The 288,358-nt window shown below is 43.0% G+C and overlaps 3 protein-coding genes across 4 annotated transcripts; 2 read left to right on the top strand and 1 right to left on the bottom strand.

Moving 5' to 3' along the window:
• Positions 1 to 38,473: 38,473 nt before the first annotated feature.
• On the bottom strand, positions 38,474 to 58,314 carry spring1 (SREBF pathway regulator in golgi 1). Its single transcript, XM_070887709.1, has 5 exons — positions 58,068 to 58,314; positions 43,272 to 43,428; positions 42,876 to 43,027; positions 40,564 to 40,677; positions 38,474 to 39,900 (listed from the first exon to the last, which is right to left on the bottom strand). The coding sequence occupies exons 1-5, from the start codon at positions 58,176 to 58,178 to the stop codon at positions 39,817 to 39,819; spliced, it is 618 nt and encodes a 205-aa protein (XP_070743810.1). The 5' UTR covers positions 58,179 to 58,314; the 3' UTR covers positions 38,474 to 39,816.
• A 142-nt stretch (positions 58,315 to 58,456) lies between these two features.
• Positions 58,457 to 98,611, top strand: rnft2 (ring finger protein, transmembrane 2). The gene is made up of 10 exons (XM_070887710.1): positions 58,457 to 58,538; positions 58,960 to 59,041; positions 59,535 to 60,013; positions 62,020 to 62,096; positions 65,340 to 65,440; positions 74,855 to 75,008; positions 92,015 to 92,164; positions 93,299 to 93,364; positions 95,629 to 95,730; positions 97,622 to 98,611. Exons 1-10 carry the CDS (start codon positions 58,529 to 58,531, stop codon positions 97,754 to 97,756), a joined length of 1,356 nt encoding a protein of 451 aa, XP_070743811.1. The 5' UTR covers positions 58,457 to 58,528; the 3' UTR covers positions 97,757 to 98,611.
• A 14,901-nt stretch (positions 98,612 to 113,512) lies between these two features.
• On the top strand, positions 113,513 to 279,073 carry fbxw8 (F-box and WD repeat domain containing 8). Of its 2 annotated transcripts, XM_070887707.1 has the most exons (12): positions 113,513 to 114,304; positions 120,622 to 120,726; positions 121,507 to 121,671; positions 133,264 to 133,352; positions 153,613 to 153,770; positions 156,677 to 156,751; positions 200,049 to 200,245; positions 205,142 to 205,360; positions 262,347 to 262,474; positions 275,493 to 275,666; positions 276,955 to 277,071; positions 278,365 to 279,073. In XM_070887707.1, exons 1-12 carry the CDS (start codon positions 113,807 to 113,809, stop codon positions 278,504 to 278,506), a joined length of 2,067 nt encoding a protein of 688 aa, XP_070743808.1. In that variant the 5' UTR covers positions 113,513 to 113,806; the 3' UTR covers positions 278,507 to 279,073. The 2 variants fall into 2 exon arrangements, with proteins under 2 accessions (XP_070743808.1, XP_070743809.1); XM_070887708.1 differs by lacking the exon at positions 156,677 to 156,751.
• The last annotated feature ends 9,285 nt before the right edge of the window (positions 279,074 to 288,358 follow it).

Below are 288,358 nucleotides of genomic sequence, written 5' to 3'. Positions count from 1 at the left end.
GATACACATCCATTCTTCATTCGTAGGAATTAATTATCAGTCAATAAAGATTGTATCATGTGGGGTGCAAGACTGGTTATACCAAATAAATTCAGGTCCAAATTATTAGGAGACCTCCATGACCAGCACCTGGGAATGTGCTTGACCAAGAGTTTTGAACGCAGTTATTTATGGTGGCCAGGTCTTGATAAAGATATATACATCGTGAGTCAGTGTACGACATGTCAATCGGTAAGCAAGCAACCACCATCAGTACCATTACAGCCATGGAAATGGCCTCCCAGGGTGTGGCAAAGGCTACATATTGATTTTGCTGAATTAGAAGGACAACAATTGTTCATTGTGATTGATAGCCATTCGAGGTGGGTTGAGGTGTTTCCAATGTGGAAAATAACAACAAGTAAAACATTGGACATTTTACGAAAATTATTTTCTTCATTTGGCCTCCCTGAAGAGATTGTTTCGGATAATGGACCACAATTTCTTTCAGAAGAATTTGCACAATTCACGAGCAAAAATGGTGTGAAACATACCAAGGTTCCACCATACCATCCTGCTTCGAATGGTGCAGCAGAGCGCACTGTACAAATTTTAAAACGTGCCCTCATAAAACAAATGTTAGATACAACTCCAAGGAAACAACAGTTGTCATTGGATCACAAATTGGCTAATTTTTTGATTACATATTGAAATACTCCTCATACAACTACTGGTAGAACACCAGCAGAGTTGTTTCTCAAACGTCAGCCACGAACCAGATTCTCGTTGTTAAAGTCAAATTTGGCACAGTCCGTAGAAGAGACACAATTAAGACAGAAAGAGAATCATGATAGAGGTAGAGTAAAAGAGAGAAGTGTGAAATTAAACCAGAAGGTGAGAGTGAAGAACCATCACCATAAATGGTTAAAGTGATTACCAGGAAAAGTGGTGAAGATATGTGGTCCTCGCACATATTTGGTAAAGATGTTTGACAATGGACAGGTTAGGTTTGTTCATATTGATCATATTTTACCTACAGACATGGAAGGAGTTGAAGGTGGGAATGATTCAATTATTTCTGACTCATCAGATAGTTTTGATACACCAGTAGCAAATCCTAAATCCAATGGACTGGAAACAATTCCAGGAGAGAATCAGAATGAAAGTCTGAGTCAAAGTCAGGAAAACAAAGTTAGAGTGAGTTCAAATGAAAATCAAGGAAAATCCGTGGAGGAAAACGTTCCTCAGGATGAGCCTCGAATGAGTGTGAAATCAACACCAGGTTTGGAAGGTTCTGTTCGAGAGCGAAGGTATCCTCTTTGAAACAGAAAACAAGTGGTAAAGTTAAATTTGTAAATATGGAAAAAAAAATAAGTTTATATCCTGTGTTATGTATAAACATGAAAGTTATGTAGGATGTTTGTTATAATTACTTCTTCATTAAGGAGGGAGAAGTGTAATGTCTGTAAGCTTGTAATGTTTGTAGCGCCACACTGTGGATGTGGACATATTGTGTACTGCAACTGCAGAGTTAATAATAAACAGAACCACGCAGATTCCGGAGGCTTCCGAGAGAGCTGCCTGCCATATAGGAAGCTGTGTGTGCTTGTGCTCTTTGAATATATCACCGTAACCTCCTTCAGCCCCACAACCCCCGCCGCTGCCGAGATATCTGCACTCCTCTAATTCTGCCCTCTTGAGCATCCCCAACCTTAATCGCTCAACCATTGGTGGCAGTGCCTTCTGCCGCCTAGGCCCTAACCTCTGGAACTTCCTCCCTAAACCTCAATGCTTCTCTACCTCTCTCTCCTCTTTTAAGACGCTTCTTAAAACCTAGCTCTTTGATCAAACTTTTGGTTATCTGCCCTAACAGCTCTTTATGTGGCTCGGTGTCAAATTTTGTTTTAGAACGCTCCTGTGATGCGTCTTGCAATGTTTTACTGCGTTAGAGGCGTTATATAAATACAAGTTGTTGTTATTTTTGTTGTCCAACAGCCAATCTCCATGTATCATTGATAATTGGCAGACTATTCAATCATGGAGGATGGAACCTCTAAGTTGGAAGAGGGTCAACTTCAACGGGATGAGAGGGAATCTAACCAGGGTAAAATGGAACCAAAGATTGACAGGGAAAACTGTAATGGAACAATGGGTGATCCTAAAGGAGGAGATGTTTCAGGTATAGGCTGGGTACATTCCAACAAGAGGGAAAGGTAAGGGAACCAAAGCCAGGGCTCCTTGGATGATGAGGGAGATAAAGAATATGATGGGGAAAAAAAGAGGGTGTATGATGCATGTTAGGTGAATTCTTCAAGTGAGAACCAGGCCAAATACAATAAGTTGAGAGGGGAAGTGAAGAGTAAAATAAGACTGGTAAAGAGAGAATATGAGAATAGAATGGTACTTATCATAAAAGGAAACCCAAAGATCTTCTACCGGCATGTAAATAGTAAGCAGGTAGTAAGAGGCGGGGCGGGGCCTAATAGGGACAAAGAAGGCGATATATGCTTAGAGGTGCAGGGCAAGGCTAGAATACTTAATGAGTTCTTTGTATCGGTGTGACCAAGGAAGAGGATGTTGACAAAATATCGGTAGAAGCAGAGATGGTAAAGCTAATGGATGGGGTGAAAATTGATAGGCAGGATATACTGGAAAGGTTGGATATGCTAAGAGTGGATAAGTCATCTGGCCCGAATGGTTTGCATCCCAGGATGCTAAGGGAAGTGGGGGTGGAGGTAGCAGAAGGGCTTGCCATAATCTTCTAATCGGATACGGGGAAGGTGCCAGAGGATTGGAAACTACAAATGTGACACAATGATGAAGGGAATGCAGTGGATGTTGTCTATATGGAATTTAAGAAAGCGTTTGACAAAGTAACACATAAAAGGCTTGTTAACAAAATTGAGGCTCATGGAATAGGAGGGTCAGTGTCAGCTTGGAAAAGAAATTGGCTTAAGGGCAGAAATCAGCAATTTGTGGTGAATGGTTGTTTTTCAGACTGGAAGACAGTGGTGTTCCCCAAGGGTCACTGCTAGGACTACCGCTTTTTTAGACATACAGGTGCAGCGTCGAAAATCCGGAGTTCCGGAATCCAGAATGTTCCGGAATCCAGATTCCGGACCGATCGTTGACAAGCTCGTCCGGGATCCGTAAAATGTTCCGGACCCGGCCACCCTGCCAACCTTGGGGCCCGATCTCGGGCCTCGCCCCGTTCACCTTGCCCCTGCTCGCTGCCGTTGCTCTTACCTCGGGGCCACCTCACCGGTCCACCTCATCAACTCCTCCGCGACGGGGCCAGCCAGCCTGAACATCTCCTTCACGGTGGGGCCCCGCCCAAACAGCTCCTCCTCAAAAGGGCTGGCCAGCCCAAACAGCTCCTCGGCAGGGACCCTCCCCCTTTCTGACGTTCTGAAATCCGGAAATACTCGAACCTGGGCTCAGGTGTTTCCGGATTCGTGACGTCAGAAAGATGATCAAAAGCCCGGAACCCGGAACAGCCTCAGTCCCGAGGGTTACGGATTCTTGACGCTGCACCTGTATATAAATGACTTGGATATTCGAATGCAGAGTAAAATTTCAAAATTTGCCAATGATACCAAACTTGGAGGTGTGGTAAACAGTGTGGATGATACCAATCAACTGCAACAGGCTAGTAGAATGGGCAGACAAGTGGCAGATGAAATTTAATACAGTGATACATTTTGGCAGAAAGGATAGGGAGAGGCAATATAGACTTAATGGCACATTTCTAAACAGTGTGCATGGACAGAGGGACCTGGGGGTTTATGTGCATAGATCTTTGAAGATGGCAGGACATATTGAGAGAGTAGTTAGCAAAGCATATGGGATCTTGGGCTTCATAAATAGAGGGGACTGAAATTGCCCACCGCCCAAAACAAGGCACACCTGCCGCTTTGTGCAGCGGCCATTGGAGCAAATTCAGCAATTTTGCTGAAAAAAGGAGCGGTGCGGTATTGGTGGCGGGAATGGGCTCTTTGCAGCGGTGCGGGGGCGGACTGGCCGATTAGGCCGCGAAATTCAGCTGATGCCCATTGACTGATAATGAAGCAGCTACTCGCTGGCCTTCTTAAAGGGCAGGTTTAGCAGCTTGGCCCTGAGCATTGAGCTTGTCTCTCTTGCTTGTGAAGGAATGGCTAATGCAAGAGGTTTAAGGAGGGCCAGCCGCTTCTCGGATGTGGAACTTGAGACCCTGGTCCAAGCTGTGGAGGGAAAGAGGCACGCTCTCTATCCGGACACCAGAAGACCCAGTCGCACGTCTTTGTCAATGCGTGGAGAGAGATTGCTGTGGAGGTGTCAGAGACCTCCATTCATGACTGCACCGCCACCCAAAGCCGCAAAAGGCTGAACGACATAATTCAACTGATGAAAGTGAGTACATGTTCCCCAACTCCTCACCTTCCATCTGCGAGCCTCTCCTTCACCTCTTATTTCCCACCTTCACTATATAGTCAGTGAAGCACTATTTGATTGCTGAGGCATGTATAATCTATGTGTGCGTACTCGCAATGGAGGGTCCCTTTCATGTGAGAGTTACGCCTGCATGTAATGGACCCACACTTGCACTAATTGCCAAGCCCTCATGACACTGCTACTCAGCAACCCTTCTTTGCTTTGCAGGCCAAGGTCTCCCACAACTGTTTGGAGCAACAGAGGACTGGTGGGGGTGAGGCCGATACGCAGCAGCTGAGTGACATAGAAGAGGCTGCAGCAGCTAGTGGGCCCACATGTTGCCTCTCCCTGTGGCCGCCAGTAGTGTGGATCCTGCTAGGGGCAGCATCGGTAAGTGAAGGCCTTCCATTAATGCCATCTCTCCCTGAAAGCCTAAGCGCCTACCACACAATTACTTATGATTGTGTGCAAGTTGCTTACCTGACGGGACCCCTTGTGCCATTTATGATTGCAGATGAGACCGCGAGCGCGAGCCAGAGTCAGGCCGAGACGCTTGAGGCGAGTGCGAGGCAAAGTTAGGATGAGACCCTTGAGCCGAGTGCAGACATTGGTGGCATGTCCGATGAGGAGGAGGACACTGCTGCCAGCACCGTATCACTGCTTCCTACACTCGCACGTGGCAGCTCAGATACTGGGAGTACACGGTCGAGTCAGTTAGATTTAGCAGAGGGGTCTGCACTCTGTGATGCACCGGGGCCTAACGGGCTGCAGCATGGTCAAGGGCAAAGGGAACCTCGGGTGCCATCTCTCCGGTGGGCGAGTTCGCAAGCGGGTTCTGCTGCAGAGGACTCAGGCAAGCCCCTCGATGTGGCGGCTTTTGAAACAAGGGTGGGGGCATTGCATTCGCAGATATTGGGGGCAATGGCAAGAGTGCCCGAGAGCCTATCGTGAATGGTCAAGAGCATGGAGGAGTCTGCCTCCCGCATTGTGGACAGCTCTGCACACACCATGGAGCCCATCATTGCAGACAATGTTGGACTCCCAGAGTGACCGTGCAGATCCAGCCGTGATGACGCGTGTCGTGGGCGATGTGGCAGCTGCCATTACAGCACAGCTGGAAGGAAAACAATGTCTCAGTGCTGCTTCAGAGAGGATGGCCGCAGGCCTGGAAGCTCAGAATGCTCTCATGCACTCTGGGCAACAGGCCACGGAGCATTTTATTGCTGTCATGTCTGGTGGCAGTGAGACTGTGTCTGCTCTCAACAAGTCTCAGCTGGATGCCACGCGAGCTCTGACTGCTGCCATCACAGCTGGGTCCACCGCGGTCCACACGGGATCTTACGGTGGCGTGACACCCCACTGACCTGTCTCCAGCAGATTGGTGGTGATGGTGAGGTGCTGCCCCAGGGGAGTGGGCGCTGGCTCATCGGACCAGGATCCTGATGTGCTTTCTCAGGGTCACAGCAGTCCTGAGCCGAGACCTGCCACTCCACCATTGCTGCCAACGATGGATTCGCCCCAGCCAATTCCGACTGAAGGCGCCGAGGAGGATGCGGCCCAGTCTTCAGCCGGCCCTTCCAGGGCCAGAGCTGATCGAAGGACATCTGTAGCTTCTACACCTGAAATACAGCAACCTTCCCAGAGCCATGATGCAGCCACAAAAGACACTGCAGTATAGTTCCAGAATAGATATGTGTAAGAAGGGTTATAAGGAAATGCATAAGGATGAGAATTGATAATATGTATGTTTTGTTGATCCATTATTTCTGGTGTCATAAATCTTTATTTTGGGTTTGAATATCTGTGCAGGTCTCTCATTTCACTGTGGGGAATGCTGTGTGAAAGGGCTCGTTGGTTTGCCCATGGACATGCACAGATGAAGGGTAAAGTGCGCATGAACTCAGTGGAGTCGAGCAGCAATGAGACGGTTTAGGACTTCCCTTGCAGGGTCCGGATGGCAACGCTGCCTCCTGCGTGGCCGCTGACCCGCATCCTGCTCCTCCTCCTGTGTCTCCTCCTCCTCCTCTTCCTCCCATGCATCGTGCTCCTGCGTCTCATCCACCTGGTCCTCCTCCCCAGGTGGTACTGCTGCCTCGTCCTCCAAAGGCTGTGCCCTCGTGATTGCCAGGTTGTGAAGCATGCAGCAGATGACGACGAATAGGGACACCGGCTCAGGCGAGTACTGCAGCACTCCTCCTGAGCGATCCAGGCATTGGAACCTCTGTTTAAGGATTCCGATGTTCTGCTCAATGATGTACCTAGTGGCCGAATGAGAGTCATTGTACGATTGCTGCACAGCAGTCCTGGGGTAGCGAAGGGGAGTCAGCAGCCAAGTGCAGAGTGGGTAGCCCTAGTCTCCAGGGAGCCAGCCGCAATCTTGGTTTGGCCCAGCAAAGATGCCTGGACCACTGGTCTGGCGCAGGATGAAAGCATCATGGCTGCTGCCAGGATACCGGGTATCAACTGCCATGATTTTGCGGTTGTGGTCGCACACCCGCTGGACACTGAGGGAGTGGAATCCCTTGCGGTTACAGAAGATCTCGGGATTGTTCTGTGCCGCCCTCAATGCTACTTGGGTGCAGTCTATGGCGCCCTGGTCTCTGGGGAAGCCCGCGATCTTGAAGAATTCGGTCTGCCGCTCCAACTGCATCTCCCTGCTCATAGGGCAGGATAGGTAGTTCCTTCTCCTCTTTTACAGAGCATCTGTCACCTGACGGATGGAGCTATGTGCAGCAAATTGGGGAAAGTTTGAAATGTCTGCTGTTGCAGTTTGAAAGATCCAATCGCATAGAAATTGAGGGCGATGGTGACCTTTGATGCAACGGTCAGTGCTGTTCGCAACCTTGTTTGAGGCTGCAAGTCTGGCTGCAGGAGATTGCACAGCTCTGTGATGACGTCCGTGTGGAATCGCAGTCTCCGGAGACACTGGTCATGAGTGAGGTCCATGTAGGAGAACTGCTGTCTGTAGACCCTTTGAATATAGGGCCTTCTGCCATCATGTCTATGTTGGCGTCGTCCTCTGACAGCTGCATCATTGCCTTCTCCCTGCTGCTCTTGTTGGTCCTCACCCTCTGCAGCCTGATGCTGGCAAGCATCTGCCTCCTGTCCATCTGGCCCACTATGTTGTGCGGGGGGGGTCTGCGTACCTGACCCTCCTCCTGACAGCAGGCCCTTCCTGAGGTCCTTCCTGGTGCACCTCTCTGGGTTCAGCTCGACACCATCTCTATGGCCTTCGGCATGTCCCTCAGCCATGTGTGCTGTGTCCCTTGCCCGCTGCCTCTGCAGTCATTGGAGCCGGCACCGCCTTCTCCTGCATGCCTCCCTGCCACGCACAATGTACAGGAGGTATTCTGCTGCCAGCACTGACCCCATTTAGTTCTCCTCCGCAAGCCCAGCCTCCTCAATCAGAGCTCTATTGCAGAGCATGAAGAGCCACTATAACTCAATCCCGCTGTCAACAAGGCAACTCACAATGGTTTAAACCGTCCAAAAACATCTCGCCTCCAAGAATGGGGCTAGACGCAACACATCTTTAAATGCTGCTGATGGTCTTGAGCAAGCACTATGTACCGACCCAAAAACCTGTTGTTGGTTCAGCAAGGACTTGGTCACAGAGCTCTGCCATCTGCTGCAACCAGACCAGGGTACCGACAGGCGGCCGGAAGACATTTTAAGCTGAATTTAACTTCCGGGACGGGTCCAAGGCAATGCATGATCTGACGACGGCGTTAACAACGTATATGCAGGAGCGGGGCGGAATTTGGAGGAGCGGGGCGGATATTGACACCGCCGTAAAAATCCATCAGGACAATGCCACGAATGTCGGCCTGTCCGCCGAGACTCAGCGGCCATTCCACACTAACCCATGGCCGCCGCTTTCAGGCCTAATAGAAAGGGGCCAAAGTATTGAGTACAAAAGCAGGGAAGTTATGCTGATCCTTTATAAAGCTCTGGTTAGGCCATAATGAGAGTATTGCATCCTGTTCAGGTCATCACACTTTAGGAAGGTTATGAAGGTCCTTGAGAGAGTGCAGAGGAGATTTACCAGAATGGTTCCAGGGATGTGGGATTTTAGCTACAAGGTTACGTTAAGAAGCTGGGGTTGTTCTCCTTGGAGCAAAGGAGGTTGAGGGGAGATTTGATAGCGGTGTACAAGATTACGATGGGTTTGGATAAGGTAGATAGCAAAAGGCTGTTCCTATTAGCCGATGGTACAAGGACTGGGGGATACAGATTGAAGGTTTTGGGCAAGAGATACAGGGGGGATGTGAGGTAGAACCTTTTTACACAGGGAGTGGTAATAACCTGAAACTCGCTGCCGACGAATGTGGTGGAAGCGGAGAGGAATAATGATTTCAAAAGGAAATTGGATAGGCACTAAAGGGAAATAAACTTACAGGGCTACGGGGATAGAGCGGGGGAATGGGACTGACTGCATTGGTCTACAGAGAGCCGGCATGGCCTCGATGGGCCGAATGGCCTCCTTCTGTGCTGTAATGTCTCGATGACTCTATGAAGCTATGACTCTATGTCATTGCTGAACCTGATCATGTTCTCGCCAACTTGAACACCCAGGCACTTTCCAGCAGGGATCACTGGTTAGCATTAAAGAGCTGGAAGCCTGAATGATTTCTTTCTTCCCTAGCCCGGAGCACTGTTTCACCTCAATTCCTGACAGAGCGGTGGACAGCTAATTTATCACAAGCAGAGAATCAAACCAAGGACTATGGGGCAAAATTCGGGTACTTTGAGCCTCCCATTAGCACCCGCAGAGGCAACTTAGGCAGAGAGAAAGGCAGGGAGAAAGGCAGGGAGAAATGCAGGGAGAAAGACAGCAAAATGTGGCCAGAGGGAGGAACCCCAATGGACCTTACCCTCCCAGGATATTCCGACAGCAGTTCTCCTACATCAATTTCACTGAGGAGCAGTGTATGCAAAGGCTGCGCTTCAGCAAGGACTTGGTCACAGAGCTCTGCCATCTGCTGCAACTAGACCAGGGTGAGGACTGCTCTCTCAGTGCCAGTCAAAGTCACCATCGCGCTCAATTTCTACCCTAGTGGATCCTTCCAGTGTGCAGCAGGAGACATCGCCAACATCTCCCAGTTTGCCATCCATTGCTCCATCTGCAATGCTCTGTACAAAAGGAGAAGGGAATACATTTCCTTTCCTATGACCAGAGAGCAGCAGCTGGAGCATGCATGTGGCTTTACCAGGATAGCAGGCTTCCCCATGGTGCATCATCATCATCATCATCATAGGCAGTCCCTCGGAATCGAGGAAAACTTGCTTCCACTCCTGAAGTGAGTTCTTTGGTGGCTGAACAGTCCAATACAAGAGCCACAAAGTCTGTCATAGGTGGGACAGATACTCGATGAGGGAAGGGGTGGGTAGGACTGGTTTGCCACACGCTCTTTCCGCTGCCTGCGCTTGATTTCTGCATGCTCTCGGCGTTGCGACTTGACGTGCTCAGCGTCCTCTCGGATGCACTTCCTCTACTTAGGGCGGTCTTAGGCCAGGGACTCCCAGGTGTCAGTGGGGATGTCACTTTATCAGGGAGGCTTTGTAATGTTTCCGCTGCCCACCTTTGGCTCATTTGCCGTGAAGGAGCTCCGAGTAGAGCACTTGCTTTGGGAGTCTCGTGTTTGGCATGTGAACTATGTGGCCTGCCCAGCAGAGCTGATCGAGTGTGGTCAGTGCTTCAATGCTGGGGATGTTGACCTGGACGAGCTTGCTATGTTGGTGCACCTGTCCTCCCAGGGGATTTGTAGGATCTTGCGGAGACATCGTTGGTGATATTTCCCCAACGTCTTGAGGTGACTGCTCTACATGGTCCATGTCTCTGAGCCATATAGGAGAGCGGGTATTACTACAGCCCTGTAGACCATGAGCTCCAATGGTGCAGGGCACCATTGACTGCACCCACATCGCTTTGCGAGCACCGCATAACAATCCTGAGGTATTCCGTAACCACAAAGGCTACCACTCACTGAATGTGCAGTTGATGTGCGACCACACATGCAGAATCCTCACCGTCAATGCCCGCTGCCTTGACTGCTTGGCAGGAGTTCTCTAGTACTCACCTGAATGGCTGTCCTATTCGTCATCATCTGCTGCATGCTGCATAACTTGGCTATCATGAGGGTGCAGCCATTGTACCCAGGCATAGCTCCACCACCTCAGGAGGAGGAGGAGGAGGAGGGAAAGGAGGACATGTAGGAGGAGGTGCAGGAGGAAGACAAACAGGAGGAGGAGGATGAGTAGGAGGAGGAGGTGGACACGGAGAAGGAGGAGCAGCAACACCAGCGACAGGGGAGGCAGGCAAATAATCGCGATTGTGCAAGGGAGGTCCACAACCATCTCATCAGACTTCGGTTTCAGTGAATTCCATCTCACTTCCCGGTTCCTCTGGATGTTCCCATCACCACATCCAAAAGTCCCAAAGTGAAATGAGAGACACCTGCAAAGATAAAACATTCCAAATAAAACTTATGTCAGAACTTTTAAGAGTATCATAAAGAACAAATGCATTTAAGAATCACCCTTGTACATTTCCTTATCCCTCTTTGGTTTAACTATTCTACAGCTCCTCCACAGTGTGTCCCTTGTGGTTGCAGCATGCCTGGTGGAAGGCTGCTGTGTGTCAGGGACAGATATTCCAGATGACCTTGCAGGGCGCCCTTGACCAACTCTGGGTCTGGAAGGTCTGGCTGTAGACTGCACCACCTCAGGATGGACGGCGGCAGTGGGGGCTGGCTGGGTGACAAGTGCAATGGTGGAGTGGCAGTGATGGGATCAGGTATGCTGTCATCCTGAGAGAGGACAGCAGGTTCCTGCTCCACTGACCCACTGTCACTCCCCCGGGGCAGCACCTCAGCATCCCCACCAATCTGCTGGAGCACAGATTGGTGGGCTGGTGCGACACTATGAGATCCCCGGTGGACTGTGGTGGATCCAGCGGCGATGGCAGCAGTCAGAGCTTGCATGGCATCAAGCTGAGACTGCATAAGACTAGTCTGAGATTCAATGCCAGCAACCATGGTCTGCATTACAGCACAAGATGTTGGGTTGCTTCTGCCTGTACTACGTCATGAGGTCTGGATCCGCACAGCCTCTCTGGGAGTCCACCATTGTCTGGAGACTAGAAATAATGGGCTCCATGGTGTGCACAGAGCTCTGTGCAATGCTGGAGGCGGACTCCTCCATGCTCCTTACCATAGCAGAGAGGCTCTAGGGCACCCGTGCCATTGCACTTATCATGTCAGAGTGCATGACCATCACCCTTCTTGTGAACGCCTCCCCATCGAGGTCCTCATCTGAGTCCTGTGCAGCAGAACTCGCACGAACTCTTCCTCCTGGGTGCTGGCTCCTGAACTACCCTTTCCCCTTGAACTTGCTGCAGCCTGTTAGGCCCCAGTGCATCACCCAGTACAGACCTCTCTGCTAAGCTAATCTCTAAGGACCATGCAGTGCCAGTCTCTGAACTGGTGCCTGCAGGTGAGACATGCAATGACCCAGTGCTTGGGTCCTCCTCTTCTCTCACCTGAGTGTGCTGGGAGGGCTCAGGAACAGGTTGCACATCTGCTGGCTAATTATCTGAAAACATGTTAAGGTGGGGGCAGAGGGTTAGGAATGAAGCAAGGAAGGCAGACAGGATCAGGAGCTGGAAAGTGATAAAGCCTTCTGATTTGACGGGGAAGTGGGATGAGAAAAGGAGAGGGGATAAAGATAGTGTTGTTGCCTCCCGTGGAGTTGACACCTCTGCCGGCCTCAGGCCAATGAGCCAAATCACTCGCTCCTCCAGGTCAGTGAGCTCCTGCAGTTGAGGTCCACCTCCTCCAATCTTCTGCTGCTACCTTCTATTATGTGCCATCTTGGCCTGCAAAAGAAAGGAACTTGTGTGAGCAAGAGTCCAGCTATGTTGAAGATATGCCTGCTGTGGATGAATAGCTGTGAATAAAGGCAAGGTGTGAGATGAGAACGTGAGTCTGAGTAGGTGCACATGTTTGTTGGGTGAGTGGTGGGGGCGTGGTGGTTTGCTCAGAGTGCACAGACAGAGGTTCAGGTATGTAGGAGGTGTGGAAGCTTGTACTCACCTTGATTACCTGACTGAGGTCATTGAACTTCTTGTGGCACTGTCAGGGTTCAATCAACAACAGTGCGAACTGACACCTCCTTGGCTATTTCTCTCCACATTGTCCTGAAGACCTGTGGCGATGGCCTCCTTCCAGATGCAAGGAACAGCTATTCCCTCCTTCTCTCCACTGACCCCACCAATGTCTCCAATATCACATCGTTGAAGCACCTGGCCCTCTCCCTTGCAGTCGGATTTCCAGCAGCCATCCCACAAAGTTTTCTCAGTAGCTCCCAGGTCTCACCCAAGTGCAGCAATGCTGGTAATGAGCAGCTGCAGATTGACATTACCTCCCTTTTAGGAGCTGGAATCAGCCAGTGTGAAGGATTGAAAGATGTTTGCTGAAGTCAGCTGAAATTGGGTAGCACTCTGCAATTAGCGCCCATTGTAAGATTTGGATCACAGATCACACACAGAGACCCAAAGGATCTTGGGAGTTTTAAGGTATTTTGTTAAAGAGCTGCAGTTTTAAAGCATAATCAGATACTACGTGTGGTCAAGATAAATATAATAGACATACAACCCATGACAGTAGAGAGTGATCTACGACCCCCGAAGTGGAATGCCACAACCAGACAGATGGATGGACAGTTAGTTGCCCAATGACCCAGCATGGAGGTCTCAGGTCAGCGGATCTCTGTAGCCTGCAGCAATGGTCACTTCCTCTGGTTCGTCCCTCAAGTTATTGGAGGTGTTGGGTTATTAACCAGCATTGATCTCCACCTCGAGGAAGCCTTCGCCCCTAGCTGTCTGACTTCTTCTTCGTGGTCCCTGCTGATGATTGCCTGGTGTCAATCATTTGTCCCTCATCCATGATCTAATTGAGACATGTGATGCATTTCCTGGCCGAGCTGACAAGACCTTTTCTCTTATCTTCCTGGGAAGTGTCTTGTATGTTTGTTTAAGGACATTTTATGGCGTTCTTGCTCCATATTGCCTAGTTATCAGGTCTTCCTCAGAGGAGTATCTTGTTTATTGCACCATCCTGTGCTGTCTTGCAATTTACATCCTTCTTATTGCTCCATGCCCTAGGCTTTTGTCTCTTGTATAAAAACAGAAAATGCTGGAAATCTCAGCGGGTCAGGCAGCATCTGTGGAGAGAAACAGAGTTAACGTTTCAGGTCGCTGACCCTAACGAAGGTTCTGACGAAGGGTCATCGACCTGAAACGTTAACTCTTGTTTCTCTCCACAGATGCTGCCTGAACCACTGAGATTTCCAGCATTTTCTGTTTTTATTTGAGATTCCAGAGCGCGCAGTATTTTGTTTTTGCATTTGTCTCTTGTGTTTGTTACCTTGCTGACATCATTGCCATCTGTTCCCAGTTGCATTTCTTCAGTTTATTATCCTCCTCTGTTCCTTAAGAATTAAAAACCCAATGTTTGGATCTAATAGCTATTTCTTACAATTTTGGGTTAATAACTATTTCCTACAATTCCCTTCTTTGAGAAGGAAATATTCTTAATGACTTCTCACAAATTACTTTTGACTATTCTAGCTAATTCTCAATTATTGGTTTCTTAACTTGGGCATTAGTTAATTGGGAGACTCAGAAATGAAGATTTCCCCCTTTCTCGCAGTCCAATCCTTTGAGGGGAAGGAGCAACCTCCGACCCCTTACTCAAATGCAATTGTTCCGGTGTTCCAATTCTGCCCTGCCTGGAGTATCCTCTGTTTCTGGTATCTTTCCTGATCTTACCCCACCTGGGGTCCCCTCTACGTTGCTTCAGATCTTCTCTTTAGTGCTGGTTAGTCATTGACATTGGCTTATGCTACACAGAGTACATATATCAACGACGTTATCAATGCTTGAAGCTATCATTAAGGAAGAAATAGCGGGACATCTAGATAGGAACAGTGCAATCAAGCAGACGCAACATGGATTCATGAAGGGGAAATCATGTTTAACTAATTTACTGGAATTCTTTGAAGATATAATGAGCATGGTGGATAGAGGTGTACCGATGGATGTGGTGTATTTAGATTTCCAAAAGGCATTCGATAAGGTGCCACACAAAAGGTTACTGCAGAAGATAGAGGTACGCGGAGTCAGAGGAAATGTATTAGCATGGATCGAGAATTGGCTGGCTAACAGAAAGCAGAGAGTCGGGATAAATGGGTCCTTTTCAGGTTGAAAATTGGTGGTTAGTGGTGTGCCACATGGATTGGTGCTGGGACCACAACTGTTTACAATATACATAGATGACCTGGAAGAGGGGACAGAGTGTAGTGTAACAAAATTTGCAGATGACACAAAGATTAGTGGGAAAGCAGGTTGTGTAGAGGACACAGAGAGGCTGCAAAGGGATTTAGATAGGTTAAGCGAATGGGCTAAGGTTTGGCAGATGGAATACAATGTCGGAAAATGTGAGGTCATCCACCTTGGAAAAAAAAACAGTAAAAGGGAATATTATTTGAATGGGGAGAAATTACAACATGCTGCGGTGCAGAGGGACCTGGGGGTCCTTGTGCATGAATCCCAAAAAGTTAGTTTGCAGGTGCAGCAGGTAATCAGGAAGGCGAAAGGAATGTTGGCCTTCATTGCGAGAGGGATGGAGTACAAAAGCAGGGAGGTCCTGCTGCAACTGTACAGGGTATTGGTGAGGCCACACCTGGAGTACTGTGTGCAGTTTTGGTCACCTTACTTAAGGAAGGATATACTGGCCTTGGAGGGGGTACAGAGATGATTCACTAGGCTGATTCCGGAGATGAGGGGGTTACCTTATGATGATAGATTGAGTAGACTGGGTCTTTACTCGTTGGAGTTCAGAAGGATGAGGGGTGATCTTATAGAAAGCAGAGAGGTTGTTTCCACTGGTCGGGGAGACTAGAACCAGGGGGCACAGCCTCAAAATACAGGGGAGCCAATTTAAAACCGAGCTGAGAAGGAATTTCTTCTCCCAGAGGGTTGTGAATCTGTGGAATTCTCTGCCCAAGGAAGCAGTTGAGGCTAGCTCATTGAATGTATTCAAATCACAGATAGATAGATTTTTAACCAATAAGGGGATTAAGGTTATGGGGAGCGGGCGGGTAAGTGGAGCTGAGTCCACGGCCAGATCAGCCATGATCTTTTTGAATGGCGGAGTAGGCTCGAGGGGCTAGATGGCCTACTCCTGTTCCTAATTCTTATGTTCTTATGTTTATGTTCTTATTACAAGTTGGAGAACTAACAGAGCGTGTGCAATAATACGAACCTAAGGGTGTGCTGATATATTAAGTCCAATATCTCACCAACGTTCCCTACGCTATCAATTTCAATATCTATTCTCGTGTTGTTTTGCTCCAAAACAGATGTGGTGTGAAGCAGAAACTGGGGCTATTAATGGGACAGGTCTTGTTGGATCAGTAAAGCATGATAGTTGCGGTAGTAGTGACACAGGAGGCACCACCAAAAACACCTCATACTGGATTCGTACTGGTTTTTCCCACGCTCTGTTACCTTCAAAACACAATTATTACAGTCACAGTTAAATTCAGTCTTACAATCATTTCAAACGCCACTACAGTTTAACATCTAATCAATGAGTCATGGACTTAAAAGATTCTCCAGATCTCACTTCTACTCGTATCCATCTTGTGGATAATTCTTGCAAAATGTATTGCTCCCTAGACTTCAATTTTCCCAATCAAAATTCCATGTAACTCTCCACTTCAACTTCAATTTCAATCCCTCTAACAGATACCAGTGTGTTTGACGCTCGTCTGATTGTTTCATTAATTAGATAGTTTCTCGATGGAGTATGTGTCAATACTTTAAAAATTGTCTCACTTCCTGAGCGACGTTAACCATTTCATGTTTTGCTGTTATCAACTAACTGAGCATGTCTGAGACCCATTCTTCAGTGCAAATTCATTTGCTCACTCATGCTGCACGTGCCATCCAATACAAGCCATTCTCGGGCTTTCAGGAGATCCTATCAAAAGCATGTAGTCATCGAGATTTTTGCTCATCTCCCACTGCAGGTCCAAGGTAGTGGCCAGGCTATCAATGCAATTTTCTTAAAAGGTAGATAGGCAAGGACACAAATATCTCCAAGAGAAAACTATCGGTTTACTATTTTTAACCACACTTTCCTGACTTTCACCAGAATGTTAGGAAAATTCCCACTTGGTGGTGTACTGTTCCTGTTTCTATCCCATTAATTACTATTTATATTCATGAGCTCTGGAGGAGCGTTACAGTCCAATACAATATTAAATATAGAAAACATAGATCAAACGTTCCCACTTGGTCCAAGTTATCAACACATATTTGTTTGAAAATTCTTTATAACATGCTATATTGTGCCGAATCCAATTCATCATTTCAACCTTATCACAAATCCAAACAGCAGACTTGCTGCACTGACAGGTTTTGTCACTGTTCAAGAGTGTTTGAATTGTAGCTCTGCTTAAGAGCCCAAGGAGTTAATTTGTCAAATCATAATTTTCCTTCTGGCACATGGGAAAATATTGAATTAAAATTAAGAAACTTAAATTAACAATGTCCAATATCTTTATATTCAGCGATACTAAAGCTGTTTGGTGAACAAAAAAAGCAGCTGTCAACGGAAAGGGTTAACTCCTTTGCAGGTTTGTAAGAAGGCAGAGAAAATATTGTCAGACATACACAACTGCATCATTGTACAATTAAATTTTTTTAAACATTTCCCGATAGAAACATTTTCTCCCCCACGTCTTTGTACCTTCAAAACTTCCTTTCTCCATTTTATACACCAATGGCGTTTTAGCATTTGAGACATAAGTGCTTGCAATTCATTTACAAAGTAACTTCCCCACCTCGAGCATTTCTGTCTCTCATCAGAGAAAACAGCATTTTAGATTATTTCCAAACTTTTTAGTATTGTTTCCTTAAAAAAAATGTTTCCAAACCCAAGATTTTCTAGTACAACCAAAATGTTTAACAAGGAGAATCACCTCAAATGTCTCAGAATTCCAAATCAAATACTGCCAATCTTTGTTTTTTAAATGTGAGAATCTCTTTTACGGAACTAGAAACTCTCATAATACTAAACACAATACAGAGCAGGTAAAATTTAAACAAATCAAATCAGACTGCCTTGGAAATTGTTACAGCAACCGCGACTCCAAGGTTAAATCTTCAGCTGAAACGCAGGGGCCGAAATTCAGCCTCCCGATAAGACCTGTTACTGTCGGAAAGTGGCGGCCATGCGGTGGTGTCGAATGACCGATGATTTTTTGTCGAATGGCTGCCGCTCACGAAATTCTCCTCGGTGGTTTTTCCGGCGGTCCCCACTTCCGCCCCGCTGCTGCCGAACCCTCCTAAGTGTGTCATCAAAGCGTGCACTGTCCATCTCCCAAATCTTGCAGCCACCACACGGTGCCCCCGGCAGTATTTTCTGTCGGTGCACTGTGTTTGCACCATGTGCAAGATGGCGGTGCGGATGCCATTAAAGGGGAGGGTGCACTGCCGCGGCAGCCATCTTATTTTTTTTTGTCAGCTGACTGCTAGGTCAGCCCGACAATTATGCCCCCGGGTTTGGCCGGGCCGCAAACAGGCAGCCTGGCACCCTCCATGGTGACCCAGTGGATCTAACTAAATTAATCGCAGCGCTCACAGTGGCCCTCCCCTTTAAGTGAAGGGGAGAGACGTGGTGACGCACCAGCGTGATGACGTCATCAGCACCACGCTGATGACTGACAGCGGCAGATACTCCACCCACCCCCACTTCTGCCCCTCTTATGACCGATCTTCTGCTCTCCGCCCCACATCCACCCCCATTATGACCGACTTCCGCCCCGCTCAGAAAAAATAGACAAAGAGCTGAATTTCTCACAAGAGGCCACCATATCCACCGCAGCGGTGAAATCACAGGAAAAATGATAGGTGTGACCCCTTTCCGGCGGAGGTGAATTTCGGCCCTGTAATCTCTTGTTAAAGACAGGTTTTCAGACATGTGACAGAAAGTCGAGATCGCGCTAGACAGACTTCAACAAGAAGGGATCATATCGCCAGTCGAGTTCGACGAGTGGACCAGTCCAATTGTTCTGGTGTTGAAAAGTGACGGGACGGTCAGAATCTGTGGGGACTACAAGGTAACCAAGTCTCATTACAGGACCAGTACCCACTACCCAAAGCGGATGACCTATTTGCAACGCAAGCAGGGGGAAAGTCGTTCACCAAGCTGGATCTAACCTCTGCTTACATGACACAGGAGCTGGCTGAACCTTCGAAAAAATTGACATGCATCAACACGCACAGAGGACTGTTCATATACCACAGATGCCCCTTTGGGATTCACTTGGCTGCGGCCATCTTCCAGAGGAACATGGAGAGAGTGCTGAAATTGGTTCCGTGCACCGTGGTGTTTCAAGGCGGCATCCTGATCACTGGCCACAACAACATCGAACACTTGCACAACCTGAAAGAGGTTCTCACATGACTGGACAGAGTGGGACTCAGGCTGAAATGCTCCAAGTGTGTTTTCCTGGCACCAGAGGTCGAATTTCTGGGGAGAAAGATTGCGGCATCAGACCCACGGATTCCGAGACGGAGGCCATCAGGAATGCACCCAGATCATAGAATGTGACGGAGCTGCATACGTTCCTGGGACTACTCAACTATTTTGGTTACTTTCTACCGGGGTTGAGCACTTTGCTGGAACCACTGCATTTATTGCTATGCAAGGGTGACAACTGGGTTTGGGGTAAATCTCAAGAGACAGCCTTTAACAAGGCCAGAAACCTGCTATGTTCTAACAAGTTACTTGTATTGTATGACCCATGTAAACGTTTATTACTAGCTTGTGATGCATCTTCATATGGGGTCGGTTGTGTGTTACAGCAAGCCAATGGGTCAGGCAAACTGTAACCAGTTGCATATACGTCAAGAAGCTTATCTAAGGCCGATAGAGCCTACGGTATGGTTGAGAAAGAAGCATTAGCATGTGTATACGGGGTTAAGAAAATGCACCAATACCTATTTGGACTCCGGTTCGAGCTCGAAACCGACCACAAGCCGCTCATTTCGTTGTTCTCAGAAAGCACAGGTATTAACACCAATGCTTCATTCCGCATCCAAAGATGGGCACTAACATTATCTGCGTATGATTATGTAATCCACCACAGACCAGGCACTGAGAACTGTGCGGATGCCCTTGGTCGACTACCATTGCCCACCACCGGGGTGGAAATGGCGTAACCCGAAGACTTGCTTCTTGTAATGGATGCTTTTGAGAGCGAGGGGTCACCCATCATGGCTCGCCAGATCAGGACCTGAACTAGCGAGGACCTTGTGCTATCACTTGTAAAAAGCTGCGTCCTCAATGGGAGCTGATCGGTGGTTCCAGGGAAAAAGCAAGACGAAATTAAGCCGTTCCACCGACGCAAGGATGAAATGTCCATCCATTCGGAATGTCTCCTATGGGGGAAATCATGTAATTTTGCCAAAAAAGGCAGTGAAACATTTATACGCGACCTTCACAGTACCCACCCAGGCATAGACATGATGAAGGCTATCGCCAGGTCGCACGTTTGGTGGCCTGGCATTGACTCTGAATTGGAGTCATGCGTACACCAATATAACACTTGCTCACAGTTTAGCAATGCACCAAGGGAGGCCCCACTGAGACTGTGGTCATGGCTCTCCAAACCGTGGTCCAGGGTCCACGTAGATTTCGCTGGCCCCTTTCTAGGAAAGGTGTTCCTAGTAGCAGCGGACGCTTACTCTAAATGGATTGAATGTATAATAATGTTGTCATGTACGTCCACTGCCACCATGGAAAGCCTCCGGGCCAAGTTCGCCACCCATGGTTTGCCTGACATCCTTGTTAGTGACAATGGACTATGTTTCACCAGCTTGGAATTCAACGAGTTCGGGACCTGCAATGGCATCAAGCATGTCAGGTCTGCGCCGTTTAAGCCCGCATCCAATGGTCAAGTGAAACGGGCAGTCCAAACCCATCAAACAGAGCTTGAAATGTGTGACGGACGGTTCCCTGCAGACCCGGTTATCTCGAATTCTGCTCAGTTACTGCACGCGACCCCACTCGCTTACCAGGGCTCCCCCTGCAGAATTGCTAATGAAGAGAGCACTCAAAACCAGGCTCTCCTTATTCCACCCGGATCTCAATGATCACATTGAAACCCGGCGTCACCGGCATAATGTGTACCATGATTGCACGGCTGTATCACATGACATTGAGATTAATGACCCTGTGTTTGTTCTTAATTACTGTCATGGTCCCAAATGGGTTGCTGGCACTGTGTTGGCCAAGGAGGGGAATAGAGTGTTTGTTGTCAAACTTATGAATAGACAAATGTGCAGAAAGCACTTGGATCAGACCAAACTGCGGTTCACTGACAACCAAGAACAGTTTGAAGAGGACATTACCATCAATGATCCATCCACACACACCCAACCTTGCGGTCAACCACGAGGATGAACACACCATGCCCGACAGTCCGATCAGACCAGCCACACCGCAGTGCAGCAATGATCCGACTGACTTACCCATGCCAGGACTTCAACTCAGGCGATCAACCCGGGAACGCAGAGCGCCAGATCGCCTCAACTTGTAAATAACTTGTATCTAAGACTTTTTGTGGGGGGGGGGGGGGGGGGCGGGGGAAATGATGTTATGTATGTAAACATTACCAATGTGTAAGACTTGCCACCAGGGCCTGTGGGAGACCCAAGGGTCACCTGCACACCTTGGGCATGTAGGTATAAAAGGCAGTCTACCATGCTGCTTCCTCACTCTGGAGTTACATTAAAGAGACCAAGGTCACAACAGTTTGAGCTTACAATATACAGTCTTGTGGAGTTATTCTGAACACAACAGTGAACATCACCCAGCTCTGCCTCTACCTCAGTCCATCTACTGCTGAAACCCTCATCAATGCCTTTGTTACCTTCAGAGTGGACGATACCAATGCTCTCCAGGCTGGTCTTCCATCCTACACCCTTCGTAAACTTCAGCTCATTCAAAACTCTGCCTCCCATATTCTATCCCACTCCGAGGCCCACTGACCTAGATTGACTCCCTTTTCACCAACACCTCAAATTTGAAATTCTCATCCTCATGTTTAATTCCCTTAATGGCCCCGCCCCGCTCTCACCTCTGCAATCTATAATCCCTGCCCCCCCCCCGCCCCCCCCGCCACTGTCTAAGCTCACTGTTCCTCTAACTCTGACCTCTTGTGCAGCCCTCCTCCCATTGCCTCACCATTAGCAGCAGTGCCTTCAGATGCTTGGGCTCCATGCTCTGGAATTCCCTCCAAAAACCCCTCTACATTTCCCTCTCTTCCTTTAAATCTTTCTCCTTGGCTAAGCCCTCCTGATGTATAGTTCTTTTGCTTGGTGCCATTTTCTTCTGATTAAGCCTCTGCAAATTGCCTTGGGGAATTTTTTGACATGAAAAAAAGCTGTATAAATGCAAGTTGTTGTTGTTCTGTACAAATAATCGGACTCAAACTGAAAGCTTTCTGAGTGCCACGAGTATTTACCACTTTCAGAAAAACTAAATTAAATTAGGTCTATCTTTGATCAATGTTCAGGTATAAAAGCCATTAAGGATTCAGGAAATAAATGTTTCAAAAACCTCTGTGCAGAATATTCTGTTTAATACAATGCATACAGAGAGGGAATTTATGAAATATAATACATTATTAAAATTACTCCATATAATTTTTCACATTTCTGTTAAAATTGGACATAAAACTGAGCAAAAACATTTAAGATGAGGCTTTCTATAACATCTACATGCTGATATATTGGTTTAATGGCTTGAAATCTACTTTCAATATGAAGTTAGAATAATAATACATTTATCAAGAACTATATTTTTGACATGGAACTGTATTTGCATTAATATTATGAAGGAGGACTTAACACAAAGGAATGACTTATCTTCATATTGCTAAACAATTCCCATTTCAATGTTACATTTTTGCTTTGACATAATTTAATACTTTGTATCTTTTTTCTTTACCATCGATTTCCCATAACTTTCAAACAGCTTTCTTTGTAAGATAATTTTTTGAAATATATTTTTGAAACAATTTTGTTGGAGTTAGTATTTTACTATGCATTTAGTATATTCTACTCTATTTGCATTGCAGTAACCCATGACTCAGTTAGTAGCATGCTCGCCTTTGAGTTAAAAGGATGTGGGTTCAAGTCTCATTTAGAGACTTGAGCACATAATCTAGGCTGATACACTAGTGCAGTACTGAGGGAATGTTGCACTGTTGATGGTGCAGTTTTTCAGATGAGATGTTAAACTGAGACCCTGCTTCACACAGATGGAGGTAAATGATCCCAAGGCACTATTCGAAGAAGAGTTAGGAGAATGCTGTCTGATATGCAGGCTAAGATCAAACGACATCACTAAAACAGATTAATTGGTCATTACCACGTTGCTATTTGTGGGACCTTTCTATGCAAAAGTTGGCTGCTCCATTTCCTACATTACAACAATGACTACACTTCAAAAGTATTTCATTTGCTGTAAAGCACTGTGGAATGTCCTGAGGTTTTGAAAGGTGCTATATAAATGCAAGGTCTTTCTTAATTTTGACATATTTTGGAGCATAAAAAGTATTTCAGTGATCCAATGGGAACTGAGCCAAGGGCAAATCCGTTTGTGACAATTTTAACCCTGGTCTGCGCTGGTGTAGCTCAACAGTACAAAACTGTCCAGAGTTTAGCACAGACTGACAATCAGAAAGACCATAAATAAAAACGGAAAGATGACAATGTTGCAATAGAGTGTCTCTTCCAAGGTGGGTGTAACGTACAATTTTGGGGCACAATAAAGGAATCTTCGCTCTTTATTTGACCCTGCTATACCTGGCAATAGTGTTTGATGCTGACATTGGGTACCAAAGGTAGAGCAGTATTCCATTCCCTACCATGACATCTTTCCTGTTGATGATTAATGTAAAAACCTCAATCCACTCAAAAAGATTTTGAATTCAATTGTATTCTTTCTTCACTTAAGCACTTAGCCATCAAACACTCCTATTTTGTGCCACCTAATGCTCAGTTTGGGGAATTATCATGCATGTGGATGACAAGAAAGCGAACTTAAAACTCACGTGACCTCAGCGAGCCAAGATGGTCTGGGCCTGGAGCTCCCAGCTCATCAAAATTATTAATTAGTGTGTCAGCTGCAGTCCCTGCTCTCCTGGATATACCGGTCTTCAGATTAGTCAGTCAATGCTATTTTGGCTAGAAGCTGAAAGACAATGTTCACATTTCCCTTAAATTCCCTCTTCCATACACCAAACTACAACGAGCAGATTGTTTGCCTGATGTATAAACAAATCTCTCAAATTAATGGGGATTAAAATCTGTCCCAAGTGCATGCTTCCTTATGTAGATCCTGCCATTCTCCTGGTAGATCTATATCCAATTTGTTTGACAGACTGGGAAGATAAAGGTACATGCATATGTTCAGATCCTTCTAGTAGCCCAGCATTTCCTCCTATTTACAGATAAAGCTGCTGGCTGATACATTTTCAGCCACAGTGCACCACGTTCAGAATCTTAATTAAAAGCAAGAGGCTGAAGGGTTATAAGATTTTCTGCCTCGACGTGTAGATAAGAAAGATTGTATTATAGATCAGTAAAGAGCCCATATTAAATGTTAATTTGTCAGATTTTTAAACACACTAAGGTGACATTGATTCAAATCAATCTAGTTTATTTTCTAATGCTGTAAGATAAATTAACCATTGGGTCAGAAGCTAGAAACGCCCATATTTTGAGAGTTAGAAAGAAAATCTTATTTGCTTACTGAATACACTCTTGTGCATAATAACAAGCACCAGCAAGCATAGAGCAAACACAACTAGGGATCTCCTGCTGTATCTCTCTCTCTGAATTATTAAGGTTAAGAACGATTCAAACATTGGAAAACACATTGAGAACTCACTGTACAGGACAGAACTCATTGTACAGGGCACCACATTTTAGGAAGGATATCAAGACCTTGGAGAGGGCACAGAGGAGGTTTACCAGGATGATAGCAGGATTGAGGGAATTCATTTATGTGGAGAGATTTGAGAAGCTGGGATTGTTCTCCTTGGAATAGAGGATTCAGGGAGACCAAATAGAGGGGTTTTAATAGAGCAAGTAGGGAGAAACAGTTTCCTCTGACAAGTGGGCCAGTGATCAGAGGTCATAGATTTAAAATAATTGGCAAAAGAAGAAGAAGGGAAATGAGAATTTTTTTCACATAGAGGGTTGTTAGGATCTGGAACACAGTATCTGAAAAGGTGATGGAATCAGATTGCACGAGAACTTTCAAAAGGCAATTTGACACATATTTGAAGATGACTAATTTGCATGGTTATGGGAGAAAAAGCTGGGGTGCGGGACTAAATTGGACAGCACTTTCAAAGAGCTGGTACAGGCACGATGGACCGAATGGTCTCCTTCTATGTGGTCTCCATCTGTGCTGTAAGATTCTTTGATTCTACGATTCTAAATATTGTCAAGAGAGGCCCTATTAGCTACAAATTCTGTGTTGTCCAAAGGATTTAAAATAACTGCTTTATTTATTGGTTATAATTTTACTAATTGTTCAAGAGGGAGATTGGTTTGCAGTGGGAGGATCCCTTCCTGCTCTGTGCATCAAGGTCACAAATATTGTGGACATATTTCATTGATTTTCTCCTTCAAGTGCATTACATTTGAAACTTCCAATATAATAGAGGATATCTAACACATCTTCAGAAAATTACACAGCAAAAGCATCAACAGCAGGGAATTTATCTTGGACTTGGCTTCATTTGGTCAGCCGGTTGTTTAACTTGCACAGAGCCCATCACTAAGCTTAAGATTCACCACATCTAATTATTCAGAATTCCACAAACGAGTATCTGTTTGCTTGTTATGGAAGGCACTCTTTCTGCATATAGACAGATCCAACCTACTTAAAGCAGGTTGGCTGGGGCCAAGAAAAAAGGGACGTCCAAGTTTACATAGGGATAGTATTGGAGTTTAACCAAAAAAATCTGCACAATATGCCAGCACAGAGCCTTAATAAACTTTCCAATACTTACCCAGCAATAACCACCTATTAAGGCATTGATTGGCAGGAGTATCTGGAGCAGAGTGAGAAGAATTGCAGCCCTAATGACAGGTCTACCCCATCAGGTTCCATCAATAAACCAGCCTGACTGGCGAGTCATTAACAGAACTCTGCAACTCTTTTGAGGTAAACAAAATTAAACATTAAATCAAGTGCCCCCCGACCTGGGGGACACTCCAAACACTTTTCATGTGCCCTTTTTTTTTGTGGTGATTTTTGTGTTTTTTTGGGGGCAGTAAAACCAGAGATATATAAAAGGGGAGGGGGACACTAAAAACCCAGCAATTAAAACAAATTAAACTTTAAAACATACAGAACTCTACAGTACTGACCTGCCTGGCTCAGGTTCAATCACTGAGCCCACAATGGAGGATCAACTCATTTCTAATTTCCTATTGCCAGGTGTCTCAACTAGAAATTAATTCAAGCCCAAAGAGATCCAGCTTACTCCACTTCCCCTCCACCATAAGGAAATTGTCATTTGTTGGTTATTAGATAACTAACAAGATCAGGTTTAAACCTTCCTTGAAGTAAACAGTGAGTACCATACAACTAGCCTTAAAACGTGTTGTGTTTGTCACCTACCTGACCACAGCATTGACGCACACCATACCCCATCAAACAATGGTTGCCTCTTTGCAATCAAGTTTGACACCAAAACTAGACATGTTCACACAACATCCTCCAGCCAGATGTTGCACCAAATCTCCTCAACCTCATAGACAGTCCCTTGAAATGAGGATGACTTGCTTCCACGCCAAAAAAGGATGAGTTCACAGGTGTTTCAATGAAGGACCTGAACTACAACTCTTTTGGAGAAAACCATAATAAATTAAATCAAGTGCCCCCTGATCTGGGGGACACTCCAAACACTTTTCACGTGCCCTTTTTTTTTGTGATTTGTGTGTTTTTTAAAAAAAATTTTTGGGCAGTAAAACCATAATTTACAAGTGGCCTCTATAAAAGGGGAGGGGGACACTAAAACCCAGCAATTAAAACAAATTAAACTTTAAAACATATAAAATCAAATTAAAATTTGGTTGCCGGGGGTGACAATGCACTCCAGTCCCTCCAGCGCCCACCTCTCGCGGAAGGCCGCGAGCGTACCGGTGGAAGGACCGAACTACATCCTCAAGGGTGGAAGATGCCTGTGCGTGGATTTTTTTTTCGTGTGCTGGCCGTTGCACACCAGCCACCACACCGGCTTGACAGAGCTAGGTCTTGGTCTAGTGGCAAGAATTACCCAAGATGACTGGAGACCAGCTCTGCTGCACGGATCTAGTGCGCACACATATCGCAATATGGGCTGGCCCGTGCTGCCCCTGGGCCCCGAACTCAAGCCTCCACTGGGCCCCGATCACGTCCCTCTACAGTCTCTCACTGCTCCTTCACCCCGCTCTTGCCGCTTCTGCTGTATCTACCCACACTCCAATCACCGACCTGGACCTTGATGACGTCACTCTTCACTGCGATCGCCCTCCTGCACCAGCTCCCGCTGCTCCCTGGAGTAGTACGCCTCCACACTGCTCCCGGGGCCGCTTGCCGCTCCTTTTATGGGCACGACCTGCCGCTGGTGTTCTCACGCAGGTCGGGGCCTCCACGCTGCCAGCTACATAACGAACATCTGCTTCCAGTTTGGTGAAAGGTCCAACACAGGATGTGCCAGCTCTAGACATCCAAGTACAATTCCCTGTACAGTCTTACTTATTCCAGGTCCTCATTGGTGGCTTTGAGAAAGAGTAATTCAAGCTATTTTATATGCGGCAGTGGGAAATTTCTACCACTGTGTTGTATCCTGTCCTCTCATAGTTAGTGAAGGTTGACTGTTGTGCCTGGGGCTGTGTGGACAGTAAAAAGTCATCCCAGCATAAAAATAAATTACTGTAAATAAACTACAAGTTTCCAAGCCACACAAGTGTTTTAGATTGGTATGAAAAACAGGTAGCCATCCAATTAGGCCTCCACCTAAAACCTAAAGTAGTTTATCCTTATGATGAATGGCTTAGATTTTGGAGGAGGAATAACAAAGCAACCTTAAGTCTCCCTTGCAGCAGAATTGCCAAATGCAGTAACAGTAAATTCGACTTTACACTACTAACTTTATTAAATCTAAGTGGTTGTTAAAATCCCATAGATTCATGTCATTGTTAATATTTCTATCATTGATCTGCTTGCAAAGCTGATTCAACTGTTTCTCCCTTTGCTTTATATATGTGCTTTAATAACCTTATATTGTACAATGAGCCTCCATGCAGAACTCTGGTCAAGTTTCATGAATAGGACTCTTCAGTGAATTACTGAAAGTTGTGATCTTGCATTACCACTGCATTTGTATTTAGTGCCTTTAAATATTAATTATGGTGCATAACTAAAATTACAGTAATGGATTTAGGAAATAATTAATGAGTTTAGAAAATACAGGGTTATTAATATTGTATATAGACAGTATTTCCTATGGGTTTTATTAAATAAGATAGTTATATTTCACTTACCAGCAATTTATGCCATCTCAGACTGTGTAAGCAAGATGTTAAAAATAGATGTACTCGCTTATATGTTGTTCAGAATCATTAATGTTAGCTTGTATTAATCATGGATGGAGAACTGTGTGGCACAGTGAATTATAAAACTGTTCTCTTATTTCAACGGAAAGAAAAATCAGGCGGGATGTATAAGAGATGCTCGTTTTGTGCCCCCGTCGAAATTGAATGTCACCCATCATAAGGTTAGATTTCAAATTGGGCTGCCTGAAGTAAACAGGATAGAGGCAGCCCAAAAATGGCTCTCCACCCCATTAAAGCCAGCACTCCAGCCACTGCCGTCTCTAAAGGAGCCTATCGTTGGGTGGCCAAATTGCCCGCCTGTTTTATGCAGTAGGCTCTTTTAATTCTAATCGGGGTGCTTTAGCGTATATGGGAGTCCTATTGCCATTTTCATTCCGCCCAGTTTTAGCTGGAGATCCCGCCGAAGAGGAGTTTAAAGGTAAGTTTTTAATTATATTTGTGGCACCTGGAGGAACAGAAGTGCTTGCCTCCAGGGAAGAATTTGAAAACGTGACATCCTAGTCAACTCAGAGGGAGGAGAAATAGAGCCCAAGGAATAAAAGCTAACTGTTCAATTATTTAACTACACAGTAGATTAAGGAGCTATTTTACTTTAAAAAAAATACAAAACAGGCAAGGGCAAAAGCCAAAGTATCAACTTTAAATAAGTTAATAGATGCAATAAGCTAAATATACTAAACTGAGCAGTAGAAGTAACTAATCTATTATTAAAAGGCGATTTCAGTGAGCTCGAAAGATAAATAAATAACTACTGTATAAACAATGAATCAATAAATACAGAATAAAAATAATAGCACAGGCAGTGTGCCAGGACTGCAGAATTTGGGAATGTATGAAGCGAGATTGTCCCAGATGACCACACCTATGGGAAATGTCTCTGCCTCGAGTTACTCAGGCTGATTCGTTGAGCTGGAGTATGCATTAAAGACACTCCAACAAATAAGGGAGGAGTTGGAATATTTGGATACTTGATTCCAGAACACAATCACAGAGAGATATAGGCACAGGAAGAGGAGTGCGTGATTGGCAGTTAACAGGGTAGGAGAATCTAGTGGAAGCAGTGAGGAGGTCTACAGGGGAGCGCTGGTGCAATCACAGCACTCAGGTTACACAATGTGGGGTTTCATTGTTACAACTCACGGGTCACGCTATCATCTTTACTAGATATTGGGCACTAAACTCTTAATCATAGGAGATGTGGGGTCCTCTTGCAGAGGAGACTAATGACCCTGCAGACTCGAAATTCCCCCTTTGACACTTTGGGATTGTAAATTCTGATAGGGGCCATTAATGGGGAGGGAGGAATGTAGTTAGCGGCCCAGTGGTCAGAGTGTACGTTTGGAAAAAAAATTGCAGAAACGAATTATGGGGTAATTTCTAGGTTGGGCGTTGAACGAGCGCGATACCAGCAGTGCTCCCGCAGAACCCGCCCAATGCGGCAGTTGGGAGGCTCAAACTGCTTTCGGGTGCGGGTCTCATTAACATTTTTTCGCTGAGCTGTGGGTGCCAAACGGGTGCTTTACTGCAGCGTGCCAGTCTGTTCAGGAGCTACTGCATGGAGTCATCCAACAGGTAAGGCCTGTGGGGGGGGGGAACGCGGTGGTGCTCGAACAGGCCAGCAGCGGGCCAGAAGATTTTTGTGGAGGCTTGTTCCTCAGAAAAATCTTAGTACCCCACCGCCACCCCCCCTCAAAACTTACCTTTTGAGAGAGGCCTCTGGCATTCCCTTTAAGGATTGTCAGGTAGGCCTCTCAACATCTGGAGTGGGACCGGACTACTCCATGTATGCTTCACACATTTCTCCTTGGGTTAACTTTCAACTTTGATAGGGGTATCGCACTTGTGGTACTGGAGTGGCCGAAGGTTATAAACCCTGCATGATTTCAGTGGAAAGGCAAAATTTGCTCTGGATGTGTAACGGATGCCCAATCCAATGCATCTGGTTTTACACCCTCGCTGAAGTTCAAAGTAATCCCCCTTGATAGTTCAGGCGAGAAACAGACAGCTGATAGTTGAAAGTCCCCATATTTTCTGAAAAAAATTAAATGCTCTTTGATGGAGGTCAAAAGTTGCAGAGGCAAATGTTGTGGGTGGAGTCCAATGTTGTAGGTACAGGGCCAATGCACAGAAGCGGACATAGTAGAGGATGCTGAAACATGATGTTGGCTCAGAGGTTTCATTGAACTGCCCTTTATTTTGCAAGGGATTTCTCTTTCTGAGCCACACCTGACCTATAGGCTTCACCCTGCCACTATTAAGGGAAATTTAATTGTTACAAATTTCACAGGTCTATGGTAAATATTCTCTTGGACTTGATGTCACTGGTCCCTCCCATAAGCAGACCTCACATCCACTACAACCAGGAGTAAACTTGCATCTTGATGAGTTCCATATCAAGCAGCAAATTATCCAAAATGTACGAAATCCTGCTCACACATCACCCCATCTTTGCTGACCGACATTGGCTCCCCGTCCCCCAGTTATTAAATTAAATCTCTTCATCCTGGTCTTCGAATCGCTCCACGCCCGACCCGATTTCTGCAACATCCTCGGACCTGGTGTGCCTTCTGCACCTTTTGGTGCCGTTACTGTGACCTTTCGTGCATCCCTCTTCACTGTGCCCACCAATGGTGGCAAAGCTTTCAGCTGCCTCAGTTCCACTCTTCTGTTCTTTGCAAATCTTCTCCAAAACTCGCCAAGGCTTCTTCGGCAGCACCTCCCAAACCCGCGACCTCTACCCCCTAGAAGGACAAGGGCAGCAGGCGAATGTGAACACCACCACCTCCACGTTCCCCTCCGAGTCACACACCATCCTGACTTGGAAATATATCGACCGTTCCTTCATCGTCGCTGGGTCACAATCCTGTAACTCCCTCTCTAACAGCTCTGTGGGAGCACCTTCACCACACGGGTCAAGGAGCAATTAGGGATGGGCAATAAGAACATAAATAGGAGAGGAGTCGGCCAATTGACCCCTCATGGCTGATCTGATCATGGACTCAGCTCCACTTCCCTGCCCGCTCCCCATAACCCTTTATTCCCTTATCGCTCAAAAATCTGTCTATCTCCGCCTTAAATATATTCAATGACCCAGCCTCCACAGCTCTCTGGGGCAGAGAATTCCACAGATTTACAACCCTCTGAGAAGAAATTCCTCCTCATCTCAGTTTTAAATGGACGGCTCCTTATTCTGAGACTATAGTGCCTAGTTTTAGCTTCCCCTATGAGTGGAAATATCCTCTCTGCATCCACCTTGTCGAGCCCCCTCATTATCTTATATGTTTCAATAAGATCTTCTCTCACTCTTCTGAATTCCAATGAGTAGAGGCCCAACCTACTCAACCTATCTTCATAAGTCAAACCCCTCATCTCTGGAATCAACCCAGTGAACCTTCTCTGAACTGCCTCCAAAGCAAATATATCCTTCCTTAAATATGGAGACCAAAACTGTATGCAGTACTCCAGGTGTGGCCTCACCAATACCCTGTACAGTTGTAGCAGGACTTCTCTGCTTTTATACTCTATCCCCCTTGCAATAAAGGCCAACATTTAATTTGCCTTCCTGATCACTTGCTGTACCTACATACTAACTTTTTGTGTTTCTTGCACAAGTACCCCCAGGTCCCTCTGTACTGCAGCACTTTGCAATTTTTCTCCATTTAAATTATAATGTGGTTTTCTATTTTTCTGCCAAAGTGGATGACCTCACATTTTCCCACATTATACTCCATTTGCCAAATTTTTGCCCACTCACTTAGCCTGTCTATATCCCTTTGCAGATTTTTTGTGTCCTCCTCACAATTTGCTTTTCTATCCATCTTTGTATCATCAGCAAACTTGGTTACATTATACTCGGTCCCTTCATCCAAATCAGTAATATAGATTGTAAATTGTTGAGGCCCCAGCACCGATCCCTGCGGCACCCCACAGGTCACTGTCTGCCAACCGGAAAATGACCCATTTATCCCGACTCTTTGTTTTCTGTTAGTTAGCGAATCGTCTATCCATTTACCCCCAACCCCGTGAACTTTTATCTTGTGCAGTAACCTTTTATCTGGCACGTTATCAAATGCCTTCTGGAAATCCAAATACACCACATCCATTGGTTCCCCCTTATCCACCCTGCTCGTTACATCCTCGAAGAACTCCAGCAAATTTGTCAAACACGATTTCTCTTTCATAAAACTATGCTGACTGCCTGAGAGAATTATGCTTTTCCAAATGTCCCGCTACTGCTTCCTTAATAATGGACTCCAGCATTTTCCCAACCACAGATGTTAGGCTAACTGGTCTATAGTTTCCTGCTTTTTGTCTGCCTCCTTTTTTAAATAGGGACGTTACATTTGCGGTTTTCCAATCTGCTGGGACCTCCCCAGAATCCAGGGAATTTTGGTAGATTACAACCGATGCATCCACAATCCCTGCTGCTACTTCTTTAAGATCCTAGGATGCGAGCCATCAGGTCCAGGGGATTTATCTGCCTTTAGTCCCATTATTTTACCGAGTACTACTTCATTAGTGATAGTGATTGTATTAAGTTCCTCCTTCCCTTAAAGCCCCTTGACTATTCACTATTGGGATGTTTTTAGTGTCTTTTAACATGAAGACCGAAACAAAATATTTGTTCAACGTCTCTGCCATTTCCCTGTTCCCCATTATTAATTCCCCAGTCTCATCCTCTAGGGGACCAACATTTACTTTAGCCACTCTTTTCCTTTTTATGTACCTGTAGAAACTCTTACTATCTGTTTTTGTATTTCTTGCTCATTTATTTTCATAATCTATCTTCCGCCTCATCATTTTTTCTAGTCGTTCTTTGCTGGCTTTTAAAAGTTTCCCAATCCTCTGGCCTCCCACTGGTCTTGGCCACATTGTATGCCCTTGTTTTCAATTTGATACCATCCTTTATTTCCTTAATTAGCCACGGATGGTTATGTTTTCTCTTATAGTCTTTCCTTCTCATTGGACTATAATTTTGTTACAAGTTAAGAAATATCTCCTTAAATTTCTGCCATTGCTCATCAACCGTTCGACACTTTAATCTATTTCCCAGTCCACTTTAGCTAACTCTGCACTCATACCTTTGTCGTCTCCTTTATTTAAGCTCAGGACCCTGGTTTCATAACCAACTTTCTCACCCTCCAATTGAATTTCAAATTCAACCATGTTACAGTCACTCATTCCAAAAGGATCCTTTACTACGAGATCGTTTATTAATCCTCTCTCATTACACAGATCGAAGATAGCCTGCCCCCTGGTTGGTTCCGCAATGTACTGTTCAAGGAAACTATCCCGGATACACTCGCTGAACTCTTCCTCAAGGCTACCCTGGCCAATTTGCTTTGTCCAATCAATATGAAGGTAAAAATTGTTGTGTTCCTAACACAGATGAAGCTGCACACAGGGAGGTTAAAGTAACAGTGACCTCAGTCTTTATTAAGACACTCCAGAGTGAGTAACAGGCCTTAGGGGCCGGCTTATATACAGTGCTCCCAAGGGATGCTGGGATCCCTTGAGACTTCAGGGAATGCGCTCCCTGGTGGCGGAACATGGGAGTGCATGCTTTACAAATACACAACATCACTACCCCCCCAAAGTCAAAGTGAAAACTATTTACAAGGTGAGGCGGTCGGGAGCCTTTCTTTCCCTGGTGGACTGCCTCGGTACAAATGTCTGTTCTGGTGTGTTGGCTGTGCCCTCGCTGGGCTGGCGTGTTGTTGGCCCTGCAGGGCTGCTGGGTGAGCCTGTCCTTGCTGGGCTGTTGGGCATGATGGGTTCGATTTCCTGGTCCGGCGTGGTGTCGTTGATCCTTTGGGTGTGTGTTGTAGGCTCGAAAAAGGTGGTGTCTGCTGTGGGTTGTTCAGGACGGTCTGTGAACCACAGCCTCGTTTGGTCCAGGTGCTTTCGGCAAATTTGTCCGTTTTCTAGTTTGACAACAAACACCCTATTCCCTTCTTCAGCTATCATCGTGCCCGCAATCCACTTGGGACCATGTCCATAGTTTAGCACATACACAGGGTCATTCAGATCAATTTCCCGTGACACAATAGCGTGACCATTGTTTATATTTTGTTGCTGCCGCCTGCTCTCTACCTGATCATGCAGATTGGGGTGAACCAGCGAGAGTCTGGTTTTAAGTGTCCTTTTCATGAGTAGCTCAGCCAGGGACACCCCTGTGAGCGAGTGGGGTCTCGTGCGGTAGCTGAGCAGTACTCGGGACAGGCGGGTTTGGAGTGAGCGTTCTGTGACGCGTTTAAGGCTTTGTTTGATTGTTTGTACTGCCCGCTCTGCCTGCCCATTGGAGGCTGGTTTAAACGATGCCAGGGTGACATGTTTGATCCCATTGCGGGTCATGAATTATTTAAATTCGGCACTGGTGAAACATGGCCCGTTGTCACTGACCAGTATGTCAGGCAGGCTGTGGGTGGCAAACATGGCCCTCAGGCTTTCAATGGTGGCGGTGGCGGTGCTTCCCAACATTATTTCACATTCAATCCATTTTGAAAAAGCATCCATCACCACCAGGAACATTTTACCGAGAAACGGGCCCACATAGTCGACATGGATCCTCGACCATGGTCTGGAGGGCCAGGACCACAAACTTAGTGGTGCCTCTCTGGGCGCGTTGCTCAACTGAGCACATACGCTGCATTGCCGTACACAGGACTCTAAGTTAGAGTCGATACCAGGCCACCACACGTGGGATCTGGCTATCGCTTTCATCATTACTATACCCGGGTGTGTGCTGTGGAGTTCCGAGATGAACGTCTCCCTGCCCTTTTTGGGTAGCACTACGCGGTTACCCCACAACAGGCAATCTGCCTGAATGGACAGCTCGTCCTTTCGCCGCTGGAGCAGCTTGATTAGCTCTTGCATTTCAACGGGGATGCTGGCCCAGCTCCCATGCAGTACACAGTTTTTTTACTAGAGACAGCAGAGGATCTTGGCTGGTCAAAGTCCTAATCTGGCGGGCCGTGACAGGTGATTTATCATTTTCAAACACTTCCATGACCATCAACAAGTCTGCGGGCTGCACCATCATCAACAAGTTGCAGGCTGCGCCATTTTCACCCCCGTGGTGGGCAATGGGAGCATCCGCACAGTTCTCGGTGCCTGGCCTGTGGCGGATGGTATAGTTATACGCTGATAGCGCGAGTGCCCACCTTTGTATGTGGGCTGAGGCATTAGTATTTATCCCCTTGTTTTCAGCTAACAGGAATATGAGGGGCTTGTGATCGGTTTCCAGCTGAAATTTGAGGTACTGATGCATTTTCTTTACCCCAAACACACACGCTAATGCCTCTTTCTCAATCATGCTGTAGGCCCTCTCGGCCTTAGACAAGCTCCTGGAAGCATAGGCGACAGGTTGCAACTTCCCCGCAACGTTAGCTTGTTGTAATACACACCGACTCCGTACGACGACGCATCACATGCTAGCACAAGTCTTTTACACGGGTTATACAATACAAGCAGCTTGTTAGAGCATAAAATGTTTTTGGCTTTCTCAAAAGCAATTACTTGTTTTTTTTTTTCCCATACCCAGTTCTCACCTTTACACAATAACACATGTAGGGGCTCTAAGAGGCTGCTTAACCCGGTAGGAAGTTACCAAAATAGTTGAGGAGTCCCAGGAACAACCGCAACTCCGTGATATTCTGTGGCCTGGGCGCGTTCCTGATAGCCTCTGTCTTGGTGTCTGTGGGCCGAATGCCATCCGCCACGATCTTTCTCCCCAAAAACTCCACATTTTGACCTCTTCAGCCGCAGCCCTACGCGATCCAGTCGCTGGAGGACCTCCTCCAGGTTTTGTAGGTGCTCGACGGTGTCCTGACCCATGACCAATATATCGCCCTGAAAAACCACCGTGCATGGTACCGACTTGAGTAGGTTCTCCATGTTTACATTGTACATTAATGATTTAGACGAGGGGATTAAATGTAGTATCTCCAAATTTGCGGATGACACTAAGTTGGGTGGCAGTGTGAGCTGCGAGGAGGATGCTATGAGGCTGCAGAGTGACTTGGATAGGTTAGGTGAGTGGGCAAATGCATGGCAGATGAAGTATAATGTGGATTAAAGTGAGGTTATCCACTTTGGTGGTAAAAACAGAGAGTCAGACTATTATCTGAATGGTGACAGATTAGGAAAAGGGAAGGTGCAACGAGACCTGGGTGTCATGGTACATCAGTCATTGAAGGTTGGCATGCAGGTACAGCAGGCGGTTAAGAAAGCAAATGGCATGTTGGCCTTCATAGCGAGGGGATTTGAGTACAGGGGCAGGGAGGTGTTGCTACAGTTGTACAGGGCCTTGGTGAGGCCACACCTGGAGTATTGTGTACAGTTTTGGTCTCCTAACTTGAGGAAGGACATTTTTGCTATTGAGGGAGTACAGCGAAGATTCACCAGACTGATTCCCTGGATGGTGGGACTGACATATCAAGAAAGACTGGATCAACTGGGCTTGTATTCACTGGAGTTCAGAAGAGTGAGAGGGGACCTCATAGAAACGTTTAGAATTCTGACAGGTTTGGACAGGTTGGATGCAGGAAGAATGTTCCCAATGTTGGGGAAGTCCAGAACCAGGGGTCACAGTCTAAGGATAAGGGGTAAGCCATTTAGGACCGAGATAAGGAGAAACTTCTTCACCCAAAGAGTGGTGAACCTGTGGAATTCTCTACCACAGAAAGTAGTTGAGGCCAATTCACTAAATATATTCAAAAGAGTTAGATGAAGTCCTTACAACTCGGGGGATCAAGGGGTATGGCGTGAAAGCAGGAAGGGGGTACTGAAGTTTCATGTTCAGCCATGAACTCATTGAATGGCGGTGCAGGCTAGAAGGGCTGAATGGCCTGCTCCTGCACCTATTTTCTATGTTTCTATGTTACCCAATATCTAGTTAAACTATGGCTTGACCCAAGGATCATAACACATTCCTGAGTGGATACTATGATCTCACACATTGATTCTCCTGTGTTTTTAGATTGACTGAAAAGCATTCTAATGGATGAGGCTAACTCTAAAAAAAACAAATTGGTATATTTTATATGAAATATATGAACAGTATAATGTCACAGCCTGCCAGTTGTAATGAAAACCCATTGCCAGCGTCGGGATGCAAATGACTCTGATGTGCTTATCTACTTCCCATTGTTTCAACGCTGATGCATTATTCAGAAGTAAGCTGTTTACGATGGCTGAAATGGCTGGGCCATTCGGTATTTCACCAGAAGCCAATCTAAACATTTTAAGTAGCTTGTATATCTCTGGGAGTGAAACCCTTTATAAGTTGAAATCTAACCTCACTGCAATATCCTATCAATTAAACCAAAATCTTTACTCGGCCAAGTAGGTAAAAATCACAAAATGTTATAGCAAGTTAGCAGACTGTCCATTTTTTTCTTCTTCCTTTATCACATTTCCAATTTGACAGCATAAGATCAGAACTCATTGCAGTGAGATTTGTTTAAGTATTAAAATTTAGGCTCAGTATCTTCCTGCTGTCTTACTTCAATCATTTAATTCAAATGATTTGATCATTCAAATTTTCTCAGCACTAAATTCCCACTTGCTTAATTCAAATTATTGGTTAATTCATTCTTTATATGGAATAAAACAATTGTATTATCAAATGTAGGCTGTACTTTCAAAACCTTTCACCATAAGAAAAATCCTTAATCAGAATGAATTTCACCTTGTTTTTTTAATTGCTGTTTTGAATATGTGTTTGAATAGAGAGTACTGAGATTGGAAGAAACTGATTTTCTGTTAAGCAAAGCCTGGAGTGTGAAGTGGACAGATACAGAGATGTGGGCATGAGGGATGCATTTATACTGCAGGTTTCATATTGGTGTGGTAATTTCCACTTTGCTAACTTTGCTCCAGTGCGAAGTAGAATGAGACTCCCTTGGTTTTGGTTTGACAAGTGTATGGCATGTAAATGTTGTGAGGTGTCAAACCTAGTTCACTAAGTTAGGCCTGTTGGACCTTCTGGGGACTTTTTAAACCCAGCTGACTTCAACTTAAATGTTTGGAGGGCAAAGATTCTCTCATTGTTGGAAGAATGCCCAGTGTAGAGATCACTCTCTCTTGGGCAGCAGTCTAACCATGCAGGAGCTCAGCAACACAAATATGATTCTGTCTGGCTGAAATCTGAACTGCAGCTACCAGTCTCAAACCAGTAGCTACAGTGGAAATGCATCATCCTTAAACATTCTGGGTTAATGATAGATGTTAATTCAGCCTGGGAACTTGGGGGTAGGAAAGAAATAAAGTAACTGTCACTGAATAATGAGTCTGATTGGGAGTTAATGTTAAAAATGTTACCTGCTACATTTGTTCTTTATTAGGATATTATTCCATTTTATGACATCAAAACATGTTTATACATCTCACAGTTACACTTGCATTCAATCCCCATACACAAATTAAGTTAGCTTATGTTAAGTTAATAGAAACCTCGAATATAAAACAACAAAAAATAAAAGCACATGATTTATTCTTTAGCCCTCGGGAAGATGATGCTCTCTACATTACAATGTGTCATTTATACATAAACATACCGAACAAAAAATGTTCTCACATATTTTAGCATATTCTATTCACTAGTCCTTTACCTCAGGCTCATCTGCCTGGAGACTCTTTCAAATGAAAGAAAATAATGCATCACTAATGCCTTTCAACCTCAAGTATTCATTGAAGGATACACTGTTTTCTTAAAGACTGAGGTCACTGTAACAAAGGGGCTTACTTTCTCCATCTAAATACTTCTGTTTTTTTTCTTCCTTTCTCTCAGTACAACTGCCTTATAAAAGAGGTGGCCAGGAAACTCAAACATATTTATTTTTCTCTCTTGTTTTATCTAGATTGTAGAAAATGTTCCTTTCAACTTTTGCTTTATCTTTCATTGATTAATGGATAAGTTATTCTTTGGAGCACTGACATCATCAGAAACGGCCAGAGCTTACAAATGTTGAATCATTTTGATTTTTAGTTTGTGTAGATCATCAGGATATCACATCTTTACTGAAGGTATATTCCCAATATTAAGGCCAGAACACAACATTTAATCATTTAGATGGGATTGGAGATAACCTAATATAAGCAATCTCAATCTTTGTAGCCTATATTTAACTAAAACAATTCCATTTTGCTGCATCAAATATCATGCTTCACTGGTATCCAAAACTGGACTACAAAGCTACATGGTTCCATCTTATAATCATATTCCTTTATGAATTGGCAAGACTTAAAATCACATTCGAGCAGGCAGAAAGTCTGAACTGTTCATAAATCAAGTGTTATGTACATCTTAATTTTGATAAACATATGCATATATTTACATATCTTGCTCAAATTAATTTCCAAATATGCAAATAAACTGTAATTAGTGTCGCAGATGATTCGTTAGTTGCTGGCAGTAGTCTACTCAGGCTGCAATATTGAGCACAGTATTAATTACACATTTTGGAAGGGTATTGTTTTTGCATTTGGTCGCCTTGATTGCTGCCAGACAGTTCAAAAGTTAAAACAAAATAAATATTAAATAATGATGTAGAAAACAAAGTTACTGCAGTTTCCTCGTATTTAAAAAAAAACCTCTACAATCCTTGCACGGTGAAAGTTTGTCCAAACAGAACATGCCTTGGTCATGATGGCTATTTTAACAACATAGATTAAAGTGGAAGTAGCTCTGGCAGATCTTCTCCATAGCAATACTTTGCGGCTGGATCTCTGTAGTTATTTTCATGTTGAACACTCTGCAAGGGAGAAAATTGCATCAATAGATGGGAAAATATACTGAAAAGGGAAAGTTTGAAAGAGGATGATATCACGATGTGTACTTATGCAATAATGTTACCAAACAACATTATTAGTCCTTGAAGACCAAAGTTTTGCACCATATACCTCCAACCAGTGAAGCTATGAGCAGGTTGCAAGGATCAGCTCAGAAAGTAAAACAGAAAAGAACAGCTTATACATTCTCACTAGGCATAGTGATATTCAGCCGGTGACGTGGTTGACATTGGGTCGGATACTGCCAATACTAATAACTGAGTCACATGGTATTCAGCAGTCCAGGGCTCAATTTCAGGATATGAATCTTTCTACAGAATATACAAATGGGCATAGAAGAAAATTAGAGGTTATTCAGCATATTCTGGCAAGGTTGAGTTTTTAAAATTGAATGCAGTTCTTCTAAAAGTTAGCTCACGAGATAGTTGTCCAACTACCAAAGAGTAGCTTGCTTTCCCACACATCAGATATGATAAAGTAGAATTGTGATAAGTGTAGGACGGGGTTGCAAATAAATGGCTCAAATAATGGCAAATATAATGGAACTGAATGATGTATGACATTTATTTTGAGTGTATGTTGTTCTCACTAATTCTGCAGTCATTTGAAATTTGCTCATTACGAACCTGAGATGATGTTCTGCACTTTGCCAGGCAGAGCTCGAAGTGGTCTTCAATTGCTGTAAACAGATTCTGGAAGGCTTCTGCAGCCCTATTCAGGAAACGTTCCAATAGAGGTTGCTGAGGATGAGAAACCACACAGATTTTTAATGCAGTTAGCAATATAATATAAATATTATCCAAAATTGAGTCAATTTCATACATCAAAGTTAATTTCATCTCAAAAAATTGTTTGCATGGTATTCTGGTTTGCAATGAATGTCTGATCCAAGTGTTACTTTAAAGCAGAGTTCTTCAGGTCAATTCCTGCAAAGCAATATTAATCTCTTACTGGATGAACTATTCAGATGGATGCAATATTTCTACTTTCTCATGCTTGACCACTATTATTAACTAGATAACATTTTGATCAGGCTGAACATCCTGCAAGCATTTTTGAACTATTAGATACATATAGGGCCCAAATTTCCCCAGGAGTTGCTGTTATTTTGGAGCAACTTGATTTTTCTGGAGTATCTTAAAAATCCCCATTCTGCACATTTAATTTGCACCAGCGTAAGCGAGTTAGTTAGGATTTTTTTTAAGTTTAGTTTTTTTTCCCCAAAAGAGGGTGTTACCAGCCACCTGTTTTGGCCATTAAAGCCAGTTTGGACAGCTAATAGTTGCTCCAAACTAACTTAGGCCAGCATATGTGGCCACTTATGGTCACACAGAAAACCCTTGGAGAGTTATGAAATCAGCGCAGGTAGCCAGAGATGGGGGGGGCGGGGAGGGCAATGAGAGGACTTTGCAAAGCACTAAACACCTTCACAACAACATTAAAGAAGCATAAAAACCATCAATAATAAATAAAAAATAAATCAATAAAAAATAAAACTTAAGTCACCAAGGGCACAAGGCTGGGCCAAACAATATACATTAGTTCACATAAATTGGCTATCCTATCAACATTAAATGAAAACTATCTTTTATAGTCTAAAATGCTCAGTCCATTTCAACATATTGACACCAAAAATTTAGTTAAATGATGGATTGACCTGACAGTTTCTCACTGAAAATAAGCAGCATTGATGCCAGCATGTCTTTGGACTAGCTATGACCTCCATCTCTGGATAGCATATTAACATTTCAGATCACCACTAGCCTCGCTCTATGCTGCTAGCTTGTTACGAAAATTCAGAATTTAATATGACAGATATATGTTTAACTGCATCAGAACTGGACTTTTCATTAAAGACAAAATGCTACCCCTCCCACAGGCTATAAAAAGTTCCTTGTACTTATTGTCCCAACGTACTTATTGTGCATACTCTGCTAAGCGATTCACTATGGCTGCTGGTGCTTCTAAACAACAGGATTCCATGAACTCCGTGGGAACTTATCTGACAGACATGCCACTCTTGCTAGCACCCCTAACTTACTTCAACCATGGCTCTGTGTTGTGCAGCATATTTTACCAGTGCAGTGCTGTTGAAGAGTATCAAGTCGTCCCTTCGGCCAGAGATAGGGGCGGCGAGCATCGGGTCGTCCCTTCAGCCAGGGATAGGGGCGGCAAGCATCGGGTCAGGCTCACAGCCTGCAGACGCGCTGGGAGGGCGAGGAGCTACTGCGCATGTGCGCAGACTCCACTGTTTTCGGTGCAGGGTTGTAGCTCCAACCCCCGCCCCGCCAGCCCCCCCCCCCGCCCCGCAACTGCTTTTGCCATGCCATGCCAAGGCCTATGACGGTCCACGGAGTGGGGAGAAAACCGAGGTAAATTTTCGGCACCGTTTTTGGAGTACAAAGTCAGTGCGCCGTTTTAACCGGAGGGCCAAATTTTACCCCATAGTATTAGCTGCACAGAAACAGGCCATTCGGCCCAACAGGTCCATGCTTACGTTTATGCCCCCTCCCATCATTCTTCATTTAACCCTAGAAGCTGAGGTAGTTGTAGAATTCCTTTTACATGTTGAAATACACAAAGATTTATTGACATTTTGAATTATTACACAAAGATATATATCAATCTATGGGATTCTGTGCCCCAGAGAGCTGTGGAGGCTGGGTCATTGAATATATTTAAGGCAGAGATAGACAGATTTTTGAGCGATAATGGAATAAAGAGTTATGGGGAGCAGGCAGGGAAGTGGAGCTGAGTCCATGATCAGATCAGCCATGATCTTATTAAATGGCGGAGCAGGCTCGAGGAGTCAGGTGGCCTACTCCTGCTCCTATTTCTTATGTTCTTATGTTAATAGTTGCAATTTTTTGTAATTTGACAATCTCAATCTGTCAAATGCCAGATGTTTGCACCATGCAAGAGGGAAGCATTTTCTTACCTTATTTGGCTGTAGGCAACAGGAGACACAGTACTCATACACACTGCAGCAGTCATTGGGCAGGCAGGTGTCACATGCATACAACTTTGTGCTAGGTGTGTTTACACTGCAGCAGCCATTCACAAGCAAGTCTTTCCTCTCACACACATAACCTGCAATAAAATGGCGTAAAAAGGGAAACAATGGTATGAGATCTCACAGCAAATTTGAGGAGTTGTGCAGCTTATTTCAAATGAGAAACAATGTCACTATGATATAGAGTACACATTATTCAGAAGAGCACCGACTCTTATTAAAAATCATACTACTATTAATCAACAGCCTAGTGAATTTAAATGAGAATGAGGAAGTGAAAGTGCTGGTAGATGGAAACTAGGTAATGGCACATTTCCTCACCTTGTTCATCTGTAATTAGCAGTTTACCCTGGATGGAGTTTCGACACTCTGCGTTCTGCCTGCTGCTGTTCCCCAGGTTAAACCGCACTTTCCACACGATTCGCCGCTCAGAACCTCGAAGCTGCAACAGGTTTCGGTCGAGCACTGTTCTTTCCTCCTGAATGTAATGAGCAAGAAGAAAAAAAAAGTTTAGCAAGTACAAAAAAAATCCTAGTACTCACGTTGTCTTATCATCAGTAACCTTTGCTAAAATAATCTAATTAGCTCAAGTGCTGTCACAAGGCTCATTTAGCATTCTGGTACAGGAAACATTGCACTTGAACTGAAATAATTTAAGGAAAGGATTTAAATTTATATAGCGTCTTACACAACGTCAGGATGTCCCAACGAACTTCACAACTAATGCAGTAATTTTGAAGCACAGTCACTTTTATAATGGAGGGAAATGCAGCAGCCAATTTGCACACAGCAAGATCCCACAAACAGCAAACCGATAAATGACCAATTAAACAATTTTGTGATAAATGTTGGCCAGGACGCTGGGAGAACTTCCCTACTCTTCTTCGAAAATTGCCATGAGATCGTTCACTGCCACCCGGGAAGGCAGACAGGACCTCAGTTTAACATTTCATCTGAAATACAGCAGCTCTGACAGTACAGCACTCCCTCAGTGCTGCCCTAGAATGTTAACCAAAATGATGCATGGTTAACAGTCCTGGAGTGGAGCTTGAACCCATGACCTCCTGACTCAGAGGCAAGAGTGCTACCATTGAGCCAAGGTGGACATCTGTAATAATCCGATATTAGAATTCCATATCCACTACCATCACTTTACCCCAGTGTTATCTAGCTCAAAGTAATTTCTCAGCACAATTTAAGTTTGGAAGACTATCTATAACTGTACCGCTAGATGTTTTATTACAGTTCAAGTGAACATAACAAAAACTTTTCATTACACTTCACTGAAATCCAAGTGACAAGACTCTAAACAATTCTGTGTAGAACGAGGCGGCAGGATTTAAATTCACAATTTACAACTATTGTAATAAATCGCAAAGCTAAATTGCAATAAATATTTTGTCCAATTTAGCGCTTTCCATTTTCTTTACACAATTAAATTAATGTTGCATAACCACAGAAAAATCCTGAAATCTAACATGACAGTTAAGTGGTTATATAGTACACCACCAATGTGTTAACAAGTCAACTAATTGTCTGGTCAGGATGAGGAATTTTAAACATCTGTTACGTATACAACAGATAATAAAAATGCCAGTCTGAATAGATGACAATTTTAATTAAAAACCTTTCTTAAATACTACAGATGATTAAAGGACTCATTAAGAGCTTTAGCTATTACCATGATTCATGTTTTGCAAATGTTTGGGCACTTGATACATTAATTTTCACAACCAATTACAATGAAAATACAAACCCAGTGGACAGATATTCACAATTTTCTTGCCAGAATCTTTAATGGTATGTTACCTTTATTCTAGCTATGGTAGCTCCATTTGTACAGTATGACTACTGCATTTAAATTGGACATACACTCATACACCATTCATTTTGAAACGGGAGGAGCCAATCTAATTTTGATGACTTTGTTTTCAAATAAGGTGCAAATAAATCCAATCAAGACTTCACAACATAAGAACATAAGAAATAGGAACAGGAGTTCCATATGGCCCCTCGAGCCTGCTCCACCATTCAATAAGATCATGGACTCAGCTCCACTTCCCCGCCCGCTCCCCATAACCTCTTAATAACTGGTCTCACTCCTTCTGTTATCAAGTTCTTGTTGAAATAACCAAATATAACCAAAGTATATTTGTTTTTAATATATTTTAATGGGTGCAGCATTCAGGATTTCAGAAGCAACGGTTTTGAGCTTAATACCAGTGACCAGATCAGTCTCTTATGCACCATGCATGGGTAAAACCAAGCACCTCAGCATTCACTCTCAGCTGCAGCTTCCAAGCACTCTCGTGGGCAAATAACTCGAAATAATACATAGGCTTAAGGCTGCACTACCCTCCCACCCACCTGCAGCCTGTCCCATTTCACAGGCAGCGGAGATGCAACAACACATGCGACAGCCTCATTATCAAATTCCATAAATCCATTTTTCTTTCAGACTGGATGAGTCAGTTTTCCTGGAATAATTTTTTTATTAAGACCTAGTTTTCTTTTTCTGTAATTTACCACAACTTGACTTCCTCGTCAAAAAAGTGTTTATCCTACTGCATATGCATTATGGGCTAAACTGTCTGCAAAAGCCCATGAACTTAATTTCAAGTTCAAGGTGAATGGATTCATTTTTCAGACAGCATCACACCACAGACACTGCAAGCCAAAAAGTCTCCACCTTATAAATAAAAACCCTTAATACATTCCCCTCCAAGAGCTAGGCTGACTGTATACACCTTCCTAAACTTTAACTACATTCAGCTCTTTGGAAAGATCTACTTGATTCACTGCATTTGGAGAGGGAATTGTTGAACTATATAATAGAGCGGCCTCCTTCTCAGACCACTATTTCGCAATCTTTGAAAATGTTCTTGCATTGGTTATGGTCAAATAGATTAAGCGAGTCCATACCATCTTCCAGTCCATTTTGAATTATACCGCCTTTTTGTTTTAGACTGTTTTCATTGCAAAGGTAATGCCAGCCTTGGATCAGGAGTAGCACTCTCACCTCTGAGTCAGAAGGTTGTAGGTTCAAGTGCCAGTCCCGAGACTTGAGCATGTAATCAAGGCTGACGCTCCAGTGTAGTACTGAGGAAGTGCTGCACTGTCAAAGGTGCCATCTTTCGGATGAGATGTTGAACCAAGGATGTGTGCCCACTCAGATGGATGTAAAGGTTCCCATGGCACAATTCGATGAAGAGCAAGAGTTCTCCCAGTGTCCTGACAAATATTTATCTCTTAACCAACATCATTAAAAACAGATTATATAGCCATGTATCTCACTGCTGTTTGTGGGACCTTGCTATGCACAAATTGGCTGCACTACAAAAGTATCTCATTAGTTGTAAAGCGCTTTGGGACAGCCTGAGGCACTATATAAGTGCAAGTCCTTTCCTTTAGCAATAGATGCTGCACAGCAAAATAATGAAATGGGGATAGTTCAGATGGTTGGTGACTTCACCATGCTACACCAGACTGGCAGAATACACCCCATAATTCTCCACATCGCACATTCCCAATATCGGTCTCAGCATTAAGCGACACTTCCCCAGAGAAGTGAGAGAGGTATACGTTTAAATAAGAAATCACAAGGGTGAGCCACCCCATCCACTCTTGTGCTAGTTGCTTAATTGCACACAACGGTGGCAGCTAAATCATACTGTTGAAAAATTAAGGCAGAAGTAAAACAATTATTTGAAGGACAGAAAATATAGAATTAGGATATGATAGATTTCAAAGAATATATGCCATAGTTACAAACAGCTTAAAAAAAAGGCAGGATATTCAACTTTAAAATGTGGGATTTTTTTGTGTACACCAGTTATAGGGCTCAATTTTCCTCAAAGCTGTTTTTTGGCATAGTTGAAGAGCTACATACATTTTCTGGGGGCCCAACTACGCCAAAAAAAATCCAACTTTTCCTGTTTGAATTGTTCATTTTAGCGCTGCCTTGCCTGTCCTTTAGCTTTGGGGGTGGATCCTAAGATCTGTGCCAAAAAGATTGGGTTGCTAGGTTAACCAGGGACACACTGCAGGTTGAGGCCGGAAAGTGACACATACAACACATTCTGACCAGCTCACAGCAACCTGCACAAGCACCATACACATTGCATCTGCTTACCAGCATTAAATTGTTAAAGAGTTTATGCCAAAAATCTATCCGCCCCCCCTCCTGGTGCCGCTCCTAACCCTGGCCGAAAGATCTCCCGGCGCCAGGTGCCGGTATCAATGCCGGCACCCGCTAATAGCCCTGGCCGAAGGGCCTCCCGATGCCAGTACCCACTGCTAGCCCTGGTCGAAGGGCCTCATCCTCCCGGTACCCGCTACTAGCCCTGGCTATATTAATGATCTGGATGATGGAATTGAGTGTAATATCTCCAAGTTTGCAGATAACACTAAACTGGGTGGCGGTGTGAGCTGTGAGGAGGACGCTAAGAGGCTGCAGGATGCTTTGGATAGGTTAGGCGAGTGGGCAAATACATGGCAGATGCAGTATAATGTGGATAAATTAGGTTATCCACTTTGGGGGCAAAAACACAAAGGCAGAATATTATCTGAATGGTGGCAGATTATGAAAAGGGGAGGTGCAGCGAGACCTGGGTGTCATGATTCATCAGTCACTGAAGGTTGGCATGCAAGTACAGCAGGCGGTGAAGAAGGCAAATGGTATGTTGGCCTTCATAGCAAGGGGATTTGAGTATAGGAGCAAGGAAGTCTTACTGCAGTTGTACAGGGCCTTGGTGAGGCCCCACCTGGAATATTGTGTTCAGTTTTAGTCCCCTAATCTGAGGAAGGACGTTCTTGCTATTGAGGGAGTGCAGCGGAGGTTCACCAGACTGATTCCTGAGATGGCAGGACTGACATATGAGGAGAGACTGGATCGACTGGGCCTGTATTCACTGGAGTTTAGAAGGATGAGAGGGGATCTCATAGAAACAAATAAAATTCTGACGGGACTGGACAGGTTAGATGCAGGAAGAATGTTCCCGATGTTGGGGAAGTCCAGAACCAGGGGACATAGTCGTAGGATAAGGGGTAGGCCATTTAGGACTGAGATGAAGAGGAACTTCTTCACTCAGAGTTGTTAACCTGTGGAATTCCCTATCGCAGAGAGTTGTTGATGCCAGTTCATTGGATATATTCAAGAGGGAGTTAGATATGGCCCTTGTGGCTAAAGGGATCAAGGGGTATGGAGAGAAAGCAGGAACGGGGTACTGAAGGAATGATCAGCCATAATCTTATTGAATGGTGGTGCAGGCTCAAAGGGCCGGATGGCCTACTCCTGCACCTATTTTCTATGTTTCTATGGCCGAAGGGCCTCCCGATGCCGGTACCCGCTGCACACCCTGGCTGAAGGGTGTCCCTCCTCCCGATGTCGCTTGCTGCTCCTCTAACTCTGTCGGAAAGGCTTCCCTCCCCTAACGGTGCTGGTTGCCATTCCTAACCCTGGGCACAAGGCCTTCCCCACTCTCTCCTCTCCCACTCTCGCTCCTCTCCGCTGCTGCTGTCCGGGCCGTGGAACTGCATCTGTTGCGCTGATTTTCTTGACTGCTCAGAAGGCTTTTCCACAGCAGTCACATTCGCCGTCCTAAGAAAAACTGGAGTAAATCGGAGCTTGCCAAACTTGTTTAAATGGCCAGAATTGGTGCGGGTGGCAGGTTACGCCCCCGTGAGGTAAAAAATTTTTTAAAAAAACGTAAGTAACTGAGTTACACTGGCACACAATCTTTGGGGAAACTTGGATATTTTAAGTTAGGCCAAAAAAACGGCACACGCCAAAATGTCAGCGGAAATAACTGGGAAAAATTGAGCCCATAATCCCATTTATGATTTCACTACATCGAGCACAGAAGAGGAAATCTTCCCCTTGGTTTAACTGGAAAACAGATAATGCACAACAAATTGTATAGTTTCAGTTTAGGATTGGACATCACCCACATAGTTTACATGTAGCTATACCTATGTGACTGTCAAGATTGCATGCTCTAATTTGCTGCGCATGTGTGTGTTCTCTATTCATAATACTACTTCACCAAACATTAACCTTGGCTTCCAAATAATTTAGGTGATTTTGTGCCATATTCATCTAATTTTGCCACCAACAAGTACATCAGATCAAACAGGATTACCATCGCTGAACCCCCCACCATCAACATCCTGGGGGGGGGTCAACCACTGACCGGAAACTTAGCTGAACCAGCCACATAAATACAAGAGCAGGTCAGAGGCTGGGTATTCTGCGGCGAGTGTCTCACCTTCTGACTCCCCAAAGCCTTTCCACCATCTACAAGGCACAAGTCAAGAATGTGATGGAATGCTCTCCACTTGCCTGGATGTGTGCAGCTCCAGCAACACTCAAGATGCTCAGCACCATCCAGGACAAAGCAGTCCGCTTGATTGGCACCCCATCCACCACTTTAAACATTCCCTTTCTCCACCACCAGTGCACCATGGCTGCAGTATGTACCCATCTACAAGATGCACTGCAGCAATTTGCCAAGGCTTCGTTCACAGCACCTCCCAAACCCACGACCTCTACCGCATAGAAGGACAAGGGCAGCAGGCACATGGGAACACTACCATCTGCAAGTTCCCCTCCAAGTCACACAATATCCTGATTTGAAAATATATTGCCTTGCCTTCATCGTCACTGGATCAAAATCCTGGAATTTCCTCCCTAATCGCACTGTGGAACTACCTTCACCACAAGGACTGCAGCGGTTCAAGGTGGCAGCTCACTACCACCTTCTTAAGGGTAATTAGGAATGGGCAATAAATGCTGGCCTTGGGAGCAACGTCCACATCCCATGAATGAATAAAAAAGTCTTCAACTGTCCCATTAGTATGTGCTACCAAATATGCTGGTAAAAAAGGTGAAGTCAAGTGTGCAACCGTTAATGAACTATGTACAATGTGAACTTTAACTACTTTTTCTTGTTCGTGACATTCTGACACCCTGTATTCACAAATATAGTTCTTAATGATCAAAAAGCAAAGGAAACTCTGCCCTTCTGCCCAAGTTGTAAACTGTTCAGGCCTTTCTTTCTGTTCAAATCATGACTGTCAGGCACTGAACTCTGTTCTCTTACCTCTAGGATAACAGCTCCAATGCAACTGATCCCAAACTGAGTAGATAAAAACATATAGCACAGAATGACATTCAACCCATTAAACTCACTCACTTCCAGTAAGCATGTATAAATCACCCTGCTGTGGCCTGTAACCAAACTATTTATTCTTCTGAGTAAAGTTCTGCAGAAATACTGCTCAATCCCCAAAGGCAATCAACCAAAACTCCACATTATTCAAACCTAAATGCTGCCATCCACAGGCAAACTCTCCCCTTTCCTTGCAGCAATGGAACCATTGTGAGAATTTGATCATCTTGGTGCATATTTAACTCTAACATTCAAAGCTGTTTCTAGCCAGATATTTGTTCAGTTCCTTCTGAAGGAGTTGATTGACTGCATCAGTTGCCATCAGTGGCATTCTGTTCTGCATATACATCACTTCTCATCTCAGATCTTGCTTGAGGCTTATTAACTTAGAAACAATGTTCTCTATTTCAACATTATCTATGCTTCTCAGGATTCTAAAGATCTGGATTATGCTCTCAAGGCTCATTTTTTCTCTCCAATTAAAACAAGTTCAGCTCCACAGTCTCTCAAAAGAATTCCGGTACATTAGCAAGGCACAAGATATTTCCAAACCCTTGGTTACCTCTATGGTGTTCACGAGTACGGTTTGTATCCCAAAATATACTTTCAAACATGTTCCCCCAATCAGATATCATGCTCACTGGTATAGCTTACAGATTCTGCATCACTTCTTTCTTTTCAATACGAGAAATGGCTTTCGTCATCCTTGGCAGTTCACAAAAATGTTATCTGAAACCTGGCCTATTTAAACTCTCATTTTTTTCAGTATTCTAGGTGGACCTGCATCTAACCCTGGGTGCCTTGGAGATATTTGAGGTTGTCTTTCTTTCACAACTTACTTTACTGCGCTCTCTATACTGTTTGGATAAGAATGACTGATCTGGAATTTGGCTCGACTATTTATTAATTAAACCGTGCCTTTATAGAATGCTTCAATCACATTTCTCAGAAACATCCCAAAACATCAACTTGCATTTATATAGAGCCTTCTGACATTGAAAAATGTCCAAAGGTGCTTCACAGAAGCCCAATCAGATAAAAATCGATGCCGAGCCAAAGGAGATACTGAGATGGGGTGACCAAAAGCTTGGTCAAAGAGGTGGTGGGTTTTAAGGAGGGTCTTAAAGGAGAGAGGTGTGCAGGCGTACGGAGAGATTTCCAGAGCATAGGGCGGACAGCTGAAGGCACGGCTGCCAATAGTGGGGCAAAGAGAGTGGGGGATGCACAAGAGGCCAAAATACAAGTCACTGTTGTTATGTAGCTGAATGGAGGAGCCTTTTTGCAACTAGCATTGATTGAGGGAAAAATATTGGTCAGGATACCAGAGAACTCCCAGCTCTGTTCCATATGTTGCTGTGAGATCTCTAATGTGCACTTAACCCACCTGGACAAGCTGACAAGGCATCGGTTTAACAGCTCATCCAACATCCTTTAGTATTGTACTGAATTGTCAGGCTAGATTATGTCCCAAATCCTGGAGTAAAGCTTGAACCCCAACTTTCTGACTCAAGGGTGCAAACAACTGAGCCAAATTCTCACTGTGAGGACTGATATGAAGATCCATTTGACATTGTACTGATACTCAGTATTTCTATCCAATCCCTTAAATCTGCAGTCTTTAAGACACTTCTATTTTGGATCCCTCTTCATGCTATCGAGAATCTGCCTTTATTTTGCCATTTCCTTTCTCATCCCTTCTCCACTGGCTTTATATCAAAGGAATATGGCCAATCTCAACTTGGTTTCAACTGGACTTCTCCCAGTATTCCAAAAGCTTCTATTACAGTCTACCCCAGCACAGGAGCCTCTGCTACACTTTGTAATCTACCACAAATGGCCATTAGTCTCTCTCTCTCTTGATTGACTTCTGCCCTGGCTCAGAAACTTATTTTCCTCTACTAGGAGGGCCTGTTACTCCCCCTCTCTCCCCTGCCTCCAACAGGGGAACTTCTGTACACTCTCTTTCACCTCCACTCAGAATCTTGTGTTATAAGAACATAAGAAATAGGAACAGGAGTAGGCCATATGGCTCCTCAAAGGTGTACCATCATTCATTAAGATCATGGTTGATCTGATCATGGACTCAGCTCCACTTTCCCACCCACTTCCCATAACCCCTTATCGTTTAAGAAACTGTCTATTTCTGTCTTAAATTTATTCAACGTCCCAGCTTCCACAGCTCTGAGGCAGCGAATTCCACAGATTTACAACCCTCAGAGAAGAAATTTCTCCTCATCTGTTTTAAATGGGCTGCCCTTTATTCTAAGATCCTGCCCTCTAGTTCTAGTCTCCCCCATCAGTGGAAACATCTTCTCTGCATCCACCTTGTCAAGCCCCCTCATAATCTTATATGTTTCGATAAGATCGCCTCTCATTCTTCTGAACACCAATGAGTAAAGGCCCAACCTACTCAACCTTTCCTCATAAGTCAACCCCCTCATCCCCAGAATCAACCTAGTGAACCTTCTCTGAACTGCCTCCAAAGCAAGTATATCCTTTTGTAAATATGGAAACCAAAACTGCACACAGTATTCCAGGTGTGGCCTCACCAAAACGTTGTATAACTGTAGCAAGACTTCCCTGCTTTGATACTCCATCCCCTTTGCAATAAAGGCCAAATTCCATTGGCCTTCCTGATCACTTGCTGTACCTGCAAACTATGCTTTTGTGTTTCATGGTCCAGAACTTAAAGAAGGGTAACTTTGAAGGTATGAGGCGTGAATTGGCTAGGATAGATTGGCGAATGATACTTAAGGGATTGACAGTGGATGGGCAATGGTAGACATTTAGAGACCGCATGGATGAACTACAACAATTGTACATCCCTCTCTGGCGTAAAACTAAAAAAGGGAAGGTGGCTCAACTGTGGCTATCAAGGGAAATCAGGGATAGTATTAAAGCCAAGGAAGTGGCATACAAATTGGCCAGAAATAGCAGCGAACCCGGGGACTGGGAGAAATTTAGAACTCAGCAGAGGAGGACAAAGGGTTTGATTAGGGCAGGGAAAATAGAGTACGAGAGGAAGCTTGCAGGGAACATTAAGACGGACTGCAAAAGCTTCTATAGATATGTAAAGAGAAAAAGGTTAGTAAAGACAAACATAGGTCCCCTGCAGTCAGAATCAGGGGAAGTCATAACGGGGAACAAAGAAATGGCAGACCAATTGAACAAGTACTTTGGTTCGGTATTCACTAAGGAGGACACAAACAACCTTCCGGATATAAAAGGGGTCAGAGGGTCTAGTAAGAAGGAGGAACTGAGGGAAATCCTTATTAGTCGGGAAATTGTGTTGGGGAAATTGATGAGATTGAAGGCTGATAAATCCCCAGGGCCTGATGGACTGCATCCCAGAGTACTTAAGGAGGTGGCCTTGGAAATAGCGGATGCATTGACAGTCATTTTCCAACATTCCAAAGACTCTGGGATCAGTTCCTATGGAGTGGAGGGTAGCCAATGTAACACCACTTTTTAAAAAAGGAGGGAGAGAGAAAACAGGGAATTATAGACCGGTCAGCCTGACATCGGTAGTGGGTAAAATGATGGAATCAATTATTAAGGATGTCATAGCAGCGCATTTGGAAAGAGGTGACATGATAGGTCCAAGTCAGCATGGATTTGTGAAAGGGAAATCATGCTTGACAAATCTTCTGGAATTTTTTGAGGATGTTTCCAGTAGAGTGGACAAGGGAGAACCAGTTGATGTGGTGTATTTGGACTTTCAGAAGGCTTTCGACAAGGTCCCACACAAGAGATTAATGTGCAAAGTTAAAGCACATGGGATTGGGGGTAGTGTGCTGACGTGGATTCCGAGCTGGTTGGCAGACAGGAAGCAAAGAGTAGGAGTAAATGGGTACTTTTCAGAATGGCAGGCAGTGACTAGTGGGGTACTGCAAGGTTCTGTGCTGGGGCCCCAGCTGTTTACATTGCACATTAATGATTTAGACGAGGGGATTAATTGTAGTATCTCCAAATTTGCGGATGACACTAAGTTGGGTGGCAGTGTGAGCTGCGAAGAGGATGCTATGAGGCTGCAGAGTGACTTGGATAGGTTAGGTGAGTGGGCAAATGCATGGCAGATGAAGTATAATGTGGATAAATGTGAGGTTATCCACTTTGGTGGTAAAAACAGAGAGACAGACTATTATCTGAATGGTGACAGATTAGGAAAAGGGGAGGAGCAACGAGACCTGGGTGTCATGGTACATCAGTCATTGAAAGTTGGCATGCAGGTACAGCAGGCGGTTAAGAAAGCAAATGGCATGTTGGCCTTCATAGCGAGGGGATTTGAGTACAGGGGCAGGGAGGTGTTACTACAGTTGTACAGGGCCTGGAGTATTATGTACAGTTTTGGTCTCCTAACTTGAGGAAGGACATTCTTGCTATTAAGGGAGTGCAGCGAAGGTTCACCAGACTGATTCCCGGGATGGCAGGACTGACATATCAAGAAAGACTGGATCAACTGGGCTTGTATTCACTGGAGTTCAGAAGAATGAGAGGGGATCTCATAGAAACGTTTAAAATTCTGACGGGTTTAAGACAGGTTAGATGCAGGAAGAATGTTCCCAATGTTGGGGAATTCCAGAACCAGGGGTCACAGTCTAAGGATGAGGGGTAAACCATTTAGGACCGAGATGAGGAGAAACTTCTTCACCCAGAGAGTGGTGAACTGGTGGAATTCTCTACCACAGAAAGTTGTTGAGGCCAATTCACTAAATATATTCAAAAAGGAGTTAGATGTGGTCCTTACTACTAAGGGGATCAAGGGGTACAGCGAGAAAGCAGGAATGGTGTACTGAAGTTGCATGTTGAGCCATAAACTCATTGAATGGCGGTGCAGGCTCGAATGGCCGACTCCTACACCTATTTTCTATGTTTCTATGTTTCATGCACAAGTACCCCCAGGTCCCGCTGTACTGCGGCACTTTGCAATTTTTCTCAATTTAAATAAAAACTTGCTCTTTGATTTTTCTGCCAAAATGCATGACCTCACACTTTCCAACATTATACTCCATCTGCCAAATTTTTGCCCACTCACTTAGCCTGTCTATGTCCTTTTGCAGATTTTGTGTGTCCTCCTCACACATTGCTTTTCCTCCCATCTTTGTATCGTCAGCAAACTTGGCTATGTTACACTCAGTCCCTTCTTCCAACTCATTAATATAGATTGTAAATAGTTGGGGTCCCAGCACTGATCGCTGGGACATTTTCTGTCTCCTCCTTAAACTGGGAGGCTGTACTTGTCTGGTTCCTATTCCCAGTGCTGTCAATATTAACAAAATGTTAAAAATAAATTTCTGTTGATCATTCTTAAGAGTGAAATGCATTGAAGTATGTCAGTTATTGTTGCTGTAGCCAGCCGAGGTCAGATACTGACCCCAATTACTGGTCATTCCTGCTCCACCATTAGAAACTGCCTTTCAGCCTCTTTGTTTTTTGCTCTCCCAAACCCACTTCACCCTGTTATCTCTCCCCATCCATGACAAATCTTCTAAAAAAACCTCCCTCTTTGACTGTGTCTGAGGAATCCTGAGCACAATCTCTCTCTGACTACTAGGGATATCCTGCTCTCACTCTATCATTTCACCTCGGTCCCCCTGTGCTCACTCACTGTTCCTGGGGTATTCTGCACTCACTCTGTCCCCCTGTATGTGCCTCGGGTATTCTACTCTTTCTCTGGGCATTCCTGGGGTATCCACCCTCTTCCTGACTGTGTTTGTGATGTCCAGCTCAGTTCGAACTGGAAACATGTGCTTAACGTTCAACTAAAAGATGCCATGCCCAATGTGCGACTTTTAAGAGCATTAGCCAAGAACCAATCTGAGGGGGAGGTCACTATCCTGTCTCGGTGTACAGGGGAGGGGGGCACTGTCCAGTCTTGGGTTCCGAAGATTGGGCACAGGGGTGCTGACGTGTCTCAAGTACCCGGGGGGGGGGGGGGAGAAGAGAGAGAAGGTGGTCACTGACCTCTCACGGGGCAGGAGATCATTGAACTGTCAGGGTGGGGGCTGGGAGGGGACATTGACCAATCTCTGGGTCCGGGTGGGAGGCTACATATCTGTTGCACTGTTTAGGGAAGAGGGCACCCACCTGTTTCGGGGTCGGGAGAGCATTGACGATGTGTCGGGGTCTGCGGGGAGGGGCACTGACCAATCTCTGGGTCCGGGATGGGGGCTGCACTTTCCTGTCTCAGGGTCCAGGGCGCACTGACCTGTCTCAGGGTGGGGGTCCCGGGGAGGGGGGCACTGACCTGTCTCAGGGTGGGGGTCCCAGGGAGGGGGGCATTGACCTGTCTCAGGGTGGGGGTCCCGGGGAGGGGGGCAATGACCTTTCTCAGGGTGGGGGACCTGGGGAGGGGGGGCACTGACCTGTTTCAGGGTGGGGGTCCCAGGGATGGGGGGCACTGACCTGTCCCAGTGTGGGGGCCCCGGGGGAGGGGGTCTCGGGGAGGGGGGCATTGACCTGTCTCAGGGTGGGGGTCCTAGGGAGGGGGGCACCGACCTGTCTCAGGATGGGGGTCCCAGGGAGGGGGTCATTGACCTGTCTCAGGGTGGGGATCCCGAGGGGGGGGGGGGGTGGCACTGACCTGTCTCAGTGTGGTGGTCTTGGGGGAGGGCATTGACCTGTCCTGGTGTGTGGGTCCCGGGGAGGGGGCCATTGACCTGTCTCAGGATGGGGGTCCCAGGGATGGGGGGGCACTGACCTGTCTCAGTGTGGGGGCCCCGGGGGAGGGGGCACTGACCTGTCTCAGGGTGGGGGTCTCGGGGAGGGGGGCATTGACCTGTCTCAGGGTGGGAGTCCTGGGGAGGGGGTGTCCCAGATGTGGTGGTCCCGATGAAGGGGGCACTGACTTGTCTCAGGGTGGGGGTCCCAGGGAGGGGGGCACTGACTTGTCTCAGGGTGGGGACCCCGGGGAGGGGGGCACTGACCTGTCTCAGGGTGGGGGCCCTGGGGAGGGGGGCACTGACCTGTCTCAGGGTGGGGGTCCCGGGGAGGGGAGCATTGACCTGTGTCAGGGTGGTGGTCTTGGGGGAGGGCATTGACCTGTCCTGGTGTGGGGGTCCCAGGGAGGGGGGCACTGACCTGTCTCAGGGTGGTGGTCCCAGGGAGGGGGGCACTGACTTGTCTCAGGGTGGGGGCTCCGGGGAGGGAGGCACTGACCTGTCTTAGGGTGGGGGTCAAAAGGGGGGTGGCACTGACCTGTCTCAGGGTGGGGGTCCCGAGGACGGGGGCACTGACCTGTCTCAGGGTGGGGGTCCCGAGGACGGGGGCACTGACCTGTCTCAGGGTGGGGGTCCCGAGGACGGGGGCACTGACCTGTCTCAGGGTGGGGGTCCCGGGGACAGGGGCACTGACCTGTCTCAGGGTGGGGGTCCCGGGGACAGGGGCACTGACCTGTCTCAGGGTAGGGGTCCCGAGGACGGGGGCACTGACCTGTCTCAGGGTGGGGGTCCCGAGGAGGGGGGCACTGACCTGTCTCAGGGTGGGGGTCCCGAGGAGGGGGGCACTGACCTGTCTCAGGGTGGGGGTCCCGAGGAGGGGGGCACTGACCTGTCTCAGGGTGGGGGTCCCGAGGACAGGGGCACTGACCTGTCTCAGGGTGGGGGTGCCGAGGACGGGGGCACTGACCTGTCTCAGGGTGGGGGTCCCGAGGACGGGGGCACTGACCTGTCTCAGGGTGGGGGTCCCGGGGGGGGGGGGGGGGCACTGATCTGTCTCAGGGTGGGGGTCCCGAGGAGGGGGGCACTGACCTATCTCAGGGTGGGGGTCCCGAGGAGGGGGGCACTGACCTGTCTCAGGGTGGGGGTCCCGAGGAGGGGGGCACTGACCTGTCTCAGGGTGGGGGTCCCGAGTGGGGGGGGGGGGCACTGACCTGTCTCAGGGTGGGGTCCCGAGGAGGGGGGGCACTGATCTGTCTCAGGGTGGGGGTCCCGAGGAGGGGGGCACTGACCTGTCTCAGGGTGCTGCTCAGGAAGTAGATGAGCGAGAGGCCGAACACCACGGCGAGGACCCAGCGCTTCCTCAGCACCTTGCGCCAAACCATAGAAATGCACTGCACCATCGGGCCCGCCGCCCACCGATCCGCGCTACCGGCCCCAAGACATCGCGTTCTCCAGCCAGTGGCGCCGCGACTGAAAATCGCGCCCGACCAGCGATTCGCTCGGCTCGAGTCCGCCTGGCCCGCCGCCTCTCCGGCAACGACCAATCTGCCAGCGGAAGTCCCGCCCCTCTGCCGTACTCCGATTGGACCATTGTCCCCGCCGAGCGATCGGTCCTCTGTGCTGAATGGAGTAGCCGACTGTCAATTAATTGTCCAGCGCCAGTTTACGTGGCGTGCTACGTCATGGCGTGTGAGAGGTCAAAGAGCTGACAACAAAGGCTTGTCAGTCATGGTGCCTGTGGCTGGAGGGAATGAATGGGGGTGAGACTGTAGCACTGGCGGGGGATCTTAATGCCTAACTGCGTGGCGTGTAATGTAATTACAACAACGCAATGCTTTGATACGAGCTAATGCAAAGTTGTCTGTATGTAATATTAAGAGTTAAACCGGGCGTACCATTAAATTGTAGTGGTCAGGGTATTGCTGGCTGCAGGTAATGCTTAATTCCAGTGTGGTATTCACTGGGCCTCAGTCGGACAAACGCAGCAAAACAGCTATTTGATAACTCCTGAGAGGATGTCTTAACATAAGGTAGAAGGATTCAGTGTTATCTTATTTGTGGTGCGTCATTTCTGCAGCTGCCCAATTTGCCGTTCGTCATATAGGAAGATAAATGTTGATCCTGCTTTCGGTGCGTTGCTTTACTAGCTATGTCAGTTAAACAACTTTTCATTGCATTTAGATTTTTTTTTCCAATTTAAGAGGGACTGGAAGAAGATGCAGAGAAGGCATAGTAGCAATGCTGACAACATCCCACCAGAAAGGTAAGTATCTCCAGTTATTTGTGCAACCTGTTGGCTAGAAGTGTCAATATTGTCAGTTGCATCTTCAAACACTTGTGTATTGGCTTATAGGAAATAGGAGCAGGAGTAGGCCATACGGCCACTTGAGGAGATTTTATTATTATTTTCCTATGTTTAGAAACTTTAGTTAGAAAATGGAATCTTATGTGACCCAGCTGTTAATGAAACTTCAGCTTTATTTAAATTCATTTTGGTTTAAGCATAGTTCACTTTTCATCACTTAAGAAGAGATGTAATAGCTTTGGAGTAAGTTCACAGAAGATCAGCATGCATTATATTATGTGTTTTTTGGATTTCTTTGTGTTCTCTTTGATATCAGTTTCAACATTTTTAACAATTGACATCCAGGCCCTGATATTTACAGGAGGGATATTTGATACCATTATACTTACAGTTTTAGACACAGCTTTTAACTGCAGTGTAATTTGTGAACTTGGCTCATTTTCTCTTTTAGGACAAGGAGTCAGACCGTTGGTTCAGAGACTAGTGTGGATGAGAACGGTGTTTTTGAAGGACTCAAACCTGAAAGCCCATCATCTCAACAGATGTTTTCTGGTTTGACAGGTCTGCAGTCAGGCCCAATAACTGCCACTTCATTCCCGTCTGGTCTAGTTTTGGGGTCTTCTCTCAGTGCATCAGTTGGAAGTGGAGATGTGTTTATTCAGATGACCCCACAGGAAGAGGGAGCCATTCGCACAGAGAATATGCAGTACCATCATCGCCATCGGCATCATCATTATCACCACAGCCACCATCGTTCCTCCCTGTTACATGTTTCTGGTGATCGCCATGGAAATACAGAAGATGGCAGCGATGACCCTGGAACTCCTGCCCCGGCACTTTCAGAGCTCAAGGCTGCAGTCACCTGGCTTCAGAAGGGGCTTCCTTTTATCTTAATATTGGTGGCTAAAGTTTGCTTTCAACATAAGCTTGGTATGGGCATGCAGATGCTTCTTTTAAAATTGTATTTACTAATAACAGTTTGATTGAGATGCATATTGTTTATTGACTGTTAGTGCAATAAATGATCCAGTAAGTGCAAGATTTGCCATTCTCCTTGGCATCCCAGAGCAAATCCTTTGGAGTCTCTGTTCACTGCAAGCAACGGGGTCAATTGAGACATCTGTTCTTACTTACTTACAGTTGTCTACATCTGCATGCTATTAACACCAGCTAAAACACCACCCAACCGACTTTTCACCCTTCATGGGCGGGGATTTTTTCCCTTTTTGCCCATTTTTTGGGTCTTTGGTCGGGCTTTAAAAGTGGCGGCCTGAAGCCGGGCAGAGGCTGAGGCGGCGACTCCCTCGCGTGAGGGACCGCAGAAGACCCAATCAAGCCCCTAAAGGTGTCAGGAAATCGGCCGACCCGCCCGAGATTAGCCGTCGTGGAGGTTGGAGGCGGGTCACATTGTAATTTTAAGGTGATTTGCTAAGATCCTCAAAATACATCAAACTTTTTTTTTTAAAGAATAATCTGTCCTTGTATGTAAGTGTTTTTATTCTGTTGGTCTGGGAGCTCATATTTTGTTAAATTATTTGGTTAAGGAGGCTCTTGTCGATACATCCTTGTCCCTTTGAAATAACAGGAGTGTGCATGCCTGTATCATCATGGTTGCATTTTTGTTTCCTCCTGTGCCAGTAAATTGTATTGTTTGGACCTATTTAAAATTTGATGAGATTAGTTCCAGTGCATTTTAAGATAGCTGTCCTTTGCTTCCAAGCTTTACTTTTTAATTGGGGCTCAACATTAAGGTTTATTTAAAGGAGATACATCTCACTGAATTTTACCTGGATTCTACATTTTGTGAAGGAAGATACCTATATAGTTATTTGTGTGTACCAGTTTCCAGTTGTTAATATTCCTGCATAAAAACCAATGGCAGACATTTTACCCAGAACTCCACCCAATGCGACATTGGATCAGTTCTGCTTGTGTGACATGAGGAGGATACTGGGTAGCACTGGAACTTGATAGTACTACACACAATGGCTGATTCCTGCCTGCCTCTAACTAACTAGCAGTTCAAAAAAACATAGAAACAAGGGTGGCCAACTTCTTTGCACATAACATTTTTTTCCTCTTTTATTTAGTGTTAAACTATCTGAGTTTAAAGTTTCCAGTTTAGCATCCAACAAGCTTGGACGTACTCTATAAATCACATTAAATTGACCAGTTGTGATGGAAGGTCATTGACCTGAAACGTTAACTGTGTTTTTCTCTCTCCACAGATGCTGCCTGACCTGAGTATTTCCTGTGTTTTTATGTTAAATTGACTAGTACTGTTTTATTTGTGATCTCTATAATGGAGCTGTGCCTTTTTTATATTTTGGCTTTGTTCAGATTTATTTTTCAAACCTGAGTGGATACACAAAAATGTATCGTTTTACGGTCAGAAGATTCTTGTGTGACTTCTCAGAGGCCCTGTGTGCTTTTTTTTTTAAAGAAAACACTTGCTTTCATTGCTCTGAACTGTTCAGATCATAGTTGCTTGATTCATTATTGCTATCACACAGGAAACTTGTTCTGGCAGTGTTGATATTACTAACACAGCACAGCTATGTTTTGGAATCTTCCCAGTGATGCTAATTACAAGTAAGCCATAACTATCCAGTGCAAGAGAAGGATCGTGATCATCCTGATTAGGAGACATAAGTGCACTTGGTCATTCTAAAATATTGCCAAGTGAAACACCTGGGGCTAAGCATTTCTCAGAGTGCCCTGAATATAATGGATATGTAATTAATCCTGATTCATGTGATACTTGTGTGAATGACAATAGATCCAGACATTATTTGTTAATTCAGCCATCTTGTGAAGGGTGTTCTGTTAAAACATTGATTTTAATTTCTAACATTTTTTGACAGCGATAATCCACTGACTCCTTTCTACTAAATCTCTGGTGACATAACATACAACTTTGTCTTTGTTTAATGCAGGCATTGCTGTGTGTATTGGAATGGCAAGTACCTTTGCATATGCAAACTTAACAGTTAAACACCAAGTTTCTTTAAGAGTAAGTATTTGACTTTGTGATTTTCTGTCTCCTTCAATGTACATTGAATATTTTTTAAATGTCCCCGCACCCTCAAAAATATTTTCTCGGCCTTTGTAGTTTCACTCGTTGTCTTTGTCATGTGCTGTTCTGCAGCTGAAGAAGAGCAGAATAGCGTGGGGTGCCCTCCAGTCGTCCTTTCCAGTGCTGTCGCAAAATGCCTTTGCTCCACTTTGGATCTTCAATACCCTTTCCTCACCATCACTTGGTTAAAATCAGTGGAATGTCTCTGTCCTGCCTCTCAACACTTTAGAGTTCCTCAGGTTCAGGTAGCATAGTGGTTATGTTACTAGACCAGTAATCCAGAGGCCTGGACTAATGATCCGGAGACGTGAGTTCAAATCTCACCACAGCAGCTGGGGAATTTAAATTCAATTAAATAAATCTGGATTTTAAAAAACTAGCATCAGTAATGGTGACCATGAAACTACCAGATTGTCATTAAAAACCCATCTGGTTCACTAATGCCCTTCAGGGGAAGGACATCTGCCACCTTACCTGGTCTGGCCTACATGTGACTCCAGAACCAGACAATGTGATTTACTCTTAATTCTGAAATGGCCTAGCAAGCCATCCAGTAGTTTAAGGTGGATCACCATCACCTTCTCAAGGGCAATAAATGCTGGCCTTGCCAGCAACCCCCACATCCTGGGAATGATTTTTTACAAAAAAGATACGTTTCTTAAATGGGTTAGGTTTGTATAAATTCAGTATAGTAAGATGTATTGGGAAGTGAATACACATACCGCCACTGTTCACTGTCAGCAAATAAGTGGGTTTGAAAGATCATATCAGATTGAGATTCCGTCATTTTCATGATTTATTGCCATTGTATTCATTACTTGACTACAGCTAGGTTTTGACATTTTATTTTGCCTGGGGTATGGTTTCATGGGTGCTGGCTTCCTTCCAGTAGCTTACCCAAATTGCCATCTTCATGTGAGCCGTGATAGTAAGTCTTGACAAGCTGTTCAGCTATCTGAGAGAATTGCAATGAAGTCCAGTCTGTCCTCAATCGACCACCACACAGCTACCCAGCAGGTCCTGCTGGAAACTGCTTATCAGGCATGAGATCCTTGCCTGATTTCTCCTTTCAGTTGTAGCTCCCTACTGCCACTCTGTCTGAGATCAACTAACTGGCACAGCCAAGGCCTGTAACTAACTGCACAGTTGATTTATAGTTAGCGTTCTATCCATAGTTCCTGCTTCTGACATTTTGCAGAGGTGGAACAATGTTGTTTGACTGTTATTTTCTGTTAATTAGCTATCAATTCATCAGTTGACAATCTTCTTGTGATTCTATCATAGCGAAGAATCCTTTAACATTGACATTATCACAGACCAACCACATGGAACATGATCCTGGCAGTTGAGGTGCCCATAATGCCTTTCTTGAGAAAAAAGAGCAAGGCACAGTAAAATTGCTTCACTTTGTATTATAAAAATAGAGATTACAGAGCAATTTATAGTGGAGTAATCTCTTCTTCGAAGTTGAGATCACTCTTATAAATCATTCATGTTTTGTTGTCACTTCTGGACTCCTGAGTGAGCTCACTGCCCTGTAATTCATCTCGAGTAGTTTCATGTGTATAAAATGGAGAGTGCTGTTGCTACATGTTGCACTTGCCATGTATTGCTCCTTCCAATTAATCTAAAGAGCTGATTAATGATGTTAAAGGGATTGCTTGACAGCTGACTGCTGCTCTACATGTGGGCCCACTTCTGTTTTTAAAAAAACTATGTCCACAATTGCTTTTTGTAACCTGTTGATTGGATTTTTTTCCCACCCTCATTGTTGCCTCCAAAGCCCCCACGGATGTATCCTTGACCTCATTCTCTTCTACTTTCTGCCTCTTCATGACATCATCAGCAGACATGGGGGTCCTTCTGTGATTGGTGGGCACTAGAGGGACTGGAGTGCATCATCACAACCGGTTACAGAATTTTAATTTAATTCATTGTTTTTAATTTACAGTCTTTATTGGTTGTGTCCCTTTTTAAAAAGGGGGCACATGTTTGACTTTAAATCGGCAATTGCCGGCATGCTGAAGAGTCAGCAGACATGGGGTCAGCTTCTATATGTATGCTAACAACATTCAGCTCTACCTTTCCACCACCTCTCTCGACCTGTCAACTGCCTCTCTGTTGTTAGACTGCTTATCCGATGTTCAGGCTTGGATGAGTTGCTATTTCCTAAGACTGAAGCCATTGTCTTCGGTCCCCGCTACAAACTCCATATCCTTGCCACTGATTCCATCCCCCACCCTGGCCACTGTCTTGGGCTGATCAGATTGTTCGCAACGTCCATGTCCTAGTCAACCCTGAGCTGAGCTTCTGACCCCATTTCTTCTCCATTACAAAGACCACCTACTCCCACCTACTCCCACCTCTATAACATTGTCGCATCCAACTCTGTCTCAGCCCATCCACTGCTGAAACCCTCATTCATACCTTTACCACCACCAGTTTCGACTATTTCAATCCATTCCTGGCCAGCCTCCTATCCTTCACCCTCCGTAAACTTCAGTTTATTTATTACTCTGCTGCCTGGATCCTACCTCGCACCAAGTCCTGCTCACCCATTACTTCTGTCCTCGTTGAGCTGTATTGGCTTCCGGATCCTCAAATTCTCATCTTGTGTTCCAATCCCTTCATAGCCTTGCCCCTCCTACCTCTGTAACCTCCTCTAGCCCTATAACACGCTTCCCCCCCACCCCCCAAAACTCATAATTCTCTGGTCTCTTGTGCGTCCCCCTCTTCCTTTGCTCCACCATTGGCGGCCTTGACTCAGTCGCCTAGGCCCCACATCCTGGAATTCCCTCTCTTAAACCCCTCTGCTTCTCCTCCTACCCCTCCATCTTTACCGTCCTGAAAACTCACATATTTTAGGTCATCCCTGCTAATATCTCCTTTTGGCTCAACATCCATTTTTTCATTATACCTCTGAGAAGCCTTAAGTCATTTTTTCTATGTTAAATGCACTATATAAATGCCAGTTGTTGTTGTTGATCTCCCATGGTGCAGCTTCTCATCGGTTAGAGGTTACACTATTATATAGACAAGAGCTTTACATCATGCAAAGCGCAATGATGTGCAATATCTATTTATTAGAAGTGAACATGAACCCTGGAAAAAAAACAGCCAGCAGAGCTTTTTTTAGGTTTTTGAACCTTTTAATGTACTTGCTTGATTTTTTTTTGGCAGGAAAAAAGATCGGTACTTGTAAGCCTGTGGATACTGGTGTTTCTCATTGGGAACACACTATTTTTGTATTATACTTTCAGTGCCCAGCAGCTCTATAAGAGGTGAGACTTTTGAGTATAATATATTGTATGCTTTCAAATGGTATTAAAAAAAAATATATTGCTTATTGGAAGTTGAGCTGTGATTGGGTTTAATTAAAACATTTTGGGATATGGATGTCGCTGGCAAGCCCGGCATTTATTGCCCATCCCTAGTTCCCCTGAGATGATGGTGGACCCTCTCCTTGAGCCGCAGATAGCAGTTTGATACAACTGAGTGACTTGCAAGGCCACTTCAGAGGACAGTTAAGTATCAACCATGTTAGTTACCTTCCCTAAAGAACATTAGTTATTGGACATGATAGTAACAAAAAAATTGGAATTGAGCTAAACAATGTTAATGTTATGTGAATTCTGCATCACTACAAACAACAGCAGGAGTATTGATGCATGTTCGATCATTGTTTATCCATCCCTTAGTCTGTGAATTTGTAATTTATTGGATTGGATAGGATAAAAATAGAAATAGATAATGAGGAGGTAGTAAAAAGGGTGACAGCACTCAAAGTAGAAAAGTCACCTGGTTCAGATGGGAGGCATCCTAGGTTGCTGAGGGAAGTAAAGGTGGAAATTGCAGATGCGCTGGCCACAAACTTCTAATCCTCCTTGGATGTGGGAGCGGTGCCAGAGAACTGGAGGATTGAAAATGTTGCACCCCTGTTCAAAAAAGGTGAGTAGGATAAACTTGGCAACTACAGGCCAGTCAGCCTAACTTCAGTGGTGGGGAAACATTAAGTAATTAATCCAGGAGAAAATGAATTGGCATTTGGAAAAATATGGGTTAATAAATAAAAGCCAGCACAGATTTGTTAAATTGAAATCTTGTTTGACTAACTTGATTGAGTTCTTTGAAGTAATGGAGAGTGTTGATGAGGGTAGTGCGACTGATGTGTACATGGAATTTCCAAAGGTGTTTGATGAAGTGCCACATAATAGATTTGTTAGCAAAATTAAAACCCATCGGGTTAAAGGGGCAGTGGCTGCATGGATACAAAATTGACTAAAGCAGAGACTGGTGGTGAATGGTTGTTTTTCAGACTGGAGGGAAGTGTGCAGTGGTGTTCCCCAGGGGTCGGTGTTGAGATCAATGTTCTTTTTGATATATATTAATTACCTTGACTTGGGTATACAGGGCATCATTTCAAAGTTTGCAGATGACACTAAACTCAGGAATGTAGTAAACCGTGACGAGGATAAAAGCTGACTTCAGGAGGACATGGGCAGACTGGTGAAATGGCCAGCCACATGACAGATGAAATTTAACATAGAGAAGCGTGAATTGATGCATTGGTTGTAATCTACCAAAATTCCCTGGATTCAGATATGGTCCCAGCAGATTGGAAAACCGCAAATGTAACATTTCTATTTTTTTTTTTAAAAAAAGGAGGCAGACAAAAAGCAGGAAACTATAGATCAGTTAGCCTAACAACTGTTGTTGGGAAAATGCTGGAGCCCAATATTAAGGAAGTAGTAGCAGGACATTTGGAAAAGCATGGTTCAATCAAGCAGAGTCAGCATGGTTTTATGAAAGGGAAATCATGTTTGACAAATTTGCTGGATGTAACGAACATGGTGGATAAGTGGATGTGGTGTATTTAGATTTCCAGAAGGCATTCAATAAGGTGCCACATAAGAGGTTACTGCACAAGATAAAAGCTCATGGGGTTGGGGGTAATATATTAATATGGATAGAGGATTGGCTAACTAACAGAAAACAGAGAGTTGGGATAAATGGGTCATTTTCCAGTTGGCAAACTGACTAATGGGGTGCCGCAGGGATCAGTGCTGGGTCCTCAACTATTTACAATCTATTAATGACTTGGATGAAGGGACCGAGTGTAATGTAGCCAAGTTTACTGATGATACAAAGATGGGTGGGAAAGCAAATTGTGAAGAGGACACACAAAATCTGCAAAGGGATATAGACAGGCTAAATGAGTGGGCAAAAATTTGGCAGATGGAGCATAATGTGGGAAAATGTGAGGTTATCCACTTTGGCAGAAATAATAGAAAAGTAAATTATAATTTAAATGGAGAAAAATTGCAAAATGCTTCAGTACAGAGAGACCAGGGGGTCCTATTGCATGAAACACAAAAAGTTAGTACGCAGGTACAGCAAATAATCAGGAAGGCAAATAGAATGTTGGCCTTTATTGCAAGGGGTATAGAGTATAAAAGCAGAGAAGTCCTGCTACAACTGTACAGGGTATTGGTGAGGCCATACCTGGAGTACTGCATACACTTTTGGTCTCCTTATTTAAGGAAGGATATACTTGCATTGGAGGAGGTTCAGAGAAGGTTCACGAAGTTGATTCTTGAGATAAAGGGATTGTCATAATGAAGAAAGGTTGAAGAATGAGAGGTGATCTTATTGAAACATATAAGATTCTGAGGGGGCTTGACAGGGTAGATGCAGAGAGGATGTTTCCCCTCATCGAGAAATCTAGAACTAGGGGGCATAGTTTCAGAATAAGGGGTCAGGGAGTGTGTACAAACCTGGGAAGGCATTGCAAAAGCCGGTTTTCAGCGCATAATGCACATGCACTGAAAACCGGCTTTTCCGATCTGTCAAGCTCCAGCTTGACCGATCCTCCGTATCTCCACATCCAGGACATTCGCATGGGCAAGGTTGCGGTATTTACCCATAATTTGTCCAGCGGGTGTCTTGAAAACTCCTGCGCCTGATCAAAGTAGGCGCATAACCTACTTTTACAGGCTTAAGAGTTTTAAAACACACTTAAACATAAAAAATAAACTTTAAAAAACACTTTATTTTTAAAATCCCTGTCCACTATGTTAAATTTATTTTAAAGCATAATTTTAAAACATTTGAAAAAAATATATTTTTAATACATAATTTAAACAAGTTATTTAATGTTAAATATGTAGTGTATTTTTTCTATTTTTGATGATTTGTGTTTTTGCGGGGGGTTCTCATTCATAATAATGGGAACTCCAACTAACGGAGTTTCCATTATTATGAATGAGAACATACTTTACCTTGATTGGCTGCCCAGAGCCATGTGACTGCAGCTCCAGCCCTGCGCACATCCTGACAGGCACGTGTTGCGACGAGCAGTCAGGGGAGGCCTCGGGACTGGGATCTCTCGTGGGCTCAGCAGGTTCAGGTAAGTGCGCTTTTTTTCTAGAATCCAGTCGAACGCCCGTGGGAAGAAGAAACCGGGATTTCTGGGCCATTGTGTCCAATTTTGGGCACCACACTTTAGGATGGAAGTCACGGCCTTGGCGAGGGCACAGAGGAGATTTACTAGAAGGATACCAGGGATGAAAGACTTCAGTTACTTGGAGAGACTGGGGTTGTTCTCCTTGGAGCAAAGAAGGTTAAAGGAAGATTTGATAGAGGTATTTAAAATCATGAAGGGTTTTGATAGACTAAATAAGGAGAAACTGTTTCCAGTGGCAGAGAACACTGATTTAAGATAATTGGCAAAAGTAAGGGAAACAAAAATTACGCAGCGAGTTATGATCTGGAATGCACTGCAGAAAGGGCAGTGAAAGCAGATTTAATAATAACTTTCAAAAGTGAATTGAATAAATACTTGAAGTTGGAAAAAGTTGCAGGACTATGGGGAAAGTAGGGGAGTGGGACGAATTGGATAGCTCTTTCAAAGAGCTGGCACAGGGACAATGGGCCGATTATCTGCCTTCTGTGCTGTATCATTCTATGATCACATGCAATAACATTGAACAGTTTATGCTTTTTTAAAATATATATTTCAATGTATTTATTAATCCTTTCTTCAGTGTTGCCTGTCATTTCTTCTAGGCTTTACTTCTCACCAATGTAAAATTATAGTGTAAATCTGGAATCCGGATCCAACCTAGCTGTGGTGTGTAGCAGAGTGGGACTCCCTGGTGGAGGAACTCTCACTCCTTTTGCTCCAGTGGGACCCAGATTTACGCAACACTGTCGTAACATCAGTATGAAGCCAAACCAGTTGTAGTATAAGTGCAAACTTAGAGTCCCAAGTGAAATGCAGTCTCAACTGAGGTGAGATCACTGCAAAAAAAAACTGCCAGCATTTGGAAATTACACCCTAACGATGGCTGGTATGGGAATTTGGAATAAACTGGTATTGTTGAGGGAGCACTTTTTTAAAAAAGTTTACAAAATTGTCGGAACTTTCTATGTATAGCTGAGCTCTGAATTTCCCATGGTATAGCTGATCACGGAGTGCTTGATGCTGGTGCTATATGCAGAGAGGAAAAATGTTTGATTCCCTATTGTGTATATTTCTTGCCTTAAGAATAATGACAAATGACACTTTTAAAAAAAAAAACTTTAAATAATATTGAGGAAATAAAGGTATATATGCACCCTGCCCGTTAATGTAAATGCTATGTTCCTCTATATGTTATACTAATGGAAAAGTATTGACTACAACACAATCTTTTGCTACATCCTATTTTTGAATTATGTTTTCATGCATATATTTCAGGTCTTTATTTTACCCCTGCATGGTTTGCAAAGTACCAATTTTTTTTACATTGGTTTCTTTATAGGTTTGATTTGTACATTCAGATTTTTGAACATTAGTTGGGGCATCTGTTGTGTTAATGTGAATCTGTCATGCAATGTGAGTATTTGATTTTGTTTCCATTATTTGATTCTAAACTGAAATCTTTTTAATTTTTCTTTTGCTTTATGTAATAGATAAACACACACAATTTACATTTAAGATTTTGAATGTCTTTAGTTTATTAAAGCTAATGTTTCTCATGTCCAACAAATTTGGTGAACAGACTTCGAGTACTGTATTTGTTTTGTGTTTTTGGTCCCACACCAGTGACGATAAAGATTTTCTTTAATGCAGGACTGTCCAACCTAAAGCACTGCCAAGGGCTGACAATCTGGCCATTGAAGCTCACATAACACAGTCCTATTTGCCCTTATTTCTTTGCTGGTGTGTTCTATTTGTGAGCCTTAAGGTTTGGAAATGCTATCTTTAGTGCTGTTGCCTAATTGAAAAATAAATCCTAAATCAGAACACTAAAATTCTGATGATATCAGTAACAACAGCATGCATTTTAAAGCCCATTTAACAAAAAAGGTCCCATAGCATTTCACACATGGAAACAGACAGAGAGCGGGATGCGGATGGTTGCCTAAAAGTTTGGTAGAAAGATGGGTTTTGAGAAAGCTTTTAAAGGAGGAAAGAAGTGCAGAGGTGGAGGACTTCCAAAGAATGGGCCTATGCCAACTGAAGGCTCTGCCACCTAAGGTGGTATGAAGGGATAATGGGATGCACAAAAGGCCAGAGTCAGAGGAGCTGTGGGGTAGGAGTAAGAAATTGAGGTTGGAGGAGGTTGCAGAGTTAGTGTGCAACAAGTTCATGAGCACTTTGAAGATGAGCACAAGGATTTAAATTTTATTTGTGTACAGAGAAAGGGACCTGGTGTATGTCTGTGAGGAGTGGATAATTGGTAAGCAAGACTTATCGCAGGACAATATACGTGCAGCTGCATTTTCCACAAGCTGGACTTTGTATGGGATGAAAGATGGAAGGCCAAGAAGGAGAGCATTGGAATAATGGAATAATCAAATCCAGAGGTGAAAAAACATGGATAAGGATTTCAGTGCCAGAGGGATTGAGGTAGGGGAAGAGGCAAACCGTGTTGTACTGGTAGAAATTGGTGATGGCTAGAATTGGTGTGGGGGGGAGGTGCGGAGGTTCAAAGCTTCGAACAGGGTCAGAAGTATGATGGAGGTTTGCACGTTCTTCTTCAATCTGAGCACGTGGCAAGGGAGGAAAATGGAGCAGTGATAAGGGAGCACAGTTTATGGGGAATGTGAGGCACAAACAATGGCTTGGGTCTCCTCACTATGAGGTTGGAAAAAGCAGTGGCTCATACACGACTTGATGTCAAACAAACAGTATAGCCACACGGAAGTGGCCATGGAGTTGTGCTGGTGAAGAGGTGGAGCTTGAATGTCATCAGTGTATATGTTAAACCTGATACTTTCTGCCAAGGGGCAGCATTTAGGTAAGGAAGAGCAGGCCAAGTCTAGAACTTTGGGGGATTTAAGAGGTGACAGTACATGGCTGGTAAGAGAAGCCACTTCTGAAGTTGCACTGGCTGTATTCAGATAGATAGGAGTGGAACCCGAGAGGAGTGTCATGAAGCTTGATGATGCAAGGTTGGACAAGGAATGATCAGATGCTGTAGAGGGAACAAAGAGGGATAGTCACCGAGAATGTCATTTGTGATTTTGGTCAGCCATCTTGGTACTGAGCTTCTCCCTGTAATTTTTTTGGTCCCTCAGACAGCTGCACGGGTTCCCTGGAGCGCTGCGCAGCTTAAAGGGAACATTGGTGCTACAACCAGACTGAGGCATTCAGACATATAATTCTGAGAGATGGGCATGGAATTGGGTAAAAACAAAACCTCACGTTAGAGAAGGAAGGAAGGAAGGTTTGAAATAGGCAATAGTTGGAGAGGACATGTCGTGGTAGATGACAGTGGTTTAAAAAGGGAGAGGGACGGTGCCTGAGGAAAATGCATCGGTTATAAAGCAAGCTCGAATGGGAGCCGGGAGGAGATGTTGATTCGTCAGAAATTGATTCAGGAAGGGATCAAGAAGGCAATAGGTGGGTCTCATGGAGGATATAGGAGGGGAGATTTGGGAGAAGCTGATGAGATCAGGGCTAGAATGGTGGAGTGGGGGCGCGGTGACTGCATGGAGACTGGAAGAGAGAAATGGGAGTTAGCAGCAGAGGCAGGAGCACAGATCCATGAGCTCTTCGCATTTGGCATTGAAAGTGAGAGTTGAAGGGACAGGGAAAAGGACAGGGAAAAGGGGTTTAATGAAGCCATTAGTTGGAGAGAAAAGGAGGCCTGATTGGTCCTTGACATTCAGGATAATTCAAAAGCTGAAAATTAATGTAAATTCATAGGAATATGGCTCAAACTTTATATCTGACTGTCATGACACAATAGTGAACACCAATGTTGTCCATGAAGACCAATGCTTGAACACTCTTGCCTTAATGGTCAATTTTAAATATGAAAATTCAGCCCTTTTGACTGTGCAAGCTATGCTTTGTTGAACAACTTGTTTCTCTAACTCTACACAAAATAATATTCCATTAATCCTCTGTAAAATATTGCATTCTAATTGTTTGAAAGCTGCAAATCTGAAATGTAACTGAGGATCTCCAGAATGATCCATGATGCTCTCATCTGATGGGACGCGTCACATACAACCAACTAAATAGCGAGCAACTATCAAGAAGATAGCCCCACTGAAACTTTTTCCACAAAAAGAAAAAAATGAAAGACTTGAATTTATATAGCATCTTTCATGACCACCAGATGTCCCAAAGCGCTTTACAGCCAGTGAAGTACTTTTTGGAATGTAGTTACTATTGTAATGTAGGAAACACGGTCTCCAGTCGTCTTGGTTAAGCCCATGTGGTGGCTGGTCTGCAACAGCGACTACACATTAAAAAAAATCCATGCACAGGCATCCTCCATCCTTCAAGGTGTAGTTCTGGACCTGCATGAATTAGGTCCTTCATTGAAACACCTGTGAACTGATCCCTTTTTGGCATGCAAGCAAGTCATCCTCGTTTCAAGGGACCGCCTATAATGTAGGAAACGCGGCATCCAATTTGCGCACAAGCAAGCTCCCACACACAGCAATGTGATAATGACCAGGTAATCTGTTTTTGTTATGTTGATTGAGGGATAAATATTGGCCAGGACTCCAGAGATAATACTTCTGCTCTTCTTTGAAATAGTGCCATGGGATCTTTTACGTTCACTTGAGAGAGCAGACGGGACCTCGGTTTAATGTCTCATCTGAAAGATGGCACCTCCGACATTTCGGCGCTCCCTCAGCACTGCACTGGAGTGTCAGCCTAGATCTGTTTTTTTTTTGTGTTTAAGTCCCTGGAGTGGGACTTGCACCCACAACCTTCTGACTCAGAAGTGAGAATGCTACAAACTGACAAAAGGAAGACCAAAGTAGTCCTTCACATTGAAAGTACTCTCCATTGCACCTCCTTTCTCCTTTTTTATTTTTGTTATTCTATTGTAAGATATTGTATCCCCAGTACATCAGTCTGTGAGGCATACCTACTACACATAGAGAATAGGTGCAGGAGTAGGCTATTTGGCCCTTTGAGCCTGCACCACCATTCAATAAGATCATGGCTGATCATTCACCTCAATACCCCTTTCCTGCTTTCTCTCCATACCCCTTGATCCCTTTAGCCATTGGGGCCATATCTAGCTCCCTCTTGAATATATGTAACGAGCTGGCATCAACAACTCTCTGCGGTAGAGAATTCCACAATTTAAAACTCTCGAGTGAAGAAGTTTCTCCTCATCTTGGTCCTAAATGGCTTACCCCTTATCCTTAGACTGTGATCCCTGGTTCTGGACTTCCTCAACATCAGGAACATTCTTCCTGCATCTAACCTGTCCAGTCCCGTCACAATTTTATATGTTTCTATGAGATCCCCTCTCGTTCTTCTAAACTCCAGTAAACACAGGCTCAGTCGATCCAGTCTCTCTTCTTATGTCAGTCCTGCCATCCCGAGAATCAGTCTGGTGAACCTTCGCTGCACTCCCTCAATAGCATGAATGTCCTTCCTCAGATTAGGAGACCAAAACTGAACACAATATCCCAGTTGAGGTCTCACCAAGGCCCTGTACAACTGCAGTAAGACCTCCCTGCTCCTATACGCAAATCCCCTAGCTATGAAGGCCAACATGCCATTTGCCGCCTTCACCGCCTGCTGCACCTGCATGCCAACCTTCAATGACTGATATATCATGACACCCAGGTCTCGTTACACCTCCTTTTCCTAATCTGCCGCCATTCAGATAATATTCTGCCTTCATGTTTTTGCCACCAAAATGGATAACCTCACATTTATCCACATTATACTGCATCTGCCATGCATTTTCCCATTCACCTAACCTGTCCAAGTCACCCTGCAGCCTCTTAGCATCCTCCTCACAGCTCACACTGCCACCCAGTTTAGTGTCATCTGCAAACTTGAAGATATTACACTCCATTCCTTCATCTAAATCATTGGTATATATTGTAAATAACTGAGGTCCCAGCACTGAGCCCTGTGGCACCCCATTAGTCACTGCCTGCCATCTGAAAAGGATCTGTTTATCCCGACTCTCTGCTTCTTGTCTGCCAACCAATTCTCTATCCATGTCAATACATTACCCCCAATACCTCGTGCTTTAATTTTGCACAGCAATCTCTTGTGTGAGACCTTGTCAAAAGCCTTTTAAAAGTCCAAAAACACCACATGGTGTAGTTTTACTTTCTGCTTAGTCTTTATGCTGCTACATTATCCAGATGATTAGGTTTAATGGTACTTGCCGTACATAAATATCTTACCTCCACTCTTGTGCTCTTTTCCTCCTCAGTTTGATATTTCTGAAGACTAGTGTGGAAAGCATGGATTTCTTTGATTTGCTTTGGATTGCAGGAATTACAGACTTTGTGCTGAAATACATCACAATTGGTTTCAAGTGTTTGGTCCTCATTCTGCCCAGAATCATCATGGCTTTCAAGTCGAGGGTATGTTGGTCCAGCTTCCCTGAATTTGTTTCTAAGCTACTGATTATTCTTTTAACAGTGCCACTTTAATAATTTTAAGCTGATTAATTGAACACATTTAAAATACCATTTTCTAAAGAGTGGATTCAAAGAGATGGTGCATATTATGTTAACTGAGCAGAAGAGAATTTCCTGTGGTGATTTCACTGCTTAGTTGCTAATGTAGTCTATGGCGACTATTTGACTTTAGATGCTCTTTATGGGCAGAAAGCCTCGGTTCAAAATCAGTGTGAGCCTGAATTGGTGCACCTGGATTGTGTGATCACTCAAATAATAATGATTTAAAATGCACTATTGCTGATGCAATATGATAAAACATCTCTTTTTGTGGCTTGGTTTTTACATTACCACATGTGTGGTATAGCTATTCAAAGAAAAACTATAACCTGTGGAAAACAAACTATAGTTTGTAGAATGTATTATCCTGCAATGAGGTTTTTTTAATTAAATTATGCCACAAACAATGCTCATTTTATTGGCGATAATATGTATTTGAGTGTTCTTATGATTGGCTACTGTACCCGAGATTGCTTATATTATTGTTAAAGGATGCATCAAAATTGCTGTGCACGGATTGAAAATGTTGTGGCTAAGAGGTGGTTGTTGTGCTTTCACTGGGACTGATGCAGGTTAAGGTCACAATATTCCTGCACGCCACTCATTGCCCAGGCACTCGACAGGTGCCACTTGGCCAAAGTGGACTGTGCCTGTCTGGGCCTCTGAGAATCTACTGCTGCAGAGTCATCCTCTGCCCGGGCTGTGCGATGGACCCACAGGTGTGGCGTTATGCCGGAGAGACCGGACTGGCCACTGGTCTTGGGGCATTCTGGCTGCTGAAGAGGGGAACATCTCGTCACCTCCTGGGCACAGAATTATGTTCCCAATTCTCTCTCTCTGCCTCAACACAAAGTAGTCACACCTCTTTTCCCCTATCCCAAACCAATTCAGAACTGGCCATGTTCTTCCTTCCCTTTTAATGATTACCAAAGAAATTGGAGACCTTACAGGACGTTCTTTACTGCCATTACTCAGTCATTGTTCCCCACTTCTCTTCCCTCTTTTGCACTGGTTTCATCTGTCTTTCAGTGCTTTTATGACTTTGTTCTCTGAACTTCTTTCTTGAACTTGGATGGGATATTTTGACTGCAGAGGATGAGTCTTGACAGAATAATGCTTGGATATTCTAACTGTCGGTTTGTGGTTAATGTGTCGCTGTACTCTTTGCGGCTCTGCTGCAATGAGTGACGATATTGTGATTTTTGGCGCTTGTGTTTAATGTCCTCTTAACCGGTAGATCTCCCGTGGTGCTACTCACTGATTGTGAAAGGCCCTTTATTATATTACTATGAGTGACTTATTTTTTTCTACTTTTTATAGTCTAGAAAGCTAAGTTTCTGAGAATGTAATGAATGATAACCTCACATTCCTTAAATATATCAATGGGTGAAAGCAGGGCAGGTTAAACTTTATAAATGCCTAAAGAGATTATGTTTGAAAAATATTGGATTGTGGGGTTTCATATGATGTCCTTGACTGTTTGTTCCATGACTTTCTCCTAACCAAGGTCTTTGATTGCAAAATTTGCTTGGTTGAATGTTTACAACAAGGCTTTGAAAGTGCAGTCGAGTTAGTTATGGGAAGTAGCTAGCCCAGCACTGAGAGCAGAGTAGCTGTAGACCTGGTATGGACACCTGGCGTTCAGGCCCATGAATGTGAGGTCCATTGCATTGGCTGAGAGCAAGAGATTTGGCACTGAGATCTGAGAGCGGGAGGAAGATCATGGACCTGAGTGGTTGCAGCTAGAGGAGTATTTTGGCCGGGGGAGGGAAAGCGAACAGGAAAGTACGGAGCGCATTATCATCATGCCTGCACAAAGTGATACTGAGATCTTGTGACGTCTCGCACGTGCGTAGAGACCCCCAAAGAGACATCAAGGAGCACTGACCTCGTACATGCACGAAACATCAAAAATCAGCTTTGCAAGGTGCAATACATTCACAGCTCCGGGAATGGAGCAGTACACAACGTCATAGCACTTTAGCATGGGCAGGCCTCTGACAGGAAAGTTGTTTTAGCTATTGGAAATAGACCATGATAAAATTATAGATAAGAGTTTTGGGGGGATTCTACCGCCCTCGTATTTATTATTATTGCATAAATGTATTTTTTAGGAGTGCATATAAGGCAAGCAAAGTGGCAGCTGGCACACATGCAACAATCATACAGACAAGTCCCTAAAAAGCTGCAGCTTTTTTTTTTGCAGTGTTACAAACAGTGATGTGTAGTGTTCAGGCTTTAATATATATCAGCACATGCAAGACAAATCTCTGCAGCGTCTGTTTATTGATTTACATCAACCCGTACACAGTACATGTGATCGCCATAAATGAATGCAGCAGCTTTTCATTACTTAAATAAATCCGTTATTTTGAATGTGAAAAGGAACGAGTTCTGGATGGATTCCATGATTTTGTTAACCTTTTCTGTATTAAACAGATTAAAGTACAAGGAGAAAGCATCAGATAGATGAACAATTTAACCACTGCCGAAGACAAATTGTGCTCCTTTCACAGTTCGTGCCCTTGTCGGATTGTCTGAATGACTGTTTAAATTGCAATAAATCTCGCTCACATGCCACCCTTAAATTCAGGTCACTTGACACCCCCATCCTCCCCCATTCCCGACTCTTGTTTTCCCAGCATTTACTGAAACCACATTAGAAGGACAGAGTATGTGGTTTCTGCTCTTCAGCCTGTGAGGTATGATGTCATTATTTGGATTGAAAGACCTTTCATGTCTCATCAGCACAAGCTGCTGTAGGGACGTAACTTTCTTGCCCCTCTGTTCCTGTTGCTTCTTTATGCTCTGGCTTTGGTTCCCTTCAAAGATTTTGTGTCATCGTTATATATATTCATGTCTTTGTAAATATTTTGTACAAGTTGCTAAATGCACCTGTACGTGACCTCCTCCAAGTACTTTAACTTTCTATAAATGCTTAAGAGGCAGAACATAAGGCAAAACTAGAGTTTATTTTAGGCCATGTTCAGAGCACATTTTCTTTACCGCTTCTCTGCCAACCCTATCTATTAAACATAACGGATATAATAATATATATTGATCAAGTTGAAGTAAGTTCTTTGAGAGAAGGATACAGGAACTAAGAGGCAGATAAATGTGAAGAGGATTATCAAAAGCTCGTGGATAGTGCTAGACTCAATATCATCATCATCATAGGAATCAAGGAAGACTTGCTTCTGCTCCTGAAGTGAGTTCTTTGGTGGCTGAACAGTCCAATACGAGAGCCACAGACTCTGTCACAGGTGGGACAGATAGTCGTTGAGGGAAGGGGTGGGTGGGACTGGTTTGCCGCACATTCTTTCCACTGTCTGCTTGATTTCTGCATGCTCTCGGCATTGAGACTAATTAGTCATTGAAGATCAATGAAGTGGCCAGGCTAGATGTTGAATGATCTAGGGCTGTACAAACTATTGGTTTTCGATTGTGGTATCTTCTAATGAAGGCTATTTCCCACTTTCTGCTGATTTTGTTCTTGGGCATCTTTATGCCTGGATAATTTTTGATTCCTTGCTGATCAGGAGAGCGGGTCCAAGAAGCATCAGCTTCCATACTGATGAACTATCTGTGACATGGTTGAGTCACTGGGAGTTGAGAACGATGTAGCCACATATAAGATCACCAAGTTAAAGAGGCAAGTATTGAGGGGTGTAAAGGAAATGGGAATATCTTCCATCCTCCATAAACTTAAGCTCATCCAAAACTCTACTGCCTGAATCCTAACTAGAACCAAGTCCTGTTCACCCATTACCCCTGTGCTTGCTGATCTATATTGGCTCCCAGTTGAGCAATGCCTTGATTTTAAAATTCTTATCATCGGTTTCAAATCCCTCCATGACCTTGCTCCTCCCTGTCTCTAACCTCCTACATCCCTTCGATATCTGCGCTCCTCCAATTCTAGCCTCTTGCACATCGCCGATTTTAAGCGCTCCATTATTGGCAGCCATGCCTTCAGATACCTAGGCCCTAAATTCTGGAATTTCCTCCCTAAACCTCTCCACCGCTCCTCATTAAGACGCTCCTTAAAACCTACCTCTTTGACTAAGCTTTTGGTCATCTGCCCTAATGCCTCCTTGTATAGCTTGGTGTTAAAGGTGCTATATAATCGCAAGTTGTTGTTGACAGACAAAGTTAGAAACGGGTCACAGCAGAGAACAGAAGGTTAGAGACGTTACTGCGACAACACCAAGAGCAGATTAGGTCATAGACGAAGAGGTGAAAAGATGCAGACTGCAAGTCTTGGGTATATTCTAACTAGGAAATTTACACAATGTGATCAACATTGGGAATAGACTTCCAGTAGAATAGTGGCAGCAAATACTGTGAAATAATTTTAAAAATATAGTTAGATGCTGTCATGGTGGGAATGTCTTTTTTTTTCTAGATGGATGTGCTGAATGGTCTTCCACCCCTGTATCAATCTCTGCTATGCATTCACTTCTGTCAGTACTGTAGTGAAACTTGGAAATCTTGCCCTTGTGTCATTTAACTAACTGACAGGTCTAAATGTTCGGTCTGAACTCCATTTTCATTATTATCCTCTTCTCCCCAGGAAATTATGTATGAGTTTCCCTTGACTGTTTCTATAACAAGGTCCGAACAATGAGCAATATTTTGTCTAATTTTTGTAAATTAATTTTAGCACGGGAACAGATTCAGATTAGCAGTAAAATCAGAGGGAAAGTTTTCTTTTGCTTTCTACTAGTCTTGCTGATCTGTTTACACATTTACTTTTCTTTTACAAACTAAAAATAATCACTGTTACATTTAACTTGCCACTGCCTTAGCATTGTGCTTTCACACACAATTTCTCCATGGTCCTCTGTGAGTTTGAAATCATGGATCATGTCTTCTTTAAGCCAGAACAGCAGAAAGAATAACAACTGCATTTGTATAGCCCCTTAACATGGTAAAATATTCCAAGGCACTTCACAGGAGCATTATCAAACAAAATTTGACACCAAGCCACAAATGGAGATATTGGGACAGGAATTTGGCCAAAGAGGTAGGTTTTAAAGATCGTCTTAAAGGAGGTGAGTGGTAGCAATGCAGAGAGGTTTAGGGAGTGAATTCCAGAACTTGGGACCTAGGCAGCTACGATGATGATGTTCTGTTGCTGCATCCTTTTAGATATGGAGGGCAAACCCATCATTGACATTCTTTTGTAGTTCCTTTCCAAGAGCATGCCATGTATAATCTTAATAATCTTGTTTTTAAATAGAGCAGCGACAGGTTTATTATAACTGGAAACATTCAGAAATATATTAAAACACTTTACAGGGCTATTCCAGGATAAGATTCTACAATGGCCTCATTGTTGAGAATTTTTATTGTGAAAATAATTCCTCTCTTTTTTCCCCCTCCCCCCCACAACATTTGATAGTTGAAAATTAATTCTAAGCAAAACCATTCATTCTTGCATTCATTATAAAGGCACCCATCAAGGTTACCATCTAAGCCATAGTTTATGCGAAGTGACATGATATTTCTATGCATAACAACTCCAACGTCCCATGCCTCCCAACCGATCCGCCGAAACCTTGGAACAGTGGGGTGGGGAGAAAAGTGGAGAGTTCATGCTGGAAATGGAGGGTGAAGGGAGAATTGTTTCAGCGCTAGCCAGAGGAATTGTATGAAAATGATGCTCCCAATTAGAAGGCAAACCACTGTGGCAAGTTTGTTTACTTTCAAACACAGTACCTTAACAATGACTTTTTTGTCTTACTATTAAATCCAGGGTGACGTTATTTTATTCCCCAAAAAATTGACAAGCTCATTATTTGTGTTTATTCAGTAGTGGTACCTTAAATATAGATTTTTAATTGGCAAACTTTCTCAATACAGACATTTTGGTTGTGGTTAAAAGTTTTGAAACTACACTGCATGCTATGGTAATTTGTATCTTGAATGGTAACCTGAAGATTACAGCGCTCTACTGCCAATTAAGTACTTTTTTGGAGTGTAGTCACTGTTGTAATGTAGGAAACGCAGCAGCCAACTTAGAAACGGCAACGTCCCACAGTTGAGGAATAAATATTGGCCAGGTCACCGAGAACTCCCCTGCTCTTCTTCGAATAGTGGCATGGGACCTTTTACGTCCATCTGAAAGGGCAGACGGGGCCTCGATTTAACATCTCGTCCAAAAGACAGCACCTCCAACGATGCAGAACTCCCTCAGTACTGTACTAAAATATCAGCCTAGATTTTGTGCTCAAGTCTCTGGAGGGGGACTTGAATGCACAACCTTCTGACTCCGAGGCAAGAGTGCAGTGCACCACCTACTTCAGAAAATATAAGCAGCAGACACAACTTGCATACAGAACCAAAAAGGGGTGTATTCCAATAGCATTGTAAGATTGTTTACATTTGCTAATTTTCCAGATATTTTGCAATTCTGATTGCAGCTAAATCATCTAATTTTACCAACAGGAATTTTTTCCCCTCAATGTTATTATGGAAGTTCACCTATGCTCCAATTAAATGTTAAAATAGCAAGGGGAAGAAAAACAGTTACAGTAGAACCCCTATTGTGCACAGGAGAACCTTTGCTCATTACATGCCTTCATTTGCTAGTTTTATTTTATTTTCTTCAATAAAATCACAATGTTCCATTGTTTTATATTATACTTGGTATCTTTCTCATGCCTAGAGAATTGTATATGTGCAAGGTACAAAATTTGGAGACTTGCAATTTCTATCATCCACATAGGTTCTTTTGTACTTCAAAATGCCATAAAATATGTTTGTAGCACTGGCTGTGCAATGATATTTACTCACTCATCTTTTTTTACTCTTTACATTATGGTGCCTTAATCGATGTTCAGGGAGCCCTTTGATTATTATAAGAAGAGTTCAAAACAAATGTTTAAAATTTGTAGATATTGCCAATGAATTTAAATCCCTATCCCAAACACTTTTCCGTATATTGATAAACAGCTGAAGCTTTGCTGCTCTGGATTACTGCATATTGTGTTTTTCACTTTAATTCAACGGAACTACAAATTGGCAGAGATGTCAAACAGGCTGCCGATTTGCTTTCGCCCATTTTACACAATTGCATAGTCAAAATCTTCCCCGATGTGTGGAATTTAAGGAAGTTGGCACTGAACATTATTTCACAGAAAATGAAGCCTTTATTTGCATTTAAAACCTCATAACCTTACAGGATTGGTTCTGAAGACATGTGGAATTGAAGGAGCCCCTGCAGAATAAAAAGTCCATTTGCTACTGTTCTAGAGACCCCTAAACCCTCCCCTGGAAGTATGTTCACTGGGCGACTCCTGCAACAAAGGTATACAATCAACACCAGCAGCACTTGTAATAAGGTCCACCATTTTGATTCTGCATGTAGTACTACTCTGCAGTCAGTCAATTTGTACAAACCAGTTTCCATTGACATCAGTGAATCCAAGGCAAGAATGGAAAGTTGCAAATGCAACTTTACAGCAGTTGTGTATGGGAAACTCTAATGCATGCACAACTGTTAAGTTATATGCAGTTGTTTAATTATCACCAAATCTGCCACACAGTATAAACCAGGGGACTCCAGCACTAATGTCATGTGTAAAACAGAACTGCTTCCATTGGAAGCAGTCCATAATATAAAGGGACCAGAAGTTCTGCTGCAGAAAGTCCACTGACTAGATCAACTTTGCAGAAGTTACTTGTATGTCCAGAGAGTGAATATCACCACCTAACTTTTTTTTAAAGTCAAGTTGTTACTGACAGTTAACGCGACTTTAACATTAATTTATTTTTCTGTATATTTGTTTAAACCATAAGAACTGATTACATCATTGAGGGATTTTGCTTGGTGGAGCTAGTGTCAGTAGAGATCTAACCATTAATCAGAGTACTCCAGCTCTAATTGTAGTCTGAGTTAATTTGAGCTCCTTTACACCACTGGGCTCAAAGACTGCTCCAACCCAATTTGCCTTCATGATATCATGATATCCTCCTCTGCACTTGCCTTTTTAAACAAAAAAATGATTTCCAATTTAATTTTAAGAGGTCATGATGCATTTAAGGGGAAGCTCGATAAATGCATGTGGGAGAAAGGAATAGAAGGATATGCTGAGCAGTTTAGATTTAAATAGGGTGGGAGGGGGCTCATGTGGAGCATAAAAACAAGCTTAGACCAGTTGGGCCAAATGGCCTGTTTCTGTGCTGTAAATTCTATGTAATGGTAACTATACTATTAAGCAAACATACTGCTTTTAAAAAAAATTATTTGTCCAGTTTCCTCTCTGATTTACCCCCCACTCCGAGGACAGTTAATTATATTGGAGTACAGTTCCAGGGGTGCTGGCAGGCCTCCTATCCTGTGCCCAAGTGGCCATTCTTCATGTTAGAGTCTGGACAGTGAATGCCAGCAAGCTCAACTGTCAGCCCCATCACAGCCAAGCCAGATTCTGCCTGCACCTGTCATCCACACAGACTATCCAGCAGGGGACACTGGATTGTAATCAGGAGTGGGGAATCTCGGCCAGTTTTTTTTTCCCTCTTCGAGCTCAAGGATGCAGAGCCTAATTGTAGCAACAATATTTTTTAAACAAAACTACTGCGGTTGTTTTTCCGAGCATTTCTCAAGTCTGAATTAGGCATCTCATCTGGAAATAGAATGAGTCATTTGAGTCATGTCAACAAAACCTAGCCTTATGTAACTGGCTGGGTTTTAATGGATTATTATTGCTTCAATCTCGTTTTGTGCAAGGGTACTTCGTAAATGAAGAAGCAGTTCTATTACTGCATTCTCCGTGTTAAAAGCCTCACTGTGCAAAATGTGTCCAGATTAATGGGCCTATTGGGCAGTGGAGATGTTAGAACTAAAATGATTGCTGTTATATATTTGTCCCAAGCTGTCAGCTGCACAAACCAGAAACGCAAACTGCACTGGCTGCCTGCTACAGAACTGACATCACTCAATTCCCTAGAGATATGAGATCACAAATGCCAAAGCTATGAATGATTATAATTGTTCAAAGCACAGAAGATTAGAGTGACAGCTTGTTATATGATCTCATCCCCAAGTCCCATGAGATATCTCTGCTGTTTTATTGGGTGTTGCAGCATAGAGCCTATCCTACAGCACCAGGCATGGGGGAAAAGGATGACACGTGAATGTGGCTGTGTCAAATTTGACTCGTGGTCTTTGGAAGGCAAGCAGGTGACTTTTTATTCCTGTTGCAGTGACATCATGCTATCTTCACAAGGAGCCATGGTTTCCACGCCAACTGTTGTGATGCAGCTGCTCTTGATGCAATTTGTGTTTATACCTGTAAATATTTCAGTTGCAGCCATTCGAGCAAACAGTCAAATTAGGAAACTAAATTTCCTCTTTTTTAGATTTGGGAAAAAATTCAGTTGTTAAGAATCAAGGTGCTAATTGGTGGGATATAAACCAAATGCTGAACTCTCTACAGAGCTAATCTGTCAACATCTGAAAAAAGAAAAAACAAAAACAACTTGCATTCTTATAATGCTGCTTACACTGAAGCACATCGGAGTGCTTTATAAGGGGTTGCTGACTTGGTGTGAAGCATTAAAGCTGGGGGAGGACAGACGCAGAGTCAAACAAATAGGTTTTTAAAGAGACTTTTGAAGGAAGGGAAAAACATATCAATGCTAAATGGCATTTGGAGAGAGTTCCAAAGGGCAGAGGCATGGAGCTGTCTCTGATAATGACGCTGCAGGTGAGGAAGGGGAGGCTGCTGAGGCATGCGTCTGAGAAATCAATTCTTGTGTTAACGGCAACAATGAGGGACTCAGTCACAGAGGGAGAGGGGCACAAGTGGGCTGAAGGAACTTTCAGCTCATTCGAGACTAGATTGGAAGTCAGATAAAGTAGCGCCCCCTTGCTGCATATGGTGGTTGGCCTATTTCCACCTCCAGAACATCGCTCGACTCCGCCCCTGTCTCAGCCCATCTGCTGCTGAAACTCATCCATGCCTTTGTTATCTCTAGACTTGACTATTTTAATGACTCCTGGCTGGCCCTTTGTGAACTTGAGGTTATCCAAAACTCTGCTGTCCATGCCCTAACTCGTACCAAGTCCCATTCACCCATCACCCCTATGCTCACTGACCTATATTGGCTCCCTGTTGAGTAACACCTTGATTTTTAAAATTCTCATCCTTGTTTTCAAATTCCTCCATGGCCTCGCCCCTCCCTATGTCTAATTTTCTCCAGCCCCATAACCCTCCGACATATCTGCACTCCTCTATTTCTGGCCTCTTGAGCTTACCCTGATTTTAATCGCTCAACTATTGGTGGCCATGCCTTCAGCTGCCTAGGCCCAAAGCTCTGGAATTCGCCCCCAAACCGTTCCTCCTCTCGACTTCCTCCTTTTACGACACTCCTTAAAACCTACCTCTTTGACCAAGCTTTTGGTCATTTACCCTAACATCCCCTATGTGGCTCGGTGTCAAATTTTATTTGATAATGCTCCTGTGAAGCACCATGGGATGTTTTACTACATTAAAGGTACTATCCAAATACAAGTTGTTGTTGGCTGGGAGGGCTAGAGTTGGATATTATGGTGAAACATGTGCTAACTGATCCTTTGCTTGAGGGTAATCTGTAGATGATAAATCGGGTGGGACCAAGGATGAAGCTCTGGGGCATATCAGATGGGAAACCATTTGAGGAAATGTAGTAGTTTGTATTAGGAAAGATAGGAATGGAACCAGGAGAAGCTGGTGTGAATTTGTCAGACATGGCTTAATGGAGCACTCTCATCTAAGTCAGAAGGTTGTGGGTCAAACCCCCAATCCAGAGACTTGAACACATAATCTACGCTAGCACTTCAGTGCAGTACTGAGGGAGTGCCAACTTTGGCTGAGATGTTAAACCAAGGCCCCATCTGTCCTCTTAGGTGGTACTATTCAAAGAAGAGCTGGGGTTTTCTCCCAATGTCCTAGCCAACATTTATCCCTCAAACAACATTGCTAAATACAAGATTATCTGGTCATTTAACACATTGCTGTTAGTGGGACCTTGCTCTGTGCAAATTGGCTGTTGCATTTGCCTACATTACAATAGAGCCTACATTCCAAAAGTACGTCACTGACCTTTTAAAGCACTTTGGGACGTGAAAGGCATCATATAAATGCAAGTTCATCATTCAGTCAAGATGGACCACAATAACTAGGCATTGGAGGAGAATTGAGCGATTTAAAAGCGCTGAAGGCAGTGAGTTAACCGAAGTATTAAGAGGGACAAGTCAGAGTCACAGTGGTGCAAGATGTCTTTTGTGGCATTCACCAGGTGCTGTGGAAAGATACATTAATTTTCCAGGTGAGGTCTCCTTGTAAGAACAACACTAATCTCTTTCAGACTTTAACATGCCTGCTGTGTGTTTCTGGCACTTTTTTCCAGATCTATGGCATTTGCAGTTTTTTTAATTGGTGGTGTTAGTCTCAAATAGTCAATTAGTTACGTTTTCCACAGTTTTTCATTTTAGAGACAGGATGTTATTAAAATCATTGTGAATTATCAAATCGAACTAAAACCAACTATAAATTAGATTTACAGGTTAAATAAAATGGAACTTGTTCTTTTATTGAATAAAGAAGTCCCTCACTTTTAATTTTAGACCCAAATCAATAATTCTATTTCTATACCAGTGATGCTGGCCAAAGTGAATAGAAACCAAATCAACTTAAAGCTTCACTGCTGTAAAATAATTTAAAAATAAAAACAAAACTTTTATTTCTATTTTCTTTTCTTTTTTTTAAGTTGTCAATTAAATTTTTAAAAATCTCACAGGGGCTGTCCATCTCTAGTAATTAAAAGGGTGCCTTTTTATAAATGGGATACAAGTTTGAATCTAGACCAGCCTACTGGAATGAAAAGCATCTCTCTCTGCTAGCTGCAAGAGTTCTAATTGAAGTGAGTTTGGCCACTCAACTCAATTCCCAGTGGTTACGAATTCAGAGCTTTGAACAATGAGTATTGAACAATTCTCCATGAATTGGCACTAAATGGATCATATCACGGAGAGAGGAGAAGGATGACTGATCTTTGAAATACAAATTGTCACATTGATGCAGTAGGGGGCATGCTTCTGATATTGGATGAAGGTTTATAGCTGGGGCAGTACAAAGAGGAACGTTATCCTGCCTCTACCCATCTGTACCAGACCTGTGAGTGCTTCGCGCTAAGATTGGAGGGAAACTATTCATTTGCTTACATTGGAAACCCTTAGCCCATATAGAGCAGGAGAGTTACTAAAATTAAATACATTTTAATAATTTACGTAGCCACATACATTCACATAAATTACCTTTAGAAAATGCAATTGTGAAAATGATCCTTAAATGGCAATATTACTTTTGTCTATTTTTGTTTAAGGGGTATCACTCATGTACTCCCCCACTCACTTTTATATACAGAATGAAAATTTGGAGTAGAAGAGTTTTACTTATTCTTGTGTAGAAATCAGTCAAATGTTGGCATTAAAGTAATATTGTTCATTAATGGGTTCTGTTTGCAGTAGAATGGCCAGTTCTGCCCACCTGCACCCTGACAATTGAAAATGTATAATCTAAATATACTACCTTTTTAAAAAAAAAAGTTAATGCATCCTCTCCCTTTTTAACCAATAAGGGAATTAAGGGTTATGGGGAGCGGGCGGGTAAGTGGAGCTGAGTCCACGGCCAGATCAGCCATGATCTTGTTGAATGGCGGAGCAGGCTCGAGGGGCTAGATGGCCTACCCCTGTTCCTAATTCTTATGTTCTTATGTTCTCCTGGCACTGGATACAAAAACACCATGTGGTGTGGTGAGATCCAGAACCATACTGATCAGGAAATTCCAGATTTGATCTGTAGTCTTTGTTCCATTAACTCAATCACCTTAACCAGAGCAACAGTAGGGATGCAACAGTTGCCTTTGGAGTTCCCAAGTTGGGAGAGGAAATTACCAAAGTGTCCTGATTGCTCTGTAGTAACCCTGGTTGGAAATAATGCATATGTGGACATAGCATGAGGACAAGATGTGGTTCAATGTTCTGGACTCACAGGTAGCGTGTCCACTTAGACAAAGTAACCCAATGGTTCCCTGTGTAACTGTACCCAGTATAAGTTGTATCCTTAACATAATAAATAGGAGCAGGAGTAGTCCATACAGCCCCTCGAGCCTGCTCTACCATTTAATACGATCATTGCTGATCCGATCATGGATTCAGGTTCACTTCCCTGCCTGCTCTCCATAACCCTTTATTCCCTTATTGTTTAAGAAACTGTCTATTTCTGTCTTAAATTTATTCAATGTCCCAGCTTCCACAGCTCTCTGAGGTAGCGGATTCCACAGATCCACAACCCTCAGAGAAGAAATTTCTCCTCATTTCAGTTTTAAATGGACAGCCCCTTATTCTAAGATTATGCCCTCTAGTTCCAGTCTCCCCTATCAGTGTAAGCATTCTCTCTGCATCCACCTTGACAAGCCCCCTCAATCTTATACATTTCAATAAGATCACCTCTCATTCTTCTGAATTCCAATGAGTAGAGGCCCAACCTACTCAACTTTTCCTCATAAGTGAACCCACTTATCTCTGGAATGTACCAAATCAAATACCAATGCGTATAAGGTGGCCAAGGTTAGTGGGAAACTAGAGGATTGGGAAAATTTTAAGCAACAGCAAAGAATGACTAAAAAAGCAATAAAGAAAGGGAAGATAGATTACGAAGGTAAACTTGCGCAAAACATAAAAACAGTAAAAGCTTTTACAGATATATAAAACGGAAAAGAATGACTAAAGTAAATGTTGGTCCCTTAGAAGATGAAAAGGGGGATTTAATAATGGGAAATGTGGAGATGGCTGAGACCTTAAACAATTATTTTGCTTCCATCTTCACAGTGGAAGACACAAAAACCATGCCAAAAATTGCTAGTCATAGGAATGTGGGAAGGGAGGACCTTGAGATGATCACTATCACTAGGGAGGTAGTGCTGGACAGACTAAAGGGACTGAAGGTAGACAAGTCCCCTGGTCCTGATGAAATGCATCCCAGGGTATTAAAAGAGATGGCGGAAGTTATAGCAGATGCATTTGTTATAATCTACCAAAATTCTCTCGACTCTGGGGAGGTACCAGCGGATTGGAGAGCAGCTAATGTAACGCCTCTGTTTAAAAAGGGGGGCAGGCAAAAGGCAGGTAACTATAGGCCGGTTAGTTTAACATCTGTAGTGGGGAAAATGCTTGAAACTATCATTAAGGAAGAAATAGCGGGACATCTGGATAGGAATAGTGCAATCAAGCAGACGCAGCATAGCTTCATGAAAGGGAAATCATGTTTAACTAACTTACTGGAATTTTTTGAGGATATAACGAGCATGGTGGATAGAGGTGTACCGATGGATGTGGTGTATTTAGATTTCCAAAAGGCATTCGATAAGGTGCCACACAAAAGGTTACTGCAGAAGATAAAGGTACGCGGAGTCAGAGGAAATGTATTAGCATGGATAGAGAATTGGCTGGCGAACAGAAAGCAGAGAGTCGGGATAAATGGGTTATTTTCCGGTTGGAAATCAGTGGTTCGTGGTGTGCCACAGGGATCAGTACTGGGACCACAACTGTTTACAATATACATAGATGACCTAGAAGAGGGGACAGAGTGTTGTGCAACAAAATTTGCAGATGACACTAAGATTAGTGGGAAAGCGGGTTGTGTAGAGGACTCAGAGAGGCTGCAAGGAGATTTGGATAGGTTAAGCGAATGGGCTAAGGTTTGGCAGATGGAATACAATGTTGGAAAGTGTGAGGTCATCCACCTTGGGGAAAAAAAACAGTAAAAGGGAATATTATTTGAATGGGGAGAAATTACAACATGCTGTGGTGCAGAGGGACCTGGGGGTCCTTGTGCATGAATCCCAAAAGGTTAGTTTGCAGGTGCAGGTAATCAGGAAGGCAAATGGAATGTTGGCCTTCATTGCGAAAGGGATGGAGTACAAAAGCAGGGAGGTGTTGCTGCAACTGTATAAGGTATTGGTAAGGCCGCACCTGGAGTACTGCGTGCAGTTTTGGTCACCTTACTTAAGGAAGGATATACTAGCTTTGGAAGGGGTACAGAGACGATTCACTAGGCTGATTCCAGAAATGAGGGGGTTACCTTATGATGATAGATTGAGTAGACTGGGTCTTTACTCCTCGGAGTTCAGAAGGATGAGGGGTGATCTTATAGAAACATTTAAAATCATGAAAGGGATAGACAAGATAGAGGCAGACAGGTTGTTTCCATTGGTGGGGGAGACTAGAACTAGGAGGCACAGCCTCAAAATACAGAGGAGCCAATTTAAAACCGAGTTGAGAAGGAATTTCTTCTCCCAGAGGGTTGTGAATCTGTGGAATTCTCTGCCCAAGGAAGCAGTTGAGGCTGGCTCATTGAATGTTTTCAAGTCAAAGATAGATAGATTTTTAAGCAATAAGGGAATTAAGGGTTACGGGGAGAGGGCGGGTAAGTGGAGCTGAGTCCACGACCAGATCAGCCATGATCATATTGAATGGCGGAGCAGGCTCGAGGGGCTAGATGGCCTACTCCTGTTCCTAATTCTTATGTTCTTATGAATCAACCTTGTGAATCTTCTCTGAACTGCCTCCAAAGCAAGTCTATCCTTTCGTAAATATGGAAACCAAAACTGCACGCAGTATTCCAGGTGTGGCCTCACCAATACCCTGTACAGCTGTAGCAAGATTTCCCTGCTTTTATACTCCATCCCCTTTGCAATAAAGGCCAAGATTCCATTGGCCTTCCTGATCACTTGCTGTACCTGCATACTAACCTTTTGTGTTTCATGCACAAGTACTCCTGCTGTACTGCAGCACTTTGCAATCTTTCTCTATTTAAATAATAACTTGTTCTTTGATTTTTTTTTCTGTCGAAGTGCATGACCTCACACTTTCCAATGTTGTACTTCATCTGCCCACTCACTTAGCCTGTCTATGTCCTTTTGCAGATTTTGTGTGCCCTCCTCACACATTGCTTTTCCTCCCATCTTTGTATCGTCAGCAAACTTGGCTACGTTACACTCAGTCCCTTCTTCCAAGTTGTTAATATAGATTGTAAATAGTTGGGGTCCCAGTACTGATCCGTGCGGCACCCCACTGGTTACTGATTGTCAACCCAAGAATGAACCATTTATCCCCATTAAGAAGTGAAAGGGAGAAAATTTGGGTTAAGAAATAGCAGAGTAGCATTCCTGCTACTTTCCCAGTTGGTATTTGTTAATGAGGGGAATTGACTGACTCCTGCCCACCCATAGCCTGATCTGTTTTCCAGGAGTGACATGATGTAGTAGCAGACAGACGTAAGACTCAATATTGGGTCTGTCACTCCAGCTGAAGTGAAGGGACCGAGGTTAGGCATTTACTGAAGAAACTTTTAAAATCGAGTTATATTGTTTGAAAGCAACCGTTAGAGTGATGAGTATATTAAAAACACCGTATAACACTCCTTTTCAGTCCAGTCTTCCATTTTAAACCTGTAGACTGAATAGAACTTTCAGGGCATTTCTGAAAAACTCATCATCATAGGCAGTCCCTTGGAATCGAGGAAGACTTGCTTCCACTCTTAAAATGAGTCCTTAGGTGGCTGAACAGTCCAATAAGAGAGCCACAGTCCCTGTCACAGGTGGGACAGATAGTCGTTGAGGGAAAGGGTGGGTGGGAAAGGGTGGGTGGGACAGGTTTGCCTCACGCTCTTTCCGCTACCTGCACTTGATTTCTGCATGCTCTCGGCGATGAGACTCGAGGTGCTCAGCGCCCTCCCGGATGCACTCCCTCCACTTATCGTTACTGTAAACAACGACACTGGAATAGAAGTATGTGGTTGGTTTAAAAGCAAATATAAAATTTGTCTTATTCACAATTAATCCATTTAAAACTGTTTTTGCAGGGAACACTCTACCTTCTAATAGAAGAAATGAGCCAGTTATTGAGATCCTTGATACCTATCCAGCTATGGTACAAATGCATCATGGGAGGAGACTCCACCAATAGCTACTTGTTGGAAGGCACCTTGATTGTTCTGTACAGTCTCTGCAAGGTGAATAATCAGAAGCAAACAGAAGATGACTTGTTACAGAAACATTTTCTTCCTTTTTGTTTCTTGTGGTTTGCAAAGGGGTGTATTGTTTTCAATTTGCATTTGTTCTCTTTACAATTATGATGCATGAAATCAGAATAAAAATACATTTATTGCATTTGGGTCTTTGAGAGTTCTCCAGCTTTTAGACCTATTGTTCTGCAGAAATAATCTTTGTAGGACAACGACTAGTTTCACTAAGTAATTATTAACAAGTGGTGCAATTTGAAACATTTACATCTCGCTACATTTTTGGAGAAGACTTCCTCTGTTTGAAATTTGTAGCAAGACCAGAAACTTAACTGGACCAGTGACATAAATACTGTGGCTATAAGAAGCAGGTCAGAGGCTGGGTATTCACCTGACTCCCCAAAGCTTTTCCACCATCTAACAGGGCACAAGTCAGGAGTGTGATGGAATACTCTCCACTTGCCTGGATGAGTGCAGTTCCAACAACACTCAAGAAGCTCGACCGCATTCAGCTCAAAGCAGTTGCTTGATTGGCACCCCATCCATCACCTTAACCATTAACTCCCTTCCCCCACCGGCGCACCATGGTTGCCGTTTGTACCATCTACAGGATGCACTGCAGCAACTCGCCAAGGCTTCTTCAACAGCACTTCTCAAACCCACGATCTCTACCATTTAAAAGGACAAGGGCACAGGGCGTATGGGAATACCATCACCTCCAAGTTCCCCTCCAAGTCACACACCATCCTGACTTGGAAATATATTGCTGTTTCTTCATTGTAACTAGGTCAAAATCCTGGAACTTCCTCGCTAACAACACTATGGGAGTACCTTCACTGTCTGCAGCGGTTCAAGAGGCAGCGGCTCACCACCTTCTCAAGGGCAATTAGGGATGGGCAATAAATGCTGGCCTTGCCAATGACGCCATATCCCAGGAACAAATAAAAACAAGTACCTCTATATTTAAGTCTGCAATTTTGCTACAAATAATGAACAGAGGAAATGTCCCAACCCCCTGTGGCATATGGGTAATTTATCATTTTATTGTATACTCTGCTTATCTTTGACAATTTATCCAACATTCTTTTGACCAGTAGTATATTCTCTCTTTGTAAAATGCTGCAGTTCGTGGATGTCTGTGGTCGAATAGGTGGTTTGCAAAAGGCCTTGAAGATTTTGTGTAAATCTCAGGTAAATTGTGTTTGATCTACAGAAGCATTCTGCACCATCAGCTATATTTATAACCAATTTCTGAGAGGGAAAAGTACTAAGTGGAAACCAGACATTTCCTTACAGGGAGGAAGGGAACATACAAGGGGTGCTTCACCCCATGCTGTTGCTACACACCTGGAGGTCAAATTGAAAGCACTGGCAGAGACATTGGCAGAAAGTGTTCTGTCCCAACAGTTTACCAAAGATACAGAGATGCCTAAAGGAGATGATGAAAATAAATCTAAATGAAACAATATTCTGAACTAGATTTGGTGTTTAGACACATTTTTTCAACATTTACTGTTACAGAAAAACCTGAAGCCTGAGGTTGAGCATTAATCAGTGTACATGCACTCAAAATTGCACAGTTGGGAACATATCCATAAAAGCATCTTTAACTATGTACACTCATTTCACGCAAGCTCTCACTCATTCTGTAAGGAAAATAGTCAGAAGTTGTGATTGTATCTCTTCATTTATATTTAAGTGTACTAAATGTTATAAAGTATTTACGAGCATGTTTCTCTGTCACATTTAAGTGTTAGTAACTCAGCTAAGAAAAGATTACTGCAACCGGTTGTAGTATTCCTATAGTAAGAAGGGGCTGCAAATAGCCCCAGGATCTATCGCTTTATTCCTATCCAATGACTTCAGCTGGAAATGGCATATGTGTGGACAGCATTGATTGTGGTGCCACCAACAGTTTATTAAGCCAATAACCCTCTGCCCATGCTCACACATGCAGTGTGGCTGAGTGGGCAAGGTAGTGGAGGCCTATTAATGCCAGTGCAATTATACGCAGCATGACATACAGCCTTCAGGAAAAGAGGGATAATGAGAGAAAGCAGGAGGAACAGGAAACATTTACCTTGCAGCCATACAAAAGTGACAGTACAATTCCAGAGTTAAGTCCTAACCTGACTCCCAAGCAATGAGACCTCTTCTGAAGAGACATTTTCACACTGCTGGGGGTTTAACACCAAGTGGACCATAACTCCAGTTCCATGTAAGACCTGCCTTAAGAAGTGCCCATGGTTTCCTTTGACCTCATTTGCACTTTTTATATACTTAGTGCTGCTTTGAGTGCATGGAAACTCCAGCCCCACAAACTCAGGCCATTTAAAATATAAGGGCTGGGGAGCAGAACTCTGAGAATGAGCAGAAGAGTCACAGACGGATCTCTTCCCTAAACCTGAGTATATGATTTGAAGCGAGGCAGCAGGAATCACATTCTCCCAGGATGAGATCAGTTATGTTGCTCTCGATCCTGGACAAGTGAATACAGGTATGGTAGTGTAGTAGAGGATTGGAATAGCAACTCAAGAGGTCAGGAGTCTCATTATGACATTGCATTCAGTAAATTTGGTCATTTGTGGGTCATAACAACGACCACGAAAGCTGTCAGATTATTGTAAAAGCCCAACTGGTACACCAGTGTCCTTCAGGAAAGGGAATCTGCGATCCCTACCTGATCTGGCCCGCATGGGATTCCAATTCCACACCATGTGGTTAACTCTTGATGCCCTCTGAAGTGGCCGAGCAAGCCGCCCGTGTAAAATAATCACTACTATCTTCTCAGAGTAACTGGGGGAGATGATAAATGGCATTGGCAAAAAGCCTGGGAGCAGGTCGTTACAAGGACACGGAGTGTGGTAAGACAGTAGACATAATGAAGAAGAAAATAAACTTTAAGTGGGGGCAACAAAAAATAATCTGTACCAAGTCAAAATAACTATCTCTGCGGAAGATTGTGGAACTTTACAACATAATTGATGGCTGAGACTAAAAGCTGCGTGAATTTTACAGCTTCTGATGTAATCTTCAATTCCAGAGGAGCGTTTATGTTACGGGGTTGGACGCGGAGTCTATTCTAATTAAGTTACAAGGCCCTTGACTTCAGAACTATGAACGCGTCTCTTTGGTGTTCTATCAGCACAATTAGCATTATGTCAGCCGCACTTCTATTGCATAAAGTGAAACTTTCGCATTGATTTTTAGATTTAATTTCTTACTGGGACCAGTGTCTTATTTTCGGTCTATCATCAGTCGGCCCAACTACATCTGCTGTTTTCCAAAGGCTGCCACAACACTGAAAAGTATCAAAACAATGGGAGACCCTGAATGAGTGCGCTTTGTAAATTCAAGCCTTAGTATTGGCACAATTTGTATGTTTTTTTTTGTTGGAAAATAGCAATATTAAAGCTGTGCTTCTCACTCACTGCAATTGCCTTCTCTTCTGGCAGAGCTGTGGCGTGCGAGCTACCAGCCAGCAGTGCAGCGAAGCCGGAGATATCTGCCCGATCTGCCAGGCAGAATTTCGAGAGCCTGTGATGTTGATTTGCCAGGTAGGGGAAGAGAAAAACAAGAACCAAAAAACCCTAGATTGTTTTTAGCTGTTATAGAAAGGATTATTTGTGTGTGTGTGCACACCGGTCCTTGATGATTAAGCCCGGCGTTGTCAGCACTGACCTGGAGTTTCCCCCTAGCAAAATGTGATGGTTTTAATTACCTGATCAGCAGATACAAGATAAGCTATCAATCTGATTGTTACAAATGAGGGAGGTCGGTCGGTCTATTACCAGACAACAACCCTGTTAAGGTATAGAAAAGTGACATTTATCATTGGGAAGCGCAACACATAACAAAAATCGAATGAAGCAATGTGCTTAAGAATCAATTTATAATTGTGGAAATGATATGTAAAGAATCAGTAGAGAACAGAGAATAGGGCCATTGGAGCTGTACTTCACAGTGCTGCTCGAAGCAGGGCTCATAGTGCAATAAAAACAGAACATGATGTAAGTACTCAGCAGGTCAGGCAGCATCTGTGGAGAGAGAAACGGAGTTAACGTTTCAGTTCGATACATTTTATGAAAGGTCATGGACCTGAAACGTTAACTCTGTTTCTCTCTCCACAGACGCTGCCTGACCCGCTGAGTATAGAAACATAGAAAACATAGAAAATAGGTGCAGGAGTAGGCCATTCGGCCCTTCTAGTCTGCACCGCCATTCAATGAGTTCATGGCTGAACGTGCAACTTCAGTACCCCATTCCTGCTTTCTCACCATACCCCTTGATCCCCCTAGTAGTAAGGACTTCATCTAACTCCTTTTTGAATATATTTAGTGAATTGGCCTCAACAACTTTCTGTGGTAGAGAATTCCACAGGTTGAAGAAGTTCCTCCTCATCTTGGTCCTAAATGGCTTACCCCTTATCCTTAGACTGTGTCCCCTGGTTCTGGACTTCCCCAACATTGGGAACATTCTTCCTGCATCTAACCTGTCTAACCCCGTCAGAATTTTAAACGTTTCTATGAGGTTCCCTCTCATTCTTCTGAACTCCAGTGAATACAAGCCCAGTTGATCCAGTCTTTCTTGATATGTCAGTCCTGCCATCCCAGGAATCAGTCTGGTGAACCTTCGCTGCACTCCCTCAATAGCAAGAATGTCCTTCCTCAAGTTAGGGACCAAAACTGTACACAATACTCCAGGTATGACCTCACCAAGGCCCTGTACAACTGTAGTAACACCTCCCTGCCCCTGTACTCAAATCCCCTCGCTATGAAGGCCAACATGCCATTTGCTTTCTTAACCGCCTGCTGTACCTGCATGCCAACCTTCAATGACTGATGTATTTCCAGCGTTTTCTGTTTTTATTTCACGAGTTCCAGCATCCGCAGTATTTTGCTTTTGTTGATCATAGTTGGGGCTAGCTTTGCGTCTTTAACAGTGCGGTTGCCATGTTAAGTGAATTTCTTCGATGTGTTCGGAAAACACATTCAGCAGAAACCCAGTTGTGGAGTGAGAGCGTACAATGTTATTCATACGTCTATGAGCACTTCATTTCTGCATCACACCTATAATGGGACAACGTAAACTGTGCTAGCGTGCAGCCTATCTATGTGTATTCAAGGCAAGATAATTAAACATGGAATCGAGTCTTGGAGTTTCGTTGTATTGTTTAAAAGATGCACTGGGAGTTCTAATCAAACGATGAACGCTTTAGACTGGGAAATTGCAGCAGATAACGTGCACCCCCCCGCCCCCGGATTGAATTGCGCCTGCATGCTTTCTGTCCTAGTGTAGAGAGATGAACTGCGTGGAGAATATTGCAGCGTGGTTGATGTGACTTTACGTTCACTTACCGGGACGTCTCCTGCAGCTTCACAATTGCGGATCTGACTGACTGTGTGCGCTCTCTGCCCTCGCCTTCTCCTCCCCCCCCCCTCCCTCCAGCACGTCTTCTGCGACGAGTGCGCTTGCCTGTGGTTCGACCGGGAGAGGAGCTGTCCATTGTGCCGAACCGCTGTCATCGAGACGCTGCGCTGCTGGAAGGACGGGACCACCTCAGCGCACTTCCAGGTGTATTGATGCCCGAATGGAATCGATCCGCGGCGCTCGGTCCCCGACGCAGAGACCTCTTTAGCACTTCAGCACTCCTCAGGGGATGCGTGTGAATGCAGCTGTGCAGCAGCTGGGGTCGGGGCTCCGTGTTATTTAGTGCGAAGACATTGTACAATCTCCACGTGCGACACTGATCATAACAATGTATCTGAAGTAAATATTTCAAAATCAGCACGTGTCTGTTAGCTAAAAGTATTTTATGTTTAACAAAGACCTTACTAAACAAGGGGAAGATGTCTTAGAGTGGTTTGTTTCACCATTAACCTTCATCTTGCGGTTGGATATTCTATTAAGTATGTTATTTTGCCACTTGATTCCTGTGGTTTGTAGAAGGTAATCTTCGTTAAATATTTGTTTTCGCTCAATGCAAATGTAAGGTCCCTTAAATGATGCTGGCGAGCATGTTCTGGTACTTAAACATTTATTTAGAGTTTCAAGTTTATTTTCAAACATTCTATGAAACAACAGACTAAAAAAGTAACCAAAGTCGTCATAAGTGTATTTACAATAAGACACTACAACTTTAAAAAAATCTCGTACTTTTGTAATTACATGCAGTAACATCAACAACTGTATTCAACTGGTATAAAATTGCGGTAACAAATGTTACATTCCAAATTTAAAAGCATGCATTATTTTAGTTGTTCTGATGTGTTTTAAAACGTAACCAATGCAATTTTCAGGTCCAACTCCTTCACATTCCGGTAGTTTGTTCAGCCCAGGTCTGGGGCTGAGTTTCACTCCAGAGCAACGCTCTGACCTTTATTGCGTCGACGGAATGACAGATACTCCACCTGTCACCTGCAAAGTAGAAGACGTTCATTGCAGTACTGTTTACTACTGAATAAAATAAAAGTAATCTGTTACTCGTTTAATGAAGTTATTGTAACTATCAATGACATTCTTTCCTCGGTAATCTTATGCACCACCTCTCTTGAAGGAGACACGAACACTACTTTTCGAGCGGTACTTGTGTTTTGGGCTTATGGAATTTGATTTAATACTGGTAACTAGAGTCACTTCCAGAAGAGAATAAAAATCCTTAGTCCCTTATCGTGGTTGGGGGGGGGGGGGGGGGACGAGGGGGGGGTGGTGTAGTTATGCCATAAGCGTTAGAGCAAATGTTGCAAGCTTGCCTGATAGTTAACTGAGCACAAGATGGTGCATGCAAAAATAACATTATTGGTAAATAGCCCACTATTCAAAAAACCGTATCTTAAATTCAGTCAAGATTCTCCCTTCCCCCTTCCCTCCATTTCTCCTCAGTTCTACCCTTCCTCTCCTTCGGAGGTAACTCATGCAATGGTGCAGTTCCACAGGCACTGGCACACTGTGTCGCCCAAATGGCCGCAGACAGTGAGAGTTGGCGGGCTATTCCACTGGTGGATAAGAACACTACTCGGCGTGATTGCATCCTCAGAGCACACACACACGTTGCAGCTGGGGTGACTGGCCATGGATCAAAAGGAACGCTGGCTAATTTTCACCATCAGCTCCGAGATGGTCAGGCCAATTGTATCATTGCTGGTACTGTCCAGCTGGGATCAGTTCTCTCAACGAAGCCCGAGACTCCTCAATGTGACTCAGTGCCACGCCACCAGATGATCCAGAAGTTAGTTAACAGACTCACTTGAATTATTTTTTTGGAGTTCTGCATTTGCAAACCTTTGGTCAAAATGACCAATATCAAAACTGACTAGAAGTTCCCCACCGCAGATATTTACATTAAAAAAAATTATACCAGCTCGTCTCTGGATGAAAATACGCTATTCCGACAAGGAAATATTAATTTCAATGTTAGTATTAAAATAATCGGTTCAGCATCTCAAGTTATAGTTGATAATTTCACTCGTGTAGGAGAGAATTAAGTACTGTAGTTGGAATGTGTTTAATCACAGTATTCGGGCGATTGAAAAGCCGGCGGCTCCTCTTACCTGTTGAAGTCCAGATCCCAGGTGTCAAACTTCCTACAGGTGTTTTTTTCTGATAAGCATGAGGAGCGCTGTGACATGGACGAGCGTGCAGATGGTGTAAAGGTGCCTGTTGCTGACGTTGGTATGGATTCTGTTCCTGTCGGCGGCTTTTCTCTGTGCTCTTTCTTGCAAATGGTCCCCTATCATCCTCAACCTTCTGGCGACCTCCTGCACTTCGGAGCAGTGTCCCCCTGGCCGGCCGGAGACGCAAACACATACCGTCCTGTCCACATCGTCCGCTTGCTGACACATTGCTAACCAACTGCAACCACCGAAAACCTCAAAAGTCAGTGCCTCTGTCGTTAGGAGCTCTATTATTAATTAAAGCTGCCTCCAAGTGTCACATGGCGTTCCGAGGGATTTACATCATCTCTCCCCCCGTGTTCAGCTAGTGCTGGAAGGTAATTCTTAACCGTTTAGTTGCTGGAGCCAATAGATAGTTGTTTCTCACGGCTTCCAGAGATTGCATGGAAGGTCTACTTTTTCCTGCAGTGAAAAGCAATATGCTTTCTGTTCTAGAGTTTTTTTATGTATTTATTCATTCACGGGATGTGGGGATGGGTTGAATTCAGAGGTGGAGCCTCTTAAACATAGTCGGGAAAGGGAAGACATTACTTATAATTCTGCGATTTGAAAAGAGGGGACATAGACCATGCCAAACAAATTAAGGCTAGTGTGCGAGTAGATTCTACAGCAAAAGTTGCAGAGATTGAACTGGCTGTAAAGGAGAAATGAAAGAAAGATTTATTGCCGCTGGTAAGGCCAGCATTTATTGTCCATTCCTAATTGTCTTTGAGAAGGTGGTATGGGCCGCCTTCTTGAACCGCTGCAGTGTGTGTGATGTAGGTGCTCTCAACGTGCTGTAAGGGAGGGATTTTTACCAAGTTCTTTCTGACACTAGTGTCAGTGTGCTTTGGATTACGATTCCTAGACTCATGTTTTATTCTTTTGTAATAGTTCGAGGATGATGAAAGTAGTGGGTGGTTTAGAAAAACCACTTTCTAGCGCATATTAGCTACCCTTAATTGTGTGCGGTTGTTTAAAAATAGTACTTCCTATGTATGCTACATGCTTGATGTTTAAATAAAAGTTTCCTCTTCCCTTGAAGAGGAATGACATTTAAATTACAGGATGGAAATAAGTATCTCTTCCAAAAGATGCCGGGGGCAGATGGCTAATTTTTTTCCCCTAGAGGCGTTCTCTGTAGAACCCTGTTGTCAAAATTCACCAAGCATGATATCAAACGACCAGAGTGCAATACTGTCACAGTTCTAATGAACATTTACCAAGTTTGTGCATGTTGTTCAATTCAATGTTACTGTTGGAAATCAATACAGGACGCGTATACGGCATTTCTGAGTTGATTTGAAGGCATTAAGTTAGATGATTTTTAAAGGAGACATTTAGATCAGATGTTTGAAAGGACTGATTGCTGTAGTGGGTTAGCACGCTGCCGTTCCACATCTTAGAATCTAGGTTGTAATCCAGTATAAAAGTAACGTCGGGTGGGGAGGTGGTGAAGGACGATAAAACAATGAATCCCATGTTTCAGGGTTTGATCCATATTTTTTTAATTTTCTTTCATCTTTTCCTTTTCGGTCAGTTCAATCTCTGCAACTTTTGCTGTAGAATCTGCTCGCACACCAATCTTAATTTGTTCGGCATGGTATAATGATTTCTCTCTCTGGTTGTGAGATCCTAGGTGAAATTAGTTTGGACAGTCTGCAAGTTCACAGGCACATAGCTTCACTCAAATTGGCATTAGTTTGACACTTTTACACAGGCAGGTGACAAGAATGGCTTGTGTGACAAGTGGAAAAGCTACTTAGGTGAAGTAGCTGTGAACTTCTAGTGCAGTAAGGACAAAATCATACCAGGACAGGGGAGACAGAACTTTACTCTGTTATGATGTATCTGACTGGGGAATAGTTGATGGCACTGAACGGAAATGTTTTTCATTAGTACTTGGGGACCGAAGCTTATGTCTTGGTGAGCCACATAGATATAAGAACATAAGAAATAGGAGCCCCTCAAGCCTGCTCCGCCATTCAATAAGATCATGGCTGATTTGATCATGGCCTCAGCTCCACTTCCCTGCCCGCTCCCCATAACCTTTTATTCCCTTATTGCTCAAAAGTCTATCTATCTCTGCCTTAAATATATTCAATGACCCAGCCTCCACAGCTCTCTGGGGCAAAGAATTCCATAGATTTACAACCCTGAGAGAAGAAATTCTTCCTCATCTCAGTTTTAAATGGGCGGCCCCTTATTCTGAGACTATGTCCACTAGTTTTAGTTTCCCCTATGAGTGGAAATATCCTCTCTGTATCCATCTGGTTGAGCCCCCTCATTATCTTATATGTTTCAATAAGATCACCTCTCATTCTTCTGAACTCCAATGAGTATAGGACCAACCTACTCAACCTATCTTTATAATCAATCACCTCATCTCCGGAATCAACCTAGTGAACCTTCTCTGAACAGCCTCCAATGCAAGTATATCCTTCCTTAAATACGGAGACCAAAACTGTACACAATACTCTAGGTGTGGCCTCACCAATACCCTGTGCAGTTGTAGCAGGACTTCTCTGCTTTTATACTCTATCCCTCTTGCAATAAAGGCCAACATTCAATTTGCCTTTCTGATTACTTGCTGTACCTGCTATTTTTGTGTTTCATGCACAAGGATACCCAGGTCCCTCTGTACTGCAGGGTATATCGACCATGGAAGCTCATACAAAAGTTAAATCCATGCCCCTAATGATTTGTATGCGTTTCAAGTTGCTGATCTTAATGATCTCATTTAGGAATTACCCACAACTAAAGCAATGTCACTAAAAACAGCCCCTTCCAAACCTCCAACCCCACCAAATTCAAACAGAACAAATCCGCCAGTTAAAACGAGTTGGTTATGCTTAGAAAGCCCAGGGCTTTAGGATTCACCTTGATGATCAAAATATAAACATTGAATATATATCAAATTGGACGATTATATATACCTGTTGTTATGTGATCTCATTTTTCTAAAAGATCTTACTAAGACTGTACAATTTCAAATATATTTATTTACTAAACACATTTGAATTGCAAGATAGAAAAATGCAATTACAAAGCATAAGTCAGACAATAAGAAATGACTTGTAATTATGTGTTTGCACACCCTGGGAATATCCGAAACGCTTTACAAGCAACGAATTGTTGTTGAAGTGCATTCACTCTTGTTATATAGGAAGGGAAGCAATTCGTGCACGCACAATAAGGCACCACAAACAGCAAGCTAATGATGGGCCATAACATCTGTTTTTTTGCCGTGTTGATTGAAGGAGGATTGTTAACCAGTCGAACACTCTGCTCCTCTTTCAGTAATAGCACGGGACCATTTACCCCCACGTGACAGGCGGGGCTGCAAAGTGGAGGGGGCGTGGGGGGCACCTCACCTCCGACTATGCAGCACTCCTTTGATGCTGCACTGGTGCAGTTAAGATTATGTGCTCTAAGTTGCAATTGAACCCCAAACTTTCTGACTTCGAGCCAGAGAAGCTGACAACAATTGAACATCGCAATATTCTTTAAAGGGTGTTATCTATAAACTTTTAAATAGCAAAGTATTTTAGATAAATGAGATAAATATAACATTAGGAGCGATACGAGGCAGTCACGCAAAAGAAGGTTGATCAGTGAGAATCCAGCGATACCAGATTTTATTTCAATGCATGTTACAGGAAACTAGCACTCCCACTTATATTTTATACGTATGTCATCATATTGGAGTGATGATGATATCTGGACTGGAGGATGTATCCCTCTAATTACTGTTGCCATATTCAAATGCTTTATGGTGACCGTACAATCGCTATGGGTCGCAAAGAACTAAAGAACATCCAGTTCCTCAACACAGCCAGTGACAAACTTAACAACAAATTATATTTTTTCTATCTATATACGGCTGCATATCTACAATAGCTCCGTGACTCGTGTACAAAGGTCGCAATAATTGGATTCCACTAATCCAAAAAAGTCACAACCACCGCGATAGTTTCTAAGTTGGTAGCCAAGTCGGTAACTATCTGCATTTGAAGGGGTAAAGCAGTCCAGATCACAAGCATTACAACCGCTTCTTTTTAACAATAATTCTGACTAATACTACATAAAACGTTATTTTATTTGAGCACACAACAGTGACAACTGTATTTCTTTGGCTGTGAAATGCTTTGGGATTTCCTGAGGTCGTGAACGACGCTATATAAATGCAAGCTATTTCCTTTCTTAGTTTATTTCAAAGAGAAAATATCCTCATACTGACTGCATAAAACAGAACATTCAACCGAGAACCACTTATATCAACTCTGCGCACGTCCCCGCAATATAAGTGGTCATCACACGTGGGTTATGAATGCACCATTGCATTTATACAAGTGTCGGACATAATGTTTAATATTGAAATAACCTTTAATTTAAAAGCAAACATATTAAAGTATTCGCATCAGAGATATAGACTACCCATATTTATTCAATTTATTGACCACTCCATCCTCCTGCAACATCTCTCCATCAATGTCCAGTTAGGTGGGACTGCACTAGCCTGGTTCCATTCTTATCTATCTAATCGTAGCCAGAAAATTTCCAGCAATGGCTTCTCTTCCCACTCCGCCATTGTTACCACTGGTGTCCTCCAAGGATCTGTCCTTGGTCCCCTCTTAATTCTCATCTATATGCTGCCACTTGTCCATATCATCTGAAAATACAAAATCAAGTTCCACATGTATGCTGATGACACCCAGCTCTACCTCTCCACCACTTCTGTCGACCCCTGCTTGGTATCTAAATTGTCAGATTGCTTGTTCGACATCCAGTACTGGATGAGCAGTAAATTTCTCCAATTAAATATTGGGAAGACCGAAGCCATTATCTTTGGTCCCCGCCACAAACTGTGTTCCCTAACCACTGACTCCATCCCTCTCCCTAGCATCAATCTGAGGGTGAACAAGACTGTTCGCAACTTAGGTGTCATATTTGACCCTGAAATTAGTTTCCAGCCACATATCCATGGCATAACTAAAACCGCATTGCCCGCCTCCACCCCTGCTGCTGAAACCCTCATTCATGCCTTTGTTACCTCTAGACTTGACTACTCCAACTCACTCCTGACCAGCCTTCCACTTTCCACACTACGTAAACTTGAAGTCATCCAAAACTCAGCAGCCTGTGTACTAACCCGAACCAAGTCAAGATCACCCATCACCCCTGTGCTTTCTGACCTACATTGGCTCCCAGTTAAACAACCTCTCGATTTTAAAATTCTCATCCTTGTTTATAAATCACTCCATTGACTTGCCTCTCCCTACTCTGTAATCTTTTTCAGCCTCACAATCCCACAAGATGTCTGCACTACTCAAATTCTGCCCGCTTGAACATCCCTCATTATAACTGTTCAACCATTGGTGGACGTGCCTTCAGCCGCCTGGGCACTAAGCTCTGGAACTCCCTCCCTACACCTCTACACCTCTCTTTCCTCCTTTAAGACGCTCGTTAAGGCCCACCTCTTTAATCAAGCTTTTGATCATCTGTCTTAATTTCTTTTGTGGCTAGGTGTCGTCTGTCTGTAACGCTGTTGTGAAGCGCCTTGGGGCGTTTTACTACGTTAAAGGCGCTATATAAATAAAAGTGATTATTATTCATTTATAAGGAAGATCTTTAGAAATTACTTTTTTGGTCTTCAGTTTTGATTGATCAGATTTTATTCACTCCTAAAACCAATTGAGTGTCGCGCTCTTCGCCATTGCGCATCAGTCTCATTTGAGAACCTTATTTCTTTGATGTATATTTCCACGCAATTGATTTTTTAAATTTGATTTGTAGAATGTTAAATCATAAAACTGATTTAGCCTTTGGGACACGGAAATGGACTTTACGGAAATGCATCTGGTTTATATTTTTCTCCGATAAAGTTGAACTCATGGAAAGTTTGCAAACTGGTTATGATTTATTTTCAAATGAAATTTGAAAACATTCTTTTAAAATGTGGAACTATTACATATCATTTGATTGTATTGATGTTTAGTTAAAACAAAGAACATTAAAAGTTTTTTAAATGGGAATACCGGAAATGAAAAGTAAACGAATCCATTCATCTAACTTTTTTCTAGTGAAAAAGTCATGACATTTGTTATTAAATGTTGTGCTGAAGGCGAACAAGAACCTCGCTAACTAAAGCTGTTCATTGTGTGATCAGAGGTAAATGCGGCCCATTGAGCTCCTTGCAACCAATTTGTTGTGGCAATGGCAAGTTGATGCAACTCCATTAGAGTTTAACTGTATTTATAAAAATCTCATCAGAATTTGGCAGTGTCACATTAACTCGTTAATTACATGTAGATGAAACTTGTACTATTTTTTAAAATTACAGTAGTAACATCTTATAATTCATCAATAAACCAGTTCTCGCCTTTGGATCAGATTAACCGTAGTCCATAATCGTCCTAGAAACCAGCAGAATTGTTCTCCAGTTAGAATGTATGGGCATGGTTTCATGATTTAACCGTTAAAGTAATGGTTCCGTTTTAACTAAAATGTGAGTGTGCTGTACATTAAAATGGAAAACGATTCCGCCGTTTTTAGAGCTTCGAACCTGAGTTAGCCAAGTGGCGAAAGGCTTTAGGTCTCCAGAAGCTTTGAGTGATCTCAACCCCATCATTGATTCTGTTTGATACACAACCTACCAGTGAGAAGCATGTATAGTAAACATACAAGGGCGTGTGCAGAAATGATGGCGTCATCCTGAAGTGGGATCGAGTTGCGTTTTGCAAAGGAACAGGCACTTTCCTCTCGAGCTTGTCTTCTTTTCGTAAGCTAGTGATAGAAGAGGTAGATTTCACGTTCGGGTTCTAGAAGACATGTAACTGAATGCTGGACGGATAGGGAGCCATTTTAAATCAACATAGGTACAAAGACGAGCATGCACATTCGTTATAAGTACACAAGGGAAAAGAACACGACTTAAGTTGAATTATAAGTGCACAAGGGAAAAAACACCGACTTAAGTTGAATAAAACGTTCTTTCTCCAGGTTAAAATGATCTTTCTCAACCTGAAAACAAACTAATCTGCATCATTAATTATTGACCTGGGCTGCAGTGAAAGTCGCAGTGACTGAACACAATCCCATATAAAATATGAACTCACCAGGTGACCCACTACGTTTCAGAACATCACCTCCCAGTGCGACCAGTCAGTTCATTCCCGACCACAATTTGCAGCCCCAATCGAAAGGAAATTGTCACTAATTTTCTAAAGATTGCTGCCGTTAAACACTAAACATTCCTTACAGCAATGTCTTCGAAGTGGTTGTGCTGCTGGAGCATCACAAGAGCTTCTAGAACGAACATCAAAACTAAATTGGTGGACCTTGCATATCCTATCCCATGTCATTATTGAGAGCTAGCCTATTGTCAAATGCATGTAACGATCATTCTGCATAACTCCACCATCATGACTCCGATCGGTATGTACGTGCTTGGAAATGTGTGAGAGACAAACTGCAGTTGCACGGCTTCGTGCCAGACAGGTATTAGGTGGATTTCGTAATTGTAAATGAGGCCGAGAATGTGCAGTGGAATTTGGTTGTATTATATTTGGCCGGAGAAACAGAAAAGTACATTATGGCATTCGCACGCAATGGCTATCAGTGATCAAGAACAGGACATAACCTAGGGCAGTGGTCGAGGTTTGTTTAAACAGTGTGAAGTAATTACATGAGAATACGATTTTCCGTTGCACTGTATATAGCAGGGTTGCCTTTCTGTGCCTTAGGAATGTAAACGACCATGCTTTGGAAGGTACCAACATTTTGAAACATAAGCCAGTCGGAAATTGACGAGGTTTGCTTTATCTTAACTAGCTCAAATTAACAGAAAATTGTATAGTGATAATACTGCAGCATCACTGGCAACGCAAAGCTATATAACGGATCAATTTCATTCGTCAGTTTCATTCATTAAGGGAATGGACTGTCTTGTATTGTTTCTGCCAATTAGAACCATAGAACTTTACAGCACAGGAGGCCATTTGGCCCATCCTGTCTCTACCGGTTCTTTACCAATCCAAAACTAACCGCAATAACCCACGTTCTCTCCTGACACTGTATCTTCAACTGTTTCTCCAACTTTTCCTAAAAAGATGCAAAGGCAACCTTTGTTGATCAACTCCTAACCTTTAGCTCTTCAGTCCAACACGGTCCCAACTGAGCTTTGGCGGTAAGTCTGCCCTGACAATCTGGAATGTGGCACTATTTAGAATAATAAAGGATTACAAAGCAGATACTGTAAAAACACTAAGATGGTACCGTGGACAAATAAGCTATTTCGGGATCAATAGAAAATAAGAGTTGAGATTACTGGTTCCTTTATACAGGCAATGTCATATAACGTTTTACAACTCAAATTATGTCCGTTTTTTAAAAGCTTAAGTACGGTTTTCAGATACAACCATGAAAAATAACTATGTAGCTCTCCCAGGTCCAGTTCCCCTGACGATAGTAGCACATTGGACGCGAATCTCAACAAGCTATTGGATCACGTTCCCCCTATTAACATTGCTAAAAAATAAAAATCTGTAAACTCCTGCCAAAACAGATTCATTTAAATCTAAATATTATCAAGAGGATAACGCTTCAAGCCAATTACCTCCATTAAGGTCAAACAAACAGCCTCCTCGACTGGTCGATATTTATTTGTAGTTCTGAAAGTTCTAAAACTACAATAAACAATGGAGGATTGCTGTTTGGGTCTGGGCAAATGTTTAAATCAATCCTACACACACACACACACACACACGTGTATATATATAAAATATTTTAATTGCAAAGTTTACATACGAGTCCATTATTCGCGCCTAGAAGTTGACGGGGCATATATAGCAATTGGCGGATTCAAACATTACCAATTACATTAAACAATTGGTACACTCGGATCTGCCAAGTGCTGCGCAGTTGCTAATCAATTTGGTTGACAAAATTAAGTTTGCAATCTAGCTAACTCTTGCCGACCCTAGCAATTGCCAGCTCTGCCTACTTATTTATGTTTTTAACCAAAATACAGGGATTGCAATAAAAACAATCGAATCTGTCAGTCATTCAAAAGTGAATTACAACATATGTGTCACTATAACTTGATGCATGTGTCTCTGTTACGGGAAAATCTTTCTTGGCAAGCTTGCATACAAGAGCCCAAACTCATGGTTTCAAACTATTTACAAAAATGCAAAAAAAAGATGTTGCTGCAACAGAAGGACACTACCTTCGATGTTAGGTGTTTTGTTTTGAGCTCCTGCAATGACTGCATGAGTTTATCGCAATGGTGGTGGGGTCACTCCGCGTTACCTCAGTGCCCCGAGGTTAGGGAGGGGGCAACAAATCCGACTGACTGCTCACTCCTGATTGCTATCTGACGATCCCGGTCAGGAATGCTTGTGGACGGAGGTCGGGCGAGGACTGGGTGGAAATTAACTGTGATGACCTATGTGGCCAAATAGCCCGTGGACACTCACCATCAAAGCTCATGTGTACAGAATATCCACTGAGATAAGATATTAAATTGTACGCAAACCACCGTACTATAGCAAAGAGTCAACATATTCGGACGAGGACTTTTGTCGTAATCTGCCACGTTGATACATTATAAAAATACTTTTGCCTGCTTAGTTGACAGTTTATAAGTAAATGCAAAGGAAATCAATAATAAAACAACTTGATACTGTCATCATAATGTAAAATTATGGCCCTGAAATTGAGCCATGGGTTTGGCTGAAAGTCTTCTCTGCTACCTTAGTGAAGATGTCAACAATATGTATGTCTATAACATACTTAAAAACAATAAAATAGTAGACATTTATATCCCTCATATCACATTTCGATATTCACACTTCAGCATCGTTCTTTTCGGTGTACTAATATTTCATATTCAACCTATTCAACCATTTTACCAGTACATTAGCATCCTTCCTGTTCAGATGTAGCCCATCCTCGCAGAATAATTCCCTTTTGTCCCAGAACTGGTGCCAATGCCCAGACAGATGGAAACCCTCTTCTTGACACTACACCTTTAGTCATGCATTTATTTCCCTAATCTCCCTGTCTTTCCCTATTCTAGTGCATGGCTGGGGATATAATCCTGAGATTACCCCATAAGGTCTTCCTCTTAAACTTTATTCTGAATCTCCTAAATTCATCCTGCAGGATCTCTTCCACAACCTTTACAAAATGAAAAAGAAAGCCAGTGATTTAGATTATGTAAATGCATGAATCAGAATTATTGACTTAAAAATAACCCGAGTAATCACACAAAAGAGAGAAACCCAGGTATTTCATCCTGAATTCTGATTTAAAGTCAGAAGCACAATTAAACTCTGATTGACCTTACCCCCTACTGCTCCCACACTAAAGTCTTATTGGCCTGAGGCTTTGTACACTCAACAGCGATTAGATATTGTAGCATTAAAGGACACAAATACACCTTAGCAGCATAATAAAACATTTAGCATTATATGATAGAGCAATCTGGTCATTATAAAGAGTATCATCTGCTTTACACAAACAATCATCACAGGCGATCTGTTATGCTTTTATATCCAGTGCACATTTACTCCATCACAATATGTGAGTCAGGTTTGTATGTATGCATGCTTGCACCTAAGTGGTGTAAACTAATTATTCCTAAAAGAGCAACAAATCACAACAGCAGCAGTTGGGAACATATGAAACAAACACAATGAAAGATGGTTAAAAGAAACTAACTCAGAGGAACTACACCAAGGACATATGAAAAACAAATCATCAAAATATACTAATTAAAGAAAGGAGAAGCAAAACCAATCAAATTGCTCCAAATACTTTTTGAAAATCCCTTTGACTTCTATCTTGATTTCTCCATTAAGCTGAAGACACACAACGAGAATTAATGTTTTTAACATAGAAAACATAAAAAAAATTACAACATTTACAAATATGATGAAAACTATTATACACCGCTAGATTTGAAATGCCTTGGTTCTAATAAATTTCATTGGCAGCCTGTCCCGCAGGCTTCTCAGGGATTTCACTTTAGAAGCAAGGAACAAGCATTTATATAGCACCTTTAACAACCTCAGGGCATCTCAAAGCAATTTGCAGCCAATTAAATACTTTTGAAGTGTAGGCACTGTTGTAATGTAGGCACTATGACAGCCAATTTGTGCACAGCAAGGTCCCACAAATAGCAATGAGATAATCACCGGATAATCTGATTAAGTGATGTAGACTGAAGGATAAATATTAGCCATGATACAGAGGGGAACTCCCTGATATCCTTTGAAGTAGTGCCATGGGATCCTTTATGTATACCCGAGAGGGCCGATGGGGCCTTGGTTTAATGTTCCTCTGAAAGATGGCACATCCGATAGCGCAGCACTCCCTCACCACTGCACTTGGAGTGTCAGCCTGAATTTTGTGCTCAAGTATCTGGAGTGGAATTTCAACCACAACTTTCCAACTCAGCGGCAAGAGTGCTACCAACTGAGCCATGGCTAACACTACACAGAAGAAAATTCTGACAACGTAGCAGGCTACAGCTTGTGTATACACCAGTATGACAGTGTGCAAGAAGTTTGTTGGGAAACTTCCAGGATGCACTACTTTCCTTCTACCCTTTTTCCATCAGGACGCAAAACATTACAGGCAGTCTGGGATTCCATGAAATGACTTAAAAATATATTTGTTGGGGCTGCTCTGAGCAACGCTCTCCACATCAGATCCCCAATGGAACTGGGGAGGACTCTGATGTAGAGAGCCCTAGAATTCCAGTCTTTAGTTTCCAGTTGCTGCATCAGTTTGAAGTAGGGTTCCCAACCCACCTGATTTTGACAGGTGTCTCCCAAGGTCAATGGTTCGTATCCCGAGCAGGAGAAAAGTTTATTTGGAGATGACCTACCTTTTGCTGCAAAAAAACTGTCTTGTGGTTGCACAAAAGCAAGCAGCATCACTGAGAATGTTTCAATTCTGAAATCGCAGAAACATTTAGTTAATGATCTTCAATCAGCACATTTTTATTCAGTTGGAATGGATGCCTCAAATAAGGGAAATAAGTTTTTCCCTGTAGTTGTTCAATATCTTTAAAGGACAGAAGGGATTTAACATGGATTACTCGATTTTTACCATGATAATGATGAGACAAATGGTGTCATTACTGCATGCCTTCCAAATATTTTAGAAGAGAACGGCCTTAGTATAAACTGCATTTTGTCCTATGTAGCTAATAATGCCTCTGTCAATTTTAGGAAACACAAATCAGTTTACTAGAAGCTGAAACTACTGAATGACAAAATGATTCAGGTTGGATGCAAGTGCCATGTAATTCATAACTGTGTTAAAAATGGCATGAAAGACTTGAGTTTTGATGTGGAATGTCTTAATCTGAAAGTGTATAATGAGTTCACTTCCTCCGCTAAAAAGGCAGCATCTCAGTTCATTTTTCAACTTTGCAGAAATTGAGTACAAAGAACTTCTGCATCATGTGCCAAAAAGGTAGCTGTGCCTTCTGCCTGCGGTAGAACGAGTCCTGCAATGCTGACCTGCATTAAAGGCATATTTTGTTTTTTTGTGGGGGGGTGGGAGGGGGGCGCGGGGAGAAGAATACTCAAAGATTATATGGAAAGCTTTCAAGGAGGATGATCAGGAGTCTCTTCCTGGTTGTTGCATTTACTTCCTATAAAACCTGATGGTAATATTTCATGAAGCACTCACAAAGCTAGAATGCAACAATGCCACCTGCACAGAGCTACAATATGACATGAATGGTCTTTGTTCTAAATTGCAGAGTTGAAAAAAGGGCAAGTTCTTTGGACAATCAGCACAGATTATTTTATGCAATGTCTCACAAGCGAAGAGGAGAAAATTTAATGATGGAGCACATAAGACACTATCAAGATGCATGGCATACCTTGAGAAATGCTATGATTTTGAGGCAACTGTTTTCAAACAAATGTCAATCCTCTCACTGGATGATGAAGTGAACTGGTCTGATAATGAGTAGCTGACTGAAGGTCTTTGTGTTGAGGTTGATTTTGATAAGCTATATGATGACTACTGCACTTTACTTCAAATTAGAGGATATATCATTTCTAAGGAGAAAACAATTGATGGGTGGAAGTTTTCAAACATGTACGACAATGTGAAAATAACCACATTTTTAAACATGTATCTTTCACACATTCAATCGCAGTCTCAAATGCATACTGTGAAAGAGTTTTCAGCTTAATGATTCAGCTTTGGAGCAAAGAAAGGAACTGGTTAAATGAAAGTCTCATGAAAGCAGAGTTACAGGTGCAGCTGAACTAGAGTATGTCTTGCGCTGACTTTTACGAATGTCAAAAAGTCACCAGAGTTGCTGAGAGCAGCAAGAAGCCAACTTAAGTCCAGGTTTAAGAAGAAACTGCAAGCAAAGGCACTGAACTACAGGGAACCCAGCCTTTATAAGGTGGGTACAATAATACTTGCAAATTGTAGCTATTGTGCCATGTGACCAATATTCCCCTGCGTGGCCACATATCAATCGTGAGGTCCTACGCAGGCCGCACACCAGTTACTGCCGCTGGAAGATACCGCGCTGCAAATTTAAAGGGACTGCACATGAAAAATAAAATTAGAGGGAACATTGCTGTGATCAAACCTCCAGGAATGCCTCCAACCAGAATTAGCAACCCTAGTTTGCTGCGCTTCCCACATTACAACAGTGACTACACTCCAAAAGTACTTAATTGGCTGAGTTAAGCGCGTTGAGACGTCCGGTGGTCGTGAAAGACGCTATATAAATGCAAGTCTTTTTTTCCAGTTTGATGTCAAGTCTGTGGGGAACATCCGTCGTGCGGAACGAAGTACGGAAGGCATAGAGTTCTACACGGTGCAGTTTGAAGATGGACCGCGAACAGAGGAAACGGTGCAACGGGAGAAAGTCTCCGGGCAGCGGGGCCACTTAGACAGTTGTTAAGCCACTTACTTCGAATAAAGCTGATGGACTATGGACGGCAAGGAGATGGAGAAATTCCGGCAGCAGTGGAGGGTAGAGATTACGGGCAGGAACCGCACCAGCAGGGGAAGCGCCACGGGCTTGACTTGCGACGCGAGGAACAGCAGCAAGAAGCGGTGCAAGCGGGCCCTGGGCCCCGGTTACCATGGGGACGGGGAGGCGGAGGCCGGCGGCGGCGGGGGCCCGCGAGCCCTGGGGCCCGAGCGCGAGGACAATGAAGGGTCCGAGGGCGGCCGGGCTGGGTGGAAGGGCGGAGGTTCGCCGAGTCAAGGAGGCGATCACTTCTACCTGGCCGGCAGTTTGCTGGAGGGGCGGACCAGCCCGCTGAGGGACCGCATCGAAGCGGAGAGCCGCCGCCGGAGGGGGCTGGCCATCGCCGGCCGCCCAGGGAGCAGGGCAGCGGCCTGTGGGACCCTCTGGGGCCGAGCCGCCCAGCCCTCCAGCAGCAGCAAGAGGGAGGATCTATTGGATCAGCTTATCAATGATTTGGTAATCGCTGCCCCTACTTTTACCAGCACAGCCAGCCTGTATTTCATGACTAATTGTGGATTTGCTGCTTTTTCATTGACGGAAAATAACCCGGCCACATAAATCTCCCACATCAGTTCATTTTAGACACTAGTTTGTTGCTGGATTTTGAGCTCTGTGCTCTGAGACAGTAGTTCGCTATTGTATAAACATTGTGTTGGGCTTTAGTTTATGATGCACGCACTATTATGGGTGTGCTGTTAGATGTGTGTGTGTGATTGGCGAATAAGGTAGCTGCTAAAACCAGAAGATGCGGGATTCCCTAGGGAGATGCTCCTTGCTTGATCAGACTGCAATCTGGTTATTTGCGGTTGTATTGCACCAGAAGTCAAACTGTTTGATCGCTGATTAGTTCAGGTCACAGACGCAGCTGACACTATAAATGCAACGATTTCAGAAGCTGCAATTTTCGAATTACTGGAAATGGTGCTCTCCTCTAAATGCTACTTACTAGCGGGAAATTAACTTTATGTTTCGAAACTGGGCTGCATGTGGGAGTGAAAGGCATTAGGCACTAACCACCAAGAGATCCCAAGGGCACAATTTACTGCCTCTTCATTACATGTGCGAAAGCTCTGTGGTACTGGCAAGTCATAAAGCTAATTGACGATTGTTATTTGTGAGATCAAACAAGGTATTGGAGTTAGAACCGGGTACTACGAATCATTTCAAGTTGTTGTTTCATTTGTTTGACAAGATAAACGGGTGCGCACATAAGAGAATGAAACTTTCAGTCCTGCCAATGTCTTCGGTAGTTTCAATAATTAAAATACAATGCAAAGTATATATCTCTAATTAAAATATAAGAAATAAGGAGAAGGTGATATCAATGTTCCATTAGGGAAAAGAGGAAGAACGTTTTTGAGGCTTAAAAATTCAAGTGGACCATTTTGGTTATGGTCTAAAATCAGCAGGAAGAGGGTCCGAGCTCATTGCGTGATTTTGATAGACTAGTTGATCTCTCAGGATGTTGCTCACAGACAAATATAAAAATAAAAAGTTCGTTCCTGTAACTGCATCTCCCGTTCTCAATTTATTTTGTATCTCTCCTTTCTCTTTATCTCTGCCTGTAGTTCTCCATCATTCTGTAAGTCCTCGCACTTGCAAAACTTGAAAAACATTCACCAAAATAATATAACTTTGGACAACATTATTCATTTTTGGTGTGAAAAATATTATTTTCTGTAGTGTTTCCCACTAACAGCAGTTGGAACTCTTTGATCTGTAATTACATTTATTTTTCTGATGCTCCTTAAGCTTCCATAACATCAGAATTGTGACCTGATATGGCATTAGTGAGAACATTGACCTCTTAAGATGGCAGTAATGTAGTTTCATAACTGATTTCTGGCCTTAATCTTTAGAATTTTTATATGTATAACCATGCTTTTATATAGATTGATTGCTGGGTTGAGAGGGTTGTCATGTGAGGAGAGATTGAGTAGACTGGGCCTATACTCTCTGGAATTTAGAAGAATGAGAAGTGATCTCATTGAAACATATAAGGTTCTAAGAGGCTGTTTTCCCTGGCTGGAGAGCCTAGAACTAGGGGGCATCGTCTCAGGATAAACAGTTGGCCATTTAAGACTGAGATGATGGAAATGTCTTTACTCAGGGTTGTGAATGTTTTGAATTCTCTACCACAACCATGAGTATATTCAAGGCTCAGGTCAATAGATTTTTGGACTCTACAAGAATCAAGGGATATGGGGATCGGGCAAGAAAGTGGAGTTGAGGTTGGAGATCAGCCATGATCATCTTGAATGGCGGAGCAGGCTCGAAGGGTAGGTTCAGATTTCTTGTGTTCACCTATATTGGTAGAATGTACGAGTTTGGAACAGTAGGGATGTGGGAAAAGGAAATCAAAATCAAGATTATTCCATCACTGACTGCTAAATAGCCTCATAGGCCATTCAGTTATCTGCTTTCCCCAATTCAACATAACAAAAAAAAACAGATTATCTGGTCATTATCACATTGCTGTTTGTGGGAGCTTGCTTGTGCGCACATTAGCTGCCGCATTTCCTACATTACATCAGTGACTACACCCCAAAAGTACTTTGTTGGCTGTAAAGCATTTTGAGATGTCTGTTGGTCATGAAAGGTGCTATATAACTCCCAAGTCTTTATTTTTTTTTTAATAGCTTAGCTGCTGATTTCTACAGACCAGGACGGTTTCGGGTCTGATCACTGGTCTGTGTTGAGTTGGGTAGATGGAACTGGGCAGGCAGTAAGGGTACTACAGTTGTCCTCCGTAACCCTGGCGAGGGAGGGGAAAACCCAGCAGTATTTCCACTTATGATTGCTCTCCAGCAAACCAGCAAGGGACATATATAGATGTTGGGTGAGGACAGGATTGGGTTTGTCTGGGATGTTCCCAGAAATCAAATTCTGTGCTGGCACTCACTGTCTAGGCTCACAATTGAAAGAGGTATTGGAATAGGTCTGGCATCTCCAGAACCGGCACTCAGCAAAGAGTTAATGCCTTCAAACGATCAAGTGGGAAAATTGGCAGAAAAAGAAAGGAAAAATTATATCTGTCAATCTGAAAATATATTGGAGTGTACAGGAACGCTACATTGTCAGATGACATGCAATGATATAACTGGAATTAAATATTTGATTCTTGTACAATTTTGGAGCTTTTTTTTAAGATTAAGTTTTAAACTAATTTTGTTAAACTTGTCCTGATTGAGCTGCAGCAGTAATTTAGTTGATGTATGTAAATTATAATTTCTTTTTAACATGTAGTTTGCGTTGCAAAGTGGTTTCACCTTTGTACTTGTGCATATTTTGTACTGTAGTTTGGGCAAGAAGTTTCCCAGATCAAATTTAGGTGAATAATGTGAGACCATCTTCAGTATAAAAAGTTGTCCACCTCAGAGTTTCTTTAAAGTTTGATTTTTTTTTTAAAATACTGACAGAGAGCTGATAAGATGGTTAGCTCTCTACATAAAGAAATACTTACTATATAGCGCCTTTCACGACCACCGGATGTTTCAAAGTGCTTTACAGCCAATGAAGTACTTTTGTAGTCACTATTGTAATGCGGCAGCCAATTTGCGAACAGCAAGCTCCCACAAACAGCAATGTGATAATGACCAGATAATCTGTTTTTGTTATGTTGATAACCACAATAACTACATGCCAAAATGATTCCCTGGCTGTAAAGTGCCCTAGGATGTCCTGAAAGATGCTATTTAAATGCCAGTTCATTATATTTCTTCTTTTTACAATCTAGCTAGCATTTGGATGCCGGTGAACAAAGTCCCATGGATGTGCTCATCGAGGCATGTTTTGCCTGGCCAGAGAATTGCACGAAGTCATCAGTATAACTCCAATGGTGTTTGTGGTATAATGACCTAAAACACTCCAGTTATAAAGTAAAGACTCATTTAAAGAGGGAAATTCTGATGCGCCTTCTTTTTAAAAAAAAAAGTAGTTTTTGTGAAGAAAAGCATGTTTTTCTGTTTTGTTTTGCTATCAATATACCTTTTGTTGGCTTTACATGATTGTAATTGTACAGTCAGGAGGCTTAGTGTTTGTTTTTGTGACAAATATTATCTGCACCAGCAGTATAACTTTAATGACCAAGTTACCAAGCATTCATGTGAACATCTGTTCTATTTGTGATGGACAGCTCGAGTGTTTGTATAGAGTGTGCAGTTGGTTCAAATTATTTTTAAATTGTTAGTGCCTTGTGCTTAAGTAGTTTTAGTCTTGAAGTTATCGACATGTGAAGTGAATTCTCGATTCCACATCTTTGAGATAACTAGGGTTCATACAGTAAATTATGAGTCATGTACAGTGTGTAATTCTAGGATAATGGAAGGCTGGCTGGCACTGAGTAGTAATTCAATCTTAAACATTCTGTTGATCAAAACTGCTCTAAATTTACTCTCATGTCTTATTATATTCTAAGATCTGTTGGATTGATTTGCTGCCTCAAACCTACTGCCAGAAATGCGCTGTTTTTATGATATAATCTATAACAGTAGATGATGGAAGCAGTTAGTATTGATTCATTCAAATTGGATAGATTTCTTTCAGAAAATAACATTTTGGGATACAGTATGTGAGTAATTTTAGACATGACGTGGTAAGTGTAGCATGCTTTTGGGGGGCAGGGGGGGAGAACAGGTGCCTTTGGATCTACAATTCCCAAGCTCTCCACCTCTGGGGCTTTCCTTGCATTATATCTGGATCTGTTGTACACTGATTGTTCAAGGTTGATTGCTATGATTAGTCAACAACTCCATTATTCTTGTACCATGCGACTACCTGGATGGAAGGCGGCAAACTCGATGGATCTTGATCTTTTTTTCATCTAGCAATTCCGATGAAAATCTACAACATCATGTAGATCTAGTTCCATCCTATATGGTCATCCAGGCTGTTGACTGATTCCACCTTGTCCTCCACTCAAGCACATTGATGTATGCATTCCTTCCTCACCTGGCACCACATAAACATATTAACTGGTTATTCACTTCATTTGCTGTTTGTTCGATCTTGCTGTGTATAATTAGACTGCTGCATTTTCCTACACAACAACAGTAAATACACGTCAAAGGGAAATCATTGGCTACAAAGTGCTTTGAGCCACATTATATGAATGCTTTCTCCGCTACATTCTTGTAGGCTCTCCTTCAATTTTCTTCTAAGCTCTTGCGACATATTTCACCTGCAATAAGTAAAACCTCCAGTTCCTTTGCTTAAGTGTTCTGGCATCTTGGATTTGTTTCATTGAATCACATGGAAGCAATGAAATATTGCTTAAATATAGCAATCAATCACAATTAATTTAGGAATATTGCTTTCCTAACCCATGTTAAATGATGTCATGCCCTAAATTATTAGATAGGGAAATTAAATATCGAGGTCAGCAATTATGTACAAAACAAGAATTGCTTTCACTGTCAAAGATCTGAAGCACTCTCTTTGGGCCTAAAGCTATTTTCCACCTCCATTCCAATGAATAATGTAGTACCCAATATCCAGACAAATGTTCAGTTGCTGCAAATCATAGCTTAAACAAATTATTTAACAAAGTAGCTGCCCTTCATGAAGTTGATTGATATAGCTTGAAGTTAGGGCTATTTGAATAAATATTTCTTGTAACATATTTATTACTGTTCAAGAAAAGAAAAAAAACTTAATAGAATCAAAGACTCTTGCAGCACATCTTGCTTTGAAAAAGCTCTCCCCTGCTCTTTCCCCATTGCCCTGCAAATTTTTCCCCTTCAAATATATATCCAGTTCCGTTTTGACAGTTACTGTTGAATCTGCTTCCACCACCCTTTCAGGCAGTGCATTCGAGATCATAACTTGCTACATTTAAAGATTTCTCCCCTTCCCTCTGGTTCTTTTGCCAATTATCTTAAATCTGTATCCTTTGGTTACTGATCCTCCGACCAGTTTCTCCTTATTTACTCTGTCAAAAGCCGCCTTAGTTTTGAACACCCCTATTTAATCTCCCTTTAACCTTTTTTTGCTCGAAGGAGATCAATTCCAGATTCTCTAGTTTCTCAATGTAACTGAAGTCGCTCATCCATGATTCTGGTAAATCTCCTCTACACCCTCTTCAAGGCCTTGACATCCTTCCTAAAGTATGGTGTTCAAGTGAACACAATACTCTTGATCGTGGCCTAAACAGTAATTTCCTACATTACAACAGTGACTACACTCCAAAAGTACTTCATTGAGACGTCCGGTGGTCGTGAAAGGCGCTATATAAATTCAAGTCTTCTATTTATAAAGGTTTAGCATACGTCTTTACTTTTGTACTCTATGCCTCTATTTATAAAGCCAAGGATCCCATATGCTTTTTAAAGTTTTATCAACTTATTTTGCCACCTTCAAAGATTTGTGTATATGAACCCCCAGGTCTCTGTGTTTCTGCACCCTGTTTAAAATTGTACAATTTACAAAATAGATTCTGTTGAAAAAGTTGTCTGGTAAAAGGATAGGCAAAAAGTACCTGCTACAGCTTTAGTTTTAAGTTTTTTACATTTTGAGTTACAAACTCTCTGGGCGGCCTTGCTTCACACAAACATGAAAGTAGGACCGCATTAACAAGCTCCAACATTGGGATTTTAGTTAGGCATTCAATATTTACAGATATAGGAACAACGAGGTACAGTCGGAAAAAGTACTCTGACATCCTCGAGCACAATTCATTCAGGCGCAGGCAGGTAATTGTGTTCTTTTTAAATATCTATTGTAACCTGTTGCTTTGAATTGTATAAATAAAACTTGTACTCGCTATTCTGTTGCAGAATGAAATAAACGAAATCCCCTTTTTTGATATTGACCTGCCATATGAGCTAGCACTGAGAATATTTGCATATCTTGGCAAAACTGCACTTGGAAGATGCGCTCAGGTAAATATAACCGTTTAATCAAATGTATAAATGCAATTAGTAAGCCTTTCAGGTAGATCCAATGACACATTCCACAAATTTTGTGTATTCCACTTTTTGCCTCTACTCAATAATTTGTCAAAGTACACTTCTGTTGTGTTTTTCAACTTTTAATATTTGAATAAAAATGGCAGGAGAAATTTCAGCGTCATTTTAGGTGTCTTGAATTTAAATATTAGAGGTCCAAAACAAAGGTGCAGAAATGATTTGAGAACTTGGAACTGATCAGCATAAGCATCTAAACTCATTCAGTTCCACTCAATTTGAACTTCACGTGAAACTTTGGGATTCAACAAATATTAAAATAAATCTCATGTAAGCTAACCTTAATTAGACCAAGTAAGGAGTTACTTTGTGCAGTTGCAGGGCTCATCCTTTTTTGAATGAATGAATAAATAAAATAAAATACTGCTACTTTTCTCCTCCGTTCCCATTCCGCACAAGGTTGACATTCCCAACCATGAGAGCAGGTAAGTGTACTCTGGTAAGGCCTCTGTTAAAAAGGCGTTTTTTTTTAATGGATTCTAGGAAATACAGAAATAATCTAGGCCAATTGACTTTTTGATTTTGTTGGTATTCCCTGATGAAGAAAGTTGTAAGCATAAATCTGGGTTATTGCACATTTGCTAGATAAAGGTACTGTTGTTGTACGCTGCAGTTTGTTGGCATATACATATACCGCTTTGGCTACATAGGGAATGTTTGATCTTTATAACAATACGCAATGCTTTTGTTTCTCAGGTGAGTAAAACCTGGAAGATAATTGCAGAAGATGAGGTGCTTTGGTACAAGCACTGCTTGAAGGAAGGCTACCAGACTAAAGCAGACATTGGCGACTTCGTATGTTGGAAGGCTGTTTTGCGCGATTCCCTGAAGAAGGAACAAACATTGCGAGCCAACTGGAAGGTAAATCTGATCATTGCTTAAACCGTTATTAGTTATGTTATACTGCAGCTGAACGATGGGCATTAGCAGCTAAATCGGGCTGTCTATATAAAAGTATTGAAACATGACTGTCATACTTCAGATGTCACACTTGATAATTCTATGGCATATTTTAAACAAAAAAGTCCCATCATTTCCAATCTACTGAGGAAGTTTCCCAGCAACAGAAAATAGCTTCTAATTTACTTGGAGTACAATTGCCTTTTACTGACCTCAGTAAAGCAGAGAAATTTGACTGTGTGACCCTAAAGGAACACATCAAGTTGCACACCTCTGCACTTAAGCAACAGAATTATATATTTTGCGTATAATGCTTTTGTTCTCTTAAAACCGCACATCATCCTGTGAGCAACACCATAAGTAACAGTGGAGAATTCCTGATCTGTGCTGAGTTAACATATCTCAGCGGGGGTAATGATGAGGGTACTGCAATTGGCCTCCACATTCTCTGGGTAGTGGAGTTGGCGATTGGGGTGGAGGGGGTGTAAAATTACCTGGCTTCTGATTCTCTAATAATATCTGGGTATCTGTAATGAAAATGCAGATGCGTGAATGATGGGTGAGTACGGCTGATGCACCCGGCTGACATTCGCTGCTCATACACACACTTGAAGATTTGATACTTGGATGAAGTATCCAGCAATCTGATGATACCTGTGGAACTGTGCTCTGCATGAGTCACTGCTGACAAAATGTGGAGTACACAAAATGTGGAGTAGAATGTCAATTTTTCCCATTTATTTATTTTGTTTTTTTAAAAAATGGAGCCAAACCACAATTGTTTCTTTTTTGTTTCACACTTTTTTTTTCCCTCTCACTCTCCTCTCCCCAGCATGCTCTAACTGGGATGTTGTTCCACAGAACCGACTACCCAGCTATACCTGGCTCAAGTTACCTCTCTCTATTCATGTGTGAGTAGTCTTGATGGTGACTTGGAAAACTATTCAGTTAGAGAGCCATCCATAGCTCGGCCAAATTCTATCCTCCTGTTCTGCTCAGCGATGAGCTTTCAGCAATGGTTATTGGGTTGCAGTCGAGCAGGAGGGCTAGCAAATTCCGCAATCCCTAACAAGGGGTGCTGAAGTTAATTGTGGTAACTTCACTGCTGCTCTGACTAAGATCAGCTAACTCCACACAAACGAGGAATCAAACCTGGAACTTTTGTGATCTGTATGGCTCAGCTACTCACTAGATAATTGTGCTGAGCCATTGAGAGAGTTGTTTTTGATTACCAGTGAAGTTAATGTTTTTCTCTTTGCATGTGTTCTATCAGGGCATTGTACAAAAACAGAATCGTGCACGACTTTTCAATTCCTCTCTTTTTATATATAAATAAATAAATAAAAATTAAAATGAGGGTATTGGGAAAATTATAGTTTTCCTTTGTGTGTTATTATTAGTCTTGTTTCTGTTTTTTTTATTTTTTGAAGTAGATGACAATTGTCCTAACAAACATTGATGACATCATTGGAGAACTCCTTGGGAGGAGTTTTCTGTGTCTCTCGGTATGAGGGAGCCAAATTAGATTTAAGTAGATAATTCATCAATCGGAGTATTTCAACAATCTAGTATCTTCTACAGTGTACAATCATTTATCTTCCTCAGACTATCCAATCCATAACTCCTTTTCCCAGCTAGTTTACTCAGGAGGTCATTAGTGCTCACTATTTAAAGTAAAATATTCAACGTCAGCTATTAGCAATAAAACTTAAAGAAACTGATGTTAATTATTAGCATCTATATATACATTTTTGAAAGGATGAGATTTATTTCTTTCTTAAAATTATGTTTTCTTCCTTTTCTGAAGGCACTGATACTTACTGGGATACAATTCCATGTGTGGCAGCCATCCTTCCATAGTTCACCCAGGTGGCCATTTCACCTCCGGTCCATACACATATTATCCAACAAGGCTCACAGGTTAACGATCAGAAATGGGAATTCTACCTGAATTTTATCCTTCTTGGCTCCTATGTACTGAGGCCAATTGTACCGCCCCCTCTGAGATAAGCGAACTCTGCACACACTGGAGAATGAACCTGGTAATGTCCTGTCTGTAGGTCTTGTTTCAACCCCAGGCAGTTTATCTGTTGAGTGATCAGGAGAGGACAATTTTCCCTTTTTGAACTTTGTATGCAACATCTTTTCTAGCTTAACTCCGTATCAGTAATGATGAAGCTGACTCTTGTCAACTTTCGTTTATGCTGATCTTTCAAAGTATTTACTGTTTGAATGTAAATTTTGAGCACTTATTTTGTTTCTTTTGCTAGTTTAGAGGGCAAGTTGCAGATCTGTTTCCGCATGGTGATAGACTATGTTAGGACATTTGCAGTTCATGAAATAATGGGTGCCAGCTGTGTGTCCAAGTAGACCATACCGTCTCTTCTTTTTGAGCCCCTAAATTATTCTTGGTCCTAGAAATTAATGACCTGTCTAGTGAATTGGAAAATGTGTGGAGGATGACCTCACTGACACCAGCACATCTGAGGAGGTTTCATAATGGCTATTCATTCATGCAACAAAACAAAACCAGCTTTTAACACCGAATGAATTACACTCCTGCACAAAATAGCATATACATCATATTTACCAAGAATAGTCCCCCCTGCCCCCAGGCATTTTCAGTAAGTCATACTGCAATGTGTACTTGCAGACAGTGGGAGATATAATACAAGTGAGAAAAAAATAATGATTAATGTTGATTGCTCAGTAAACTCATTACAGTACAGTATAATATCATTGTTAATATCGGAGCCACCCCAATTGTTCATAAACTTCACAATTCTTTTTCAGAGTTACAGCAAATGCTCCATGTGCTCTCTTTAAAATGTAAATAATTATCAATTTTCATCATGTACATTTGTATGCATATCTCTGGTAAAATGTTATCTTAATAAAATATATCTATAGTGAAAAAATGGTTCCAAAAATATTTAGTTGTAAACCTGGTTAGTGTACTTTTGGGAGAAGTAAGGAAAATAATATTCTTTGTACTCTCTCAAAAAAAAATATAACCCCTTGAGAGCAAGAGGATTCTGACTCATTTTATGTTTAACTCAGAATCTGTCATCTGTTTCTAATTCAGCTTTTTCAGAGGTATTGATATTATCATGGATCATGCCAGTTCCAAGAATATGCAGTTTGTATAAAGGTGACCGTTTCTCTTTGCCCTGACTTATAACTTTGTGATCATCAAAAGCCCATAGAATGAAGAATGATCAGCAGCATGAACACACCAACAATATGATCTTAAAATTGACTTCCTGCTGTGAAACCTTGAATATTTTTATAATGGGTGGGTGGGCAGAGGAAGAAAAATCTAAGCTGGCTGGCTCATTTTGCTTCTGTTGGCAAATCAGCTATAAATATAATTTATAACAATCTAATTTGGAATACAAGATGCTTTTCTGTTCCAGCAGAAAACATATTTGAATGTTCATTACAACTAGCACTAAACAGGATCGTTTTCAAGATTATTTTTAGAATGCAATGCTGAATGGGCCTGTGAAAAATTTGTCTTCATGGGTTTTTACCATATTCTAATTTATGCTCTCATTGCTTATGTATCTCATTGCTGTTTGTGGGACTTTGCTGTGCACACATTAGCTACCATATTTGCTTATATATGCATACATAACAAAAGTGACTACAATTTAAAAGTAATTCTTAGCTGTGAAGCTCTTCGGGGCAGTGTAGAAATGCAACTGCTTTCTTTTCTCAATCAAGTTATTATTTCTTTACACCAATTTATCGATTTTATATATTGTATTCTAGGCACCGTCTTGTGCGTATCAATCATTGCCATACTTCCAAATAAAATGGTATGACACTCCAGAATAAATCTCGCAGCATCCTACCGCTTCAGTTAAGATGGGTTTAGGATTAGGGTACAGTCCAAATACTACTTTTTCGGGCCCAGTGGCCAAGGACCATTTGCACAGGCAAGCCTATGCTCCCGATGAATTGAAATACAACCATATTAATGAACCTCTTTGCCCATGAAGTATGCACTGAACTCTTCTCTTAGACAGTCCCTCGGAGTCGAGGATAACTTGCTTCCACACTGAGTCCTCAGGTGACTGAAGAGTCCAATGCGGGACCTACAGTCTCTTGTCACAGGTGAGGCAGATGGTGGTTAGAGAAACGGGAGGTTGGGGAGCCTGGGTTGCCTGCCTCTCCTTTCACTGTCGACGCTTGGCTTCAGCTTGCTCTCGGCGAAGAGACTCTGTGTTCAGTGCCTTCCCGGATGCTTTTCCTACTTTGGCCAATCTTGGGCCAGGGATTCCCAGGTGTCGATGGGGATGTTGCACTATTTCAAGGCGGCTTTGAGAGTGTCCTTGAAACGTTTCCTCTGCCCACCTGGGGCTCGCTTGCTGTGTCTGAGCTCCGACTACAGCGCTTGTTTTTGGAGTCTCGTGCCAGGCATGTGGACGGTGTGGAGCTAATCGAGCGTGGTCAATGCTTCGATGCTGGGGATGTTAGCCTGTGTGAGAACACTGACATTGGTGCGCCTATCCTGCCAGTAGATTTGTAGGATCTTGTGGAGGCAACATTGGTGATACTACCAGTGTCTTGAGGTGCCTGCTGTACATAGTTCATGTCTCTGAGCCATATAGGAAGGCGGGTATCACTACTGCTCTATAGACCATGAGCTTGGTACCGGGTTTGAGGTCCTCTCTTCCTCAGGCGACGAAAGGCTACACTCGTACTCTGAAGGCGGTGTTGGACCTCGTCGTCGATATCTGCCCTTGTTGACAGTAAGCTCCTGAGGTATGGAAAATGGTCCACATTGTCCAAGACTTCGTCATGGATTTTGATAACCGGGATCAGTGCTGTGTAGCGGGGGCAGGTTGGTAGAGGACCTTTTATCTTAAGGATGTTTAGTGTAAGGCACATGCTCTCGTACGCCTCGGTGAAGATGCTGACGATGGCTTGGAGTTCGGCCTTCGTCTGAGTACTGTAATTCGAGGACGGGACAACCTTGGATCTGACCTGAAGGCAGCGGTGGTTGAACAGATTCCCGTTTGTCCTGTAATTTAACTCCAATCCAGCGGGGAGCTTGCTGAGGATAAGATGGAGCATTGCAGCAAGGAAGATCGAGAAGAGCGTTGGTGTGATGACACAGCCTTGCTTGACCCCAGTCTGAATGTGGAATGGGTCTGTGGTGGATCCATTGGTCAGGATCACAGCTTGCATGTCATCGTGGAGCAGGTGGAGGATGGTGACAAATTTTTGAGGGCAGCCGAATCTGAGGAGGGCGCTCCATAATCCCTCACAGTTGACTATGTCGAAGACTTTTGTGAGGTCAAAGAAGGCCATGTATAAGGGTTGGTGCTGTTCCCCGCATTTCTCTTGTATCTGCCGCATGGTGAAGATCATGTCTGTTGTGCCCCTTAGTGGGCGGAATACGCATTGCGACTCTGGGAGGAGCTCTTCAACCACAGGGAGAAGGCGATTGAGGAGGATTCTTGCGATGACTTTCCCGGTGGTAGACAGCAGGGAGACTCTTTCTGTAGTTACCGCAATCAGACTTGTCACCTTTCTTGAAGATGGTCACGATTACAGCATCTCTGAGATCTCCTGGCATGATCTCCATCCAGGTAAGAGAGATGAGGTCATGAATCCGCGCCAGTAGTGCTTCTCCGCCATGTTTTAGTGCTTCTGCTCCTGATGCCTTGTTCTTCAGTTGTCAGATGGTCTTTTCAACCTCATGCCAGGCTGGGGTTGTGCTGAGATGGTGGTGGGTGGCATACTGCGGGATGGACTTGAGGACACGAACATTAAAGACAGGGTCTCTGTTAAGGAGATCCTCGAAGTGCCCCTCCAGTGGGCACTGACTGCCTCTCTGTCCTTGATGAGCACCTCTTCGTTCTTGGCCAGCAATGGGGTAGGGCCTTGGGTGCTTGAGCCGTAGGTCGTCTTGACTGCGCTAAAGAATCCTCGCACGTCGTGGTTGTCGGCTAGCTGCTGGATTTCTTGTGCTTTCTCCACCCACCATCTGTTCTTTAGGTCGCGGGCTTTCTGTTGGACCTCTGCCTTTAAACGTCTGTAGAGCTGCTTTCTTGCCCTCGAGTTGTGTTGCTGTTTTCAGTCCAAGAATGCCTTGCGCTTGCAGCATATTAGCTCCCGGATCTCCTTGTTCTCGTTGAACCAGTCTTCGTGTTTACTGGTCAAGTGACCGAGCAGACGCTAATTATGGAAGCCTTGAGGGCAGACTAGGCACTGTGGGTCACTGGGAGTCGTCCGGTTGGTAGCGAGGCGCTGGCTGAATAGGGCTTTCTTAGTAGGACTGCACTACAACCATAAGCTCCTGATTTTCCAACTAATGCACAAGTAACACTCCAGCAGATCATAAATCTTGAATAACAAACTACAAATTGGGTGTACTAGTACTGTAAACAGAAGTAAGAGCAAACACAGCAGATGTTTATGCTTGGGTAATAGTCTTTGTTTTAAAATAATAAAATGCCTCTCAATACTGCAGAAAATGTCAAACAATAAGTTTTTACTTTGGATCGGTGTCCATGATACAAAGTGTTTATGTGAATTCGGAAAGGCAAGGAGTGTTTCACCAGTCCCAGCTCCTTGGCTGCCTGGCGAAGAAATGAATCACTGAAGAAACTTTGGATCTGGGGCAACAGTTGTAATCACTCTTTTTTTTTCCTTTTGAAGTCTGAACAGAGACAAAGGAAGATCAAAAGAGTATCTTTAATAATTAAGTAAAATAGCCAATGGTGAATAGCTTTCAAAGGGATATTTAAAAACTGCCTGGCATATTTTGCTGATTATGAAGCTTACTCCTGTGAAACAAAGCAACTCATACAGAAAGTGATGGCCTTTCCTTGGGTGAGCTGATTGCATAGGACATAGATGGACAGAATCAATTAATGCCCTGGTTACTTCTAATACCTGGGTGAACATTGCATCGACCATTTGTTAAGCAGTCCACGTATGCAGAGGTGATTTATCTGCCTTTTATGAATAAATGCTATTTCAAGTCGGGGATGTATATATTTCATTTAGACTAGCTGTTCCCACCATCTGGTAACAAATTAAAATGGCCACAAAGTTGCCTAACTACTAAAGTCCAAAGAAGAAATACTAAATTGAGGGCTGGAATTTCCAATTGCTTACCGCCCGGTTTCTGGGCGGTACTGGCCATTGTGGGCGGTATCAGGTGAGTGACAATTTCCTTACCTGGGTTACATCGGCGGTTTCAAGGTACCGCTGGGGAGTGTAATGCCGGCGGCACCATCCTGAGATCGCCCTGAAGCGATATTTGGCTGAGCGGTGACCCGTAGGTAAGTTTTTAAAAAAATAAATAAATAAAAATGCCCACGAGGATCAACGGAGCTAGGCGGTAGGTGAGTACCTCGGCAAGAAAAATTGTTTTTTTTACGAATTATTTCACAAATGTGCTGTGGTGATTTCATTTTAAAGTGTCATGGGAATGTTTTTTTGATTTATTTGTTTTAGTTGATTTTTTTTGAAAAATTATTTTTCTTTTTCTGGTGTTAGGCCCAACCCGTAGCCGCGAGGTAAAGTTTTATTAATTTTTAAATTTTTCTCCTATTTTACGAACCGCCCAATCGATCCTAAATTAAAATTGCACTTTTTTGCTCAGAATGGGGGTGCACGGCCCATGTTTTTCGTTCGGCAGATTTTCTTATTTTTTGGGGGAAGTTTTCACTGTCGGTAATCTTCCCAGTCTTAGCGGTCTTTTGGGCGGCGATCGGGTGCTGGCGGGCTGATAGGAAATTCTAGCCCATATAGTCTCTTCTGTTTTGAAACAAGACCGATCTCTATTAACACATTATTTTCAGTATAGCAGAATCGCCTCATGATGTGATGCTCAAGTTACTGGTTACTTTTGTTCTTGCTAGCATTTTAGCTGCCAGCCAGTATCCCTACCGCAGTGGCCTGAACAAAACATTTTTTTAAATTGTGCTCCTGTACGTCATCTCTCATACTCGCTCTCACTCTACATTCAGTTTTATATAAAAGCACTGGCATGTATCATGACAGTAGCACAAAGGGACGATTTTTACCTCCTTTATTGAATTTATGGAAGTATTGGTAAGGAAGCTGTTGTCAATCAAAGCCTTGAAACATTTTCTTTGTGTTTCATTATTTTTTTTTCATAGTAAGACGTTGTCTAATACTAAATTACCAACGCCAGTATACCTGGACATTTTACACTATTTGTTCACGCAACATAGTGAGCACAACTATCCATGTTGAGAGAATCAAAAACCAGTAAAGTAGCTGATTCACGACAGGACTTTTTTTTTTAAAGCATGTTCATGAAGTCATGGGATTCTGTTTACAAGCATTCATTTTGAAATTACATATAAATAACAAAAGCAGCGCAGTGAATATATTGTGGTTCAGTTAGGATTAATAATTTCATCCAATTTTAGACTTCCTATATGGATAATGGAGCTTATCCCCAACGTTTATGTCTTGATTATTCCTTTTAATGATTACCTTTTAATTATAGGACTTAAATATAATTTCCTTATTTTTAAACAATTTGGCCTAGAAATTCCATATCGCCCTGTTTGGGGGCGGCAACATCCGGGAGGTGCGAAAGTTTGCGCCAGGTGCAGAAGTCCCGCCCCGCTCGATTTAAATTCAGGTTAATGCCCTGGAAGGAAATGGAGTGCTAAATCAAATGCTCCATTTCCTTTCTGGAGCGGTAACGCAGCGGACACCTCAGTAGCACTCCGCAATGGGCCAAGTAGAGCTGGTGTGCCGAGGGGTTCTTCCTTCAATTCAAGGGAAGGGCCCATGCTACATACTCTGCAAAAGAAGGCGGCACCTACCTAGACCACTGGGGAGTGGGGGTGCCGCACTGGGCTGAGCGATCGCGGCCCCGACCCTGTGAAGAAACCGCATCAGGAGCAGCAACGAAAAGGTGAGTTTTATTTTCAGCATAATGGCCACCTCCCCTTTAATTTTCGTCCCGGTGGTGACCGGCTGCCCGATACGCATCCCCTTGAGCTGTTGCTGTTATCGCTGCTTCGGGGTGAAACCCAATTTAGGGGCCGGGTCAATGTGCCTGACAATGACGTCACGATCTACAGGTGTAGTTGTGCCGCCACTAAACTCCCGCCCAATATGGCGGGAGTCGATAACAACGCCGCACCCGGTCCCAAACACATTTGCACCCAGTTGCCGCAAAGTAGCCCAATTTCTCCCCTTTTAGCACCATTCTATATTCACACATGGGTAAGCAATTTATTGTGATTTAAAAATTATGAATTAAAATGGAGAATAATATTTAACCACTTGTTTAAGATACATGGAACTGCACCATTTTGTATCCTTAATTCCTGATTTACCTAGTCTTCTCTTTTTGGCTTTGCTAGTTGTCTTGCACTTATTCACTTTAGGTTTCTCAATTCAAATAATGCACGATCAATGAGTGTTCCCAATTTAAATGTTAGTGTTTTATGCACAAGTAATAAGATTGATTACACTTTGAGGTAAGCAAAATAATGTGCTGCATTGTAAAAAAAACAATTAGATTGCTGACAGTTCACCTTTTGGATTTCCAATCCCTGAAGGCAGACTCACTCCTCTGGTAGATTATATGTTAATCATTTTAATCACACTTTTACCCATGAAGATTTTGTATTAATTTTATCTTTGTAATGGCGCGGACACAATGGGCCGAAATGGCCTCCTTCTGCGCTGTAAATTTCTATGTTTCTATAATTGTTGCAAGTAAAGTTGAGTTCCTAGTGACATTAATTGATTTTGAAGTAAGATTGTAATTTAATATTCATGTGTATATGCTTTTATCTTTTCTGCAGTGGTGATCTGAGAAAATAATGTATTGTCAACAGATTACAAACGATCGATTTATCAGACATTATGGTTTAATTTTTGGAGCATTACTCTTTACCCGGTTGTCTTCTCAAAATCAAACCCCAATAAGGTGGTTATCGTGGTTTATACCACTATAATGATCTTAAATATTTTATTGTCTTCCCTGTTTCTATTTACTTTCTCGTTAAATATTTTTGTTCAAAGTGCTGATTGACAATTTTGAATGTCTTGGAAGACTCGTTAATATAGCCAATGGAAGGGAGCAGAATAAGTATATAGATTTGAAGTGTTCCGATTGATGGAACATCTGGATTAATGCTTGTATTTACTGAAGCTAATTCAGCTTTTTGGATGGGTATGCATAGTAAATCCTCCATACCAGTTCATGTCTATTGGACTCTCTCTATTTTCACTTTTTTTTCCGGAACCTTATACTATTTGAAGAAAGTCATGTTAGTGGAAGGCAACGGAACACTCTTCCACTAATATAGACATAACACTCTCAGGATAACCAAAATGATGATGGCTCCCATGTTGATGAGACTTCAGGATCAATGCTGCAGTTAGTTTTAATTTGTCCTTGTGATATCAACATACATGGAGATACTCCATTTTGAAAAAAGTAGGGGAATTGGGGAGGGACCCAGAGTTGACCGCTCTCTGTTGGAGTCACAATGCGGTCTCCTCTACATTGGGAAAACCAAGCGCAGATTGGGTGATCGCTTTGCGGAACACCTCCATTCAGTCCCCAAGCATGACCCTGAGCTTCCGATCGCTTGTCATTTTAATTCTCACTCCCACTCTGACCGCTCTGTTCTTGACTGTCTAGACTGTTCTAATTAAGCTCAACGGAATTTCGAGGAACAGCACCTCATCCTTTGATTAGGTACTTGACAACCTTCCAGACTCGACATTGAGTTCAACAACTTCAGATCATCATGTCTGTTCCCATTTTTTCAGACAGCAGCTGTTGGTAATAATTCTGCGGTTGCCATTTACAGCTGCTCTGGACCCATATTTTGTTTCTTTACTTGTCCCATTACCATCCCCTTTTGCCGTGCACCATCATCCTTTTGTTATTTAATATCTCCTACCTTTTCCAAGACCTTGCTCCACTTCATCTGGGAAATCTCCAGCCATATGTCTAAGACGACACCATACTTTTACTCCAAATTACTGCATGTATGTTGTTCCCTCCATGCCACCATCAAAGGCTGATCTTCCAGTCACTGTTCCCTTGACTGCTGATATTTTCAAAAACCTCTTTGCCTTGCTGCCTCTCTCCCAGCCTTCAAAAGCCTCCTTTTTAAAAAAAAAACATTATTATAACTCTCTTGTCCTTTTCCCTGCCCCAAGTTTCTTCACGGCCTGTTCAGTGTTCCATTCCCCCTCATTGTAAAGCTCCTTGAGACAGTCTTATATGTGAACAGTGCTTATGAATGTAAGTTGTCGTCATCAGCATCGTAGACAACACAGTGCTCAATCTTTTCATTTGGCTGGTATTCTTGAGCACACCCAAACTGCATTTTTATATTAGCTCTTAAAGCCCACAATGACCTTCTGTGGCCTATAGTTGCACATGACCAGTAGAAATCCAATGTTGTGTTGACTATTTTGACCAAACATTGTGTTCAAGAATTTGTTGTGAACATGACATTTAAATGTGTCTCATTCAGATTGCTTTTTTTGATGTTCTATAAGGTCTTTTATTTCCAACAGAACCGTATTGGAGCTGCAAGCCAGTTGCAATATGATGTGGGAGGAATATTATGTGATGCACACTCATGCAATGGAATGGTAGTTTCTGGGTAAGAAAATATCTGAAGCATTTAAATATTTAGAGCTTACAACAATATTGCAGAAGTTGAGAATTGCTATATAAAGGGTAATGTATACCTGGGAGTAACTAGAAGGCAGCAATCTCATGGAGGGGTGGGAAGAATCAGATAACTTCATGATGTTATAACTGTCATCTGAATTCTAAGACGATTTATAAGACATTTTATGAGTTATATGTAGAGTTCAATGCATGTGATTTTATTGCATTTTCAGTCTGGGTTATTCTTGCCAGTAGATGCTGCTGCAAAGTGTGCTTCTTGTGAATTGTCACTTTTTAAAATGTTGTATAACTTAAAAAATTATACTTTGTTTTTCAAACATCGTGTAATTGGTAGAAAAAGAAGTTGCAATATCTCCTTATGTAGTTGTGCAGTGTGTTGACCAGCTTTAGTTTTATATTTAATAACAATATCTACACCAGTATTATAACAGGAGCACATATTATTGAAAGCGTGTAATTAATTCATTTCTAAATGTGAACAATAAATAGATGTGCAGAGTTTGATGGGTTTTGATGTACTCTATGCAGTCTGGTCATGCAAGTGAAATTCCTCTCTGAGAATATCAGTCTTCATAGAAACAAAAATTTACAGAGTAGAAGGAGGCCATTTCGGCCCATCGTGTCCACACCGGCCGACAAAGAGCCACATGGCCCTTGGTCAGCAGCCCTAAAGGTTACATATAAGCCTATGGACAATGACGGAAAGGCAAAGAACACCCAGCCCAACCAATCCGCCTCACCACGACTGCGACACTCCTTATACTAAAACATTCGACACTCCACCCCAACTGGAGCCATGTGATCTCCTGGGAGAGGCAAAAATCAGATTTAAAAACCCAGGCCAATTTAGGGGAAAAAAAATCTGGGAAAATTCCTCTCCGACCCATCCAGGCAATCGAAACTAGTCCAGGAGATCACCCTGGCCATATTCTATTCCCTGCAGTACTTACCATTATATCTGCTCCGTCCAACAAAAGGTCATCCAGTCTAATTCCAATTACCAGCTCCAGGCCCGTAACCCTGCAGGTTGCTGCACTTCAAGTGCCCCTCCAACCATCTCTTAAAAGTGGTGAGCGTTTCTGCATCCACCGCTCTTCCAGGCAGCGAGTTCCAGATCCCCACAACCCTCTGCGTAAAGAAGCTCCCCTCAAATCCCCTCTAAACCTTCCACCAACCACCTTGAAACTATGCCCCCTCGTAATAGATCTCTCTGCCAATGGAAATAGACCCTTACTATCCACTATGTCCAGGCCCCTCAATATTTTGTACATCTCAATGAGGTCTCCTCTCAACCTCCTGTTCCAATGAGAACAAACCCAGCCTCTCCAATCTGTCCTCATAACTAAGATTCTCCATTCCAGGCAGCATCCTAGTAAATCTCCTCTGCACCCTTTCTAGTGCAATCACGTCCTTCCTATAATACGGCGACCAGAACTGCACGCAATACTCCAGCTGTGGCCTAACCAAAGTATTATACAATTTAAGCATAACCTCCCTGCTCTTCTATGCCTCGGCCAATAAAGGCAAGCATTCTGTATGCCTTCTTAGCCAACTTATCCACCTGGCCTGCTACTTTCAGGGATCTGTGAACAAGCACTCCAAGGTCCCTTTGTTCATCTACACTATTAGGTAGCTTACCGCTTAATATGTATACCCTTTCCTTATTAGCTCTCCCAAAGTGCATTACCTCACACTTCTCTGAATTAAATTCCATTTGCCACTGCTCTGCCCACCTGACCAGTAGATTGCTATCCTCCTGCAGCCCATGACTTTCCTCTTCGTTATTAACCACACAGTCAATTTTAATGCCATCTGTAACTACTCCCTATATTCAAATCTAAATTGTTGATATATACCACAAAAAGCAAGGGTCCTAGTACTGAGCCCTGCAGAACCCCACTGGAAACATCCTTCCAGTCACAAAAACATCCATCAATCATTACCCTTTGCTTCCTAACAACAAGCCAGTTTTGGATCCAACTTGCCACTTTGCCCTGGATCCCATGGGCTTTAACCTTCATGACCAGTCTACCATGTGGGACCTTATCAAAAGCTTTGCTAAAGTCCATATATACTACATCGTACGCACTACCCTCATCGACCCTCTTGGTTACCTCCTCAAAAAATTCAATCAGGTTAGTCAGACACTATCTTCCCTTAACAAATCTGTGCTGACTGTCCCTAATTAATCCTTGCCTTTCCAAGTTTCCACATGATTTGCGCCTGATTTTTAGGAGCAACTGGTGGAGAACGGACTATCTTAGAAATCGCAATTCTCCACATTTTTTTTCTGCAGTTCTAGTCAGGTAGAACAGTTCTACTTTGGAACAGAATTTTTTCTTCAAAAGGGGGCGTGTCCGGCCACTGACGCCTGATTTCAAAGTTTCCACAGTGAAAACGTACTCCAAACTAATTTAGAATGGAGCAAGTGAAGATTTTTGTAAAACTGAAAAAACCTGTTCTACACATTAAAAAATCAGGCGCAGGTTACAAATTAGGCGTCCAGAAAGAGGTGGGAGGGGGGGGGGGGGGAAAGGGAAGTCATTAAATTCTACAATAAATCCTTATTTATACTTCTACAAATATTATACAAATAAATCCAACCTGAATAAACATTTATAAGCAAAGAAAAGATTAAATAAACCATCTTCCTACCTGTGTGAAAGTGCTTCAGGCACAGAGAATGCTGCAGTCAGCCTGAGGCGCCCGTTCTTCCCGCGGGGGGCGGGGGGAGGGGGGGGGAAGGAGGCGCTCGTTCTTCCCGCGGGGGGGGGGAGGAGGAGGTGTCCGTTCGTCCCGCGGGGGAGGAGGCGCCCGTTCTTTCCCGCGGGGGGGGGAGGAGGCGCCCGTTCTTCCCGCGGATGGGGGAGGAGGCGCCCGTTCTTCCCGCGGATGGGGGAGGGGGGAAGGAGACAGTGAGAAGGCTGCAAGTGCTGATGTGCTGATGGCAATGTGCTTTTATTAAAAAATGTTCAAAAATTAAACAGCTACAAAGAACTACAAAAATGGCTGAGTGCCAATGTTTCCTTCACACTGCGCGAACGCTCCAACGCGCACGCGCAGCGTTGCTGGCAGGAAAAAAACTAATTTAAATAGTACCCGCCCCCTCCCACTTACAAAAGTGGCGCGAGTGTAGGCTCCGCCCCCCTGGGTGCCGCGCCAAACGGACAAGGAGCTGCAGAACGCTCCAGAATTGCGAGTTTTTTTTCCGGCGCCGTTTTAGGCGCGAAAAACGGGCGCCCAACTCGGAGGGGCGCCCGTTTTTTATCGTGTGGAAACTTGGGCCCATCGTCTTTAATAGGCCCAGCCTTTCTTTAGTTACCCTCTTACTCTTAATATATTTAAAGAACATCTTGGGGTTTTCCTTAATTTTACTGGCCAAGAATTTCTCGTGCTCTCTCTTGGCATTCCTAATCTCCTTTTTTAATTTTACCTCTTAACTTTCTATATTCTTCTAAAGATTCCATAGTATTTAGCTGTTGATATATGACATAAGCGTCCCTTTTTTTCTTAATCCTCCCCTGCAAGTCCCTAGACATCCAAGGGGCTCTAGAATTATTTTTCCCAGCCTTTTTCTTTAAGGGCACATGATGATGAATGACCAGATGATCTGTTTTAGTGATGTTGGTTGAGGGATAAATATTATCCAGGACGTTGCTTTTCTTCAAAATAGTGCCGTGGGATCTTTTACGTCCACCTGAGGGCAGACTGGGCCTCGGTTTAATGTCTCATTTAAAAGATGGCACCTCCGACAGTGTAGCACTCCCTCAGTGCAGTACTGAGGATCAGCCTGGATTATGTGCTCTTTGTCGTGGGACCCACAACCTTCTGACTCCGAGGCGAGAATGCTATTACCAATGACATTTGAAATTTTGCGCCTGTATATATTTTGAAGGGACCTGGGGATGAAGTGCCATGGAGTGCAAGATATGAGTTTGTCTCTAATTAGCTGCATGGCAAGTTTAAGAAATTGGCTCTTAGTATTTGACTGGGGTGACAGGAAGTTGCCCAGTGCAGAAAAAGACATTCATGCAGTAAGGGAGGGAAAATTCATTAACGTTTAACCCTAGACTGCTCTTGTGCACCAGTTGGCAGCAAGTTACAGTATGTATAGGCAGAAGCTTGGGAGCACATAGCTGTCTGCTCTCAGTTGGGCAGAGGTGTGTGCCATGGTGGGTGAAGAGTCCCTAAAGAGTAAACTGATTTAGGATACAAAAAAAAATGCACAACCTTTTTGGCTGCCAATTATTTCCCCATCGGCTGTGCTTTGAACAAGCTAATTCCGTATTTAAGTCAGGGGTTTGTTTAATAACACATGACCTCAAGGTGGAAGTCATATCACCTGACATAATTGCTGACTCTTGCTGATTAATTGTTACTGGTTATTTAAGACTTTTGTGACTGAAAGCTGATGGAAATACCCAGAGTCTAGAGCAACAATAATGCATATTTCTCCAGAATATTAAATAAAATATTTTAACTAGCAACAGAAAAACAACATTTAAACAAATATAGACAAGTTGCTAATTCTTTCTAACTGGTTATTTAAAAAGTGGTAATTATAGTAATTTAGGTTAAATTTAGCCAACTAATGCCATCTTTGAGCTTGGGCTGATAATTTTGTTCTTGAATGCTGTGCAACTATCGGTAGGTAGATTAATAAGAGACTAAATTTAGTTTCAAAACATTCAGTAGACAAAATTTAGCGAAGAAAAAAAGTACTTTCTGTAGTTTTTAATACAGGTCTCCAAATAGAAAATTGAACCTAGCCTCAAAGTTTCAATGATGTATGAACTCCTTTGTGAACCCAGATGTGTTACAATGCTGAGCACCAGTGTGAGACTGATTAATACGTTAGATGATTCTCACTTATATTTTGGTGAAGTGATTGTGCTTACCTGCCAGATGCATCATTATGCAGTCATAAATTTTTGAAAGCTGACCTCTTAGTGATGTAGATGCCCTATTTAGAGTCCATGACCAAAGTAAAGGTATTGCCTTGCGATGCTAAAACTGAGCGTGTACGTCCTTTCATCTTTTATTAATGTATGTAAGTGTTTGCTGAGCGGGAAATTACAGCAGCCATGCTACAAATAATATTTTGTGGACACCTGTTTCTACAATGATAGTGCTAACAACTGCCTTTTTTCTTTGTTGCTGACATGTGTTGGCCCTTCTGTACAAATGATTTGATTATATAGTAACAAAACAGAAAACTTTATTGCATTTTTAAATTGGGTTGGAATATTTTCGGAATTTTGTTACAAGTTGGCTATGAGACATTTCTGCAACTGTAAAACATGGGGCTGGTGTAAACTCTTGAGGCTAGGAGTGTTGTTCATCAAAGATGCTCAAGTTTGTATTTTGACTGTAATCTTTATTTTGCTTTCTGTACATGATTTAAATCTAATTTATACTTCCTGGTTTAGACTCTGTCTTGGTGAGGTTTCTTCAGTCTGATTGGTTGGTTGGTTGGTTGAAGAGCCTCACTGTTACATGACCTGCTCATGGACACCACAGATTCCGTGTAGTGGGCGCTGCACTGGATTAGAGCACATCTCCGCTGAGAAGCCTGAGGAAAATATTGTGGGGAGCTGTTGGCGAGGTTAACGCTGAGTGACGTTCCTTCTGCCGATAATAAAATCCGGGCCAACGACTTCAACTCCTTATTTTTGTAGAGCCATAAATTGACATTGTTCCTAAATGGCACTGGTACAATCACTGCCTGGGACAGCTGGAAATTTCCCAACCAATATTTCACTCTTCCAAGTTGGTATCTTAGGCCAAAGTCCCACTCTTCTTCCTTTTGCTCTGTAACTTAAATTCTTTGCACACCCATGAACATAAGAACATAAGAAATAGGAGCAGGAGTGGGCCATTTGGCCCCCCGAGCCTGCTCTGCCTTTCAATAAGATCATGGCTGATCTGATCTTAGCCTCAACTCCATTTCCCTGCCTGCTCTCTGTTGTGTATGCACACCTGTTTACTGTGTGATGTCTGTAACACTATTATGCAACACTGAATGTACCCTTACACTGTACACACCTTACCTGTACACCAGAGGGTGCTCCTGCTGGAGACCTAAGGGTTACCTGCACACTGCAGGTAACCCAGTATAAAAAGGAACTCACAGCTTGTTGTCCTCACTCAGGAGCTGCAAATAAAGGAATACAGGTCTACACAGTTTAAGCATCATACCCTGCCTCGTGGAGTCATTACTAAAGGTGCCTACATACACTACAACTGGAATACGAGGTCACGAACCACAAGCCCAGCATGTCGAATCTCTGCGTCTTTCAGCAATTTACTGATGGGGAAGATTGGGATGCTTTTGTAGAAAGATTGGAACACTCAAGGAGACTGGCTGCACCGTGCGACTTTGGCGACAACCTAAATGAAGCACTAAGAGACTCTAAACCGACAAGAGCAGTGCACCGCATTGATACTTTTAAGGGCAGAAACGCTGCCCTGAGTCCGCCACATGGGGCAAACCGGCTGGTGCTGTGGAGGAAACCACAGGGCCCACCAGTGCCGCTACAAAGACTATGCATGCAAAGAGAAAAGGCACCTTCAAAGGATGTGCAGAAAAAGCTTTACTCACCGCGTCTCTGATGAGTTGACTGATCAACCGGGCTCCGACACAGAAGGAAGTGAAGTTGCTCAACCCCTGGAAGAAGAGTATGGAACTCAAACCTGCTCCAACGAAAGTTCTCCGTGGACGATGAAAGTAGACGTCGACGGGGTCCCAGTTTCTATGGAGAGCGACACGGGCGAGCCAGTCTGCGATGAGCCAAACGACCTTTTGAAGAACTTTTGGATGAATCCTGCCAATCGACCACAACTGCATCCTGTCCAAGTGAAGCTGCTCTCAGGCCTCCGGGCTCCGGCAATCGACCTCGAACATGGATCCATCGCTGCATCTGGAGGTTCCACTGTCCAGCTCGACGGCACGGCGACGACTCCACAACACCACGGTGAAATCTCCAGGACCGAGGATCCAAACTCCACTTTCCGGGCCGAGGCAGGACTCCAAGAGGTGAATATTGACGAAAGAAATGGATCCCCAACATCCAGGATCGAACCTGTGGAAGAAAAGACCACCACAGCCTACCTGCAGCAGGGCCAGAAAATGACTGCAGTACCACAAACAGCAGAACCTAAAATCAAAATGGCTGCGGCCGTACCACGAGGAGCATTGGAGCAGCATCATATGACACCAATCGGATTTGAAGGCTCCCTTAAAGGAGATCAGTAACCAAAAAAATTTAAAGGGGTGGTTTCAACTATTTGAGTACACGGACTTTAAAGCTAAAGATGCAATTAAAGGATGCAAGTATGAAAATGTATGCAACATAACCATGAATTGTGATGCTGGTTTAACTAATGTGATTAATGAGATGAATGCAGGTGTCCGTAAGGTTAAGAACAAGTTTATTATGCTTAACAGTAATAGAGAATTTGAAATGCCTAATGTAACCATGTCTGTTGAAACTAGGACACCCAAAAGTGATGCAAATGCTAGAATGTATAATGCAGGCTCGACTATGTGTGATCAGAGCCAAGGTGTCATGTATACCGATAGGACACTGCCAAAGGACATTGGGTCCTACAAGGACCATGCTGATGCCAATGGAATCCCCTTGTGGGAGACCCCCAGGTCCAGCAGGCTACTTGACCATGTAGCCTGGACCTTAGAAACGATTGTGATGCCCTTGCAGGATACACACACAGCCAATGGGAGCACACCCACTACAGTGGTCAATGGGCAGCCCAGCCACCACCAATGGCAACCTGCACCAGACCAGTCCTACAACCCCTGGCCACCAGGGCCAACACCAGGAGCATGAGGCCAATACCCTCCAGCTTCCCTGGCAAACCCTGGGATGATCTGACCCTCATCCCAATTGGTGGACAAGGAGCCCAACCAGTCTTGTGGCCTTGCCCACCACCCCACAACAGCGGTGGACAAGAAGCCCACCCAGTCTAGTGGCCCTGCCCACAATTACCCACATCACTGTGTATACACACCACCCACTGCTGCCGTGGCTACCCCCTCTGAGAGATCCCACAACAGTGACACCCACATGGTCTGTGTGTGAGGGGGGGAAACGTACGAGGCCTGCCTCAAGCACGGGTCACATCTGGCAACCACACAACCCTCACCACAACCTCCCATAGCCCACCACTGATCACCTCCCCTGGGCATGACAATAAGGATATGAAAAATGCTTAGCGGGGAGTATTGTTGTGTATGCACGCCTGTTTACTGTGTGATGTCTGTAACACTATTATGCAACACTAAATGTACCCTTACACTACACACATCTTACCGGTACACCAGAGGGTGCTGCTGCTGGAGACCTAAGGGTTACCTGCACTCTGCAGGCAACCCAGTATAAAAAGGAACTCACAGCTTGTTGTCCTCACTCAGGAGCTGCAAATAAAGGTCTACCCAGTTTAAGCATCATACTCTGCCTCATGGAGTCATTACTAAAGGTGCCTACATACACTACACTCCCCATAACCTATGACTCCCTTATCATTCAAAAATCTGTCTATCTCCACCTTAAATATATTCAATGTCCCAGCCTCCACAGCTCTGAGGTAGAGAATTCCAAAAATTCACGACCCTCGGAGAAGAAATTTCTCCTATTTTCCATTTTAAATGGGTGACCCCTTATTCTGAAACTATGCTCCCTAGTTCTAGATTCCCCCATGAGGGGAAACATCCTCTCTGCATCTACCTTTTCAAGGCCCCTCAAAATCTTGTACGTTTCAATAAGATCACCTCCCATTCTTCTAAACTCCAATGAGTAAAGGCTCAACCTTTCTTCATAAGATACCCCCTTCATGCTAACTTTGTGTTTCATGTACAAGGACCCCCAGAACCCTCTACTTCCAGCATTTTGTAATCTCTCTCCATTTAAATAATAACTTGCTTTTTTATTTTTCCTACCAAAGTGGATAACCTCACATTTTCCCACATTATACTCCATCTGCCAAATTTTAGCCCACTCACTTAGCCTATCTATATTCCTTTGCAGATTATTTGTGTTCTCCTCACAACTTGCTTTCCCACCCAAGACATCTACCGTCTTACCCTTTAATCTATTTTCCCAGTCCAATTTAGGCAACTCTGCCTTCATACCTTTAAATGGCCTTTATTTAAGTTCAGGACGCTAGTTTGAGACCCAGCTTTCTCACCCTCAAACTGAATTTGAAATTCTACTGTGCTATGATCACTCTTCCCAAGAGGATCCTTTACTATGAGATAATTAATTAATCAATCCAGTCTCATTACACATTACCAGATCTAAAATAATGTGCTCCCTGGTTGGTTCCACAATGTATTGTTCTAAGAAACCATACTGAATACACTCTGAACTCTTCCTCAATTTGATTTGTCCAATCAATATGAAGATTAAAATCACCCATGATTATTGCCGTCGCATCATAGGCAGTCTCTCGAAATCGAGGAAGACTTGCTTCCACTCCAAGTGAGTTCTCAGGTTACTGTACAGTCTAATACGGGAATTACAGTCTCTATCACAGGTGGGGCAGACAGTCGTTGGAGGAAAGGATGGGTGGGGAAGTCTGGTTTGCCACACGCTCCTTCCGCTGCCTGCGCTTGTTTTCTGCATGCTCTCAGCGAACGAGACTCAAGAGGCTCAGCGCCATCCAGGATGCTCTTCCTCCACTTAGGGCGGTCTTTGGCCAGGGACTCCCAGGTGTCGGTGGGGATCAAGGAGGCTTTGTAGGTATCCTTGAAACGATTCCTCTGCCTACCTGGGGCTCGCTTGCCATGTAGGAGTTCCGAGTAGAGCGCTTGCTTTGGGAGTCTTGTGTCCGGCATGCGGACAATGTGGCCCGCCCAACAGAGCTGGTCAAGTGTGGTCAGTGCTGCGATGCTGGGGATGTTGGCCTGATCGAGAACACTGATGTTGGTGTATCTGTCCTCCCAGGATATTTGCAGGATCTTGCGGAGGCATCGTTGGTGGTATTTCTCCAGTGATTTGAGGTGTCAACTGATATGGTCCATGTCTCTGAGCCATACAGGAGGGTGGGTATCACTACAGCCCTGTAGACCATAAGCTTGGTGCCAGTTTTGAGGGCGTGATCTTCGAACACTCTCTTCCTCAGTCGGCCGAAGGCTGCTCTGGCGCACTAGTTGAACCTCATCGTCGATGTCTGCCCTTGCTGATAAAAGGCTCCCGAGGTATGGAAAGTGGTCCATGTTGTCCAGGGCTACGCCGTGGATCTTAATGACTTGGGGACAGTGCTGTGTGAGGGGATCAGGTTGGTGGAGGACCTTTGTTTTATGGATGTATAGTGTATGGCCCAAGCTTTCGTACGCCTCGGTGAAGATGTTGACAATGACTTTACCTTTCTTACAAACCTCCATTATTTCTTGATTTATACTCTGTGCTACAGTGTAGCCACTGTTGGGGGGCCTATAGACTACTCCCACCAGTGACTTTCCCTTATTATTATTATTTCTTATCTCCGCCCAAACTGATTCTACATCTTGATCTTCTGATACAAGTGGTATGCATGTGTGAGAATACCATTGCTGTGCAAGAACTAGTGACGGGGACATGTGCACTTGACTGATTACAGTGTGCAGTATGTGTGAGAGCAAGAATGCCATGGATATGTAAGTGGGAACTTTTGAAAGTGGTGTTTTTGAGCAAGTGCAAGATTTGGTTACCGTCATTTAGGTCTGAGCACCACTTGTGAGAGATCAAGTGATTTTAGAGATGTTTCAATGCTTGTTCTTCAAATCTAGCATATACTAAACTATCCTGCATTCATTCATTGTACTGAAAACTGATCTTTGTGACCTGGGCAATAATGAGCTTAAGGAAAAATTAATGGGTGTGTGAGCAGAGATTGTAGAGTCCAAGCCATTATGATACTCGGCTCCAGTTCCCTTCCCGCTCCCCATAACCCCTTATCGTTTAAGAAACTGTCTATTTCTGTCTTAAATTTATTCAATGTCCCAGCTTCCACAGCTCTCTGAGGCAGCGAATTCCACAGATTTACAACCCTCGAAGAGAAGAAATTTCTCCTCATCTGTTTTAAATGGGCAGCCTCTTATTCTAAGATCATGCCCTAGTCTCCCCCATCAGTGGATACATCCTCTCTGCATCCACCTTGTCAAGCCCCCTTCATAATCTCATACATTTCGATAAGATCACCTCTCATTCTTCTGAATTCCAATGAGTAGAGGCCCAACCTACTCGACCTTTCCTAATAAATCAACTCTCTCACCCCCAGAATCAACCTAGTGAACCTTCTCTGAACTGCCTCCAAAGCAAGCATATCCTTTCGTAAATATGGAAACCAAAACTGCACGCAGTATTCCAAGTGTGGCCTCACCAATCACTTATATAGCTGTAGCAAGACTTCCCTGCTTTTATACTCCATCCCCTTTGCAATTAAGGTCAAAATACCATTGGCCTTCCTAATCACTTGCTGTACCTGCATATACTATCCTTTTGTGTTTCATGCACAAGTACCCCCAGGTCCCGCTGTACTGCAGCATTTTGCAATCTTTCTCCATTTAAAGAATAACTTTCTCTTTGATTTTTTTCTGCCAAAGTGCATGACCTCGCACGTTCCAACATTATACTCCATCTGCCAAATTTTGCCCACTCACTTAGCCTGTCTATATCCTTTTGCAGATTTTTTCGTGTCCTCCTCACACATTGCTTTTCCTCCCATCTTTGTATCGTCAGCAAACTTGGCTACGTTACACTCCGTCTCTTCCAAGTTGTTAATATAGATTGTAAATAGTTGGGGTCCCAGCACTGATCCCTGCGGCACCCTACTAGTTACTGGTTGCCAATCGGAGAATGAACCATTTATTTCGACTCTCTGTTTTCTGTTAGTTAGCCAATCCTCTATCCATGCTAATATATTACCCCCGACCCCAAGAACTTTTATCTTGTGCAGTAACCTTTTATGTGGCACCTTGTCAAATGCCTTCTGGAGGTCCAAATACACCACATCCACTGGTTCCCCTTTATCCACATTGTTTGTTACATCCTCAAAGATTTAGGAAATTGGAGGTGTGCATACTCGATAGGTGAGAAGGAAAGGGTAGGGGTGCATTTTTTTCTCAACAATTTTTTTTTCCTTTTTCTGTCTTTTTAAAATGGTGAAATCTACAACACTGAGCACCTTCCAGTATCTTGTTTAAAAGGCCGTTATTCATGTGTGAGCATTAGCAGGCCATTTGACTGTTTGTTTAGAATGGGAGGGGCCGACAGCAAAACCAGACCTTGTCCGTATTCAGAATCCATTTCTACCAGGGGTTGCTGAATGGTAATCAGAAACAGAAATATGGGAAAGATTTTTTGCTATTGTATCAAGGAGGTGCTTTTCTGATGTTCATTAAGACGCATTGTTGATGTGAAATAGAGAGCTTTAACCTGCAATTACCTGACTTGCGAGATTTTGATGCTGACAATGGAGATATAACTGGATATTGATCCATTCCCAGCAAAGACATCTACTGCCCTTGACGAGTCCACAAAACCATCAATAAAACTCACCTGAGATTTGGTGCAGCAGATTTGAATCATTCATCTGAGGTGATAATGTCAAACTTAGTGGGCTAGTTTGATTGAATGAAGTGGATCACATTGGTCTGGTAGATTCAAACCTCTAAACAGTGGCGCACAAAGTCCATAGAGGAAAGCACCATTATCATTGACTGAGCCACTTGTAAAGTTTACATTTTTGATCAAATTGAAGTTTATATAAAATAAGAAATACCATTCAGACTTTAACCTGTTAATTGCTAACATTTCTTACTATCATTCCATCTGCACGTGGTGTACAACGATTCCAGATCAACAGATGTGTGAATTTTGAAAGCTGGGTACTGTAAAACATAATTAAGGGAACCCATATGGAGCTAGTGTTTTTTTAATGATTAACACAGTGGGGCAGATTTTCCTACCTGTTGTCCCTGGGGAATGCATGTTCATTGGATGCAAAGGTCATGAAAAAGAAAGCGGAGACCTGTTATGGCGGGTCTCCACCCCTTTATATTGTCTCAGAATTTCCTGGACTTGCACCTACAATGGGTGTAAGTCCAGTGTTGTTAGGATAATGAGGTGGGTGGAAGGGATGCATTCTCAGCTTTGCAGTTCTATTTCCTGAACTTCAATGGGGCACCCGGATACAGTGGCACCCACAAAGATGACAGGAGGAGCTTGTTCCAGGACCCCCCTTGGATTAGATAGTCTGAGGGAGCCTGGAAGCAAATCAAAGGTTGGGATTTTAAACTTTTTCAAAAATTCTGGTTGATTCTTTGGTACAGAGGCCTTCTGGCTGCTGTTCTCCAACAACAGCTAAAAGTCTCCACGCCAGTGGGTGGAGCAGCTCCTCTTTCCTGCCCCAGTTTCCCAAAACAAGACCCTGCTGGAGAGCTCACCAAAATTCAGCACTACTCAGCTTAGTCCAGTATGTGTTGCACCTGCCCAGTGCCGACATAAGGAGGGGTGGGAAAATTGGGTCAATGACTTTTGTTCCCCAAGTAGCCACGTGAGTTAAGGCACTGTCTGGTGCTCAGTAAGCTATCAAGACTAGTAGTTCCCAGCTTTGATCCCTGGCCTGTGCTAGTGCAGCTGATCTCAACTGAGTAGTAGTTAGGCTGCTACAGTTGGTTTTAGTGCTTCTATCTAGAGAGGTACACTTTCCTGATTACTATCCAGTGACCCCTGCTGGCATAGCGTACGTGTACAGATGTCCGGTGACAACATAGTGGATGTATATGTGATGCTCTCCATGGTCAAGTCTCCTGGTGGCATTAATTTATCTTTGGTCACACATAAAGAATGATTATTTGAGTGAGGTACTGAAAGGCTGTCTGTATTCAGCACCACCATCTTCATGAGGGAGGACAGAGGAAAATTGCGGGGAACATTCTCCAAGTAAAACAAAATCTCAAACATGCTATTTATTAGGGTCCTCCATTTGACTGCAATCTACAACATGGAATATGATTTTGAAAAGTGATTAGAGTTTGAGGTTTCTTTGATGAAAAAATTTTGATAGACAATTGTGTTAGTTCTGCTGGGTCTGCTGTACCTGTCATAATAACAGCACATCACTGTGTGTGGTTTTACTTACCTGACAGTTTCATTACAAGCATGCATTGTAAATGCTTTTAAAAGCTGCCACATTAATGGCACTAAATCTAGTTTTATGATAATTCCATAAGAATCTGTCAACAATTTGATTCAATTGCATCCATCTCTTATTTAATTTGCCTCAAATTAGAAAATTTCAGTAGTGCAACTCACAGGTCTTTCCACTCCCTCGAGACTCTCTTTCTTTTTTGCCCTGCTAATTTACTGAGTGCACCGAAGAAGAACAGAGCAGAATTTCATTTATTGATTTGATGAAATATGAACTGTGCGGCAATACAGTCCTGTGACTTTTTCTCATGATAATAGAACCTCGAGTTTACAGTCTGACATAGGCTGGATTAAATTGGCTTATGTTCAGACCATCTTGTGTATATCATTAAAAATTTATCAAGTGGTAGAAGTGGCTGTATACTCGGTCAACCCTTGATCCTTGCCATTTGAGACTGTTGACTGTGGTTACCTCATTCTCAATCAATGTTGTACAATCCAGGTTTTCTTTTGCTTCATCTTCGACTTGCTGTCATTTAAACCCATTTATAAAGCACTTCATAAATATCAACCATTGTAGTCCACTGTAAAGTTCTTACTGTGTTTGCAACTTGGGATAATCCAGTAATTGATTAGGTTCATCAAGCAAGCTGCGTCGCACACTTTTAAAAAGAAAATCTTAGTAATACATAATAGATTTTATATTGTGTACTTTTTAAAATGTTATTTTTACAATAATTTGATTCCTAAAAAAAATCACTTTCTCTCTGTAATCTCTCCAGATACTCTAAGATGCTGTTGTTGGTAACCATATTTAGTTCATCCAAGCTATTTAGTTCATCCAAGCTGTTAATTAGTAAAGCTGAAGTGCTTGTGGTTTTTAAAAATTCATTTTTGATGCCATATTTCAAAGACAATGGACAGCACAAAAACTGGGTAGTGAAATGAAAGGCATGTGAACACATGGGACATTGGGGAAAAAGATACATTAGCAGAGGGGTATGTAGCCAACAAGTACAATAGTGTTCTCAGCAACCAGGCAGGGTGCCCACTACCCACAGTAAGCACATGCCATTCAGCAACTGCTGCCAAACCAAAGCAGGCAAAAATTATGCAGGTGGTTATCATCAGCAAAGCCTGCCGTACCACATATTAGAGGAAGCAGTGAAGTATTGGATCAGTGTCACATCATTATCAGCAAAAGAAGAACCCTGGCTCATTTCTTGGAGGATTTATCAGAGTGAAGATAGACTCTAGTTCAGTTCATGACCTTGGAGTCCAGTTGTTTAGTTGGAAAGTTAGCATAGCCCCTTATGCTTCAGAAAAATCCTCCCAAATTGATTATACCATGAAATGCAGGATTAACCATTATGTGCTTTTGTTTGTTTTAAAAAATGAATTGCTGGAACAACTGCACCCAGAATAGTCACATTGGCCCAGATTTTGTGGTCAGTGGCAAAGGAACGGCATTCGCCATTCACTACACTTACAGCTGCTCACAGACTTTTCAGAGTCTAAACCAGGAAGTATAAATTAGAATATTTAATTAATTGTAAAATCATGTACAGAAAGCAAAATAAAGTGAGGGAAAGAAAGATGGGATGAAGAGAGAGAGATAAGAGACAAAGAAAAAGTAAAATGTAATTTTTTTTAGATCTTCAACAATAATTACATTCTGAAGGAATGAGACTCTACATTTGTAAAATTAAATTTTCAGTGCTAGAGAGGTTATTTGGCAGTAATTAAAACTTATCACGCCATTAAAGAATCACTCACACCTGAATGCACCAGCCCTAACTTTTTCTGGCATGTTCAGTGGGTAATTACAGCCACTTCACGCCCTTACATGGATTTCAATGCCGAGTCCATCGGCGAGGTACCGATGGAGCACAGCTTGTGGAGGAGCAGGGTAACAAAAACTTCCTGATTTCTGCGTTTAACTGCACACGTGCAGACACCGGAAGTTGCTGTTCGATTTATTGCATAATAATGATGAGCGCTGTTAGCCTCACTGTTATTCTTAACGCAAAATCTGGGCCATTATATTTTCAGTACCCTATCCACCCTCTCTCACCAATCCTAGAAATCCAATATTAATGCACTGCAATAACTCAAGTCTGTGACTCCATCAGCCATTCCATAAATAAACAATTTGTGCATGAAATTCTGTTACATTTCTACAGCCATATTTGGTCATATTTTTTAATATTTGGTCATCTATGAAATATGCAAAAGTTTAAAAAAAAACATAACTTTTGAAGTCTACAGTTGTAATTTAATATCCTCTGCCAAAGTATTTCTTGAAATTTTTAAATTTGTGAATACTGTTCATGTGTAACTACAAAGCAATCTAAACCTCAAAAATTATGTAAAGCAGTTTGGATAATTAATTGTTGCAGAATGTGTGGAATATCAGTTATGGTGTATTTAGAATTATTTTTTCCCCTTTTAAACAACATTAAAGGGGCTTTATCTGTTCCCTCAATGGCTTAGCTGTTGGTTAAACCAGTGAGTTACCAACCCATACAGACCAGAAAGTCCCAGGTTCAATCCTGATCTGTGCTGAGCTGGCTGATCTCACCAAGAACAGTGATAGGGGTGCTACATTTGGCCTTGGCATGTTGGATTAGGTAGGGGAAAGTTGATCATTGTCCATGTGACTGATTGCCAAGCAGGGCTCGTACTGCATGTTTGTGGACTTTGGGTGAGAATAGAATTAGGCTTACCTCTGAATAGCTTGCCTGAACTCACTGTTCAGATTCACGCATGAAGAAGGGCCTTTTTGGCAATGTAATGCAAGGTCACAGGTGCATATGAAACCGTCTGCTAGGAATGAAAACTTGCATTTATATAGGGTCTTTAATATCCTCCGAACATCCGAAAGGACTTCACATCCAAAGAATCACTTTTGAAGTGTAGTTAATATTATTGTCTATGCCTTCAAGAGAGAAGAAGGAGAAGGTATGAAATTGGTGGAAACAGGACAAAAACATGCTTGCCAAACCTTGTCTTGTTTGTGTATGAACACATGGTGTGATGTAAATTATGTTGAAAGACATTTTATCATGCTAAAATGTGCCTCTTCTAACAAGTGCCTCTTAGAACTCTGCAAACAAAAGAAAACAAGCCTTTTTTTCATGAAGATAATATAAAGATGGAATAATAATTGTTTGGCTTTGCAGTAATGGACACTCAAATTGTGAGGGATTTTTCAACTATTGCTAAACCTGGCCACTTTGGAAGAATACGGCAGTTTCTGTATTAAAGTACTTAATGGTATTTCTGTCGTTTTCATTTTGAAAGTTATATTCAGTTGCCAGTCCTTGACTGACAGCACCATTTCTTAGCTATCAGACCTCATCCGTAGAGTGGTTGGTACAATTTTTCTCCTGTCATTCACACATAGCATGGCTTTACTCTTGGATGGATCATCAAAAACATTTGCAGGGGACAGAGGGGGAACGAGGAAGAAACAGATGCTAAATCAATCCAGGATGCCTTTGCGCATTTACTAATATTTCATCAGTGACTGTGTAGCAGGTGTTGCATCCCCAAATAGTTCCTCCCAATAGTGCCTGTGGTGGGACCCACCGCAGCATAGGTGAACATTGTAATTTTATGCAACAGTAAAATCATAATATTTTTGTACCAGTATATTTAGAAGAAAGTGCTCAATTATTAGCAGTCTAGTGATGAATTAGCTGCCGAATATCTCTTTATTTAAATCTATAGTGGCTTGGGTGGGGTGGTCTCTGTCCTTGGCAAGTAGTTGGTATGCAGCTGTGTTTCCTGGCAATCTGTTGGTGGTTGTGCATTTATTTTCCTTGGTGATTTGGTGACTAATCTCTGTTCTTCAGTAGAGTCGGAGGAGCAGTCGTTTTAGATATGTATCCATATTGTCCACCAGCCATTCGGGAGAGACATCCATGCTCCTGTGTTATTTGGAGACACTTGAACACTCTGTCGGGATCAATCTTAAGTGTCATGAATATTTATTTGAATTGTAGGGCCTCCAAAACTGAAACCAAAACACAAAGTGGCTTCCCTTTTATTAAACTTTGGATTTAAAAAAATTATAATAAAAGAAACTTGCATTTATATGGCGCCTTTCACGACCATTGGACTTCTCAAAGCGCTTTACAGCCAATGAAGTACTTTTTGGAGTGTAGTCACTGTTGTAATGTGGGAAACGCGGCAGACAACTTGCGCACAGCAAGCTCCCACAAGCAGCAATGTGATAATGACCAGATAATCTGTTTTTGTTACGTTGATTCATAATGGTCGGAAAACCCTATGCCTGCTTTTGAGATTACCAAGTAAATAACATTCTATTTAAAAAAAAATCATAATTGTAAATATCCCTCAACCAAATAAAACATCTTGATTTACAGAATAAAGGAGAGAGCATATTGTCTAACTTCATAGAAAACAGACTCATTGCTAGAATTTGGTAATAAGCAGTCTATTTTGGTTATTTAATGGTTCAGTTAAACTTGTGACCTAATTGTTGTTGAACCATTGTTTGCTAAATGTTCAGTGGATGTAACTTGAACAAAATATTTAATTCTTGCCAAGGTAACATATTTATTGCTATTTAAGTACATGTGTTGAGGTAATTTAAGTCAAGTGCCACTATTACTGAAATACGTTTACTTAATCTCCTGTAATAAAACGTTCCATTGGTTTAAAAATTCGAAGTAAACAATGTGTTGTGTATCAATAAAAACATTTTGCATAAAAATAATGTTTGAGAATCAACTCTCTCTTTTTATATGTGACATAGGGGGCCCAAATTTGCCCAGGAGTTGCTCCATTTTTTTTTTTGGAGCAACTTGATTTTTCTGGAGTATCTTTAAAAATCCCCAATCTGCACATTTAATTTCCGCCAGTGTAAGTGAGTTAGTTAGGATTTTTTTTTCATTTTTTTTTCAAAAGGGGGCATTACCAGTCATCTATGGCTGTTTTGGCCATTAGTTGGACAGCTAATAGTTGTGGCCGCACAGAAAACCCTTACGGAGAGTTAAGAAATCAGTGTAGGCAAGTAGATTCTAAAGCACAAAAATAAGCATTCAATAACAAATAAAAAAAAAAATACAAGGAAGCTGAGAGGACCTGCACCTAGCACCAAGACTTGCAAAGCACTAAACAAAGCACAAAAAGTAATAAGTAATTAAATAACAAATAAAAAAATAGAAGAAACCCTGCACCTAAAGCACCAAGACCAAAGTAATAATCAATCAATCAATCAATAACACACAAAAAATAGAAGTTCTCCCAAAACACGGCCCGGGAAGGCAGCAGGCCGCCGATGAGGAGCCCATTCAGCCAGGGTTAGGGGCGGCGCACTTCGGCCCCTCCCACACAGCCTGCAGCACACACTCTCAGATTCTGTGGGCGAGGAGCTACTGCGCATGCGCGCACACTCTAGCGCGCATGTGTAGAGGTCCCGGCACTGTTTTCAGCGCTGGGACCTGACTCCGCCCCCGAATCCAGTTGCCACACTACGCCACCATCGAGGAGAGGCTGGGGAGCGGCCAAACACAGCCCGAAGATTTTTGGCACCCTTGGAGTTCTACAAAAATGGCGCACCTCTGCTGAGTGCGCTAGAAATCTGTACTGGCCAAATTTAGGCCCAGGGTGTAGTTTCCACGAGTGTGCACTCCAAGTTGCGATTTTTCCCTTCATTCATTCACTAGCTGGGAAAATTGTGGGCTAGTGAGCAAAGAAGCAGAGACCTCCAGCCATAATATCTAACTAACTTGCAGTTGTGCAGATTATTTTTTAAATTGTGTTATTTTAAATGAATATCTATCTGAGCAGCTTTACATAAGAGCTTATGGTTTTTGGTGGTGATTGATGATCAGAATGATCACCGCTATTTATCTAGACTGTAAAACTGGATAAATTTGCTTTTTGTTAAGGAGTTTGCTATCTTCTATGGTTTAAATTGTGCTCAGTGACTACATTTGCAGCCTGTGAGTCGTAAACATAGCTGCTGATATTATTTCCAATTAGTAATCTTCAGTAGATGGCCAGTATTTGGAATAAACAAGCAGATAATTGAACTGATTCTTTCAGATACACATCAGGAGACGTGAGAATGTGGGACATAAGCACCTGGGACAGCAGTGCCTTGTATCTGGAAACGTCACACAGCTCTGCAGAACTTGGACCACAGCCACACATCTCTTTTGTGAGGATAAATAGCACCATAGCAGTGGCGGCTTACAAGGGCGGTGAGTACCAAAAACACCACCACAGGGCTGTTCAACAATTAACAGCAGCAGCTGCTGCAGACATTTACTGTGAGGTTTAGAAAGGAGCACTTCTGGCCAATAATCTAAATGCATTAGTGGGCAGCACAAACACATTACCATTAAAGTTGCTATTATGTCGTCCTAAAAGTGTACTGCCAGTATTTCAGTTCCAGTATATTGTAATGGGGGAAAGGAGCATTTTGTCTACTCGTCGAGGATGTGAATCGAGTTCATGATGCCTTTCAAAAATCAACAAATCGCTGTACCTAAAAAAGACAAATTTGAACAGCAAAATACCACGGTGAAATAGACAGAAACGCATTGTTTAGTGGCACGGTAGTTTTTACGATGTATAATGTAATCGACCGATTAAAATGAGGGAGCAAATAGATTTTGCTTAATGCACTTGGGTCTCTTATTTAATGCAACTAATATCACATCAGTAAAGAAAGAAATAACTGGTGTTTGTATAGAGCCTTTCACAGCGACAGCATCACCCAAAGTACTACAGAACCAATGAATTACTTTTGAAGTATAGGCTCTGTTGTTTTACACAGTATTACATAGTATTTATAGCACAGAAACTGGCTATGCCGTTGCTTATGCTCCACATAAGCCTCCTACCCTTCTTCATCAACATATCCTTCTATTCTTTCTCCCTTGTGTTTATCTAGCTTCCCCTTAAATGCATCTGGTTCCCTCAACTGCTAACACAAGGAGAATTCCCTATTGGATTTATTAGTGACTATCTTATATTTTATGGCCTCTAGTTCTGGTATTCCCTGCAAATTGAAACATCCCTGTCTATCCGATCAAACCCTTTCAGAATCTCAAAGACCTAAACAGCCATCTTTTTTCTACAGAATAGAGCCCCAGCCTGTTCAATCTTTCTTGTTGCATATAACACCTCGGTTCTGGTATGATTCCAGTAAATCTTTACTGCACCTTTTCCAGTGCCTCCATATCCTTTTTATAATATGGAGACCAGAACAGTTCGCAGTACTCGGTGTTGTCTAACTAAGGTTCTATACAAGTTTAACATAACTTCTCTGCTTTTCAATATTATCCTTCTAGAAATGAAGCCCAGTGCTTTGTTCTTTTTGTGGCCTTTTTAACGTGCATCATTACTTTTAGTGATTTGTGCATCGGTACTCCCAGATCCCTCTGCTCTTCTACCCCATTTAAACACTTGTTTTCCAAGGTGTATGCAGCCTCCTTATTCTTCCCGTATCACTCACCCTTAACAATATTGAAGTTAATTTGCCAATTACATGCCCATTTTGCAAGTTTATTAATGTCTTCCTGTATTCCAAAAGTACTTCATTGGCTGTAAAGCGCTTTGAGACGCCCAGCGGTCGTGAAAGGCGTTATATAAATGCAAGTCTTTCTTCTTTCTTTATATGCAATAGCGCCTCTGCTATCGCTTCCCTAACTTTTTTTAATGTGCGTGGAGACAAACGCACTAGACAATCTATGCACAGAAAGTGGCCACAGACAACAATGAGATATATAAAGGTCGGCCATTTAGGACTGAGTTGAGGAGAAATTTCTTCACTTGGGGGGTGGTGAATCTTTGGAATTCTCTGTCCTGAGGATTGTGGAGGTTCAGTCATTGAGTATATTCAAGACAGAGATTGATAGATTTTTGAATATCAAGGGATATGTGGATAGTGCAGGAAACTGTTGAGGTAGAAGATCAGCCATGATCTTATTGCATGGCGGAGTGGGCTCGAAGGACCGAATGAGCTACTGCTGCTCCTAATTCTTATGTTCTTATGACCAGTTAATCTGTTTTGGTGACTTTGACTGGTGGATGAATATTGGCCAGTACATCGGACAAATTCCCTGTTTTTATTCAAGAAAAGTGCCATGAGATCTTTTAAATTCACCTGTACAGGAACGCAGGGCCTTGGTTTGCCGTCTTATTGGAAAACGCTACCTCCGCTAATGCAGCATTTGCTCAGTACTGCGCTAAAGTGTCAGCCTAGATTATGGGCTTGAGTCCTGGGGTGCAGTTTGAATATCCAGTTTGCTATCCAACAACAAGTGAAAGAATGAGGTGGGAGTGTTATCTGATATTTTAAACACACCAAGGAAAAAACATACGTTAACAGTATGTATATTTTATTTTAACTTGGTTTCAATTTTATTGCTTTGGTACATTGACACCTGCATGCAAAACATATTGAGCCAGTTTTTCCTGAAGGAGGATATATCACAGTATGCCCCAATAGTTGGTCGTCTTCGTGCACGTTTCCGTTTTAAAATATTTTTCCGACAAAATTGCTGGAAGTGACTATTAAACGTAGAAACATAGAAAATAGGTGCAAGAGTAGGCCATTCGGCCCTTCGAGCCTGCATCACCATTCAATAAGATCATGGCTGATCATTCACCTCAGTACCCCTTTCCTGCTTTCTCTCCATACCCCTTGATCCCGTTAGCCATAAGGGCCAGATCTAACTCCCTCTTGAATATATTCGATGAACTGGCATCAACAACTCTCTGCTGCAGGGAATTCCACAGGTTAACAACTCTCTGAGTGAGGAAGTTTCTCCTCATCTCAGTGCACAAATCGGCCAGCAACGTGGCAATTCGCAATTCACAGGATATCTCTTCCTCGCTAAAAGTTGCTGGCTGATTTTTGCATTAATAATTTCGTGCGTCGTTCAGACGTCATTATTATTTCAGTAAAATCTGGCTCATTGGTATACAATATGCTGAAATTGTTAATTTTTGAAGTGGAATTTTGCCCTGGTGCATAAGTATTTTTATTATTTTGTAATGTTTTGTATATTTCACATCTGAGCACTGAAAGTTGGGTGGATCTCAGAGGGCCTTTCACAGTAAATGATTAAAATACCGAACCTATTTTCTGTCCTAATAGAGCAGAAGCAATGTCATTTTTTGTTTTTGAAAAAGCAATTTAGCAGTTTGGAACACCTGGCCCTCGACGGTAGATGTGAGTCAATAAAATTTTTTAAAAATTAGTTACTGTTGCCAGAGACATTCCCAGGATTTTGGAAAGATCTCTCTGACCACCAAGTTTATGACTAGCAAATATTCATAGAGCTCATGGCTACTGGGTAAATTTATTTATATTATACAGCAACTCAATAATGACATTAAATAAGATTTCAATCTTAACTTGGGTACTACATTCATATTAGATTTGATATGCTGGTGTATATATTCACCTTAAATTAATCTGTGTCATTAATAATTTAACGAGAGCAAACATGAACCCTCCACCAGCAACACAACAACAAACCTTTATGCTTATTTGACCATAGTGCATCCTTTGCATTTAGAATGACCCCACGTTATCTCTCTTTTTCTTTGAAATCTTAGGCAAATGAGCAAAAAAGTATACTCTTGCTCTTGCTACTGTATTTATTACCAGCAGATTGATTCAAGAGCTATTGTGTAGGCAAGATTTTCCTTCTGAAAATCTTTTAAAAGAGATAAGTTTTCACACATATAAGAAACATAAGAAATGGGAACAGGAGTAGGCCATACGCCCCACGAGCCTGCTCCGCCATTCAATAAGATCATGGCTGATCTGATCATGGACTCAGCTCCACTTCCCTGCCCGCTCCCCATAACCCCTTATCCCCTTTATCGTTTAAGAAACTGTCTATTTCTGTCTTAAATTTATTCAATATCCCAGCTTCCACAGCTCTCTGAGGCAGCGAATTCGACAGATTTACAACCCTCAGAAGAAATTTCTTCTCATCTCAGTTTTAAATGAGCGGCCCCTTATTCTAAGATCATGCCCTCTAGTTCTTGTCTCCCCCATCACTGGAAACATCCTCTCTGCATCCACCTTGTCAAGCCCCCTCATAATCTTACACGTTTCAATAAGATCATCTCTCATTCTTCTGAATTCCAATGAATAGAGGCCCAACCTACTCAACCTTTCCTCATAAGTCAACCCCCTCATCCCCGGAATCAACCTAGTGAACCTTCTCTGAACTGCCTCCAAAGCAAGTATATCCTTTCGTAAATATGGAAACCAAAACTGCACGCAGTATTCCAGGTGTGGCCTCACCAATACCCTGTATAGCTGTAGCAAGACTACCCTGCTTTTATACTCCATACCCTTTGCAATAAAGGCCAAGATACCATTGGCCTTCCTGATCACTTGCTGTACCTGCATATTAACCTTTTGTGTTTCATGCACAAGTACCCCCAGGTCCTGCTGTACTGCAGCATTTTGCAATCTTTCTCCATTTAAATAATAACTTGCTGTGTTTTTTTTTCTGCCAAAGTGCATGACCTCACACTTTCCAACATTATACTCCATTTGCCAAATTTTTGCCCACTCACTTAGCCTGTCTATGTCCTTTTGCAGATTTTTTGTGTCCTCACATTGCTTTTCCTCCCATCTTTGTATCGTCAGCAAACTTGGCTATGTTACACTCAGTCCCTTCTTCCAAGTCGTTAATATAGATTGTAAATAGTTGGGGTCCCAGCACTGATCCCTGCGGCACCCCACTAGTTACTGGTTGCCAACCAGAGAATGAACCATTTATCCCCAACTCTCTCTCTTCTGTTAGTTAGCCAATCCTCTATCCATGCTAATATATAAAAATTGGATCCAGAATAGTTCTGTCGGGCCCTAGATTCAAGGCCTACGGTGACACAGTTTATAGTTAAGGGTGTCAAAAGAAAATAAGAAGCTTAGGCAACACTTTTCAAGTAAGATTTTAATAGAAATTGGAACAGATTACCAACAATATGGTTGCATGTAAAAAAAGGACGGGATGAATTCCAGTAATTCAAATTAAGCAGCTTTAAATAAAAAGAAGATATTGTAAATATGATTTAGGGTTATTAGTTCTAGAATTGAAATAAGGAACCTGTTGGGTACTTTGAAAGGATTGGCTGGATGGACCAATGCTCTTCTGTCCAAAACATTAATATATTACTATGTATCATTGGAGTTGAAGTTTTCAAACCCCTTGTAGAAGTACAGTAGCCAGCGGCACCATGAAAATGTAGCCAGAGGTTTAAAAATAACTGAAGTGCAAGTGGTGGGGGGAATAAAAACCTTTCAGTTTTTTTTAGCCTTTCACACAATTTAAGCCATTAAAATTATAAGACAAATTGTGCTAAAGCTGTTTCTTGTAATGAGGTTTGTTGATGTGTTGCTGGAGTAGGATTCCTATTTGCATTGTGAAACAGCAGCAACTTACATTTATGTTCTGCCTTAACAGAGAAAAACATCTCCAGGTGCTTCATAGAGGTCTGATAAAAGGGTGAATGTTTATGATGTGCTTCGAAACTAAATGCGGGCGTTGAGTCCAACGTATTACAGGAGCAAGTCAGTAGTTTTGATGATGGGAATAACCTCCCTGGTATAGCATTATGCAAGTGTCACTTCAACAAGAACTACAAGTCTCCCTTGTAAAATGTCATAATGTAAACAATTGAAAAAAAAGTGGCATGATTTAGGGAGGGGGAATGGAAGAATAAACACATCATGCAAATCCACTAAATATTTTATATAATATTTAATGTAAATAACCAAGAGCTCAGGAGATGGGGGAACAAGTTCAGTGAAAGGAAGTCTCATGGTGCTTGTGCAGAGACTTGGAAAATATCGGGACTCACGGTGCAAATAAAGGATCAAAGCACTGGGATGAGAGGAGAGACAATCTCGAGGGAATTTTAAAAGATGTGGGGGAGGGGGCCTGACATTTTTTAGATGTTTAATATAATGTAAATTGTATTTGTGGTGATACTGAGATATTCTGAGCGACAAAGAAATGAAGATGTATTTTTTGTCCAATCAGAATTTGCGTTCCACATCAAAAAATGATCAAGATCTACAGACATGTGCCAAATGTAAGACTTAAAGAAATAGCTAGCTGATCTCCTGTGGCATTGCTTCAGGGTCATCTGGGGCCAGGAGCATGTTTGTAACCTGGGCCATTCCTTCTAGGATATTGCTTAGGTACTCCCTTAGGTACTTCATGGAGATTGATCATTGTTGTTGTTGGAACTTTCTCCAAATTGGCAGCTTCTCTTTGGCCACTGCGGGTGCTCCACTTAAAATTCAACACAATGATTGTTTTGGCATCAGGTGCATGAATATTTCTTCTCCTCTCACCATATCAATGGGCTCCATTTTCCACAATGCTGTTTTTTGGTGTATTGTCAGAGTTACGTCCATTTTTCTTGGCCCCAACTACTCCAAAAAATAAGTAGCAAGTTTCCCTGATCTATTTTTTGAATTTGACGCCGCGTAGCCTGTCCTGTAGCTTTGGGGGGTGGAGCCTCATGTCTGCTCCGAAAAAACGATGCCCTCCCCTCCCCGCCCCTTACCCCCTTCTGCGCATGCGCAAAAAAACCCATTTTTGACGTGATTGCTATAGGTGCGCATGCTCAATACAGCTCCCGGTCTGCATTCGGCCACTTGTGTGAGAACTTTAATTCTCATTGGAAAAATCAGAGCTGCAATACAATATGCAACTCGGCTCAAAGACTAAGAATTTCTTGCAGAATGAAGTGGAGGCACTAGTTACTGTGAGGCCAGATGGCCCGAGCTGGACACCACCAGAGGTTACATAAAAGTTTCACCAAAAGAAATGACGAAACGCTGGGACCAACTTGGAGAAGATTACTGTGCAGTGGTGACCACCCCAAGGTTCAGAGGCCAATACAAAAAGAAGTGGCAGGGCCTTGGTCAAGTAGTTAGTGTAAGTAATTTAATTTATTCAATGGAATTACAATTGTAAATGTGACCAGCTGTATGTCCCACCCAGCAGAAAGACACCCTCCCTAAAAAGTTATATTTTCATCTTTGCAGAGGAAGGTGGCACACAACAAATGGGAAAGAACTCGAACAGGAGGAGGTCCGGCAAATCTGCACCCACTGACACCCTTGGAAGAGAGAATCGCTGCTTTGATGGATCCTGCCTGGAGAAAAGCAACCACCACTGCACAAGCTGGGCCCACACTCGACGGAGGGGGTATGTCCTGCAAATTCCACAGTCTGGCTTTGCTAAATGTTAAGTACTGCGCGGGCTAGCTATGCTTCGGTTCATGGGGATGTCTCCGTCAGCTACGCTTCGGTTGATGCAGTGTGCTATCATTCATCGTGGTCCTTCAACTCGGCCTGCTGCCTGCGCTGTGTGAGCCTACTGATGCCATCCACCCAACCCCTCCTCTGCTGCTGCTGTTGTTGTTATTACTGTTGTAACTGTTCTCAAATTAAAAGTTTTTTGTAAGTTATGTAAATTTACAAGTTTGTAAGTGATCTTAACTGAAAACTTTAAAGTTTGATACAAGAATATTTTTAATTAAATTAAGTAGAAACAAATGTTAAATTTTTGAATAAAATGTTACATTATAACTGAATCATTTCCATCATTTGTTCCATTAACACAACACAACATTACAGAACAGGTCCGTTTGGAATAGTTGCCGCTGAGCCTTCAAGCAGCAAAGCGTTCACGGATAAGCTGCTGGCGCAAGGCTCGAGCAATCGTTAAAGGGGCATGACGGCCCGCCGTCGTGCTGCGGATTCAGGTAGTTGCATGGCTTCCTTGTCCTCCTCCTCCTCGTCATCTGCATCTTCCTCATCATCATCAGCCACTCTCTCCTCGGGTGGGTTTCTACTAGCTGCTGCTACCTCATGATGGCTAAATTATGCAGCATGCAGCACACAACAGTGAACTGACCGACAATCTCCGGAATGGTCCAGGCATCGGAAACGCTGTTTCAAGATGCCAATGGTCCTCTCTATGGTGCTGCGCATCGCAATGTGCAACATGTTGTATTCCCGGTCAGCTTCGCGTAGGGGCGTCATGAGCCAGATGGCGAGGCCATACCCTTTGTCGCTCAGTAGCCAGCTCTGCCCTTCTGGTTGCTGCTGTAACATGGCAGATAGAGTGCTCTCACATAGGATGAACACATCATGGGTGCTCCCAGGGTATCTTGCATCAACCGACGTGATGCGATGCATGTCGTCACACACAAATTGCACATTAATGGAGTGGAAGCTTTTTCTATTCCTGTACATCTCGGAATCCTCCAAAGGTACTTGCAAGGCGATGTGGGTACAATCAATGCAGCCCGGTACCTTTTGGGAAGCCAGCAATCCTGAAGCCCACAACCCTGTCACGCATTGCCTGGGTGGTCATGGGGAACTTTATGTAGTCATTCCTCTGGGCATATAGTGCAGCAATCACCTGTTAAATGTAGATATATGTTGCATGTTGAGAAATGGTGCACACATCCCCAGTTGTGGCCTGGAACGATCCAGATGAATGGAATGAAAGTGCAGCTGTAACCTTCACTTCAACTGACAAACCAGACCTCGTGACGCTTCTAGGGTACAGGTCTGCTTTTACTCAGATCTCAGTTACAACTTCTTTGTGGAATAGCAGCCTTCTGACACAGTCTGCCTCACTCGGGTGCAGGTATGAATGCCCGCCTCGATATACCCGACGTGGGTAAGGCCTCCTGCCCATCATCCTACGTGCTCTGAGGTTCCACATGCGACGATGTCGAATCAATTGTCTCCTCCGCATTATCATCATGCAGAAGGCTTGCACAAGGTATGGCATTGTCAGTATTGCCCCCATGATTAAATTGTACCTTTGCAGAAAGATCAAAACGGCAGGCAGGACAAGGTTCTTTGTTCTTTCTCTCTACAAGGTCGATGCCCTAGTATGGACCACACCCAGGTCTGAGCAGGTGCAATGATCGGGACCCCTCCCCCCACCTCTCATCCCTCCCCGGGCTTCATTTGATGCATAGTATAAGGCTTCTCATGCCTTCAATTGGCCTTCCACCCCCCCCCCCGGGCTTCTTTTCAAGCCGAGCCCCTGTGTTCAGGCAAGGGACCGAATCTGCCAGCTGACGCTCCGATGCTCGAGCCCGGTTTGGAGACGTTCAGTGATAGCATGGCACTTTTTAAAAACAAAATAAAATCAAAACTTAAAGAATTCCATGAAACTTCCATTTTCTGCGTTAAGTTTGAAAAATTTAAGCTGGATGATGCATATTTATGTGTTCTTGACTCCCTCCAAAATTTCACCTAAAAACAATGGCGTCTTTCTGCGCCGATTTTTTGATGTGCGCTGGTTTTCCTTCCGTGCCCAGAAGATTTTTCGGATGTGGTCACATTCGCCATCCTAGGAGAAATGTAAGTTGGCCAAACTTGCATAATTGTGAAAAACTGGCGCAGACATCAGGTTGCCCCCTATGACGCAAAAAAAACTAAGCTAAAAAAATCGTAACTGTGCGCCAGTGTAACTCAATCTTTGGAGAAACTTGGATTTCTGAATTTAGGCCAAAATAAGTGACGTGTGCCATAAAAACGGTGCAAATCACTGGGGAAAAACTTAATGTGTTTCAGAAAATGGGAATGGAGCATAGAAAATGTTAAAGTATATGTATTGTGGCAAAACAAGATTAGTGCTGCAAAATGCAAAGCAAATATGTCTTTGTCATGACGCAGTTGAAATAGAATGCCCTTAACGTGAAACATACCTGTTATCCCTAACAGCAGATACTGTAGCTGTCGTGAAGGGAACAGCCCCAGCCAAACTTCCACCAACGTGCACTGTTTTATATACTATAATTGTAACTGGTTGCTGAATTTGCATGACTTCTACTTTTAAAGTGCCCTATGCCAAGCTTGTGAGTAATAGTTCAGAAACCTTAGATTCTGAGGTTACTGCGAGTTGTACAAAGTGTGCATTTTGTGAGTAACTAATTTATCATGGTGAACAGGTCTGCTCTTAAATCATAGATTAATATGTCATGATCTGTATCATCATATAAATATCTACTACAATTAGCCTGTAATGTTTTGTCAGAGCAGTGTCTTGTGAAATAATATAATATAATTATCAGTGCTAGTTTTGTCATTTTAATATTTACATTGATGTGCCCTTATCACACACTGACATTTATGAATTCTGTGATAACATTAAATAGAAAGTAATGGATATCTGGATAATGGATGAGATTAATTCCTAGGCAATAACTTAATTGGTGGGGTAGTTACGATACCTTAAAACATTGGAACAGTGCTCAAATTTATACCATCATTTGAAACAGGACCTCAAAAACAATCCATATTATTTTGTATTGTTCATAATACAACTTGCCTACATATTATAAAAGAGCTTGTATAGGCCATTATTCTTGACTACAAATGACTTCCTTTTGTCAATTTTTCATTACGTTTCTATCAACATTTATCAAGGTAAATTGGTATGCCAATATTTTCCATTCACTTTTGATATGCTAACTGTCACAATGTAGATGCAGTATGGTGGTAGCGACAAGGTGGCTCTGCGAAAGAAAGACTTGCATTTATATAGCACCTTTCATGATCACCGGATGGCCAAAGCACTTTACAACCAATGAAGTACTTTTTGAAGTGTCGTCACTGTTGTAATGTAAGAAACCAGTTTCTGAAAGTCTCTCCTAGCTCCATTGCTATCTTGTACATTGAATATAATTTGTTTTTAATCAACTGACTGTAGGCAACAACACAGGTAATTTACTAGCACATAGGGCTGGATTTTTGGGTTATTTGCGGCCGGGTTTTGACCCTCCGGGCACCCGATACTCGGGTCAGTTTTTGCAGCAGCGCTTAGAAGTTGTGCTGGGTGTCCCAACGGCTTGCATTGCAACACCGGCAGAAGTTTCATCAATCACCCGACCCATATGCCCCAAAACGCGCCTCGCGATGACCGCCAGGGAAAACACAGCGTGCAGCCCTGCCGGTGGCAATGAGTTGGATAAACTGCAAAAAAGTAAGTTTCAGTTTTTATTTTTTTATATTTTTGCAGTGATTTGTGTGGTAAGGGTGTTGGCAATGTTGTTTGAATGCTTTGGTGTTTTTTTTCCCCCTCCCAAGGCCTCTCTCGGAGCGCTCCCGGCCCCGCACTAAGGTTGGCGAGGACCCTGTTTTTGCACCACAAAACTAATACAACGCCTCCCTTTGTGCCCCGTGCCAGGCCCAAATGACGAAACTTGCTCCTCAAAGCGCAAACGTTAATCGGGTAGTAAATTTCCCACCCCGCCTCCATTTTTGCCACGAAAATGGCAAAGCCGAAAATCCAGCCCATAGTGTTCCACTGCCGAGTACAAATTTCTATGTCCCTCTTTGTGCAAAAAAAAAGTCTTGGAAAAAAAATGTCTTAAAGAGAAAGAAAGTCAGTTATTTCCTATTGCTGCCTTCTGACCTGTAATGAGCAACTAATCGCAGGAAAGCAAATAGATCTTAAAAGGGCACACCAGATTACCGAGAGCTCTATTTTGACAGCAGAATAATGCATGGTGTAAAACAGCATATCCTCCAACTTTGAGCAATGCTAAGGGAGTAGCCTGTAGTACTAGTTAATTTTTATGCAAGTTATTATTCATTTGGGGAGGGGAAATGTTATGCAGATTCAGTGTGCGTTTCATCTGTCAGAGTTTAATGACATTGATGCAGTGGTGTTCAGGCTTAATGCCTGCTACATCAATCCTGCCAATTTATACGCAGAAGTAATCTGAAGTTGATTTCTGGAAAATTGTATGTTCAGTATATATCAAGTAGACGTCATCAATCATCAATCGTCTGGGAGTGATTAAACAGTCATAATCTCTTTGTGGGATTTTAAATAACCCCATAAAGCACGAGAGCAAAACTTGAGCAGTCTATTACTGTCTTCTGAACACCAAGGTGAAAAAAATCTGACTTTCACAGTGCACATTTATTCCTTGTTTTTTTTTATTCATTGATTTTTTTTTAAATGGAGTGTGATGGTGGACAGTGACAATCCACTTACTCTATGCAACTGCTGTTTGAGGACAACCACATTGAAGGATTACCAATTGTGGAAAGATTGCTGTGATAAAAAGTTGATTACTGGAAAACAGAACTGTCCCTATATAAATTGTATAATTATATCTACAGTTCATATACTTCTGACATTACTGGTTAGGGATGCATACATAGAATAACAGAAGTTACATTTGTAAAATTAATGAGCTGAAATACAGTATAACTGTTTTCCAAATGGTAGTAAATATACCATCAACATTCTGAATAGATAAGGATTGTTGCATATTTGGTGCATGTTTCTGCACTGAAGTTGATGGTTATTATGTGTGACTTTAGTGCCCTTGCATATTAAATTTGTTTTCCTACACTTTGGCATTATACCAACCTGATTTTATCACTAATTGCATTGTGAAAATGTAACTGAAATGAATCAAATAAAATGCTTTAGTAGAACCATTAGATAAAATGGCAGAGTTGTTTTGATAATGAGCAGATGTAGCTAATGCATGGAGATTTGGCCATTTTCAAGTCCCATCTGCTATATGCCTGCCTGGATTTGGCGGAGAGCCACTGCTCAGCAGACAGGCATAACTTTCTCACAGTCACATCATTTGTCTCTGGTAACGAGACTGCCTGCAGAACCATTATCAATTTGAGAAAAGAAAAGCCATTTAGTGTAAGTGAACATAGCTTTTTTGTGTAAATAAGGAAATGTTGAAATTGCACAATACATAGGTAACAGACAGCTGACAGAGGATGTGAAGCGTTGATCAAAGTTGTGAATTAATTGCTTTTTTTTTTCGAGGAGCACCTGAACAACAGGGGTCAAAGCTAACTTTAACATTTCAGGGATACCAGGAGGAAATATGTTTTAATTTGCTGGGGGTGGGTGGATGAGGGAATGTTCCTTGAGTAGCAATTTTTATGCTTAGTCAATAATTTAGTGTATTGCTTCACTGTAACCATACACTTAGTATTGAATTTGACAGTCTTGTAACATAGTGATTAGGTATGCTTGTAGGACGATGCTGGAACAACATTTATAAATGTTGCTCCCCCTTTGCTGAGCAGGTTTTATTTTATGTAAAGACTGTCCTAAACTATCCATTCATTCACCAAAGCAAATTAATCTAAAATAGAAAAACATCTGCTTCTGTATTGTAGATGAGGAGCTGGGAGAGGCAGACATAGAAAAGAAGCAGACCACAAAGGTTCAAGCATAGCAAGAAAATAAAGAAAAACAGTGAAGAGCAGGAGAAAGAGATATAAATGCATTGGAATAAACTGTATTGCTTTTATCCTATAAGTATACATTCCCCTTACCCCACAGTACCGTACGGAATTGGTTCAGGTATTTTGTTGAGGTTGTTTATTTATGAGTGCACAGTGGTGCTTTATTCAGCCGAATAAATATTCATCGCAATGATTTTGCATTGGCAGGGTGTAAAAGTTGGAATGGCCTTGCCGACATAGCACATTATCTGCAACTATTTCCTCTCGAAAATCTTTTTAATATTCTAATAGAAAAAGCAAAGGAGGAGACTTGACACATGATGATAGATGAAGTGACTTGCATATAAAAATCTACTTTTTGATTTGCTTTCAATACTTTTTGTCTTGCTTATGACCACTGTCGGAAAAATAATGACATTTTAGCCATCACCTCGTTAAATCAGCTTCCTCATCCAACACCACAAAATAATTGAATTACAATACATGAACAGGGCAGAATGCCAAAATTTATCACCATTGCAGCAAAATGGAATGCAGATTTATTTTTTGCTACACTAATATTTATCTTAGTTGTGTTCTTTCCAAACTGACAAGTTGCTTTGTTTTATGATGCTTCATGGAAAGTATTTCACTGCGGGTTGGTTAACAAGTGGTAGATTTCAGCTCTGACACTAGAATAGAACATTATTATGTCATCATGCTTACGCTTGTAGTGTTGTAAATCCCAGGATATAGTGGACATTATCTGTTCCTTTCAGATTCATCGAAGGTGAATTCCAACAGTGGAGTCATGTTATTTTGGGCCTCTTTCATGAAGGGGTTAGCAGGATTTCTCTGATTGAACCTCCTTCTAAGATGACATTCTTAGCAGTGGGAGCTTCAAACTGAATCAATCTTCTGTGGCAAACTCAATCGTCTGTTACCGGTGTAAGGCACTGATCCACCAGGGCACTGATGGATGATTGAACAGTCAGTCTGGCTCATTGTTGAAACCTGGGATGCGATTCTTCCCACCTGGGCTCCAGTTAACCCTGCAAGTCAAAGCTTTAACGATTAGGGTGGTATTAGCTTTGTATTAACTCTCAATGTTATAGATTGCATAGTATACATTTTTTAACAAAACATTTTAAACAAAAAGCAGGAAGCTCACCAGTTCTCTGTCTTGGTACGGTTGCAATTTCACTTGGTTAAACTAAAGTAGCTTTGTGCACACTTGTGGACTCTTTCAAATCCACACCCAGAGTGATTCCCTATCGGTGATACTCTATCAGGCAAAGGAGAACTACTTGGATGGATTTTTCACATGTGAAAACTCTTAAGCATAGTTATGGGTTTTCATGCGTGTCGGATACCTAATGGGGGAAAAAAGTGGTGTTGATCTAGGCTAACAGCTGGAGTTAACATAATGCTATAATCAAAGTGTGTTATAACATCCCCGTCGTTACATATTTTGTATCCACCTTTTGTATCTTTTAAGAATGGTGCCCATCAACCTGATATTTCAGTGCTTAAAACCTTTTTAATCAATTTTTACAAATAATTATGTGGTGCCATCCATTGGAAGACTTGTTTCCTCCAACTTTAACTATTAGCCAGGTGCAGGCAGGAATAATAATAATATGATTTAATATTTGGCAAAAATAAATATTTTTAATCCCTACCATCTGTGTCTGGTAGCCCAGTGGACAGATATGTCACAAAGTGTATATAATCTACTAAAGGTGAGAAATTGTGCAAATATCTTCTCTCAGCACTCCTTCTATTTAATATAATCATATCCCAAAATCAAGTAAGTAAGCATTTTATAAATCACCTTAAAATTCCATTTAATGATGAACTCACATGGCTGACACAGCTACACATCTGTAATGCTAGTTTCAAAAGTTGGGCCATTATATTTGTATATCTTCACATTCATCTTCTTCTTTCTCCCTGAAATAACGGCCCTGATATTTACTCGAGCAAGATTTCCAAGCAGGGATGCGGACAAGTTCTGGTTGGGCAACAGTGTGGAGTTTTAACTCCACAGCGTACATGGTATTTTTTAGCAGGTGACCAACCTGGATGCCAGCCTGATTGACAGGCTTGGCTCCCTGTCTGGCGGGGACTGCTGCAGAAGAGGTGGGGTAGCACTGTTAATAAAGGATGAGATCGCTGCGTTAATGAGAAATGATACTGGCTCAAAAGATCAAGATGTTGAATCAGTTTGAGTGGAGATGAGGAATAATAAGGGAAAAATGTCGCTGGTGGGTGTAATCTATAAGCCCCTAACAGTAGCTACAGTTGGACGGAGTATAAATCAAGAAAAAAATGGAGGTTTCTAATAAAGGAACGGCATTAATTATTGGCAATTTTAACCTTCATATTGATTGTACAAAGCAAATTGGCCAGAGTAGCCTTGAGGAAGACTTCATAGAGTGTATCCAGGATAGTTTCCTTGAACAGTACATTGCAGAACCAACCAGAGAGCAGACTATCTTAGATCTGGTACTGTATAATGAGACAGGATTAATAAATGATCTCATAGTAAAGGATCCTCTTGGAGTGAGTAATCAGAATTTCAAATTCAGTTGGAGCGTGAGAAAGTTGGATCTCAAACCAGTGTCCTAAGCTTAAATAAAGGAGAATATGAGGGCAGAGTTGGCGAAAGTGGACTGGAAAAATAGATTAAAGTATGAGACGGTTGATGAGCAGTGCCAGACATTTAAAGGAGATATTTCATAATTTGCAACAAAAATATATTCCAAAAGACTAAGAGGATGATCATCCGTGGCTAACTAATGAAATAAGGGATGGTGTCATTGAAAACGAGGGCATACAAAGTGGCCAAGACTAGTGGGAGGCCAGAGGATTGAGAAACTTTTTTAAAAGCCAGCAAAGAACGACTTAAAAAAATGGTAGAGAGGGAAGATAGATTATGAAAGCAAACTAACACAAAATATAAAAACCGATGGTAAGAGTTTCTACGGGTACGTAAAAAGGAAAAAAGTGGCTAAAGTAAATGTTGGTCCCCTAGAGGATGAGACTGGGGAATTAATAATGACGAACAGGGAAATGGCAGAGACGTTGAACAAATATTTTGTATCGGTCTTCACGGTAGAAGACACTAAAAACATCCCAATAGTGGATAATCAAGGGGCTATAGGGAGGGAGGAACTTAATACAATCACTATCACTAATGAAGTAGTACTCAGTAAAATAATGGGACTAAAGGCAGACAAGTCCCCTGGATCTGATGGCTTACATCCTAAGATCTTAAAAGAAGTGGATGCATTGGTTGTAATCTACCAAAATTCCCTGGATTCTGGGGCGGTCCCAGCAGATTGGAAAACTGCAATTGTAATGCCCCTATTTTAAAAAAAAAAGGGGACAGACAAATAGCAGGATGCTACAGACCAGTTAGCCTAACATCTGTCGTTGGGAAAATGATGGAGTCCATTATTAAGGAAGCAATAGCAGGACATTTGGAAAAGCATAATTCAATCAAGCAGAGTCAGCATGGTTTTATGAAAGGGAGATCATGTTTGACAAATTTGCTGGAGTTCTTTGAGGATGTAATGAGCAGGGTGGATAAGGGGAACCAGTGGATGTGGTGTATTTGAATTTCCAGAAGACATTCGATAAAGTGCCACATAAAAGGTTACTGCACAAGATAAAAGTTCACGGGGTTGGGGGTAATATATTAGCATGGATAGAGGATTGGCTAACGAACAGAAAACAGAGTTGGGATAAATGGGTCATTTTCCGGTTGGCAAGCAGTAACTAGTGGGGTGCCGCAGAGATCGGTACTGGGTCCTCAACTATTTACAATCTACATTTATGATTTGGATGAAGGGACAGAGTGTAATGTAGCCAAGTTTGCTGATGATACAAAGACGGGTGGGAAAGCAAATTGTGAGGACACAAAAAATCTGCGAAGGGATATAGACAGGTTAAGTGAGTAGGCAAAAATTTGGCAGATGGAGTATAATGTGGGAAAATGTGAGGTTATCCACTTTAGCAGAAAAAATAGAAAAGCAAATTATAATTTAAATGGTGCAAAGTTGCAACGTGCTGCAATACAGAGGGACCTGGGGATCCTTGTGTATGAAACACAAAACGTTAGTATGCAGGTACAGCAAGTAATCAGGAAGGCACATGGAATGTTGGTCTTTATTGGAAGGGGGATAGAGTATAAAAACAAAGAAGTCCTGCTACAACTGTACAGGATATTGGTGAGGCCACACCTAGAGTACTGCGTGCAGTTTTGGTCTCCGTATTTAAGGAAGGATAAGCTTGCAGAGAAGGTTCACTATGTTGATTCTGGAGATGAGCGGGTTGACTTATGAAGATAGGTTGAGTAGGTTGGGCCTATACTCATTGGAGTTCTGAAGAATGAGTGGTGATCTTATCGAAACATACAAGATAATGAGGGGTCTCAACAAGGTGCAGAGAGGATATTTCCACTCATAGGGGAAACTAAAACTAGGGGACATAGTCTCAGAATAAGGGGCCGCTCATTTAAAACTGAGATGAGGAAATTTTTTTCTCAGAGGGTTGTAAATCTAATGAATTCTCTGCCCCAGAGAGCTGTGGAGGCTGGGTCATTGAATATATTTAAGGTGGAGATAGACAGATTTTTGAGCGATAAGGGAATAAAGCATTATGGGGAACGGGCAGGGAAGTGGAGCTGAGTCCATGATCAGATCAGCCATGATCTTATTAAATGGCGGAGCACACTCCAGGGACCAGGTAGCCTACTCCTGTTCCTGTTTCTTATGTTCTAAGAGGTCGCAGCCCAAGAGCAGATAGGTTTCCTGCTTCTCGGGGGGAGGGGGTGGGGGTAGCAGAGGTTTGTAGGGTCGGAGGGTGATTGTGGGGAATTAGAGATTGGGGGGACTAGGGGGGTCGATGATTGCGGGGGAGGGTGCTCCAATTGCGAGGAGGGAAGCAGGTTAGCTTTGGGTCGTTGGCGGGGGGGGGGAGTGCTCCTATTTCTCCTAATCCACAAGCAGTGCTGGAAAGACACTTAACTCTTACACACAGCAGTACTCCCATTTGCTGTGGGTTTTTCCGAGGCCTGTGAAACCCGGCCGGCCAGCTTTAAAGCTGGAAGCGAGACAAAATGTGAGCTATGCAGCCTCATTAAAATATTCAAATGGGCAATGAGCTACTTGCCTCCTGGGAGCGGGTTGGTTGCCTGCTGTCCCATCCCGCCTCCGTTAAAACCGTGTGTGGGTTCGAGGCGGATTGCGTTTGGGTTTGTGATTTAAAAATTTTTAACATTCCGTCTGTTTTTTGGGGTTAAAATTATCCCCAATATCTCACTGGGGAGGGGAGGGAGCAGGAAAAGGGGAGTAGATTAGTATACAAAAAAAATTGGCCCTAACTCAAAGGGCCAAATGGCCTGTCTGATATTGCGACATTCTGTGCTTCTATGATTACAGTAAACCATTTTTTTTTTTAAATGCAGGACCTGAAGCAAACTATCCAATGTTTTTTGAACTGATGAGAGCACAGTAAAGCCAATACATTCTGCTGTGTTTAAAATCATCTTTATTTCTAATTTACGTAGTTGAATCAATCCTGTTAATTTTCCTCTACAATTTTTGAGTTAATAGGGCTAAACTTAATAATTTATGGGAAAGCAATTTTACAATGTCATAGCTCGGTAACCAAGAGCTACTTACATTTGACGAGAGCTTTTAGAAGCAGCATTTTTGTTTCCTATGCACTTTTGCTGGCTTCATACTGTAGAAATAGGTGAACCCTGAATCAAACAAGGGATGAAATGTGATCTCGAAACAAATTACAAGTGGCTTGTGTGGGATGTAGAATAAACAAAGTATCTCCTCTCTGAATTTTGCACATGTGAAAAGTAGGGTTTCATGCTGCTTCTGAAAGCTATCCTCAGATGTAAATAGGCTTCAGTTTCCTTTGTTACTGTGTGAAATCATTTCTTTCCATCAAATCATCTTTTCCTTCATACTCTTAACAGATTAATGCATTGTGGTATAAATTTAATTTAAGTGTGCAAATAAAAAATTAATCCTGTCATGTATTTTCTTTTAATCTTTTAGTATAACTTATTCTCCCATTGCTTTTAGCATTGTAGTTGCCATAACTTGAGAATGACTTCACAGATCACAGTGATCTAATGCAGATCTAACCCCCAGTCTTCTGCCTCACTTTGGGGAGATGGTGATAAGAGGGCAGGTGCCTGATTGGAAGATGGTCAGAGTGGTGTGGCACTGGTGCAGTTCTATCAAGGTTGTAAGCCCACTTATATTTTCAGCCCCAGGCAGTGCAAAGCTGGCAGATGAGAAAAACTGAAGGAAATTTAGAGGGAAATATACCCTGTAGAAAAGGAAACAAAAGGTTTTCTGGGTCATGAACCACAAAAAAATTCACCAATCATTTATGCCACTGTGATTAGCCTAACGGCACGCCTTTGTTACTTTCAGCTAGGCCGTAGCCGTCAATAACGGCAAGTTTGTAATCTTGCCCTTATTTTATCCTCAACAAAGCACCTAATTGAAAGGGAAAAAGAGCAAACCACAAAGGTAGTTCAGGGCCATGCTGCTTGGTAATAATACTCAACAAACATCTTAAAAGTGATAACTTCATTTCTGGTTTAAATAGATAATATAAAGAACTACAATCATAATTCTTCATTAAGCAGACATTCTTTGATCCCATAAGTAACAATATGGGTAGTCTCTACTGTACTCTGAAGGGTAATTTTGTTTACAAACCTGAATTGATGAGGTTGAATTTGCACTTTGAAATTCATCTGCAAATCCTCGAATAGTTGGTGCTTTAAGCAAACAGCAGTTTAGTTCAAATCTGCATATGCAATGATTGAAAAAGCAAATATCTTTTATGAAGTATTCCAACATGCTGGTTGTGAACAATTGTCGAGGGAGACATATTTAAGGGGAATACCATTAGTTTGAAGGGTCTTGAAAGTATCTTGATTGCCCTGCATTTTTCTGTCTATGCCAGATGTCAACTCCTCTCATGCCTAGTAAAACTGATTATTTATTCAATCTATTTAACCTAAGTGAATCAGTTCAGTTGTATGTTATACCCAAAAGGATTAAGTTTTTTTCTGTATTTTGTAGCCAATTATTACAGTGCAGTTCTGAAATTTTATTTTCTAATCTACACAATTTTTCGATTGGAGGGATGAGAGCTGTGGAATCTTCAAATTTAAGGTCATCACCAAGAGAAGGGAGAAATTAGAATTTTTTAATGCAGAAGGTTTTTGGACATGGAATAATTTTTAATAACAGTGCTGGAAGCAAAATCCATAATAACTTTTAAAAGTGAAATTAGATAAATATATGAAATTTTTTTTTAAGGTATTGGTGAATTGCATAGGGATCGAGATGAAGTGGATATCTTTTTCAGAGAGCTTGCAGTGTTGCAATGGGCTAACTGGCCTCCTCTGTGCCCAACAATTACATAGGCTGAATACCTCCCTCAAGTGTATTGATTTTTGTAATTTTTGTGAATCGATAAGCAGAAAATAAATAAATAAAGGGGAGAAATTTGCATAGTTTGCCCTTCCCGTGAGCACCTCGAGGGGGGTGCTAACAGGGCGCAGACTAATTCTCGCACGGGGCCACTGCCGACTCCCATGAAATTCCATGGGAGTTAGCGCAGGCGCAAACCGGCAGCGCCCCATTCATACTGGTAGTGCCCTTGACTGCTGCGCCAGCGATGACAAAACTCTCATTCCAAACAGCACCAGGAGAATTTTTATTTTAGCTTAAAATGTAAAAAAAGTGAGGGAAAAAATGTTTTTTTTTGGCCACTCCAGTTTGTAAATTTTCTTTCTTTTATAGGGGGCGGAGTGTGTGACAACATTATCGCCGTGCGCAGTGACACATTTTCACCCCAAACGATAAATCGGTAGCGCCCCATGAGGCCGCCGCAGGTGATGTCAACGCCGGTCGCAAACCGGGCCACTCTCTGCTTCCCCCATATTCCACACCATCTACTTGAGGTTTGAATTGGAAGTTATATGGTGGACCATGGGAATTTCCAGCTGATGTGGGCAAATTCTGGAGTCATGTGATGTTCATGGGAATCATAGATTCCACAATGCACGTATGGAACTAGAATAGCCAGAATGCACCTATGGAACTAGAATGCACCATGTTGACCCATGATGCATGACAGCAACGTAGAAAAGGGCCATGACACTGTACCTCCTGTTACCCACTTCTGTATGTTTGACAGAGAAATATACCCAAGCGTTGCAGTTTTCATCTTGCTTCTGTTTGTGACTATAAGAAAGAAAATTTACAAACTGGAGTGGCCAAAAAAAAAATTTTTTTCCCACTTTTTTTAACATTTTAAGCTAAAATTAAAATTCTCCTGGTGCTGTTTGGGATGAGGTTTTTGAGTCACCGAGGGGTATTAATGTTTGGAGGAAAGTCCTTCGCCAGTGACAGCTTCAGCAAGAACTTCAAATCCACTGCGGGGAAATGAAGAGTGTTATCTTTTATAATCATGGAAATAATTGAGAATGGGAAGAAAGGTTTTAGCGGGAAGGAGGGAAGAATAAACAAATAAAGTACGCATCTTAAGCAAATATTGCAAATCCACTATGGTAGATAGAGAAAAATGTGTCATATATACATAACTTGAAATGTAAGGTTTTAGACAGGGAAGAACAAAGTAACTTGAGATTTGTAATGTGGTAGGTAAAATAGTACAAAAATTATGTCTGAGATTTGCATCAGTGCAATAAGGCGTATTTTGTTTGCTGTATCACAGTAATGAGATGCTGCCATATTTGGGCTGTAGTGAGACCATGATGAGCATTAGAAACCACACTCCAGGTCCCTGATTATCCATGAACAACATCACCGGAGAGCTAGAAATCTATGTGCACCAACTGCACATGGCATCATTGCAATATCCTTAAGATAAATTATTCGGCATATCGAAACACTTTTTTTTAAAATCATGTCTTTCTGATGAATATCTGTTGTCAATAATAGTTGATAATTTTGAGTAACAGTGGAACAAAGGTTATTGTGGGTTTGTTACAAAGATAGTTGTAGTCCCTTGTCTACCTTCTTAGTATGTCTACCTCAGTATAAGTATGTCTACCAATAGTAAAAGACCTGCAGGAGTAAAAAAGCACGATCAACATAAAAAATATATTACAAATATCCGGATTTAGTTTTAAAATAAAATGAAATGTAATTATAAAACTCAAAGTGTCAAAACTCTGAGAAATCATACATACTTAATTGCCTAATTATTGATTTATAAAGGATTTTTTTTTGTATTCACTTTTACAGCAACATTTTTTTTTAAAGAGGTCATTCTCTGGTCAGTGGTTCACATGGCATTTAATGTTGCTACCTGACCTTTCCATGCACTTAATTTTGATTGCGCTAAATATATAATAATGGTGACGTTAAATGTTCAATTACATAATAAATTAAATAAGTAAAGTAATGAAGAACGCATTACTTTGTATCGGAGTATTTCACTCCCATGTTAAGTAGGGGCCACAGTCTCCTCTGGGACTAAATTCAGTCATTTCCAACTTTACATATGTGCAGAATTCTATTGAAAGACGCAGTGGTGTTTCCGTGTACTTGTGTTCTCAGTATGCAACATTATCTGCATTATTCTGGTTGTAGGATTCAATCTTTTTTTTAAAGCTGTAGTGTTTAATGTGCATGTGTGTACGACATTTTATTTATTTTTTTGAAGATTGTGTGAAATCAGTCACCACTCGAAGTTTAGCCTTCTGGTTTTACGTTGTATAATAAATACTGCTTTCTCTCACTTGAGGGCCTGGATTTTGCCGCCGTTCAGAGGGTGAGTTCGGAGGCAGGTCCGCTGTCAGAATCTAAAAGATTGACAGCGGGTCGGGATCCCGCTGTGAACCCGCCACCCTGTAGGTTGGGTTTTCAATTACTCTCCATTCTTCTGAAAATGTGACCGCTGCAAAAGTGGTATAAAAGCTACCGTTTCTCAGCTGTTCTCTTTCCAATGTTAGAAGCTGAAACCTTCTGGATTTGGAACACACTTTTGAACTTAATGCAGTTTTGGAATAAACTCTCTAACCACTGTCACCTCCTTGGACCAACTTATCTCGCCGTTGACCGATTGCTTTTGTCATCTCGACTTCAGCTGCCATCTATAACATCAGCATCGGTGCCCTTGAAAAAAATCTTATCTTGGTCCTCAGAATCCCACCACAAACAGCACCAACAACAATACCAACCTTCTCCATCAACACCTGACCATATTGCTGCCAGGGATGGCCTCACCATGGCCAGATTTACTTCACTTGACACTGTACATCCTGGCTGCCACATGATACGCCAGGTTGGCACCAGCACCATAAAGCATCCCAGCAATGCCCAAGCCATTCCTTTCACACTCATCACCATTGTGCGGGGGGGTACAGTTATGTCTCCCCATTCACTACAACTCACTAAGCCATTTCCAAAGGTGCACACACATCTGTTCCAGAAGGCAAGGTATTGAAAATAAAGATTATAATGTTTGACAGCAGATTAACAGAGACTTTACATGAACATTGGCTAAAACACCCAAGTGTCCACCCTTGTGTGTTGTTAGTTGGTATGATTGGACAAGGATGAGGATGAGTGTGAGAGGTGGCTTGTGATATGGGAGGTGATAATATAGATAGAGAGGGATGGGTGGAGGTGCAAAGTAAGTTGGTGTGAGTAAGGATGTGCAGGAGTAGGGAAGGGAAGGCAGAGTGATGGGGATGTGATGAGTTGCACAGCAGGATGAGGTTGAGTGTGGCTTTGCAATAATGTTTCATGATCTACTGAGATCATTGAAAGGTTTGTGCCACTGCAGCATGTCCTCCTGATGACATCCCTGCTTGCGCCCTCCTGTGCAATGTGCAACCAGGCTGCGTTGGTCTGCTGGGGAGGTCTCTTCCACCCATTGGAAAGGAAGAGAACCTCCCGGCGAGCTGTAACTGCCCCCATAAGCATATGGAGGGAGTGATGGGAAAGCCTGGGTGCAGCCGTGCACCTCTGTGCAGTGCTTGTCGGTGTTTGCGGCACCTCAACGTTGCAGAACAGTGTCAGCACAACTGTCAAAATAAAGTTGGCCATGGTCCCTTTTAAGGAAACTGACTGAAGACGCGTCATCAGACCCGCTCCCTTTTAATTGGCCGAGAACCTCACTGGGCGGGTTAACAAGCCCTATTGGGAGAAAGTTATGGTGGAAACCGGCATGGAGACAGTAACTTGGTTACAATCTGCCCCCGATGTCACCCACCCGGCAGGGGAAATCGCGGCCGATGAGTCTTTAGTCTAGTATCCCCAAGCCTGTTCTCCATAATCCAGGTGGATAATTGGAGTGTGGCCAGTTACAGCAGGAGCAGCGAGGTCTGGGTGAAGGAGCGGCGGGAGATGCGGTCGGGGCCCAGGAGCGGCGTGAATTCGGGGCCCAGGGGCAGCACGGGCCAGCCCACACTGCGATATTCGTGCACACTAGGTCCCTGCTGCAGAGCTGGTTTCCAGTCGTCTTGGTTAACCCTTGCCACTGGACCAAGACCAAGCTCTGTCAAGCCCGTATGGTGGCTGGTGTGCAACGGCCACCACACGTTAAAAAAAATCCATGCACAGGCATCTTCAATATGCAGTTCAGGACCTGGAATATTAGGTCCTTCATTAAAACACCTGTGAACTCATTGAATTCATCCCTTTTTGCATGGAAGCAAGTTATGCTCGGTCCAAGGGACCGCCTAAGAAGGAGAAGTCCAGTCTAAGCAGGTAATCATAATCCATTGCTACCAACCATTAAAAAGCATCCTGTCGTTGTGTGAGCGGATCGGCCAGATCTCGCTGGAGCAGGGCATCACATAGCATACAGCGCTTGTTAGACTTTTTTCTGCACCCTTCAGCTCGAAGTTTTGCTGGCAGTGCGAGCTTATAGAAACATAGAAAATAGGTGCAAGAGCAGGCCATTCGGCTCTTCGAGCCTGCATCACCATTCAATATGATCATGGCTGATCATGCAACTTCAGTACCCCATTCCTGCTTTCTCTCCATACCCCTTGATCCCTTTAGCCGTAAGGGCCACATCTAACTTCCTCTTGAATATATCTAAGGAACTGGCCTCAACAACTTTCTGTGGTAGAGAATTCCATAGGTTCACAACTCTCTGGATGAAGAAGTTTCTCCTCATCTCGGTTCAAAATGGCTTACCCCTTATAGTTAGACTGTGACCCCTGGTTCTGGACTTCCCCAACATCGGGAACATTCTTCCTGCATCTAACCTGTCCAATCCCGTCAGAATTTTACATGTTTCTATGAGATCCCCTCTCATTCTTCTAAATTCCAGTGAATATAAGCCTAGTCGATCCAATCTTTCTTCATATGTCAGTCCTGCCATCCCGGGAATCAGTCTGGTGAACCTTCGTTGCACTCCCTCAATAGCAAGAATGTCCTTCCTCAGATTAGGAGACCAAAACTGTACACAATATTCAAGGTATGGCCTCACCAAGGCCCTGTACAACTGCAGTAAGACCTCCCTGCTCCTATACTCAAATCCTCTTGCTATGAAGGCCAACATGCGATTTGCATTCTTTACCGCCTGCTGTACCTGCATGGCAACTTTGAATGACTGATGTACCATGACACCCAGGTCTCGTTGCACCTCTACTTTTCCTAATCTGTCACCATTCAGATAATATTCTGCCTTCCTGTTTTTGCCACCAATGTGGATAACCTCACATTTATCTACATTATACTGCATCTAATAAGCTCATAATAAAGGATGAAACTGAGTACTGTGAGCAATGAGTAGGTGTGACCTTAGCTCCTTTTAATAAGACTCCAGAGTGCAGGTATCGCTTATTTACAGTGCTCCCAAGGGATGCTGGGATCCCTTGGGACTCCAACAGGTAGGCGCTCTGGTGGTGGTGTGATACAGGTTGCCAAGGGTTAAATACATAACATCACTCTTTCGTAAAGTCAATAGTACACTTGTTTACAGGGTGAAACAATCTGGGGCTTTTCGCTCCCTTGTCGATCGTCTCGGTACAAATGCGGGTGTGGGTGAGTTGATTTGTTCTTCACTGGGCGGCTGGGCGGCCGTGCCGGGCTGCTGGGGATGGTGAGTTCGGCTTCGAGGTCAACCATTATGTCGGTTGCCACGCATGTGTGTGTGTGTGTGTGTGTGTGTTGGAAGGTCAAAGTTGGTGGTGTCGTCTTCGGGTTGTTCGTAGCTGTTAGTGAACCATAATTTGATTTAGTCCAAATGTTTTCTGCACGTTAGTCCATTGGCCAGTTTGATCTGAAACACCCTACTCCCTTCTTTGGCTATGACCGTGCCAGCGAGCCATTTGGGACCATGTCCATAATTGAGTACAAACACAGGATCATTGACCTTAATATCGCGTGGCAAATTTGCGCGGTCATGGTACATACTTTGTTGATGCCGTCTGCCCTCCACGTGATCATGGAGATCAGGGTGGACAAGAGAGAGCTTTGTTTTGAGCGCCCTTTTCATGAGTAGCTTGGCTGGGGGAACCCCAGTGAGCGAGTGGGGTCTTGTGCGATACCTGAGCAGGACTTGGGACAGTCGGGTCTGCAGGGGGCCTTCCGACACGCATTTCAAGCTTTGCTTGATGGTCTGGATTGCCCGTTCTGCCTGGCCGTTGGATGCGGACTTGAACGGGGCAGATGTGACATGCTTGATCCCATTGCGGGTCATGAATTCCTTGAATTCAGCACTGGTGAAACACGGTCTATTGTCGCTGACTAGGACTTCAGGCAGGCCGTGTGTGGCAAACATGGCTCGTAGGCTTTCAATGGTGGCAGTGTACATGCTTACAGACATTATTACACATTCAATCCATTTTGAATAAGCATCTACGACAACCAAGAACATTTTGCCTAGAAATGGGCCCGCATAGTCCACGTGGATCCTCGACCACAGTTTGGGGGACCACGACCACGACCACAAACTTAGCGGTGCCTCTCTGGGTGCATTGCTCAGTTGAGAGCAAATGTTGCACTGGCGCACGCACGACTCTAAATCTGAGTCAATGCCGAGCCACCACACATGGGCTCTGGCTATGGCTTTTATCATTACAGTGCCTGCGTGGGTGCTGTGTAGGTCACGAATGAACGTTTCTCTGCCTTTCTTGGGCAACACCACGTGATTACCCCACAACAGACAGTCCGCCTGCAAGGACATTTCGTCTTTGCGCCTGTGGAACGGCTTAATCGCCTCCTGCATCTCCGCTGGGACACTGGACCAGCTCCCATGGAGGGCACAGTTTTTTTTTTACTGAGGGCAGTAAAGGATCCTGGCTGGTCCAGGTCCTGATCTGGCGGGCCGTAACGGCTGACTTTTCGTTTTCGAATGCATCCATTACCATGAGCAAGTCTGCAAGCTATGCCATTTCCACCCCGGTGGTGGGCAATGGTAGCCGACTGAGAACATCAGCGCAGTTCTCTGTGCCCGGACTATAGCGGATTACATAGTTGAATGCAGACAGCGTGAGTGCCCATTTTTTGATGCGGGCAGAGGCATTGGTGTTAATCCCTTTGCTGTCAGAGAATAGCGATATGAGCGGCTTATGGTCAGTTTCAAGCTCAAACTTGAGGCCAAACAAGTAACTGGTGAATTTTTTTCACCCCTTAAACGCACACCAGAGCTTCTTTTTCAATCATGCTCTAGGCCCTCTCTGCCTTGGACAGACTCCTGGACGCATAGGCGACCGGTTGTAAAATCCCCGATTCGTTAGCCTGTTGTAACACACACCCGACCCCGTATGACGACGCATCACAAGCTAGCACCAATCGTTTACATGGGTTATATGGAACAAGCAGTTTATTTGAACACAACAGATTTCTGGCTTTCTCAAAGGCAGCCTCTTGTGAATTCCCCCATACCCAGTCATCTCCCTTGTGCAGTAGCACATGTAGGGGTTCTAGCAAGGTGCTTAACCCGGGTAGGAAATTACCAAAATAGTTGAGGAGTCCCAGGAACGACTGCAGCTCCGTCACATTCTGTGGTCTAGCGCGTTCTTGATGGCCTCCGTCTTGGCATCAGTGGGTCTGATGCCATCTGCTGCAATTCTTCTTCCCAAAAACTCGACCTCCGGCGCCGAAAACGCACTTCGAGCATTTCAACCTGAGTCCCATGCGATCCAACCGACTAAGAACCTCTTCCAAATTCTTCAAGTGCTCAAAGGTGTTCCGACCTGTAACCAGTATGTCATCTTGGAAAACCACGGTGCAAGGAACCGACTTTAGCAGGCTCTCCATGTTCCATTGGAAGATTGCCGCGGCCGACCGAATCCCAAATGGGCATCTGTTATAGATGAACAGACCTTTGTGCGTGTTGATGCAGGTGAGGCCTTTCGAAGATTCCTCCAGCTTCTGCATCATGTAGGCCGAGGTCAGGTCCAACTTGGTGAACGTCTTCCCTCCAGCCAGGGTCGCAAATAGGTCATCTGCCTTGGGTAGCGGGTACTGGTCCTGCAGCGAAAAACGGTTAATTGTTACTTTATAGTCCCCACAAATTCTGACCGTCACCTTTAAGTACCGGGACAATTGGACTGGCCCACTTGTTGAATTCCACTGGCGTGATGATGCCTTCTCACTGCAACCTGTCTAGCTCAATTTCCACTTTCTCTCGCATCATATGCGATACTGCCCTTGCCTTGTGGTGGATAGGTCGCATACTGAGAACCAAATGGATCTGCACTTTCGTCCCCGAGAAGCTTCCAGTGCCTGGCTCGAACGACGATGGAAATCTGCTCAGAACCTGGGCACATGAGGCGTCGTCGACGGACGAAAGCGCTCCGTTGTCGTCCCAGTTCCAGCGGATTTCTTCCAGCCAGCTTCTGCCAAACAGTGTGGGGCCATCCCCTGGCACAATCCATAGTTCGTGCACTGCTCCATGATAGGAGACTTTGATTTCTGCGCAGCCAATTACAGAGATCAGTTCCTTGGTGTAAGTTCTTAGTTTGGTGTGAATGGCGTTGAGCTTGGGCCTGTGTGCCTTGTTGCACCACAGCCTGTCTAAGCCCTTTTTGCTCATTTATAGACTGACTCGCACCTGTGTCCAGTTCCATGGATACTGGAATTCCGTTCATTTCAACTTTTAACATTATTGGTGGACATTTCGTGGTGAAGGTGTGTACCCCGTACACTTCTGCCTCCTCGGTTCGAGTCTCCAATTCAGCCTGATCCACCGTGGATCGATCTTCCTCTGCAACGTGGTGGTTTGCAGGGTTTGCAGCTCGCCTGCACATTCGCTGGAGGTGTCCCATTGTTCTGCAGCCGTTGCACGTATAGTGCTTGAAGCGGCATTGATGGGCCCGATCACCTTCACAACGCCAACAGGATGTTAACTGCCTCACATTAACGATTGATGGCGGACTCTGGGTCATCTGAGGTTTTGCAGCAGCTGGCGTGTACTTTTGGCAATGTATATTCCTGCTCAAAAACGACGTTACTTTGTGCACAGTACTGGCCGAAACCTCTTTATGCTGCGAAATTTGTTTGGTGTTGTCGCTGGTGGATATAAATGCCTGGGCTACCGTTATGGCTTTGCTCAGATTCTGAGTTTCAACAGTCAATAGTTTGCAAAGGATTACCTCATGGCCAATGCCAAGCACAAAAAAGGCTCTCGGCATTTGTTTTCGGAATCCATCAAATTCGCAATGTCCTGCAAGGTGCCTTAGTTCGGCGACGTAGCTCGCCACTTCCTGGCCTTCCGGCCATTGACACGTGTAGAACCGATACCTCGCCATCAAAACGCTTTCCTTAGGATTTAGGTGCTCCCGGACCAGCGTACACAATTCTTCATAGGATTTGGTTGTTGGTTTTACCGGAGCTAGAAGATTCTTCTTGAGGCCATAGGTTGTTGCCCCACAGACGGTAATGAGGATCGCCCTTCATTTGGCAGTGTTCTCGTCCCCTTCCAGCTCATTGGCCACGAAGTATTGGCTGAGTCTCTCCATGAAGGCCTCTCAATCATCCCCTTCTGAGAACTTCTCCAGGATATCAACTGTTCTTAGCATTTTCGCACGGTTGTTCGTTACCTCATCGCCAATTGATAAGCTCATAATAAAGGATGAAACTCAGTTCTGTGAGCAATGAGTAAGTGTGACCTTAGCTCCTTTTAATAAGACTCCAGAGTGCAGGTACCGCGTGGGTGGTCTGCTTATATACAGTGCTCCCAAGGGATGCTGGGATCCCCTGGGACTCCAACAGGTAGCCCTCTGGTGGTGGTCTGATACAGGTTGCCAAGGGTTAAATACATAACAGCATCTGCCATGCATTTGCCCACTCACTTAACCTGTCCAAGTCACCCTGCAGCCTCTTAGCATCCTCCTCACAGCTCACACTGTCACCCAGCTTAGTGTCATCTGCAAACTTGGAGATATTACATTCAATTCCTTTGTCTAAATCATTAATGTATATTGTAAATAGCTGGGGTCCCAGCACTGAAGCTTGCGGTCCCCACTAGTCACTGCCTGTCAGGACTAAGGCCAGGGGGCAGCTGGGACTTCAGTGAATGGCAGGGCCAACAGTGCATCTCCTTAACTAATGTGATCGAAGGATTGAAAAAGAAACTGGCCCAATGGAGGAGGGTGACTGAGAGTCAAATCATGTACCGAAAGAGAAATGAAGAGAAGGAAAGAAAGATTGGTTTAAGAGAGAGAGAAAAAAAAGACATAATGGAAAAGTAAGAAAAAAATTGACATATTTAAAATCTCCAAAAATAATTTACTACATGCAGGAATGAGATTGAACAGTTTAAATTGTTCCCCTTCTGGGCCAAAGATGTTAATTGGCATTGCTCTAACAATTATTATGTTGTCAAAAAGGTACTTGCACTGTTAAGTTCTAGCCTTGTGCGGACCAAACGGCGGACAGTATAAACCGACCAGCAAGTTCTGGAGATTCGCAACTCTCTTAATCCCCTGAACTGCTGATTTGCAGATCAATAACTGCATGTATTGTTAACGGGCCGTTCCTTTTCCAGCAAGATTCGGCCGATATTTTGTTCTTGTATAGCTGCAGATGCTCTGAAGCTGTAATGCATAGAACTCGAGTCTTACTTTTTACTTTGGATTGTACCTGCAGGCACCTGTCTGGCTATAATGTTTATCTCAATGCTTTTCTGGCTTTTCATGAAGTGAAAAGGGGGATCCTGACCACAACTGCAATGGCTAAGAAGGCTTTCATTTTGAAATGAAATGCCAGTTGAAACCTTCGTTGAAGTACCATGACACTTTATAAGAGCTAGTGCATGTAGATTAACTTACATTTAAATATTAAAGGGAAAGTCAAAATTGTTTAGTTGCATTTGAGAAGCCAATGACTACTACATAAATGAAGAGAAAAAGATTAGTGAAGACAAATGTAGATCCCTTGCAGTCAGATTCAGGTGAATTTTATAATGGGGAACAAAGAAATGGCAGACCAGTTGAACAAATACTTTGGTTCGGTCTTCACGAAGGAAGACACAAATAATCTTCCAGAAGTACTAGGGGACCGAGGGTCTAGTGAGAAGGAGGAACTGAAGGATATCCTTATTAGGCAGGAAATTGTGTTAGGGAAATTGATGGGATTGAAGGGCCGATAAATCCCCGGGGCCTGATTGTCTGCATCCCAGAGTACTTAAGGAAATGGCCCTAGAAATAGTGGATGCATTGGTGATCATTTTCCAACAGTCTATCGATTCTGGATCAGTTCCTATGGACTGGAGGGTAGCTAATGTAACACCACTTTTTAAAAAAGGAGGGAGAGCGAAAACAGGGAATTATAGACCGGTTAGCCTGACATCAGTAGTGGGGAAAATGTTGGAATCAATTATTAAAGATGAAATAACAGTGCATTTGGAAAGCAGTGACAGGATTGGTCCAAGTCAACATGGATTTATGAAAGGGAAATCATGCTTGACAAATCTTCTAGAATTTTTTGAGGATGTAACTAGAAGAGTGGACGAGGCAGAACCAGTGGATGTGGTGTATTTGGGCATTCAAAAGACCTTTGACAAGGTACCACACAAGAGGTTGGTGTGAAAAATTGAAGCACATGGTATTGGGGGTAATGTACTGACGTGGATAGAGAACTGGTTGGCAGACAGGAAGCAGAGAGTCGGGATAAACGGGTCCTTTTCAGAATGGCAGGCAGTGACTAGTGGGGTGCCACAGGGCTCAGTGCTGGGACTCCAGCTATTTACAATATACATTAATGATTTGGATGAAGGAATTGAGTGTAATATCTCCAAGTTTGCAGATGACACTAAGCTGGGTGGTGGTGTGAGCTGTGAGGAGGACGCTAAGAGGCTGCAGGGTGACTTGGACAGGTTAGGTGAATGGGCAAATGCATGGCAGATGCAGTAAATGTGGATAAATGTGAGGTTATCCACTTTGGGGGCAAAAGCATGAAGGCAGAATATTATCTGAATGGCGGCAGATTCGGAAAAGGGGAGGTGCAGCGAGACCTGGGTGTCATGGTACATCAGTCATTGAAAGTTGGCATGCAGGTACAGCAGACGGTGAAGAAGGCAAATGGTATGTTGGCCTTCATAGCTAGGGATTTTGAGTATAGGAGCAGGGAGGTCTTACTGCAGTTGTACAAGGCCTTGCTGAGGTCTCATCTGGAATATCGTGTTCAGTTTTGGTCTCCTAATCTGAGAAAAGATGTTCTTGCTATTGAGGGAGTGCAGCGAAGGTTCACCAGACTGATTCCCGGGATGGCTGGACTGACACATGCGGATAGACTGGATCGACTGGGCCTTTATTCACTGGAGTTTAGAAGGATGAGAGGGGCTCTCATAGAAACATATAAAATTCTGACGGGACTGGACAGGTTAGATGCTGGAAGAACGTTCCCGATGTTGGGGAAGTCCAGAACCAGGGGACACAGTCTAAGGATAAGGGGGAAGCCATTTAGGACTGAGATGAGGAGAAACTTCTTCACTCAGAGTTGTTAACCTGTGGAATTCCCGACCGCAGAGAGCTGTTGATGCCAGTTCATTGGATATATTCAAGTGGGAGTTAGATATGGCCCTTACGGCTAAAGGGATCACGGGGTATGGAGAGAAAGCAGGAAAGGGGTACTGAGATGAATGATCAGCCATGATCTTATTGAATGGTGGTGCAGGCTTGAAGGGCCAAATGGCCGATTCCTGCACCTATTTTCTATGTTTCTATGAAAAGTAATTGAAACACCACAAACTTGCTTTTAATTTTAGCTTAGCAGGAAATAGTAGGAATGGTTCTTTATGATTTATACCTTGTTGTCAGCATCTGAATGCATGCAGTATTTGTAACATAATAGATTAGTTGACGGCACAAATAGATACAAATGGGTATGATCTGATAGCCATTACAGAGACGTTGCAAGGTGACCAAGGCAGGGAACTAAATATTCAGGGGTATTTGACAATTCGGTAGGAAAGACCAGAAAGGAAAAGGAGGTGGAGTAGCTCTGTGTTAATAAAGATTGAGATCAGTGAGTTAGTGAGAAATGATATTAGCTCAGAAGATTAAGATGTTGAATCAGTTTGGGTGGAGATAATGAATAATAAGGGGAATAAGTCGCTGGTGGTCATAGTCTATAGGCCCCCTAACATCTTCATCATAGGCAGTCCCTCGGAATCGAGGAAGACTTGCTTCCACTCTAAAAATGAGTTCTCAGGTGGCTGTACAGTCCAATACGAGAATTGCTGTCTCTATCACAGGTGGGGCAGACAGTCATTGAAGGAAAGGGTGGGTGGGGAATCTGGTTTGCCGCACACTGCTTCCGCTGTCTGCACTTGATTTCTGCATGCTCTCACCGACAAGACTCGAGGTGCTCAGTGCCCTCCCGGATGCTCTTCCTCCATTTTGGGCGGTATTGGGCCAGGGATTCCCAGGTGTAACAGTAGCTACACTGTTGGACAGAGTATAAATCAAGAAATAATGCAGGTTTGTAAAACAAGGAACGGCAATAATTATGGGCGATTTTAACCTTCATGTTGATTGGACAAAGCAAATTGGCTAGGGTAGCCTTGAGGAAGAGTTCATAGAGTGTATCCGGATAGTTTCCTTGAACAGTACATTGTGGAACCAACCAGGGAGCAGGCTATCTTAGATTTGGTACTGTGTAATGAGACAGGATTAATAAATGATCACCTAGTCAAGGATACTCTAGGAATGTCTTGTATAGCATGGTTGAATTTTAAATTACGTTGAAGGATGAGAAAGTTGGTTCTCAAGCCAGTGTCCCAAGCTTAAATAAAGGAGACTACAAAGGTATGAAGGCAGAATTGGCTAAAGTGGACTGGGAAAATAGATGAAAGTGTGGGACAGTTGATGAGCAGTGGCAGATATTTAAGTAGATATTTCATAACTCTCAACAATAATATATTCCAATGAGAAGGAAAGACTAAGAGAAGGAATAACCATCCGTGGCTAACTAAGGAAATAAGGGATGGTGTCATTGAAAACAAGGGCATACAAAGTGGCCAAGACTAGTGGGAGGCAGTGGATTGGGAAACGTTTAAAAGCCAGCAAAGAACGACTAAAAAAAATAGAGGGAAGATAGATTATGAAAGTAAACTAGCATAAAATAGAAAAACAAATAGTAAAAGTTTCTACAGGTACATAAAAAGGAAAAAAGTGGCTAAAGTAAATGTTGGTCCCTTGGAGGTTGAGACTGGGGAATTAATAATGGGGAGCAGGGAAATGGCAGAGACTTTGAACAAATATTTTGTATCGGTCTTCACAGTCGAAGACACTAAAAACATCCCAATAGTGGATAATCAAGGGGTTATAGGGAGGGAAGAACTTAATACAATCACTATCACTAAAGAAGTAGTACTCGGTAAAATAATGGAGCTAAAGGTGGACAAGTCCCCTGGACTTGATGGCTTGCATCCTAGGGTCTTAAAAGAAGTGGCTGCAGAGATAGTGGATGCTTTGATTGTAATCTACCAAAATTCCCTGGATTCTGGGGCGGTCTGAGCGGATTGGAAAACTGCAAATGTAACACCCCTATTTAAAAAAGGAGGCGGTTTTATGAAGGGGAAATCCTGTTTGATAAATTTGCTGGAGTGCTTTACATAAGAATTAGGAACAGGAGTAGGCCATCTAGTCCCTCGAGCCTGCTCCGCCATTCAAAAAAATCATGGCTGATCTGGCCATGGACTCGGCTCCACTTATCCGCCCGTTCCCCATAACCCTTAATTCCCTTATTGGTTAAAAATCTATCTATCAGTGATTTGAATACATTCAATGAGCTAGCCTCAACTGCTTCCTTGGGCAGAAAATTCCACAGATTCACAACCCTCTGGGAGAAGAAATTCCTTCTCAACTCGGTTTTAAATTGGCTCCCCCGTATTTTGAGACTGTGCCCCCCTAGTTCTAGTCTCCCCGACCAGTGGAAATAACCTCTCTGCCTCTATCTTGTCTATCCCTTTCATTATTTTAAATGTTTCTATAAGATCACCCCTCATCCTTCTGAACTCCGAGTAAAGACCCAGTCTACTCAATCTATCATCATAAGGTAACCCCCTCATCTCCGGAATCAGCCTAGTGAATCGTCTCTGTACCCCCTCCAAAGCTAGTATATCCTTCTTTAAGTAAGGTGACCAAAACTGCATGCAGTACTCCAGGTGCGGCCTCACCAATACCCTGTACAGTTGCAGCAGGACCTCCCTGCTTTTGTACTCCATCCCTCTCACAATGAAGGCCAAAATTCCATTTGCCTTCCTGATTACCTGCTGCACCTGCAAACTAACTTTTTGGGATTCATGCACAAGGACCCCCAGGTCCCTTTGCACCGCAGCATGTTGTAATTTCTCCCCATTCAAATAATATTCCCTTTTACTGTTTTTTTTTCCCAAGGTGGATGACCTCACACTTTCTGACATTGTATTCCATCTGCCAAACCTTAGCCCATTCGCTTAACCTATCTGAATCACTTTGCAGCCTCTCTGTGTCCTCTACACAATCCACTTTCCCACTAATCTTTGTGTCATCTGCAAATTTTGTTACACTACACTCTGTCCCCTCTTCCAGGTCATCTATATATATTGTAAACAGTTGTGGTCCCAGCACCGATCCCTGTGGCACACCACTAACCACCGATTTCCAACCCGAAAAGGACCCATTTATCCCGACTCTCTGCTTTCTGTTAGCCAGCCAATTCTCGATCCATGCTAATACATTTCCTCTGACTCCACGTACCTTTATCTTCTGCAGTAACTTTTTGTGTGGCACCTTATCGAATGCCTTTTGGAAATCTAAATACACCACATCCATCGGTAAACCTCTATCCACCATGCTCGTTATATCCTCAAAGAATTCCAGTAAATTAGTTAAACATGATTTCCCCTTCATGAATCCATGCTGCGTCTGCTTGATTGCACTATTCCTATCTAGATGTCCCGCTATTTCTTCCTTAATGATAGCTTCAAGCATTTTCCCCACTACAGATGTTAAACTAACCGGCCTATAGTTACCTGCCTTTTGTCTGCCCCCTTTTTTAAACAGAGGCGTTACATTAGCTGCTTTCCAATCCGCTGGTACCTCCCCAGAGTCCAGAGAATTTTGGTAGATTATAACGAATGCATCTGCTATAACTTCTGCCATCTCTTTTAATACCCTGGGATGCATTTCATCAGGACCAAGGGACTTGTCTACCTTGAGTCCCATTAGTCTGTCCAGCACTACCTCCCTAGTGATAGTAATTGTCTCAAGGTCCTCCCTTCCCATGTAACGAGGATGTAACGAGCAGGGTGGATAAGGGGGAACCAGTGGATGTGGTGTATATGGATTTCCAGAAGTCATTCGATAAGGTGCCACATAAAAGGTTACTGCATAAGATACATTAATGATTTAGATGAAGGAATTGAGTGTAATATCTCCAAGTTTGCGGATGACACTAAGCTGGGTGACGGTGTGAGCTGTGAGGAGGACACGAAGAGGCTGCAGGGTGACTTGGGCAGTGGGCAAATGTATGGCAGATGCAGTATAATGTGGATAAATGTGAGGTTATTCACTTTGGTGGCAAAAACACGAAGGCAGAATATTATCTGAATGGCGGCAGATTAGGAAAAGGGGAGGTGCAGTGAGACCTGGGTGTCATGGTACATCAGGCATGCAGGTACAGCAGGCGGTGAAGAAGGCAAATGTTATGTTGGCCTTCACAGCTAGGGGATTTGAGTATAGGAGCTGGGAGATCTTACTGCAGTTGTACAAGGCCTTGGTGAGGCCTCACCTGGAATATTGTGTTCAGTTTTGGTCTCTTAATCTGAGGAAGGACGTTCTTGCTATTGAGGGAGTGCAGCAAAGGTTCACCAGACTGATTCCTGGGATGGCAGGACTGACATAAGAAGAGAGACTGGATCGACTGTGCCTGTATTCACTGGAGTTTAGAAGAACGAGAGGGGATCTCATAGAAACATATAAAATTGTGACGGGACTGAACAGGTTAGATGCTGGAAGAATGTTCCTGATGTTGGGGAAGTCCAGAACCAGGGGACACAGTCTAAGAATAAGAGGTAAGCCATTTAGGACTGAGATGAGGAGAAACTTCTTCACTCAGACAGTTGTTAACCTGTGGAATTCCCTACCGCAGAGAGTTGTTGATGCCAGTTCATTGGATATATTGAAGAGGGAGTTAGATATGGCCCTTACGGCTAAAGGGATCAAGGGGTATGGAGAGAGAGCAGGAAAGGGGTACTGAGGTAAATGATCACCATGATCTTATTGAATGGTGGTGCAGGCTCGAAGGGCCGAATGGCCTACTCCTGCACCTATTTTCTATGTATCTAAGATAAAAGTTCATGTGGGTTGGGGGTAATATATTAGCATGGAAAGAGGAGTGGCTAACTAACAGAAAACAGAAAGTCAGGATAAATGGGTAATTTACCGGTTGGCAAACAGTAACTAGTGGGGTACCGCAGGGATCGGTGCTGGGTCCTCAACTATTTTCAATCTATATTAATCACTTGGATGAAGGGACCGAGTGTAACACAGCCAAGTTTGCTGATGATACAAAGATGGATGAGAGAGCAAATTGTGAAGAGGACACAAGAAATCTGCAAAGGGATATAGACAGGCTAAGTGAGTGGGCAAACATTTGAACAAAAATGGACTATAATGTGGGAAAATGTGAGGTTATCCACTTTTTAGCAGAAAAAATAGAAAAGCAAATTACAATTTAAACGGAGAAAAATTGCAAAGTATTGCAGTACAGAAAGACTTGGGGTCCTTGTGCATGAAACACAAAACATTAGTATGCGGGTACAGCAAGTAATTAGGAAGGCAAATGGAATGTTGGCCTTTATTGCAAGGGGAATAGAGTATAAAAGCAGAGAAGTCCTGCTACAACTGTACAGGGTATTGGTGAGGCCATACCTAGAGTGCTGCGTGCAGTTTTGGTCACCGTATTTAAGGAAGGATATACTTGCTTTGGAGGCTTTTCAGAGAAGGTTCATTAGGTTGATTCTGGGGATGGGGGAGTTGACTTATGAAGATAGGTTGAGTCGGTTGGGCCTATACACATTGGAGTTCAGAAGAATGAGAGGTGATCTTATCGAAACTTATAAGATAATGAGGGGGTTCGACAAGATAGATGCAGAGAGAATGGCCCCAAGTTTCCACACGCAGCGAAAAAGGCGCACCTCAGAGCTGGGCGCCTGTTTTTCGCGCCGAAAACGGCGCCGGAAAAAAAGTGCAGTATTCTCGAGCTCCTTGGAGCTCGATGTCTGCTTGGCGCGGCGCACAGAGGGCGGAGCCTACAACTCACGGCGATTTTGTAAGTAGGAGGGGGCGGGTACAATTGAAACGAGGCTTCTTGGTGCCGACAACCCTGCGCATGCGCGTTGGAGCGTTCGCGCACGCGCAGTCTGAAGTAAACATTGGCACTCGGCCATTTTTAAAAGTACTGCAGAAAAAGTGAAGATTTGTTTCTTGGACCCCTGCAGAGGCTTGTATTTTAATTTTCTTGATATTTCTGTGTGTGAGGGAGTGCTTTTAGCAGCACTGCTGAATCAATCGCCTGCTGAAATCAGTGAGTTCAGCTTTTCACTGCTAAACTTGCAGAACCGGTGCCTGCAAATTAAGAACCGTGTGTTTGGAGAAATAAAAGTGCCAATTCAACTTTGCAATGGATCAACGTCCACCAAGAACAAAGAATTTCTTGCATGAGGAAGCAAACCATTGCATAATATGTGGTGTTGACAATGCAGCACCCATTCTGCAAATTTAAATATAAAGATGTCGATGTGGCTGCCTCTCCCTGTCCAAATGGCCTCATTCAGTCCCCCTCACAGCTCGAAGGCTGCTGCTGTTCTTTCTTCGGCTTCCGGCCAGCCACTGACGCCGCTGCAATCCCATGGCCGAATGGCCTCACGTCCGCTCCTGATTCTTCGGCTGCCTTCGAGCCACTGATGCCGACCCATAAGTGTGGCCGAACGGCCTAAAGAATTTTAAATCTGCAGCTGCGTGTGTCCTGTGTTCATTCTTCGGCTCCCGGCCAGCCACTGACGCCGCTGCAATCCCATGGCCGAATGGCCTCAAGTCCGTCCGGGTGCTGCATCTTCGCGGGGAATGAAGGCCTGCCTCAAGCACTGCAGCTCAGCTTGAAGGCCGCTTGCTGCCTGCCGCTGCCGTCGAGACACTGACGCCACACCGCTGCCTGAAAGGACTGCCTGAAGCACTTTCACACAGGTAGGAACATGGTTTATTTAATCTTTTCTTTGCTTATAAATTTTTATTCAGGTTGGATTTATTTGTATAATATTTGTATAAGTCTAACTAAGGATTGATTGTAGAATTTAATGACTTCCCTTCCCCCCCCTACCCCCCCCCCCTCCCCCCACCTCATTCCCTACGCCTAATTTGTAACCTGTGCCTGATTTTTTAAAGTGTAGACAAGGTTTTTTCAAGCGTACAAAAATCTTCACTTACTCCATTCTAAGTTAGTTTGGAGTACGTTTTCACTGTAGAAACTTTGAAATCAGGCGTCAGTGGCCGGACACGCCCCCTTTTGGGAAAAAAAAATTCAGTTCCAAAGTGAAACTGTTCTACCTGACTAGAACTGGAGGAAACTAAATGTGGAGAATTCTGATTTCTAAGATACTCCGTTCTACACCAGTTGCTCCTAAAAATCAGGAGCAAATCATGTGGAAACTTGGGGCCAATATTTCCACTCATAGAGGAAACTAAAACTGGGGTGCATAGTCTCAGAATAAGGGACCATCCATTTAAAAGTGAGATGAAGAGGAATTTCTTCTCTCAGAGAGGGTTGTAAATCTGTGGAATTAGCTGCCAGAGAGCTGTGGAGGCTGGGTCATTGAATATATTTAATGCAGAGATAGACAGATTTTTGAGCGCTAAGGGAGTAAAGGGTTATGGGGAGTGGGCAGGGAAGTGGAGCCGAGTCCATGATCAGATCAGCCATGATCTTATTCAATGGTGGTGGCCTACTCCTATGTTCTTATGTTCATTGGAATCTAACACAGCGCTCTGTATATAGAAAAATTCTAGTCTAGAACCAGACAAAATCTGCTTTCCTAAGGCCTGATTTAAGTAAAACAATAACGATGGCCTTTTCTTGTTATACAAAAGCAGATGCAATTTTAAGAGAAATTTACAAAAAACAGGAATCACTGTAGAATTTTGTACCTTTTCATTCACGTTTATACAATTGGATGCCTGGCTTGGTTAAATATGGTTATGGCGATCTCATTCTTGTATATGTCATGCTTTGTTTATGGTTATAAAGTACTTGGATATGCACTTGAAGTATTGTCACCTATAGAGCTACAGATTAAGAGTTTGAAAGTGGGATTAGGCTGGATAGTTCTTTCAGCCGGCACAGACACAACCATCCGAATGGTCTCCTTTTGTGCCGTAAATTCCTCAACCTATATTTACGGCCACCCTCTTAATCTCTCCATCTCGAGTGGCCTCGTTATTCCTACCGTGTCAATTACAGATAAGGCCATTTCCTTGTATCATTCTCCACCCACATCCCCCTTCTCCCACCCAACCCTACTTCCTTCGGCATCCGCCCCTGGGAAAAACTCTTTCCAAACTCTCTTACAACTGCACTTATCAACTCCAAACTCTCCCAACCTTTGGCCCTCCTTTCACCATGACATTTCTGAAGCCACCGACCGGCTCAATCACACCCTCGCTGCACTTTTTGATGCCTAGTCCCTATTAAAGCCATCACTCTCTCTCTCACCTTGGCCGTTCTCCCTGGTACAGCCCTCATCTTCGCTCAAGTCCAAGGGGCGCAGACTTGAAGGGATGTGGCGGACAACTGCTTTAGCCATTTACCAGCAAAATCTGGCTGAACCACATAAAGCACTATCGGTTCCTGCTCTCGTCTGCCAAAACTACTCAGGATCATTCTGGAATGCAAAGATAACTCCTGGCTACATTCTCTACTGCTAACCATCTTCTTAAACTCCTCTCTCCTGTCTCTACCATACTCCCCTCCAACAACAAGTGTGAGGAGCTCATGGACTTCTTTGTGTCAAAGATTGAGACCATTCAATCAGCTGCCTCTGCCAGTTCCCTTCCTTCCCCTAGCCCACTGGGCCAAACTTCCTCTGAGATTCCCCCTCTGCCCTAGCCCTAAACTCTCATCTTTCTCCAGTTTCTCTCTGATCTCTCCTCTTGACCTCTCCACGCTCATCTTGTCCATAAGACCCAGCTGGACGATGGTGGAGAGGCATTGGAGGAGGATGGAGTGGTCAACTGTGTCGAAGGCTGCAGACAGGTCGAGGATGAGGAGAGACAGTTTACCTTTGTCACAGTCACAAAAGAAGTTTCGGTACTGTGGCAGGGGCGGAAACCAAATTGAAGGGATTCAAACATGGAGTTCCGAGAAAGATGAGTACGAATTTGAGAGGCGACAACATGATCAAGGACTTTGGAGAGGGAAGGCAGGTTGGAGATGGAGCGGTAGCTAACAAGCGAACTGGGGTCAAGGGTTGTTTTTTGGGGGGGTGGGGGGAAATGACCGCAGATTTGAAGAAAAGGGGGACAGTATCTGAGGAGAGAGAACCGTTAACAATGGGGGCCAGAAGTCAGCAGCTGAGTGTGAATAAATATTGGGAAGATCAAGGCCATTGTCTTTGGTCCCCGCCAAAAACTGCGTTCCCTAGCCACGGACTCCATCCCTCTCTCTCGAGCATCTATCTGAGGTTAAACCAGACTGTTCGCAACCTAGGCGTCATATTTGACACTGAAATGAGCTTCCGGCCACATATCCACGGCATAACTAAAACTGCCTATTTCCACCTCCGTAACATTGCCCGCCTCCGCCCCTGCCTCAGCTCATCTGCTGCTGAATCCCTCATCCATGCCTTTGTTATCTCTAGACTTAACTATTTCAATGCACTCCTGGCCAGCCTCCCATACTCTACCCTACTTAAACTAGAGGTGATCCAAAACTCAGCAGCCTGTGTCCTAACTTGCACCAAGTCCCGATCACTTCTGTGCTCACTGACCTACATTGGCTCCTGGTTAAGCAACGCCTCAATTTCAAAATTCTCATCCATGTTTACAAATCCCTCCAGGGCTTCGCCCCTCCTTATTTCTCTGATCTCCTTCAGCCGCACAACGCCCTGAGATGTCTGCGCTCCTCAAATTCTTCTCTCTTGAGCATCCCTGATTATAACTGCTCAACCATCGGTGGCTGTGCCTGGGCCCAAAGCTCTCGAACTCCCTCCCTAAACCTCTCCCCCTCTCTACCTCTCTTTCCTCCTTTAAGGCGCTCCTTACAACCTACCTCATTTACCAAGCTTTTGGTCATCTGCCGTAATTTCTTCCTGTGTGGGTCGGTGTCAAATATATTTGTTTTGGCTTATAACACTGCTGTGAAGCACCTTGGAATGTTTTACTACATTAAAGGCGCTGTATAAATAAAAATTGTTGTTGTAAATTTCTGTAACTCTAACTCTAATAGGATAGAAGATTTTCTGTCTGACAACAGTGGTATTTTCATCATAAATTAAAATTAATTGCTCCGTCACCCCATGTCTTGAATTACTTCAATAATTTTTAGCGCACCTTTTTCATACAGATGCAATGCTTTAATCATTAGCCATTGCATTTTCAATCAAAATCCTTTTGTTCATCCCTGTGATTTCCTTATGCAATCACTGGGATTTCACCTGCCTCCACTACATTAATACACTTTGTGTTGATTCCAAGTCTTGGAGTTTAGAGATCTTCTGCTACAGACAAGGGAGGGAGGGGGCTGATTTATTTCAACAACTGTATCATGGCACGAAACAGACATTAATTATTGATTGGTAAGTTGTAAGCTGAGACTCAGCTAGGGTTGATTATGTCTGGCCCTCAGTGAAACGTCAGATTATCAGACGCATTAGCTGTGAGGATCAAATTGGAACTGAGAGTGGTGTGGGATTGTAGAAAACACTGTCTGAAATGATAAAACTGATTGCTTGGCTGATCAATGTTTAAAGAAAAATTTACTCCTGAATACAGTTCTGCAATAGGCTAATGTTACTGTGGGGAATCCATGATTCAGATATGTTTTGTGCTGAACATGTATTTGCCAGTCTTCCAAGTGACAAATCTCTTTAAACACCCTGGCTAATCTGAGCTAATTTTGTATTTGCAGATAATACTCTAAAGCAACATAAAACATCACTACAGTTTTTTTTAAATTAGCTCTCAGACCAGACAGAGCCATGATGTGTTGGCATTTTATGAGCTATGAAAATCTTTTGACAGATTCTAAATGAAAGGCCAGTTTGTCGTTGACTTCAAATAGTTCACACATTGTCATTTTTGGAAGGATCATTATTAACTCCTAAGTATTTTAGCTAGAGAGATCAATATAGGAAAGTAAAATTATGGTCATATACTAATCTGGTTCTAAAAATTACTTTGTGTTATTTTAACAAACATTTCTTGGTCCAACCGTGAATCTCCTTTTTGGATAGACATTTGAAAGACTGAGATTAAAGCTCTGTGTTTATTTGGGCATGCAATTTAAAAAAAAGCTCTGTTGGTAAGGTGAAACAAGGGAGTAACTGAGCTGCCTTTTCAGTGCTTTAGGAATGATGTCATTTTACTGCTGGAATGGTGCAGGTTACAAGGAAGGAGCACAATGCAGACTGCAGAGTTCTTTCACTCACTCAATTTTACATAGAATTTCTGGAGGCTGTAATAATACAGTCTGCAAACATCGGGACTGGTGTTCTTGGAAACTACAAAAATGTTTCACTTTGCATACGATCCAAAAGTAATATAGGATCAAAGTTTCCTACCTTTTTTGTATTTGCAAATTCAGTTGGACCTAAAAGAAACTTTTGGGACCTTGGTGAGAGACGGGACCAACAGTGTATCTCCTTCACCAATGAGATTAAAGGATTGAGAAATAAACAGAGGAAGGACTGAGAAAGAGGGTGAATTAGAGTGTGTGAATTTAATGTCAAATTGGGTACAGAGCATAAGAAATAAGAGCTGGAGTAGACCATTCGGCCCTACTCCACCATTCAAAAAGATCATGGCTGATCTTCTACCTCAACTCCACCTTTCTGCACTATCCCCATATGCCTTGATTCTCTTAATATGCAAAAATCTATCGATCTCTGTCTTGAATATACTCGAAGACTGAGCCTCCACAGCTCTCTGGGGTAGAGAATTCTAAAGATTCACAACTCTTTGAGTGAAGACATTTCTCATCCCAATCCTAATGGCCGACCCCTTATTCTGAGACTGTGGATCCTAGTTTTATAAAGAGAGAGAAAGAAAGATTGGATTATATGAGAGAGAAAAAAGAGGCAAAGGAAAAGTAAGAATGTAAAATTAAAAATTTGACATTTTAAAAATCTCCATCTGGAGGAATGAGGCCCAAACTTTCAATTGTTCACTTTCTGGGCTGGAGGGGTTGATTGGCAGTCATAAGCAATTACCGTATCTTTAAATAGGTACTTAAAGTATTAATTACTAGATTTGCCATTCTGTAGCTAGTTTATGTGCAATTAAAGTGCAAATACAGCAATTTCATGAAAATCAAAGGGATGTTAAGGGAGAGCTGCTGTTTTCACAAAGCTAACGGAGGACCGGTACAAATCGTCCTGCAACTTGTGGCGATTCGTAATTCATGGTTTATCCCTTATTCGCCACGTGTTGCTGGCCGATTTACATGTTAATAATTGCATGCGTCATTCTCACACCATTATTTTTTTCATCAGATTCCAGCCCTTCGTTTCCTTGTAATTATGTAAGCAGTAATGGACACTGAAAGTCGGGAAAACTGGATATCATGGTTATTATAAGACCTGTATTTTCATTGCTGGTACTTTGGTTTGAATCCAGCCCAGACACTGCTCTTAAATAGAAGCCAAGAGTCAAAACGTAATGAGTTTGGGTAGTGTAATGAGCCGGAGACCTCCCCTGAGTCCACCGCACATTGCTGCTCCGCCCCGCCTCGGCGAACTCGCCTTCGCGCCAGTGAGGCAAGCAGCCAGATATTTAAGTCTTCAAATTGGCAAGCTGCCTATGGAGGCATGACCAGCACCGGTATCTCACCTAAATTATTGAAATGAAGCGCATGGTTCAGTTACGTGGCAGCCTCATTGGTGGAGCGTGTGCTGCCTGTGAAGTACCAATTCTGGCCCCAAAATTGGGCAAAGATGAATATCTATCCCTAAATGTATGATTCCCTCAAAATATGGAACAGTTAGGAATTAGGAGTCCATATAAATTACCTGGATTGCAGTACCTTAAGGCCTGATGGGGAACCAGCTGTGATACTAATTGTAATGCGGTATGAGTACTGATCTCTACCTACTTGATTTTATAAAAGCATGTTGTTGTCCTGCAGTTTCTTTACCTGTTGAGAATTGATTTTTAACATTGGCCTATATTAAATTATTGGAAGTGCATAATGCAAAGTATCTTAGAGAGAGATTGAAAGTTATTGAGTTTTGTGTTACTATTTCATCATCTGTCTGATTTTAAACATAATGTCCAAGCTAGCTTCTGAGCCAGATTAATGTGCGCTGTGCAATTACTGCAGTGTGAAGTTTAATCTATGAAATTTCCCCAGTGATATGAGAAGTGGTACACATTTTAAATTAAAAACAATTACTGGGTTGTCTTAATGCACAGAGTTAAAAGGGCTTTAAATAGAATTGTAGTTGAATATTTAAAAAACTTAGCCTATGTCATATAATCATATTACTGATTAATTCTTATGTTCACTTGCAGGTGCTGTTGATATATGGAGCACAGTTCTTGCACGGGAGCCAGTACATCATTATCAGCATAGCCAGGAGATACAGGCTATAGCTATAGCATCAGACAGTGCTGTAATAGCAACTTCCTCAGGTTATCAAGTAAGATTAGAATCCAGCGATGAGAAAGGATACTGGCGAAAAGCATACCAGTTTGAACTTCAGAAACTGGTGGGTTTGTGTTTCCATTGTATCTCTGTGGTTCATTTACTGATCACTGCTCAATGCTTTTTATGTTCCTATTCATTATCACAGATTTATGAAGTCTGTGTGTCATCCATGTCCCTTAGAATAGTTAACATATTTCCTGTGGATGGACAATCCAAAGCCAAAGTAATGGTTAACCAATCAAACCTATTCAGGAGAAAGGTCAATATGAATAAAGTAATATAGCTACTTCCATTTATAGAATATCTTGTGTTGAAAGGTCTCAAAGATCTTCACACATTAATTACTTTTGAAATGTAGTGACTATTATTATGAGCAAAGGTAATTTAGTCGATCAAGCCCATTCCATCACAGCCCATGTACAATTTGCTCCATCCATTCAATTTCCTAAAGGAGGCAACCACCCAACAGCAAATCTTCAAGAAGATAACACTGTAAAACTTCTTCCTAATCCCTCAGATTAGTCATGCAAAACTCCAGAATATTAATATAAATATACCTCTCTGGGTTGCTGCATTCCACAGGCAATTCTTTCATGCTCCGAGCAGCACAAAAATTATTGTGATCATTTTGCCTTATCTGTAAAATCTTCAATCACTTTATCAAACAAATATTTATCTAGTTTATTTTTCAAGGATTTAATTGACACAGCATCAACTGCTTTTGCCAGGGGTTCATGATACCATGGGAAAAACCGTTCTTGCTATGTACAGGATAATGGTCCAAAGCAAAGATATAGGTTTGTTTAAGGATGCTAAGTAAACACTTTGTGAGTTAACTCACAGGTCTGTTAAGAGACTGCAGACATTGTGGTGCTAGTGTTTTTTGTTACTCTGCTATTTTCTGCTGCTGTGGTATCGTCTGTTGCTAGAGAGTTTGTACATTCCAAGTGACTGCCTCTTTTTTTCAAGTGAGACACAGAAATTTGTATTGGTGTGCTGGAATCTGAAGTATGGCTTACAGATCGCGCTTGGACATGTGAAACTTGAATAATACTCGTAGCATTGTAGTCTGGAAAGTTGGCATAGTTATGATATTTGAGTGGAAATGTGTGTGCATTCAAGGTAAGTGAATGAAATGTTTTATATTGGGAAGTGGTTATTGGAGAATTTGATATAAGGTGTTTGGACTTAAGTGAATGGTGATGAGGTGCAAGAGGAGAGATGGAGATTTGGGGTTGGGAGTGGTATTGTAGGATGGGGAGTGAGAAGATTTGAGGGGTGAGGGTGGTGGGTTGTTTGGGCAGCAGTAATAAGGAAGGGAAGTATTTGGGTGGAGTTGTGGGATGTGAAAAGAACAGTAGTTGAAGAGATGGTAGAATTAGGGGGAGCAGTTGGTAGAGAGGAAAGACTGATATAATAAGGAAATCAGCTGGGAGATGTAAAATATTTGTTTAATATAAGGAAACTATGATGCTCTAGTGAAGGAAGAAAACAATTATTGATGGGAAATGGCATATCAAGTGTGGATGCAGGAAGAGATCAGTACTGAGTAACAGATGCTGGATGGATTACATAATTTCAATTAAGGGGTTGGGAGAGCAGCCATGAATTGGAATAAATAATGTAGGCTTAAAGGGATCGGAGTGAGTGGGCTGATGTGTGGTAGTGGGCAGCAACAAATAGTTTTGGGAAGAGTTTAGGGAGAGCAGCCATAGACTGCAGTAATTAACCTGGCATAAAGCAATAAATAGCTTCACTTAGAGGTAAGAAGATTAAACTTTAGTGGAGGTTGGGTTTATATTGGGCTACGGCTTCCATCAGGAAACAGGAGTGAGAGGGTAGATGGGCCAGCCTAGTGTGGGTCAGTAGCTGACAACAGGCTGAAGGAGTGGGAGAGCTCCAGAGGACTCACAATATGTGGATTAAAGTTATTCCCCAAGCAGGACAGAGGCACCGTTCCAGAGACCATTTCTTCTGAAGAAAAAGGGAGGGGACATAATGAACAGCAGAAATCCCAAACTGGGAGCTGCTCCAAGGCTCAGGGGCAAAGGTAGTCAGGAACAAAGTGCTGCATGCTGGCACCCAGTGGCCAAAATTTGCAATCGCTGTATCATAGTCTGCCACATTGATGGAAATTTATTACAAATGTGATGGGGCCTGTGTTACTAGGACACAATTAATCAGGAAAAATCCTTAAGATAATGTTGGCATCGGATTTTTGAATGGGAAAATGATAGGATATACTGTTTTTGTATAAAAATATGTTTAACTATTTTCCCACTCCTATCGCTGACAGACCATATCAATCTTCTCAGGGCATCTTTCAAAATTTGGAAGTCTGTTCTTTTCCTCACATCACAATCTCCTACAATTATTCTGGCCACTTTTATATTTACTGCTGCTAGCACTCACCGATGAGACAGTAGGAGGCCATATTTCAATCAAAATGCTGCATCTACATAAAGTGAACCTCACTCTGGCCAATTTTAGTATCTCTAACATTCCAATCAACACAATTTTTATTTCAGTTTTCTCTTCCTGCTCTGCTAAGCCTTCCTCAGTTCATTCTCTGTCTTGGCCATGATAGGGTGCTTCTGAGTGAACCTGTACATACTAACATTATTACACACACCATAGCGAATGTTTTTATCCTGCATAAAATTATATTCCTTGTTTTGCAATAACAAGTCAGGTTTTCTCTAAGACCCAGGCCTAATTGTTTGACTTGTAAATCAGCCTAGATGCACAAGCTTGGTTCTAGGTATTAATTGTGATTTCAGTGTGATCGGGTATGAGAAGCAAACGAGCCAACAGGTAGCCTAGAGATTTCTATTTACATCTTATCTGCTTATGTTTTATAAAAGGTTAATATCTTAACTGACTCACCATAGAAAAAACATTTGTTTGATCTTCAAATGAGCCTATTTTAAAATCAAAATAAAAACAGACATATAATTGTGGAGCAACCCTGTGGTCACCAGTTCCTTACTTCATACTTACTCATTCGCAAAATGGGGCTAACATGAACTCTGCAAGAAATTATTTTTCCATGTAATGCCCAGCTACTGAAAAGAATTGAAGTTTTTGGACTTTTTCTTTGGTTTGAAACAGTTTATATGTTATGAGTCAAGCTGTGTGCTATTTGTTTCTTGCTGTGTCTTTCTGCTCTTCTGTAATTGTATTTGTAAAAATATTTGATACTGTTATTTACTGGCTTTCAAAGTAGACAGGTAAACAGGGTGGGCATTCTACATAGTCACGACTGCATTTATACTGTAATTAAGGGATAATTGTGCACCTATATTACATCAGTGACAACACTTTAAAAGTATTTCATTGGCTGTAAAATGCTTTGGACATCCTGAGGATGTGGAAGGCTCAGTATAAATGCCAGTTTTTCTTTTTTTAATGGTGCTCTAACCGATTTATGGCTTGTCTAAGAGTGCATGTTTTGGTTCATGAGAAAATTGGTCTGCTTTTGAAACTGCCATTTTGCTTTGAGCACTGAGCAATGGTGTTGAGAAAATCTGAACTTTTAACAGTGACTGCACAGCAAAGACATCTTTAAAGTTATTAATTTATCTTTTCAAGCTGGTGAGGGCAGCAGATTGGCTAAAATCAAGGAACAATACAAGTGGACACGCAGTTATTTTCCTTTTAGCATGTACAAAAACTAGCAATTAATTATATGTTGACAAAGAAGAGACAAAACTAATCAGCCAGTGTATTCTTAAAGAAAACAATGTGTGAAAACTTGTATTAATGTGAGCCCTGAGGTATTTACACTGAAGTTTTTAAAGAGAACAAAACCCCAGTGTAAAGTTTTTCATTTAATTAAAAGTCACTCCTACACCTTTCTAATTGCCATGAATATCACAGGTGTTAATTATTCCACGATTCATTTAACCATGGTCACTCATTTAAACCTGCTGGGTTGCCATGACATCATTTCTTGCCAAGAATTATATCGGTTTCATTACCTAATGAGAAGAATATAATGCTGGCTTTGTGCCAGAACGGATTCTGTAGTAACACTATTCACTCATTTATACTAAATAACAAATGTTTAGATAAGACAAGTAAGAAATATTCACTGCAGTTGAAAAGAAACAAAAGTAATACAGCGGAGCTTTACTTCTCCGCCATTATCAAGATTACCTCAGAAAGATAATGGAAATTGGTAGATAATTATGCTACAGATTGGTACTGTGAATTGTGAGTGTGCTGCAGCCCACCTCAGTCCTCTGTTGCAGCACTCCTATCATTTGCTCTGTTACTGCTGGCAAGATTTGCTGGCACTGGAATAGTTGATCTGCCAGCTCAAAACTCCCCCATGCACCCGCTCACGACTGCAGCTGCTGGACCCATCATAAGCCCAAGTTAGCCGGCCAAAGTCAATATAGTTACATTCAACACAGGCTGCGCTCGGTGGCACTGGAAGCTGTTTGAACAGGCAGGCTCGCTATTGATTTTTAAGTCAGAAGCTCTGCATTGCTGAGTTTAACGGAGACTGCCAATAGGCTAGCTGGAGGTGACCGTATTAATGCCCACCTTTGTAGCTGGTGGGATGTCATTCATGCTTGAGTAGAATTTTTAGGCCAGCTTTCTTTGGTCTATTGAGGTGGGTGTTTTGAGCTGGCAGATAAGCTGTTCCAATGCCAGCTGATCTTCTTGGCGGGAGCAGAACAGAGGTGAGTGGAGTAGAACTAAAACCACCTCCTGCCAGTCTCATTATTCCATTATTCTTGCAGATAATTGAGAACATGAATAATTGAGGTTGCATTGTATGAAAAATAATTAGTTCACAGCAAGGGTTTAGTTCCCTTCCTAAAAAGCGAAACCACCATGTATGTCAAACATGTTTAATTGATACATTCAATGATTATTTTTATTTTTCTGTGTTGAGACATGTAATCTATAAAACTGCTAGAACCTATTTCTTCCCATTATTTTATAGGTTAGCTATCTTCAGCTTGTTCCACATGCTCTAAATACAGATGGAAGTCAACCACTCGTAGCAGCAGCTGAGGATACTGTTTACTTACTCAACCCTCAAACAGAGCCCAAGGTTCTCCACTCCATCTATGGAAATACTGTGACCTGCCTGGATGTATCCATCAATCGGGTTGCCTGTGGTGTCAAAAGTTTTGGTTGGATAATGAGTGATGGCAATAAGGTAAATTTCTCCTAATTCTACTATGGAAAGTAATTTTTCAAAAATGTGTCAGCAATTATGACTCTTTACTGTATTTAAAAATGTGTTGATAGAGTTGGATGGAACACAGAATAATACATGATGAATTGGGTTCCACTTTATTCTTGTATTCCGCGCTCATGACTAGAATCATCTTGAGCTTTCTGTTAGATTTAGCTGGCAATATTCTGCAATTTCTGCACTCCTAAATGGTATTTGTGTGTGATGTGTGGATACATTTTTAATTTCCATGAAATTTTGTTCAACTTAGGATCTTATGGTTTATTGGTACAGGATTAGATAATTTTTTTTGCAGTTTCTTTCAGGATTTATCAATGTTTACTAGCTCCAATTTAGCTGTTAGTTCTTTCATGAAATACCCAAAATAGAAACAAGGCAAAAAACAGATTAATTATATATATTTATACCCTTTGTCAAAGACTGTTGATTTTTTAACATTTTGTTTTTCAATAAACTTATAACATATATTCAGACTCGGGAGCTAGGTCTAATTCCGTATCTACCTAGTGCTCAGAAGATTCTCCATTAATTCTGTGACAATAATATAATTTGTCTTAATACTCATCCAAGGTTCTCATATTGGGCACAGTGTTACTGCAAATAAAATTATACTGCAAAATGATTTTGGAAAGGAATTGAAGGCTAGGTACTGTACTCTTGTAATATTTAGAGTGCCGAAAACCAATGGAACTGGAAATCTAAACTAGCTCCGTGACAATATTTTACAATGAACGCTGGTTAGGAGAATTACATTCCTATAACTTCTGACTTTACTGATGAGACAACATCTTCTGGAGGAAAATAAATAACATTTCACATAAGGACATTAAAGAATAAGTGAAGAACAAGAAAAGCGTATTTGGTAAAAACGTGAATTTCTCCAATCTTTGCTTGTAGCTTATTCAATTTGCATTTGATACTCTTCTGCATCCTTTCTAATGAATGTATATCATTTTTGTGATGTTGTGACCAGAACAGAACACAATATTGCAAATATGGTCTGAACAATCCATTGTAAAGTCTGGTCATTATCTATGTAAATTATACTGTTGTGGCTATTCATACCACCTTTCTGTTTTTTTTATTGTTTTGCTACATTGCACAGGAAGAAAGAGAAAGTTGGCATTTATATTGTGCCTTATCACATCTGAAGGATGTTCCCAAGGACACCTCAACATTGAAAGGGAAGAGACTATGTGGGTTATTTTAACTTTGGGTGATGGTATAAAATGGGAGATAATAAGATCGGCTGCCCATTATACACCTCTCCCCATTTTCCAAAGGAAAAATGGGCATGGTGTATAATGACCGGCCGATCCGAAGGACGCGATTTTGCGGGGGGTTACCAGGAGGGATCTGTGGCAGGTCAGGTGGAAAAAAATGTTTTTTGACCGGGTCAGGAACCCACTGTCAACCCGCCACAACGCACTTTTCCAAATGTCGGGTCTGTCAACATTGAGCGGACCTGACCAGCAGATGCGGGAGACCCAATTAAAATCATTAGCATCTAGTTGACAGATGCTTAAAGGCTTTTTTTACTTACCTTTCAACTTTAAGTGTATGACCATGGGATCCACACTGGGGACCACGGATGTCAACCTGAGGCATGAGTTCAGTGGCCATTGCTCCACTTCAAATGTACAGTAAATGCTCCCACCTAGCAGATCATCACATTCCTCAGCCACAAGCTGTTTCTCAGTCCATTTCCAGCAGGAATTCTGCAGGCTTTCCGCTTTCCATTCTCCATCCACTCTTACCCCATTGAAAGAACTCTTTCACCATTGACAGAATGCTTCTGTCATCTCTACTTCACCTGCCATCTATTCCAGCAACATGGGTGCCCTTTATACTGTGTCTCACCTTGGTCCTCAGAATCCGACCACAATCAGCCCCAACACCAGCAGCAGCAGGCACAACAGCAGCACCAACAACAACACCAACCTTCTCCGCAATCAGCTGACGCTGCACAGGACAGAGGGCATCGGCACCCGAGCACATTGCTGCCAGGGATGGCCTCACCATGGCCAGATTTATTTCACTTGACGTTGTACACCTTGGCTGCCACATGATGCGCCAGGTTGGCACCACCCCACACCAATACCATAAAGCATCCCTGCAATGCCCAAGCCATTCCTTTCACACTCACCACCATTGTGGGCGTACTGTTATGTCTCACCATTCACTGCAACTCACTAAGCCATTTCCAAAGGTGCACACAAATCTGTCCAAGAACGGAAAGCGTTGAAAATAATGGTTTCATTGTTTGATACACATTAACAGAAACTTTACATTAACATTGGATAAAACACCCAAATGGCTACCCTTGTGTGTTGTTAGTTGGTATGATTCGACTAGGATGAGGGTGAATGTGAGGGGTGGCTAGAGAGATGGGGATGTGATAATGTGGATGGAGAGATGTCGATGGGTGAAGGTGCAAGGTAAGTTGGTGTGAGTAAAATTGTGCAGGAGTAGGGACGGGAAGGCAGAAAGATGGGGATTTGCTGAGAGACACAGCAGAATGAAGGTGAGTGTGGCTTTGTACTAACGTTTCATGATCTAATGAGATCATTGAAAGGTTTGCGCCACTGCACCCAGCTCCTCCGGACGACATCTATAGTTGTGACCTCCTCTGCAATGTGCAACCAGGCTGTGTTGATCTGCTGGGAAGGTCTGTTCTGCTCATATGAAGGGAAGAGAACCTCCATAAGCATATGGAAGGAGTCTTGAGAGTACCTGGGTGCAGCCCTCTGTCTAGTGATTATCAGTGTTTGCAGCATTTCAATGTTGTAGAACAGTGTCAGCACAAACTTCAAAATTAAGATGGCCATGGTCCGTTTTAAGGAAACCGGCTCAAGATGCGTCATGAGTGACGTCACCAGACCGCTCCTTCTAATTGAACCAGGAAACACGCTGGGCGGGCTTAACAAGCCCCATTAAGGTACGTTCATTTTCCAGAGTGGAATGAAGCCAGCAGCGGGGCTGCGGCCCGCTACCGACATCGCCCGCCCTGGACCCGCCGAGGTAAGGAAATCTCGGTCAAAATCTCCAATTTTACACCATTGCCCAAAGTTAAAATTATCCCCATGTTCTTTTCTAAATTTTTCTGAGCTAATTAAACTCCATTCATTGTATATATATTTTATATTTAGGTGTCAAGTCTCAACAATATTTGTTTGCTCAATTGCTTAAGATTCTGCAAATCATTAGCTGCGTCTGTTTTCGTGTCTTCCACCAATTTGGCATGCTTATATTTGGTTTATGCATCTGCTCACTTGTGTCGTTTGGCAAGAATAAGGGCCCAAGCAACAGACCCATAGTCTGACATTACACCTCGTTAACTGCTCTTTTACTGTCTCAATTCCTTACATTTTCTATATATACTTGTGATTGTCGCAGGGTCCCAGCTGTGTCATCATAAAGTATTTCTATATTGTATCTTGTTCATATGGAATGGTAGCGAGGACAACATGCTGCGATTTTAAAATGTATCTTGCCAGTTGTTTCTGAAACAATGTCCTTTGTCTTGGACATGGCTTTAAGTGAATACACAAACACTGTCCAAGCAGACACACATTTGTAGCTCTGCTAATATCTTGGATGTGACTCTCTAACATATTGATTTCATCGAGTTGAGAATGTTTTGGCTAATACTCAGGTTTTTGGAATGTACTATATGTATACTAGTTGATCAACTGAGACATTACATGTAATGGCTACTCATCAGAAAACTTCTTGAATGGAAGATAATTATTCTCTCTCAATTAACATCCGTAACATTTTTTAGTTAATTCAGTTCAATCGTATTTCCATGTCCTGGCCATTGAGACAGAATTTTATGGGTGCAGAGGAATCATAGAATGGTTACAGCACGGAAGAAGGCCATTCGGCCCATTGAGCCTGTGCCAGCTCTCTGCTAGTCGTCGTGCCCCCCCGCCCGCCCTTTCCCCGTTTGTCTAGAGGCAGATAGACAAACGTATATAGACAAGACATGCAAACATCCATGTATGTTTCACTGCATAGATTTTTGCATTGATAAATGCAGGAGTTAGATTATAGCCTGCGAGAGTACTAAAAACATTTATTTAAGCAAGAGAAAAATTAAACCGAATGACAAACAATTTTTTTTTCTTTCAAGTACTTATCCAACTCCCTTTTGAAAGCCACGATTGAGTCTGCCTCGCTGTATAAAAACGTTTTTTCTTATGTCACCTTTGGTTCTTTTGTCAATCCCCTTAAATCTGTGTCCCCTGGTTCTCGACCCTTCTGCCAATGGGAACAGTTTCTTTCTATCTACTCTGTCTAGACCCCTCATGATTTTGAACACCTCTATCAAATCTCCTCTTAAATCTTTTCTGCACCCTCTCTATGACCTTCACATCCTTCCTAAAATGCGGAGCGCAGCATTGGACACAATACTTCGGTTGAGGCCGAACCAGTGTTTTATACAGGTTCATCATCATTTCCACGCTTTTGAACATACCTTGATTCATGATGCCCAGGATCCCATAAGCTTTTTTAACTGCTTTCTCAACCTGCTTTGCCACCTTCAAAGATTTGTGCACATATACCCCTAGGTCTCTCTGTTCATTCACCCCCTTTAGGGTTGTACCCTTTAGTTTATATTTCCTCTCCTCATTCTTTTTACCAAAATGTATCACTTCACATCTTTCTGCGTTAAATTTCATCTGCCACATTTCCGCCCATTCCATCAGCCTGTCTACGTCCTCTTGAAGTCTATCACTATCCTCCTCACTGTTCCAAGTTTTGTGTCATCTGCAAATGTTGAAATTGTGCCCTGTACACCCACATCCAAGTCATTAATATAGATCAAGAAAAGCAGTGGTCCTATAACCGACCCCTGGGGAACACGACTGTATACCTTCCTCCAGTCTGAAAAACAACCGTTCACCACTATTTTCTGTTTCCTGTCACTTAGCTCATTTCGAATCCATTCCTGCCACTGTCCCTTTTATTCCATGGGCTTTAACTTTGCTGCCAAGCCTATATGTAGCACTTTGTCGAACGCCTTTTGGAAATCCATGTACACCACGTCAACCGCATTGCCCTCATCAACACTAACTGTTATCTCATCAAAAAAACTCGATCAGGTTGGTTAAATACGATTTGCCTTTAACAAATCCGTGCTGGCTTTCCTTAATTAATCCACACTTGTCCAAGTGACTGTTAATTTTGTCCCTGAATATTGTTTCTAAAAGTTTCCCTGCTACTGAGGTTAAACTGACTGGCCTATAGTTACTAAGTTTGTATTTACACCCTTTTTTGAACAAGGGTGTAAAATTTGCAATTCTCCAGTCCTCTGGCACCACCCCCAATTCGAAGGAGGATTGGAAGATTATGGCCAGTACCTCCGTGATTCCTTCCTTCACTTTCTTCAGCATCCCAGGATGCATCCCATCCGATCCTGGTGACTTATGTACTTTAAGTACATCCAGCCTTTCTGGTACCTTGTCTTTATCAATTCTTATCCCATCCAATATCTCCTCTACCTCCTCCTTTACTATATCTATGGCAGTACCCATGGAATGCATCTATGTCATTAAATGACTCGGTTTAAAGAATCGGAAATGGATGTTTTAAGATTCTAGAAAGCTGTTATTTGCAGTTCAAGAAGTAGTTACATATTGTTCTGCTTTACTCATTTTGATTTGATGTGAATTTATTTCTTATAATAAATGTTTGCAGTTTTAGCCTGAACTGCATAGTTTGACGAGATAGTATTTTCTGGCTTTTGAAGTGATCAGGTATGCATGATGGGCATTCCATGCATTTTTCAGTGCAAAATATCTCTGAAGAAGGGTAATTGTTCATGCTGTAACTCACTAACACATTCACTCCATTCATAAATTTATAAAGTTACAACTTGCAAGTTCTTGTGCGTCTACTCAAAACTGCCTTGTTGCTTTAGCATGGACTAAGAGTGCTGGGGTAAACCTTAATTGTAACAATACTTATCTTGTGTATTCTACATTGTAGTTTTAAAAGTGTCACATTTTTGATCAACCGAGATACCTCTAAAGCACATTCCATGCTAGAATAGTCTAGGCTAAAATACAATTAATCCAGTAATTAAATTACATTTTACTGTGATCATATTCCGTACCTTATTTATCGCATAAACAACATTGAATGGCAAGCAGTTGAATGCTGAATTTATCACACTTGTAAGTGGGACCTACTGAACTCACTAATGGGATAAATTACATATTCAATAGCTTGCCTGCACATCCCATAAGTAAATTATAATGGATATCTGGCAGTGATTAAAAGACAGCAATCTAAGTGGAATAATCAAATAATGTTTAAAAACTACAAAAGTAAACTTTGAACTGTTTAGTAACTGCTATCTGGATCTGTAAGATGGCATTTCAGTCTTGGGATCTGTAATTGTTCTTGATAAATGTACTGTCTCAGTTTTATGTTCTGGGGAATGACATTATCTTAGTCACTTTTTCTATTACCAGTGTCAGGCTGCCACTTGATACATGTTGACATTCACATAGGGAGATTAATGAATGTGACATTAGTGCAGATTTATAATGAAATGACTTGAAGCTGAATGCTGGTACGTAATATATGTTGTAAAACTTTCCTAGCAGCATGTTGCCTGTTGGTTGTCTAAAAATTCAGTAAGTTCCACTAATTACCGTCTCTTTTATTGATGTTTATAGTTTTTAAATTATTTTTTAACTCAGTCAGTTCATGGAACTCTTCAACTTTAAATTACAGCAGTATACCTCCAGCAGCTATGATTTATTGTACAAGATTAATAGGTGCATGTATACCTTTTATTGATTTCTTTTTCACTATATTCATCAGCTGGAAATGTTGACCGTTCCCTCCAAATGGGTAAGGCCAAGCAAAACCTCTAAATCAACAAGCCAATTGTATTGTAACTGAGGAGATGATCATCCTAATGACATGAAGCACAGTTATTACCCCTCCGGCTAATACCATGGGCCCAAGTCGTTCTAGGCGCAGCCCCGACCTGGACGCCCATTTTTCACGCCACAAAGTGCGCCTAAAAAAAACTTACAGATTCTCCAGCTCCCTGCAGGTCGTTTGCAGCTCGGCGCGGCGCAGCATGAGCTGTGGGGGGCGGAGCTAGGTCCCTGCGCTGAAAACAGTGCCGGGACCTCTGCACATGCGCTACAGTAGGCGCGCATGTGCAGTAGTTCCAGGCGCCCAAAACTGTGTGGGAGGGGCCCGAAGCACGCAGCCCCTAGCCCTGGCCGAATGGCCTCACTGGGGCTGCGTGCATATAAGGCTGCCTCCCACGCCCAGCTCCTACTTCCTCCCGACCCCCGCGCCCCCCCCCCCTCCCGCCCCCGGACCGGACCCGCGCTCTCCCCCCACCCCCCACCCCCCGACCTGACCTCCCTCTCCCTCCCTCCCTCCTCCACCCCCGACCCGAACCGAACCGAACCGACCTCCCTCCCACCACCCCCCCAGACCCGACTTGCGCTCCCGACCCCGGAACCCGGACCCGATCCGACCCAACGCCACTTACCTGTAAATCTGGTGCTGGGGACGGGCCCTGTCCGAAGTCTTGGTCCCGACTGGGCCCTGCCCGTTCAGCCCCCCCACCTTCTCCTTTCCACCCCCCCTTCTCCTTTCCACTCCCCCCCCCTTCTCCTTTCCACTCCCCCCCCCTTCTCCTTTCCACCCCCCCTTCTCCTTTCCACCCCCCCCCCCTTCTCCTTTCCACTCTCCCCCCCCCCCTTCTCCTTTCCACTCTCCCCCCCCCCTTCTCCTTTCCACTCCCCCCCCCCCCCTTCTCCTTTCCACTCCCCCCCCCTTCTCCTTTCCACTCCCCCCCCTTCTCCTTTCCACTCCCCCCCCCCTTCTCCTTTCCACTCCCCCCCCCCCTTCTCCTTTCCACTCCCCCCCCCCTTCTCCTTTCCACTACCCCCCCCCTTCTCCTTTCCACTCCCCCCTTCTCCTTTCCACTCCCCCCTTCTCCTTTCCACTCCCCCTTCTCCTTTCCACTCCCCCCCCCTTCTCCTTTCCACGCCCCTTCTCCTTTCCACGCCTCCCCCTTCTCCTTTCCACCCCCCCCTTCTCCTTTCCACCCCCCCTTCTCCTTTCCACCCCCCCTTCTCCTTTCCACCCCCCCTTCTCCTTTCCACCCCCCTTCTCCTTTCCACCCCCCCTTCTCCTTTCCACCCCCCCTTCTCCTTTCCACCCCCCCTTCTCCTTTCCACCCCCCCTTCTCCTTTCCACCCCCCCTTCTCCTTTCCACCCCCCCTTCTCCTTTCCACTCCCCCCCTTCTCCTTTCCACCCCCCCTTCTCCTTTCCACCCCCCTTCTCCTTTCCACCCCCCCTTCTCCTTTCCACTCCCCCCCCCTTCTCCTTTCCACTCCCCCCCCCTTCTCCTTTCCACTCCCCCCCCCTTCTCCTTTCCACTCCCCCCCCCTTCTCCTTTCCACTCACCCCCCCTTCTCCTTTCCACCCCCCCTTCTCCTTTCCACTCCCCCTTCTCCTTTCCACCCCCCCTTCTCCTTTCCACCCCCCCTTCTCCTTTCCACCCCCCCTTCTCCTTTCCACCCCCCCTTCTCCTTTCCACCCCCCCTTCTCCTTTCCACCCCTTCCCCTTCTTCTCCTCCACCCCTTCCCCTTCTTCTCCTCCCCCCCTTCCCCTTCTTCTCCTCCCCCCCCTTCCCCTTCTCCTACCCCCCTTCCCCTTCTCCCCCCTTCTCTCCATCCCTCCCTCCCCCTCTGCCTCCCTCCCTCCCTCTACCCCCCCCCTCCTCCCCCTACCCTCGCTGTCAGAAACACAGACAGAGACACACACAGACAGACACTGACAGAGACACACTGTGGGGGGGCATCCCAGCATGCTGTTGGAGGGCTCCCGGTGCTGCAGTCGGGAAGTAGAAAATGTTTTATTTATTGATTTTTTTAAAATGATTTCTTATTAATTTTTTTTGATTTTATTGGTTGACTTATTGATGTTTTTATCATTTATTATTGATGATGGCTCTTTATTTGTAAAACTGAAGTGTTTAATGTTTGTAAACTTCCCTTTAAACCTCCCACCCCACCCCCCCATTCCCTACGCCTGATTTGTAACCTACCTACGCCTGATTTTCTAAAGTGTAGACAAGGTTTTTTCGAGCGTACAAAAATCTTCACTTATTCCATTCTAAGTTAGTTTGGAGTAAGTTTTCACTGCCGAAACTTTGAAAACAGGCGTAAGTAGCCGGACACGCCCCCTTTTGGAAAAAAAAATTCTGTTCCAAAGTGAAACTGTTCTAACTGACTAGAACTGGAGCAAACTAAATGCCGAGAATTCCGATTTCTAAGATACTCCGTTCTACACCAGTTGCTCCAAAAAATCAGGAGCAACTGAGGCCGAAACTTGGCCCCATGTTTCCTCTAACAACCTATATATTACTGTAACAGGCATCTACTATGCAACGAGAAGACCAATTCAGGAACATTTCTTTAGTAGGATTCAAAAAATAGCAACAATGTTCTGCTTTCTTTTTAATTGTAGTGGAAAATTTAAAAAGTTTTAAAAAATATTTCAGACAGTTTTAAATGATTGTAATCTGGTAGATTGTACTGAAGAACTTGCATGACAAAATATTTTCTATTTTTATTTAAGATGTCCAGCATTTGTATTTTTGTTTTTCTCTTTTTGTCTCTAGGAGTGAATGCGATGTGTATACATGGAAAAAGGGTGTTTGATTTTCACTGTCCATTCACTTTGAGAGCCAGCATGAGCACGATGGGCTGAATGAGGTTCTTCTCTGCTGTATGATTCTATTCTGTGCTAAGCAGAAGGGTTCACTTCATGGGAAGTTGACTCAATCAAATTTCTTGAGTGGTGGGAAGTAATTCTGCATTTTGCTTGTGTTTGCCACCTGTCAGAATTTTAATTATACTTACTGGTAAGTTTAATAAACAGTAGGACCCGATAAAAGATCTTGTCAGGACGAGTATGGCTTTCATTATAAGCAGTGCAATGAGATTAAACTCTGTGTTTTTGATTTAGAAATAAGCTGTCACAGCTGTCAGAGGTATGTGTCAAGGAAGGTCGTATTAGATAAATTGTCTTTTCTTTTGTGTCTTCTTCGACACCTGTCTTTGACAGCTGTGATGGTTCATTCCTAAACATATCAAAGCCGTTTAATCTTGCACCACTACAAAGAGTTTTTATTTAATGAAAACCACCTGTAGGGCACAGAATCTTTCATGGGTTGCTGATGGGTTTTACATATAAGCAAGTGCAATAACATTTTACTCAAGGTGAAAAGTGTCATTAGTGGGGTATAGAACCAACTTCTACTTTGACCACTAGTTATTAGCATCTAGCACTTCTGTGTCAGTTAAACTGAGCCAGATACAAAGTTTGACTCCATCTACTCTGCTGTAATGACGTCTATTCTGCTTGAGCAGCATGTATTTGCTCGATGGCAAGTTATGGATATTGTGCTGTGGGCTCATGTGTATGAGGAATTGCATTGAAGCTGCATAATCATTTTGCTTCCCCATTAGAGGTAGGGGACTTTCATTCCACCAGTGTAATGAGCTGGATTCAAACCCAGGTGCTAAATGCGAAAGTGGCCAATAGAGCTTCCAGCTTGCGTTTTTGTTAAAAGAAAGTGTCTGCAAATGTTATCGGGATTATATACATTAGAGTTGTTGTCTGTTTTGCCTGGACAGTCCAGTCTTTGGTGAAATTCCAAGAAAACCTATTCAGATATCAGAAGTTTGCTTTGTAAAATAAAAGTTTTTTTCCACTTTCTATTGTCTTGCAATATGATGGTTTTAGCGATTTGAGTAAGGTTTTCGATGAATTTTCATGATCAGCAAAGCAAATCTCACACTTGAAACCATAATCCCTACCAGCCTATTGTTTATTTTTCTGCTTGGCAAAATGCAGCATCCCTATATACATTTCCTCACATAAGTGGGTAAAAGAGTGCTAACATTTTCTTTGTTTTTGTTTCTGTTGTGTATAGAAAAACTCCACGAGGCTGAGTACTGTGAGCTAAACTTAGTGTGACCGTAGTCTTCTTTATTACAACTCCAGAGTGCCTAAACAACATGGGAGCCAACCTTTTATACTGGCCCTACACGTGTGTGCAGGTGACCATTAGGACTCCAACAGTCACGCCCTCTGGTGGCAAGTATTACACAGTTACTGCACTGCACCGCGGCTGGTCTGACCGGACTGTCAGGAACGGTGGGTTCATCCTCGTGATTGACAGCAAGATCGATTGCTGGTTGGGTGTGTGTGTGCTGATGGATCGTCGATGGTGATGTCCTCTTCAAGTCGTTCCTGGTTGTCAGTAAATCGCAATTTGGTCTGATCTAAATGCTTTCTGCACGTTTGGCCATTTAACAGTTTGATTATAAACACCCTATTCCCTTCCTTGGCCAAAACAGTGCCAGCAACCCACTTGGGATCATGACCGTAATTCAGGACAAACACAGGGTCGTTAACATCAATGTCACGTGAAACAGCTGCGCGATCGTGGTACGTGTTCTGCTGATGTCGCCGGGTTTCCTCGTGATCATTAAGATCCGGGTGGACTAGGGAGAGCCTGGTTTTGAGGACTCTCTTCATTAACAATTCTGCCAGGGGAACTCTGGTGAGCGAGTGAGGTCGTGTCTGGTAACTAAGCAGAATGCGAGCCAAGCAGGTCTGCAGGGAGCCGTCCGTCACGCGTTTCATGCTCTGCTTGATTGATTGGACTGCCCGCTCCGCTTGACCATTAGATGCGGGCTTAAACGGAGCACACCTGACATGCTTGATGCCATTACGGGTCATAAACTCGTTGACTTCCGAGCTGGTGAAACATGGTCCATTGTCGCTGACAAAGACGTCGGGCAAGCCATGGGTGGCGATCATGCGGAGGCTTTCAGTGGTGGCTGTGGACATGCTGGATGACATGATTACACATTCAATCCATTTGGAGTAAACGTCCACTACTACTAAAAACATCTTTCCTCGAAAGGGGCCGGCAAAATCTACGTGGATCGTCGACTGTGGTTTGGAGGGCCATGACCACAGACTCAGTGGAGCCTCTCTTGGCGCATTGCTCGGTTGCGAGCAAGTGTTGCATTGATGCACATATGACTCCAAGTCCGAGTCAATGCCAGGCCACCAAACATGCGACCTGGCAATTGCCTTTATCATGACAATGCCTGGGTGGGTACTGTGTAGGTCGTGTATAAATGTTTCCCTGCCTTTTTTTGGCAAAACCACGCGATTACACCATAAGAGACAATCCGACTGGATGGACAGTTCATCTTTGCGTCGGTGAAACGGCTTAATTTCATCCTGCATTTCCCTGGGAACGGCCAACCAGTTCCCATTTAGGACGCAACTCTTTACTAATGATAGCACAGGATCTTGGCTGATCCAGGTCCTGACCTGGCGAGCCTCGCTCTCAAAAGCACCCATGACCAGTAGCAAGTCTGCGGGCTGCGCCATTTCAACCCCAGTGGTGGATTATAGTAGCCGGCTGAGAGCATCGGCACAGTTTTCAGTGCCTGGTCTGTGACGGATAACATAGCCATAAGCAGATAATGTTAGTGCCCATCTTTGGATGCGGGACGAAGCATTGGTGTTTATACCTTTGTTCTCTGAAAACAGCGAAATGAGCAGCTTGTGGTCAGTTTCAAGCTCAAACCGAAGTCCAAATAGGTATTGGTGCATTTTCTTAATCCCATATACACATGCAAATGCCTCTTTTTCGACCATACTATAGGCTCTCTCAGCCTTAGACAGAGTTCTAGACGCGTATGCAACCGGTTGGAGGTTGCCCGATATATTGGCTTGCTGTAACACACAGCCGACCCCATATGATGAGGCATCTCAAGCTAGCACTAAACTTTTACATGGGTCATAGTATACAAGTAACTTATTTGAACATAGCAGGTTCCTGCCCTTCTCAAAGGCTGTATCTTGAGATTTGCCCCAAACCCAGTCGTTGCCCTTACGTAGCAACATGTGCAAAGGCTCTAACAACATGCTCAACCCGGGTAGAAAGTTACTGAAATAGTTGAGGAGTCCCAGGAACGAACGCAGCTCCGTCACATTCTGTGGTCTGGGTGCATTCTTGATGGCCTCTGTCTTTGAGTTCGTGGGCCTGATGCCGTCTGCTGCAATCTTTCTCCCCAAAAATTCGACTTCTGCCGCCAGGAAAACACACTTGGAGCGTTTCAGCCTGAGTACCACTCTGTCTAGGCAACTTAGAACCTCTTCCAGGTTGTGTAGGTGTTCGATGGTGTCACGATCGGAGATCAGGATGTCGTCTTGAAACACAACGGTGAGCGGAACAAATTTCAGCAAACTCTCCATGTTTCTCTGGAAAATCGCTGCAGCCAAGCGAAACCCGAAAGGGCACCTGTGGTATATAAACAGCCCTTTGTGTGTGTTGATGCACGTCAATCTTTTCAAAGATTCAGCCAGCTCTTGTGTTATGTAGGCGGAGATTAGGTCCAACTTGGTGAACGACTTTCCCCCCCCCCTGCTAACGTTGCGAACAGGTCATCTGCCTTGGGCAGTGGGTACTGGTTCTGTACTGAGACTCGGTTAATCGTCACCTTGTAGTCTCCGCAGATTCTGACTGTGCCATCGGTTTTCAAGACGGGAACAATTGGACTGGCCCACTCATTGAACTCAACTGGCGATATGATTCCTTCGCATTGGAGTCTGTCCAGTTCGAGCTCTACTTTCTCCATCATCCTGTGCGGAACCGCCCGAGCCCTGTGATGGATGGGCCGTGCATCGGGGCCTAGATGGGGCCTAGATGGATCCTGTGCCTTGGCGCCTGTGAAGTTGCCGATGCCTGGTTTGAATAGCGAGGGAAACTTACGAGGCATCATCCACTGAAGATAGTGCTTTGATGTCGTTCCAATTCCATCTAATCTTTTCTAGCCTGCTTCTGCTGAACAGCGTTGGGCCATTGCCTGGAACAATCCATAATGATAGGCCATGCACAGCTCCATCATACGATACCTTCACTGCCGCACTTCCATTGATTGGTATGAGCTCTTTGGTGTAGGTACGCAGCTTTGCATTAATCGGGCTCAGTTTGGGCCTTTGTGCTTTATTGCCCCACAGTTTCTCAAACCTTCTGTCTCATTATTGACTGACTCGCACCCGTGTCCAACTCCATGAATACTGGAATTCCATTTAATTTGACTTTCAGCATTATAGGAGGGCTCTTGGTGGTGAAGGTATGTACCCCATACACTTCTTCCTCGGGTTGAGTTGCCTGTGCTGCGTGATCCACGCCGGATCGATCATCCTCTGCCACGTTTGCACATTCGCTGGAGGTGCCCCATTGTTGCGCAGCCTTTGCGCAAGTGCTTGAATCGACATTGATGGGCTCGATGATTACCCCCCCAGCGCCATCACAGTGCTAATGGATTCACATTCACCCCCGATAGCTGACTCTGAGTTATCACAGGTCTTGCAGCCGCAGATGTGTAGGCCCTGCCATGTGCAGTTCGGCCTGCTAACGACATCATTTTATGCATAGTACTTGCCGGTGAGCTTCGATGTTGAGAAGATATCTGTTTGGTGCTATCGTTCAGTGGCCATGCATGGCTGGGCGATCGCGATGGCCCTGCTCAGGTCTGGGGTTTCGGCAGCCAGCAGCTTTCGAAGAATGACCTCGTGGCTGATGCCCAGCACGAGAAAGTCCCGCAGCAATTTCTCCAACGCAGTTCCAAAATCGCAAGGTCCCACGAGACGTCTCAGGTTGGCGACATAATCCGCCACGTCCTAGTCCCTGGAACGATGGTGTGTGTAAAAACGATATCTGGCCATGAGGATACTCTCCTTCGGCTTGAGGTGGTCCTGAACCAGCGTGCACAACTCTATGTTCTTTCTCCGTTGGTTTTGATGGCGCCGTATATTTTAGGCCCACAGACGGTGAGGAGAACCGCCCTGCGCTTGACCGCGTTAGTGTCTCCTTCCAGCTCGTTGGCCACGAAGTACTGGTCGAGACGCTCGACGAAAACTTCCCAATCATCACTCTCTACGAATCTCTCTAATATTCCAACGGCAGCCATGGTTGCGTGAAGGTTCGTATTCTGTTACTCATTGCCAATTGTTGTATATAGAAACACTCCACGAGGCTGAGTACTGTGAGCTAAACTTAGTGTGACCTTGGTTGTCTTTATTACAACTCCAGAGTGCCTAAACAACATGGCAGTCAACCTTTTATTCTGGCCCTGCACGTGTGTGCAGTTGGCGAGAGGTGGGAGCAGTGTCGGAGCGGCCTATAAAGGCCCAGCGGGAGCTCGAGGGTCAGCGGCAGTCGGCGAGAGGTGGGAGCAGCGTCGGAGCGGCCTATAAAGGCCCAGCGGGAGCTCGAGGGTCAGCGGCAGTTGGCGAGAGGCGGGAGCAGCGTCGGAGCGGCCTATAAAGGCCCAGCGGGAGCTCGAGGGTCAGCGGCAGTTGGCGAGAGGCGGGAGCAGCGTCGGAGCGGCCTATAAAGGCGTACTTGTGCAGCTACAGTGGGAGAGAAAGCAAAATAGAATTAGAAAGGAATCAAAAGGTGACGTCACAGCCAATGGGGTAAGTGATTGGCTGGAGATTGGTGAGTAGCTTTTCTTTTTGTTTTTTATATCAGTAAGTGAACTAACATTGTTATTACCAATTTAAGGGTATCTAAGGGTTAAGGCATGGCAGGAGAGATAAGTCACGTGATATGCTCCTCCTGTGCCATGTGGGAACTCAGGAACACTTCCGGTGTCCCTGACGACTACGTGTGTGAGAAGTGTGTCCGCCTCGAGCTCCTGACGGTCCGCGTTACGGAATTGGAGCTGAGGGTGGATTCACTCTGGAGCATCCATGATGCTGAGAATGACGTGAGTATCACGTGTAGTGAGTTGGTCTTACCGCAGGAGAAGGATCCACAGCCAGATAGGGAATGGAAGACCAGCAGGAAGAGCAGTGCAAGGAAGGTAGTGCAGGGGTCCCCTGTGGTCATCCCCCTGCAAAACAGATACACCGTTTTGAGTACTGTTGGGGGGGATGACTCATCGGGGGAGGGCAGCAGCAGCCAAGTTCATGGCACCATGGCTGGCGCTGCTGCACAGGAGGGCAAGAAAAAGAGTGGGAGCGCGATAGTGATAGGGGATTCAATTGTGATGGGAATAGATAGGCGTTTCTGCGGCCGCAACCGAGACTCCAGGATGGTATGTTGCCTCCCTGGTGCAAGGGTCAAGGATGTCTCGGAGCGGGTGCAGGACATTCTGAAATGGGAGGGAGAACAGCTAGTTGTCGTGGTGCACATTGGTACCAACGACATAGGTAAAAAAAGGGATGAGGTCCTACGAAACGAATTTAAGGAGCTAGGAGCTAAATTTAAAAAGTAGGACCTCAAAAGTAGTAATCTTGGGATTGCTACCAGTGCCACGTGCTAGTCAGAGTAGGAATTGCAGGATAGCACAGATGAATACGTGGCTTGAGCAGTGGTGCAGCAGTGAGGGATTCAAATTCCTGGGGCATTGGAACCGGTTCTGGGGGAGGTGGGACCAGTACAAACCGGACGGTCTGCACCTGGGCAGGACCGGAACCAATGTCCTAGGGGGAGTGTTTGCTAGTGCTGTTGGGGAAGAGTTAAACTAATATGGCAGGGGGACAGAGGGAGACAAAAGGGAGGCAGAGGCAGGAGACGGAGGGGAGATGGGGGGGTGGGGGGCGGAGAGGCCCGGGGCGGGGAACAGGAAGGGCCACTGTGCGGCAGAATTCTAAAAGGACAAAGGGTGTTAAAAAAACAAGCCTGAAGGCTTTGTGTCTTAATGCAAGGAGTATCCGCAATAAGGTGGATGAATTAACTGTGCAAATAGATGTTAACAAATATGATGTGATTGGGATTACGGAGACGTGGCTCCAGGATGATCAGGGCTGGGAACTCAACATCCAGGGGTATTCAACATTCGGGAAGGATAGAATAAAAGGAAAAGGAGATGGGGTAGCATTGCTGATTAAAGAGGAGATTAATGCAATAGTTAGGAAGGACATTAGCTTGGATGATGTGGAATCTATATGGGTACAGCTGCAGAACACCAAAGGGCAAAGAACGTTAGTGGGAGTTGTGTACAGACCTCCAAACAGTAGTAGTGATGTTGGGGAGGGCATCAAACAGGAAATTAGGGGTGCATGCAATAAAGGTGCAGCAGTTATAATGGGTGACTTTAATATGCACATAGATTGGGCTAGCCAAACTGGAAGCAATACGGTGGAGGAGGATTTCCTGGAGTGCATAAGGGATGGTTTTCTAGACCAATATGTCGAGGAACCAACTAGGGGGGAGGCAATCTTAGACTGGGTGTTGTGTAATGAGAGAGGACTAATTAGCAATCTCATTGTGCGAGGCCCCTTGGGGAAGAGTGACCATAATATGGTGAAATTCTGCATTAGGATGGAGAATGATACAGTTAATTCAGAGACCATGGTCCAGAACTTAAAGAAGGGTAACTTTGAAGGTATGAGGCGTGAATTGGCGAATGATATTTAAGGGGTTGACTGCGGATGGGCAATGGCAGACATTTAGAGACTGCATGGATGAATTACAACAATTGTACGTTCCTGTCTGGCGTAAAAATAAAAAAGGGAAGGTGGCTCAACCGTGGCTATCTAGGGAAATCAGGGATAGTATTAAAGCCAAGGAAGTGGCATACAAATTGGCCAGAAATAGCAGCGAACCTGGGGACTGGGAGAAATTTAGAACTCAGCAGAGGAGGACAAAGGGTTTGATTAGGGCAGGGAAAATGGAGTATGAGAAGAAGCTTGCAGGGAACATTAAGGCGGATTGCAAAAGTTTCTATAGGTATGTAAAGAGAAAAAGGTTAGTAAAGACAAACGTAGGTCCCCTGCAGTCAGAATCAGGGGAAGTCATAATGGGGAACAAAGAAATGGCAGACCAATTGAACAAGTACTTTGGTTCAGTATTCACTAAGGAGGACACAAACAACCTTCCGGATATAAAAGGGGTCAGAGGGTCTAGAAAGGAGGAGGAACTGAGGGAAATCTTTATTAGTCGGGAAATTGTGTTGGGGAAATTGATGGGATTGAAGGCCGATAAATCCCTAGGGCCTGATGGACTGCATCCCAGAGTACTTAAGGAGGTGGCCTTGGAAATAGCGGATACATTGACAGTCATTTACCAACATTCCATTGACTCTGGATCAGTTCCTATGGAGTGGAGGGTAGCCAATGTAACCCCACTTTTTAAAAAAGGAGGGAGAGAGAAAACAGGGAATGATAGACCAGTCAGCCTGACCTCAGTAGTGGGTAAAATGATGGAATCAATTATTAAGGATGTCATAGCAGCGCATTTGGAAAATGGTGACATGATAGGTCCAAGTCAGCATGGATTTGTGAAAGGGAAATCGTGTTTGACAAATCTTCTGGAATTTTTTGAGGATGTTTCCAGTAAAGTGGACAAAGGAGAACCAGTTGATGTGGTATATTTGGACTTTCAGAAGGCTTTCGACAAGGTCCCACACAAGAGATTAATGTGCAAAGTTAAAGCACATGGGATTGGGGGTAGTGTGCTGACATGGATTGAGAACTGGTTGTCAGACAGGAAGCAAAGAGTAGGAATAAATGGGTACTTTTCAGAATGGCAGGCAGTGACTAGTGGGGTACCGCAAGGTTCTGTGCTGGGGCCCCAGCTGTTTACATTGTACATTAATGATTTAGATGAGGGGATTAAATGTAGTATCTCCAAATTTGCGGATGACACTAAGTTGGGTGGCAGTGTGAGCTGCGAGGAGGATGCTATGAGGCTGCAGAGTGACTTGGATAGGTTAGGTGAGTGGGCAAATGCATGGCAGATGAAGTATAATGTGGATAAATGTGAGGTTATCCACTTTGGTGGTAAAAACAGAGAGACAGACTATTATCTGAATGGTGACAGATTAGGAAAAGGGAAGGTGCAACGAGACCTGGGTGTCATGGTACATCAGTCATTGAAGGTTGACATGCAGGTACAGCAGGCGGTTAAGAAAGCAAATGGCATGTTGGCCTTCATAACGAGGGGATTTGAGTACAGGGGCAGGGAGGTGTTGCTACAGTTGTACAGGGCCTTGGTGAGGCCACACCTGGAGTATTGTGTACAATTTTGGTCTCCTAACTTGAGGAAGGACATTCTTGCTATTGAGGGAGTGCAGCGAAGATTCACCAGACTGATTCCCTGGATGGTGGGACTGACCTATCAAGAAAGACTGGATCAACTGGGCTTGTATTCACTGGAGTTCAGAAGAATGAGAAGGGATCTCATAGAAACGTTTAAAATCCTGACGGGTTTAGACAGGTTAGATGCAGGAAGAATGTTCCCAATGTTGGGGAAGTCCAGAACCAGGGGTCACAGTCTAAGGATAAGGGATAAGCCATTTAGGACCGAGATGAGGAGAGACTTCTTCACCCAGAGAGTGGTGAACCTGTGGAATTCTCTGCCACAGAAAGTGGTTGGGGCCAATTCACTAAATATATTCAAAAGGGAGTTAGATGAAGTCCTTACTACTAGGGGGATCAAGGCGTATGGCGAGAAAGCAGGAAGTGGGTACTGAAGTTTCATGTTCGGCCATGAACTCATTGAATGGTGGTGCAGGCTGGAGGGGCTGAATGGCCTGCTCCTGCACCTATTTTCTATGTTTCTATGACCATTAGGACTCCAACAGTCGTGCCCTCTGGTGGCAAGTATTACATAGTTACATACATAACATCTTCTCCATCTCTGATGAGCTTGAGAAGTCTGCCTGAGGTTTACTGATAGTGGGACTCTTGAACTCGGAAAGCATTTGAATAAATCTGTTCAACACATTTCTAAACTTCTTTATAGACATATATAAAACATCTAAACCAAAACATAATACACATTCTGTTTAACCCTGAGTTGATCTCTCTCCCTCACATTGAGTACGTTCCCAAGATCGCCACCTTCCAGTTCCAGAGCATTAGCCACTTACACCACCACATCACCAGTCCCTGTTGCTGGAATTGTTCATACATGCCATCACTCCTTAAGGATAGATTTCTGAAATGCTTGTCCTCGCTAGCCTTCACCCTGCTTAAACTTGCACATCTAGTACCCCGACCATTCCCAGCTTCACTGGCCCCTTAAAACCTAACAAATGAGTTTGAACATCCTCCTCCGCGTTTTCCACAGCTTTACAAAGCCATTTAGGAAATTTCTTCCAGCCATATGCCCTAGCTGTCTTCCTCCGTTCCTCTGACTCCGGGTTACGTCTTATTCCCTGCTCTCTGTTCCACTATCCAGGTTAACCTTTCAGCCCTTGCACCTCTGTCCAAAATGACTTCACCTCTCTATCTCATTTCCTACCTTTTTTAAAAGCCTCCTAAGCATCTATCTCTTTGGTCTCCCGACCTTAAATTTTTTCACTGCCTTCTCGGTAACCACCTCTCCTTTGGTGAAGTGCACTGAGGTGTGTTTTTTAAACTAAGAGCGCTGTATAAACGCAGGTTACTGCTGTTATTGATAACAATGAATCTTGCTCAATCAATCTGATAAGTCTATAAATCTGCTAAAACATTAGCTCCGTTTATAAGTTTAGTGCGATCGCCACGCATGTTGCAAACTACTATCTGCTCTGCTGCGAGATTGTCTCAGTAACCTCATATATTTGATCAGGACTCTGGCCTATCCGTTCAGAATCACTACCTATGCCCAGTTCATGCCGATAGGCCGGCACTATCTAATTTCACCTCCTAATTCTTTTATCTGTCTCTTTTTAAATATAATTGAATCCCGCTATATGAATCTTAATTCTCCATTAGATGTGCTGAAGAGTATCATTAGATATTTTAATGGTTTTTGTCGCAAATCTGCAACCTAGTATTGTAAACTCTTTTTAACTTTTAACTGATTTTTTTCCCACAATTTCCATGTGCTCAGGTGGATGCTGCTAAGATTAGTGCAACGTGTTGTAGCCTTTGCTATGATGTATTACATTTTAAAGACTGCCATGTACAAAGCCAAAAGTAAGCTTGACTTTACCTGTGTGCAGAAATGATTGGAGCTCCGTTTTTGCTTTAAGATTCATTGATACACTTACATACATCATCATCATAGGCAGTCCCTCGGAATCGAGGAAGACTTGCTTCCACTCTTAAAATGAGTCCTTAAGTGGCTGAACAGTCCAATACGAGAGCCACAGTCCTTGTCACAGGTGAGACAGATAGTTGTTGAGGGTAAGGGAGGGTGGGACAGATTTGCCGCATGCTCTTTCCGCTGCCTGCGCTTGATTTCTGCACGCTCTCGGCGATGAGACTTGAGGTGCTCAGCACCCTCCCGGATGTACTTCCTCCACTTAGGGCGGTCTTTGGCCAGGGACTCCCAGATGTCGGTGAGGATGTTGCACTTTATCAGAGAGGCTTTGAGGTGTCCTTGTTACGTTTCCTCTGTTCGTTTGCCGTGAAGGAGTTCCGAGTAGAGCGCTTGCTTTGGGAATCTGGCATGCGGACAATGTGGCCTGCCCAGCCCAGCATATATACTTGACAGGAACACAATGAAACGGAGTGGATTGTAAACAGTAAGCTCCAAGAACAAACTTTCCTTGATGATTGAGCCATCCTAATTAAATCCTAAATATTACAGAAAATATGTAACTAGTTTTGGCACAATTATATTCCTTGATCTTGGTGATGTGAGTGAAGGATATCCAGATGGTTAGATTGCATAATGCAAGGACCAGTAGTTTGGCAGATATTCTCCAAACTGATGTCATGGTAATATTTCATTACTGAGCCTGCAGTCGGGTAATTATACTCTGTGTAACTATGAAGTGAACAGTGTCTATGAACCTTTTTGTACTACAATGTAGAACTGAGAAAATATTTCTGATTGTGTTTTGGGATTTTAAAAATATTTTCCTTGTTTTGAATTATCTTCAGTATGAATGCATTTGTGTATTTATGGATTATTCAACACCTTTGAGCTACTAGTTACTTCAATTCAAAGCTGATTGTAAACGACTGGTTGGTTTGATGAATGAACACATTTCAACTGCTTTGATTCGTGAATTTAATTAGTATATTTACTGTTGAATCACACTTCTGAAAATGATGCCTGTTAAATGGAGTATGTATCTTATAATCTACTTGAGAAAAGATATAGGGCCCAAAATTGTTGGACGTACCGCCCACGGACCACCAGCATTCCGCCCAAAATCAGAAAATTGATCAAAAAATACAGTACCATCATACCACCCGGTGAAAAATTCATCAGCGATATACCGCCGGGCATGACGCACACCGTCCGCCCATGTACATCACCGACATACCGCCCAAAATTGCAGACCGCCCTGGAAAAGATGGATTTCAGTCGATCTTCAGTCGGCGGTATGCATTTTTACCTGTAATTTTTTTTAAATCTCTCACTCCTGCCCGCCCCCCCCCCCCCCCCCCCCCCCCACACAGCAGCGATCTCCACCACCTCCCCACCCACCAAGCAGCGATTCCCCCTTCATGGGTATCTCCCCCCACAACAGCGATTTCTCTCTTTTTTCCCACCGCCCCCCCCCCCACCCTCCCCCCACATACCTGCACATCGCTCTCAGGCCGGCAGTCTCTGGATTCTTGTCTGTGCCTCTCTGGGGTGGTGGTGGGGGGGGGGGGGTGCGGAGCTTCGCAACAGCATATGCGTGAGCACAATTCGGAACTCAAAGATTCCCGAGTGAAAATGACTCACCGCTCGCACACCGCCGGCTGCACTCCGCTCGGCATACCGCCAAGAAAGAAAGTGACAAAAATTGCGCACACACCGCCCCAGCAGTAGGTATGAAACGACATACCACCGGCATACTGCCAAGAAATGGGCGGACGACCAATTTCGCCTCCATAGATTTCTTGACACAATGTGTACAATTATTGAACAGCTACAACTTCAAACAAATTGCTTATTGATTTACAAATATGAAGCCTTTATAGAGCCACCAAAGTAATGCAAACAGCATTTTCCCAATTAACACTAGGTCTGATTTAGAAATGTGGGTTTCTTGAAAAGGGCCATCTAAGCCTGCTTCAAATAAAACATTTACTTTGATATAAAATCTAATTTAGCACCATGATGGTGGCATTGTTTCTCCTCATGTCACATTTGCCTTATTATAAGAGAGTATTTAGTGCCAAAGGATTTTAATGGTGAAGGGAAAGCTAGGAGAGTACAGGGACATGGCAGGAGTCCCATATTTGGCTTGGGACCCTCTAGGCCCATGCATTAATTCACCCCTGCAGTTTAGCTGAGCACGTTACTGAAACCGTTATAATGGGAAGGCAAAAGGTACCAGGGAATTAGGTAAAAATATAATAAAATAGCCTATTTTAACTTTTTGGCAGTAATTCAGTAGCTTAATTTACGGCACTGTGAACGTACTTGTATCACTGTAATTTGTGGCTATGTGCTGGATATTTCTTTCTTTAAAAAAAAACTCCCTGAAAACAGAAATAAATGAGAGGATGGAACCTGCCAGATGGACTCTATCATCTTCAGTCCTGTAAATTCCTATGATGGTGTAAAATCATAACTGTACTCTAAAATATTGGATATTGGTACGTTTGCACACATTCGTAGCAAGCAGTGAGCTCCAAGACCTGGTATTTGTGTTGCCGGGTAGTACCCAGTCACAGGCTAGACAGTTCTACGAGGGACGGAGGGCAGATTCAGCTCTTGAGTAACCCTAAGCTGCCGTCAGCCATCTCCAAACAGCCAGCTGATGAATGGCATTGGTACCTGCCCGATCTGTCGGTGGTGAATTAACCTGTGTCTTTAAGCTGATTAAATTTGAAATTTTAGGAAAGAAGGAAGAAATACAAGGGCAGAAAATCTGTATGTAAGGTAAGTGATATAGGGCCCAATTTTGGCCAGGAGTTGCTCTGTCTTTTTTGGAGCAACTTGATTTTTCTGGAGTATCTTAAATATCCCCATTTTGCACATTCAATTTGTGCCAGTGTAAGTGAGTTAGTTCGGACTTTTTTAGTTTAGTTTTTTTCTCAAAAGGGGGCGTTACCAGCCACCTACACCAGTTTTGACCATTTAGGCCACTTTGGCAAGTTAATATTTAATCCAAATCAACTTAGGCCAGCGTATGTGGCCACTTGTGAAAACCCTCGCGGAGAGTTAAGAAATCAGCGCAGGTAGGTACATCGGAGGCCAGCAGAACTTAATGACTTGACTAAAGAATGTGAATAGGATCAAACAGCTATACAGGACAACATATGACAAACTTCACAAAGTTAATTTACTATACAACAGAAGCATTCATGGAAGCTTAAACTGCAAAAATAAAAGAAGTAAAAGATAGTGAGGTTCATGGCACCATGGGTGGCTCTGCTGCACAGAAGGGCGGGAAAAAGAGTGGGAGAGCTATAGTGATAGGGGACTCTATTGTAAGGGGAATAGATAGGAGTTTCTGTGGCCGCAACCGAGACTCCAGAATGGTATGTTGCCTCCCTGGTGCAAGGGTCAAGGATGTCTCGGAGCGGCTGCAGAGCATTCTGGAGAGGGAGGGTGAACAGCCAGTTGTTGTGGTACATGTAGGTACCAACGATATAGGTAAGAAGCGGGAAGAGGTCCTACAAGCTGAATTTGGGGAGCTAGGAGTTAAATTAAAAAGTAGGACCTCAAACGTAGTAATCTCTGGATTGCTACCAGTGCCACGTGCTAATCAGAGTAGAGGGAGCAGGATAGTTAGAATAAATACGTGGCTTGAGCAGTGGTGCAAGAGGGAGGGATTCAAATTCCTGGGACATTGGAACCAGTTCTTGGGGAAATGTGACCTGTACAAAAGGGACGGTCTGCACTTGGGCAGGACTGGAACTGATGTCCTGGGGGTAACATTTGCTAATGCAGTTCGGGAGTGTTTAAACTAATATGGCAGGGGGATGGGAACCTATGCAGCGAGACAGGGCGAAGTAATATGGAGTCAGAAACAGATGGTAGAAAGTTAAAAAGCAATAGTGGAAGGCCGAGTAAACAAAGGCAAGAAACAAAAAGGGCCACACTACATCATAATTCTAAAAGGACAAAGCGTGTTAAAAAAACAAGCCTGAAGGCTTTGTGTCTTAGTGCAAGGAGTATCCGTAATAAGGTGGATGAATTAACTGCAAATAGATGTTAACAGATATGATGTGATTGGGATTACAGAGACGTGGCTCCAGGATGATCAGGGCTGGGAACTCAACATCCAAGGGTATTCAACATTCAGGAAGGATAGAATAAAAGGAAAAGGAGGTGGGGTAGCATTGCTGGTTAAAGAGGAGATTAATGCAATAGTTAGGAAGGACATTAGCTTGGATGATGTGGAATCTATATGGGTAGAGCTGCAGAACACCAAAGGGCAAAAAACGTTAGTGGGAGTTGTGTACAGACCTCCAAACAGTAGTAGTGATGTTGGGGAGAGCATCAAACAGGAAATTAGGGGTGCATACAGTAAAGGTGCAGCAGTTATCATGGGTGACTTTAATATGCATATAGATTGGGCTAACCAAACTGGAAGCAATACGGTGGAGGAGGATTTCCTGGAGTGCATAAGGGATAGTTTTCTAGACCAATGTGTCGAGGAACCAACTAACGGGGAGGCCATCTTAGACTGGGTGTTGTGTAATGAGAGAGGATTAATTATCAATCTCGTTGTGCGAGGCCCCTTGGGGAAGAGTGACCATAATATGGTGGAATTCTACATTAGGATGGAGAATGAAACAGTTAATTCAGAGACCATGGTCCAGAACTTAAAGAAGGGTAACTTTGAAGGTATGAGGCGTGAATTGGCTAGGATAGATTGGCAAATGATACTTAAGGGGTTGACAGTGGATGGGCAATGGCAGACATTTAGAGACCGCATGGATGAACTACAACAATTGTACATCCCTGTCTGGCGTAAAAATAAAAAAGGGAAGGTGGCTCAACCGTGGCTATCAAGGGAAATCAGGGATAGTATTAAAGCCAAGGAAGTGGCATACAAATTGGCCAGAAATAGCAGCGAACTCGGGGACTGGGAGAAATTTAGAACTCAGCAGATGAGGACAAAGGGTTTGATTAGGGCAGGGAAAATAGAGTACGAGAGGAAGCTTGCAGGGAACATTAAGACGGACTGCAAAAGCTTCTATAGATATGTAAAGAGAAAAAGGTTAGTAAAGACAAACGTAGGTCCACTGCAGTCAGAATCAGGGGAAGTCATAACTGGGAACAAAGAAATGGCAGACCAATTGAACAAGTACTTTGGTTCGGTATTCACTAAGGAGGACACACACAACCTTTCGGATATAAAAGGGGTCAGAGGGTCTAGTAAGAAGGAGGAACTGAGGGAAATCCTTATTATTCGGGAAATTGTGTTGGGGAAATTGATGGGATTGAAGGCCGATAAATCCCCAGGGCCTGATGGACTGCATCCCAGAGTACTGAAGGAGGTGGCCTTGGAAATAGCGGATGCATTGACAGTCATTTTCCAACATTCCATAGACCCTGGATCAGTTCCTATGGAGTGGAGGGTAGCCAATCTAACCCCACTTTTTAAAAAAGGAGGGAGAGAGAAAACGGAATTATAGACCGGTCAGCCTGACATCGGTAGTGGGTAAAATGATGGAATCAATTATTAAGGATGTCATAGCAGCGCCTTTGGAAAGAGGTGGCATGATTGGTCCACGTCAGCATGGATTTGTGAAAGGAAAATCATGCTTGACCAATCTTCTGGAAGTTTTTGAGGATGTTTCCAGTAGAGTGGACAAGGGAGAACCAGTTGATGTGGTGTATTTGGACTTTCAGAAGGCTTTCGACAAGGTCCCACACAAGAGATTAATTTGCAAAGTTAAAGCACATGGGATTGGGGGTAGTGTGCTGACGTGGATTGAGAACTGGTTGGCAGACAGAAAGCAAAGAGTAGGAATAAATGGGTACTTTTCAGAATGGCAGGCAGTGACTAGTGGGGTACCGCAAGGCTCTGTGCTGGGACCCCAGCTGTTTACATTGTACATTAATGATTTAGACGAGGGGATTAAATGTATCTCCAAATGCGGATGACACTAAGTTGGGTGGCAGTGTGAGCTGCGAGGAGGATGCTATGAGGCTGCAGAGTGACTTGGATAGGTTAGGTGACTGAGCAAATGCATGACAGATGAAGTATAATGTGGATAAATGTGAGGTTATCCACTTTGGTGGTAAAAACAGAGAGACAGACTATTATCTGAATGGTGACAGATTAGGAAAAGGGGAGGTGCAACGAGACCTGGGTGTCATGGTACATTAGTCATTGAAGGTTGGCATGCAGGTACAGCAGGCGGTTAAGAAAGCAAATGGCATGTTGGCCTTCATAGCGAGGGGATTTGAGTACAGGGGCAGGGAGGTGTTACTACAGTTGTACAGGGCCTTGGTGAGGCCACACCTGGAGTATTGTGTACAGTTTTGGTCTCCTAACTTGAGGAAAGACATTCTTGCTATTGAGGGAATGCAGCGAAGGTTTACCAGACTGATTCCCAGGATGGCGGGACTCACATATCAAGAAAGACTGGATCAACTGGGCTTGTATTCACTGGAGTTCAGAAGAATGAGAGGGGATCTCATAGAAACGTTTAAAATTCTGATGGGTTTAGACAGGTTGGATGCAAGAAGAATGTTCCCAATGTTGGGGAAGTCCAGAACCAGGGATCACAGTCTAAGGATAAGGGATAAGCCATTTAGGACCGAGATGAGGAGAAACATCTTCACCCAGAGAGTGGTGAATCTGTGGAATTCTCGACCACAGAAATTCACTAAATATATTCAAAAGAGAGTTAGATGTAGTCCTTACTACTAGGAGGATCAAGGGATATGGCGAGAAAGCAGGAATGGGGTATTGAAATTGCATGTTCAGCCATGAACTCATTGAATGGCGGTGCAGGCTCGAAGGGCCGAATGGCCTACTCCTGCACCTATTTTCTATGTTTCTATGTTTGTATAGTTGAATTAAATTGCCCTAATCACAACTAATTTAAACAACGATTTGTTTGCAATGATTATACTGGGCCACAATTGAGCCCATATTATCTAAATAAAGTCTACTTCAATAAATAAGATATTCTCTGTGTTTCTCCGTCACTTATGTTCTTCTTTCACAATAGCACCAGGTGAATAGGCTTGACAAATGGTCACCATTATTCACGAGATAAAACATATTTACATAATTTTTTCAAAATATCCAAAAGTCCAGGAAAATGACAAACCATTAAAAAAGTTCAAAAATAGCTACAGTGCATAAAATTTCAAACCCAAGGTCGATTGCACCGGGAGGCCACTCGACCACGGCTAGGGGGCGGACATCGGGTCCCACACACACACAGAGACTGCAGCACGCACACAGAGAGGCTGGGGGCGAGGAGCTACTGCGCATGAGCGGACACTCCACTGCGCATGTGCAGACATCCTGGCACTGTTTTCAGCGCAGGACGCTGGCTCCGCCCCTGACTTGACTGGCCATGCTGCGCGACGACCGAGGAGAGGCCGGACAGCGGTCAAAGCGGGGAGTGATTTTTTTCGGTGCACTTATCAACAGACAAAAGGGGCGCATCTCCAGTAAGTGCGCCGAATAAAGGGGTGGGCCATAATTGAGCCCATTATGAGGAGCATGACTTCTAAATGAAGCACACACATGTACAAAATCAAAGATAAGAAGGTCGGGTAAAATATGCAGAAAGTGTTGGAATATTGGGACAAGGAAATCAAACATTCAATTGAAGTATTTATTTGGATGTTATGAATTATTTCAATTACAACCATTGTATTTAGCTTTAGCTGCATAATTGGATTTGGGCAATGTCTGGTAGGATGACATTCACACTATCTAAGGCGACATACAATTTGCCACATGGGGCAAGATATCATAGGCTTGCCAGCACTGTTGGACTTGTGTGGAAAATTTAGATTTACAATTTCAGTTTCCTGCCCTGGTGTATACACTGTATAATTGCAGAAGTACATTTTCCTAGCTCAGAGTGCTTCCTGAAAAGGGTGAAAATATTCTTAAAAACAGTTGTACAGTGCATGCTTGTTAAATTGTGTTGTACGGATTGATGACCAACTTTTTCCAGCAGTGCACACTTGCAGGTTAAAATGGGATAAATTACAATTTTAAAATTTAAACATATTTCAAAAATGGGTTTTTGAACCCTAATCTAATTGCATGTCATTTTTTTTCCTTAACCTGAGAACGTTCCATGTTTTTTTGACAAATGCAAAAAACCCCGGAGGTAAACATTGAATCATCTGTTCCATATCTTGAGGATGTTGTGATAATGGCTGCTTCAAAATAGCTCTGTTTAACCGGACAGAGAATTTTGGTTCTAAATATGTGATTGGATATGCAAATCTAAATGATCCAATCAAACGACTCTGTTTCCACACAGCTGCTGCTGGGTGAATTTGGTGCAGGTGCCTGGACCATCCTACAGGGAAAAATTAGGGAATCACTGACATCACTTTGATTGTCAGGCAGCATAATATTTACTAACTCTGTTTAGCACATGGTGATGTTTATTTTCTAAAATGAATGCTTTCATCATAATAAGAGAACTTAGGACTGATTCAAATGTGGAACAATTAATTTTCTGTTAGATATAGTCTGAACAAAATATAAAAGTATTTGAGGGAAACAAAGCAATATCTATTTTTATGTAAAGCAATATATATTTAATACACTTGGTGAAATTCTGCCATCCTTGCAATTAAAACAGATGCAACTTGGTTACAACATTGCATTCCAAACCCTATTTTCTATTTAATCCTATTTTTTCTAAGTTAATTTTTCATTCGCCTCTTTAAATTGCCCTAGCAGTCTTTGATTAAGAGTAGACAGACAACGTGTTACTGGTACTCAGTCAGTGTTGCTTTGCAACCAGGTACGTTGCCCTCCTAATGTCTCATCTCGACTTGGCACTTCCCGAAGACAATTCGGTTACTCAGCGATGAATTTGGGCTTCAATGTTGATCAAATGAGATATTTTGATGAAAAATATTTTCTCTTTGAACAAAAAGAAATACCAAATATACATGCAGTGTGCAACACCACTTAAAATATACCCATTTATTCAGGTGACTGCATCAGTAAATTTGCTTTATTTTTGTTAGTTTCAAGTTGACATTTTTAGAGCAAAATCAAAACTCGATTGAAGTAAGAGTCAGTCTTAAAATGAATATTCTGTTTGGCACTAGTACAGTGCATCATGGTCAGATGTGTCTGTTGCAAAGTTAACAGATAGATGTTTTGGCTTGTGTTCAAAGATTACATCATTTAAAATAAGAGTAAAACTGCTCTTCAATTTGCCATGCATTATTCATACATGCAAGTTGCTTTGTTATTCTTCCGAACCATTTACTGTATGAATTATTTCATAATTTTTCCTCTCTGGACCATACTTCAGAGTCATTGCAGACCCATCAACTATACTTAAATAGGTGGATCTCCAATCAGCCTCCTGTCTAACAACAATGGCAATTACAATTGCTGTTTTTCTAAATTTGGACCGCAGATGAAGCATTTCTGTGTCCCAAGATAAACTTTTTTATGAGCAGCTGTCATGTTGCAGTACTTGGCCTTTCTAAGACCTCAGCTGCTTGATATTCAGGGATTACAAATTCAAAGTCAAGAAAGAGAACATTAATAATTGGAGGCATTTAAAGGCACATCAGTGTGTCACTTGGGAGTTTTTTGGCAGACTTTATCCAAGATTTCCACTGCCACACTATGCTATGCCTGTCCGAGAATGTTCTAACTGCAGCAGACACAATGTCTACCACAGCATGACCTATATTTTGTATCCATTTTCCATGAATACTCTGACCAAATGATCAATTTGTAATGCCAAATTCATTTTGCCAAACAATGCTATCGCTGCACTAATTGCATAACTTCTTGCAGAATTTCTTTTTCAAGCAGAATATTTAAATACAAAATCCTAATTCAAACTTGCAATTATCTTTAATTAACCTAGTTTCGATGGAGTGGCGCAATTCACCCAAAGGCAGAAGCACAAGTTAGATCAGTTCTATGTCAAGTAAACATAGAAACATAGAAATTTACAGCGCAGAAGGAGGCTATTTTAGCCCATCATGTCCACACCGGCCGACAAAGAGCCACAAGGCCCTTGGTCAGCAGCCCAAAAGGTTACATATAAACCTATGAACAATGATGGCAAGGCAAAGAGCACCCATCCCAAACAGTCCGCCTCACACAACTGCGACACCCCTTCCACTGAAACATTCTACACTCCACCCCAACCGGAGCCATGTGATCTCCTAGGAGAGGCAAAAACCAGATTAAAAACCCAGGCCAATTTTGGGAGAAAAAATCTGGGAAAATTCCTCTCCGAGCCGTCCAGGAGATCACCCTGGCCATATTCGATTCCCTGCAGTACTTATCATTATATCGGCGCCATCCAACAAGATCATCCAGTCTAATCCCAATTACCAACGTTCTATTCATTTTCCTGAGTATGCAAGTGAATAAATAAATGTCCCATGGCATTAATATTTGTGGACTATTTTCTGTGCTGATCTGACATTTATAGAAATCTGAATCTCAGCTAAACATTTTTTGGTGAAATAGTTTATCGTGATTCAGCTGCAACACTATTCCAAGTTGTCAGTTAAGTATTTTGTTCTGCAATTCGCATTTTTTTTAACTTGACATTTATCCACATGTAATAGATGATACTTACAATAAAATTAAATAGGTCTATTACCATTTGCTGTTTAAATCAAATGTGTGTACGAAGAACTGTAGAAAAGAGGAAACTGGTTTTACAACCGTAATACTGTTCCAATCATCTATTATTGATGATATAGAAACATAGAAAATAGGTGCAGGAGTAGGCCATTCGGCCCTTCGGCCCTTCGAGCCTGCACCGCCATTCAATGAGTTCATGGCTGAACATGCAACTTCAGTACCACATTCCTGCTTTCTCGCCAAACCCTTTGATCCCCCTAGTAGTAAGGACTACATCTAACTCCTTTTTGAATATATTTAGTGAATTGGCCTCAACAACTTTCTGTGGTAGAGAATTCCACAGGTTCACCACCCTCTGGGCGAAGAAGTTTCTCCTCATCTCGGTCCCAAATGGCCCACCCCCCCCCCCCCCCCCCCCCATCCCTAGACTGTGACCCCTGGTTCTGGACTTCCCAACATTAATAAGAATATAAGAACTAGGAACAGGAGTAGGCCATCTAGCCCCTCGAGCCCGCTCCGCCATTCAACAAGATCATGGCTGATCTGGCCGTGGACTCAGCTCCACTTACCCGCCCGCTCCCCATAACCCTTAATTCCCCCACTGGTCAAAAATCTATCTATCTGGGACTTGAATATATTCAATGAGCTAGCCTCAACTGCTTCCTTGGGCACAGAATTCCACAGATTCATACATTGCTTTTCCTCCCATCTTTGGCTACGTTACACTCGGTCCCTTCTTCAAGTCATTAATATAGATTGTAAATAGTTGGGAGTCCCAGCACTGATCCCTGCAGCACCCCACTAGTTACTGACTGCCAACCCGAGAATGAATGAACCATTTATCCCGACTCTCTGTTTTCTGTTAATTAGCCAATCCTCTATCCATGCTAATATATTACCCCTCAACCCCGTGAACTTACATCTTGTGCAGTAACTTTTTATGTGGCAGCATGTCAAATGCCTTCTGGAAGTTCAAATACACCACATCAACTGGTTCCCCTTTATCCACCCTGTTCGTTACATCCTCAAAGAATTCCAGCAAATTTGTCAAACATGACTTCCCCGTCATAAATCCATGCTGACTCTGCCTGACTGAATTCTGCTTTTCCAAATGTCCTGCTACTGCTTCTTTACCACAGATGTTCGGCTAACTGGTCTATAGTTTCCTGCTTTTTGTCTGCCTCCTTTTTAAAAAAAAAAATAGGGGCATTACAATTGCAGTTTTCCAATCTGCTGGGACCTCTCCAGAATCCAGGGAATTTTGGTAAATTACAACCAATGCATCCACTATCCCTGCCGCTACTTCTCTTAAGACCCTAGGATGCAAGCCATCAGGTCCAGGGGATTTATCCGTCTTTAGTCCCAATATCTTACTGGAGTACCACCTCCTTAGTGATTGTGATTGTGATTAGTTCCTCACCCCCGCCCCCCACCCGCCCCCATAGCCCCTTGACTATCCACTGTTGGGATATTGTTAGTGTCCTCTACCGTAAAGACTGATACAAAATATTTGTTCAGAGTTCTGCCGTTTCCATGTTCCCCATTACTAATTCCCCAGTCTCGTCCTCTAAGGGACCAACATTTACTTTAGCCACTCTCTTCCTTTTTATATACCTGTAGAAACTCTTGCTATCTGTTTTTATATTTCGTGCTAGTTTACTTTCATAGTCTATCTTCTCTTAATTATTTTTTGAAGTCATGGCTTTTAAAAGCTTCCCAATCTTCTGTCCTCCCTCTAGTTTTGTCCACTTTGTATGCCCTGGTTTTTAATTGGATACTGTCCTTTATTTCTTTAGTTAGCCACGGATGGCTATCTTTTCTTTTATACCCTTTCCTCCTCACTGGAATAGAGTTGTGAAATATCTCCTTAAATGTACGCCATGTTCATCAACCGTCCTACACTTTAATCTATTTTCCCAGTCCACTTTAGCCAACTCTGCCCTCATACCTTTGTAGTCTCCTTTATTTAAGCTTCGTATCTATTACTCACACAACTTCACGCCCTTCCATGTGTTTCAATGCCGAGTCTCTCTGCGAGAAACTGTTATAATGAAGCTTCTGGAGCAGCAAGGCAACTCTGACAAGAATGAACGGATGAAGATAAGATTATGTTCAGCGACAAAAAAGGGTGAGAAAAGTCCATGGCAACTCTCAACTAAAATACCTGATGGGTACCTCTGAATGCTCAGAAACTGGCATCCTTACTGGTTCTAAATTAGCAGTTTTGAGATATATTTCAGCACCAAACACTCTGTTATACTCCTACTCAGCACCAGGGTCAACAAAAGTAGAATGAATGCCAATTCTGACTATCCAACTATTTTCACCTGGGTAATAGAAACATAGGAACAAGAATAGCCCATTTAGCCCCTCGACCTGTTCAGCCATTCAATTAAATCAGGGCTGATATGTATCTCAACTCCAACTACCAGCCTTGGTTCCATAACCCTCAATACTATTGCCAAACATAATCTATCAATCTCAGTTTTGACATTTTCAATTGATCTAGCCTCAATGGCTTTTGGGGGATACCCTGTACCTATTTTAACTCACTCTGCCTGGCGGAACAGGAGAGCCGTGCAGTTAAAATCACCTTCAAAAACTTAACGCCCTGTTCTTGCTCTATTCCCGCCCACTGGCGCTTTAACTGGGCCTTTTTAAGTCTCATTTATACGTGCAACTCAGGGTCCTATGATGTAATTGGGACTTGAGAGCATTTTAACTGCCAGTGAGTAAATCAGGCCCAGGAGTTAAAATACCCAGGCGTCAAATTGATGACACTTGTCACACGCACCTGCCTTCCCGAAACCCGTTCTCAGTTACAACAACAACTTGAATTTATATTGCGTCTTTAAAGTAGTAAAATATCTAAAGACGTTTCACAGGAGTGTTCAGAAACAAACTTTGATACCAAGCCACATAAAGAGATACTGACCAAAAGCTTGCTCAAAGAGGTAGGTTTTAAGTTAAACTCCTCCCCTAATATATTGTGATGTTGACTACACAATACTTTTTCCATTTTGGGCTGTTTCTACAAGGAGAGGAAAAGAGAAAGACTTGGATCTATATAGCTTCTTTCACGACCTTTGGAAGTCCCAACGCGCTTTACAGCCAACTAAATTCTTGCAAAGTGTAGTTAGTCACTGTTGTAATATAAGAGAAAATTAGAGGAAGAGATGAGCGTGCATCTGCTAACAGTGAGTTACAAACTTATCGGAACAGCTTTCTTATAGAATGGAATAGGTTTGCTGATGGTGCACATAAGGGGAAAAATAAAAGCCCATTAAAATTCCTTCTTGTTTGCTTCTCCTTATCCCCTTAGTTGCCAAGAAACAAGTCACCTATGTTGCACACACGTAAGCAATTCAATCACCCGTACAAATATGTGCACATTACCTCATTTGTCAATGCTTCTGTGATGTTGCTTGCGCAGCTATTACTGGAGTATTATTTTGCATGGAATTAAATTGCAAAATTAGTGAACTTTCCTGTTTATTCAGAAGGAAAACTATTGAACACAATTGCAAATAAAGTGATAGATAACTTGCAGTTTAAAACATAGATTTAAAACTAAAATAAATGTTTTTAAATGGATTCATCATCATAGGCAGTCCCTCGACATTGAGGAAGACTTGCTTCCACTCTAAAAGTGAGTGTACAGTCCAATGTGGCAATTTCAGTCTCTGTCACAGGTGGGACAGACAGTGGTTGAAGGAAAGGGTGGGTGGGGAGCCTAGTTTGCCGCACGCTCCTTTCGCTGCCTGCGCTTGAGTTCTGCATGCTCTTGGCGACAAGACTCGAGGTGCTCAACACCCTCCCGGATGCTCCTCCTCCACTTAGGACGGTCTTGGGCCAGGTATTCCCAGGTACCGGTGGGGATGTCGCACTTTATCAAGGAGGCTTTGAGGGTGGCCTTGAAACATTTCCTCTGCCCACCTAAATTTAAAAAAAATGGATTGTGACAAAACAGAAAAAACAGTTTTCTATAAACTCAGTCTTCAGCACTTTCACCTTTCAAATCTTGCTACAGAAGCCTGTCTGGTTACTACAGAATAATCAATCTTAGACATTTTTGCTATTTGAAAACTGTTTTATTCTATTAGATTTGTTCTGTCTTGAATCAGTCCTTTCAATCCCGTGTAGATATGTATTCACTGTAAATGGAGGAATGAACTGTTTTGTTGAGGTCTCTACTGCCAAGGGGAATAGTTGTTGATGGGTTGCAATAGTTTTGGTGGTCAGTTTGTCATGAGAAGAACAGGTTATTTCAGCTTCCATTTGATTGATTAAAACTTGTGTTACAGACTGAAAGTGGGCAAAAGGACATTGCAAATATTCACAAAGGACAAAACAGCCAAGAACAAACTGATAATGAGACAAGAGTCATATTCTTCCCTGATGGCTGAGAAAAGTTCATTCAGGCCAGCAAGCAGAAAACGGTGTTACTGGACCATTTAAGTAGACATGGCCTGGACAGTTCGTCTAACTTTAGCCAGAAAAAAAACAGGCTGCCAGCATCTATATTGCTGCTGCAGTGTTCTTGTTTTCAAGGTTCAGTTTTTTTAAAAAAAGACCCTCCTCAAAAAGCCTACCCTTGACCCATCAGCCTTTCCAACTACCACCGTATCTCTAGTGTGCCTTTCTCTCTCAGTTCCTTGAATATGTTGTTATCTCCCAAAATTGTCTGTTCAAATGCCTTCAGTCCAGCTGCTGCTTTCCTCAGAGCACTAAGACTAACTTGGGCAAAGTCACAAATAACATCTTCAATGATTATGACAACAGTACTTTTATCCCTCCATACTCTCCCACAGTGTTCGATACAGTCAACAATACTATTCTCACGCATCACTTCTCCTCCATTGTCCAGCGCTGTGGGACTGTCCTTGCATGGTTCGATACCTACCCGTCTGAATATAACGAATGCATCTCCAGCAGTGGCTTCTATTCTCTTCTCACTCCTGCACAGTCACCTTCAGAGTACCCTAAGTACCTGTCCTTGACCTCTTCCTCGTCTCCATGCTGTCCCTCTGTGACATCATCTGCAGGCACGTGGTCACATTCCGTATGTATGCTGATGACATCCAGTTCAACTTCTCCATCACTTTCTTCGACCCCAATAGCCAGACTATCTGTCTGAAATCAAGTCACAAATGAAACACAATTTCTTCCAACTAAATATCAGGAAGTTCAAAGCCATAGCTTTCGGCTTTTTTTTTTACACGGACTCCATCTTTCTCCCAGGCCACTTGAACAGGCTGAACCAGGCCATACATAACCTTGGAGTCTTGTTTGACCCAGGGCTCAACTTCAAACTGCATCACCTATCCATCACCAAGATCGCATACATACTTTTCCATGATTTTATCACCTCCTTGCCCATTCTTCATCCTACATTAACTCCAACTAATTGAAATCTCAGCTGCCAATATCCTACACTGAGTCCCACTCGCTCATTACCCTGCCCTCACTGATCTAGATTGACTTTTCTCCCCCCAGAATGTTGTTGAGCTGCTGACCAAATAACATTGCCCTCATATAAGTTTCGACGCACAAAGAACTTTAAACACTATTATTAATGATTGTAGTACTACATTAAAACAATAAGATTTTTCCCCGAACTGAGCACTCATGGTATGTTCTATTTTGAAGCGCTTTATTATTGTTTCCTTTTGTTGACAATGACATCATGATGCTGTAACAGTCCCCATATTTCAATTGAGTAATTTTTGTTACATATTTCATCAGTATTCATTGATTATTTAATTCCATCCTGCATTTTAATTGACCCACTATTACATATTACATAATAAATCATAGAAGCATTGTGTATTTTACATAGTTCTGCTGTCTTGTCGACATGAAGCATACAGTGCAGTTCAGTTATTTTTGAAAGCATCTATTTAAGTGGCTTCTTCTTTGGAATACTTAAAACTGTTTGCAACTTGTAACCAAAGCAAAATCTCCAAAAGAATGTTCAGGCTGTATTTTCAGATTCCAATAAATGTGAGTTAACAGTAGTACAATGAATCTACACAATCCCCACATGTAAGCTACTGGGTCTGGAGCGAGGCGGGCAACTTTGGGTGCGCAGTGGAACCCCGCTCCCTCCTTCTTCCGCCTCTGTCCAAGTAATTTTACGATGATTGTGCTTGCTAAGCCTGCCCTGCGAGGCTCCTGGCCAATTAAAAGGAAGCAGGTTTGACCGGTTTCCTTAAAGGCACCTTGCCCACATTCATTTTGACGTTTGTGCTGCAGCATAAGCATCTGGAGGGAGTCGCAACATGCAGGGAGGTCCTCTTCCCTTCCATTGGGCGACTGAGATCTAGCCAGGACACCAACACAGCCTGGTTGCACATTGGACAGGAGGGCACAAGCAGGGATATCGTCAGGAGGACCTGGTGCAGAGGTGCAAACCTTTCAATGATCTCAGTAGATCACGAAATGTTGCTGCATAGCCACACTCGACCTTATCCTGCTGTGCCTCTCATCACATCCCCATCACTCTGCCTTCCCTACCCTATTCCAGCACATCATTACTCACACCAACTGACCTTGCACCTCCACCCGTCCCCCTTTCTATCCATATTATCATATCGCTATATCACTAGCCACCCCTCACACTCGCCCTCATCTTTGTCCAATCATACCAACTAACAACACACAAGGCTAGGTACTTGGGTGTTCTCGCCAATGTTCATGTAAAGTTTCTGCTAATGTGTTGTCAAACATTGAAATCTTTCTTTTCAGCACTTTCCATTCTTGGACAGATCTGTGTTCACCTTTGGAAGTGGCTTAGTGAGTTGCAGCGGATGTTCATACATAATAGTACTCCCTCCCCAATGGTGATTTGTGTGAAAGGAATAGCTTGGGCATTGTAGGGATGCTTTATGGTGTTGGTGTGGGATAGTGCCCACCTGGCACATCATGTGGCAGCCAGGATGTACAGATTCAAGTGAAGTAAATCTGGCCATGGTGAGGCCATCCCTGGCCTCCCGGGCAGCAATGTGGTTGGGTGCTGATGCCCTGTGCAGCATCAGGTGATTGTGGAGAAGGTTGGTGCTGCTGGGGTGCCTGCCGATGTTGGTTTTGGAGTAGAGGGATGTTTACCCACTGGGATACTGAGGACAAAGGTGAGATTTTTTCAAGGGCACCGATGCTGATGGAATAGATGGCAGCTGAAGTTGAGATGACAGAAGTGCTCTGTCAGTGGTGAGAAAGGTTGCTGCGAGGAGGTGACACTGGATAGAGAGTCCACTGCAAACCTCCATAAAGCTGAGAAGTTTGTTCCAAATCTTAAGGCTCCAGCTTCTAAGGTTGGAAATTGAACAGCTGTGAAATGGTAGCTTTTATACCACTTTTGCAGCTGTCAACCATTCACAGCAATGGGCAGTCATTGAGAACCCAACACACTTACCTGATGTGATCACCGGGAACCTCGCAAAAAAACTTGGAAAAATCGTTAGGACCTGGTAGAATGCTGCTTAATACCTTTAAGCAGCCTCATGAGTCTCTCAATTGCCTGACCCGTCACTTAGTGCTGGGTCTGCAAACCGCAGGCAGAGCCGGTGAATTATAGCTTCTAACGTATTCCTTTGTGTAACAAGGAGGCGGGTTCAGAGCTGATTTCAGCCCCGTTGTCAATCACTGCCATTTTGACAGTGGACCCACCTCCAAACGCGCACTCGCAGTGCCGGTTAGATTCCGGCCATAAAGTTTGGAACAGAAGCCTCAACTAAATACATACAGTATTTTGTGAAACCTAACAGACATTGCGATCAAGTTTTTTTTCAGCAGAATACTTGCTGTCACACACGAAAATTCTATTTGAAATTCAAAAATATCCTGTTTTGTTGTAGATTATAAAACACTTTGAGGTACATCACATCCTCTATTGTCTGGGTTGTCCGATTTCTTTCCCTCAAAATGGCCAGTTGGATAACATGTCTCCATATCACAGCTGCTTACTAGTTAGAATCATGGGACATAATGCAAAGGCAGATTATCCAGTGGCCTTTTTGAGGGGGTTAGACTTAGCAATGGTGTCTGTTATGCGTGCAGTACACATATGGTGCATTAAAGCACAGAAATTACTATCCCCTTTGTGCTGCGAGTATGTCCTGCTTATTGAGATTTGAAAGTACAGCCTAAAACATCCCTTTAAGTGCAAATGAGAACTTATTAGCTTCTGAAGATCGGGACTGTCTAATGCAAGTGAATGTTGGCACAGGTTCATTGTGCTGTGGTCAAGGTAAAGTGTTTAAAGTAAGTTGTCACTCAAATAGCATAAATTATAGCTTCTAACGTATTCCTTTGTGTATACACTAGTATATAAAAACAATAGTTCGATAAAGGAGTTGCGTAGTGTAACATTTTATGCACTTGATACACTTTTCTAAGTGCCATACATGCATGAATAATTGATATTATCAGACAGGGCAAGTAAAATGAATGTCTTGTTTGGCCAGCATTGGAAGGGAGAAATAGGCTATGTTACTTAAAGCATTTTTCATGTATCCATCATCTGCACTGCGATGGCTAATGTTTTTATATTTCTCATTATGATTAACTGAATCTAATGCTGAAGCCCATGTGGGACTTGTAAATTAGTCATATCTTTTCTTAAGTAACTTTTAATCTTGTTCTGATTGTGCAGATATTTCCAGAATAGAAGTTCAAGTTGTTGTGAAATCTTCAAAGCTTGCTTTTGTTTGCCAATTATTCGTAATTTGTATGTTGCTAAAGCTTTCCTGAATTGCAGCCATTTCATTCACAAATGTCATTTTGGTTGTGAAAGGCTATTGTTTAAACATAAAAAAAGAGAAACAGTGCAAAGGAAAATACTTGGAGCCATATTGGAGGGATGTTCCTCCATGAATAATGGACATCGGCAGATAATCAAGTCCCAAATTTTGGCAGAATCCATATGGTACAGTTGTACCCTAAGCATAAGAATGGAGAAAGATATAATACAATTAACAAAAGAAGTATTATGTAGTGATGAAGTACAAATAAAACAAGCTGTGCAGTGAGATGATATCTTGCACAAGGCTTTGCCTTCTAAAATTTCTGATGGGTGATTATGATAGATCATAAACATGTCCATAATTGAGATTCCATTGTAAAATTTTGCTGTACACTTCATTTAATCTTAGAGTTTTATACCAATGAAAGAATTATAGAGCACTGACTTTCTGTTGAAGTGGCACATCGTTCACCAACTTGGAGGATAGGCACACAAATCTGTTCCTATGGCTGTGCCAGTGGTAACTGGTAGGAATATGCAAGGCGAGGTAGGCAAGTTATCCTCTATACAAGGGACCGCCTATGATGATGATGACTTCAACCGCAAGACTTTTTTGTTTTTGTAATGGTTTGATGCAACTGAGTGGATTACTAGGCCACTTCAGAGGGCAGTTAGCAGTCAACCACTTTGGTGTGGGGCTGGAGTCACATATAGGCCAGACTGGGTAAGGATTGCATGTTTCTTTCCCGAAAAGACATTAATGAACCAGTGGATTTTTGATTACATTCTTGACGGCCTCGTGGTCACTTTTACTGGGAGCATCTTTTTCTTTCCAGATTTTTTTTAACTGAATTTAAATTCTCAAACTACTATGGTTGGATTTGAACTTGTGTTGTCTGGATTACTAGTCCAGTTACGCAACCACACTTTGTGGCTCTGTCATTGGGCTGCCCAGTTCTAAATAAAAGGAAATATCTAAAAATATTTTGATGATTTTTAGTTTTTAATGCTCTAAAGTATTGCCAAGCAGGAAATAATTGACCCTCATCATTGGCTAGCAGGAAAAGTGCTAATCTGCTGGTTCACTTTAAAAGATTGACATCAGGATCAAACCTCACCCTCCTTATTACCACCTCAGAAAATTCAATCCAGTTAGTCAGACACGACCTTCCCTTAACAAATCCATGCTGACTGTCCTTGATTAATCCATGTCTTTCTAAATGAAGATTTATCCTGTCCCTCAGAATTTTTTCCAATAATTTTTCACCACCGAGGTTAGACTGACTGGCCTGTAATTACTCGGTCTATCCCTTTCTCCCTTTTTAAACAATGGTACAACATTAGCAGTCCTCCAGTCCTCTGGCACCACACCTTAGCCAGAGAGGATTGGAAAATGATGGTCAAAGCCTCTGCAATTTCCTCTCTTGCTTCTCTTAACATCTTGGGACACATTTCATCTGAGCCTGGGGATGTCTCCACTTTCAAAGATGCTAAACCCCTTAATACTTCCTCTCACACTATGTTTATTTCACTCTCCTCCTCCCTGATTGCAATGTCTGCATTGTATTTGTTATGTCTTGAATAAAGCAATGTAACTGAGTACTGTAGACGTGAGTAAGTGTGACCTTAGTCTCTTTATTCTAACTCCAGAGTACTGGTACAGCATGGAGGCCTGCTTATATACAGTGCTCCCAAAGGATGCTGGGATCCCTTGGGACGCCAACAGATATGCCCTCTGGTGGCGGTAGTGTGCAGTTTACATAGGGTTGCATACATAACAGTATTCCCATGCGTCTACTGCCCTTGTCCTTTTAGGTAGTAGAGGTCACGGGTTTGCGAGGTGCACCGAAGAAGCGTGAGCGAGTTGCTGCAGTGCATCATGTAGATGGTACACACTTCAGCCGCGGTGCGCGCTGGTGGAGGGAGTGAATGTTTAAGGTGGTGGATGGGGTGCCAATCAAGCGGGCTGCTTTGTCCTGGATGGTGCCGAGCTTCTTGAGTGCTGTTGGAGCTGCACTCATCAAGGCAAGTGGAGAGCATTCCAGCACATTCCTGACTTGATCCTTGTAGATGGTGAAAAGGCTTTGGGGAGTCAGGACATGAGACTCTCGCCACAGAATATCCACCCTCTGACTTGCTCTTGTAGCCTCATTTTATGTGACTGGTCCAGTTAGATTTCTGATCAATGGTGACCCTCAGGATGTTGATGGTGGAGGATTCGGCGATGGTAATGCCGTTGAATGCCAAGGGGAAATGGTTAGACTCTTGCTTGTTGGAGATAGTCATTGCCTGGCACTTGTATAGTGCAAATGTTACTTGCCACTTATCAACCCATGCCTGAATGTCATCCAAGTCTTACTGCATTTGGACTGTTTCATTATCTGAGGAGTTGCGAATGGAACTGAACACTGTAATCATCAGCGAACATCCCCACTTCTGATCTTATGATGGAGCAAAGGTCATTGATGAAGCAGCTGAAAATGGTTGGGTCTCAGACACTGCCCAGAGCAACTCGTGCAGTGATGTTCTGGGCCTGAGATGATTGACCTCCAAAAACCACAACCATCTTCCTTTGTGTTAGGTATGGCACCAGCCAGTGGAGAGTTTTCCCCCTGATTCCTATTGACTTCAATTTTACTAGGGCTTCTTGATGCCACACTCAGTCAACTGCTGCCTTTTAAGTCAAGGGCAGTCACTCTCATCTCACTTCTGGAATTCAGCTCTTTAGTCCATGTTTGGACCAAGGCTGTAATGAGGTCTGGAGCCGAGAGGTCTTGGTAGAACCCAAACTGAGCATCGCTGAGCAGGTTATTGGTGAGTAAATGCCACTTGATAGCACTGTCGACAACACCTTCCATCACTTTGTTGATGACTGAGAGTAGACTGATAAGGTGGTAATTGTCAGGGTTGGATTTGTCCTGCTTTCTGTGGACAGGAAATATCTCTGCAGTTTTCCACATTGTCAGGTAGATGCCAGTGTTGTAACTGTACTGGACCAGGTTGCCTAGAGGCGCGGCTAGTTCAGGAGCACAAGTCTAAAGCACAACAGCTGGGATGTTATCAGAGCCCATAGCCTTTGCTGTATCCGTTGCGCTCAGCCGTTTCTTGATATTACGTGGAGTGAATCGAATTGACTGAAGACTGGCTTCTGTGATGGTGGGGACCTCGGGAAGAGGCCAACATGGATCATCCACTCGGTACTTCTGGCTGAAGATAGTTGCACACGCTTCAGCCTTGTCTTTTGCACTCACGTGCTGGGCTCTCCCAATTTTGGCACAAATCCCCAGATGTTCGTGAGGAGGATTTTGCAGGGTCAACTGTGCTGGGTGTTGCAGTGTCCAAAGCTGGTGCCGAGTTTGATGCCAGGTGGTCCGTCCAGTTTTATTATTCTTACTGTTTTTCATCGCGGTTTGTTACAACTGAGTGGCTTGCTAGGCCATTTCAGAGAGCAGTTGAGAGTCAACCACATTGCTGTGGGTCTGTAGTCAAAAAAAGGCCAGAACAGGTAAGGATGGCAGATTTCCTTCCCTAAAGGACGTTAGTGTACCAGATTAGTTTTTACAACCATCCGATAGTTTCATGGTCACCATTACTGATGCTAGCTTTTTATTCCAGATTTTTATTTAATTAACTGAATTTAAATTCCCCAGCTGCCATGGTGGGATTTGAAGAAAGATCTCTGGATCATTAGTCCAGGCTTGTAAAAGAATATAGATGAAAGATCCTTCAAAAAAAGCATTAGTATTCATAAAATAAACAAAAGGTTTCTCACTAATTGCTCTTGAACGCAATTGCGTCATTTATTTCACGTTTTCTTGCTGAGTGTGCAGTTAGTTTTTGCTATGGACTCCTGTCCACTCGGACCTGATGTGAAACAACCTGAATCTTTCACTTGGGATCCTTCACAGCCGTCAAGGTAAAAGATCTTTATCCCATCTGTCTTCTGTCTGGGTTGTATTTGATTCAAGCCTCAGAGGTGATGCACTATGCTCTCCTTACACCCACTAGTTACTTTATTTAAACAAATTTCCCAAGTGGCATTACACCATTGATTAATAATGCATTTTGTAGATTCTAAAATGCCAGTACAGATTTTTACTCTGATAAAATTCCTGTAGCAGTTCCTTTTTTGGTAACGAGAAAGTGACATTACACCACTTTTGTTTTGAAGTACGATGATATTTAAATGCATTGTTCAGTTTTGCGTGTTTCTAAAATACTTTTCTAACTTTCTTCGTGAAGACTGTAATAGTGGACAGTCATTCTAATGTGGTGCAGGACTGCAGGGCCACCGGCCAAATGATTCCATTTCACATGGAACCCTGAGTCTTACTAGTGTTTTCTCCAGGGAGAAGGTTTAAAAACTGTACAATAAATCATCTCGGGCACTCAAAAGATGATTTATAACATGTTTATGAAAAAGATTATTTCAATCACACGAGTGGTTAATTTTTGACTGGTTTCATATGTATTAGCAGATGCCTTGTGGTCAGAAGTGGTGTGACCTAATTGCACTGATTTATAATTACTGTTGATCTTATTTTTTATTTGAATTGTGTTGCAGGAATTCATAAATTTGGGTCTGAATGAAAATAAACATGTCATCGGAAGTTCTAGTCGCCAGCTACTTGCTGAATTTATTCTAAAAAGTTGTGCAGTGTTGCTAATTTAATCTCTGAGAAAGTCTTATGATCTTCTGGACTACTCCGTTGCAACTATTATGATTCTCTCGGTTCACAATTATTGTGAATATAAGAAAAGAGCGGATATGGTTAATAGCTCATTTTGTGTATTACTGATCAGTTCTTACACTTTTTGGAAATGTTTTCCTTGTTGCTTGACCCAGCCCCCTCCTCTCCACAGCCATGCTATCATATGTAATTTACAGGATAGGGTGACTGGATGAGCCACTCTGTAACTGCAATCAGTGCAATTCCTTGGTTCACTTACTATAATACTAAGCTACTTTACTAATGCCTCCTAGATCAATACTCTGTGTTTTTAATTTTATTAATACATTAACAAAGAAAAAGTGTTACTAACACCTTGAAAGCTACAGTATCGTATTTCCAATAATCAGCTCTTATTTCAACTGAAGAGAGCATGCGTGTCTAGAAATTTCACATATATGCTAACAAGTATATAATTGAGTAACCATTGGCTTTTCTAGCTCCAAAAGATATTGGGCAAAGAGCATTAATATTTGAGCTGACTTTAGAATCTTAATCCAAAATCCAAAAAAATCTGCTGTCATGCACTATTAAAATCAATCGGAGGTTATAGGGGGAGAGAACTAAGCCATCAGAAGGCAGTATTATATTTCACTATACTGTATTTTCTTGGAAGGATTGTACAATCGCTCAGGAAGGAACAAAGTAAGAGATGTCTGGTTACATAGAATTATGTAGAATGTACAGCATAGAAACAGACCATTCGGCCCAACTGGTCTATGCCGGCGTTTATGCTCTGCATGAGCCTCCTCCAACCTCTCTTCATCTAACCCCATCAGCATTACCTTCAATTCCTTTTTCCCTTGTATTTGATAGCTTCCCCTTAAAGGCATCTATGCTATTTGCCTCAACTACACCTTGTGGTAGTGAGTTCCACATTCTAACCATTCTTTGGATTTATTCGTGACTATTTTATATTTACGGCCCCTAGTTCTGATCTCGGCCGCAAGACGAAATGTCGTCTCTACATCTACCCTATCAAACTCTTGACAATCTTGAAGACCTGTGTCAGGTCACACCTTGGCTTTCTCTTTTCCAGAGAAAAGTGCCCGAGCCTGATCAATCTTGTTGTTGTTTATTTGTTTGCCCCTTTTGTTTGTTTTTTGGTTTGATGAAATCCACTGTCGCCTAAGTTTAATTAAGTAAAGGCATCATTGACATTTCATAGAATCATAGAAACTTATAGCACAGAAGGAGGCCCTTTGGCCAATTGTGCCTGTGCGGGGTCTTTGAAAGAGCAGTCGTGCTTAGTCCCATGTCCCCGCTTTTTGTCCGTAACCCTGTAAATTGCTCATCCTCAAGTACCCATCCAACTCTGTTTTAAGATTATTTATCGAATCAGCTTCCATCACCTTTTCAGGTAGAACATTCCAGATCCCGACAACTCTCGGAGCGAAAAACGTTTGCCTCCTCTCTCCTCTAGATCTTTTTCCAATGATTTTGAATCGATGGCCTCTCGTTATTGACTCACTCGCCAGAGGGAATATTTTTCCCCCGATTTACTCTATCAAAACCTCTCATCATCTTGAAACCTCTATAGGTCACCTCTTACCCTTTTCTGTTCAAGGAGAACAGTCCTAACTTTTTCAACCTCTCCCCATAACTGAAGTCATCATCATAGGCAGTCCCTCGGAATCGAGGAAGACTTGCTTCCACTTCTGAAGTGAGTTCTTTGGTGGCTGAACAGTCCAATACAAGAGACACAGACTCTGTCACAGGTGGGACAGACAGTCGTTGAAGGAAGGGGTGGGTGGGACTGGTTTGCCGCACGCTCCTTCCGCTGCCTGCGCTTGACCTCTGCACGCTCTCGCCGTTGAGACTCGAGGTGCTCAACGCCCTGCCGGATGCACTTTCTCCACTAGGGCGGTCGTTTGCCAGGGACTCCCAGGTGTCAGTGGTGATACCGCACTTTATCAGGGAGGCTTTGAGGGTGTCCTTGTAACGTTGCCACTGCTCACCTTTGGCTCGTTTGCCGTGAAGGAGCTCCACATAGAGCACTTGCTTTGGGAGTCTCATGTCTGTCATGCAAACTATGTGGCCTGCCCAGCGAAGCTGATCGAGTGTGGTCCGTGCTTCAATGCTGGGGATGTTAGCCTGGGCGAGGACACTGATGTTGGTGCACCTGTCCTCCCAGGGGATTTGCAGGATCTTGCGGAGACATCGTTGGTGATAAATCTCCAGCGACTTGAAGTGTCTTCTATACATCGTCCATGCCTCTGAGCCATACAGGAGGACGCGTATTACTACAGCCCTGTAGACCATGAGCTTGGTGGTAGATTTGAGGACCTGATCTTCGAACACTCTTCCTCAGGCGGCCGAATGGGGCACTGGAGGTGGCGTTGAATCTCCGCATCAATGTCTGCTTTTGTTGACGAGGCTCCCAAGGTATGGGAAGCGGTCCACATTGTCGAGGGCCGCGCCGTGGATCTTGATGACTGGGGGGCAGTGCTGTGCGGCGAGGACAGGCTGGTGGAGGACCTTTGTCTTACGGATGTTTAGCGTAAGGCCCATGCTTTCATATGCCTCAGTAAATACATCGACTATACCCTGGAGTTCAGCCTCAGAATGTGCGCAGATGCAGGCGTCATCCGCGTACTATAGCTCAACGACAGAGGTTCGGGTGATCTTGGACCTGGCCTGGAGGCAGCGTAGGTTAAACAGCTTCCCACTGGTTCTGTAGTTTAGTTCCACTCCAGCGGGGAGCTTGTTGAGTGTGAGGTGGAGCATGGCAGCGAGGAAGATTGAGAAGAGGGTTGGAGCGATGACAGAGCTCTGTTTGACCCCGGTCCGGATGTGGATTGGGTCTGCAATGGATCCGTTGGTAAGGATCACGGCCTGCATGTCATCATGGAGCAGGCGAAGGATGTTGACAAACTTTTGGGGGCATCCGAAACTGAGGAGGACGCTCCAAAGACCCTCGCGGTTGACAGTGTCAAAGGCCTTTATAAGGTCAAAGAAGGCCATGTACAAGGGCTGGCACTGCTCCCTGCTTTTTTCCTGCAGCTGTCACGCTGCAAAGATCATGTCCGTTGTGCCCCGTAAAGGATGAAATCCGCACTGTGACTCTGGGAGGAGCTCCTCGGCCACACGGAGAAGACAGGCTAAGTGAGGGGGCAAAAAATTGGCAGATGGAATATAATGTTGGAAAGTGAGGTCATGTACTTTGGCAGAAAAAAAATCAAAGAGCAAGTTATTATTTAAATGGAGAAAGATTGCAAAGTGCTGCAGTACAGCGGGACCTGGGGGCACTTGTGCATGAAACACAAAAGGATAGTATGCAGTACAGCAAGTGATCAGGAAGGCCAATGGTATCTTGGCCTTTATTGCAAAGGGGATGGAGTATAAAAGCAGGGAAGTCTTGCTACAGCTATACAGGGTATTAGTGAGGCCACACCTGGAATACTGTGTGCAGTTTTGGTTTCCATATTTGTGAAAGGATATATTTGCTTTGGAGGCAGTTCAGAGAAGGTTCACTAGGTTGATTCCGGGGATGAGGGGTTGACTTATGAGGAAAGGCTGAGTAGGTTGGGCCTCTACTCCATTGGAGTTCAGAAGAATGAGCGATGATATCGAAACGTATACGATTATGAGGGGATGCAGAGAGGATGTTTCCACTGATGGGGGAGACTAGAACTAGAGGGCATGATCTTAGAATAAGGGGCCACCCATTTAAAACAGAGATGAGGAATTTCTTCTCTCGGAGGATTGTACATGTGTGGAATTTGCTGCCTCGGAGAGCTGTGGAAGCTGGTTCATTGAATAAACTTAAGACAGAAATAGACAGTTTCTTGAGCGATAAGGGGTTATGGGGAGCGGGCGGGGAAGTGGAGTGGAATCCATGATCAGATCAGCCATGAATTTATTGAATGGCAGAGCAGGCTCGAGGGGCCGTATGGCCTACTCCTGTTCCTATTTCTTATGTTAAACATCTAGTGACAACTTTCCCAGTGGCTGATAGCAGGGAGATTCCCCTGTAGTTGCCGCAGTCGGACTTGTCCCCTTTTTTTAAAGATGGTCACGATCACTGCATCTCTGAGATCTCCCGGCATGCTCCCTCCAGATGAGAGAGATGAGGTCATGTATCCGCGCCAACAGTGCCTCTCCGCCATACTTTAGCGCCTCAGCAGGGATTCCATCCGCTCCCATAGCCTTGTTGTTCTTGAGCTGTTTTATGGCTTTTCCTACCTCGTGCAACGTTGGGGTTTCACTGAGGTGGTGGCGGGTCACGTGCTGCGGGATGGAGTCGGGAACACTCGAGTCAAAGGCAGAGTCTCGATTTGAGGAGATCTTCGAAGTGCTCCTTCCAACGGGCCCTGGCAGCCTCGGTGTCCTTGATGAGTGTTTCCTCGTTATTGGCCGGCAGTGGGGTGGGGTCTTGGGAGTTGGACCATAGGTGGCCTTGACTGCGATGAAGAATCCTCGCATATCGTGGCTGTCGGCCAGTTGTTGTATCTCCTGTGCTTTCTCATAACTGAAGTACCTCGTCCCTGGTAAACCTCTCCTGTACTTTTTCTAATGCCTTTAAATTTTTCCTGAAATGTGGTGCCCAGACGCTCCACAATATTCCAGCTGAGGTCCAACAGTGATTTATAAATTCTGGCATGATCTCTTTGTTTTTATATTCTATACCTCTATTTATAAAACCAAGTAACCCATATGCTTTTTGGACCACCTTATTAACTTGCCCTGCCACCTTTAAGGATTTGTGTATATGGACACCAAGGTCTCTCTGCTCATCTACACTTTTCAAAAATGTGCCATTTATAGTAAACTGTCTTCTCCCAAAGTGCATCACTTCACGCTTCTGTCCATTTTACCATCCTGTCTATGTCTGCTTGTAGCCTTTATCTACCTTCATCGTGATCTTCTACTTTGTCAAGCTTTGTATCATCGGTAAACTTTATAATACTGCTCCCTACGCCCGAGTCTAGGTCGTTTGTAAAAATTGCAAAGAATAATGGATCCAAAACTGACCCTTGGTTGCATTAGCAAAGATCGGGTCCAGTACAACACCAGTTCTATCTGCTACCTGAAGAGGATCATGCAACACCCCAACTAGGCTACCAGGTACTTTAGGGTGCAATTATACAATATTGGACCAGCAAGAAAGACAAATGTGGATATTCATCATTGGACCACCAGGGTTGTTAGCAAACAATCCTTTTTATTTAAAGCGCTTGTTTTCGGTCATAGCTTCTGAGAAGATAATTGTTGTATACAATTAATGTAGCTTGTTGAGAAGCAGAATATATGAAAATTAAATATGGCTGCCCTGACGGCTCAATTGGTAAATGCTCTGCCCTGTGTGGAACTGAGCCATACAGACTGGGAAGATCCCAGTTTTGATTTCTGATCTAAGTTAGCTGATTGTAGCTGGGTTGTGGAGAATCTATACTTGGCCTGAGCAACATTGAGCTAGATAGGGGAAAAAATTAGTCTGGTTCCCACTCCCGGGCCGGAATTTTACCGGCGCTGAGAGGGTGAGATCGGAGGCGGGTCAGCTGTCAAAATAGAAATGATTGACAGCGGGTCGGGAGCCCCCTGTCGACCTGCCTCCACGCTAGTCTCCCAAGTGGCAGGTCTGTCAGCGCTTAACAGACCCGACACCAAGTGGCAGGGGAGGTAATTTAGATCATTAAGAAGTTGCTAAAGGCCAATTAAACACCATTTTGTCCTGTACTTACCATTTTTCCAGCTATTTCATGAGCTTCACCAAGCTCAGGGATCACGTCTGGCAAGTAGGTTTGGGTATTCCATCAGTATCCATTCTTCTGAATAGTTGACAGCTGCAAATGTAGTATAAAAGCTACCATTTTACAGCTGTTCACTTTCCATTCTTAGAAGCTGGAGCCTTCAGGATTTGGAAGACACATTTGAGCTTTATGCAGGTTGAAAGTGTTTGGAGTAAACTCTCTATCCACTGTGACCTCCGTGGAACAACCTCTCTCACCAGTGACCGATTGCTTCTGTCATCTCGACCTCACCTGCCATCTATTCCATCAGCATCGGTGCCCTTGGAAAAAATATCACCTTGGTCTTCAGAAACCCACCACGATCAGCCCCAACACCTAGCATCACAAGGCACACCAGCAGCACCAACAAAAGCACCAACCTTCCCTGCAATCACCTGATGCTGCACAGGACAGAGGGCATCAGCACCAGAACACATTGCTGCCCAGGAGGCATGGGATGGCTTCAACATCAGTGTTTGCAGCACCTCAGTGCTGTAGAACACTGATACCACAACTGTCAAAATCAATGCGGACATGGTCCCTTTTAAGGAAACCGGCTGATGACGTATTATCAAATGCCGTCGTCAGACCAGCTTCCTTTTAATTGAACACTAACCTCGCTGGGCGGGTTTAAAAATCCTATCAAGGTATAGAAACATAGAAAAATAGGTGCAGGAGTAGGCCATTCAGCCCTTCGAGCCTGCATCACCATTCAATAAGATCATAGCTGATCATTCACCTCAGTACCCCTTTCCCGCTTTCTCTCCATACACCTTGATCCCTTTAGCCGTACGGGCCATATCTAACTCCCTCTTGAATATATCCAATGAACTGGCATCAACAACTCTGCGGCAGGGAATTCCACAGATTAACAACTCTGAGTGAAGAAGTTTCTCCTCCTAAATGGCTTACCCCTTATTCTCAGATTATATCCCCTGGTTCTGGACTTCCCCAACATCGGGAACATTCTTCCTGCATCTAACCTGTCCAGTCCCGTCAGAATTTTATATGTTTCTATGAGATCCCCTCTCATCCTTCTAAACTCCAGTGAATACAGGCCCAGTCGATCCAGTCTCTTCTCATATGTCAGTCCTGCCATCCCGGGAATCAGTCTGGTGAACCTTCGCTGCACTCCCTCAATAGCAAGAACGTCCTTCCTCAGATTAGGAGACCAAAACTGAACACAATATTCCAGGTGAGGCCTCACTAAGGCCCTGTACAACTGCAGTAAGACCTCCCTGCTCCTATACTCAAATCCCCTAGCTTTGAAGGCCAATGTACCATTTGCCTTCTTCACCGCCTGCTGTACCTGCATTTCAACTTTCAATGACTGATGTACCATGACACCCAGGTCTCGTTGCACCTCCCATTTTCCTAATCTGCCGCCATTCAGATAATATTCTGCCTTCCTTTTTATCCTCACATTTATCCACATTATACTGCATCTGCCATGCGTTTGCCCACTCACCTAACCTGTCCAAGTCACCCTGCAGCCTTTTAGCATACTCCTCACAGCTCACACTGCCACCCGGCTTCGTGTCATCTGCAAAAAGGAGATATTACACTCAATTCCCTCATCCAAATCATTAATGTATATTGTAAATAGCTCGGGTCCCAGCACTGAGCCCTGCGGCACCCCACTAGTCACTGCCTGCCATTCTGAAAATGACCCGTTTATCCCGACTCTCTGCTTCCTGTCTGCCAACCAGTTCTCTATCCACGTCAGTACACTACCCCCAATACCATGTTCTTTAATTTTGCACACCAATCTCTTGTGTGGGACCTTGTTGAAAGCCTTTTGAAAGTCCAAATACACCACATCACTGGTTCTTCCTTGTCCACTCTAGTAGTTACATCCTCAAAAAATTCCAGAAGATTTGTCAAGCCGGATTTCCCTTTCATAAATCCATGCTGATTTGGACCGATCTCGTCACTGCTTTGCAAATGTGCTGCTATTTCATTTTTAATAATTGATTCCAACATTTTCCCCACTACCAATGTCAGGCTAACCAGACTATAATTACTAGTTTTCTCTCTCCCTCCTTTCTTAAAAATTGGTGTTACATTAGCTACCTTCCAGTCCATAGGAACTGATCCAGAATCGATAGACTGTTGGAAAATGATCACCAATGCATCCACTATTTCTCGGGCTACTTCCTTAAGTACTTTGAGATGCAGACCATCTGGCCCCTGGGATTTATCGACCTTCAATCCCATCAATTTCCCTAACACAATTTCCCGCCTAATAAGGATTTCCTTCAGTTCCTCCTTCTCACTAGGCCTTAGGTTCCCTAGTATTTCCGGAAGGTAAAATCACTTTTACAGAGCGGGCTGGAGCAGGCAACTGGCCGGGACCTTGCTACAGTTCTCGGACTTTGTAGGTGAAATCGTTGCTCTCAACTTTATCCAATTACCTACTAGAACATTAGGAAAAACTTTTTTTATGCAGCGTGTGGTTAGGATCTGGAATGCACTGCCTGAAAAGGTGATGGAGGCAGACTAAATTGTGGCTTTCAAAAGTGAATTGAATAAGTATCTGAAGGAAAATAATTTGCAGAGCTACGGGGAAAGAGCAGGGGGTGTGGGACTAGCTGAAGTACTCTTGCAGAGAGCCGGCACGGGCTCAACAGGCTGAATGGCCTCCTATGCTGTAACCATTCTATGATTCTTCTATGATTCTGTGTGTGTCAAGCGAACCGAATCAATTTCAGCCGTGATGTCCCCTCACCCCATGAAAGGAATAGTCTCCTGACACTCACTGTCTAGGCTCACAGAAATTGGCTGGAAAAGAAATGTATGAAATATATCTTGTTATATTGGACCAGTTTTAGAAACATTTACTTCCAAAAAGCAAAAAAAAGAAAATCATAGAATTTTTATCAAAGCATGATTCCTGTTTTCAGTCATTCTTATTTTAAAATCCAAGTTAGGTCTATGTCCCCAGTACAAAACAGTCATATTGATGCATTTTCAATATAGAAAAACGGTTTTGCAGTCCCCCAGCAGATTCTAAAATGCCCTTTATTGAAACGTGGAATTGATACAAAATTACCTGCTGGCTGCCAGGCTGCGAAGAGTTGTGGTCTCGGGCCTCGAAGCCCACAGATCCCAGGGACATAGGCGGTTCGGAAGAGTCCCTGGGATCACATGGGCCCGGCCCTCCAGTGACAAAGGAGAATTCCATTGCAATCATTTACTAAGGGAATCCCCTAATGATCTGCAATGGAATCCCCAAATCTAATAATTATACAATTAACAGAATTTGACTTTTATTCATTGCAGCAACCTCAATAAAAATTTTAAACATCATTAAGACTGTAATCCGGCCCAATATTTGCACAAGCTCTCTTAATAAAGTGTATGTGCATAATTTTGGATGTTTAAATGTTTTATTTAAGCCATAGATATTCCGTTATGCTGAGCTTGCTTGCATCAACTGTAAGACTTGCATGAGCAATTGCTGGCCAGTCGCTGGGCAAATAGCCCAACTCTGTGCCAGCAATACTCAGTTTTCAAGCGGTTCGGATAATCTGTCAAGGCGTACCTTGACCGATTGCAAGTTCCGGCTTTCGTGCATCTCAAGCACATGCGGAAACCCGGAACTTGCAGGGCCTTTCAAAGGGAATATGACTGCGTACTCAGAGTACGCCATTGCAGATACCTCAATTTCAGGGCTAATATGATTAACGATACATCTACTCCATCACCAAAACCATATATTTCCATTTCTGAGATGTTACCATCTCCATCCACATCTTTATCACCTCAACACATGGCCTTTCCAATGCTGCCTAACATAAACAACTTATCCAGAATTCCACTGCTTAAATCCTATCCATATGAAGTCCTGTTTCCCACATTACAACAGTGACTACACTCCAAAAGTACTTAATTGGCTGTAAAGCCCTTTTGAGATGTCTGGTGGCCATGACAGGTGCTATATAAATGCAAGTCTTTCTTTTTGTTCACCCATCAGAATTTTTGCTACCTCCCTTGGCTCCTCAACCGGCAATGCTTAATTTCAAAATCCTTGTCCCCATCTGTAAATTCTTTCCGCACCCTATCTCTGCTGCCAATACAAGCCCTATGTCTCAGTCAGCACCCTCTGCCCATCTGATTTCAGACTACTGTGTGTACCCAACCCCTCCCTTCATTCAATCCTTGGTGGCAGAGATTTCAGCCATCCTGGATTCACAGATCCCAATTATGTTCCCAAATACATCTGCTTTGCTGCGCCTTTTTAAAAAAAATTCCTAAAGACCTGCCTCTTTGACCACACTTCCACTAACCCTCGCCCTATTCTTGCCCAGTTTAGGATATTGTGTTGCATTACTGTGCAAGTGTAATTTGCTGTTGTTAAGACGCCACAGTAGGCAATTGCCCTGTACTTTTGGAAATGCATGTTTAAATATTGAAGCTCAGAAATTATGCCATGGAATACTAACATTTGAAAACTTAATGCTTTCATCTGAAATTCTTTCTATTTTAGCAGAAATATTAACCTATTTTAAACTGGTTAATGTTACAGCAGCAGAGAGAGAGGAATCTTCGATAGATACAAGTATTTACAGAATAGCATTTCACATTGTAATTTCAGGTAAAAGTAAAATGAGGATCATAACTGAATTCTGGCTCAGCAATCTGTGACCTCGTCCCGATCAAAGTATATGCAAATTCAGGATCAACAACTTGCAGCTCCAAATTTACAATTTGCAAGGCAGTGGGGTTGCTGATTGTTACTATTTGTGACATGCTATCATGCTTAATGTTAGTGGAGGTTACATAGTACTTCCATCCTGGAACACTCAAGTTGAAAGTTTTTGCCCTTAACCATTTTACATTTCACTGCTACTTACAGAATTATATTTTTTACAGCTTTTTTTCATTCACTAGCAAATGGTTTCTTATCATTTAAATATCTTTTGGATATGAAATTTTTAAAAATCTTAAAATTATCATTGTTGAATTGTAATAGAGTAATTTGAAAATAAAGTCCATTGTGCAACAGTTGTGGCCTTTACACAAAGGTTAAATAATTTATGTATCAAAGAAAAATGAAACCTTGAATTAGTAAATTTCCAGAATATTTAATGCCCTGGCAATCTATTCAGAAATGAGACATGCACACCAAAAAGTAGCCCAATCCTGAAAGTATAAAACTGTGAATCGTCTAAACTGATGCTTTGATTACATCTAAAACAAATGGTTTGTCGATTTTTAAGTGCATTAAACAGTTGCATTTTGACTTTTTTTTTGTAAAGTATCTCCGTAATTATGCATAATTCTGCTCTGTATTCTGCCATCAGCTCCTGATAGTGTTACTCATTGTTCTAGTCTGGAATATTGAAAATTGAATTACTCACTTAGTGGTTTCTTGCAGTCAGTCCATTACTGTTTCAAAAGCCATGCTGTGCTCCTGGGAACATTACTTAACTCTCTTTGATGACCTTTTTTTAAATTTTGACGAGTTGACCAAGTACAGCAATAATCAATACATTAGGTAACAAAGAAAATAATCAATTAACTGAGTCTGTAATGGATTCAAAGGGCTAATCCAGTGACCTGTATATAATGACATAAATGGCAGGGAAAAATGTTGCTAAATATAAATTCATAACAGAGCAAGTTCAAACTTTTTTTTAAAATCTTTCTTTTTGTTGATTTTAATATACATTAATAATTTACATTATGATCCATCTGTCAAAGCTAATATCCGTTAATCCTTTGTGGCATTGTTTTACTTGTTTTGTAAATTTTTCATTGCACTTTCATCCAGTACCATACAGAGTACTTGTGTTTAATACGCAGTACAATACAGGCATTTGCAGGGGCAGTTTTGAATTAATCACAAAGCAAGATTTTTCACCCATTCGTAGCTGGAAAATGTATTAACTGCTCGTCTTGTTGATGTAAATATTAGTATTCACTGCAACAGCAAAGAAAGGTCAGCTGATTTTAAAATACTTGTTCTGGATGCTAGTCGTTTTACTTTGGTGCACTTTATCATTACAGAACTTTCATTATCTTCTAGGTCCAAGTTTATTGCCTACAAACAGCTCAACCTTTGGCAACACTAGGTAACTCTGCAGGAGATTTCACTTGTGTGAACCTAAGGGATAGTCCTCCTTACCTGGCTGTTACTGGAAACAAGGACAGAAGGTATGTTAAAATATTTATCTAAAACCTGGATCTTAATGCTTGATTGTTTACATTGGTTTAATGTCCTCTTAATCTTTAATCCCCTGCATTGGGGAGGAGAGGAAGTAATTTTGCTCCAACATTTTAATGAGATTGTTTTGTCAGATTTTATTGAACCATATAAATGTCATTATCTTAATCAAATATTGAGGTCCTATTGAAAATGAGCATTATTGTATTTGTAAACACCACTATATGACCTAGTTAACAGAAACACACTTGGATGTTTACAAATTCAGTAAGTAACTTTCTCTTCATTTCCTAGATTCCTTTCAAAATTAGTGTAGTGTTAAAGAAGGAACTTCCATTTATATAATGCTTTTCATGTACCTATAGCTTATTTCCTCCAATGTAAGTTGAGGAATGCTGGATGTACTTACAGCTTAAGTTGCAAGCTGTATGCCATTGCATTTACAAACCTTTTCTGGTGTTGTTCAGCTTTTACTAGTTTTCCAGAAAGGGCATATATGTACTTGTACTGTCACTTTCACAGAGATCTTACTTTGTAGTGTATTAAAATAGGAGGAACGAAACTCCTGCAGTTGGGAGTTTGTAATCTATTTCCAGTTCACAGGTGACCGTATAACTTCTGCTGTCTGGACCGGGGTCAAGCAGAGCTGCGTCATCACACCAACGCTCTTCTCGATCTTCCTCGCTGCAATGCTCCATCTCACGCTCAACAAACTCCCCGCTGGAGTGGAACTAAGCTACAGGACCAAAGGGAACCTGTTCAACTTTCATCGCCTCTGGGCTAGATCCAAGGTCGTCCCATCCTCTGTCATCAAACTACAGTACGCAGACGACGCTTGCATCTGCGCACATTCAGAGGCCGAACTCCAAGCCATCGTCGACATCTTCACCGAGGCGTACGAAAGCATGGGCCTTACGCTGAACATCCGTAAGACAAAGGTCCTCCACCAACCTGACTCCGCCACACAGCACTGCCCCCAAGTTATCAAAATCCATAGTACGGCCTTGGACAACGTGGACCATTTTCCATACCTCGGGAGCCTACTATCAGCAAAGGCAGACATCGACGACGAGATCCAACACTGCCTCCAGTGCGCCAGCGCAGCCTTCGGTCGCCTGAGGAAGAGAGTGTTCGAAGCCCAGGACCTCAAATCTGGCACCAAGCTTAAGGTCTACAGGGCTGCAGTGATACCCGCTCTCCTATATGGCTCAGAGACATGCACCATATATAGACACCTCAAAGCGCTGGAGAAATACCACCAACGCTGCCTCCGCAAGATCCTGCAAATCCATTGGAAGGATAGGCGCACCAACTGACCACACATGACAATGCTCCATTGGGCGGGCCACATCCTCTGCATGCCCGACATGAGACTCCCAAAGCAAGCGCTCTATTCGGAATTCCTACACGACAGGCGAGCCCCAGATGGGCAGAGGAAACGTTTCAAGGACACCCTCAAAGCCTCTTTGATAAAGTGCAACATTCCCACCAGCACCTGGGAATCCCTAGCCCAAGACCGCCCAAAATGGAGGAAGAGCATCCAGGAGGGTGCTGAGCACCTCGAGTCTCATTGCCGAGAACATGTGGAGGACAAGCGCAGGCAGCGGAAGGAGCGTGCGGCAAACCAGACTACCCACCCACCCTTTCCTTCAACGACTGTCTGTCCCACCTGTGACCGAGACTGTACTTCCCGTATTGGACTGTACAGTTGCCTGAGAACTCATTTTTGGAGTGGAAGCAAATCTTCCTCGATTTCGAGGGACTGCCCATGATGATGACGATGCTGTACATCAGGACATTGGCTGAACATCCAGTACATCAGCTCAGCAACAAAGTATTAATGAAAATGCTGTCTCTTTTGTGCTCTACTTGTAGCTCACTATGTTCGGAACAGTTTCTTCGTTTAATTTCTACTTTCACCTCCCCTTCAATGCTTCCTTTCAATATGATGTGCACCGTCACATGCGAACGTAACTGTGTAATGCTAGTTTTCCATTTTATACACCCACCCCGAAAGGCAGAACCAACTTTGGAGTTGCTGAAAATCAAGAAATCTGAATGGTCTGTCTAACTCCTGTGCACACTGGTCTTAGATTCCTATGTGCAGTATAACCTAGCAAACAAGGCAATTTTTTTTTTAAATCTCCTCTTCTTCAAAATTTAAAGCACGTCTGCCTCAACTGTGTTGGAAAAAAGTCAAAGAAATTATTTATCCTGTTAACACTAATGTGGTTGTGTCATTTTTGGCTTCACTGTTGTGATCATTAGTCAGAGAAATTATTGGTGCTGCTAGCATTAATCTGCTTGCATCAGCCTTACTCACATTGCAGAATTACATTACATTTCTGGATCCAGTTCATTAAAACAGTCTCTAGTGGGACTACTAGTGGAAGCATTGTAATTTAAAATAACATCTTCTTGTATTATTCTTAACTGAGATATAACATTACTAAATACTCCATGTTCGATTTAAATGTTATGTTTTTGGTCTCATTGTGCTGAGGTAATTAACATGACCAGGCTTGAGCAAGAAACTCGCTGTTTTGATGTATGTGATTCAGAAAGTCAAAAGACCAATGTACATCACAACAGTGTCTCATTGTATAGAAATATGTCTTTAAGCACTTTACAGGACAGAAAAATAAGTAGCAGACACTTAGCAGGAGGGGAAAAGGGTTAACGGAAAGATTGGCCAAAGGTGCGATCAAAGAAGCTTTTGAAAGTAGGAAGAGAGGTGGTAAGCTGGAGAAATTTTGAGAGGGTGTTTCACAGGGCAGGGCATTAATGCTTGACACCATTGGTAGTGGTAGTGGAGGAAGTGGGAGCCAACAGCCAAGATGGTCAGGATTGTGCCATCTAGCAGTTCAGCATCAGTAAGTCCTGATTGGCAGAGCCAATATCTTGTATTGGCTGGCTTGCTTCCTGAATTCAAAAGAAAATCTCACTTTGTCATAAAGGAAAAGGGCTATTTTACAGTTACATAGAAACATAGAAACATAGAAAATAGGTGCAGGAGCAGGCCATTCAGCCCTTCTAGCCTGCACCGCCATTCAATGAGTTCATGGCTGAACATGAAACTTCAGTACCCCCTTCCTGCTTTCTCGCCATAACCCTTGATCCCCCGAGTAGTAAGGACTTCATCTAACTCCCTTTTGAATATATTTAGTGAATTGGCCTCAACTACTTTCTGTGGTAGAGAATTCCACAGGTTCACCACTCTCTGGGTGAAGAAGTTTCTCCTCATCTCGGTCCTAAATGGCTTACCCCTTATCCTCAGACTGTGACCCCTGGTTCTGGACTTCCCCAACATTGGGAACATTCTTTCTGCATCTAACCTGTCTAAACCCGTCAGAATTTTAAACGTTTCTATGAGGTCCCCTCTCATTCTTCTGAACTCCAGTGAATACAAGCCCAATTGATCCAGTCTTTCTTGATAGGTCAGTCCCGCCATCCCGGGAATCAGTCTGGTGAACCTTCGCTGCACTCCCTCAATAGCAAGAATGTCCTTCCTCAAGTTAGGAGACCAAAACTGTACACAATACTCCAGGTGTGGCCTCACCAAGGCCCTGTACAACTGTAGCAACACCTCCCTGCCCCTGTATTCAAATCCCCTCGCTATGAAGGCCAACATGCCATTTGCTTTCTTAACCGCCTGCTGTACCTGCATGCCAACCTTCAATGACTGATGTACCATGACACCCAGGTCTCGTTGCACCTTCCCTTTTCCTAATCTGTCACCATTCAGATAATAGTCTGTCTCTCTGTTTTTACCACCAAAGTGGATAACCTCACATTTATCCACATTGTAGAGGAGTGCCGCCATTACAGCTGACCGAAGAAACTGAATGCAAATGTTATTTTTTTCTCTAACGCCATTAATATTTTGAAAATAAAACCCATGTAATACAATAAGAATTAGTTTTAAAGAGGGGGGGAAGAAAGGGACCCATGTAAGATGGGGCAGTATTTAAGACTTTGGGACCGAAATTGGTGAAGGCCAAGGGCCGCCCAAAAGACCGCGATGGCCGCCGAGATACCTGACTGTACTCTTGGTGGGGTTTTCAGCAAAAAGGTCCTTGAAAGGGCAGCCGGCAGCAAAAGAGGGACTTACGCCGTTAATTTGGGCGACAGCGAGCAGGAGATCTCATTCTCGACGGCAAAGGCGCTTGCTGCCCAAGTGCCGCTGAGGATGGAATCGGGCTCGCGGAGGGTCGAAGAGCTGCAAATAAAAAGCATTTTAAAAAAACATCGGAAGACCCTCAGGGGACCCCATCAAGGTACGTTGCTGTAAAGAAAACATTTTAAATTGTTTACTAACCTTTTTTTTCAGCTCTTCATACTCACCGTCGGGGATAGACCAGCCTCCTCACAGCAGTCCACCCCTGTTCTGGTGCCGACCCCTGCCCGCACCAATCTGGCATCTCGGTGGGTGGGAGGTCAGTTGCGCCACTTGGTCGTCCGCTGACGTCAGCGGGCGTTCCCCAGCGGTTCTCCCCTCCCGCCTGCTCCAGACCAAATCGAAACTGGCACTGGGCGCAACTTGAGGAAAAATGTCACCGGCAGTCGGCAGCAGTAGGCGGTAAGGCCATCCATTTTGGCCCCTTCCTCGTTTCACAATCCTCCACTTTGGTAAAATAGCCTTTTTTGTTCAACACGAGAATTGCTTTTGAAAATGACATAAGGTGCTGGCTTGGCTGCTCAGGATTTTGTGATTTGTTGGTCCGGACATTTCTAACTGGCCCTAGTGGTGCTTGTACTTGTGGAAAGAAGGTGAACAGGAGTGCTGTACGTCAGCAAAGTCCGAACGCAGGTTTAAGCTTGTAGTGTATAAGACTTGTGCCTAAATGGTTCAACTTTGGTACTCCTTTGGCATTCAGTACAGAATTCACTTCAATTCATGTGTGAGATCCAGGACCAAACTGGTGGATTTGTGGCAAAAGAGGAAACGGTTGGTTGTAGTACGATTTTTCCCATTAACCTCCATATAACCATGCAAACTAATGCCATAACAGGTAGGGAGGACCTAGCTGGGTCTGTGTGTCAGACAACCAGTAAAATGATATTGAAGTGGAGGCATCCACGATTTGAATGAAACTGGAATAATTGTCTACTTGTACTGATTACCTGGGCAATAATAAGGCGAATGAAAAGTCACTGGGAGGGGATCAGGATTCACTGGTATTGCACCTATGATGGGGAACAAGGTGCTGCCCAGTATCAATGGAACAGAGGGTGTCTGCAAGGACGTATGGCTAGAGGAGATAGAGTATAGTGAGGCAATTAAAGATTTCAAAGTGAGGATAAGGATATTGAAATCAATTCACTTAAACATGGGGAACAAGATAAGATGGGAAAGAATGAAGTTGATGAGAATGCATTTGAGATTTGAATGTGTTTTTGTTTTTTGGAGGATGGAGATAAGGAAGCCAGCTGGAAGAGTGCTGTGCTTTGAGCTGATTTGAATTTCAATAATGGCGAGGGAGAGTTGGAAGAGATTTAGGGGCAGTGGTAGGTTAAGGAACAAAGCCCTCTTGTTAACATAACAGATATGGGGAAGAAATTTGAATTTGATGAATATGCTAAGGATTCACACCTCCAGACTTAGCCTGAGGTAGCAACTGGGGAGGTGGGGTTTGCAGAGGATGGCTTCAAGTTTTGCTGATATTAAGCTGGAAAACCTTAATGTTGGAAAGGCAGTTGGAGAGTGTAGCAATAGCACTGCAGCAACTCGCCAAGGCTTCTTTGACAGCACCTCCCAAACCCACGAGCTCTACCACCTAGAAGAACAAGGGCAGCAGGTGCATGGGAACACCACCACCTCCAATTTCCCCTCTGAGTCACACACCATCCTGACTTGGAAATATATTTCCATTCCTTCATCGTCGCTGGATTAAAATCCTGGAACTGCCTACCTAACAGCACTGTGGGGGTACTTTCACCCCACGGACTGCAGCGGGATGGGCAATAAAGGCTGGCCTTGGCAAAATTGGGCAGGAACAAAAATACGTTGCTTCATAATTGCAATGTGTACTTTTTTAATGCACCAATTCTATTCTGTTGAGCGAGGAGCACAGCAAGCAATATGTTCAAAAAGAATTGCAAGTGCACGAGGCAGGACCGGGTCACAGAATACTGCTGTCTGTTCCAGTGCGTATCAGCTGTTTTTTTGGCTGCATCACTATTCACAGAATTTTCTGTTTACATAAAACAATATTTTGTGTTGCAACAGAAACAGTGACATTTTTTCAAAATTTTTTTTATTGAAGGAACTGTTTGTTTTCATAAAATGATACATGAATACAGATTAATTAAAACTTGACATCAGTGGTCACCTTATGTCAAATGCAAAATGGTAGTGTTATGGCTGTCATTTGCCACAAGTGAAGAATACAAATTATATTAATACGCACCAGCAAAAATAGAGGTTGCTACATGGTCATTCATTATATTTTGATTGGAAAAATCAGATTGCTTTATTTTAAAAAAAAAATACTTGAGTGTGTTTTTCCTTTTTTGAAAAAAAAAGGCAAGTTGAAGTCTTTATGGACGTGAGCATGTTTTGTCCCTGGAGTTGGCTCGTTCTCTAAATAAATGGGTAGCATTTGGTTGATGCAATTGGTATTCCAATGAGAACTATTAAAGATTTTTTTTTGCCTGCAAAATTTATTTGGCAAGGAAAGGCTTGCTTTAAAATTAAAGACTGAACACTGTATCATATAAAACCAACATGATTGTGTGATGAGAGTGAGGGAACATGTGTGCGCAGAGGGTTATGGTAGCCCTCCTGTGACAAAAGCTCCAGTGAGCAGATTTCAGATTCCATTTAGTTGATTAAAGGCACCAAAAAGGTCCTTGTTTCAGGTGCTTTAGAGATTTCCTCAGACAGTCCTTTGGCTAAGCTGCGCAAAATGATAATCTATAAACAGTGGGGAAATGGTAATAGAAGCACAGATATTGTAGAATTGTGGCACAAGGCCAAAGTCTAATGGATTTTTTCTTTGCTTCTGAGGAGCAGACTTTTAGCTGTAAATTGTGGGTGCAGTTGGCAGCCAGTCCCACGGTAGGTGTCAGATTGTGGGGTTTGGTTTGCCTGCCAAGAAAAGGATACTTGTATCTGAGGAGCAGCTTGCAGAATAATTGATTAATTGTCAAATTACTTTATGAACTTTAGATTGATTAATTCTAGAGCACTTTGCCTGGCAAGTTCTTAAAAATGAATAATAAAAGCTCTTGTTTGTCTTTGTATTTAAATTGATACTGCTTCTGCATTAGCAGATGTGAGTGTCTGTAAAAGCACTAGCACTGTGATGAAGGCTTGTTGTCTTATCCCCATGATGATTCTCCTGTAGGGAATGAGATTTGATTTTGTAAGTAGCTTTTGGGGGGGAAAAAGCTTTGGCATGTGAGGGTTTTTGTCGTGTTGCAGGCCAAAGACCCGTGCTAGAAGAAAACTGGAATGCAGTGATGGATTGGGAATTTGTAATCTTGGAACACTGTTACAGGGAGTGTTATAGAATAGCACACCAAAAATAGTGTGACCGAATAGCCACTTAGCAACCGCGTGTATAATGCCAAAACTCCAGCAGAACAATGGTGGTTTTCTTTGGATCTGCTTGTAATGCCTTTATTAGAAAGTAGGAATTGTTGCTGGGATAAAATAAACAGAACTGATACTGTAATCTATTATAAATGGAAGGTGAGTCACAGCATCCCATGCAGTGCCTGTTAGGCCTGTAGTTGGTGCTGTGATAGGTGATATCAATGCTAAATCTAGCATAATGTCACTAGATAGAGCAACAGCTGAAGTAATGTTGTGATAGCTGTGTGTATGCATGTAGTTTCACATCCTGGCCACTGGTTGGCCCTGCAGTTTATGCTGAGTATGTGGTTAGAACAAAAGTATGATTTAAAGCAGTGATGGGAATAAAAGTAATGAAGTTTTTTGAAGACATACAGGGAGCTAGTACACACAACACAATACAGCAACACATTCCACAGGCTCACTACTCTCTAGGGAAAAAAGAACTGCCTAAAATCTAGCCTATTCCTACTCTTTTGTACATGTGCCCAATCTGTCAAATTGAAATAATTTATCGATAGCTATGCAAGCCAGCTCTTTCATTATTTTATATACCTCTATCAGGTTACCTCTAAGTCTGTGTTGTTCTAAAGTAAATAGACCCAGCTCTTTAAGCTGGGAATCATTCTTGTGGCTCTCCTCTGAACCTTTTCTAAGGCCACAATATCATCCACCATGTGAAGGGACCAAAACTAGACAAAGTAATTGTATTTACTTGTTTTTGACTTGTATTGAATGGTTCTATTAATACATTTTGATTTGGCTACGGAGTCTCTGCATTGGTCATGAACCATGAGTGATTTGTGCATAATAACACTTTTCTCTCCAATCAATTTCAGTAGTGTTCCCTATAAATGGTAAGTATATTCAGTGTTGGTCCTGCCTATATGCAACACACTGGCAAATGGCATTTAACTTAAACAAATGCAGTGTTTGGCCCATTCCCCTAGCACATCTAAACCATTTTGCAGAAGATTGTACTCCTCTACAGTCTTAACACTCGAACAAATTTTTATATAATCTTCAAATTTGGTGGCCATAACCCCAACAACACTGTCTCAGTCATTAATAAAAACCGTGAACAATAATAAGCGTAATATCGATCCACAACCATTGACTACAAGTTTCTGCCTGCGGAATTGTAGCCAATTCCTGACCCAGTGTACCAAATTCCCACTGATGCTACAAAATTATATTTTGTGGCATAATCTGATATTTTTACTTCAAGTAACCTGAAGTCATTGGAAAAGAAGAGGGTGCCGATTCATTGTGAGCTTGTTACTGACGAAGACCAAATTCACCCCCTAAATTGGCATAAACAGACTTCTTTGGGCATGCTGTACTCCTAATTCCATGATTTTTCTTCCTTACTGATCCCTTCTGGATTATGCATCTGAGAGGACAGGGTGGCTGGCCTTCTAGGGTGTTGCCAAATCTGTTCTTTGCCCGTTACTAAAAGGTGCTTGAGAATGGTTCATCCTATAACAAAACATAAAACCTAGACCAGACAAAGAATTCACCGAACTATTTCAGTTTTTTAAAAATAAAGTTTTTAATAACTCTTGTTGAATTTCATCTGGTTTCACTTCCAGTCTCTCCCCCCTCTAGAGCTTGGATTTACTGTAATTTCAGGAATCTGTTACTATAGCAGTGTTCTTTTCTGATCCTTGTCCAGCTACAACATGAAATGTAACTTAACTGCTGGTGCTGTGTTGTGGCTGGAACCTGCAACACTAATAAGGATCAGATTTCCTTTCATTGAGACTGTCCCTTGGAGTTAAAAGTGCCGCTTAAGTTTCTGTCTGACTTGGAACCCTCATGGGCATTTCCACTCTTCTTCATCCCTACTTTGGATTTAGGAAACCTGTAGAAAGAAAAATAAGAAAATTATTGAAAATAAACTTTAAAAAGCATCAAAATTAAGGGGTTTTTTTCCCGCCAATGTTTTTAAGTGATTGAGAGGGAGATTTCTGTAATTAACTAGCTGTTGATGGAAGTTAGGAATCCTGGCACTGGATTGCTGCTTTCACTGCACAACATGCACAAAGTAGTGCGTGCAGCTCTTTTGTCAGAATCCAGGAAGCAAATCAACTGATTTTTTTATGGACATTTAAGAGGACAAAGGAGTGAATAGTACAGTGAACACTCATATTTTTGAAGAAATTAGATTTTGACTACTTTGATATACACTAGTTAAACATCACTTTAATATGTCACTCAGTGTTTAAACTAATGAATCAGAATTTCTTGCATTAAATAAAATTAATCCTGGAAATTGGTAATAAACAGCTCCAAAATGCATTCCCAAAGAATGGATTCTAGAATTTTTTCTTAAATGGTAAAATATTAATAATAGCTGTTGTAAAATGGAGACACCATTCAGAACCAGAACCTGGAACGTTAGATCAGCTTTTGAGGGATAAGATTTTCTAACTCTTGTAAATTGCAATATAGGGGGGCACAAGTTAATGGCGCAAGTTAATGGCGCAATCTCTCTGTCAGGATATGTGTTAGAAGCAGTCACGTCCCACAGAAGCACCTTCCTGTTGGCTATAGATGCTCAGGATGAGGCTCTCGTTATATCTGAAAGATGAAGAAAGGCAGCAAGTAGCATAACTGAGGATTCAAACCAAAGGAAAAAAGTGAAAAATATCAGTAAAATCAAGTTTGCGCTTTTGGGTGCAATCAGAAAACTGGGTGTAAATTGCTCTGTTTTTCCGAAATGAAGTTATGGTTCAAGTTTTAACCCAAGTTCATTTATATAATCAGAAATGTAAAATCTACCATTAACATTCAGAGTAATGAACATAATTGTTTTTCTTTCTTTACATGAAAAATGGTAACCTAGTGCCATTTTCTAAATACAGCTGAAAATGGGTTTAAAACAATAAATAAGCATTTTAGTAAGAGTGCCCAGTCCTCTCCCTGTGAATAACCTGATTTTTAAATGACTTTTTTTTTTAGTCATTTTCAGTCTATACTAAACGATTTACTAGTTTAATTGGTATACACTAGTTTCTTAATAAATTAAATATTTTTAAATGTGTTAAAACGTTTAAAATGTGTCTACTAATGCCAGTGCACCTAGAAAGAAAAGATTTAAATTTGCAGAACCTCCTCGAATGGCCACAGACGGGCACAATCGGCAGAAACTCGTCATTTTCATTATTTTGATCTGGGGGCGTAACCAGTTTTGTGGGTGGGGCCTACTTAGAATAGAATCTTACAGCACAGGAGGAGGCCATTCGGCCCATCATGCCTGTGCCGGCTCTTTAAACAAGCAGTCCAATTCAGTCCCTCATGCCAGCTTTTTCCCCATAAATCTGCAAATGAGTTATTTTCAAGTACATGTCCAATTGTCTTTTAAAAGTTCCTGTGGAACCCGAGTCCACCATCCTTTCAGGTAGTGCATTCCAGATCTTAACAACCCTCTGAAGAAATTTCTCATCTCCCCCCTATTTCTTTTGCCAATTATTTTAACTCTATGATCTCTGGTTACCGACCCACTTGCCAGGTGAAACTTTCTTCCTATATGCTCTATCAAAACCCCTCATAATTTTGAATGCCTCTATTGGGTCTCCTCTTAGCCTTCTCTGCTATAAACATAAGAATTAGGAACAGGAGTAGGCCATCTAGCCCCTCGAGCCTGCTCCGCCATTCAACAAGATCATGGCTGATCTGGCTGTGGACTCAGCTCCACTTACCCGCCCGCTCCCCATAACCCTTAATTCCCTTATTGGTTAAAAATCTATTTATCTGTGACTTGAATACATTCAATGAGCTAGCCTCAACTGCTTCCTTGGGCAGAGAATGCCACAGATTCACAACCCTCTGGGAGAAGAAATTCCTTCTCAACTCGGTTTTAATTTGGCTCCCCTGTATTTTGAGGCTGTGCCCCCGAGTTCTAGTTGTTTCTCAGTTGTTTCTATAAGTTGTTTCTCACTTATCTGCAATAAATTGCATCTGCATTGTGTCTGCCCATTTAGTCAGTTTTGTATATTTGTCCTCCCAGATTCCTTTGATCCTCTATCCCGTTTAGATTCTTCTTTTCTAAATAATATGAGACCTCCTTATTTTTCTTACCAAAATGTAATACTTCGTACTTATCTATGTTGAAATTCATGCCAATTCTGCATGTTACTAATGTCTTCTTGTAATTTGTTGCACTCCTTAGTGTTGACTATCCCTCTCAATTTGGTGTTGTCCACAAATTTAGAAATTGTATTTTTGATTCCAAAGTCTAAATCATTAATATAGCAGCCGATTTTCAGCAAGGCCTCCACCCGCCCAAAGTGCCGCCAAGGTACCGGACAATACTTTGGGCAGGATATTCATGAAGGTCCCTCGAGGGTCAGCGGGCAGTAAAGGAAGACTTACGTTGCCAATCTGGGCGACAGCGGGCGAGAGATCGCATTCTCAGCGGCAGAGGTGCTTGTCGCCCAAGTGCCACCGAGGATGGAGTCGGGCCCACAGAGAGTCGAAGACCTGAAAAAAAAATCACAAATAAAAAATACAAAAACTATCCGAAGACCTTCAGGGGACCCCATGCTGTTGAAATGTTTTTGTTACATCACTTAACTTTTTTCCGGTTCTTCAGACGTACCGTTGGGGACAGACCAGCCTGCAGCCAGTGGTCTACCCCCCTTCTGCCGCTGACTCCCGCCCACGGGAATGCGGGAACTCAGTTGCGCCACAAGTCAGCGGGCGGTTCCCGGTGGTTCTCCCCTCCCACCCACTCCAGGCCACCTCCAAAGTGGCACTGGGCGGATCTGCAGGAGGAATGTCGGCAGCAGTCAGCAGCAATGGGCGGTGGACTGCTGAATTTTGGCCCCATAAATTCTGAACAAGTGGTCCCAACTTCCCACCTCCTGCCACTCTGGATAGCTGCCCTTTAGCCCTATCTCTGCTTTCTATCTTTCAGCCAGCCAGCTATTCATTCTGCTGCTTGTCCCCTGACTCTGCATGCTCTGGCCTTATTCATTAGTCAATTACTGAATTTGATTAAAACTAACTGACATATTTTGATATATCTTACAGACATACATTTCATTGTACCTTTTAAAGGCTCTGGGAAAAATGTGCTTTATCCTGGAGGATTTAGGTAGACTATAAAGTACAATATTGGAGCTGGCATTTCAGGAAATTATTTGGCTTAATATGTCAATAACTTGTTCTATATAGTCTCATCAGCCAATAGGATATTAATCTTTTGAGGCACCTAATGATGTTGGGGACTTGTGAATATTATGAAGATGTAAAATATTCCCATCACAAAATGTCATGAATTTAGGAAAGAGGATTTTATCAAGAGTTTTTACTCCTGAATAATAATTGATGGGAATACATATCTGTTATTTAAGCTTCTTCAATCAGTCCACAGTATACCACTTTGGCCCTGCTTTTAGTGTATGTCAACTCTTCTCTTTTAGGGTGAGAGTATATGACCTTCGGACAAGTAAAGCAGTGATATCTCTCTATGGCCATCAACTGGGTGTGTCATCAGTGCAGATGGATGACTGGAAGATTGTCAGTGGTGGTGAAGAGGGGTTGGTTTGTGTGTGGGAGCAGCGAATGGGAACCAAACTCTGGGAAATGCATTCCAGGTATGAATTTATTGAACTTACAATCTGATTTTTTTTTTTAAAGAAGTTAAATGCTCATTCACCATTTCTGTGAATTGATCACACTAGAAAGAAATTCCAGTTGTGACAATTAGTTTACTCAAATGTAGCTTTGATTAGGACAGTGTGGTTTTCTGAAATCTGCCAAAGATCAATTTTTCATTTCCCAATTTTGAAGACTTCCATTTTGTGTACCTTATCACATCTCTCAAACACATCTCAAAATGCATCACCTACAGCGAATTGCTGTTAAAGTGCAGTGACTGTTATGTAGATAAATGTGACAACCAGTTTGTAGGCAGCATAATCAAAAAGACAGTGCTAAGATTAATAACCAGATAATTTTGGTAGTATTGATTGATGAAGGAATGTTGGCCAGGACACCAGGAAATTCCCTGCTGCTTTTTTGAGTAATGCCAGTGGATTCCTTTAATACACACACGATACATCTTGCCCAAAGGCCAGCAGCTCTATTACACTCTCAGCACTGCTCAAAGTGCCGGCCTAGATTATGTGGTCAAGCTCTTAAATGGGACTTGAACCAACAATCTTCTGAGTTTCTGTCCTCCCCTCCTGGTAACACTGACTCCTTGCTCAGGTATGGTTCCACAACCACTGGGGCCCCCTGTGATACCTTGCCTGAGTGACCATTCTTAATGTGTGAGCCTTAACAGTGAATGCCAGCAGGCTACTCAACCATGTGTGGTCACCATATCTGAGCCCATTCTTATCTATAACAGAGGTCCATACATACAGCAATCAACAACAGTCCGATTTTCAATTCCTAACCCAGGGGCTCGGAGGCCAGCTGCTCGGAGGCCAGCTGGACTGACATTACCTCTTGACTGAGGTCAGTTCAGTACAGATCAGTATTGAATTGAATTTGACACCTTCCAGGTCTCTGTGACTCACTGGATAAATTCTCTGAGCCATTAGGGGAACTATGATATTTTTAAATCAATAGCTAAAAGTACAAATTTGCTTATGAGGTAGCATCTAGAATTTAGAATCTAGAAAATCAAATTGAGAAAGAAATAAAAAGAAAATGCTGGAAATCTGAAATAAGACAGAAAATGCAACAAATGCATATAAGATTAAACAGCATTTGAAATATAGGTTAACATTTTGGATAGAATGTTTCATCAGAACTGGTATTCTTCCAAATGCTGACTTGCTGTGCATTTTCAGTTTTTTCTGTTTCATTGTCGGAAAAGAACAATTGCAGCTATAGGTAAGATAATTTAGGTTAATCTTGTAATTACTGTTCCAGACACCCTGTACGACATCTACATTTTGGTGCACACAAATTGGTCACAGCAAATATACCCGATGAGAAATGTCCAAGAGGAGCCAGTATAATGGATGATGACTTAACGGCTCATCGTAGGTAAGACAGATCCACAGCGTATTGTGCAATTTCTGAGTGTATATAACAAACTGAGAAGTGGAGCAGCATTGTACATCCCATCCAAAAGCATGTCTTCTTCATTTAGAAATAATGATTAAAGTTTACCTATATGTGTCCATTATCACGTGTCAATCAAAACTGCAGGTAAGTATGAGAGTCTGGAATCTACGTTTGTATTAAGTCCAAATAGATAGTGAATGTCTGCTTAATCTGACTCAGTAATTTTTTGAAGTCTCAATCCAGCGCCTAGTTTGTGCATATTCGTGGCATGGAACTTCTAATTTGGCAGTAAACTGTTATTAAATTAATGGTCTCATTCAGAAACCATAAGGATTGCTGCTGTGTGGAATAAAAGCATCACACCAATACAATATGTAGTGCTTTTTTGAGGTTAGGGCTGAGACATTCTTAAAATAGATGGTCGATTTTGAGTTGGCGACCAACCGATGAAGCATTTGTTCTAGCAGTGAAGAGGCCCTGTGATTTGAGGCCCTGGCTTCATTTAAATTTGGCAGCTGAACTGTGGGACGTCAAATAGAAGTCCCAATGCAGCTCGTCAGATTGAGGCCTCAATCAGGCTGGGAGTTGTTTGGGGGAGGAGTGGAGGGGGGCAGCGGCCCAGATTATTACTCATACTCCTCCAGGGTGTAGAAAACTAATTCAACACACCACTTTTGACAGGCCTCTTCAGTTCCGTTGCCTGTGGAACATGTCCAACCAAAAATGGCAATCTGAGTCCTATATACGTCATAGGACCCTGATTTCCACATTAAAAGAAGCTTATGGCCTGAAACAGGCAAGTGCTTTGGACACCCGGCAGTAGGCCCCTTTCAAAATGGAGCTGCCACATCACCAGTACTAAGAAGGCGTTCAGTCTACCGACACCATTTTTGAGGTTGTTGCTGCCCAGTTAACGCCAGGTATAGGCACTCAGAATCGACCGCGATTGGTGCAAGCTTCACCCTGAATTTTAATTATTTCTGACCTTGGGTATAGTCAGTGATGACGATGGTTGTAAAAAAAAAACGAATGCAACAACAAACACCCATCCATATTCATTCTCTCAAGATGTCACAGTTCTGGATAAGTCTGCTTTAAAAAACAAACTTCTTTCCCACACTAGTTCTTTATGCGTTTGATTATCATACTTTGCACCTGCAAGTTGCATGTTGATTATCTTTTATGATAGCCCATGCTTCAGTTTACAAATTAAATGATGGATTTGTTCAATAAGATTTTTAAAATCATTAACTACCAATTATTGTTTTACAGACATCGAGGAATTATTTATGTCTACGACTTTTCAGTAGATAAATCAGCTCCTGTCTTACCAATCTGTCGTTCATCGTATGATGAAGATGTTGGCTATAGCTACAACATAGCACTTTCAATGCCCTATGACCAAATCAAGTGAATATCTGTCATCTCGTGGATATATTGGTTCCATTACAGTCATACAGTAATTTTGAAAGTATGCTTGTAATTAACTTACATTTCAATATGTAAGGAAATAATACTTCTCAGGAAGACTCGAAGGAGGCATCAAGGACATTGGAGAGGCAACTGAACTGGAAAAGAACTTTGGCCCCGAAATTCCCCAAGGGTTCTCACGGTTTTCCACCGAACTTTGAAGAAAAAAGACACAGATGATCATTTTTAGCCATATTTCACCTGGGGTTCCAGCAGTCTCCCACCTAAGTTATATCGAGACCTCCTCTTTAGTTTTTAATGTTTCTATTTCTTTTGCTTTCATTTCTTTTTATATAATTTGTTTCTTATGGTAATTTGGACTTTAGTCTGATTGTTTTCATGTACGCTAATGTGGGGACAAAAACCTTGGGTTCAGATCCAATTGCATAAATCACAGGATGGTATGTTTGTAAATTAAAAATAATGCAAAGAAAACAGAAGATGACTGTTTTCAACAAGTAGTATTGTGTTTTAAGTTTAGTTTTTAATAAATTTCCCATGTTGTGGCTGATGGTTTTCTATTTTTTAATCACTGCCCCTCTGAAATACTGAATGTAGTAAGTTATTCTGGAGTACAGTTCCAAAGGCACAATCAGCCCTCCAGTAACTTGCACAAGTGACCATTTGTTGTGTGACTAAAGGCAGTGAGTGTTGACAGGCTGTTTGAATTAAGCCTCATGCTGCCCTCACCTGATACCCACAGATGTTCACTTTCCAATTGGAGCCTTGGACTGTAATGGGTCTAGGTATTGTGGCTGATTAATTTCTCACTACACCAGACCTAGGGATATTAATGCCAAGTTTAGCAAACCCTATCCTGACTAAGATAGCTAAATCGGCATGGCCTAGGGATCAAAACTGGGACCTTCCTAGTCTTTATGGCTCCGTGCCATAACCATGTAGTGCAACTGTACACTTGGTCTTTGGTTTGAGCTGTGGGAAGACCTTTGGGGTCTGATAAAGCAGCCCTGTGCTGTGCTGCTGGGACCACTGCCCCTTGGGGTACTGTATGCACAAATGAGCTGACCTCGTTCAATAACACAAGATCGGATCATTTGAATGTTTATTTGGCGCTGCCAGCATCTCTATCGTGTGTCAGGGATCAGGTGCCAGAATTTCAGATGCCAGCAATCGGTGAAGATTGCTGGCTGCCTGTAGAGCACAGGTTTTCATGGGAAGGGGAGGTGGTGGGAGGTAGGGAGAGCGGAGGAATGGGCAGCAGTAGGAAAAAGAGGGTTAACGGTCAAAAACCAGACTCTTTTTAAAAACATTTTTAATTTGGCCTCCCTTTCAGCCACCATTCTGAATGGAAATTGCTAATATGCTGTGGTTGCATTATGGGGAGGCCCCTACATCAAATAGTTTTCACAGTTCAAATGAGCCATGTGCACAGTATGTGCCCATGGTCTAGTGCCTTTCATACTGGCTAGCGGTACTGTGCTTATCAGGAGCTTAGAAGGCTGTAGGCCTCTGTACCCAATATGGGAATTGGACACGAGCCATCACATTAACAGCCCCTTTGTCCCTCAGTGAACAACAACAATAACAACTTGTATTTATATAGCGCCTTTAATGTAGTAAAACATCCCAAGGCGCTTCATAGGAGTATTGAGACAAAAAATAAACATAAATTTGATGCCGAGCCACATAAGAAATTATGACACATGACCAAAAGCTTGGTCAAAGAGGTAGGTTTTAAGGAGCATCTTAAAGGAGGAAAGAAAGGTGGAGAGGTTTAGGGAGGGAGTTCCAGAGCTTAGGGCTCAGGCAGCTGAAGGCACGGCCACCAATGGTTGAGCAGTTTTAATCAGGGATGTTTAAGAGGGCAGAATTTGAGGAGCACAGATATCTCTGGGTGGGTGGGCGGGGTGGGGCTGCTGAGAGGCAAAGAAGATTACAGAGATGGGGAGGGGCGAGGCCATGGAGGGATTTGTAAACAAGGATGAGAATTTTGAAATCGAGCCGGTGTTTAACGGGGAGCCAATGTAAGTCAGCGAGCACAGGGATGATGGGTGAGCAAAACTTGGTGCGAAGTTAGGACACAGGCTGCTGAGTTTTGGATGACCTCAAGTTTACGTAGGATAGAACGTGGTAGGCCAGCCAGATGTGAGTTGAAGTAGTCAATTCTAAAAGGTAACAAAGGCATGGATGAGGGTTTCAGCAGCAGATGAGCTGAGCCAGGGGCGGAGATGGGCAATTTTACGGAGGTGGAAATAGGCGGTTTTGGTTATACCGGAAGCTCATTTCAGGGTCAAATATGACATCTAGGTTATGAACAGTCTGGTTCGGCCTTAGATAGATGCTAGGGAGAGGAACGGAGTCGGTGGCTAGGGAACGCAGTTTGTGTCGGGGACCAAAGACAATGGCTTCGGTCTTCCCAATATTTAATTGGAGAAAATTTCTGCTTATCCAGTACTGGATGTCGGACAAGCAGTCTGACAATTTAGAGACCGTGCATTATGTTTAAGTAAAATATAAATCATAAATGAGATTGTTGGTTCATCCATTGATATGATTTATCTTTGGGCGATTATTGTTATACCAAATGAAATAGTGTAACTAAATATTGCTGAACCTATCGATGCTTTCTCTCCTCCCACCCAATTTGGGAAAGTCAATATTTGGTCACCATAAAATCTTGTAGAAATATTCTATTTTCAAATAAGTATACAGTATTTTCAAACATTCTGGAGCCAGCTAGTTTATGCGGGAACTGATATAGAACGTAACAGGATTAAGAAGAGTTGTAGAAACACTGCTGAATAAATAAGTCTTGGACTTGATAGGTAAAGGTAAAACCAGCCAAATTTGATAAATATTTTCTGTAAATTGTATATAGAAAAAACTTTAATGATAAATATTTTGTTTGTCTAATGCATCGTGATTTATCCTTATTTAAATGTTGATGCAATCTACCACCAATTAATCTCTCAGCTGCCATTTATGTGGTTATGTTTTCTATGATTCCCATAAAATCAAACCAGACTGTGTCCATTTTGTTGTCAATAAAACCATATCAAACCTCATTTGTGTTACACAACTGTAAAACGATTGCTCTTGATCTTGTAGATTTGTTTTAAAAATGGAATTAAGCCAAATATGGACTTTTATGAGTAATCATTGAAACTGTTCCAGGTGGAATTGATAAATTATAATCATCTCCCCTTGTCATGAAAATATGCAAGATTACCCACATTTATTGTGATGTGCCCCAGAATACTATTAATCCTGACTGGTTTTAAAAGAGTCACCAGAAATTCTAGAATTGGAGGCCACCGTTGCACTCCTGGGATGTATGATACATTTGTGAAATTGTTCTTTTTGTACAGTTATGCTATAAAGAAAACGAGACCAATCTAGATATTTGGCAAACATTTGAAGGAACCCCTTTTGAGCTAATGTTTATATTCAGTTTCAAGCAAAGCCTAATTGTGGAACAGCTGAAAGGTAACATTATATAAGCTACACTGGGTGTAGAATTTCCTGATAAGCTGTACTCCTAATTCAAAATGGCTTAACTCAGAGTATTTAATAATTCAATTTTTTAATTATTAAATTCCCTCTTTGCTTGTTATTTATATTACTTGATTCAAATTAATTAATGGATAATTCAAATCTTTGAGCACAAACACAGTTTATATGAGTAATCAGCAGTAGACTAATTAGCTGCAGATTATTTCTTGTTAACACTGCAGCAATGATGCCATACACATTGATCCTCGTGGAGGTTGTCACGCCTCAACATCCAGGAAAATATGTCATTGTAAGTACTGATTGCCAAAAGTAGCACAAAAACTGACGCCAATATAAAATAATAACCAACTAGATCAAATGAAAAAAAATTACTAAGAAGTGATCTAATCTGTAATCTAATCTTGCAGTTCAAGTAGCGAATACAAGTATCCCAAGGTTTGCTCTTACTGTTTATGACATCACTTAAATCCCTTGATCATATTACAGCCTTGAAATAGTTCCACTGTGTCTGTGATCTATGCATTATAGCGAGCTTTTATGTCCAGTGGGATACAGTGGCTGGTTTAAATTCACCATGATCTTTCATGTATGCAGCAGCCAAAAGGTGTTGGAACACTGTATTTGAATGTTTTGCTTGCATTGCCTTGTTAATGCATGCTGGCATAACTAAATGTTGTTATTAATATATTTAAGGAAATAATTGCCTAGACTATGTCTATTGCAGAAAATGATCTATAATAACATTACTGAAAGCTAGTTTGATACTTTGAAGTAATTAGTTTCAGCCACTAGATGACAGTACAGTAATACACTTTATAAAGATTATATAACACGTCTAATACTAAAGCACCACACAGTGGCAGAAAATGTGTACAGCATCAATACAATTACAGTACATACTATTATAGTTTTGTGTGCTGAAGTTTATGCCAGTCACAGTATTTGCCATAAGGAATGAACCCCACCACCAGTGACTGCCAACTATTCCTTTGCATTTGTTAGCAATTGCTAATAATGGGACTGCATTTTTAACCTGCCAATTTAAAGGAACTCCCTGTTCCACATTCACCCGAGGTCTTATTTCAAATCCAGTTCAAGTGCTGCAGCATTGGAGCCTGTAACCGATTGTAGTGGTTTACTCTAATTGTAGAGCCTGTACTGGATTTTTAAATTTATGATCTTGCTGTGATGATAGATTCCGTTTATACAGTGTTAACTCCCAAGGTCACGCAACATCTTTTAACATTAAACCAACAGACATGGAACAAAGGTGGCAGTTTCAGTAATTTGATGTGTTTATTTCTGCACATGTATGTAACTTTAAGACAATGGAATACATCTAGGGGCCAAAATTGCCCCCTCCATAAGCTCCATTACCGCCTCTAAGAGGCGAGAGTGGAATGTGGAGACCTTACCAACCGGGGGAAGACAGATGGGTTGACCCTTCCGAAATTGCCCCCAGGCCGGAAGTGGCAGGAACGGGTTTCCGCTCCGTCTGCTTTCCTGCCACATTGGGCATGTGCCGACCCTTTACCCACCGGCAGCAACCCCGTTTCCAACACCCACGGGAAATTGCTCTGCGCAAAATTCTATACTCATTGAAGTTCAGAAGAATGAGAGGTGATCTTATCGAAACATATAAGATAATGAGGGGGCTTGGGTGGATGCAGAGAGGATATTTCCACTCGTAGGGGAAACTAAAACTAGGGGACATAGTCTCAGAATAAGGGGCCGCCCATTTAAAACTGATGAGGAAATTTTTTTCTCAGAGGGTTGTAAATCTATGGAATTCTCTGCCCCACAGAGCTGTGGCGGCTGGGTCATTGAATATATTTAAGACGGAGATAGACAGATTTTTGAGCGATAATGGAATAAAGGGTTATGGGGAGCGGGCAGGGAAGTGGAGCTGAGTCCATGATCAGATCAGCCAAGATATTAAATGGCGGAGCAGGCTTGAAGAGCCAAATGGCCTACTCCTGCTCCTATTTCTTATGGGAGGGCCACCGGTCGGTGCCACTGACAGCTTTTTCTGTCAGGAACCTGCGTGTAACTGGGCAGCGCAACCGCCCTTAAAGGGAAGGATGCGCTGCCGCGGTCGCCATATTTTTTATTGTTGGCTGACTACCAGGTCGGGCCGACAACTGGCCCAGCCGAAAACTTCCTTGGTGGCCCAATGGACCTAACTGAAAACTCTGCAGAGTTTGCAGCGGCCCTCCCCTTTAACTGAAGGGGAGGGACTTTGTGATGTGGCGCGTCACGTTAATGTCATCAGCACAGCGCTGATGACTTTGAGCGACGGCCGTTCTAACCTGCCCCCACTTCCGCCCCTCTCCCGACACCAGCACCTCTCTGACCAAGAACAAAATACAAAGACCTGAATTTCTCCAGATTATCCGTCCCATGCATCAGGGCAGACGGAACGCTTTTTCAAAGCGGTAGATGTGACTCGTTTTGGGTGGAGGGCAATTTTGGTCCCTAGTCATTTAAAATATCCTGTCATTGACATCCAGCATAGACTATCTTTAAAAATGGTTCTCATTTAATGTTGTTAACTCTTTGCTCTGACATAATTGAACAATGAAAATCTTGTTGTGTATACGGGTGGGCCCAATTTGGAGCAACCACGGATTGATAGCTCGGTAAGTCAAACTCCTGACCGTACAGCGTTAGGGAAAGTGTCAGAGAATGTGCTCTGTGTCTCAGCCATCAGAATGACTGGATAAATCTGAGCAACCTACAACAGAAAGTGCAGGATCAGTTAGCTTTGGAATAACGAGCATGAAATGGACCTACACTGAGGAAGTCATTAAGGACGTATATCATTAAGGATGATGACGATGTATCTATTCCTGTTTCATGAAATAAAGAGCATAGAGAAATATCACTGTGAAAACTGAATTCTGTCCATTCACACTCTAAATAGCCAATCTTCTCGTTAGTTCTTTGTGACCAGTGGGCACCACAAGAGATTTGCAACATCTTAGATCGTTTCTAATAATTACAGATGTAAATACCCAGAAATGATTTCAGCTTAGGTGGGTCAACTATACTTTTAGTGGCAAACGGGAAAGGAGACTCCTTGAAGAATGGTCGGCGACACCAAGTGTAAACCAGAGCCACCCCAACTGGCCCATTTTTAATAGTCAATTCTACTATCAGTCATTCAGAAATTGTACTTTAAAAGCACACATCCCGACTTTCTGATTGGACATATAGTTTTTTTTCCCAGAATACAGCATTCCAATTGGAAATCAGATCCATGTGAGGAAAAAAAAACTTTCCCAATAGCTGCTATCCCTATCTGCTGCATCCACTGCGCCATTAAACAGGTAAGCCCTGGATTACAGTAGATTAGCAGTGAGTGGTTAGCCTATAACAGGAAATGGACAGCCTACTAAAATCAGTGCAGGGTGAGGCTTTTTGTAGTAACTGCAATGGAGATTCTCTGAACATAGAAGATAGGTGCAGGAGTAGGCCATTCCGCCCTTCGATAAGATCATGGCTGATCATTCCCTCAGTACCCCTTTCCTGCTTTCTCTCCATACCCCTTGATCCCCTTAGCAGTAAGGGCCACATCTAACTCCCTCTTGAATATATCCAATGAACTGGCATCAACAACTCTCTGCGGTAGGGAATTCCACAGGTTAATAACTCTGAGTGAAGAAGTTTCTCCTCATCTAAGTCCTAAATGGCCTACACCTTATCCTAAGACTGTGGCCCCTGGTTCTGGACTTCCCCCAACATCAGGAACAATCTACCCGCATCTAACCTGCCCCGTCCTGTCAGAATCTTTTTTGTTTCTATGAGATCCCCTCTCATCCTTCTAAACTCCAATGTATAAAGGCCCAGTTGATCCAGTCTCTCCTCCTATGTCAGTCCAGCCATCCCGGGAATCAGTCTGGTGAACCTTCGCTGCACTCACTCAATAGCAAGAACATCCTTCCTCAGATTAGGAGACCAAACCTGAACACAATATCCCAGGTGAGGCCTCACCAAGATCCTGTACAACTGCAGTAAGACCTCCCTGCTCCGATACTCTCATCCCCTAGCTATGAAGGCCAACATACCATTTGCCTTCTTTACTGTCTGCTGTACCTGTATGCCAACTTACCATGACACCCAGGTCTCGTTGCACCTCCCCTTTTCCTAATCTGCCGCCAGTCAGATAATATTCTGTCTTTGCGTTTTTGCCCCCAAAGTGGATAACCTCACATTTATCCACATTATACTGCATCTGCCATGCATTTGCCCACTCACCTAAACTGTCTAAGTCACCCTGCAGCCTCTTAGTGTCCCCTTCACAGCTCACACTGCCACCCAGTTTAGTGTCATCTGCAAACTTGGAGATATTACACTCAATTCCTTCATCCAAATCATTGATGTATATTGTAAAGAGCTGGGGTCCCAGCACTGAGCCCTGCGGCACTCCACTAGTCATTGCCTGCCATTCTGAAAAGGACCCGTTTATCCCGACACTCTGCATCCTGTCTACCAACCAGTTCTCTATGCACGTCAATACATTACTCCCAATACATTACTCCCAATACCATGTGCTTTGATTTTGCACACCAATCTCTTGTGTGGGACCTTGTCAAAAGCCTTTTGAAAGTCCAAATACACCACATCCACTGGTTCTTCCTTGTCCACTCTACTAGTTACATCTTCAAAATATTCCAGAAGATTTGTCAAGCATGATTTCCCCTTCATAAATCCATGCTGACTTGGACCAATCCTGTCACTGCTTTCCAAATGCGCTGCTATTTCATCCTTAATAATTGATTCCAACATTTTCCCCACCACTAATGTCAGGCTAACCAGTCTACAATTACCCACTTTCTCTCTCCCTCCCTTTTTAAAAAGTGGTGTTACATTAGCTACCCTCCAGTCCATAGGAACTGATCCCGAGTCGAAAGACCTTTGGAAAATGATCACCAATGCATCCACTATTTCTAGGGCCACTTCCTTAAGTATCTGGGATACAGACTATCAGGCCCCGGGAATTTATCGGTCTTCAATCCCATCAATTTCCCTAACACAATTTCCCGCCTAATAAGGATATCCTTCAGTTCCTCCTTCTCACTAGACCCTCGGTCTCCTAATACTTTCGGAAGGTTATTTGTGCCTTCCTTCGTGAAGACAGAAACAAAGTATTTGTTCAATTGGTTTGCCATTTCTTTGCTCCCATTATAAATTCACCTGAATCCGACTGCAAGGGACCTACGTTTGTCTTCACTAATCTTTTTCTCTTCAAATATCTATAAAAGCTTTTGCAGTCAGTTTTTATGTTCCCGGCAAGCTTCTTCTCGTACTCTATTTTCCCCCTCTTAATTAAACCCTTTGTCCGCCTCTGCTGAATTCTAAATTTCTCCCAGTCCTCAGGTCTGCTACTTTTTCTGGCCAATTTATATGTCTCTTCCTTGGATTTAACACTATCCTTAATTTCCTTTGTTAGCCATGGTTGAGCCACCTTCCCCGTTTTATTTTTACTCCAGACAGGGATGTACAATTGCTGAAGTTTATCCATGTAATCTTTAAATGTTTGCCATTGCCTATCCACCGTCAACCCTTTAAGTATTATTTGCCAGTCTATTCTAGCCAATTCACGCCTCAAACCATCGAAGTTAGCTTTCCTTAAGTTCAGGACCTTAGTTTCTGAATTAACTGTGTCACTTTCCATCCTAATAAAGAATTCTACCATATTATGGTCACTCTTAAAAAAACATAGAACATAGAAAAATAGGTGCAGGAGTAGGCCATTCGGCCCTTCGAGCCTGCACCACCATTCAATAAGATCATTCACCTCAGTAACCCTTTCCCGCTTTCTCTCCATACCCCTGGATCCCTTTAGCCGTAAGGGCCATATCTAACTCCCTCTTGAATACATCCAATGAACTGGCATCAACAACTCTCTGCAGCAGGGAATTCCACAGGTTAACAACTCTCTGAGTGAACAAGTTTCTCCTAATCTCAGTTCTAAATGGCCTTCCCCAAGGATCTCGCACAACAAGATTGCTAATTAGTCCTTTCTCATTACACATCACCCAGTCGAGGATGGCCAGCTCCCTGGTTGGTTCCTCGACATATTAGTCTAGAAAACCATCCCTAATACACTCCAGGAAATCCTCCTCCACTGCATTGCTACCAGTTTGGTTAGCCCAATCAATATGTAGATTAAAGTCACCCATGATAACTGCTGTACCTTTATTGCATGCATCCCTAATTTCTTGTTTGATGCTGTCCCCAACCTCACTACTACTGTTTGGTGGTCTGCACACAACTCCCACTAGCGTTTCCTGCCCCTTGGTATTCCGCAGCTCCACCC

Source organism: Pristiophorus japonicus, chromosome 8 (genome assembly GCF_044704955.1).
Source record: "Pristiophorus japonicus isolate sPriJap1 chromosome 8, sPriJap1.hap1, whole genome shotgun sequence".
In the NCBI taxonomy this organism is placed as follows: domain Eukaryota; kingdom Metazoa; phylum Chordata; class Chondrichthyes; family Pristiophoridae; genus Pristiophorus; species Pristiophorus japonicus.
The sequence above is the reverse complement of the archived record's forward strand: the minus strand, read 5'-3'. Positions and strand labels throughout refer to the sequence as shown.

Bases quoted from the DNA above. Each gene is read 5' to 3' on its own strand.
- spring1 (XM_070887709.1), bottom strand. From the start codon at position 58,178: ATGGTGCAGTGCATTTCTATGGTTTGGCGCAAGGTGCTGAGGAAGCGC. The intron at 43,028-43,271 runs GTGAGGAAATGT...ATTTTATTGCAG, and splicing joins GCTAATTACAGATGAACAAG to GTTATGTGTGTGAGAGGAAA. The intron at 40,678-42,875 runs GTAAGAAAATGC...TCTCATCCTCAG, and splicing joins GTTGCCTACAGCCAAATAAG to CAACCTCTATTGGAACGTTT.
- rnft2 (XM_070887710.1), top strand. The intron at 65,441-74,854 runs GTGAGACTTTTG...TTTCCTCCTCAG, and splicing joins GCCCAGCAGCTCTATAAGAG to TTTGATATTTCTGAAGACTA. The intron at 93,365-95,628 runs GTAAATTGTGTT...CTCTTCTGGCAG, and splicing joins AGATTTTGTGTAAATCTCAG to AGCTGTGGCGTGCGAGCTAC.
- fbxw8 (XM_070887707.1), top strand. From the start codon at position 113,807: ATGGACGGCAAGGAGATGGAGAAATTCCGGCAGCAGTGGAGGGTAGAG. The intron at 120,727-121,506 runs GTAAATATAACC...TTTGTTTCTCAG, and splicing joins CACTTGGAAGATGCGCTCAG to GTGAGTAAAACCTGGAAGAT. The intron at 275,667-276,954 runs GTATGAATTTAT...TTACTGTTCCAG, and splicing joins CTCTGGGAAATGCATTCCAG to ACACCCTGTACGACATCTAC.